Source organism: Vigna umbellata, chromosome 4, assembly GCF_029865625.1.
Source record: "Vigna umbellata cultivar VRB3 chromosome 4, Vumbellata_1.0, whole genome shotgun sequence".
NCBI lineage: Eukaryota > Viridiplantae > Streptophyta > Magnoliopsida > Fabales > Fabaceae > Vigna > Vigna umbellata.
The window spans coordinates 53298802-53587159 of NC_142168.1; the positions used below are offsets into that span (position 1 = coordinate 53298802).

The following is a 288358-nucleotide window of genomic DNA, read 5'->3' on the forward strand; positions in this document are numbered from 1 at the left end:
CGAGTAGACTTCCAGGAAAGAGAGGTGCGTCACAATGGACAACTTAAGTACCAAGTCTTTCCTTAGCCAAAGTGTTCCTCAAATAGTTTTTAACAAATTTCTTATTTACAGATTTAAAACAACAGCATATAATATTAACACCGGAATTTAATATAGATATCAAAAAATAGAAATTTAAGCAATATTGAGATCTCTGAGAAGATACGAAATTAATATCTATAAATCTGTAACTCCGATTTCAAATCTGAATGGTCACAATAATTCACTATTTGTTATAAACTATATATTAAAATTTCAGGTTGATCCAACGGTTAACTAGATAGATATTGAGGTTTTACCGAGGTAACTTAGGTACAGAATTTTAAGTGGTTTTCAATTATACTCAAAATGCGGAACTAATTTCCCTAAGCACAAACATTTAATTACAAATCTGAACGGTCAAAATGACTTAATATGTCTTATGAATTACATACTAAATTTTGGGCTCAATCTAACGGTAAATAAAATATATATGAAATGTTTACCATAATAACTTAAGAACAGAAATATAGTGTTCATCAGATTTTTCAAAACTTAAAAATTATTTTCTCCAAACATAGACTTTCAATTTATAATCCGATCGGTCAAAGTGTATTAATATATCTTAGGAATCATATATAAAATTTTCAAGTTGATCTAACGGTCAAATAAGTCGTAATATATATTTTACCGAGATGACTCAGTAATAGATCTACAGGGGTAATTAATTTACTCAAACATGCAGGATTTATTTCTCTAAGTACAGACTTCTAATTACAAATCCCAACGGTCAAAGTGAAGAAATAGGTCTTAAGATTCATATATTAAAATTTTAGCTAAATCCAACGGTCAAAATAATTAAAAGAAAATTTTTACCATACTAACTTGAAAATAAGAAAATTATAATCATGAAAACTAAATTTATATAAGTGAATAGATAACTACCATTACCAAAATTTTAACATACTCATAACTCATATTCATTATCATAACATGGATAAAAATCATATACAAGAAAGATTAGCTCCCCTTACCTCTATTCCAGACTTAATCTCCTACTCCGAATTTGTTTCCCTGAAATTCTTCAGAACCTCTACTCTTCTTGCAACTAAAAATTTCTCCCTAACTCTTTCTTCTCTATTTCTCAAGCTCTCACTTGATTCCTCTTTTTTTTTTTTGGTGCAAAATACCCTTCCCTCCTATGGCTATTTATAGGTAAAAAAATTTACTATTCATTAATATTTTAATATTATTTATTATTTTAATATTATTTAAAAAATAATATTTTAATCATTTACTCACCAAATCTGATCTTAGTTTCTACCTACTAATTTCTTCCATGCTAAGGAATCTTAATGCTGAAAATTTATTTTTATTATTTTTTTTTTTTACTATTTACTATTTACTATTCACTTTTTACTATTCACTATTCAATTTTTACTATTCGATTTTCTTAAAAATACTAAATAAGTTATCAAAAATTTTAACTTCTCCTTATAAAATTACTATAATTTTATATCCAAAATTTATATTTTTCTATCCACTAAAATTATTATTACTAATAAAATGCTAAAATTTACTACTATATATATATATATATATATATATATATATATATATATATTTTTATTTTTATGGGTCTTACATTCTCCCCAACAACAAAAATTTTCGTCCTCGAAAATTGGACATAAAATAAGGTTATGATTATTTCACCTTATCTTCTAATTTCCTTGTAAATTCATTTACTCTTCTTTCCCAAACTACTTTGACTAAGTAGATGATCTTTCTTCTAAGTCATTCTATTCGATGGTTTTCTATACTTAGGGGTTGCCCTCTTAATGAGACATCTTCTATTTTTTTTTTGTAGCCGCATCTACTTCTAAAATGTGAGAAAGATCTAACACACACTTTCTTAGTTAAGTAGCATTAAAACTAAATGAATGTTGACTGATGTGCTTAAGAGAAATTTCCTCGTGTGAAGAGCTTCTCCCACACTCGTGGTTGAACTTACTAATAAGAAGATATTACTCTAACGGTTTTCTCCTAAAATCAACATACGACTTCTACCTACTGAGATTCCTAAGTCATAATTGACTTAATAATAGACCCAAAATCTCCTCCTTTTACAAAAACCTTTTAATTTAAAATCTCATCACCTAAAACAAAAATAATCAACCATTAACTTCCATACCAGATTTATGTAACCTAACCACTCATAGTAATAACTTATGCCAAATCATCACTTATAGCTCAAAACTTTCAACTTCCAACTTTTTACTCTAACCTATAATGAACTACTCTTGGTTTTAGATTAGATTTTCCCCTTAACTTCAGGATTTTGTTTTTGTCTTTAGTTGACAATTGGCAGCCCCTGAATTCTTAAAATCCCTTGGATGTATGAAAATAGGTGGGGCTCTCTCCAAATTGCTTGTCCGTTTCTTCACTTGTGCCAAGATCACTCATAAACTATAATCACAAGATTCGAGAAAACTTTTCATTCCTACTATAACTAGAAAGTGATTCTCCTTATAGATCCTTATTTAAGACTTCCATGACCATGTAAAACTCTAAGAATCGTTCTTTTTCCGTAACAATTTTCCATTATATTTTCTCAACACAGTTTCTACTCCTAGAAATTGTGCGCCTCCAAAAGCCACTTATGTTTACCAAAAATTTTACTAGATTGCTCCACCTTACCCTATACTTCTATTTTCCGTAAAATTTCTAATTACTCTGATGATTACACGGAGTCCAAAACACTATTACTAAATAATTCATCCTTATGTTTTCTTTTCTATACCCACTTAACAAGAACTTGTCCAAAACTAATACCTATATTGAGTATGCTTTATAACATTCATAGGAACCCTTCCACACTTAATATCATGCATCATTTCCTTCACTCGTCCTTGATGGACTTATCTGATTCTTGGTAATATTGCCTTCACCCTTAACTACACTTAATGTTCAACAATCAACTCACAATTCTTTAAGACCATAAACTTCTAAAAACATATTGAAACATGACCAAACCATCCTTTCGATCATACTCTAGACTACAATAACTATCCTTCACTTGCATTGGTCAGATATCCCTAAAATACTTGTCCTCATCCTTTATTTAACTCACACTAAATGTTGAACCACTATTTTCTTCACCTGATAAACACTTCTGAAATACTTAATAAAACTAGAATAATCAAGCTTCTTTCAAGATTATACTCCAAATTACCTCAACCTTTATTTAATTATTTTCCTAGCAACCATTACTAGCCTAAGTTAAAACATTCTTCAAGAATTAACTTATAAACTCTAAATCTTAGGAATATAAATTGTGTCCTCAAAATACCTTCCCACATCCTAACCTAATATGAATCCACAAACTTAATGTTATCCGTAACCCAGTACCTAACAACTGCGTATCTTTGATAAGACTCAACAGATCACTCAATCAACAATGTTATAATTTATGAAACCACTTATATCAATAAGGCCGAATTTAAAACTAACTAGCTTCCTTATCAGTACTGCACCTACCCATTTAAATAAACTACGTATGCCACATAAGTTAAATCCATCCTATAACATTAAAATATAGCTTAATGGTTACACTAATTAATCCTCTAATACTTGAAATAACTCCCATAGATATAAAGAATTAATGGGTCATCAAAAGATGTCATAGCACAAAACCATTGTGCCAAGTATCCCTTCCTACCACTCTATTCAAGAACTTTTTCAGGCAAGTACACCTTCCCAACCATTTAACCACCATGTTACTTCCTACCACTCGTCTATAGAGATTATCAGGCAATCAACCACAACGCAACCTCAATTATAATGTGCTCCCCGAGATCAAAACCATATCCCAAGGATATTTAGTGTTAACCAAATCTCAAATTTCTATCTTATGTGAACTAAAAGTAAGTATAAACAAGTTCACTCATACACATCACTGGATAGAGATCAAGGTGCGACATATAAATCTTTACCCATCCTTTACATCACTATTGAGGTTTGAATACTACCATATAACTATACCTGATGAAATTTCTCCAATCACAACCTACAACTTCTTAATTATTCCAAATTCCCTAATCACATTGCAACCCTCCTTTTTATCTATTTCCAAACTCTTCTTCTTCCTTATCTTGTCATGTTCATAATAATATCAATTCAACCTACACTACCTCTACTAACTTTAATATTCCAAAATCAATAAAATTTACAACCATAAATCATGACATTTTAATCCTATCATAAAAATACCAAATATTTGCATAAGTCGAAAGCCAAAATTTTCGTACCTGGATTTTCTCCACTACTCCTCATACCACAATCACATACTCTCAAATCTTATCTCTAATACATTTACTAAAAAATCTAACCATCTCCTTTTAATCATCCATTTAGCTTAAAATCCTTCCAATAAAAGATCTCGTGTCCTCTTAACTTATAAATTTCTCCTCCTATTAAACTTTCTCTCAATCCTCTTTATTCCTTATATAACTTCTCATCTACTCTTCTTCGTCTAATATTTGATTTATTCTTAATCTACTTCAGTATTCCTATCCTTTTTTTTTTTTTTTTTTTTAAACTTTCTCTTCAAATCTTCCACCATTTTCTTTCTTCAGATTCCAATCATCACTGATACATCAATCCATGTTACCAATCTCACACAATGTCATTCCGTTTCTCATCAACACTTCCTTCTCTTCTGACTTTTAACGTTATTGATATACTAAACCAAACTGATTTCTCAAACCTTGCTACATTCATGCTTATCCAAAGCTTCTCTAAATCTAGCCTTTGAACTCAACTCCTTTTTGTGAAACGTAAGATATCTGATCTATTAATTTTTGTTCTAGAAACTTCTAAAAATTTTACTTCTAAACACCAACATCTTCACTCATCCTTTGAAACTTAAACTCTAGTATTATATTTCCCTATCAAGGCTTTAACTAATTCTAATATCTTTCCTCAAACCCTCAGAATTAAGAAAGGAAAATCATCTATGGTAAAAGTCATGAGTAGTTAGACACAATACTCTACTACCTAGATTTGGAGGAAATGGTAAATTATACCATTTAGACTCAATTCTTCACAGAGAAGACACGGAAGACCCACAACACAGAGGTCATCCTAAGGACGAACTGCTCTGATACCATTAATGTAACATCCCAATATCTCACATTGGATAATTCATATTATTACATTTACGGTAACATCCCGTAATCTCACACTTAAAAATTCACAGTTGATATACATATTTTAAACTCAGATTTCAACTATAAACTCCTAAGTATAACTTGAATCCTTCTAACTTATCTTCGATCTCTTTCTTCATTCGTATTGCTTCAGACGACATTTCTTCATCTGCTCCCGTATAATATCACGCATTATACGATCATCGCATTCACATGCACACACATGTAAGGGTGAGCTAACAATTCAATACAATAAACATACCTCGATATCAAACCATACTATGCTCACTATACCAGATCAAATTACATAAACAAATATGAGTTACACACTAAACCACATTGCATGCATCAATATATATCAAACACCAAATCAGAATGCATACACCAATATGCATCATGCATACACCAATATGCATCATGCATACACCAATATGCATCATGCATACACCAATATGCATCATGCATACACCAATATGCATCATGCATACACCAATATGCATCAAACACCAAATCAGAATGCATACACCAATATGCATCACGTCCATCCATCCCAAAAGTCATACAAATTGACTATATCGCATACATTCACATACTCTCCACATAAATCACATCATTATAATTCACAATCATATTCAGATGCATAAATTCAAATCTAATAAAGTCCAATTATTTCAGAAATCATACAAACTGAATATATTCCAACAAGATATATTACACAATAATTTAACAGTACATAATCTGTTCAATAGGATTTAAGTTAAAAACTTGTCGAGTAGACTTCCAGGAAAGAGAGGTGCGTCACAATGGACAACTTAAGTACCAAGTCTTTCCTTAGCCAAAGTGTTCCTCAAATAGTTTTTAACAAATTTCTTATTTACAGATTTAAAACAACAGCATATAATATTAACACCGGAATTTAATATAGATATCAAAAAATAGAAATTTAAGCAATATTGAGATCTCTGAGAAGATACGAAATTAATATCTATAAATCTGTAACTCCGATTTCAAATCTGAATGGTCACAATAATTCACTATTTGTTATAAACTATATATTAAAATTTCAGGTTGATCCAACGGTTAACTAGATAGATATTGAGGTTTTACCGAGGTAACTTAGGTGCAGAATTTTAAGTGGTTTTCAATTATACTCAAAATGCGGAACTAATTTCCCTAAGCACAAACATTTAATTACAAATCTGAACGGTCAAAATGACTTAATATGTCTTATGAATTACATACTAAATTTTGGGCTCAATCTAACGGTAAATAAAATATATATGAAATGTTTACCATAATAACTTAAGAACAGAAATATAGTGTTCATCAGATTTTTCAAAACTTAAAATTATTTTCTCCAAACATAGACTTTCAATTTATAATCCGATCGGTCAAAGTGTATTAATATATCTTAGGAATCATATATAAAATTTTCAAGTTGATCTAACGGTCAAATAAGTCGTAATATATATTTTACCGAGATGACTCAGTAATAGATCTACAGGGGTAATTAATTTACTCAAACATGCAGGATTTATTTCTCTAAGTACAGACTTCTAATTACAAATCCCAACGGTCAAAGTGAAGAAATAGGTCTTAAGATTCATATATTAAAATTTTAGCTAAATCCAACGGTCAAAATAATTAAAAGAAAATTTTTACCATACTAACTTGAAAATAAGAAAATTATAATCATGAAAACTAAATTTATATAAGTGAATAGATAACTACCATTACCAAAATTTTAACATACTCATAACTCATATTCATTATCATAACATGGATAAAAATCATATACAAGAAAGATTAGCTCCCCTTACCTCTATTCCAGACTTAATCTCCTACTCCGAATTTGTTTCCCTGAAATTCTTCAGAACCTCTACTCTTCTTGCAACTAAAAATTTCTCCCTAACTCTTTCTTCTCTATTTCTCAAGCTCTCACTTGATTCCTCTTTTTTTTTTTTGGTGCAAAATACCCTTCCCTCCTATGGCTATTTATAGGTAAAAAAATTTACTATTCATTAATATTTTAATATTATTTATTATTTTAATATTATTTAAAAAATAATATTTTAATCATTTACTCACCAAATCTGATCTTAGTTTCTACCTACTAATTTCTTCCATGCTAAGGAATCTTAATGCTGAAAATTTATTTTTATTATTTTTTTTTTTTACTATTTACTATTTACTATTCACTTTTTACTATTCACTATTCAATTTTTACTATTCGATTTTCTTAAAAATACTAAATAAGTTATCAAAAATTTTAACTTCTCCTTATAAAATTACTATAATTTTATATCCAAAATTTATATTTTTCTATCCACTAAAATTATTATTACTAATAAAATGCTAAAATTTACTACTATATATATATATATATATATATATATATATATTTTTATTTTTATGGGTCTTACACACAACGACTCAGCCCGCTGTGCGAATCACTAAATAGAGAGCTAACCTCTAAAACCACTCGCTCAGCGACTCAGCCCACTATGTGAATCACCAAACAGAGAGCTAACCTCTAAAACCATTCGCTGAGCGACTCCACTCACTCAGCGAGTCTTCATGATCTACAACACCAAATCTGCATAATTGCGCAACCTATACCAAGTTTACCAATTCTTACTATTTTTCCAAACTTCTAACCCTCCTAGATTGCGTTATATAGCTAAATATACTTAACCAATGTTGTCTAAACATTTCTAACCTCAATCTAAACAAGGAGGCTCAAAATCTCACCCAAAAACTTACAAAAACTCAACCTAGAGACTCAAATTGAATTTTACCATTTCTGGCACAATTCCAAGCAACTTAGGGACTCTAACAAGTCCCAAATGACTTACTAAGACTACCCAAACTGATCATTTGCACACAGAACTCAAATTTTCACTACCTCACTTCCTCTAAATTGAGTTCCAACCAAGTAAAACTCTACCTTATCACCACCATATACTCACAACTCAGATTTCTACCATTTTAGATGTTAGAGCATGACAAAACTCAGCTCATACTTAATATCAACTGTACAATAAACAATTCCCCAACCATTTCCTTCCTCAAGAACATATTCTAAACCAAAACACTCCCCTATCAAATTTCCCTTTTCTTCCAACAATTTCAATCAACACCAAAACACTCTATCAGTACAAATCCAACATCTCATACACACATACAACCAGATTCATCATTCATATTAACTACTCATCATCATAAAATTCATAAATTTCTCCAAAATACCTAATTATCAATGACATCAATTAACATTCACATTTCAACAATTTCAGCATTCATATACCGTTAATTTACACAACATACATACAAATTTAAAAATTAATTAACTAGCTCCCCTTACCTCTAGAAACCTCGTACCGTTCTAAAACACCCTAACCAATGCTTGCACCGCAAGGAAACTCTAGAAAAACCTACAAATCACCGGATGGTGATAGGTGATAACTTTTAGAACCTAAATTGAGTCAAGAATCAAGAAAGAGAAGCTCACATCTCATGCAAGGCAGGTTTCCTTGCATGATCACAAATTTAGGAAAGTTAAGAAAAAGGGAACGAAACTTACTAACTCAAAACAAGAAATTGATCGGTTGGAAAGAAAGTCCTCTATGCCAGGATCACCTAGACACCTTCTTATCCTTGAATAGATGATCCAAGTGTGAGAAAAGTTAGAGAGATGTGAGAGAAATGGAAGAGAATAATGTTTTAGAGAGATAGAAGTATTTTAGATAATGAACCGAACTTTAGAAAATTCTATTTATATTATAAGATTATTTTATCATAAAATACTCTACATCATTATTTTAATACACTTATCTACTCTAATACTCTATTTTCTAGGTTCTTACAAAAAAACACTATATCGGATATGAAAATCCGAAAGAAAAACATCGAATCTCGAAATCCAATTAAGGGAGAATCAGATTTTGAGATTCAATGTTTCTCCATTTCCATATCCAATACAGTGTTTTTTATAATAATAACTTCTATATACTTTTCATTTATAAACATTAAGCACAAGTTTTATTAGTTTCATTTGTCATTAAATTTTTTAATTTTCCAACATAAATCAAAATAAAAAAACACAACACAAATGCTAACTTTAATATATGATAATAAGGTCATAAATGAGTAATAATAATAATCAATAATACAATTATTATAATATTGTTTATCAAACCTCATTAATTAGAGGTCAAATCTGGAATTTGGAGGTGCAGGGTGAAATCCTTTGAGGTGTAGGGTGAAACACTCTAAAAAAAACTCACAAAATCAAATATCCACAATGGTTCAAGGTCAATCCATAAATCTTCTTTTAACATGTTAACTATTTTTATTCGTAATCATATTCAAATATTCTCTGAGTACTAGTTATGTATTCCTAAATCAAATTATACAATTGTATTAACATCTATTTTTTTATTTTTTATATTTTATAAAATTTTGTGTATTTTTATTCAATTTTGATACACGAAAATATAATATTTATGTTATATTAGCATTATTTTATAAAAACAATAACTTATTGAATTCGGGTGATTTTTTGAGAAAAAAAAATCTTTTTAATATTTTAGATATCAAAACTAAAATTCAGTCAAAAACTTCTTTATATATAATTTTTTTTTAAATAGTTTATCAAAATAAGTTGATAAAAACTTTCAAAACACGAAAGAATAAAAAAAATATGTTTTTGCAATTATATTTAAATATAAGTCATTTTTGGATTATATTCGCTTACAAACATTTTTCTAACATTCGTATATCACATTAATAATTGCAAGGGTAAGTCAATTTTATCAACAATTCATAAATAATCCAATTTTAATTAAACACAACATAAAAAACCATATATATGGATCTATATGTCAGAAGACATTCAAGAAGTGAAATATTAACTCACGTCTGTCTTCCACAAGATTCATATTAAGTATGCCCTACCAAAGCCTATAACATCTAATCTATCTAAAATTTGAATTTACAAACAAACGTGAGAATCATTAATTATGGTAACTTCATTACAACTCAAGTTTGCACATCTACATGTCACAGTGTACAAGAACTCTATTTATTTCTCATCACCTCATATCTTAGTCTATATGACTTAGATTATTAATAAAGCAAAGAGGTATATGTTACAATATTAATACTTAATGAACAACTCAAACACTATTCCATACATAATCAAAGTTCAATAAATCTCGACAATAATAAAATATAACATTCAAATAAAACCACAAATCAATAAAATATAAAAATAACCTTCCTTTTACATTTATAAAAACATACATATTCAATCAGTTAAAGAGAGTAATTTATTTTTAACTTAAGAGAAAACGTATTTGCTTGAATGAAATTGGGCATATTCAAGGATTGAGTTATAGTGTTATTTTCGCTTGAGTGAAAAATATGATGAAAGAAAAATTGTTTTGAACTCTAATTTTGCTTGAGCAAAAGATATGTTTGCTTGAGCCAAAACCTAAGAGTCATGTTTAAGTATATGTTTTATTTTCATTTGAATAAAAATCTTATGCTTCAGAAAAAAATATAGAATTAAGTTCAAACATAATTTTCATTCATTTCAATCCAAATCATGATATTCAAACTCATTATATATGTATGTGTATTCAAATTCACATAAAGTTCAAAGTGTAATAAATATTTTGTACCAATCCCAAGTTTGTCAAGTGATATCATTAAGATCAATTAATACATCCGGAGAATTGTTCACTTTGAAGCTTGAAACTTCATCATAATTTCATCTTTAAAAGATACTTCAAAAAGGTTGACAGAAGAATAAATATTTAAATTGCCATTGATTTCAACTCCTAAATAATGTAGGACTGTTGGATTACCAAAACAAGTTCCCAATCAAGGGCTAAGAGAGTTTTTGCTCCCACAAATGACACCAATATTCTAATCCAAAGTTCGTAGAGTGACATCATTAGGATCTCTGAAGTATTGTCCATTTTGGGGTCTGAAACTTTGTAACAATTTTATTCTTAAAAGACACTTGAGAAGATTGAAGGAAGAACAAATATTTAAATTGTCTTTGACCTTGATTCCTAAGTAGTGTGTTAAACTACTTGGTCAAAAATAATAATCTAACACAAAAACTAACAACTTATCTAACTCAATCCCACAAAACCGACTTGTAAGGTGAGGTTTGCACCTCACTTATATATTATAATTTGGCCTTATCTCTAGTCGATGTGGGACTTCCAACAAACCCCCTTCACGCCAAGGTATAGACATCTCGTGCGTGATAGTAGAAATTGGGTGGTCCGGTAACGGCCCGACAACTGGTGGAAACAGAAGAATAAAATGTCCACTTAAAACTCGCTAAGATAGGCTCCAACCCGACTCTGATACCATATTAGAAAGTGGGTTGTAAGCCTAACTTAGACTCTAACCATAGTTCTGATACCAGGTGGAAGTGGACTTTAACCAGTACAATTCATTATTTAAAATTGACGCAATGCAATCAATCATAATATCGTCCACACCCTCTTAATAATCTTATCTTAATGCTACGTTATACATTCAAACCATATTGAAATACAATGCACAGCGTTCAGCTCCAATTTAATACACAGTCTGTGACTTCTAATCATTTAAACAGAACCAATACTCATGCAGCATTACACCATTCAAAAACAGACCAATAACACCAGCCTTACTCTAACTTTCACAAAGAGATTCCAATAACCATGTACTAATAAACAACTTCAAGTAACAATATTTTAAAATTAACTAACACTCACCCTACAACAATTTGGGAATTCAAAGAGATGAACAATAGTGTGTCTGAATTGAATTCACGTTTGACTCATTTCTCAAGCATGCAAACTCACACAATAACAACTAAACCACCTAATTAAGCTCACACCGATTCAAGGATGTATTAACAAGTAAACATACAATCAAATCCAGCACATCAAGGTTCAATACAAATTTAACAGCAATTGATTCTACCCACTTTACTTTTACTACTTCATTTTCAGAGACCCAAAACAGGGTTTAATCACAAACCATCAACCCATTACCTATAACCCTTAATAGCATGTACTAAAACTGAACCCTTACACAGAGTAAAACAGTGTAGATAAAATTTACTCACCGCTTTATAAGGTCGTCAAACAAGTACAGTCTAACCAGGTTCAAATCAACATATTTCAGTCCATACATTGATTCATTTTTATCACCATTCACAATTGTAAAAACACTTTCAACAACATACCACTTCATATAATACACACAATATGACACAATGTTCCAGTAAACATACAATTCAATTTTACAGATTAAATACATGTTAAAAGATACTACACATAAGCTAGTTCAGACTTTAAACCATTAATTTACTAGCTTATATTCAGACTACAACGTTTATCGTTTCCCAGGTTAACATGACTCTGCCCACAACCAACTTTTAGAGTATAACAAGCCAACTCACGCTCAAAAACAACTGGGTCAAACATAATTCATACAGTACACGTCTCATCTAATTCAGAGTTAGATAGAACAAGCATTAAGACCAACATACATTCCATTCCATAGACCGAAACAGGGCATACATGTCATGCATTTTCTAGAATCACTTTCACATCAATGTTATTTATCATGCTTAAAGCAATGCAATATATAATACTCAAATCATTCACAATGGCAATTTAACACGGAACACACACACATCAGGTATAACACAATATCAATCTCACGAGTCAAGAATCAAAACAAAACCCAAGGCATACGAAAAAAATACATGCAATCAAGTACATTCGGTTTAGCTCCCCAGACCTGTGATGCGTTCCTTCACCGATCTCGTTCACTTCCTAGTCTCTCATTCTCGCTGCAAACTTCTTCACTCCTTAAGTCCCTTTCCTCGCCGAGGCTTTCTCTTTTCTCTAACTCACTCTCTCTTTTTGACGTACTGAGTTTCGATGTTTCTTTTTTATTAAATATTTAATAAATCACAAAAATCTATTAAAGACGTAATCAAATTTATCATAACTTAAAATTTAACTAAACCAAATAATTATTATGAATGACGAATATGTTGTTAAAATATAATGTTTAATGATAAATATGTTACTGTGTTGTAATGGAGATAAAAATTGTTACACCACTTTAGTAAACAATACATTAAACTGTGTTTTTTGTTTTTGTTTTTTTTTTTTTTGGGTTTTGTCTTTCTTTCTGCATTATGTGGATCTGTAGGGTTTACCTTTGTCTTCTTCAGAGTAAATTTCAGTTTCAATTCTAAATTGTTGGCGTCTACAGCAACCTCTGCCAAGTTCCCCATTTGCCCGTTGTGTGCAGGGTATGTCCCTAACTTCGTATCTCTTTTTTTTTTCTTCCCTTTTTGTTTCTGTTACAATCATGTCATGCTCTCCTTTTCTTCCTTCTTTCTCATATGCTATTCTAATTGGGTCATTTTGAATCCTTTTCATTTATTGATTATATCTATTTACTTATTTGTGTGTAGGTTTTAATGGGTGTGATTGATTTCTACAACTCAGCTGCTTTGTGCTGGGTAAAGTCCAATACAAATTTGAAGCAGCAGGTGGGGTTACCTCCAAAACCCATTTGTTCATTTAAGGGGAATCAGAGGAAGTTTGTGGCAATGGCTTCTACCATTCCTGTGGAGCAAGTCAACAATGGTCCTCTGCAGGTGACAGGTGACTCCTTCATCAGAGAGCATCTGAGAAAGTTGTCTCCTTATCAGCCAATTTTGCCCTTTGAGGTTTGTGTCTTCAAAAGTCAACTCCTTTTGATTTTGTTGGTTCTTCGTAACAATTCCAACTATGTTTAGTTTTCCGTATTTTTCCGGCTAATATTTGAATTTTCTTGTCAAGAATTTGGTATTGTCATTTGTTTCATATCTACTGTTTGTTTAGCTCTGGTAACGTACTTTTGTAGTTGTTACTTCAAAATTGAAGATAAATGTTTGTTTCTTCTTGTACCTTGTGGCATTATTGATTCTTGGTCCATAATATTATTTCTATTCTGTGAGAGGGGTTGATTGCTTGCTTGCAAGCGCTTTACACTCAAATTGCTAGTTTTTTAACTTTAATTTTGTCTCTGGTTGTCGTTAAGATACGGGTAGTTTGGCATTTGGCACTAATTTTTATAACATTTCTCATGAACCCCTGGCCACAGCACTTGTCTTTTGGTTGGGAAAATTGTTCCACCACTATGTAAGTTAGTTACAAAGGAGGCTTTCTGTTGTAGGTTTTATCTGCTCGTCTTGGACGGAAGCCTGAGGATATTGTCAAGTTAGATGCTAATGAAAATCCTTATGGTCCCCCTCCAGAGGTGAGTTTTTATTATATTTGTTAATGTCTGAAATTTTCAAATTATTGTGTAAAAGTGGAAAATGATTATATGGTAATATGATGTTTAACAATGTCATGGGGATTGATTGTAATATTATCTTTCAGTTTTTACGCTTTGAATATTTTCTAAGCTATGTTCAAATGTATGGAAGCAAATTGCTGAACCTTACACCCTTTATTACACTTGAGTTGACTATCAGAGGTTTGACAGGTTATGGAAGCCCTAGGATCCATAAAGTTCCCATATGTCTATCCTGATCCAGAGAGCCGCAGATTGCGTGCGGCCCTTGCCGAAGATTCTGGACTTGAAGCTGAATATATTCTTGTGGGATGTGGTGCAGATGAGCTTATTGATTTGATAATGCGGTTAGAACCAATACCTTTCTGTTTTAGATAAGCCTCAAATTCTTTTTCTATTTATGCTAGTTTTCGTAACAGGTATGACAATCATCATCATACATGGTTCTCTTGTATACTACAGTTGCGTGCTTGATCCTGGGGACAAGATTTTGGACTGTCCTCCAACCTTCACAATGTATGAATTTGATGCTGCAGTAAATGGAGCACTTGTTATCAAAGGTAGGAATAACATTATCTAGAGACAGCTTCAAAATGTATTATTTTAAGGCATCGTTTTATACATGTCAAATGAGAAACTGATTTCTGTAAAACTGATTGAACCTTAGACAATAAAGGGGTTTCTTTCTCACGAAATCAATCATAGATATTTTGCTATTCAGTCTCGTCAGATAAAATTGTTTGTATCATGATCATAGTTACATTATTGTTTTGTTAGACTTTTTCTAATAAAATGATCTTTGGTTTTATTGTTGATTCATCCCTTTTATTTATTTTTTATTATTCCCTGTCTTCCCAGCAGTATATGATTTTCTTACTGTGTTTTGACCTTTTCTTATTATGCCATGTCAGATGTGCATAACCATCTGCATTATTTAAACTGCAGTTCCTAGGAAGCCAGACTTCAGCTTGAATGTTGAACAGATCACAGAAGTTGTTAAAAAAGAGAAGCCCAAATGCATATTTTTGACATCTCCAAATAATCCAGATGGGAGGTAACTGTCGATTATCTTCTTACGTCAAAGTGAATAGTTTGAATTAGGTGCCAAAAGTAGTATTGTGGTAGTGCTTTCCTTTTCAGTTAATTTGTTCTTCTTCGAATTTACTGGAGTTCCTTGTGCACTTTTCTTTTCAGTTGTGCTTTTGTCCAGTCCGTTCTTCCCTATTATTTTATAGTTTAATAGGCACTTGTAGTGTCGTTTGTGGGTGCCCCTTGTACGTCTGGATATAATGTACTTATGTTTTGGCTGACCAAAAACAAAAGTAGTGTACAATATTATAATGTCCTATTAGAAGTTGTACCACAATGAAGGCAGTATATTTCTTTTTCATCAACAATACAAAATCAGGATATAGTAAGACTGGAGATGATTGTTATCATTAATATGCTTGAAATTTGAGTTTCCTTTGTTTGCTTATGGTAGGTATTATTTATATGGATCTTAATCTAACAATTTCGTGGCAGTATAATTGATGATGATGTTCTCTTAAAAATACTTGACCTTCCCATATTGGTGATATTGGATGAAGCATACATTGAGTTTTCGGCAATTGAATCGAGGATGAGTTGGGTGAAGAAACATGAGAATTTGATTGTTCTTCGGACATTTAGCAAAAGAGCTGGTATTTTACTAATTTTTTTCTTTCCCAAGTTTACACAATTAAACTTTGAGTGTTAACATTTTTTATTGTAAAACCAGTTCCCTTATGTGATCTGATCAAAACTCTAATAAAACTTTTTTTTCAGGCTTCTTGTGTGCATTCTAAGACATGCATTTTTTTAGTTAAAAATTTGAGGTTATTATATTGTTCTTTATTTTATTATAAGCAATATAATCTCTGTGGTTTCTTTTTGTTATAGAGAATTATGATAAGGGTTAGAGCCTGGTGGTTTTTTTGTTAAATTTGACAATCAATAATATGTATACGTGAAAGTTTTATCTGCTAAAGTTACTATAGAAGAAATGGTGGGGGACAAGGTCAATGAATCATAATAGCAATTTCAGTTAAATATGACACCCATTGTGACTGTGATTGCAATTTTCATGGAATCTGCAATGTGAAGCCGTTGTGTGGTAATGGATCAACGTGGGTCCAGACTGCTATAGTGCTATACCACCAGTAGCAGATATTCAACCACTGAATTTTACGTTGAATGTTTGATCTTAGTAGTGTATAGTAGTAAATTGACTTGGCACCACTATTTTGACAAAGAAAGCGCATAGTAGCAACAAATAAGGGGGTGTTTGATGATTATTGAAATTAGGAGTTTTTAGGTGTAGAGGGGGAAGAGACATAAATGAAACAAAATTGGTATATTATATTGTGTTGATTTGTGCATAATCCTAATATTAATTAGGGAAAGTGACTGGAGATATAGTCAAATTATGCTATAAGTAGGTGTAAACTGTAGAAACCGTACAGCGGAAAGTGTAGACAAAACCAAGAGGGAGTGAATTTGTTCGTTTTAAAAATTGTTTCCTTTTTAGCAAATTTTCACTTTAAAATTTTCTTTAAAGAATCTGAAAAATAACTTTAAGCAAAAGCAAGTAAATGATAAAGAGTAGGGAAGAGAAGCTTGCACAAGTTATTTTTATACTGGTTCAGATCAAAAGATCCTACGTCTAGTTGCTAATCACTCTAAAAGAGAGATTAACTTATCAACTAAAATAAGTAAACAAGTTACAATAATAGAATAACAAGTAAGATCAAAAACCATCTCTCTTAACAAATAAGAGATGACCAACACCTTCTTTTGACACAAAAAAGAATGAGCTGCTTGACTTTGCTGGGTAGATAAGCTCCACCAACTTAGACACACTAAGTAAGAGCCCTTCCTTCTACAAGCACCAAGAACTCAAGCTTTCTTAAACACTAAGAGATTTTTAGACAAAGCTCTAGCTCTCTAACAATTTAAGTAACCCATTAAGGGTTTTGGAATATAGTATTTATCGACCAAGGTTCAAGCAAAGGTTAGAAGCTTAAGAGTTAGAAGTTTAAGTCAGCTTCTAACTGCCAGTGTTAATCGATTATCCCAAGTGATAATCAATTATCTAAGACCATCATAAAAAGTTTTTCTCTGTGATAATCGATTATTCCAAGTGATTATCGATTATCTGCGAACCTTAACAATTCTTGTTTTTTGGGGATAATCGATTATCTCAAGTAATAATCAATTATCTGCTAATCAAAGTGTTTCCTGATGTTTCCTTGGATAATCGATTATCCCAAATGATAATCGATTATTCTAGTGAACATTCTAAAATAAAAGAGTAGCAAGACTGTTTGAGATTACAATTCAAATGACTATAGCTACTACAATCTAAATACAATCAAAAAGCTTTAACAGTTAATCATCCAGGCATGTAAGTGCTTCTTCAATTCTTTGTGTACTTCATCATCAAAATCCTTCTAACCTTTGCACTAGTTTATCGGTAACAATCTCTCCCGTTTTGATGATGATAAAGAATTCTTGTTTGCAGCTTTTTGTTAATACTTGCATGATTACAACTTAGACAGAACCAAAAGACATTAGAGTGATAAGTGATAATATCATAATGTTCTTAACATGTATCCTGCTTCTCCCCTTTTTGATCATAATAAAAAAATAGTGAAACTCCCCCTAGATATCCCCTTTTTGATCATAATAAAAAAAATAGTGAAACTCCCCCTAGATAGGAGCTCCCCCTCAATATGAGAAGTAAAGGCAAAGAGACTGTTAAATTTAAAAAGCATAATTTTATTAATCTGTTAACTAAGGTTACAAACTTAGAATTCCTCACTTGAGGAATCATCATACTCTTCATCTAAATGACTCTCAATATTAGTAAGTCTATCATCTAGATCAGAAATAAGATCACAAAGGTGGTCATGTTGAGCGACTTGAAGATCAAGTAACTCTTGATGCCTTAGTTGCTGAAGGTTGTACATCTCCTCCATTCTTTCCAGATTTGCAATATTTTCTTCCATATAGCAAACTAATCCCAATAGATAATTTAGGAAATTTTAAGTTATAAGATATTTTCATATATTCTAATACCCTGCTCGCTGCAGCTTTCTGAGCTTTGAGCTTCTTAGCCATGTTGAGGCCAGGCTGATTTTTCTGGGAAAGTCATGGGGCTAGGGTTGATTCCTCTGCAATCCCACACTGAACGATTTGAACCAAAGAGGGCAAGGTCAACAAGGAGAGAGAATAAAAGGTACCAAACTGTGGCAAAAAAACATGAGAAAGGGGACACAAGCCAGAAATTGACAAACCATGTGTAGATTTGGGACAGGAGGGCTGCACAAATCTGGCAATGGAGAGATCAGCTGAAGCATAGCCATGGTATACTGCCGCACATGGCAAATACTGCAGCTGGGTATTGTTCATGTGTGAACTCTGCTTGGGCTGGCCTGATAGGACCAATCTAGATCTGACAGGGGATGGTTGGAAATGTAGCCGAAAATTGTGACTAGCGGACAATGGCAAGAGATGTTGAAAAAAGTCACAGATGTCAAAATAAATGTTTGAACTTTGTCAAATTGATGAGATGGTAATGGGCGATTGGTAACAGTGTTCAAAAACTACTTGGAACACACTGGATTGAATCACAGCTGGAAATTATCTTAAAACATGTCAGTTGAAGATCTTGAAATCAAAGAAGATTGGGTAGAAGCTCTTTATGACACTGCTTGGAGTGAAGGAGAGCCAAAGGAGTTGTATTTATCTATGTAGTAGGATATAGGATTGGAACGGGAAGCAGAATGTTTATGATGGACCTGGATGACTTTCAGTTAGTAAATGTTTTGTAGACCTCAATTCTTAGGAGCAAAGCTGAATAACCAACAGCACCACTCTACAAATCAATTTTTCTTTCTAAATTTTCAGTTTATGGATTAGATACTGAGTTTTCATATGTTTGTTGAATTAATATGTCCTGTTACTGATAGTTAGTTACTTTTTAACTTGCGGTCCTGTTTCTAATGATGTAAACCTTTCAAATTCTTAATTTTCAAATTGTCTCAGGTTTAGCTGGACTTCGAGTAGGATACGGAGCTTTTCCTTTGAGTATAATTGAGTATCTTTGGAGAGCAAAGCAGCCATATAATGTATCTGTTGCTGCTGAAATTTCTGCCTGTGCAGCACTGCAAAATCCTACTTATCTAGAGGTTTTTCTTTTGTACCTTTGCACATAACACATGTATGTTATGTTAATTGGTTATCCACTAGTTCATTTGGGGTATTGAAAGTTGTTATAGGAGTTTAATAGTCCTTAACACAATTGTGTCCAGCAATGTCACATGTATAAGCATACTGGGTGCAATTCCAAGATATGCAAAATATTAAAGTACCTGCATCTTTTATTACATGTTATTATTCTCAAGACAAATGAAAGCTAACGTGTCAGTCTTAACATACAGAACGTAAAAAATGCTTTGCTGATAGAAAGAGGGAGGCTTTATGACCTTTTGAAGGAAGTTCCATTCCTTCGGCCATTTCCAAGCCATTCTAATTTCATTCTTTGTGAGGTTACATCTGGAAAGGACGCAAAAAAGATAAAGGTAATCTTCCTTTCCTTATCTCTGTAGATATAAACTTTTTCCTTGGATTATTTTTTTTCTTGTAAATGTTCGGTACAATTTTTGTTTGGTGCAAATTTTGATACTTCATGTCAGTTTGGTATTTTGATTTGAAAGACATCGCTTCTGTTGAGAAGAATAATTATTTTATTAATGATTTTTGCTACCTGTGGTTTTCTGATGTTGATGAAATAACCCTTCTTCCTGTATAACTGGCATGCTTTTTATTGTGTTTATTCATTCAATCATGAGAAGTGGCATCCAAAAGACAATTTTATAAATACGCTCCATGCAGTGAAGTGGATGTCACCAAGAGTTTAATCATCCTGAAAAATCTACATTTTAGCAGACGAATCAGAAATCTGTTTATGAGATCAAAAGCTAGTTGAAACAACTTCACGTAAAATCAACTATTTCTTTTAAGAATGTTTTTGTGATTGTAAACAAACATGAATCAAATTCTCTGCTTTTTTTAAGAAGAAACTAGCCACTAAATTATCTTATACTAAAATCACTTTTTTTTTTAATCTTAAACAAACATCTAGGACCTGTTTGGACCCATGTTTGCATAACCACTTTTAGGAAGAAAGTTATAAGAAAAAAACAAAATGTCTCAATAAACTAAAGTTAACTCGTGCACAAGTTAAAAACAAAATTTAGCTTCAAATAATGTTAAGATTTTCTTGTTATTCTTTTCTCGTAGTCTTCATAGAGAATCTTGTCTAAACATAAAGAGGCTAGGTTGAGACTCTAGTTATTTAACAAGAATTTCATCCCATATTGAAGAATGTAAAAGCCTTTTGTTTCAACTGTTTTCAAACACCAATTACAAATTTTGTTGCCAACTGAGACATTATTTTTATGTACATAGGAGGAGCTCGCACAAATGGGTGTGATGATTCGTCACTACGACAAGAAAGAGCTGAAAGGGTACGTTCGTGTAACTGTTGGTAAGCCTGAACAAACAAATGCACTTATGAAGTGTCTCAAGAAATTGTCGTAGGAGCAAAGTTTTAATGAAATAAACACTGTAACAAGTAATGCAGAAGGGTAATTGGCTGAACTCACATTAGTTAATAACCATTGTTCTGATGTCAGACATGCTATTGTATCGAGTTCAGATTCTTTGTTGAGTTTTATGTGTTGTTTCTCTGCTAAGCCTTTCATATATAGATACTGATTTTGATGTTTTTATATTTTAAAATGTCTATTTTTGAATGTATGTTTTATATTTCAGAATCTTCCTTGAATGATGTATTTATACAAATTAGAATAGATTTAAGAATGATCATTTAAAAACATAAATGATATGTATTTAGTTCCAAAATGATTATTGATTATAAATAATTTGCACTGAATTTCCTAAGGGTTATTCTGAAATATTAAAGTAGTTTTGATGATCATTCGAGAGTATAAACAATATGCATTCAGTTATGGAATGGTCATGTTGGAAAAAGTATGTATTTTGGAATGACCATTATAAAATTTAAAAGAAAAACATTGTGGGATAATGAGAAAATTGTGAAATGAACAATTTGAAATACAAAAATTTACATTTTTGAATGATCATTCTAAAGTGTAAACTATATATTTCAAACTGATTGTTTTTAAACTACAAGTATAATGTTTTATACTAATACATAATTAGGCTCACCACAACTTATGAAAATATCTTCTTTTAAACTACTTTTCTAATACAAAATTAAGCTAAATCTTTACTAAAATGCTTAGAGAAGCCATTTCTTAGGTTGAATTTTTTATAATTAAATATACTTATTTAAACTATACTTCACTCAAATAGAGATACGTCAGATTTTTATCTTTCTTAATAAGAAAAAAGTGAAGAACTACTCATTGGAGTTTAAATATGTTTGAACAAGTTTTTTTTCATAAATTTTTTTTACCAAAAAAAAATGAAATTAATGTTTTTTTAAGTTAAAATTAATTTATAAGCTAACTGATTTATAAAAGTCCTTTTATAATTTTTTTTAATTTAAAATTTGCCAATTTTATCTTATGAAGAAGTCAAATTTATTTATTTTTCTTAATTTACTTTTCTAAAAGGACTCAGAACACTCTGAATTAATTGTTTAGAAAAAAAAAGTTACCCAGTGGATTCCAAAAATGATCAAAACGTTTCCAAAAACATAACTCAATGTTCAAAATGTAAAAAGTAAAATGTTAAAAATAAGGACTAAAGAATTAGGATGGAAAAGTAATGTCACAAAACTTTGTTATTAATTTCATAATTATGTAATACTCTTATCTCTAATATAGATGCCGTATTTGACTAGGTTTATAAAATTAATTTAAAATGTTTCTAATCTTTTAAATTTTTTAATAAAATCATTTATCTTATTTAATACAAAATTTATTAGCATTAATTATTTTAAGTGTTTCTTTTACCAATGTTAATATCTTAAATGTTAAAAACTAAATTGATTAAGGTATGTAATCCTGAAAAATTAATTAAGTCTAAAATATTTTCTCACTTCCTCTTAAATATAAAAAATTCATTTCTAGTCCTCAAATTTTGAAATGTAGTACATCTAATTCTTTAAATTGAAAGAAAAAAAATTAAATGATGCTAAAAGGACCAAAAATACTGTATTTTAAAATTAGAGAGACAAAAATTAAAGTTTACATGTCAGACTGAGAACAATATGATTAATTAATTAATTAATTGAGATTTATGAAAAGAATTATTGGAAGGATGTACTAGTATTAAATGAAGGAAAATGACACTTGAACAACCATTTTTGACAACATTTAGACACGCGCACACGTGTCAAAATCTGAGTGGTCCATTTTCATTTAATTTTTCCAACTGGACCACTCAGATTTTGACACGTGTGCGCGTGTCTAAATGTTGTCAAAAATGGTTGTTCAAGTATCATTTTCCTTAAATGAATGAGTGATGGAAGAATTGTTGCCAACATGAGATTCTATCAGGAAATTAATATTGCAATAATTTTTTCTATCTATTTTTAGGTTTTGTCTTCAAACAGATAAATATAGTTCCACCAATAAATTAAATCCCTAAATGAATGAACTTTGGATTATTACACTCAAAGAGTGCTTTTTAAAAGTTCAAAAGTAATGAAATTTAAGCTTTGATTAGAGGAAAGAAAGTAATTTATTCAACTTTGTATTTAACTTCACTTGTTTAAAGAAAAAGAGCAAAGATATAAGTTACTTATTAGGTATTTTATAAGCAAGAGTTTTAGCAACACAAAAGCAATTTATAAGATAAATGTTGAGTACATATGTTGTGAACCTCTTTATAATTTAATAATATTAATTATTATTTATAATTTAATAATATTAATTATTTAAAGTGTTGAACTTAGTGATATATTATAATTTATTGTTATTGTTTATCTTCTCTTTTGTTGTCTATCTTTTGTTTTGTTTGAACTTCTCTTTTATTGAACTTTTTCATTGTATTTCTTTGTAATTTGTTATTTTGTATTTCACTAAACCATATGTATCATGGACAAAGTCTTTTGTAATAAAATCATGATTTAATTAAATCATGTGACTTTTATAATTATAATTACACAGCTTAAAATAGTTCCTTTTAGACGTTTCAAGGTACAAATTATTTAATTGATTTTTACTTTCTAATAACTTATATACTTTTCTTTCATTATTGTCTCTTATATTTTAATAGTTAAATATATTTTCCCCAAATTATTTTTAAACATTATATTTTATTTTTAAACTAAATATATATCTATTTCTTTTCTATATACTATGCCAAAATTATTAAAAACATTTTTTTTCAATAAATATAAAGTGTTTGTCACGTCTCATTAATTTGGTGATAATTCACCTCTCTGCTTCCATAAATGCACCTCGCCACACGTGCACCTCCATTAACACACACTCACACTCACTCTGCATGCAACTGCCAAGTGTCGCTTTGGAACATTCGAAAACGTTAGTGGAATCCAAGTGGTAGCAGGCGAATGGACGTTCGTCCTACGTGGGGGGAGAAATTAATTTTTCCGAAAAACACTCTTCCCACTCTTCTGCACACTTCGTCTTCTTCCTCAAACTCTTGATTTTCAAATTCTCTGCCTTCTCTCTAGAACCTCCATCTTCTCTCTGCCATAACTCCCTTTCTTCTTCTCCGATCAAATTTCAGAGACCGTAGAAGAGATCCAGACGTCCTGAGCTTTCCATCAAACCGAACGGTTTTGGATTCTGAAACGGGTAAGTTTCACGTCCTTAACTAATCTTCATTATCATCATGCAAGCCTCATTCTGAATTGCATGTACCTTCTCTGAACCAATATTGGTTTTCTGTAATTTTAGTTTAAGAAGTTTTGGGTTGAACGTTAAGGGTAGAAGAGTGTACTGGAATCTGGTTTTCCTTCTGAAGAACGAACGCACAATCCGAGTAAGGGAAGCTTATTAAGTTTAATTCTTGTGATTTTCTGTACTGCATGTGCGTTATGTGTTGAATGAAGTATGATTTATGATAAGTGGATTTTTGGTGTATGAATTTGATCTTGAATTGATTGTATGGAAATGATGAAATGTTCTATGGTTGGATTAAACTGAAATGTGAACTGTATGATGAGATGATGCATGAAAATTGTAGATTTTGCTATGATATGCTTAATTAAATGTATGAAAGTTATACTGGAAAATGAGTTTACTGTAAGTGAGAAATTGAAAATGAGATTTGTATGATAACAAACGTTCGTTATCGAACGGTCCTTGACCGTTCGGTATTCTCTGTAACTTTTCTGAAAAAGCTGAATCCTTTCATTTGAAAAGAATTCTCGTGGAGGACGAACGCTCTCTTATATATATAGCTTTACGTTTGAGCGTTCGGCCAAACGTAGACATCATGAGTGCTGTATGAGAATGTGAGAAGCCTGAAAATATACCTTTGAACTCTTAGTCAAATTATTAAGACATAAACTTTAAGTATCTCATCCTATATAAATCCCAAATTTCTATGATTTTGAATCTGAGAATAGCCTCGACCTAAAAGCGTACGTCCTAAGTGGCGCTCGGTCTTAGACCGAACGCTCGTTCTTTCCGTCATTATCAACGAGCGGAAATAGCGTTCGTCTTGAATTTTCATAACGTTCGTCCTAAATTGTAATAGCGTTCGTCCATAAACTCAAAATCACGTTCGTCCTAAACTTCAATAAATTTGCGTACCGCGTTCGGTTATTTACTGGCAAGCGGTTATTCCAACTAAATGATACTTAGTACATTTAGTACTCGTATTTTTATCTTCGTTCAGTTGAAGTGAATCTGAAATCTTGAATCATTCTAAGTATAAATTAAATTGTTCTAGAATCAGTTCATTTAACTGATTCAAATTTTAATAACGTTCGTCATGAAAGATGAGTCAACTTTATCCCTTCGGAAAAGAAGTTTCTTCAGTCTCGTTCTTGACGTTCGTCCTCGTTATGAAGGGGAGTGAACGTTCGTCTTTTTATGCAAGTGAAACAAAGAATGAAAATGTATTTAAGAGGAAGAATTAAGATGTGCGAACACTATAAGAGTTGAAATTGTGATTGTGGTTTTTGAACGAGCGTTCCAGGGAGGAACGACTCTTGAATGGAAATTGAGATTTGTAAGTATGAACGTGGTAAGCTTAGATGGTGGTTCATCCTGATATTCCGTGAGTGCTCGTTCTCAAGTAGAGAGGAGTATGTCATGCGTGGGAATGGCAGGAGGTCTAGTCCATAACTGTAACTTGGACAGAACAGACTAACCTCAGGTGGTGACTGATGAGCATTCCAGTTAACCCACCTGTGTGCACGAACGCCTTAGCTACACAGGATTCATACAGTCTGGACGGTCGGTCTAGTATCAGGATTTGGATGGAGATAATGTATGAATTGAATGTATGTACTGTGATTTATTTGATGTGTTTGATATGTATGAAATGTATGTTTAACTTGAATTAAATTCAATAAGCTTACCCTTGCATTTTTCCATTGTGTTGTCTGTATATGTATATCCGTCTTGTCCTTGCAATGATCATCCGTGTGGATGTGAGCAGAAGGAGATGCTTCACTGGAGCAAACCCTTGAAGAGGAAATCCTAGCTGAGGAGAATCTCGTAGAGGTTGAGGTGAAGGCCGAACAGTGAGGCGTTCGGTTAGTTTAGTTTTTGTAGTTAGGAGAGCGAGCGGTTGTGAGCAAGCGCTCCTTTTGACTTTGTAAATATTTGGACGTTCGGTAATGATTTTGTAAACCGTTCGTCCTCATTATTTTGTGAACGCTCGTTAACATATGTATATATGTAAGGCCGTTCGGCCATTTATGAACTTTGCTTCCTTTACTTTTAAAACTGTTTTGTCATATTGATACATGTGATTATTCTAAGTATATAGTTGATGACTGTATAATTTTGGGATGTTACCGTGTTTATCTTACGAGTTATAATATGATATTTATGTGTCATTGAAACTGATATTTTAGCTTACTTTTATAATTTGAAAGGACAAAATAGATATATAATTTGGTTCAAAGATAAAATGTAATTTTTTACAACGACTTGAAAAAAAAAATTAACCCTATTTTTTATTTTTATTTTTTAATTACTTTATATAATTAGTAATATTTTTGAAAATCATAATTTAAATTCAGAGATAAAAAAGTTTAAATTTCTTAAAACAAATAACAATTCAATTTATTTAAAAAAATTATTTGTGTAATTAAAAATATATGTAACTTTAAACAAACAAATAAAAGCACTAAATTTTTGATAAAAAAATTAATATATTTTAGAAAACATAAAATTATAATTACATAATAATATAGTTTAATATATAAAGCATACATTTTATTTATATAATAAAGTCTCCATTATTTTATATTTATGAAGTGTATCAAATAATTCTATTAAATATTTTTAATACAAAAAAATATTATTTATCCGCTACTAACTAATTTATCTTATAGATTTGCTAAGCACCCAATTTATCATATGGAAAATTTGTGGCTGTGAATGGTTGCTGTTTTTATTTTTTTTACTTGATATGATTTTTTGCTTTATTAACTTTAGAATATATCAACATCATTGAATTATGAAGAAGTGGAATATGGCCACTCTCATTGAAAAAGTTAATTGCCTTCTTTCATACATACTTTTCTAAAAAGTTAGAGCAAAAAATTATTCACTTCTTCAAATATTATCCAAAAGAATTGTCACTTCTTTTAAGTTTAAGACAAATATTATTTTTTAATTAAAATAATACTCACACTTTCTATAAACTTTAAATATCATTTTTTTCATGTTTTGAATAAATCATGTACCATTTTATGTTTTAACAAAGTAATATTTATCTTCTTTATTTTATTTATAATTTTTTTAAAAAAATTTATGAAATCAAAACTTTAATTTCTTTTAATGTATTAGGCGCAAAATAAAGTGAAAAAACAAAATGAATATGACTTGATTAAAAATACATGGAAATGTTTATTTAAAATTAGACGTGCCTATATTACGTTTATTTAACTTTTGTAAAGATAGATGTAACATCCTAAAAATACAATGTAAAATTATATAATAAAATGATTACATATAATAATATTACAGCTCAGTTTCAAAAGATAGGACGTACAGTTAAGGCCGAACGATGTTACAAAAAGACTAGAAAATTAAAATCCGAACGTCATAAGTAATTCTGACCGAACGGTTTACAAAAGCCTATACCGAACGGTCAAAACAAAAGCAAAGGGAAAAAGGTGACCGAGCGACCACCTTACTATCAGACTACTATTGACCGAACGGTTCTACTACTCGGTATTAACTTCTAACTCTACTAAGTTATCTTCTTCCAGCGCCTCTTCCAATGCTTCTTCCAGCAACTCTTCTCCTTCTGCTCCCACCCACAGGGTGATCATCACAATGACAAAGACGAACGAACGAGAATACATGACAAGACAGAGAATATGGTAAGCTTATATAATTTAATTCATGTATAAACATATATTTCACACAATCAACCAAACAAGATGAATTCATCATTCGTTCATACAAAGCCTAATACTAGACTGACTGTTCGAACTGTATGAAATCTATGTAGCTACGACGTTCATGCACCCGGGTGATGTAGTAACTGGGATACCCTCAACAGTTGCCACCCGAGGTTAGTCCTATCTGTCCAAATTAACCATAAGGACTAGGACCTCCTGTCGTTCCCACACATGACCTACCCTCCTCTAGTGAGGACGAGTACTCACGGAACATCAGGATGAACTGCTAGCTTAGCATGCCCACATTCATACTTTACCAATTTCAATATTCATTCATGAGTCATTCCTCCCCGGAACGCTCGTCCATAATCCAAAACATTTCATCCATATCATATTCTCTTCATCTTTCATTATCAATCATCTCAATTTCATCTTTCATCATCAATCATCTCAATTTCATCTTTCATTATCAATCATCTCAATTTCATCTTTCATTATCAATCATTTCCATTTCATCTTTGTACAAAAATTATTAAGGACAACAGATATCGAACGTTCAATCCTAACTCAGAACGAGAACGAACACTTGGAACGAGACAGAGAGGTCTCCAGTTCCAGAATAGATTAAGACCGAGAGGGTTACTGTCAGGTTGAGAAAGAAACCGAGTACAACTATATATCACAAGAACGACTAGAACGAACATTACTTACAAAGTGAGCCAATTAAATGAACTGACTCTTGAGAGCTCAAACCGAACACCTCAAACACCATGCCAAGTGCTAAGACTCTAGGCTGAAACCAATGAATATGGGCACTTCAAAGAATAATACTTAAAAGAATTCACATAATTAAACCGTACGCTTATAAATACTTAACTTATTTGAATTTACATCCAGAAATCCGAATGTCAGTCAATGACCGAGCATAGTAGAGAGAAAACTCTATTGAAGTTGGACGAACGCTATTTTCATCAAGATAGATTATAAAAGAAACGAGTACGAGCGCTTGGTGTAAGATCGAGCACTACTCAGTACGAGCGCTTAGTGTAAGACCGAGCACTACTCAGTACGAGCGCTTGGTGTAAGACCGAGCACTACTAAACTTATATTAGAAAGATTGATAAATATAATAAGATACTATTGGAGTAGTGTTTAATAACAAACGAAAATATACAAATACATATATATATATATATATATATATATATATATATATATATATACTTAAGTTTATAACCGAATACCAAGAAGCAACTATGTTTGACCGAACGCTCATGCACAGTATTACGAAACGAAGACGTTCGTCCTTAACTAAGATTCTTCCCAAATGAAAGAATCCAATCCCAACCAAGTTCACTAGATAAACCGAACGGTCAAGGACCGTTCAGTGACGAACGTACACTTTCATAGGAAAATTTCATATTAAAATTCTTTTTATCAATTCATTTCTCAACATCTATTTTCGTAAGATCAAACTTCCATATCATAGTAAAAAAACATATTTCATACAAACAAGCATATCAACAATCATACTTCAATAAATTCATCCACTCAACAACATGCATTCATTATCAACAAACGTACAAGCGAAGATACAATTAAATTAGATAAGCTTCCCTTACCTCTGAGCGACCGGACGTTCACAAAGGTAGAATACAGTTCACCACTACCAGTTCTTCTACCCTCAACGTTTGACAATTATCCAACTAAACCAAGTAAAACCAAAACACTCTCAGAACCACTCATTTGGAGAATGGTGATCAACACATGAAACCAGAACTCGGTTTGCATGTCCAGGAAAACGAACGACAGAGTGAAGAGAAGGACTTACCAGCTCAGCTTCACAAACCAAACGATTTATCTGGAAGCTCTTGACGCCGGAAATGCTTCTACGGTGCCTTAACAGAGATCGGAGAAGAGAAAGGGTGAGATTTCGTAGAGAGAAGATGAAGGAGATTTAGAGAGAAGGAGGAGAAATGAAGTTCTAGAGTTTGGAGGAGAAATGAAGTTCTAGAGTTTGGAGGAGAGGTTGCATGCAGAGAATGACGTGGATTTCTGAAACTCGAAGTTTTCCTTCCAACGTAAAAAATGAGCGTCCGCTCATCTGCCGACATCTGTCTTCCACTATCTGATTTCCGGATCCTCTTCGCTTGACACCTGGCGTCCGTCATCTGAGTGTCGAGCTCCCCTCTTGACACGTAAACTCCACCAAAACGAATCATGAGTGTGTTTTAAATGGCAAAGGAAAAGAATATTGATTATACTTTTTGCTCTGTGTAATTTTGATATTGTAATAAATTATTTTAAAAATATAAAAAACATATTTAATAGTTTTAATGTTTTCTCCTCTTTGATGATTAAATTATTATGAGATATTAAAAACGAATTGATAATATATTTCAAATTAATTTATAAGTGTGTGAATAAATTATAACTTTTTAAAAAGTAATACTTTTAAATATATTATTAAATGAAAAGGCAAGATAATATTAAGAATAGTAAAAATAATTATTATCTTAACCTAAAACCTGATGAAATAACTGTTATTTTAATTTCAAAATTGATGAAATAGTATCTTTAATGTCAATATATCAAATGAGTTAAGGGAGAAATGTATATATATTTAAGTAGTTTGGCCCACAATCTTCATTTCCCGGCTCCCTTCATTTTCTCCCATAACCCTTGCCCGCACTACAATCTTTATTTGGCTGCAGCACAAGCTTCACTGTTCTTGCAGCTCGTCATTTTGGCTTCGCGTTAGTCTTCCTCTGCTTGGGCTGAGAGCGAAGTGTCGGTCTTCAACTTCAACCGATCCGTGAATTTTTCCGGTTGAACCTTTCGGTCTCTCACCAAGGTATGCATAGAGAAAGGTTTTTTTCTTAATTTATTTTCCAATCGGGTTCTGCTCCTATCCTCTTTTTCCCTTTTTTTTTCCTACTGTTCTCAAAATGGGGGAGAATGTTGCGTTCCGTTATTCCATTTGGTGAAAGTAGTGTTTCAGTTCAGTTGGAGGGATTGAAAAATGTGCTTGACTTACATAACTTCTTTTTTCTAAAAAAATAGTTAGGAAACAAAGTGTTGTCTGATGTTTTAATTTGGAGATCTGGCATTTTTGTTACATGGTTCTGGATATTTTTTACTAACTGTGAGTCATATATATATATATATATATATATATATATATATATATATATATATATATATATATATATATATATATATATATATATATATTATACACACACACACGTGGTGTTGTTATATTAACATACCTTTTCTTTTTCAAAATTTTAACTATATAATTAGTCTAAAAGAATGATTTTACATGAATTAAATATTTATTTAAGTAATAACATGAAAGAAAAACTTGGTACAGAAGAACTATTTGTGGGAACAAATGCAAGGGTTTCGTGTTAGATACGAAAATTAGATAAAAAAGAGTTTGGACTAATTAGTGTCGGCTCCTTAGACACGACTCCTTGTAATTGAAATTATTACCTCTCATATCATCCACACCTGAGAACACTTTTTTTTCTTTGTTTCTCTTTAGTATATATATACTCTCCGTTCTGATTGGTTTCTTCGTTAACAAACCTAGTTATTCTCCTATTGCGACGACGCAGGTAATTTTTCATTTCATTTTCTCGGGGAAAGAATACAGAGGAAAGAAATCTGCAATAATTTTTTTGTCATTCTTCTGTCAGTTCTTCCCTTGTGTGAACTGACGAATGTAATGATCTCTTTGTTTCTGTGTTGACTGTTCTGTTGTCAGTTTGCTGGATTTTACCTTATTTTTCCTCTTAACTAACGGTGTTTTTAGAGTTTGATTTCTGAACTGATTTGACATTTTGCGGTTGTGATGTTGTTGATGCAGATTTAGTTCAACTTTTTCGATAGCGATGGCTAGGAAGATGCTTATCGACGGTGAGGCTGAATCGGTTCCAGGTGTAGAACAAGGGACGCATTTTGACTTTGACTTGTTTATTATTGGGGCTGGAAGTGGTGGCGTTCGTGCTGCTAGATTTTCATCGAATTACGGAGCTAAGGTTTGTAGCTGTGTTGGTGCTTAACAGTTAGCTCATGATGTTATGTAATTATATTGCTAAACATGTTTAATCCGTGTAAACAGCTTTGCTTTTGAGGATCTGAGTTATTGAAGCTTTTCTTGATTTTTGGAGTGTAGTTATATTTTTTAAATGTTTGAACAGCTTTTCAAGATCGTTTTTGAAGTCCTAATTTTCTAAAAGGACGAGTTGTGTATATTTAAATGCCAAAATATTAAAATACAACTAGTACGGAAGGATTCACTTTTCTTATTAACTTAGTTAATCTTTCGTTTTTTAGTGTTATTCTCTGACGTATATTACTGGTTTATTTGTTGCCTCATGTATAATATTCTGCATTCTGAAGGTGGGGATTTGTGAGCTTCCGTTTAATGCCATTAGCTCAGAAACAATTGGAGGAGTTGGTGGAACGTAAGTCATAAATTTGATATCTCTTTCCTTTCTATAGATTATTTTCTTCAGTCATTTTTCTATCTTTCTTTTTACATGGTGGAGGCATTCCTTGTTAATTACACTGGGGGTAAAATCAACTGGTGTATGCTTGAAGACAACTCTCCATTTCGATATGGGTTTCAAATTCTTCATACATTTTTGGGTCATTGTAGTTCTTATGAAATTGTTCTCAAGCATGTGAAATGCTCTGCTTGTATTAACAGCTGCTTGCAAGTTTGTTACAGTAATCAGATGCCTCAATTTTTCTATTAACTAAATTCTAATTTGATGTGTCTCTGTTAAATCTTTACTTAATGCGCATATTGAATTGCCTTTTGCCAGATCAATCATTCACATTGCTATTGTATATCTTCTTATTCTACACATTATAACTTTTCAAGAGATTTCTCTCATTTTATTTTTTATTAAATGAAATTTTGTTCCCAGGTTTTCTAAACAAATTTGTGTGTTCTTACTTGTTCAGTTTTTCTCCTTGATTCTGAAGATTGTATTAGCATATAAGTATGGTGCCATAGCAAAGTGGTCCATAGGCAATTTGTGAAGAGTGGACTGGCACCATAGCCGTGATTACATGTTTATAGGGTGGAAATTTGGCCTTCCAATCCACCATATTCTGCCATCTGTCAATGATAACACTGTACTGTATAAATCGTAATATTGGCTCAGCTACATAAATTAGTGAGGGAAAACACAAGGAATATCATTTTAGATCCCAAGGGCCAATGGTATTCCTTCAACTATTGTTTTTAATGAAAATGCTTATAATATTTTATTTTATTTTGAAGGTGTGTTATTCGTGGTTGTGTTCCCAAAAAGATTCTGGTCTATGGAGCATCTTTTGGAGGTGAACTTGAGGTAAGGATTTGTTCTTAAAAATCAATTGCTATGAATCTGAACTAACTATTTGGTATATAACACGGTTGTTGCAATTTTTTTGCTCTCTGTAGCCATAGCTTGAGCTCTACTTATACACTAGACCTTGCAACAACATTTACTTTTTTACCTTTCCAAGACACTTTCCTCCAATTGAAACACAATTTTTGGGAGTAGATATTTTTTTCACATCTCTCAAAGGAATAATTCCATGCATGTTTGTTTAAGCTTAGGAAAAGGGTTTTTCAGTTATTACATTGAAATTTGGTATCATAGTTGGATAAATTTTGGCAAATCAGCAGAAATAAAAAAAATCAGTTTTAGTGTTTTGTAGGTGGCTTGAAATATTAGTTTTAAAACTAAGTCTATATCATATTTCCTTTTCTTTTTCTTGCTGTAGCTGTTTGGGCAACTGCAACAGTATGCACTCCTGCAATTTATGTTATGTGTCTTGCAGTACTTAGTCAGTAAGTGTTGGATTTATATGTAATCGGATCTGATGTTATGTAGTTATATTAGTGTTGAATATAGTGAAAAACTATATTTGGATTAATCTCCCTTGTGTAAAATACACACATAGGGTTCTCTATTTATAATAGAAGAAATATGGGCTAAGCCCAAAATACAAATGAGAAATAATAATAAATTAACTAAAAGATAAAAGATATAATATATCTAACACTCCCCCTCAAGCTGGAGCATACAAATTGTATGAACTAAGCTTGGAATAGATGAACTCAGTGTTGAACTAGATGATTTATCTTCAAGAGTGTGAGACAAACATAGATGGACTAACAGCAGCTTGTGAAACTTCAACTTCAAAAGTGGATGAATGAGAGCAGTGGTGGACAATGACAAACTGCAAGGACTGATTCCCAATCAATGATGGATGAGTGACGGGATCAACAGTGGTAGCTGAAAGCTAAGAGCTACAAAACTGCAGGGACTACACTAAATCCTCATCAATGATGGTTGGGTGACGGGATCAACAGTAGTAGCTGAAATCTACAAAACTGCAGGGACTACACCTATATATATGTGACTTGCAGTGTCTTGGAAACGTACTCCCCCTTAGTGTGAAGGGCGGAAATGTGGAATATCACAGTTGTTGGACCACTAAAACAAAACAAAATATTAAGCTACAATGCTGAAACAAAGGCATCAACGATCCAAAGATATGTTGGAGGTCCAAAATTCTTTGTTGGACAACTCCCAAGTGGTGATACTTAACAGTGTATCACAAGAAGATCGGGCTAAACTCTAGCCCAAGAAGAACTGACGCAGTTGGTCTGTCTGAGGCGGTAGCGACTGCAGCGGCGGTTGACTGCTATAACACTGTAGGGACTAAATTGCCATCACTGACTGATGGGGCCTGTAGTGGCTGGAAGCGACAAAACTACAGGGACTGCCATCACTAACTGACGAGGTGATGGGGCCTACAGTGGTTGGAAGCATACGGCGCCTGAACAGCGGCAAACAACTCCTGAACAGCGGGTGCCTGGACAGCGGGGGGAACGGCGCCTGGACATCAAATTTTGAGTCGATCTTGCTCAAGATCACATTCTCAAACCTAGACTTTTCATCTCTAGCCAAATCTTTCTCCGTAGCACCCACTGCTAGAATCAACATCCTTAGCAGTGAAACAGATTCCCAGTAGAAGAAGCCATTTTAAACTTAGAGAAGAAAAGGGACTTAAGGGTTCCAAAAACGTGAAGGAGAAAACCCTAGGTATGAGCCCAAGCCAACAAAACGGAGAAACATGAACCAAAACACATTCAAGAAGCTCCGGCGAGACGATCTGCAAGTGACGCGGTGAAACTCAGACATCGAGAAGGCGGCGCGTGCAGAACACGCGGCCGAGACTGGCCGAGAAGAAGCGACGCGTGGAGGCGCGTGGTGAGGAGTCTGGTCATCACTCCGACGGGGTTGGCCGTCGCTCGAGGAGACGCTTCAGATCCGCTGGTCACCGGTCGAAACTGTGACGGCAGCCGGCGGTGGCGGCGGCGACGGCAGCGGCGGCGACGGTGGCCGGAGTTAGCAGCGACGGCAGCGGAAAGTGGCGGCGACAGCAGTGGCACACTAGGTTTGGACTGGTGCTGACTGTGGCAGAGATTTAAGAAGAAAAAATGGACTGCCCACTGAGATTTTAGGGACTGCCGACGGCCATGGCGGCCGGCCGCCGGCAGACAGCAGAGACTACCAGAAGAGGATCAGAGAACTTGCTCTGATACCATGTTGAATATAGTGAAAAACTATATTTGGATTAATCTCCCTTGTGTAAAATACACACATAGGGTTCTCTATTTATAATAGAAGAAATATGGGCTAAGCCCAAAATACAAATGAGAAATAATAATAAATTAACTAAAAGATAAAAGATATAATATATCTAACAATTAGGATTGGTTCAATTTTCATCAAATATGTGATGAAAAATAATATTATATTCATCAGATGGTGTTTTGGTTTTCCCTTTATGTTTTTTATTCATGCAGGTTCATAATTATTAAAATACTATTGGTGTTTCTTATATCATCATCTGTATACATTTTACTAAAATGTATGATTGGTCTCTGACAGGATGCCAGGAATTATGGGTGGGAATTGAGTGAGAAAGTTGACTTCAATTGGAAGAAGCTCTTGCAAAAGAAGGTATTTCAAGATTTTATTTTTATGTTTTATGATATAAAGTTCTGTTATTTCGTCTAGATTTTTAAAATCAAATTCATATATCTAACTTAAAGGTATAGTTTGGATTGCCTTTGATTTTATAGATGTTTTTGTTTACGTGCATGTCCTCCTACTATTTTGCTTACATTAAAGCCGAAAACAGCTTATTTATTAGTTTTTAACCATGTTGAATGGTGTTTTTGTGATCCATGTAATGTACCTCACCTAGCAAGGTAAAACTTTGTTGTTGTTTTTATGGTGTTGTTGGCTGTTCAATAATTTTGTTTTTGTCAAACGGCAGACAGATGAAATAAACAGATTAAATGGAATTTACAAGAGGCTGTTATCCAATGCGGGGGTTAAATTATTTGAAGGCGAGGGAAAGATAGTTGGTCCAAATGAGGTTGAGGTGACACAATTGGATGGCACAAAACTGTCCTATTCTGCTAAGCACATATTGATTGCAACTGGTAGCAGGGCTCAACGTCCAAATATTCCAGGACAGGTGAGTTTGCTTGTTTTGAAATATTATTGAAAAATGATCCTACTGATACGGTTGTTCCTTTTATGAGTAAATACTTTTAATGCATCTTAAGAATAAACAAGAAGATTATGGTAGGAAAGAGAGCAGAAATAGTGACTGAATTGTAAGATGTTAGTTCAAGTACTGATGTTATAGTTCAATCCAAGTAAACTAGCTTAACAAGACTTGTAACCATCAGTGATGTTGTTGGTGGATGGTAAGAGAGCCAAAAATCCATCATATACGTATGGTGGGTGGCATGGTGACAATCCGTCGACAAAAAGAATATGCAATATATGTAAAAGTACTAAAATAAGTGTAGATATAAATAAAATCTAAAATCAGTAAAGATAAATTAAAAAACTAAAAGTTAGCAGATACTAAAAAAATAGTTATAAATAAAAAAACTAAAAAACATAATTGAAAAACTAAACAAATAATAAAACCATCACTACATTTGAAATTTGAAATTTGAAATAATAAAACCACCCTAATTAAGTCCTAGTTAGAGTTCAGCTTGTTTGGGCCTCTTCTAAACATACTTAAGCCCAATTAAAACCATCACTACATTTGAAATTTGAAATTTGCACAAAACATAGTTTGCCCATTGTCATGGCTTGCTTGAGAGAGCACAAGACATTCCTAGAAGCCACATCTATGTCTTTGCTCAATTAGCTGAAAGTCAGTAATGGAAATTGAGTTACTAATTTTGTCTCAAATTTCATGACAATACAGTTGGGGACGGATTTTCAGTCACTAATTCCATCACCAACCTGTTGACACCTTATTTCCTTGGTCTGGAAAGTTCTTTCTTATATACTCATTGTAGCTCTGTATCATAATCAAGCTTACTTGTGATAATCATACCACTCTTCACATTGATATACTCCACAACACATGAATTTTCATTGTGAGAGAAAGAGTGCTCTCAAGAGAAATCACCATTGATTTTGTTAGCTCTAGTTAGTAACATGCAAGCATCTTCACTAAATCTCTCATGGGGTCTTGTGTAGGTTGAGGAGGAATCTTAGAGAATTATATGTATGGCCCATACACACAATTCCTGTACAAACACTCTTATAAAACATACTCTAGGACTATATTTTTCACAATTTTCTAACAAACATGAGAATATTCATTTCTGCCCTTATATTCCCAGAAATAAAAGACGGTGACAGGAAACAAATGGCCCCTAAATGATATTTTTGTTTATAAATCACATCCGTTGTGATTGATTTTTCTGTTGTTATCTCTATTACAACCTGTTGTTATTGCCTAATGATCTTTGTTTTTGGTCACATAACTTGGTCGATGGTTGAATAAGTCTATATAATAAGTTAACAAGGTAATATCATTAAATATTGTCAGCCATGTCTCTCCCACCAAAAAAATTCCCCCTTTTCACCAAATTTACCTCTGTACTTTCCTTCGAATGACTGACTAGAGGGAAATAATTGTCGGGAAAGTTGTATTTTTAAACTTTTGATTGATGAATTTTAAGTTGTTCCACTATCCCTCACTCTCTGAGAAATGCTTCTTATACATTATTGACATTCACATTCTTAATTAAAATGTAGCCATTTAAAACTTTAGGATGTTTGTAATGCAAGTATTGATATCTTATTGTGCAGGAGTTGGGTATAACATCTGACGAGGCACTAAGTTTGGAGGATCTTCCTAAAAGAGCTGTGGTTCTTGGAGGAGGGTGTGTCTTTATCTTTTTTGTGTTATTAGTTTAACTACTTAGTATCTCAGGTGGTTACTTTATGTTCCATTTTTCAGTTATATTGCGGTGGAATTTGCATCTATATGGCGTGGGATGGGTTCTGAAGTTGATTTAGTTTTCAGAAAGGAACTTCTGCTAAGGTTTGGCTTTGATATACTTCTTTCGTGTATAAGTTATTAGTAGTCATAAAGGAGCCTTTTGGATATGTGTATTTTTCCCCTCGTTTGCTTTTAAGTTTTAACATTAGCCAATCAATGTAGACATATATTTAACTGGTATGGAATTTTTTTTCCTTAACCTCCACATTATTTGAAACATTTTGTTAAAGTGTTGTCTTTACTTGATATTGGTAATTCAGATGTTGAAAGAATTAGTGCATTAATAGGTCACGAAGGATGGTACTACTTTGCTACCGTGTTGAGAAGAGAGAAAACGAGAAGGAATATAGTGAACTTTGTGTGTACACGAGATTATTCTTATTTTTTTAATGAAGTGATACAATCATAGGAAATTATTAAATATAATAAAAAATTATGTATGAGGATAATCTCCTTTGCGTCTAAAACACACATAAGGTAATATATTTATAATGAAGAATTATACAAGCATATATGACAACTAAACATAAATATGGTAAATAGAAGATATTGTTAAAAACAATATCAACAATGTCTACCAATTTCAAACAATATCAAAAGTCTACATTTCCCTAATTAACATAAAACACAATATATCTAGCACTTTTCTTCAAGATGGTGCATATAAATTGTATGTGCCAAGCTTGTTACAAATATAACCAATCCCTTTAAAAACTTATTGAAAATATCTGCTAATTAATCGTTTGAGTTAAAGAACTCAATCTTGATGTCTCTAGATACAATCTTTTTTCGAATGAAATAACAATCAAACTCAATGTGTTTGGTCCTTTCATGAAAGACAAGATTAGACTTATGTGAAGAGTCGCCTTGCAAATGTGTTGACCAAGTCCTTAAGGAGACCTCAGAATGAGTTTATTTGTTCTAAGCTTGGTACATACAATCTATATGCTCTAGCTTGAGGAGGGGTGTTGAAATAGCTTGAAAATCTATGTAATCATTAAGTCTAAGGCAGGAGGTTGAGTGCTAGATAACCTCTGCCCTAGTTCTTTGTCCAAGTAGCTTAGGACAATTTTTTTTGCCTTTTAATCTTCCTATTGTATCAACCTGCGTATATAAAAATACAGAACTATAAGAGTAGTTCATGAAGCCCCCTAGAAATATATTTCTATGTTTTAATCTCAAGTCTATTGTACGAGTGTTTGTATGATTCACGTTAAGACTCTTTTTTTCCTGAAAAACTGTCTTATGGTTATTGTCGTCATTTGTCTTACATAGGCTTTAGACAAGTATATGTAGCAGAGACAATCCTTTATCTTTGAAACAGATCTAGTGATCTTCATATCTTAGCTTTGATCCTTACACAATATTCAGTTAATTTTAGCACTGGTCTTAGATGAAATTAAAATGTTTCCAGTAATAGAGCGTTGGATGCTAGATAAGATTGTCGACGAAAGATTTCTATAGATTGTAAAGACACTAGATGGTGTGTTGTTCTTGTCTATAGAAATTCATAGTACCTTAAGTTGTTTTAATTCCAATGTATATTTTTTTTACTTCATGATATCTTATTTAATCTTTTATTACTTCAAAACTTAATCTTATTTGTTATCATGAAAACATAGTGTAAAAGATGTCCAGTATATTCAAACTGTCCAAGAGATTCGACTGTGCGGTTCTCAACATATTTGAGTTCTGAGTTTTGATCTACAAAGACTCAACTATCCCTAACTTTCAATTTTTGTCGAGTTGAAATGTGAAAAATCCTAGTCTAGAGATCATTGTGATTTGAAATGAAGAAAAGGAATATTGCATTCTTGAGAATGCTAAACTCTCAGCATGAATCTTAGACCCCCAATATCAACATGGTGGAATCAGTAAGATATGGGGATACATTGATGAGATCGGAATATGTTTTGGTTGTTGGGATAGCATATGAATTTGAAGGAGAAAATAGAAAGAGAAGAGATAGGGTTGTGTTTGATATTGCTTTTGTTTTTCAGGATGTAAAAACTGTTTGATAAAACAATTTTTAGAGAGTAGAACCAGGATATGTATACGTATAAGAAAGAACGAGTGATAGAAAATTGAAAGTAGAAAATCAAGGCAAGTTAGAGATGTTCTGATACTTTGGTTTTAAAAATTAAAGAGATATTAATATTGAAAACAATTTTCCAAAACTACTCATAAAAAAGTGTTCTTATTTTCTGATTTTGAAAATAGGAAACATACAGGTATGCTGTTTTCGTAGAACTGGTTTTCGTAATAGAAATTTAACTTAGGTTGTGTTAGAATAATTACATCTATGTATAAACATTAAGCCTACTTAAGGTGTAGTGTGGTAGTCTTTATGAGTTGTATTTATAGTAGTACCTAGTTCTGCACCTAGGTGTCTATGACAGTTCTTTAATATTCCATGTACTTTTGTATCAGTTTTTTATTATAACTAGAAGATAGTGAGAGGGATCAATTAAGTCCTTTAGAAATATATTTTATAGTTTCAATCTCAAGTGGCCGTTAATAGTACATAGGTTTCATCTCCTACATGTATTTGAATTCAGAAAATCAATAGTCATAATCATTTATATAGAATTTACCTTGTCAAGTCATTCTGATTTGATGAGATTCATATCTGTAGGAAATTTGATAGTGGTTAATGATATGCCATCGACGATTGTGGGAGTTAACGTACTATGGGTAAAATTAGAGTCAGTGAACAGTTTCATACTTCAGTATGGTTCTTGTAAATGCATTTATTCTTTCGTGTGTAAAATGCTCACTCATTAAATTTATGTATAACTTTTGTAAGTTTATTTTAAAGTTTCTTTCAGTATTTTCTACTGAATGCTATCCAGCTTTTTGGTTAGTAAAGTTAAATACAGTGTTAGGAAACCAGAATTGAAAAGAGAAAGAATAGTAATATTCTTTATTGTATAAACTGAAAAAAACACAAAAATAGGAGAGCACTCTCTCCTCCAAGGGTTTCCCCTTCACAAAGAGCTAAAGCTCAATCTACAAAATTATCCCAAAAGTGCCTAGCATACCAGGATCCCCCAACTATATAAAGGAAACCTCACTCACCCTAACAACCTAACTAACTACTCCTTAATCTGTTTTCTCCTATCTTACACATTATATCCTATCATAGAGCGAAACACTTTAAGGTAGCATGGATTTATCCACGTGTTGGTGAATCAGTTTGTCTTTTATTTCTTGGATCCTGAAAATGGTACCAATCACAGAAATTGTTGGCAAAATATCCAAAAAATCCACGCCAGCCCCACTTAACACTTAGGATTTAATGATTTATTTCTGAAACATTGTTGCTTTCAGCATTGGAAGTACTAGTTTATTCGTTTCATGTATGTGTGGTAGTGGTTTCAAGAAGTGTTAAAGGCTGGTCAATTATAGAATATTTGCTATACCACTCACAATTAATAGGTTGCATTTTTCCTTAGTTTTTGTTAGTATCAATTTTTCTGTCTGTACTATACATTACTCCTGCTGAATTATACTGTTGCAGAGGTTTTGATGATGAAATGAGAGCTGTAGTTGCAAGAAATCTTGAAGGCAGGGGAATTAATTTACACCCAAGGACCAATTTGACACAGGTATTTCCTGTTGGGGTTTGTAACTCACATTTGTAGAACTTCTTTTTCGTTTTTATTAGCTGGGGGCTTAGCTAATTTAACAAATTTCGGTTTTTTAGTTGATCAAAACAGAAAATGGCATTAAAGTTATTACAGATCATGGCGAGGAGCTGATTGCAGATGTTGTACTATTTGCCACTGGTAAGGATACTACTGAGAATAAATATCTCAATGTTGTGTATCTTAGACACACATGAATGCTATTTATAACGGGGTTAACTAAGTCTTTGAAACTGGCTTATATTGAAATTTGTATCTCCAAAACTTTTAACATTTAATAAATATGTTAATTTGGTTCTGGTAGTGACTTTATTTTTCTTGAATTAGGAGTGTTAAAATGTAATCATCCTACTCAGATAATTGCATATATGCTAGCATGTGACACTATAAAAAATTAGCGTGTCAACACTATTAATTTGAAAACAGATTAACTTATCTGGATAAAATTAGCATTATTAAGTGTTACGTCTTGAAAACATTTTGGAGGTACTGATTTTTGAAGCTATTAGAAACTTATTTAACCCTTTTAAAATATGTAGTTAGGGAGCACATATGTCATGTTTCTCGCTGGAAAGTCATCTTAATTGTGACCTCTTTGGAGATTGCTTTAATTGGAGCCACAACACCTAAAATTCAACATATAAATTAATAATAATATGCTGAAAACTCAAGTACAAGATCATGAAGATTAACTATGTTAGTACTTCGCTGAAGCTCCAACGCAAGCATTAAAGAAACAGAACTAACTACTTATTTAATAGGAAGTAGACAATACAAGATTTTCAGTAAAAGAATTACGACTGGACAACCCATCAATATGTCTTCAAATTTAACTCACTATGATAGTTTTGATAGTCCATAAAAGCATTGGCCATCAGAAAGAAATCCAAGCTGTTCTTGACTTGTCATGTTGATACACACACCTACATATATATGTGTGTGTGTGTGTGTACTCATACACATATTTAGCACAGACTTCTAAAATGATTAGTGTTTTAAGAGGATGATAGTTAACACATCCCCTGGTATATTATATATTAAATTACACAATTTAAGAGTAAGTCTCTCAAATAGACGTCTCAAAATTTTCTCTTCTCTCTCACTTGGTTATGTATTTGATTCATTATTTTTGCAACTAGCTAAATTTGTTTTATTTCAACCATCTCAAACTCCTCTTTATCTTTATTATTATACTTGATATTCTTTTCTTAGCTGTTTATCTTTTTCAATCTACCCTCATCATCTTTTATCTTAACTGTTTATGTTTGTCTTAAAAGTTGTCAATATTTAAAGTAACCTTGTATCATAATTTAAATTATTCATAGTAAATCCAAAATTTTATATCTTTTGTTAGATGTAACGGGCTTAGGCCATCTCTTTATATTTTTCTATTTTTAAATGCATAACCCTATGTGCTCAATACACATTAGGGATTCATCCTATGTTTCTCTTTCTTTTATTTCAAGATAGTTAAAAAATATATTTATCATGAATTTTAATTTTATTATTCAAAGTGTATTTATTTGTTTTGAATATTAACATAATATTAAAAAAGCATTGCACAGAGTATCTCGTGGAATAATTGCTTGAAAATATATTCTTCTCAACTATTTTTCTGTTGCTGCAGGGAGGGCTCCTAATTCTAAGAGGTTGAATTTAGAAGCTGTAGGTGTTGAGGTTGACAAAGCTGGAGCAATAAAGGTTGACATAACTCTCCTTTAATCACCTGATTCCTTGAAGTCTGGCAAGAACATGTTCTCATTTCGAGATCTGTATCATATAGGTGGATCCATTGTGATTCTACAGTAGTTAATAATGGTCTCTGGTTATATAGATACAAACATAAGACTTTTTCTACTTGAATACCAATCTGCAAATGCCATAATGTAGTTAGTTCTGACTGGTGGGCCGAGTCATTAATTAGAGAACTCGAATAAATTCTAAACTATAAAGGAATTTGTATAACTAATCCCTTCCAAGTAGAAGTTAAAGCTGTAGTTTGTTTACATGCCTTTGAATAAGTGACGGAAACTACTATTTTACAGTCAAAATCTGTTTATCGAAGCATTCTCTTATCAATTACTTCGTGAGTAGAAATATAGATGTCTGAGTAAATTGGTATTTAAGGTTATATCATCTCAAACGCTTTTGTTGATGACTGGATATTGAATTGAACAATTGTTTTAAGAGCGAGAGAATGATTATGACTCTCATAGTTCTAAATGTTCTGCGTTCCTTTGTGGTTTAGGTGGATGAGTATTCGCGCACAAGCATACCTAGTATATGGGCTGTGGGTGATGTCACAAACAGAATGAATCTTACACCGGTGGCCTTGATGGAGGCATCATGCTTTGCAGTAAGTATTTAGATAGTTTGTGGATAAGCATACGTATTTATCATCTGGTCTGAGTTGGTGCAGTCAGCTGTTGGTTGGTCTAAAGGTGCTCTTATTTATTGTTGTCTAACATGAATTTGTTTTGCAGAAAACAGTATTTAATGGGCAAACAAGCAAGCCAGACTACAGTAATATTGCATGTGCGGTGTTTAGGTGTAGTTTCTTTTGCATTTTAAAACTGAGTGGTTAACTATTTTGAATGTTAACTTATGATGGTAAATCCCCTTCCCATTTTATCTCTAACCATTTTGTTTCTTTCTTTTCATGGTTCTGCAGCATTCCACCACTTTCTGTAGTAGGTCTCAGTGAGGAGCAGGCAATAGAGCAAACCAAAGGTGATCTGTTGATTTTTACATCAACCTTCAATCCTATGAAAAACACCATCTCTGGGTAAGTGTAGGGACCTGAATTTTCACCCACTTTACCTTTATTTCAAGCCAATGACTTGCAGAATTCATGACAACTTGGATCAGAACAAAGTTTCTGTAGAAAATATTGTTCATTACGCATATTTTAAATCCTTTCAGCATTTGTTTTATTTATTTACTCCATTGCATATCATTGTTTTGGATTCTAAGAATAAAAGACGTTATTGTTAATCTGGATCTATGTTAGCCTCCATTATAATGACTATTAACTCAAGTATTAGTTGGACCGAGTATTAGTTATGTGTGTTGCACCATAACTTTCTTATCTAGATTATTTGCTCATATTTTGTTAAACTCTAGGAAAGATAAAAACATTGAGCTGAAAACGTAAATTTTTTGAGATAGTATGCGTGCTTTATTTATATCGAGAAAAAGGAACCAATATAATAAATAGAGGAGGTTTGATGTCTTCTTATGTGGGAATAAATAAAATCCTTCCTAATAATACATATATAATCTAGATTTTATTATATATGATCAAGTCCTTATTTCTATAATTATAACACTTTTCAAATAGGCGACAAGAAAAAACTGTCATGAAGCTTGTTGTTGATGCTGAGACAGATAAGGTTCTTGGAGCCTCGATGTGTGGACCTGATGCACCTGAAATTATACAGGTATCCTAATGGTTTCATCTGGTACTCATATAAAATTGCAAGTTTGGCGTATTTGTTTTCATCATGTTGTCTGTTGTTTAGAAACAAACCTTTATACTTTTTCCTTTTAGTGCACCATTGTTGCAGCAGTATCTGAAAAGTATTTCATTTTAAAAATCATAGAGATCCTCTCAAGAGTGGTATCAATTTTCCAATTTCATGATACATGTCCTTAATAAATTTGATTTAATAATATTGGTTATACAGGGTATTTCTATTGCATTGAAGTGTGGAGCTACCAAGGCACAGTTTGACAGCACGGTAAGATCACAGTTTTTCTTAGTGTTTTCCTCTCCTGCCTTCTGAGGGCAGTGGTGGGTTATTTTTACTGGATGGGAAATGATTCAGTGACATCTGGAAGGAGCTCATATTCAATGATGAGCTCAACATTGACAACATTTTGGTGGTTATAATGGTTATTTAGAAATTATAATGTATAGATAACTGCAAATAGCAGTAGACAGAGTTTTGTAAGATGTTTTCTCGTTCTGTCTTATTGATTATGTTTATACTGTTATAGTTTCTGATTGCTTCACCTGACTGTTTAATCTAGGTGGGAATACACCCATCGGCTGCAGAAGAATTTGTAACCATGCGGACAGTGACACGGCGCGTTACTGGAACTGGCAAACCCAAGACCAATTTGTAAGATGTCTTAATGAAAATAATTTCTGTTTGCTGGGTAGTGTAAAGCTGCAAATTACTTCCTTTGGTGACCTTTCAATAAAATGGGTTTTTTATTTATCAAATATCATTCTATTTCACATTCCATAGTGGAAACAGTTTGGTTCATTATGTAAGAATGTTATATAAATTAGGACTTGTTTGATGCAGTGAAGGACCAATATATTTAGAGTTGAATATATTTTTTATTCCCTTGAATTTGAGTTAATTTTGTTTTACTTTTAAATTTAATATCGATCTGTTTAGCATTGCAATGATACAAAGGTCTTTTAGTCTCATGATCCCAATGTTTTTATACATATATATGTTCCTAAACTAATTACTTCGAAAGAAAAATAAATGTGAATTGTCAGAGAAAAATTTAATTGAGGTAGGCTGCATCTTTCACTGTCTTTATAATGGAGATTAGAAGAAGTATTTTTCAAATTATCCACGAAGAAATAAAGAGATTAATTCAAAACTTGAGAAACTAAAAGTATATTTAAATTATATATGTATTATTAGTATATTTTAAATTGATCATTGGGACTGTACTACTTAATAAAGCAAAACTTGATTTCCTGTTATTCTGTATAACATGAAATAATATTTTAAATTTACTTTATTGACAAATATTTTTCAATTAATCTTAGTTTTCATAATGATTTTTATAATTTTAGTTTTTAAAATTAATTTTGAATTGTTATTTTTTATTCAGTACCAATCATTTTAGTTATATATTAAACTGTTCATCTTACATTATACCTTAAAATATATATTTTTTTCAGAAAATAATTCTGGTGAAATTCAAATAAGAAAAAGATATTACTTTGATGTGAATAACATACATTCATTACGTTAATTAATATGAATGTTTACAAAATAGTATAATGTAAAAAAAGTATAATCAATCAATACCGATATCGATATTTAGGTATGTTATTTAAACAATAAAATAAGTGTCGTAATCAGATAATCGTTAACATAAACAGTATATTATAAAATTATAGTTTTGGAGGAAATTTATTTTATGTATTTTTAATGAGAAAATTGTTAAAAAAATAATTCTTTTTCTAAACAAAATAAGTTTATATATAAGTTTTAAAATTAAATTTGACTAAGAATAACTTCTACAAATTAGTTCGTGAGCTAAGCTTAACGTATATAAAAGTTAATTTCATTTATTTCTTCTTTTTCTCTTTAAAAAGACACAAGAAGACGTTTATCCGAGTATAATATCAACAACTATGTAATGAAATGAGAAGTTCAAAATAAGAAAGTTTTATCTTATGTCATATTTAATGAGGCTGAAAGACGAGAAACAAAATAAAGTATATAACAAACTTTAGTATTCAGAAAATATTAAAATGTAAACTAAGCAGTTCAAAGATAAAAGAAATTAAATGAACATAAAAATCTAGAAGTCGGCATTTATAAAACATTAAAAATAGTTAAAACACAACTAATAAGGTGAAACACGTTTGTAGACTGTAAAAAAGTGTATAAGGGTTTTTTTTTTCTTGGTGAGTAAAAGTGATTTGAGTTTATTTTTAATCTAATTTTTCACCTTACCCAAATTGGGTTAGTTTTATTATTTATATCAAGCAATCTAATTCTAGCCAATTATAGTTAGACTGGATTAATTTAGGTTGGACCATGAAAACTTAAAAAAGTAGGAAAATCTACTTTAAAATAAAAAATAAATTACGTTAATATATCTTGAAATTTATATATCTACACCCGCTGTTTTTTTTTACTGTTAAATGGCTTCTCTTAGGGTGCAAGTGTACCGATTTTTATAAAAGGAGCCTCCTGCACCCCATTTGTTTTCTTCTTGCACCTCCAAATTTTCTTTAGCTTTTTATTTTGCCCCTCCTAATTATATATTAAATAATGTAAGAGTGTCGAGTCACCGAATTTCAGAAGCCAAACTTCGTTGGAAAAGAGGGTGTGCGTTTTCTAGCGTGGCGGTTTTGAGGTGGTTGAGTTAAAGTCAAATAAGAATTGAATTATGAGATTTGTTTAAGGTTTATGTGTATCAGATTTTTTTGAAATTTGGTTTTGTTTTCTGGATTCAAGAGTCAAAACTGAATTATTTAATCTAAGGGTTTTCATGAATCAAAGTATATATGCGCCTTTCATTGTGTATTAATTTCTTGTTTATACTCTTAATTCTTCTTGAAATAGGAATGCGGATAGCTTGATTTATGAATGAATTTGTTAGGTTTTGAAAAGAATTTAGTGAACTCTAGGCTTAAAATAAGAGATCTGGAATTTGTATATAGGAATAAAACTTCAGTCATTAGTTATTTTAAACTTTAGATTTTAATTCTGGTTTGTTTGCTATTTGTTTAAGGGATTGATTCTTAGTGAGAAAACACATGCCCTTTCACTTAAAAGATTAGGGTTTTAGTATTTTAGTGAGTTAACTTTAGTGCTTGATGGAAAGGAGATGTTTCTGTAGGTGCATGAGACTAAAGCCAATGAATTCTACAAAGTTCGCCTTTGAATTCTTTGTTTATTTATTTACTTGCACATAATATTCTATTAATCAATCTAGATGAGTTATTAATCATACAATTATTTAATATTACATGAGTTTCTTAGAAAATGATACTTGGATTTATCATTTTATATTACTTGAACAATTTGACACACTTATCGATGAACAAATAAGTTTTTGCCACCATTACTGGGGACTTGTGGCCATTCTTTTCTTGTAAATAGTTATTTAAATTGAATTAGGCTTACTTGTGGCTTTAGCCATGTTGTTCTCTAAGTGTATGTAGGGTAGCATCCTTTCAAGGAGGGTCATATCCTCAAATCATCACAACACACCCTCAAACTGAATGAAGAATAGTGGCATGGGAGGCAACAAGTAGTCCATGTTCTCCCTTTCCTGTGTCATGCTCTTTTTGTGCTTTGAACAAGTTAATGGATAAGGAGAAGCAAAAAAGGAAGCCTTGTCACCACTACTCTTTGATGGGAAGCAAAAAACTCAAGCCTTGCAAGCCAAATTTAATCAAATTAGGTTTTGAGTGTTTACAGATGTCAAAGTAGTGGAAGGCTAAAATGGAAGCTCCTTGTACTAGGAAGTTTAGTTGGTGGTTATAATTGGTTCCATTTTATCCTTGGTGCACTCTCGTACATATTCTTTTAGTGTCTTAGTTGACCTTTCTCTCTAGTTGTTAACCATGGGATACAACTTTTACTTTGAGCTTACTATTTACAGGATTACATCTTCCTCAGGGACAAAAAGTTTCAAAATAATTGTTGGCCAACCTTTGAGTCATGTTAGACCTGAGCACCATTTCAAATAAAGAATTTACTACTCGAATCGCATGGCCTGAGGGCCAAGCCCCTACTGATGAGGGAGGCGGGGAAGGTGGAGTAGCGGTTGCTATAAGGAGGAGGATGCCTTAGATGGAAGTGAAGATGGTGTTTCATGAACACCGATCAATTCAAAGCCATTCCTCTTAAACCTCAACATGAAACCAGAAATACAAAGTAATTCGACTCCTGGGTCTGCTTATTTTTATTAAACTAATGCATCTCACTCTGATGGATAACAAAGAGATTCAGATTATGGATTCATTCAACTAGAGAAAATATTAACAGAAACAAGGGAAATAAGGGCCAGCATAACCACCCATAACAAGATGGTAAGATCAAGTGATCAATAAACTATAGTGTATTGACCTAATTCACTATTTTGGCAACTACAAGGATCAAATGGTAATTAAAGTCATAAATTGTAAACTTCTTTGATTTAAACTGATTCAATAAAACAGTTCACTTTGGTATAACACACAATTACATTCCACCTTCTTATTTACTGCTCCTACAAGTGGAGAGTATTTACACAGAAGTTCATAAAAAAAATGAAGAATGAAGAATCAAGAGAATTACTTAAGAGCAAGGCAGATGTAAGAACTAGAGGATCAGATCCCCGAACCCCTTCATTGCCAAGTTCTGTAATTGTCTTAAACACTTGACTGACGGAAAGAACTGCTCCATCTGTGAAAACTAGGACAATACGACCTTTCTTTACGTCTTTCGATCCTCACACAGCAAAACTTAAATTTAAAACATTGAAAGCTAAAGATCTTCATGTCTTTCTATCCTCACACAGCAAAATATTTTAGCATGAAAGAGAAATAAAAAGAATACAAAACCAGTTATGAAATAATCAAATGGACATACATACTGTAACATCCCAAAATACAGTAATTACCACAAATTAGAATTAATTACAATTAACAGTAAAATAATGCAGTCTTTTCATTACTAAAACGAGAAGCAAAAGCCGAACGGCTTAAGTACATAATCAATATACATGAAACGGAAATAACACAGTTTTAGGACGAACGGTTTTACAAAAATAAATAACCGAACGTCCAATCCACACGTGATCACATAAACCAAAAGAAAGACGGACGTCCTACTGCTCCGCTTTCACTTCAACTTCAACCAAGTTTTCTTCCTCGATTACTTCCTCCAAAGTGGCCTCGCCTTCTGCTCACATCCACACGGATGATCATTGCAAGACATGACGAACGTACATATACAGAGGGACAACACAAAGGAAAAACGAAAGGGTAAGCTTATATAATTTAATTCATACAATCAACACATACATCTAACATTTCAATTCACACACAACATCATGTAACTTAACATAGAAATATACATACATATATATATATATATATATATATATATATATATATATATATATATATATATTAGACAGACCGTCCGGACTGTATGAATCTGTGTAGCTACAGGCGTCCTTGCACCCGAGTGGTGTAGTAACTGATACACTCAACAGCTGCCACTCGAGGTTAGTCCGTTCTTACGTCGCCCACGTTAACTTATGGACTAAGGACCTCCTGCCATTCCCACACATGAACTACTCCTCTCTACTTGAGAACGAGCACTCACGGAATATCAGGATGGACCAAGCCAACATTAGCAATAGCCACAGTCATACTTTACCAATCCAATTATTCCACATATATGAGACGTTCCTCCCTGGAACGCTCGTCCAAAATCCAATTTCATAATTTTAGTTCTTACACGGTTCGCACATCTTAACACTTCCTCTTAATAACATTTTCATTCTTTGTTCCACTTCCATAAAAAAGACGAGCGTTCAACCCTCTGAAGGACGAGGACGAACGTGAAAAGCGAGTCTTAGAAGGACTCGTCACCAACTAAAATAAAACGACACATAAGTATTTGACGAACGACACAACTACTCGAATCATTTGAATGTAATGACTCTAGAGTGATACAATAATTATTCAAAACATTCTAAGTACTAAGATGTTAAGCCGAATCCAATTGGATGAATATACAACAAGACGAGAAATTTAATACACTGAAAATTATTAGTTTAAAGAAATCGAATGTCAGTCAATGACTGAACGTTACAATATACTGTTACTAATAATTTGGACGAACGCTATTTACTCTCATTGAGAAAATCAATAGTAAGGACGAGCGTTCGGTATAAGACCGAACACTTCTTAGGACGAACGCTAGTTATAAGACAAATAATCAATTAGAACAAACGCTTGGTATAACACCGAGTACTAACGAGGACAAACGCTCAGTGTAAGACCGAGCGCTATTTAGAACGAACGTTCGGTATAAGACCGAACATCACTTATTTCAGTATATTTTAATTTAAGGTGTACGACCTCTCTATGCTGAGCCGAACGCTCAAACATAGTAATTCAAATGAGGACGCTCGTTCTCAAACCAAATTCTTCCCAAATGAAAGAATTCTACTCTAAGTCTTTTTCAGGGAAACCGAACGGTATAAGACCGTACGATAACAAGCGTAATTTATCATAGGGAGTAATTTATGATTCCTATTGTTCTTCTATTTTAATTCTATATTTCTCATACAATTCGTAATTTATAGTTTCATATCAATATCAATTTCCAGACTTTATACAAATTATATTAATCATTCATAATCATAAGTATCAAACATGATTATACATCACAGCCAACATATACTCTATTCATTCAATTCCTCATCAATCATACATTTACACTCATACTATACACATACATTCATTCGTTCATTAACAGGCATGCGTTATCTTTAATCATACAACAAAATATGAATTAAATACATAAGCTTCCCTTACCCGGATTCGTAAACAGCTTGTCCTAATGCAAAGGATTGGTTTGTTCTCTTACAGCGTTCTACTCCAAGGTTCACTTAACGACTTCCACTAAATCTAAACACAAAAAATCAATTATCTCAGATATAACCCATGCATGAACCCAAAACCTGGTTTCACATGAACCCTAATGGTCGAACGATCAGATATGAGAACTTACCAGTTCAGATTCTAATTCTGTTCGGTCCAGAATCACGCTCACGTCTCAGGGAACGTCCTCACGGTTCTGAAATGTGATCGGAGAAGAAGTGTGAGAATTACAGTAGAGAGAAGGTGGACTGGTTCTAGAGAGAAGGTGGAGAAAATGAAGGGTTGGGTTCTGAGGAAGAAGATGAGTGCGTGCAGGTGAGAGAGAGATTTTCAAAAACTCAGTTTTGTTAAATCCACGTTCGTTTGGACGAACGTCTCCTCTGTCGACACCTGCACACCCACTCTGACTTTGGAAGCTTCTCTCGTGACACGTGGCACTCGTGCATGCAGTGCAAGGTGTGTTTTTAATGTTTCTGAACCGTGAACGTGGGTGCTTTAACTTGATGTGACAGAGATTATCATTGCTAATTATTTAGGGTCTCACATTCTCCCTAACTACAAAAATTTTCGTCCTCGAAAATTAGAAACTTACCCGTAAATAAGTGGGGATACAAGTCCCTCATAGCATCCTCCACTTCCCATGTTGAATCGCCAGTCTTCGCGTCCCACACAATTTTCACTAGACGAACGTCCTTTCCTTTGTATAGCTTAGTGCGGCTGTCTTCTATACGGACTGGTTGCAACTTCAGCGTTCGGTCTGGACTAAGTTGAACGTCCTCCAACTCCAGTACGTGTGATGGGTTCGCTATATACTTCCGAAGTTGGGAAACGTGGAAGACTGGGTGTAGATTTGATAGTTGAGGAGGTAAAGCTAGTTCATACGCCACTGGTCCGATCTTCCTCAAAATCTGGTACGGTCCTATGAACTTGGGAGATAGCTTCTTTGGACGAACGGCTCGGCCTACTCCAGTGATCGGATTAAGTCTTAAAAAGACATGGTCTCCTGCAGCGAACTCCAAGGGTCTTCTTCTTCTATCCGCATATGATTTCTGCCTGCTCAGGGACGTCTTCAATCTATCTTGGATCAACTTAACCTTCTCGGTCGTTTGCTGGATGAGCTCAGGTCCAGTTAGCACGTTCTCTCCATCCTGGAACCAGCAAAGTGGCGTTCGGCATTTCCTTCCATAGAGAGCTTCAAACGGCGCCATACCAATGCTAGACTGGAAGCTGTTGTTGTACGTGAACTCCACTAGCGGCAAGATTTCATCCCATGCGCCTAAGTGATCTAGGACGCACGTCCTCAGTAAATCTTCCAGCGTTTGGATGGTTCTTTCAGACTGGCCGTCCGTTTGAGGATGATACGCTGAACTCATCTGCAGCTTGCTTCCCAACTCGCCTTGTAATGATTGCCAAAACCGAGATGTGAATCTCGTGTCTCGGTCAGAAATAATGCTTGACGGAACTCCATGTAGACGTACGATCTCCTTGATATACAACTTAGCCAAATTGGTCATCGACATCTTCAAATTTACGGCCAGGAAGTGGGCGCTCTTTGTTAATCTATCCACGATCACCCAAATCGAATCATGATTTCTGACCGTACGTGGTAAATGGGTCACGAAATCCATGGAGATGCTGTCCCACTTCCATTCGGGAATCTCCAACTGTTGAAGTAAGCCGCCTGGCCTTTGGTGTTCCGCCTTAGCTCTTTGACAAGTCAGACATGATGCCACAAAACGAGCGACATCATTCTTCATTCCAGGCCACCAAAATGATTTCCGGAGGTCCTGATACATCTTAGTCATGCCAGGGTGCATGCTAAGACGACTGTGATGACCTTCCTCCAGAATAATCCTCTTCAGCTCGCCATCATTAGGAACGCACGTCCTACCCATGTATCGTAATAGGCCGTCCGTTCCAGCACTGAAAAATCTGGCCTGATCCGTACCGAGCGCGCCTAATATCTTCACTAACTCTTCATCTTCGCGTTGCTTCATCTTGATTCGGTCAAACACATTGCTGGATATTGTAAGGTTACAGCATCTAATAACGTTCGCTCCTAGGTCGAACTGTAACCTTAGGTCTCGGAAACTCTCCACCAAACTTAGCTCTTTAACCATCATTACCGAGACATGAATTGCCTTCCTGCTTAGGGCGTCCGCCACTACACTGGCCTTCCCAGGGTGATACAGAAGTTCAAACTCATAATCTTTCAAAAACTCTAACCAACGCCTCTGCCTCATGTTCAACTCTTTCTGATCAAATAAATATTTGAGACTCTTGTGGTCACTGAAGACTTGAAATGTAGATCCGTATAGGTAATGCCTCCAAATCTTCAATGCGAAAACGACCGCTGCCAATTACAGGTCGTGCGTTGGGTAATTCCGCTCATGAATCTTCAGTTGACGAGACGCGTACGCTACCGCTCGCTTCTCTTGCATAAGCACACAGCCCAACCCTTGGTGAGACGCGTCGCAGTAAACTTCAAAGGGCTTGGACGTGTCTGGAATAATCAGAACTGGAGCGCTCGTCAATTTCACTTTCAGCTCCTGAAAACGCTCCTCACACAGATCAGTCCAGGCGAACGGTTGATCCTTCCTAGTCAACTGAGTTAACGGAGCTACTATCTTAGCAAATCCTTCAATAAAACGCCTATAGTAGCCCGCGAGTCCCACAAAGCTACGAACCTCAGTGACCGAACGCGGACTCTTCCAATCCAACACCGCTCGTACTTTAGCTGGATCTACCGAGATGCCTTCAGCCGACACTACATGTCCCAAAAATTGCACCTCCTTCATCCAGAATTCACACTTGGACAGCTTTGAGTATAACTCCTTTTCCCTCAACACGGTTAGTACTGCCCGCAAGTGTTCTTCATGTTCGGCTTGTGTCTTGGAGTAAATGAGAATATCATCTATGAAGACGACCACAAACTTATCCAAATAAGGTCTGAATATCCGATTCATATAATCCATGAAGATTGCTGGTGCGTTCGTCACACCGAACGGCATCACTACATACTCGTAGTGTCCGTAACGAGATCTGAACGCAGTCTTCTGGATGTCGTCCTCCTTCACTCTGATTTGATGATATCCAGACCGCAAGCCAATCTTAGAAAATACCGTTGCCCCATGCAGTTGGTCCAACAAATCGTCTATCCTTGGCAAAGGGTATTTGTTCTTGATGGTCAGCTTGTTCAATTGTCTGTAGTCAATGCAAAGTCTGGAGCTGTGATAACAGTTGAAAAACTGTTATTTTCATGCTTAAAGTTGATACTAAAAGCAACCTTTAGACTTAGAAACTAGCTTGAAATCATGCCTTTTGTTTATATTTTCAGAAATAAGAGAGCTGGACAGGTTTATGCTTGATTTAAGTGTTTTTGTGCAGGTTTTGAGGTGAATTTGGTGAAAGAAGTGAAGAATAAGAGAGAGGACATTAGAAAAGACAAGAAAGAGTGCAAAAAGGAGAAGTCGAAGGCACCGCTCAGCGGCAAACTACCGCTGAGCGGCACTCAAGAGGTGACGTTGGAACCGCTGAGGGGCAAAATGGCCGCTGAGGGGAAGAAAGAAGACGCGAAATCACCGCTGAGCGGTAAATACCGCTGAGCGGCACTTTTTGGGCTTGGACTTTTGTAATCTTTTGTAACTCTAGATTAGTATATAAGGGCTTGCACGTCCTATAGTTAGGTATCTTTGGCAGAAACGAGGCAAACACTCTCTCTTTCACCCCTTTGAAGGAGGATCTTGGATGCTAAGGCTACCTCTTCCACTTTATTGGGTTTATTCTTTCATACTTTCATTGTTATTCATCTAGGTTCACCATGAATATGGTGAACTAAACCTTGTATGTTTGTTGGGGAATCAAAGTAATCTCTTGAAGCTCTCATATATGGATTTGTTGAGTACATCTTTGAATTAAGACATATGCTTTCTTTCATCATTAGTTAGGGTTTTTCCTCTTTGCTCAATGCTTGCATTGTTTAACTCATTCTAATGCATGATTATTGGTTTTGTTGATACGGACACATACGGGGAAATCTAGATCCGGGGAATTTCTCCCAATATTATACTGACAATATTATATTGGTTGCCTTTAAGCTCCTGCACTCATGAACTAATCATTAGGAATGCTAGGAATTGTATGAACTATTTGATTAGGGAGAAGCCATCTAGAATGGTACATTAGAGAGTGGCATTAACAATGATGATTTGAATGTTGAATTCCTAAAATATATGAGAGTGGATGAGATGAAATTGACCCCCAACAACATATTCATTCATATATTCCATTGAAAGTGTTTATCTTTTGTCTTTGCCATTGATCAATTCATGCATACATATTTAATTTTCGTCTTTGCATATTAAACTTCAATTATTGTGTTCTTAAGTCTTAGCTAATCAACAAATCACATAACTAAACTAGGCCGTGAGTCCTTTGGGAGAACGATACTTGGTCTTACCAAGTTTATTACTTGAAACGATTCGGTCATACTTGCCGATTGTGAAACAAGTTTGTGACATCATATTTTGGTGCTTACAAATTTGTCCATCAAGCTGCCATCCTTCTTTTTCACCAAGAGAACGGGCGCTCCCCATGGTGATACGCTCGGTCTGATAAATTGCTTATCCATCAGTTCTTCAATCTGTTTCTTAAGTTCAACCAACTCTGCAGGCGCCATTCGGTATGGTTGAACTGAGATAGGTGCTGCTGTCGTCACCAAATCAATGGTGAATTCAACTTCACGAGCAGGAGGTAGTCCAGGTATTTCTTCCGGAAAAACGTCCGGAAATTCGTCCACAACCGTTCGTTCTTCACTGCCAACACCGGACGTTCGTTCTTGCCTCAAACCTCCAAACTCTTGGTCTTCATGCGTCATGATTAGAAAACAGCTCGCACCTTCCATTATGTCCTCCTTTAACTGACCGAGCGTTACAGATAATTCTTCTTCTTCTTCGTCCGGAAACACCAACTCCTTCTTCCCACAATCTATGAGAATGTGATTGGTAGCCAGCCAATCCATTCCTAAAATCACCTCCAACCCTTGAAGAGGTAGGCAGATGAGGTTTACCTTATACTTACGCCCTTCTACTTCTATAGAACACCTGACGCACATAGTGGACGTCCTAACCTCTCCAGCCGCTGGGGTTGACACCACCAGATCGAACTGCATCTCGCTCATTTCTAAACCCAGTTTGCCAACGCACGCCTTCGAGATGAAGGAATGTGTTGCTCCCGAATCAAACAACACGCAGCAAGATGTACCATACACGAAGCATGTACTGATGATAAGTGTACCTGAATTGGCTGCCTCTGCCCCAGTTATAGCATAAACGCGTCCCACTGCTTGGGCTCGTCCACGTCTTTGCTGATTCCTTCCAGCATTTGGTGGTCTCATCACTGCCCGTCCACCCATGTTACACTCGTTCTCCAAGTGACCGTTCCGTCCACAACGATTGCAGTGTTTTCCTCTTACTAGCTGAGGACATGACGATCGGTAATGTGGCCCTCCACACTGGAAACAAGAGACGTTTCCATGTTGCCCAGATTGTCCGGCAGAAACTAGTGCTTGTGACCCGCTTGTGTTGGCTGGCTGATTCGGACGAGCGTACGGAGTTCCTCGTTGACTAACATTGCCTCTGGAAACGATCGTTCCCCTACTCACTTGTTGCTGCTTCTTCTGTCGTTCCGCCTCTGCCATATTTTTCTCTAATACCTTCGCTCGTTCAACCATAGCAGGAAACGAACGGATGCACAAACTAGAGATCAATACCTTCATATCACTCCTCAGTCCGTTCTCAAACTTCCGACATTGCCACTCTTCACTGGTGGCCATTGTATTGAATCTGACAAGGTGTTTGAACTTGTTGGTGTATTCTGAAACGGACATCCCACCTTGAACGAGCTGCAGAAACTCTATCTCCTTGGCAAAACGAACGCTGTCAGGGAAGTATTCTTCATAAAACTTGCTCCTGAATACTTCCCAAGTGATTGGATTTTGAGCGTCCGTTAAAATTGCCCTCATGCTCACCCACCAGTGGCTCGCTTCTCCAGTCAGCAAATATTCAGTGTACGCCAACCTGTTCTCATCAGGACACCTCTTGGCGTTGAAGATCCTTTCCATGTCCCTTAACCACTGGTCTGCCTCGTCAGGGAGGCCCTTTTCGCTGAACTTAGCCGGATGGTGTTGGAGAAAACTCTCCAAGCTCCACTCGGCAGTAGGCTGGGCAGCGTTAGAAGAGGACGCTCCCGGGGTGTGTCTGGTAGCAGCTAGGATCTCCATTAACTGTCTCTGAGTTGCTTCAGAGTTGGCGCGAGAGGCCTCCAAACTCTGCATGGCGCTCTGATTCTGCTGCATCAGAGTGGCGTTCTACTCCATTAAAGTGGTGTTTTGTTGATGCAGTCTTTCAACCACTGTTTCCAACAACCTAGTGTTGTTGGACGTATCAGACTCGTTCGGTTGCGGAGGAGGAGGGAGTCTAGGCGCCATTAGTTCTCTGGACCAGAGAAAAACGAGCGTTAGTAATGTTCAAGAGTTAAAACAATAACTCATTAAACACATAATAAGCACACAGCAAAAACATAGTTCACTCATAACCTACAGTGTCCCTTAAAAGAACAAAACTGCTCTGATACCACTAATGTAACATCCCAAAATACAGTAATTACCATAAATTAGAATTAATTACAATTAACAGTAAAATAATGCAGTCTTTTCATTACTAAAACGAGAAGCAAAAGCCGAACGGCTTAAGTACAGAATCAATATACATGAAACGGAAATAACACAGTTTTAGGACGAACGGTTTTACAAAAATAAATAACCGAACGTCCAATCCACACGTGATCACATAAACCAAAAGAAAGACGGACGTCCTACTGCTCCGCTTTCACTTCAACTTCAACCAAGTTTTCTTCCTCGATTACTTCCTCCAAAGTGGCCTCGCCTTCTGCTCACATCCACACGGATGATCATTGCAAGACATGACGAACGTACATATACAGAGGGACAACACAAAGGAAAAACGAAAGGGTAAGCTTATATAATTTAATTCATACAATCAACACATACATCTAACATTTCAATTCACACACAACATCATGTAACTTAACATAGAAATATACATACATACATATATATATATATATATATATATATATATATATATATATATATATATATATATATTAGACAGACCGTCCGGACTGTATGAATCTGTGTAGCTACAGGCGTCCTTGCACCCGAGTGGTGTAGTAACTGATACACTCAACAACTGCCACTCGAGGTTAGTCCGTTCTTACGTCGCCCACGTTAACTTATGGACTAAGGACCTCCTGCCATTCCCACACATGAACTACTCCTCTCTACTTGAGAACGAGCACTCACGGAATATCAGGATGGACCAAGCCAGCATTAGCAATAGCCACAGTCATACTTTACCAATCCAATTATTCCACATATATGAGACGTTCCTCCTTGGAACGCTCGTCCAAAATCCAATTTCATAATTTTAGTTCTTACACGGTTCGCACATCTTAACACTTCCTCTTAATAACATTTTCATTCTTTGTTCCACTTCCATAAAAAAGACGAGCGTTCAACCCTCTGAAGGACGAGGACGAACGTGAAAAGCGAGTCTTAGAAGGACTCGTCACCAACTAAAATAAAACGACACATAAGTATTTGACGAACGACACAACTACTCGAATCATTTGAATGTAATGACTCTAGAGTGATACAATAATTATTCAAAACATTCTAAGTACCAAGATGTTAAGCCGAATCCAATTGGATGAATATACAACAAGACGAGAAATTTAATACACTGAAAATTATTAGTTTAAAGAAATCGAATGTCAGTCAATGACTGAACGTTACAATATACTGTTACTAATAATTTGGACGAACGCTATTTACTCTCATTGAGAAAATCAATAGTAAGGACGAGCGTTCGGTATAAGACCGAACACTTCTTAGGACGAACGCTAGTTATAAGACAAATAATCAATTAGAACAAACGCTTGGTATAACACCGAGTACTAACGAGGACAAACGCTCAGTGTAAGACCGAGCGCTATTTAGAACGAACGTTCAGTATAAGACCGAACATCACTTATTTCAGTATATTTTAATTTAAGGTGTACGACCTCTCTATGCTGAGCCGAACGCTCAAACATAGTAATTCAAATGAGGACGCTCGTTCTCAAACCGAATTCTTCCCAAATGAAAGAATTCTACTCTAAGTCTTTTTCAGGGAAACCGAACGGTATAAGACCGTACGATAACAAGCGTAATTTATCATAGGGAGTAACTTATGATTCCGATTGTTCTTCTATTTTAATTCTATATTTCTCATACAATTCGTACTTTATAGTTTCATATCAATATCAATTTCCAGACTTTATACAAATTATATTAATCATTCATAATCATAAGTATCAAACATGACTATACATCACAGCCAACATATACTCTATTCATTCAATTCCTCATCAATCATACATTTACACTCATACTATACACATACATTCATTCGTTCATTAACAGGCATGCATTATCTTTAATCATACAACAAAATATGAATTAAATACATAAGCTTCCCTTACCCGGATTCGTAAACAGCTTGTCCTAATGCAAATGATTGGTTTGTTCTCTTACAGCGTTCTACTCCAAGGTTCACTTAACGACTTCCACTAAATCTAAACACAAAAAATCAATTATCTCAGATATAACCCATGCATGAACCCAAAACCTGGTTTCACATGAACCCTAATGGTCGAACGATCAGATATGAGAACTTACCAGTTCAGATTCTAATTCTGTTCGGTCCAGAATCACGCTCACGTCTCAGGGAACGTCCTCACGGTTCTGAAATGTGATCGGAGAAGAAGTGTGAGAATTACAGTAGAGAGAAGGTGGACTGGTTCTAGAGAGAAGGTGGAGAAAATGAAGGGTTGGGTTCTGAGGAAGAAGATGAGTGCGTGCAGGTGAGAGAGAGATTTTCAAAAACTCAGTTTTGTTAAATCCACGTTCGTTTGGACGAACGTCTCCTCTGTCGACACCTGCACACCCACTCTGACTTTGGAAGCTTCTCTCGTGACACGTGGCACTCGTGCATGCAGTGCAAGGTGCGTTTTTAATGTTTCTGAACCATGAACGTGGGTGCTTTAACTTGATGTGACAGAGATTATCATTGCTAATTATTTAAGGTCTCACACATACACTTTTGGTATGTTCATGACAATCATATTGATTCTTGGTTTAATTTTCTGTTTAATAATCTAGATGTCCATCAACAAGTAATTAGGTTGAAGGAGGTGTAAGAGACGAATCTATCTGGAAAAAGAACAATCTACTTCCTAACGTTTTTTCTAAGAAAAGATTCAATTTTTAATCTGTCATGACAAATAACTTTCATGTGATACTCACAAGTATGCATAAAATGAAATAAAATATATATATCATTCTTTGGTGAGTGAAGGGTGAAAAAAATATTTACCATGCCAACACCAATGCCTCTTAGAACAAGGCAAACCATAATAAAGGCTATAAGTTGAGCGACCCAGTAAAAGAGTGCAGTTGGTACACTAAAATAACCTCTCATTGCCATTGCAAAGGCCACTACTCGGTTAACGTGTCCACTTGAGATTTCTCCAACACCATTGCTTGGTCACTACCATTGTTTGGTAACTTCCCTGTCATTTCTCCAACACCATTAAATCAAATTGCAAAAAACTAAAACTGTTTATTCTATAAGAAGATAACTATATCAGACAAAACTAATTATTCTTGAAAACAAGAAAAACACAAGCATCGAATGTTTAATGTTTAATGTTTATTCTATAAGAAGATAACTATATCAAACAAAACTAATTTTGTTGCACTGTTTAATATTTACTACCCTGCAAGAATTGAATGCTCAATGTAAAAACGAGAATAAACACTCATATTAGTTGACTTCTTACTATCTTATTAGTGTTTTCTTTAATCTTTGTTCCAATTAATTACACATCATCATTTACACAATTACATCTAGTGATGAACATTAGCAACATTACTACCGCATTTGGAATAAAATCTAAGGCCGGCAAATACAAACCAAAACATACAATCACTTAATGATTCCCAAAATCCACATAGATTTCTCCTAAACTTTGTCCTGCTTTAATCAAAACAAACTAATTATCCAATTTCACCCCTGAAAGTCTGTCTAAACGCAGTTAACATAAAAAACAGAGTTAACCAGTGTACCCAATGGACAAAAAGCAAAAAGATCATATAACACCCTTCGAAAGCAACAATCTTTCATTAGTTTCCATCAAATTCCTCATAAAAAAGTCTGAGTTTTGAACAACATACAACACTAAAACATACATAATCTTAAAAGAAACCTAAAATTAACAAAGAACAAGATAAACACAACACAACACAAGTCATTGAACTGAGGACATTAACTGGTGTCTTTCTCAAAACCCTACAAAGTAAAGCAACAGCACAAAGAGGTAAAAGCAAAGATAGGCAAGCTCGAACACAATAATCAAATCACTGCTTACCTTGACGGTCGGTGCGGCAACGAACAACAGATCCCCTCGACAAACGATACAACAACAACCACGACAAGGACGATTGAAGCAATAACAAATGTGGCAGGGACCCTCCACGACTAGCCTCCTCCCTCAACCCCAACCTTGCTTAGGACACAAATGTTAGAGTAACAGTGGACAATGGCCGTGTCACGGCAGGACCCGGGCAGGGTCACCGCAAATTGGATTTTCATTTTTGTAGGGTAAGGCAGTGTCTGATTCATGTTTTACAACAAAATGAAAACGAGGGAGTGATGGGAAAACATTAAAAATAAGCAAATGATTTTCAGTTAACTGTACTGAAAAAATAATAAGTTCAGTTTTTCTTAACTTAACTAGATAATAATTTAATTAATTTTTGGTATGAATGGATTATTTATTTTTAGTGTAAAACATTACAATTAACTATAGATTAGTATAGTTACAGTTAGTTTGCCCAATCCTAGGAGGTCATCTTCGTTAGCCAGCCGAAGAGGAACTGCCACTAACCACATATGCACTTATTTCACACCAAAACACTAAAATGGATTATGCATGTGTTTTAAAGCCAAACAAGAATCAGATTACAAAATCTATTTAAAGGTTATGTTAACCGGATTTTGAAATTGAGTTTTGTTCTTTAGATTCAGTAGTGATTATCGGATTATGTAATCCGAGAGATTCATAAACCTAAATACAAAATCAGAGAGCAATTATCGAATTCAAATATACGCACAAAGTTCGATGACTTTACACTCAAAAAAACTCAGATGGATTCTATGTCCTAGTTCACAATGCCCATTTGGATCCGAAAAACAAAACCGGATTTTAAAATCCAACACTACAAACATTACACGGATTTCAAAACCCCAATTCTTAGCTTTAACTCAACCACCACGCCAGAAAACACACCCACACTTCCAGTGAAGTCTAGTTACTTTACACCCTTAAATTATTTAATATATAATTAGAAGGAACAAAATTGAAAGCTAAGAAAATTTTGGGAGTGCAAGAAGAAAACAATGAGGGTGCAGGTTTTATAAAAACGTTATTAAAATAAAAGGTAGGTTTTTGAACAATTTTAAAAAATTGAGACAAACGAAATTCGATGGTATTTTATTATATATTAGTTAGATGTGATTTGAAATTCATTAATATGTTAGTCAACAAGTTTCAATAATTTATTGAACAAAAGTCAGTAAAAAAACATAATTGACTGGGATTCGATGGATTAATAACAAACCGATTACGTAGAGTACACTCAAGTTATATAATCTGTTAGTTAACTCGTGTAATACCGTTTATATCTTTTATATATATATATATATATATATATATATATATATATATATAATATAACATTATTTTATAGTATGAGTGCTTATACAAAAAGTTATCTTGTACTAATGTTCGTTGTATACTTCTCAAGGAAATGACTGTATTATAATCTTGTATTTCGAATTAACTACACATCAGAAATAATTTTTTTATATAATTCATTACCACAATGGAATCAAGCTTTCAAGTAACTCCTAAGAAAAAATGTTGTATTCATAAAAGAAACTAAGGAAAAAGACGTTTCTTTTGTGTTAGTTGTCTGTACACAACATAAACTAATTTATGTCGTACGTTCATAAGAAAAAGGAAACATGTTTCCATCAAGGATATTTTTTAAAAACAAATCTAGTTTGAGACAAGAAATTACAAAAAAATGACATGAGAATAACAGTGAGCTAATATTGATCCCAAAACCTTAGGCCTAATTCCATGTATGTTAGGGAGGACTAAAGGCATCCTTTTCCTTTGTGATTTTTCCTCTAGAAATTTGTTTTCGTACCTGTGGTGTTTAATGATATCTATCAGTGACTTGCACATTCGCCATAAAGTGAATTTGGATTCTCTGCTGCCAACTTTCCCCCCTGCCATTATCTGCAATCTCTCGGCCCTTGATAGATCATTACACAATAACCAATTAGGAGAGAAAACACAATGTATGATCTTGATTTCTGCTGTAGAGGAAATCGAGAGGATGAAGATGATTCATGCTTCCATCATAGAGTAGCCAATTTGTTAAGATTTATAATGGCATATTACCATCGGTTTCATTCCCCCTGAGACCGGGTATGAATGAGTGCTAATGGAAGGAGAAGCATAACTTATACATTGAACATTTTCTCTAGTTTTACAGATAACACCACACTGACTGAGAAAATACTATTTAGGTACAAAATACTTCCTATACATAATGTACATAATACTCATTCAACCAGACAACTCGAGGAACAAGATGTACAGCAACCTCCTAATTGGAGTGGAGAGTGAACACTACCAACTTTGGGTTCAGGTGAAATTGGTGAAATCAATTCAGGTACAGGAAACTTTACAGGAAGGTTGCTGAACTTTCATGAAGAAAAGGAAGCTTCCATGGCTTGTAAAATTGAGGCAGTATCAAATCTGAAATTCCTAAAGCTCTTGCCAGGCCCCACATCATGGGTGTGAGAATCAGATTCAGGTTTTGTAGGCTGGTTATCCACTACTGTGGAGCTACTTCCAGTAGAATTGTGTTTTGCTTTCCACACGCAAATTCCTTAAAAAAATTGAATAGATTGTTAGCATTCCTGACTAATGAAAGAAGAATGTGTAGTTTGGAAAATGTACATAGGTCAAACTAGGCATGCATTAGATGATTAAAAAATACTAGCATGCATTGCAGTACTAAATTTGAAATAAGCAACATTATACAAGCTCATCCATAGTTGATTTTCCCTTTGAACCACTTGACAAATCCTGTACCGAAAAGACCTTCCTAACAATGAATATACACAATATTGTAGCTAACAAAATGCAATACTAACGATCAAACTTCTCAAGCCAAATGCACTCAAATTTAAAATCATTGGTCAACATTTGGGGCTGTAAGACTGCGATGTACATAATATACTATGCAGTGCAACATAATGAAAAATTAAACATCCCAACACAGGCAAGCATTGAGTAACTAAACTTCATCCAACGTACTAATGCATTTAAACAATAAGATAACTGATATAGCCAAACATATTTTGGGTGAAATAGGACCAACCTTTAAGAGGCAAATCAGGCCTTGGAGCCATAGCAGGTTGGTGGGTAGAAATCCATGATTTCAATGATCTGCATGAAGGCAGTGAATCTTTTTTAACTTCAACAATACACGGGGCATTCACTGAAACTATCAAAATCATATGTATGCGTACTCACGCCAGAAAAGGGGCCACCATATAAAGCTTAAGGCCAGTTATCCCTCGAGATATCACTTCATCAGTTGCTGGTTGGAGGTCATCAAGCCGGTGCCATGCAATTTCCTGCACAAATAACAGTTTCTCAGTATTTTGATCACCTACAGTTGCCCATCACATGATGATAATTTTACCATGAAATTTAACTAAGAGCAAAGAAAACTAATATCATGGAAAGTTCTCACCCACAACAAATTCAATTAAATAAATTCAGAATTCAAAGTAATAAAGATTCAAATTAGAAGCAATAGTGTGCACGCTAACAAAAGGAACGCAATGAAGTAGATAGAATGTAACAACATGACTGACTACATTTGATGTCAATGTTTTTGAAAAATAGATTGAAAACAATGTTAGTTTCACATGACTGTGAGGACAATGTAACTAAATGGGCAGCAAATACTAAATAGAGTTGCAACTGCAACAAACTTGCCTACATGAAAATCAATAATTCCAAATTAGTTTATTTGTATTTTAAATATAGTTTTAGTTTTGGATTCTAAAAAATATTTTTCCTAATACGATTGTCTATGATCCCAAATCTCAATATTTTCTTCCTTTATCTCTATCTTCTTGCAGGCAGTTCAAAAGCGAATAATATGAACTAGGAAGTAACTATTTGAAAAGTGGTGTATTTATCATCCGCAAATCATACTCTTCCTTTATAGTCTAATGAAATTTCTCATTTTACCTTAATCTATCGTATAAGAAAGTATTAAAGATAACTATAAGGTTAAGCACCAAGTTGAGTTCTGAATTTTGACCCAACAACCCCAAAAAGTACTTCAAGAACTGAGAGTTGCCCTCACATATTATATATTTTGACCATATTACTAGTTGATGTGACATCAAGGATGAAAGATAGCAAGATTAAACATCTATATGTGGTCCAACACTAGGTGGTCCGCTAGACCCGCCATTAATTACTAGAATAGACTTTGATATCATCATAGAATTTTTTAATTTTGGTCTAACTTAACCCCAAAAGCAAATACTCAAGAAATGAGGATTACCCCCAACTTGTACACTATTTTAATCATATCACTTATCAATTTCAGATAGATGTACAATCTCCAACAACATAAAACTTAGAATAAGCAAAATTGCAAAGAATCACATACACTGATTTCCTTTTTGGTAAGCGGAGCAAATGATGTATCATCTTTTACTCCAGCAATAATGTAAAGCCTCACTCTCTGTTGCCCAAAGATAACTTCAAGGTATTCATCCTTGTTAAGAAGTTTTGAAACATCAAAACCGGTTTCTTCCATGACCTGCACCAACCACAAAAACAAAAAGGGAAAACTAAGCCATGACTCGTAATAAAACGTGAATTAGCCAATTAATATAATAGATTTTACAGTACATATCAATTTTGCAATGAACAGGCAAGTATCCTTCTTACACCTACAATCCAAGCGCACAAGGAAAAAATGGCCCACTAAAAGAAGACTGAGAAAGCGTAGCATGCTTACTTCTCTAATGGCACATGCATGATCTTCTTCATCTTTGCTCTTTTTGCCACGAGGGAAGCTCCAACTTGAACCTTTCCATCCCTTTACAAGCAAGCACTGTCAACAGCAGGCATGTAAAAACATGGTCAAGATAACACAATAAGTAACTCTGAAAGAATCTTCAAAACTATTGTATCAGTTGATAGTTGAAAAGATCTTCAGTGGAATTATACATGCCATCTCTAACTGTGATATTTCATCACCCAAAAAATTCTTTTGCAAAATTATGCTTTAATTTGTTTTCCTTTGAACATGGCGCAATTTTCCCTCAAAGCAGATTTTTCGTTGGTGTATGAGTATAACTGGCTTCATTATATCATTTGCATGTCCCTTCATACAAGAGAAATTGGGCTTGAAGTCAAAGCATATATGGTGTGTGTTGACTGTTGAAACTTCAGGCTTGTATTATATAAGAATGGGGGCAGCACCCTTAGTCTTAACTACTAGGTTAGAGGCATTTTTTATATGGACCAACTCTCTCCTAAAGCTCCATATGTCAGGTGAAAGCTAAATATAAACAACTAATGATATAAATTATATCTCCCACTGAAACAACTAATATCCTGTTTTCCAAATGATGTTAACCAACTGGAATAATGAAGATCATCCATACCCAAGTCACTACATGAAGAATACTGAGCAGAAAGAAATACTTCATCTTCCAAGTGTAGGGGTTCCTGAATTATTTTGCTACCTTATGACCTACAAAAGGCTATGGGTTTTCCTGTCACCACATCAAAAGTCTATAAGCATTAATCATTTCAACATCAACCAGCTGGCAACATTGATCTTCCTAATAGCCAACTATGGAGCATAAATGTTTACTGAATTTTAACAACCCGATAAAAGAAATGCCACTGACAGCTTGTTATATTAACTAATACAAGAGTTTCTAGGAATCCTATTTCCTTTTCTACTACAATTGTATTTCCATATTGATTGTTATCCTTTATATCTTTTGTATGAATGGTTTTTATTAGGCCCCCTGTTTCTTAAAATAAATAATAACGCGAAATCTATCACACAGAGAGTAACCACGTTCATACACACTGATTACAGTAATAACACACCAAAACATACCACAGAGAAGACAGCCCCAGCTCTACAAAACAAAGTAATATAGAAAGCAAAAAATAAGAGTCAATGAAAGTGCTTATTCTTGGCTTACCCTTTCATATGTTTCATCAAGAATTATTGCCCCAGTTACAGGAACTCGAACCTTATAGGATGTGAAGTCCTTGAAAATATCATCTATATGGGCCACGTAAGGCTTTAAAACATCACAACTGTTGAACACTTCTAAATGTTAAGGAATATGGGATCTAATATGACACTAACGATGACTAGCATTACTTTAGGTAAAGCCAAAACAATTGTGCCTAATAATGTCTACAAAGTACATTAAATAATGATAGCCTTCTTTCATCAGGTCAAACAATGTAATCAAAGAACAACAAGGTTCCAAGAATCATTGTGTAAATAATTATCATTGCCTGTGTGTCCATGCACAAGCATATACATGTGAGCATGGCAAACAAGCTGAGCATAGAAACAACCCTCAATGATGAGCTCAACTAGTAATACAAAAAAAATTATATAAAAAAGCAATGAAGGGGGCAAAGGAATTCCAAATGGGATCGTGTCAACATCTTTTTGTGCCGTGTTCATGCAAAGATAATTTTCCACAAGCAGTTTGCTTCCCATTAATGTAAACATTAAATTTCATCTTTAGACATATAAAATAAGATAACAAAAACTATGCAGATTTCCTCAAGACTGGAGTGTGAAAACACTGTAAATTTACAGTTTCCCTGTTTTCCAATATTGGGTTCATATATTACAATAGATGGCAAAGGAGTAGAATTGAACATGAAAGCTTGAGAAGCAACTAAATTCCTACCAAGTTTAATGTCTTACAAATCTGAGTTAGGAATTGGGTGTTTTTGTTACAGGAATGAATTTCCATGCATCATTCATTTCCTTATTTACATACTTGTACTCCATTCCCATGTTCAATAGTTTACTATTATTACCTTTTTAATTAATGAAAACTATAAAAGAAACTAGAGCACGAAAAAGTTATTCATAAACTATTATGGTCAAAAGGAACAAGAATGAAAAACTTACATTCGGCTACTGTAAACAGAAAGACTGAAAACAAAACAGTTACATTAAGGATACACAAAGAAGTAAACTCCTTCAGATTTAATGATTTCAGAGATGGATTATTTTCTACAGAGTTATCTTCATAAAACCAATGTGCATACTCCACAAGAAACAAGATCCTTTCAAAAGACTGAAGATCTTCCTTTGGCACATTTAGCACAAAGCGACTGCAATATAACATGAAAAATGTCTTATTAAGAAAGGGACAAAACAAACATAGGAAGACACAATTAGAATCAACAAGAAAAAGGGAGGAACAGAGTTGGAGGACGCAGCATCACATAATATAATAAACCTCTCACTGCATATCTATAAATGGCAGTTCATTTCAACGATCATCAACTGTTACAATGTTATTAGAACTAAAAAAACTTAAAAAAAAAAAACTGAACAGTTGCAATAGCAGAAAACACTTTCATTATGCTGGTAGTGAGTAATCCAAGACTAAGAAAAGAAAAAATATCCAGCAGATTATTCTCTTACAAAAATAGTATAGCAGTGTAGCAAGTAAGAATAATTTACTCACTCAGCAACAGAAAAGAAACCATCATATCCTGCTTAAAGCTTAATTTACTATCATACTCAAACTCATTCTTACAATCCAAAATTACATTGACGACAGAAAAAAGCGAAAATCTTCCAAAACCTTCAAACCATACATTCAGCAAACAATAAATAAAAATAAAATATATATTCAAAACTCACTAGCTGACAGTATTACCAATTCTTTAGGTAAGACAGTACTATTAATTAGAGGCTTAAATGTAAATGTGTAATATTGATAATGTGGGCTAAAAGGAACCGACAATGAGAACAATTCAAGAATTAAATAAAAAAAAAAGGGCTAAAAAGTTCCCTAATTTTCAATGCCCTATATTCCTGCATTTTCTGGGAAACGAAACAGAGAAGAAAGAAAACAGAAAACGAGACAAAGAAAATGCGAAACCTGCAGAGATCATCAAGAAGTTCCTGAGGTGGTAGACCGTTCTTAGAGGAAGAACGGTGATGATTCGACATCGCTGCCCAGTGCCAGTTCTCAAACCCTAAAATCGAAAATGAAAAAAAAAATACTCAAAAAGAAAAAATAAAAAAGAAGCTTCTTCGAGAATTTTCTGAGTTTCTCTCACTCTCTCTTTGTCTGAACAGAAGAAAGAAAAAGATGCCCTGTTCTGCCCGAAACGGATCTTCTTCGCCTTAAATGTTGAGACCCTTCTTCAAGTTTCACTAAAATCCATTTCGACCTTTAACTCTCATTATTTTTCTTACAAGTTTTTACCTGAATGATAATAAAATTTTCAACTTTTTAAAATATCTGCAAATTAGTTTATGCTTAATTTATTTTTAAAATTAATATTCAGATGAAAGAAATAAGAGTATTTTTTTTTCCAAACTAATTCCTTTTTAAAACAAAACTCTTTAAATAAATCTTTTGAAACATTATTTCTCCAATTAGATGTATTGAAATATTATATAATAATAAATATTCTAAATATATTATAAAATTAATATCTCCAAAATTCCTCATAAATAATAAAGTTTTTTTTTAAATATCTTCAAATAAAATCATAGAATATTATTTCTCTAAATGGATATAAATCGAATTCTTAACTAATTTTTGGATGTACAGTATCATGAACTCTTTCAGAATTCGACTATTTGAGGAAGAGTTTTTTTTAAGGAAGAAAATTATAAAAAATTAACTATTAAAAATAAATAAGAAAAATAATTTTAAAAAAGAAATGAAAAATATTAAGATTATATTTTAATTACTTTGATGAATAAACATTAAAAAATTAAGGATGAATAATTTTTGTTTTGTAATATAATTTAGAATAAATTTTGTTATCATAAATTTTGTAATATAATTTTAGAACATTATTATGATGGTTGTATATTATTGATTATTGATTATAAATATTTTTTGTAATATTTTAATTTTTCAAAAAAATTAATAATAACAAATTGAATTTCATATTTTATTTAAAAAATCATACATTATATTTTCATTTTATTCTTTCTCTTAAAATAATTAAAATTTAAACTTAATATTTTAATTAACTATTTTGTTTATTTTCCCATAATTTTTATTTTCCTCCATATTTAAAAAAAATAAAAACAATCAAAACAAGTGCATTTGAAGAAATGATCTGAAATACTTTTCACTTTATTATTTACTTTAGGAATTGTTATTATTAATAAAATAGAAGTCTATTATTAATAACTTAAATATAACGTACATATAATTTTTTAAAATTATTAAAACCAATAAATTTATTATTATTTTTTATAAAATATTTAATTATACAAGTAATTTTTTTAATATTGATTCCACCCTAATTAAAATATCAAACCTGGAATATATAGACTATTTGAATGACCAATCCTATCTTAAAAATAATTATCATTTCAATCATTAGTATGTTACTGATTAACTGGTAAGAGGTTATTAGAACCATTTCACAGCTTCATTCCATTCATAAATATGAGATGATATACAAAATATTATTAAACCAATTAAGGATATAAGTAAGAATAATATTAATAATAATATGTATAGATGTGATATTTGTTTTTTGGGTTAAATATGTTTTTAGTCCCTAAACTATTGACCGTTTCTGGTTTTTGTCCCTCTTTCAAAATAAAGTACAATTTGGTCCTCATTCTTTTCAAAATTTTGGTTTTAGTCCTCGAAAACTAACACCGTTAAAAATGTGGTAGTTTTCGAGGTTAGTTTTCGAGGACTAAAACCAAAGTTTCGAGGACTAAAACTAGAGTTTCAAAAAGAATGAGGACCGAATTGTACCTTATTTTGAAAGAGGGACGAAAACCAGAAACGACCAATAGTTTAGGGACTAAAAACATATTTAACCCTTGTTTTTTATTATTGGTTTAAATCCTCGGTTGGTCCTCAATTTTGTATGATAATCTCAGTTGGATCCTCATTTTTGCAATTGTCTCAATTAGGTCATATTTTTTGTAAAAATGCGCAAATTTTACCCTAAGCGTTAAGTGCTCTCAGACGATGTTAAAATACTATGTTAGGGATTGAAAAGGGTCAGAAAATGAAAGAGTGAATTGAAAAGGGAATTAGGGATCTGGACATTAACCACCGAACGTTCATCATCAAGTCAGGCCATGGGCCTCCCTACCGGCCGCCAGTCACGGTCGGAGCTTCGCCGGCGGCAATCTTTGTTTATCTCTCTCTTTCTCTCTCCGAAGTTCAGATTTTCTATTATCAACAACACAAAAATGCTAAAAAAAATGTAACTCAACAGTATCAATCTCAATATTGAGTTTCTTAGAAAATTATCACAAACATAAAACACTTCATCCTTTTTAATCGTCTATCGCCAGACCATCAATAATAAGAATGTTACTATGGACTTGCAGCCAACCGATCGGTATTGGTCTACAAGCTTCTTAGCCGGTCGGTCTCGGCAAGCCTCTTGTCGTTCGGTCTCGGCAAGCCTCTTGTCGTTCGGTCTCGACAGTTGTTGAGCAGATTTAATGCACAAATAAATGTGGTAACGACTACCGTTAGACAATTAAGGTTTGCATTAATGACCATTAAGAGGTAAATTAATTGGTCAGATTCCTTTAAACTCTATAAATAAGAGTTTAGGCTTGAGGTACAGACACATTCAACTCATACTCCACTACGCCCTATTTATGTCCTATAAGGATTTCAATATTTAATTGTAACAAATAGTTCATAAAACGACCCCTAACTTGAGCGTTGGAGTTCCTTTTGCAGGTACCTCCCCTCTTTTACAAAGAGGGTGACCGAGCGGTCAAGACTGAAGTTCACCGAGCGACTAATATTGAAGGTGACCTATTGGTCCAAACTGGAAGCAGACAAGCGGAGAGCAGTCGAAGGTTAGTGTCTCGGTCTCACAAAATCCCTACCGAAACATTTTGGCGCCCACCGTGGGGCCGAGAGCAAGCTGAAGACACCCAATGGTGACCACAAGAAATATGGAAGAGCAGAGCACAAGATATTTAATCAGAGAGTTGCAAGCCCAGATTGAGGCACAGGCACAAACCATACAAGCGCAGGTGCATGCACAACAAGAGATGCAGCGGAGGCATGCGGAGAAGATGAGGGCGCTAAGGGCCGAACGGGACCCTCCCGAGCGGTCTACCTCGAATCGAGAGAATGCTAATGAGGCGAGCTATAATCACGCCAACCTGAACGGTTGGGCTAGAAGGGAACCAACACCCCTGCAGATCGTTCGGCCTACCAGTTTATTTCCCTTCACGGCGACCATCATGCAAACCCCAATGCCAGAGAAAACTCCTTCCATATTGGATAAGTATGATGGTTCAGCTGATCCGGATAATCACCTAAGGACGTTTGGTAATGCAATGGCATTCTATACAAACAGCGACCTGGTCATGTGCAGAGCCTTCTCATTATCACTTAAGGAAGAGACATTGGAATGGTATAACACTCTTCCTCCCAACATAGTGGATTGCTTCGCTACTGTGGAAAAACTCTTTAGAAGACAATACGCATCCAATCAGAAACAAGAGATAACACCAGCAGAATTGGTAAATACTAAGCAGGAGAAAGGAGAAACTTTGAAGGCTTTTATCTGAAACCGCGCGACGGGTTAGTGAGATTGATCAATCTTTTATCATCAACAATTTGCCTTCATGTATGAGACTAGGATATTTTGCGGAAAAATTGTATGCACGACCACCAAAAACTATGGAGGAGCTCCAAGATAGAGCAGCTAAGTTCATCCGTATGGAGGAAATGCGATTGTCACAAAGGAAACAGCAACAAGAGGCTGATGTAGGCGGAAGTAGAAAGGACGGCAAACGACCGTTCGGCGGTAACGATAAGAGTAGGGAGCTTCCCAGAACATTCAAGTTTCACCATTATACAACCCTCAATGCACCTAGGGCAAAAGTTCTCGAAGAAGCCCTTAACGCGAAACTTCTCACACCTCGAAGGAAACCATCTCCAAGAAACGCAGATGAAAGGAAGAGTTGTCGGTACCATCAAAATCATGGACATACTACAGAAGACTACATCACATTAAAAAATGAAATAGAAAATCTTATTCGGGCGGGACATCTCCGTAGGTATATAAAGGAAGCAAGATACAACCTCCCCAGGGAAGGATATTCGCGAAGAAGCCCCGAACGGGCGAATAGGAAAGACGAGCGAGGACGAGGCTATAGTCGCAGTCCCACTCGTCATCAGGAACGATCGGTTCGTGGATTTATCAACTGAGGAGAAACATCCAAAACTCTATTAATGCCATGTTTAAATTCAGTTTCATTTGATTTAGACTTTTGTTACTGTCTTACACTTTCATTATGGAATAAATAAGGCCAAGTAATTGATGCCCAGTCAATTGTTCCCAACGTTGCTAAAGAAGTTCATATCCAACGAAAAAGTCTCTCAAGAAGAGTCTGAAGAAAAAGACTGAGCCATAAATCTCGCTCGGCCGAGAGGTAAATCCCTCTCGTCAAAGTTGAAGTTAAAGACCAAGAGGTAAAGCCCTCTTGGCCGAGAGGTAAACCCCTCTCGTCCAGATTGAAGAAAAAGATCGAGCGGTAAATCCCGCTCGACCCAGAGGTAAATCCCTCTCATCAAAGTTGAAGTTAAAGACCAAGAGGTAAATCCCTCTCGTCAAAGTTGAAGTTAAAGACCAAGAGGTAAAGCCCTCTTGGCTGAGAGGTAAAGCCCTCTCATCCAGATTAAAGCAAAAGACCGAGCGGTGAATCCCGCTCGGCCGAGAGGTAAATCCCTCTCATCAAAGTCGAAGTTAAAGACCAAGAGGTAAAGCCCTCTTGGCCGAGAGGTAAAGCCCTCTCGTCCAGATTGAAGAAAAAGACCGAGTGGTAAATCCCACTCAGCCGAGAGGTAAATCCCGCTCGGCCGAGAGGTAAATCCCTCTCATCAAAGTTGAAGTTAAAGACCAAGAGGTAAAGCCCTTTTGGCCGAGAGGTAAAGCCCTCTCGTCCAGATTGAAGAAAAAGACCGAGCGGTAAATCCCACTCAGCCGAGAGGTAAATCCCGCTCGGCCGAGAGGTAAATCCCTCTCATCAAAGTTGAAGTTAAAGACCAAGAGGTAAAGCCCTTTTGGCCGAGAGGTAAAGCCCTCTCGTCCAGATTGAAGAAAAAGACCGAGCAGTAAATCTCGCTCGGCCCTCTTGGTCGAGAGGTAAAGCCCTCTCGTCTAGATTGAAGAAAAAGACCGAGCGGTAAATCCCGCTCGGCCCTCTTGGCCGGTAGGTAAAGCCCTCTCGACCAGATTGAAGAAAAAGACCGAGCGATAAAAATCGCTCGGCCGAGAGGTAAATCCCTCTCGTCAAAGTTGAAGTAAAGACCAAGAGATAAAACCCTCTTGGCCGACAGGTAAAACCCTCTCGTCAAAGTTGATGTCAGACTGAGAGGAAAATCGCTCTCAACCGAACGGTTTTTACTCTCATCAACCGGGAAGCTCTTATAACAAGGACTGTCAAGTATGTAGCCAGATTCAATACATGAAACCGTTCGGCCTAAAAAGGATATAACGAATTGAAGTACACAGAGAACAATCTGCTCAATACAATGAGAACAACCTCCTTGAAACTCATAAGTCCTATAGTTAACCGTTCGACTAAAGCCGAATGATTAACTCGGACTTTGGGGGCTTATGTTACTATGGACTTGCAGCCAACCGATCGGTATTGGTCTATCAGCTTCTCAGCCAGTCGGTCTCAGCAAGCCCTTGGCGTTCGGTCTCGACAATTGTTGAGCAGATTTAATGCACAAATAAATGTGGTAACGACTATCATTAGACAATTAAGGTTTGCATTAATGACCATTAAGAGGTAAATTAATTGGTCGGATTCCTTTAAACTCTATAAATAAGAGTTTAGGCTTGTGGTACAGACACATTCAACTAATACTCCACTACGCCCTATTTACGTCCTATAAGGATTTCAATATTTAATTGTAACAAATTGTTCATAAAACGACCCCTAACTTGAGCGTTGAAGTTCCTTTTGCAGGTACCTCCCCTCTTTTACAAAGAGGGTGACCGAGCGGTCAAGACTGAAGTTCACCGAGCGGCTAATATTGAAGGTGACCTATTGGTCCAAACTGGAAGCAGACAAGCGGAGCGCACCAGTCGAAGGTTAGTGTCTCGGTCTCACAAAATCCCTACCGAAACAAAGAACAATATTTACTCCCAAAAGCTCCGAAGAGGAGACACGCAGAATCAAGACGACGGAGCCACCGCGCCAACCGCGTGTCCCATGTAACATTCCACGATGCCTCTCCCTTCACGTAGTGGTTGGTCCGAATTGAAATCACAATCACCTGCGAAACACCGCAAAACCCATTTTTCATCAGCGCCTTCATCAACCATCTCCTTCAACATCATCGCGCCTCATCCCAAATTAGAAACAGAAAGCCCCAAATCTGAGTTTGAATCAGACTATCGCAAAGACCAATCACCTTCATCGTTGATGATGTTGCGCGGTGACCAGCGGCGAGCTTGGCGACGACCGGTGGCACTGGTGGCACCCTGGCTCAGGCCTCGCGGCGGCCGAGCTCGCACAAGAGGTGATTGACGGAGGAACGAGAGAGCTTCTCTCTCACACGCGAAGAGAAGAAGGAGAAGGGAGGACCTGACGCCATGGTCGGCGATGCCTCCGATGGTGAACAGCGGTGCTAGCGACGCCTTGGACCACGACTCGCGACGACCGATTGGGTGGAGGCTGAGGCGGACGCGCATGAGCGGAGGAGATGAGCGCTTCTGGGTTCCTCTGGTTCCCTTTTGGTTTCAAGTGGAGGATGCAGATTCCAATTGGTCTGGTAGGAGAGGCGAAAAACCCTAATGGGTTTCGGACTAGTAGAATGCAGTTGATTGTCTTCGTCTTCTCTAGGATTCCAATTCCTCTTCTCCCACTAACCAAATCCCTAATTCTCTTTCTCTAATCTTATTTCAGTAAAAATGTTTTAATGTGAAGAATTTTACCCTCAGTTGGAAAGTGAGGGTTTGAGGGTGGAAGTTGGAAGGAAGCAGTTTGGGCGGAGGAGCTGAAGAGGTGAAAGGTGATCAGTGGTTGGAAGGCACCATCGCCACGTGGATTTGATGATTGTAAAACACATCACCCATTCAATTTAATGCACAATGCCACACCATCAAAACATAAAATACAGCTCAGCTAAATTTAATGCCGTCTGAGAGCACTTAACAATTAGGGTAAAATTTGCTCATTTTTACAAAAAATATGATCCAATTGAGACAGTTGCAAAAATGAGGACCCAACTGAGATTATCATACAAAATTGAGGACCAACCGAGGGTTTAAACCTTTATTATTTATAGGGTTATTAGTAGAAAATAAACATTCTATACTTTTATTTATTTTAAGAAAGAAATATTAATAATTATAATTATGTAAAATATATATGTAATTTGAAGTGTAAGTATGGAATAATGAAATTTGTTACTCAAAATTAAAATCATTTGTTTGTTTTCATTTTAAAGTGCCACGAAAAATGTTGGAGAAATTAGACAAATATACTATAATTATGTATAAATAAAACACTTTTGTCACACAAATGCTAAGAAAAGTATCATTCGGTGTTGTATTAAAATTGTTAAGATTAAGGTGGATTAAATTTTTATAGCAAGAATACTTAAATATAGATTAACTTCCTAAAATAACAATTAACGTCACAAAATAATTTCCAAAAACAAGAATTAACTTCATAATTCTGTAAGGGAAATAGAAAAACAAATTACTTATGATAAAAGTCTAAAAACATCCAATTCTAACATATTATCTCCACCGCAAGCCTCTTAGCAATACTTCCACAAGTAGTTGGACCAAATGTCTTCTCCGAAACATCAATTGAACATGATTTTTTGCCAACACATTCCTACACAACCAAATGTTCAAGTAATTTATTAAAATCAACATGTTATCAATCTTACTAAAGATATTGCAAATACTATGAGAGACTTTTTACCTTTTGCAACACCAACAATGCATTCTTCTTACTTTCACAACTTCCCTTGGTAAATGCTCCACATACTCCTTTGGGATCACCAAAACTTGGAAATTTAATTCTAGAAATTGGACGATCTTGGCAAGACAACTCTAAGATCTTGTTCTCATATGCACTGCCAACCACAACAGTTTGGAAATTCACCAATGAAGGGTTACCACCCAACTCCTCAAACAATACCAAAGTATTTTCACCATCATCATGCAAATAGGAGCGAGGGACATGATACCTAAATTATTCAAACATAATTAAATTAATATATTGTTATAAAATAAACAAAATGAGTTTAACATGATAGTCATAAAACCAACCATCTTTGTTTCGGGTTCCCACAATTGGTAACACATTTTGTGTCAGTGTATTCTCCACGATAATCACATGGTTCGTCAACCTCAGATACATTCCCATTTGTAAGAGTTTCCTCCATAGACTTCGAAACACTGTGAAGCTCTTTAAGGTGACCCCATTTTGGTTGAGCAATGTTGCCTACAAATATTAATAAAAATGGATTAGAGGTCAAAGTATTGATCAATGAAGAGTTTATATTGAAAGAAACAAATAATATATATAACTTTTAATATTTAAATAATTTAATTACCGTATTCATCAATAGGAGCATCGTAATCATAGGTAGTAGTAATATATGGATCTCCAGCTGTTCTACCAAAATTAGTCCCTCCATGATACTGTGAAAAACAAAACATGCACGTACGTACACTTTAGTATAAATGAAGTAGGATCAGATACAACATGCATGATTAATGTTTTCAATGATGAATTGTTATCATTGCTTACCATGTAATAATTTTGTAATGTGCCTCCGGTTTGGAAAAATCTAGCCACATAATAGGCAACATCTTCAGCAGTTCTGTGTGGATCTTTGCCACCCCAATTTTTGAACCTTAAATTCACCCAAAAATAAAAGCATAGACATAAGTTATTGTAACGAAAACGTGGGCTAAAACTATTTTTTTTTTTAAATTTAAGAATTTGGAAAATGAGTGAAGAATATTAGACATACCAGCCAACCCAGTTTTCAGTCCACATTTTGGGACTGTTAGGATTATTAGGTTCAAAGTTGTCGCAATACCAACCATTGCAAGTGTTGATCTACACATGAAAAGTAAAACAAAAATGTTAGTTGAACTTCACATATTAAGTATTTGACCATGAAACATAAAATGTATAAACAATACCATTGGCTGAGGAGCATCAGACTCCTGACACATGATCCATGGAACTCCAACATTCAAGGACTCCGCCATGTTTGCACACCAATTTATGTAAGCCTTTCCCGCTTCTCCGTAATGTGAAATTACGTTACCGTATTCATTTTCGATCTAAAATATCATTCACCGTGTTATGACTAATTAAACATATTAATTGAACCATTTTAAGAAGGTTGAAAAGAAAAGAGTACCTGAGTGAGAATTATGGGACCACCTTGAGAAGCAAAAAGTTTTTCTTTTTTTACCATATCCACGATCAAAGTAGTGAAATTTTGCATTTCATTAAAAAAAAAGAAAAAGAAGTCAACAATAATATATTTTGGATAAGATTATATATAAGAAAAACTAAACAAATAAAAGAATTAAACATTACCATAAACACATTATTGACGGTCCTAATCTCGACACCAGGTATATTGTATACCCACACTGGAATTCCTCTGAAAGATAAAAACTTTCATAAAGTTTCACTTCACAAAAATTGAAAGATTGAAAAGAAAAGGTGATAAAATAATTTACCCATAGTTCCATTCGGCACAAACATATGGACCAATGCGAAGAACAGCATATAAGCCAGATTCTTGAAAGATCGTTGTTGGCAGAAAAATCATAAACACGATGAAAAGGTTCATGTGCATTCCAAAAAAACATATGTTTCGATTGCATCTAAACCTCCTTCTTTGGCTTTCTTGATTAACTTGGCCACGTCTATGTAACATTCCAAAAATACAGTGTCCACAACTATATAAGAGAATAATCACATATTAATAATATTTCCAGATCAGTCTTACAAAAGATGAGACATACTCTTATGGCCGAACGACCTTACATAACAACGAGAAAATTAAAAACTGCACCAAAGTTGAAACTAGGGCGAACGGTTTACAAAGGACCTATACCGAATGGCCTACAAAAGAAGTAGCCCAAAAGATGACCGAACGGTCACTACAAAGAGACCAAAAACTGACCGAACGGTTCTACTGTTCGGTCTTAATTCTACCTCTATCAAATTTTCTTCTTCTTCCAGCGCTTCTTCTAGCAACGCTTCTCCTTCACCTCACATCCACACGGATGATCATTGCAACAGAAGGACACATACCGAACGTACAAAACGGACAAGACAGGAAAATAGGGTAAGCTTATGTAATTCAATTTAATCATCAACATGTATTTCACACAATTCACATAAACAAGATCATTTCATTCACTCTTACATGCAAAGCCTTATACAAGACTCTGACTATCCGGACTGTATGAATTCTGTGTAGCTACGACGTTCGTGCACTCGGGTGATGTAGTAACTGGGATACCCTCAACAGCTACCACCCGAGGTTAGTCCTATCTGTCCAAATTAACCATAAGGACTAGGACCTCCTGCCATTCCCACTCATGACTTACTGATAACAGTTGAAAAACTGTTATTTTCATGCTTAAAATTGATACTAAAAGCAACCTTTATACTTAAAAACTAGCTTGAAATCATGCCTTTTATTGATATTTTCAGAAATAAGAGAGTTGGACAGGTTTATGCTTGATTTCAGTGTTTTTGTGCAGGTTTTAAGGTGAATTTGGTGAAAGAAGTGAAGAAGGAGAGAGTTGAAATCAGAAAAGACAACAAAAAGTGCAAAAAGGAGAAGCCGAAGTCACCGCTCAACGGCAGTTTACCGCTGAGCGGCACTCTGGAAGTCACGTGAGGTCCGCTGAGAGGCAAAATGGCCGCTGAGGGGAGAAAACGAGTCACGTACTTACCTCTGAGCGGTACTTTAATGGGCTTGGACTTAACTTTTTGTAATTTACGAATGATATATAAGCTTTAGGGTTTCCTAGGGTTAGGTATCTTTGGCAGAAACGAGGCAAACACTCTCTCTTCCACCCCTTTGAAGGAGGAGCTTGGATGCTGAGGCTTCCTCTTCACTTTTTTAGGGTTTTATCTTTCATTCTTTCATTGTTATTCATCTAGGTTCACCATGAATATGGTGAACTAAACTCTGTATGTTTGTTGGGGAATCAATGTAATCTTGTGAAGCTCTCATATATGGAATCTGTTTTTATATCTTTTAATTAAGACTTATGCTTTCTTTCATCATTAGTTAGGGTTTTTCCTCTTTGCTTAATGCTTGCATTGTTTAACTCATTCGATGCATGATTATTGGTTTTGTCGATACGGGCACGTACGGGGAAGTCTAGATCCGGGGAATTTCTCCCAATATGATATTGGTTGTCGTTAAGCTCCTGCACTTATGAACTGATCATTAGGAATGCTAGGAATTGTATGAACTCGTGATTAGGGAGAAGCCTTCTAGAAAGGTACTTTAGAGAGTGGCATTAACAATGATGATTTGAATGTTGAATTCCTAAAATATATGAGAGTGGATAAGATGAAATTGACCCCCAACAACATATTCATACATAAATTTCATTGAAAGTGTTTATCTTTTGCTTTTTGCCATTGATCAAAACTTCATGCATACATGTTTATTTTCTGTCTTGCATATTAAACTCCAAATATTTCTTCTTTAAGTCTTAGCTAATCAAGAAACCACATAACTAAACTAGGCCGTGAGTCCTTTGGGAAGAACGATACTTGGTCTAACCAAGTTTATTACTTGAACGATTCGGTCACACTTGCCGATTGAAAAACAAGTTTGTGACATCATAATTTGGTGTTCATAAATTTGTCCATCAAGTTTTTGGCGCCGTTGCCGGGGACTCGTGGTTTAACTGGTTAATTTGTGTGATTATTGATTATCTTTGACTTATTTTTTTTATTTTTAATTTAAATTTCGAATTTTTTTTTATTTATTTTTTATTTTTTTTATTTTATTTTTCTGTTTATATTTTTCAGTTTGTATTTTATTTGATTTGATTTTATTTTTTTTTGTTTTCTGTTTTTCTGTTTTCTGTTTTTATTTTCTGTTTTTTTATTTTTCGGTTTTTATTTGATTTTATTTTATTTGATTAGATTAGATTTTATTTTATTTTATTTTATTTTCCGTTTGTATTTTATTTTATTTTATTTTATTTTTCTGTTTTTATTTTTCTGTTTTTATTTCCTATCTTCTTATCTTTTCAATTATATCCTTTGATTTTTTTTTCTCTATCTTTTTGTGCTAACAATTGTTTTTAGGGTTTTGTGCCTAATGTCTGCAGAATGCAATTTGGTCAAGAATTTAACTATATGGGCACTCAATTCCACCAAAGTAATCTCAACCACTGGTGGGAACCTCACTCAAGCATGGATCAAAGCCAATTTTGGCAAGCTGCTGGACAATTTGAGAACCAACCACAACAACAATGGCAGCAACAACCCTTTCTATCAGGAAGTTTGGATAGGTTGGAGGACACCCTTCAACGATTTTTGAAAAATTCCGACTCTACTCAGAAAAGCATTGAAGAATCATGTAAAAGAATGGAGATGCAACTTCGTTACATCAATCAGAGATTGAATGATGATGTTAATACTGAAGTTAACCTTAAGGAGGAAGGGCAAGTCATTATCACTGAAAGTGACAAGATTCTTGATGAGGAAAAATTAAAAGGAGATGAGGAAAGGGTAGAGAGAAAAGAGAAAGAAGAGTTGAGTGATAAAGATAAAGATGAAGAAAAAGAAAAAGAAGTGGTTGAGAGAGAAGAGAGAAAGAAAATTTGTGTGAAAATAAAGAAGTTGAGGAGAAAAAGAAAAGGGAAGAAAAAAATAAAAGAAAAGAAAAAGAGAAAATTTAGGGAGAGAAAAAGGAAGAAAAAGAAGATGAGAGGAAAGAAGAAGGAATCATATGAAAAATCCCATCCTCATCTAAAGAAGAATCATAGGAAGGAAAAGAAATTCAAGTGCTTTATGGAAATCTTCAAGAAATTGGAGATTAAAGTTCCTATGATTGAGACATTGCAACAGGTTCCTGGTTTGATCAAATTTTTGAAGAAGTTCAGTAGAAAGAAGAAAAAGAAGAAGGAACTTGAGCTTGGGTCAAGCTAATGACGTTAAAAGAGCGCTTGCTGGGAGGCAACCCAGTTGATTTAAGAACCTTTGATTTTATTTTGGTTTTGTAATTTTTAATTTGTGGACATTATTTTTGTAATTATTTTGTTGAAAATAGCATCTACTGAAGGATGCTAGGTGGTTAAGTATCTACTGAAGGATACTATGGCTGTAACACCTACTGATGGGTGTTGGTAAGAAAATTTTGCACCTACTAAAGGGTGTTGGTGGATTTTGGGTCAGGCTCGTGACGTTAAACAAGCGCTACCTGGGAGGCAACCCAGTTGATTGAATATTTCTGTTTGTTTATTTTAGTTAGGGTTTGCATAAGCATTTTGAACATTGAATTGCAGGGAGCCAGTGAGGGGCATGTCTAGGAGACACGTAGGTTAAGAAAAGAAGGAGAAGAACACATCACGAAAGTGCCGCTGAGCGGTACTTTACCGCTGAGCGGTACTCTCGCAGATTGGGTTTTAGTTCCCCTTAGCGGGACCCGAGCCCATTAGGGTATTTTTAAACCCTAAGCTGCGTATTCTTTCACACTTTCAGATTTTTCTCTGCACAAACACTCCCACATACCTTCTCCAAGGTTTTCCACATCTTTTCACTCTTCCCTCTTAAGAAAATTTCTCTTCTACTCACTTTTTCACTAGTGTGCCATCAAAGTTTGGGGTTGGAAGAGAGCATTCTAGCTTGGAAGCATTCTCATTGCATCTAGTATCTCCACCCAAGTAAGTAAAATGCATTTTGTTCATTCTAGGGTTTTTGATTTTGAATATGATTGTCAAAGCATGAAGATTTAGGGGTTTTGATTTATTTGCATGATTTGATGATATATTTGATGTTTGAACCGATTAAACTGCATGATTATGAACTGGAAAACTGAAAATTGCATTTGGGTGGAGTTAGGACAACTTTAAAACAAGTTTTTCAAAAATCTGCAGAGTTCGCTGAGCGACACTCTGCCATATTTGGTTTTTTCTGGTTTTTGTGATCTGGACTAGTGCACTGGTGGCGCTGAGGGGAAATTCTGGCCCTCAGCGATGGTTTACCTTCGAAAGGAGTTATGTTCTATGTTTTACTAATGTTTAACATCATGTTCTATGGTTTTGTATTTATGTTTTGAATGTAGGAATGGCATCCTCTTCAGGAAAAAGATTGAAAACCATGGCAACCAAGAGAAAGGAAAAGGAACCAGAGTAACCCCACTCTAGCAGGTTCCTCTCTAGGAAACATGAGAAGCACTATAGGGTGGTTCAGGACAGAAGACTCTTGATGGAGAGAAAGGTTGGAATGATACCTAACTTTGCTCCTCAATTTGGAGAGCAAGTGTTGGGGAATGACTGGGGAAAGCTAGCCACCTATCCTGCACCAGCCAATATAGCTGTGGTAAAGGAATTTTACGCCAATGCAAAGAAGATTGGTGATTATCCAGCTGAGAATTATTTGGGCTATGTTAGAGGCCATGCTATCAGGTATGATCCTAATTCTATTAATAATTTCCTGGATACTGTATGGGCTGGTGAGCAGTGCCAGTTCGCTCTTTGTATGGAGGAAGGTGCTGATTATGAGGATGTGGAAAGAGTATTGTGTATACCTGGAGGACACTTCCAAAGGAATAGATCTGGCTCAGTGGTTAACATTAGGAGGACGGATTTGACTCCTCTTGCGAAGTATTGGATGGCGTTTTCTCATGCCAACATTCAGCCATGTTCACATGTGTCAGATATTACTCTCAGTAGGGCACTATTCATCTACTGTGCTATCAGAAATTTAAATGTTAATATTGGGCAGGTGATAGCTGATGAAATTAGTGTATGTGCTAACACCTCAAACAACAAAGCACCATTAGGACATCCTTCTTTGATCACTCACCTTTGCAAGCTAGCTGGTGTGGACACTTCTGTTCCACCATTTGAGAGGCCAAGAAAAGCTATTGATGAGGCCTATTACAGACAGTACTGTGGAGGTGAGGATGAAGCTCAGCCAGTTCCACCACGCCGTGCTCGTAGAGAGAGAGGGCCAACACAGAGCCAGACATCTGCTGAGACACATGAAGCATAACCATTCCAGATGAGGGACATGTATATGTCTCTTATAGGTGCTCAGTTGCAGTCCATTCACAGAGGTTAGGTGGCTACTGCTGAGATGATTGTGGGGATGTATGATACACCTCCAGCCCACAGGTGGACTATGGATGAATTCCATAATGTGGTAGCTTGGCCAGAAGAACCAGTGCATGGAGGAGGAGCTGGAGCAGCTGAAGCTTCAGCTAGAGAGATGGAAGAAGATGAAGCTGATGATGATGATGCATTTGAAGATGATGAAGATGAAGAGGAAGAGGAAGATACAGAGGACAGCTCAGACTGATGAGGAGCTGAGATAGCATTTACTGATGAATGCTATCATATGATTATGCTTTTGTGGTTTAAGTTTTCTGAACTTATTTGTTTTTGTTTTTAGATTAGGGTTTGATGTACTCTATTTGAAACCTGGTTTCTTGTGATGGTTTGCTATTAACTGTGATTGTGTGATAAGTAATGCTGAATGATGCTTATGATTAATTGATGTTGAGATGATGTGCACATTAAAATGCTATACAGGTAATTCACAAGCTTTGTGAACAAATGCAGGATATCATGATTGTGATTGTGAAATTTAGCAGGATGTGTATGTCAAATGTGAATGAGCTTATATGTGAGATTTTGAGCTCCAGAGTTGTTATTGTTGAATGCTATTACTTTGAAAGCATGAATGATTTTGCCCAGGTTTTATATAATTGAATCAATTGCTTGTTTTGCATCATATGATCAAGGCCATTTGTTGGAAACCTTTTTATTGGCCAAATTCATAAAATTAGCCCACTAAAAGAGAACACTGTGTGTTTTATCCTTTGAACCCTTAGCCTTGAACATACACTGAAAACCCTTGGTTGAAAATCTTTACCTTGAGTTAAATAGAAGATCTTGTGTGGTATTGTTAAATGTTCAAGTTTGGGGTTATTGGGAAAACATGAAAAGCATTGAGCTAAGAGCTAAAAAGTAAGAATATGCAAAGAAAAAGCAAAGAAAAAGAAAAAGAAGCAAAGCTCAATGCAAAGGCAAAAAGAGAGTTGGGTATGAATAAGATGATTGTGTTGTTATGATTCTATTAACTCAAGGATTTTGTGATCCAGAAAAACCCATTTTCTTGTTAGCCCAGCCACATTATAAGCCATTGAAAAGCCCTTGTGATGATGCATGCTTGTGAATGTTTTTGATTGTGGTAAAATGAAAGGCAAAGTTGATTCATGTGACTTTGTGATAGTAGAGTGAATGAGTGATTACCTCTTATACACTTGTGTGTGAGTGAAACACTTTACCTAGTGAGGATATATTCCATGAACACATGAACATCCATGCTTAATTGATTAATCATTCATGAAAAATAGCATTTGTTGGAATTTAAATAACTTTGTGAACACTAAAGCATGTGCACATCTTGATTGAAATATTGGTCATAAGTTTAATTGAAGTTTTTACTTATCCTGAAAGAATATTTTTGAATGAGGTGAACCATCATATGAATTGGTTGAAGATGGAGTTACATCTTGTTTGCTTGAGGACAAGCAAAGTTCTAAGTTTGGGGTTGTGATAACAGTTGAAAAACTGTTATTTTCATGCTTAAAATTGATACTAAAAGCAACCTTTATACTTAAAAACTAGCTTGAAATCATGCCTTTTATTGATATTTTCAGAAATAAGAGAGCTGGACAGGTTTATGCTTGATTTCAGTGTTTTTGTGCAGGTTTTAAGGTGAATTTGGTGAAAGAAGTGAAGAAGGAGAGAGTTGAAATCAGAAAAGACAACAAAAAGTGCAAAAAGGAGAAGCCGAAGTCACCGCTCAACGGCAGTTTACTGCTGAGCGGCACTCTGGAAGTCACGTGAGGTCCGCTGAGGGGCAAAATGGCCGCTGAGGGGAGAAAACGAGTCACGTACTTACCGCTGAGCGGTATTTTACCGCTGAGCGGTACTTTAATGGGCTTGGACTTAACTTTTTGTAATTTACGAATGATATATAAGCTTTAGGGTTTCCTAGGGTTAGGTATCTTTGGCAGAAACGAGGCAAACACTCTCTCTTCCACCCCTTTGAAGGAGGAGCTTGGATGCTGAGACTTCCTCTTCACTTTTTTAGGGTTTTATCTTTCATTCTTTCATTGTTATTCATCTAGGTTCACCATGAATATGGTGAGCTAAACTCTGTATGTTTGTTGGGGAATCAATGTAATCTTGTGAAGCTCTCATATATGGAATCTGTTTTTATATCTTTTAATTAAGACTTATGCTTTCTTTCATCATTAGTTAGGGTTTTTCCTCTTTGCTTAATGCTTGCATTGTTTAACTCATTCGATGCATGATTATTGGTTTTGTCGATACGGGCACGTACGGGGAAGTCTAGATCCGGGGAATTTCTCCCAATATGATATTGGTTGTCGTTAAGCTCCTGCACTTATGAACTGATCATTAGGAATGCTAGGAATTGTATGAACTCGTGATTAGGGAGAAGCCTTCTAGAAAGGTACTTTAGAGAGTGGCATTAACAATGATGATTTGAATGTTGAATTCCTAAAATATATGAGAGTGGATAAGATGAAATTGACCCCCAACAACATATTCATACATAAATTTCATTGAAAGTGTTTATCTTTTGCTTTTTGCCATTGATCAAAACTTCATGCATACATGTTTATTTTCTGTCTTGCATATTAAACTCCAAATATTTCTTCTTTAAGTCTTAGCTAATCAAGAAACCACATAACTAAACTAGGCCGTGAGTCCTTTGGGAAGAACGATACTTGGTCTAACCAAGTTTATTACTTGAACGATTCGGTCACACTTGCCGATTGAAAAACAAGTTTGTGACATCATAATTTGGTGTTCATAAATTTGTCCATCACTTACCCTTCTCTACGTGAGAACGAGTAATCACGGAATATCAGGATGAACCGCCAGCTTAGCATGCCCACATTCATACTTTACCAAATTTCCGATATTCATTCATGAGCTATTCCTCCCTGGAACGCTCGATCATAATCTAACTCATTTCGTACACATCATATTTCATCATCTTCCATTAATAAGACCTTAATAAGATCAATTTGAATAAATGTCTCTGAAGATACCAAATGTCGAACATGAACTTCGACTCTGAACAAGACCGAATGCTTGGAGTGAGACTAAAGGTCTCCAGTTCCAAGCGGATCAAAACCGAGAGAGAGAGAATCATTGGTTTAAGAAAGAGAGTGATTAACATAATATTTCTCAAGGACGATTAGAACCAAACGTTTATATACTAAGTGAGCCAATTGGATGAATTGACTCACGAGTTAGACCGAACACCAACAAGCTTAGGCCGAGTACTAAAACTCTAGGTCGGAACCAATTTAGACAAACATTGAGGGATATCAAATAAGGGTACATAACTGGATCTAGTGAAGAGATCGAACGTCAATATATATACTTAACTTTTGAATGAGTTGAACATCAAGAAAATCAGAATGCCAGTCAAAGACTGAACACCATGATGAGCGAACCCTATTGGGCTTGGACGAACGCTCTTATTATGTAGTTAGCTTACGGAAACTAGAGCGAGTACCTGGTGTAAGACCAAACACTTGCTTAGTACGAGCACTTGGTATAAGACCAAGCACTACTAAACTTATAGAGAAAAGGGTTGATGAATGTAATAGATACCATTTTAAGTAGTGTTTAAGAACAGACGAAAATATACAAATACATATAGATATACTTAAGTTTATAACCGAATACCAAGGAACGGCTACCCTTGGCGAACGCTCATGCACAGTATTACAAAACGAAGACGCTCGTCCTCAACTAGGATTCTTCCCAAATGAAAGAATTCAATTCCAACCAAGTTCACTAGAAAAACCGAACGGTCAAGGACCATTCAGTGACGAACGTACACTTTCATAGGAAAATTTCATACTAGAATTCTTTATATCCACTCTCCCGCAGCCACCTGTTTTCCACTTTCTGATTTCCAGATTTCCTTCGCTTGACACCTGGCGTCCGCTCAGAGGGGTTTTGGGTGCGTTTTTAATGAGGTCTGACATTCCCCCTAACTACAAAAATTTTCGTCCTCGAAAATTAAGACTTACCAGAAAACAGGCGAGGGTATAATTCTCTCATGGCATTTTCCACTTCCCAGGTAGAGTCGCCCGTCTTCTCGTCCCATACCACTCTCACCAATCTGATGGCTTTTCTCTTGTAATACTTGGTTCGGCTATCTTCAATGCGTACTGGTTGCATCTCCACCGTTCAGTCTTGACGAATATGAACGTCTTCTAATTCCAGTACATGAGAAGGATCTGCTATGTACTTCCGAAGTTGAGAAACGTGGAAGACTGGATGAAGATTGGATAGTTGAGGAGGCAAGGATAATTCATACGCCACTGGCCCGATGCGCCTCAAAATCTGGTACAACCCAATGAATTTGGGAGATAGCTTCTTAGGACGAACGACTCTGCCCACTCCAGTAGTTGGATTCAGTCTCAGAAAAACATGCTCTCCTGCAACGAACTCCAAAGGCCTTCTTCTCTTGTCAGCATAGGACTTATGCTTGCTCTATGACGTTTTCAACCTATCTTGAATCAACTTCACCTATCAGGTCCAGTCAACACCTTTTCTCCTTCCTGGAACCAATAGAGTGGCGTTCGACACTTCCTCCCGTAAAGAGCTTCAAAAGGTGTCATTCCAATGCTGGACTGAAAGTTGTTGTTGTATGTGAATTCAACCAAAGGAAGAAATTCATCCCAAACGCCCAAGTGGTCCTGTACGCACGTTCTCAGCAAGTCTTCAAGCGTCTGGATGGTTCTTTCAGATTGACTGTCCGTCTGAGAATGATAGGCTGAGCTCATTTGAAGTTTGCTACCCAATTCACTCTACAGAGACTGCCAAAACTGAGATGTAAACCTTGTATCTCGGTTAGAGATGATGCTGGACGGTACTCCATGCAAACGAACGATCTCGTTGATGTAGAGTTGTGCAAACTTCGTCATGGACATCTTCAGGTTGACAGCCAAAAAGTGTGCGCTCTTCATCAGCCGGTCTACTATAACCCAGATGGAGTCATGATTCTTGACCGTACGGGGTAAGTGGGTCACGAAATCCATCGAGATGTTGTCCCACTTCCATTCAGGAATCTCCAACAGCTGTAGTAGACCGCCCGATCTTTGATGCTCTGCCTTGGCTCGTTGACAAGTTAAACATGATGCTATAAAACGAGCGACATCACTCTTCATTCCTAGCCACCAGAAGGATCTCCTGAGATCTTGATACATCTTAGTCATGCCAGGATGCATGCTAAGACGACTTTGATGCCCTTCCTCCAAGGTTATCCTCTTCAACTCGCCATCATTCGGAACGCACGTCCTATCTCTATATCGTAGGAGATTGCCCGTTCCCGTGTTGAAATATTTGGCTTCGTTTGTACCGAGCGCGCTCAAGATCTTTTGGAGATCTTCGTCAGCTGACTGCTTTTCCATCGGTCAAAGACATCACTAGACACTCTAAGGGTACAACACCGTATATTGCTCGGCTCCAACTTCAACAACAATCTCAAGTCTCTAAAACTCTCAACTAGGCTGAGTTCTCTTACCATCATAACCGAGACATCAACTGCTTTTCTGCTTAAGGCATCCGCTACCACATCTGCCTTTCCCGGATGATAAAGCAGTTCAAAATCATAGTCTTTTAAGAACTCAAGCCACCTCCTCTGCCTCATATTCAACTCCTTCTAATCAAAGAGGTACTTGAGACTCTTGTGATCACTGAAGACTTGGAATGTGGATCCATACAAGTAGTGCCTCCAAATCTTCAATGCAAAAACCACCGCTGCCAACTCCGAGTCGTGCGTAGGAAAGTTCTTCTCGTGGACCTTCAGTTGCCGAGAAGCGTACGCGACTACTCTCCTCTCTTGCATAAGCACACAACCCAAACCTTGATGAGAAGCATCATAATAGACTTTGAATGGTTTGGCCGTGTCAGGAATGACCAAGACTAGAGCGCTCGTTAACTTCTGCTTCAGTTCTTGGAATCTGGATTCACACCGATCGATCCAAGCGAACGGGTGATCCTTTCTGATCAGTTGCGTCAACGACACTATTATCTTAGAGAATCCTTCAATGAATCGCCTATAATAGCCTGCCAGCCCCACAAAACTTCTAACCTTAGTGACCGAACACGGTCTTTCCCATTCCAGTACCTCTCGTACCTTAGTCGGATCCACTGAGATACCTCCAGCAGAGAATACGTGCCCCAAGAATTGCACTTCATTCATCCAAAACTCACACTTGGATAACTTGGCGTACAACTCTTTTTCCCTCAATACACCAAGTACCATCCTCAAGTGTTCTTCATGTTCTTCATAACTCTTGGAGTAGATAAGGATATCATCAATGAAAACAACCACGAACTTGTCCAAGAACGGCCTAAAATGTGATTCATGTAGTCCATGAATATGGCAGGAGCATTAGTAACACCGAACGACATTACTACGTACTCGTAGTGACCATATCGAGGCCTGAATGCAGTCTTCTGAACGTCCCCTTCCTTAACCCGAATCTGATGATACCCGGACCTCAAATCAATCTTCGAAAATATCTTACCCCATGTAGTTGATCCAACAGATCATCAATCCTAGGTAAGGGGTACTTATTCTTGATGGTTAGCTTGTTTAATTGTCTGTAGTCAATACAAAGCCGAGAGCTGCCATCCTTCTTCTTCACCTAAGAGTACTGGCACTCCCCCAGGTGATGCGCTCGGTCTATGATGACAAATTTATGAACACCGAAAAACGGCGCCATAAACTTGTTTAACCCTCGGCAAGTGTGACCGAATCGTATCAAGTAATAAACTCGGTAAGACCAAGTATCGTTCTCCCAAAGGACTCACGACCTAGTTAGTTATATGATTTCTTAATTATTTAAGACTTGTGAACAAATGGTTATAGGTTTCAAATGCAAAAGACAAAAAGTAAACATGTATGCATGTGATGATCAATGGGAAAGAAGAAAACAAACACTGAACGAATTATATGGATGAGTATGTTGTTGGGGTAATCAAGTTAATCTTATCCACTCTCATATATTTTAGGAATGCATCATTCTTTTCATCAATGTTAATGTCACTCTCTAAATTACCTTAAACTCGATGTTTCAACGAAGAAAGCCTATACTTAATTATGAGTTCATACAATTCCTAGCATCCCTAATAATTAATTCTGAAGCACAGAAGCTTAAAGGCAACCAACCCTCATATCCCTATGTCTAGGCGATAATGCTTTTGGGAGAATTTCCCCGGATCTAGATTTTACCGTATGTGTCCATATCAATAAAACCAATAATCATGACATCGAATGAGTTAAACAATGCATGCTTTGAGAAAAGAGAAAAAACCCTAACTAATGATGAAAGAAAGAATGTATCATAGATATGATGTTTAAACACAAAATTCCATATATGAGAGCTTCAAAAGATTACATAGATTCCCTAACAACAAGAAGAGTTTAGTTCACCATATTCATGGTGAAACTAGATGAAATACAATGAAATAATGAAAGATAGAATCCTAGAAAGATGAGTAGGTAGCCTTAGCATCCAAGATCTTCCTCCAAGGGGTGGAAAGCTGTGTGTTTGCTTTGTACTTTGCCAAGATAAAAACCCTAGGAAGTCCTAAAGCTTATATACTATTCAAAATAATACAGAAAAGTGGGCCTAAGCCCAAAATAATGGCGCTCAGCGGTAACTGCGTGTGTTGAATTCTTCCCCTCAGCTACACTTTCACCCCTCAGCGGAGCCAACGGGTGTTCATTAGTGCTGCTCAGCGGTAAACTGGCGCTGAGCGGTACTTGCGGCTTCTCTTCTTTTGCACTTTTTGAGTTCTTTTCTGATTCCATCTCTATCCTTCTTCACTTCTTTCATCAAATTCACATTAAAACCTGCATAAAACCTTGAAATCAAGAATAAACCTGTCCAACTCTCTTATTTCTAAAAATATGAACAAAAGCATGATTCCAAGCTAGTTTCTAAGTGTTAAAGGTTGCTTTTAGTATCAATTTTAAGCATGAAAATAATAGTTTTTCAACTGTTATCACAACCCCAAACTTATAACTTTGGTTGTCCTCAAGCAAACAAGATGTAACTCAATCTTCTACCACTCAATACAATGGTTCACTCCATTAAAAAAACCTTTTTTCAAGATAAGTAAGTACTCAATTAAGCTCATGACAAAAACTTCAATCAAGACATGCACATGCTTTAGTGTTCACATAATCACCTAATATCCAACAAATGCTCCTTTTCATGAATGATCAATCAACTAAGCATGGATGTTCATGTGCTCATGGAATCTTTCCTCACTAGATAAAGTGTTTCACTCAAACACACAAGTGTATAAGAGGTATTCACTCAATCACTCTACTATCACCATGTCACATGAATTGACTTTGCCTTTCATTTAACAATAATCAAATACATTCACAAGCATACATCATCACAAGGACTTTTCAATGGCTTATAATGTGGCTGGGCTAACAAGAAAATTGGTTTTTCTAGATCACAAAACCCTTGAGTTAAGAGAATCATATAAACACAATCATTCTTACTTATTCCCAACTTTCCTTTGCATTGAGCTTTGCTTTTTCTTCTCTTTTCTTTTTCTCTTTCTTTTTCTTTTCACATACTTAGTTCTTATATCTTAGCTCAATGCTTTCAATTTCCCTTTCATAACTTCCCAACAACCCCAAACTTGAACATTTGTCAATACCACAAAATATTTTCTACTTAACTCAAGGTAAATCTTTTCACAAGGGGTTTTCAATTTATGTTCAAGGCTAAGGGTTCAAATGACGGAACACATAGTGCTCTCTTTTATGGGCTAAAATCATGAATTTGGCTAATAAAAGGGTTACCAACAAATGGCCTTGATCATATGATGCAAACAAGCAATTGATTCAATCATAGAAAACCTGGGCAAAATCATTCATGCTTTCAAAGTAATAGCATTCAATCACAAAAATTCTGGAGCTCAAAACCTCACATATAAGCTCATTCACATTCCACATGTACACATCCTGCTTAGTATCATGATCACAATCACAACATCATGCATTTGTTCACAAAGCTTATGAATCACCTGTATAAGCATATAATGTGCACATCTCAACATCAATCAATATCAAAGCATCATCAAGCATTACTTATCAAACAACAATCATAAGCAAACCATCATAGCAGACAAAGTTTCCAATTGAGTACATCAAACCCTATTCTAAAAACAGAAGCAAATAAGTTCAGAACACTAGGTTGCCTCCCAATAAGCGCTTGTTTAACGTCACGAGCTTGACCCAAAATCTCAAGGATCAACCAACTGCATCCTTGTGGACAAGCGTTGCACTTCTCCTCCTAGATAAGGCTTGAGATGTTGACCATTCACCACCCAACTTTTCTGTTGATCATCATCAGCTGGATCAAGTAATTCAATTGCTCCATTTGGATGCACTCCTTTTACTATGAATGGTCCTGACCATTTTGTCTTCAACTTCCTAGGAAATAGCTTTAATCTTGAGTTGAATAAGAGCACCTGCTGCCCTGGATTAAAAACTTTATTCACCAACTTCCTATCATGATAAAACTTAATCTTATCTTTATAAGCCCTGGATGAATCATATGCATGTAACCGCATTTCTTCAAGCTCTAGAATATGCCTTCTACGTGTGCTCTGAGTTTCATAAGGATCAAAATTCAAGAATTTTAAAGCCCACAAAGCTTTATGCTCCAACTCTACTGGCAAATAACATGCTTTCCCATAGACTAATTGAAAAGGTGATAATCTCATGGATGTCTTCATTGTCGTCCTATAAGCCTAAAGAGCAGCATCTAGTTTTAGTGACCAATCCTTTCTTGATGAAGTAACGATTTTTTCCAGGATCCTTTTTATCTCTCTGTTAGATACCTCAACTTGTCCATTGGTTTGTGGATGATAAGGTACAACTACCTTATGTCTCACTCCATAATGTTTGAGTACTTTTCGTAGCTGATAATTGTAGAAATGAGATCCCCCATCACTAATTAGCACTCTTGGAGTTCCAAAACGTGAAAATATCTATTTCTTCAAAAATTTGATTACATTGCTAGCATCATTTTTAGGACAAGCTAATGCTTCCACCCATTTACTCACATAATCCACTGCTACTAAGATGTATTCATTGTTGAAAGATGGAGGAAAGGGTCCCACAAAGTCAATACCCCAACAATCAAAAACCTCAACCTCTAGAATGCCCTGTAATGGCATCTCATGACGTCTAGTAATCGTCCCTGCTCTTTGACACTTATCACAATTTCTAGCACGATTATGAGCATCTTTAAATAGAATTGGCCAATAAAACCCTGATTGGAGAACTTTTGCTACTGTTCTTTCTCCATTAAAATGTCCCCCATAAGGTGAATCATGACAATGCCAGAGAATTCCTTCTGCTTCTTCATTTGTCACATATCTCCTCAAAAGATTATCTGCTCCAATTTTGAACAAATAAGGATCATCCCAGACAAACTGCTTGACATCATGCAAAAATTTATTTCTTTGTTGCCAATTTAGATCTTCTGGCATTACCCTTGCAGCTTTGAAATTAGTCATATCAGCAAACCATGGCCTTTGCTGAATATACATGAGTGCTTCATCTGAAAAAGATTCCCAGATCTCTGATTCCTTGCTAGTGACCTCCTGTTGACTAGCCGTGACAAATGATCAAATATCAAGTTCTCACTCCCTTTCTTATCACGGATCTCCACATCAAATTCTTGCAAGAGTAGTACCCATCTAATCAGACGTGGCTTAGAGTCTGGCTTTGTCAACAAATATTTGATAGCTGCATGATCTGTATAAATAATCACCTTAGACCCAATAAGATAAGGTCTAAATTTCTTTAAAGCATACACTATAGCTAGGAACTCTTTCTCCGTAGTAGCATAATTTAACTATGCATCATTGAGAACTTTGCTAGCGTAATAAATTGGATGAAAGATCTGCTCTTTTTGCTGGCCAAGAATGACTTCTATTGCATAATCACTAGCATCACACATTAGCTCAAAAATTTTATTCCAATCTAGAGCTATAATTACTGGAGCTAACACCAATTTACTCTTCAATGTGTCAAAAGCTTTCAAACATTCTTCATTCATCACAAAAGGAGCATCCTTCATATGAAGATTACTCAATGGTTTAGCAATTTTTGAAAAATCTTTGATGAATCTTCTATAAAATCCAGCATGACCTAGAAAACTCCTGATTCCCTTTTGCATTTATTGGTGGAGCAGTTTCTCAATGACTTCCACTTTGGCTTTATCCACCTCAATCCTTTTAGCAGAAATTTTATGTCCCAGCACAATTCCTTCTGTTACCATGAAATGACATTTCTCCCAATTAAGAACAAGATTTGTCTGAACACATCTTTAAGAACAATATCCAAATTAGCTAAACACCTTTGGAAAGAATTTCCAAAGACTGAAAAATCATCCATGAAGACTTCAATGCACTTTTCTAGGATATCTGCAAAAATTGCCTGCATATACCTTTGAAATGTAGCTGGAGCATTACATAATCCAAATGGCATCTTTCTGTATGCAAAGATACCAAAAGGACAAGTAAAGGTCGTCTTCTCTTGGTCTTTTGGATCTACTACAATTTGATTGTATCCAGAATATCCATCTAGAAACAATAAAAAGCTTGACCTACTAATCTCTCCAACATCTGGTCCATGAAAGGAAGAGGAAAATGATCCTTTCTAGTGGCTTTATTTAGCTTCCTGTAATCAATGCACATTCGCCATCCAGTAACTGTCCGAGTAGGAATGAGTTCATTCTTCTCATTATGAATTACTGTCATCTCGCCTTTCTTTGGAACCACCTGTACTGGACGTACCCATTCACTGTTAGAGATTGGATAGATGATACCAGCTTCCAAAAGTTTCAACACTTTTTTTCTAACCACCTCCTTCATTACAGGATTTAACCTTCTCCGTGGTTGAGCACTCGGTCTATAATCATCTTCCATAAAGATCTTATGCATACAATAAGTTGGGCTGATACCTTTAAGATCTGAGATTAACCACCCAATCGCTTCTTTGTTAGGTTTCAGAATTTCAATCAATTCTTCTTCTTCTTTTGGGAACAAAGAGTTACTGATGATAACTGGCTTTGTTCCATCTTCTTATATAAAAACATACTTCAGATGTGATGGTACTATTTTTAATTCTAACTTCTTTGCTTTGACTTTTTCTTCCTTCTCTAACTTTGTATCCTCCACTAGAACCTCCTTCAATGTCTCCAAGTCCATCATACATTCTTCAATTAATTTCTCTTCTCCTTCATCTAAATATTCACACGCATCAATAAGAGTTTTTTCTAATTGAGAAGCATAACACACCATCCATTCTTGCTCCATACAAACTTCATCAAGTTCGTCAAGTTGAAAACATGTTTTATCATCATTTGGATATGTCATGGCTTTGAATACGTCAAAGTTTACTTCTTCATCATGAACTCTCACTTTAAGCTTACCATTCTCTACATCAATTAAAACTCTAACAGTCTTCATAAAAGGTCTCCCAAGAATGAGAGGCACATCACCATTCCCTTCCATCTCCATTACAATAAAATCTATTGGGAATACAAACTTGTCAACCTTCACTAAAACGTCTTCAACCACCCCGCATGGATATTTAAGAGACCTATCTGTCAATTAAAGAGCCATTCTGGTAGGTTTGAGTTCCAAACCCTCAATTGTTTTAAACATGGATAACGACATTAAGTTAATGCTAGCTCCCTGATGAGTCATTATTTCTTGAATTATATTTAGTTTATTGCACTTAAATAGACCAGGGAATTGTGTTTAATTGTTTGTTATTTCCCCGTTTTCCGAATTGTGCTTAATTTGGTCGGAAATTTGTAATTGCGCTAATTTGGGTTTTCTAAGCTGATTAAGTGCATTTTTGAAGTGCAGGAAAATTTTGGAAATACATTTTGGGACATCAGGAAGAATGCCAAATAAATCCAAGACTCTCCACACAGACATTTTAGAATTAATTAAATTGTAATTCAGTAGTTTAGAATTTCTGTATCAACTTTTACATTTTGGGACAATTTTTGGTAAAGTAGATTAGACCCAAAATGTGAAGGAAAAAAATGACTTTGGCACCTTAGGGTTTTTGTGTGGACCCCACCCTTATTAAAGGTGACCCACGGCCCTTGGAAAAGCCAGCCGCCACTTGCCATTTGCACTGTACTCACTCTCGGTCTCAGCTTTGGTTTTGGGGCTTTTGTGTTGGCTGAAACGCGATTCTCAAATTCCGGATGGAATGAAAAATGGCTTAAGCACTTTTGCACTGAAGACTTTTTTTTTTCCAGCACACAATTTTTTTTTTCATTTGAACACTTGGTCACTAAGAATGGAGGAAGAACATTTTTATGCACGGTTATTCGTAAAGGAAAGCTCTCGATTTTCTTTTTTTTAATACTCTAGGAGGTCTCGGTTTTGCTTTCCTTAGACGCAAAAGCCTTCATCATTTTACAGAATAGAGATGCTAATTTATCTGAGTAGGTGCTTGTGAGGTGGAGCTGGAAATGGAGATTTAATTTGGCTTGAGCATGGTGTAGGCGTGTTGCGTTGGAAGAAGGGAAGCTGTAGTAGGTGTCACGGTGCCTGGTCCTGGGGCTGTTCCAGCTGCAACCGAGAGGGAGAGAATGCTCCAGGATGGTGTCCTTATTTTATTCAGAGAAATGGAACGGCCTGGAAGAAAAGCACACGGCTACACATTTAGTTGGTTTGGTTGTCATTTAATGTTGGAGAATGGGCAGCAGCTGTCACGGGCACGTTTTTGAGCTGGAAGAGAGTGGTGTGCACAGTGAAGAAGTGGAGCACGCACATGGAGCAGTAGCAACGGTGATTGATGATGGAGAAGGGGGCACTAATTTCAATCTTCATTCAAGTGGAATAGAAAGCACATGCGGGATGGCTTTTGACACGCACAAGGTTACGTGGAGTATAGGAGAAGACGTGATTTAATTTGGTTTTCTTTTCAGCACATTAGTGGATTCTTTTGGAAGTTTTCCCATCTAGCAAGCTTTCTTTATCCAGCGTCCAGCAGCTCTCGGTTTTCGTTTCTAATTGGAAAAATAGGATTAGGTGTCACGGCTGGATGGAAATAAGGAAGAGAAAATTTAATTGAAGGAAGAAGTGAGGTGGTGTCCAAGCCATTTGATGCTCACGTGAAGTTAGGAATTTAGGAGATGGGACGTGCTAAAGGAATGGACAGCAGCTCACGGGATTTGATTCTTGGATAAGGAGAATGAGATGGAAGCAAGGTGTCACGGCCTGGATGGAGGAAAAGGGGGATGATTCATTTTTCTAGAGAATGAGATGCGGTGGTTTATGAAGAAAGGTGAGTGCACGGTTTCTATACCAGCAGCTGCCACGTCCGACTTACTTCTTCAAGCATTTAATTTTAAGTGTTCTTCACGCATTTACCTTTTAAATTTTTAGCTAACAGTTACATTTTCAATTAGTTGATACACTTTTGCTTTGAAGTTTTATTCTAGTTGTGTGCATTTGATTGTTTGTATTTTGATAGCTATAATTGCATTTGGATATTTATCTATTGCATTGTTTACTTTAACGTTTTCATATATTTTGATGCTTTCAGTTATATTCGGTTTTGTTTAATTTTCGGTCTCAATTTAGTTTAATTGCATTCACAAAACACTTTCAAAAACCCCCCTTTTTTTTCGTGTGTGATCTGAGACTGAACCGCAATATTGGTCCTTGAGAGACGACCTAGGAGTCACTTCCTAGTCTATACTGCATTCTTTTATGCACAATTTTTGTGGGAGGTGCGACCCTCTCATCAAAATGGCACCGTTGCCGGGGACCAACGGTTCAGTTTTAGGTCTTTTGTGTTGATAATGTGTTGTTTGTGTGTTGTGTTTTGTCTTGTATCTTTGAGTGTGTGTGATTTGTTTGTTTAGGTTGTTTTGTCTGTTCAAAATTTTTGTGATATCGTTTCATGATTTTAGGGTGTTGTGACTTAGTGCATGACTAGGGGAAATCCTGGGCCTATACCACCCTTTGATCCTGAGATTGATAGAACTTTTCATAGGTTAGCTAGGCATTCTAGAAACTTATCTTTAGAGTCTGTTTTTGAGTCTGTTCCATTGGATACTGTGCATCCCACTGCTGAGTACTTTGTGCATACTGCATCTACTGCATCTGTTGCATCTGCACGTGATTCTGATTCTGATTCTGTTGTTTTTCACACTGAGAACAATATGGCACAACCTCCACCTCGTGGGAGGACTTTTAGGGAGATGGCTGTACCTGATTTCGATATCGAAAGCTTGTGCATCCAATATCCTGATGAGGACGTTCCATTTGTTCTCAAGACTGGACTGATCCATTTGTTGCCCAAGTTTCATGGTCTTGCAGGTGAGAGTCCTCATAAGCATTTGAAGGAATTCCACATTGTCTGTTCTAGTATGAAACCACATGATGTTCCTGAAGAGCACATCTTCTTGAAGGCATTCCCTCATTCATTGGAAAATGTTGCTAAGGATTGGTTGTATGGTTTAGCGCCTAGATCCGTCACTAGCTGGGATGATCTGAAGAGGCTGTTCTTAGATAAATTTTTTCCAGCAACCCGGACCACAGCTATCAGAAAAGACATAACTGGGATTAGGCAGCTTGGTGGAGAGAACTTATATGAGTATTGGGAGAGATTCAAGACACTTTGTGCTAGTTGTCCCCACCATCAGATACCTGAGCATCTCCTTGTCCAGTATTTCTATGAGGGTTTGAACAACATGGACCGTGGTATGATTGATGCTGCCAGTGGTGGAGCTCTTGGAGACACCACACCTGCTGAGGCCAGGCAATTGATTGAGAAGATGGCCTCCAACTCCCAACAGTTTAGCACCAGGAATGATGCCATTGTGGTGAGGGGCGTACATGATGTTGTTGCCCAGTCTTTATCAGCTGTTGAAAGCAAGTTGGAAGGAAAGATTGACTCTCTTACGAAGATGGTGACACAGTTGACTACCAACCAGAGATCTGCAGCTCCATCTGCATCTGTTGCACGACTATGTGCTATTTGTCCTTTTAGTGACCGCTATACAGATGCTTGTCCTTCTTTGCAGCACTCTGCTGCCTCTGATGTGCCTCAGGCTTATGCTACGAACATCTACAACAATAGGCAGCAATAACAGCAAAATCATGACTTATCCAGCAACAGGTACAACCCAGGGTGGAGGAATCACCCCAATCTGAGATGGAACAATGTGCCACAGCATCAACAGCAAGCACCACCTTTCCAGAATGCTGGAGCACCTAACAGATATGTGCCTCCACCTATGCAACAACACCAGAGGCAACAACAACAGCAGCAACAAGAGGCACCTGCCCAACCAGTTGCCCAACCTTCCACTTCGTCTGAACCTTCATTGGAAGAGTTAGTGAGACAGATGACTATGCAAAACCCGCAGTTTCAGCAGGAGACTAGAGCTTCGATACAGAGTCTCACTAACCAGATGGGTCAGATGGCTACTCAGATAAACCAGACGCAGTCTCAGAATTCGGATAAGTTACCATCCCAGACTGTGCAAAACCCAAGGAATGTGAGTGCCATAACCCTTAGATCAGGGAAGCAGATTTTTGTGCCTTCAGAGCCCGCTTCTACACCTACACCCGTGCCTGCTACTTGTCCTAGAAAGAACGACCATGACGGTCCGAGCAAGGCATTTGAGGTGGGTGAATCTTCTTCTCCAGCCGGTGGTTCTTCTTCAAGTGGATCTTCTCCCTCTTCCACCACCACTGCTGCCGCACCTTCTCCATTGGTTGACCGACCTATCCCTCTACCATTTCCTTCACGGGCACTTCCTAGCAAAAAGATGGAAGAGGTGGATAGGGAAATTCTGGAGACCTTCAGGAAGGTAGAGGTGAACATACCTCTACTCGATGCCATCAAGCAGATACCGAAGTATGCCAAATTCTTGAAGGAGCTGTGCACACACAAGAGGAAGATGAAGGGAAATGAGAGAATTAGCATGGGAAGGAATGTATCTGCGCTTATTGGTAAGTCGGTCCCGCACATCCCTGAAAAGTGCAAGGACCCAGGTATATTTTGCATTCCTTGTGTGATTGGAAACAATAAATTTGAAAATGCCATGCTTGATTTGGGTGCTTCTGTTAATGTCATGCCTTTGTCTATATATGCATCTTTGTCTCTTCGTCCTTTGCAAACCACGGGTGTGGTCATTCAGTTGGCTAATAGGAGTGTTACCCACCCAGCAGGTTTCATAGAGGATGTCTTGGTTAGGGTTGGTGAATTGATTTTTCCTGCTGACTTTTATGTTTTGGAAATGGAGGAGGGATTCTCTCATGGATCCGCTCCCATTATCTTAGGCAGGCCATTCTTGAAAACTGTCCGAACTAAGATTGATGTGTATGCTGGAACTTTGTCTATGGAATTTGCTGATATTGTTGTTCATTTTAATATCCTTGATGCAATGAAATTTCCAGCTGAGGACCATTCTCTGTTTAAGATCGATGCATTGGATGACATTATTGATAAATATGTTGTTGATGATTCTGATTCTTTGCATAAGAAAGAGCATTCTTTTTTATCTTCTCTACATACATGCATTAAATCTGAATTTGAGAATGATGTTGATTTTGAAGAGAATTTTGATATCCATGATGTTGATGATGTTTTTGATATGGATGATGTTGATAATGTAATTGTCATGGATATGGATTTGGAGCTTGATGAGATAGGTGTTCCGCCTTTACCTGTGAATTCTTTGGAGTCAGAATGCACTAACCACTTTGTAGGAAGTACAAATGAATCTGACTTGCAGGCACCTACTCTTGAGTTGAAACAGCTCCCAGATAACCTCAAGTACGTGTACTTGGAGGATGATGAGAAGAAACCAGTGATCATTTCTACCTCCCTTGATTCTGTTCAAGAGGAGAAGTTGCTTGGTGTGCTGAGGAAGCACAAGAAGGCCATCGGTTGGAGTTTGGCTGACATACCTGGTATTAGCCCATCCACATGCATGCATAGAATTCTTTTGGAAGATGGGGCAAGGCCAGTCAGACAGCCACAAAGAAGGCAAAACCCCATGATCATGGACGTCATCAAGAAGGAGGTGACCAAGCTTTTGCAAGTTGGGATCATCTACCCTATTTCAGACAGTCAGTGGGTTAGCCCCATCCATGTTGTGCCCAAGAAAACTGGCCTCACTGTGGTGAAGAATGAGAGGGATGAGCTTATCCCAGCTAGAGTGTAGAACAGTTGGAGAGTCTGCATTGACTATAGGAGGCTCAACCAAGCAACCAGGAAAGATCATTTCCCCCTGCCATTCATTGATCAGATGCTGGAGCGCCTGGCAGGTAAATCTCATTATTGTTTTCTTGATGGTTTTTCTGGTTACTTTCAAATAAATATTGCGCCTGAGGATCAAGAAAAAACCACATTCACCTGCCCCTTTGGCACTTTTGCCTATAGGAGGATGCCCTTTGGTCTGTGCAACGCCCCTGGTACCTTCCAGCGGTGCATGCTTAGCATTTTTGGCGACTTTCTTGAGAATTGCATAGAGGTGTTTATGGATGATTTTACTGTGTATGGATCCTCCTTTGATGCATGTTTAGACAATCTGGAAAAAGTTTTGAAAAGATGCATAGAAACAAACCTTGTTCTCAATTTTGAGAAATGTCACTTCATGGTTGGACAAGGTTTGGTTCTAGGGCATATCATTTCTGAAAAGGGAATAGAGGTAGACCCTGCTAAGATATCTGTGATTTCGCAGTTGCCTTACCCCTCTTGCGTGCGAGAGGTGCGATCTTTTCTTGGACATGCAGGTTTCTACAGGCGCTTCATCAAAGATTTCAGCAAGAAGGCGCTTCCCTTGTCCAGACTGCTGCAGAAAGATATTGACTTTTCTTTTGATGACAGATGCAAGCAGGCGTTTGATTGCCTGAAGGAAGCTTTGACCACCGCCCCTATCATTCAGGCACCAGATTGGACAGCCTCATTTGAGCTCATGTGTGATGCGTCTAATTATGCATTAGGGGCTGTCTTGACACAGAAAATTGACAAGCTGCCGAGAGTGATCTACTATGCTTCACGCACTTTGGATGTTGCCCAGACAAATTATACCACCACTGAAAAAGAGTTGTTGGCAATTGTTTTTGCCCTTGATAAGTTTAGGTCATATTTGCTTGGATCACCTGTTATTGTGTATACTGACCATGCAGCTCTAAAGTTTTTGTTGAAAAAGGCGGAGTCAAAGCCTAGATTGATCAGGTGGATGCTACTGCTCCAGGAGTTTGACTTGCAAATTGAAGACCGGAGTGGAGCACGAAATTTGGTTGCAGACCACCTAAGCCGGATTGAAAAAGCTGGGAATGAAGCTGATGTGTTGCCCATACAGGATACCTTTCCTGACGAGAGTTTGTTGATGATTTCTTACTCTCACCCCACTCCTTGGTTTGCACACATTGTAAATTATTTGGTTGCTTCTGTTTTTCCCCCCTTAGCATCACGTGTTCAGATTGCTAAAATTGAGAGTGATGCTAAGTATTATGTTTGGGATGACCCATATCTGTGGAAGTTGTGTAGTGACCAGGTTACTAGGAGATGCATTCCAGACCATGAGATTGACGCGATCCTGCAGTTTTGTCATGCCTCCTCACCTGGTGGTCATCTGGGAATACAGAGAACAGCTCGTAGGGTGCTTGACTATGGTTTCTATTGGCCTTCCATCTTCAAAGATGCGGAGAAGATTTGCAGCACTTGTGAGCCTTGTCAGAGAGCAGGAGGATCAATTTCACTGAGACAAGAGATGCCTCAACAACCTATGTTGTTCTGTGAGGTGTTTGATGTATGGGGTATAGATTTCATGGGTCCTTTTCCTGTTTCTTTTGGTTTCTCTTATATTCTCCTTGCTGTGGATTATGTTTCAAAATGGGTGGAAGCTAGAGCCACCAGGACTAATGATGCTCGGGTTGTTGTAGATTTTGTTAGATCTCACCTCTTTTGCAGGTTTGGAGTGCCTAGAGCAATTGTTAGTGATCAAGGAACCCATTTTTGCAACAGATCCATGCAAGCTTTGCTCAAGAAATATGGGGTGACGCACAGAGTTTCTACACCTTACCACCCCCAAACAAATGGGCAGGTTGAGATCTCCAACAGGGAGATTAAGAGGATTTTGGAGAAAATTGTCCAGCCCAACAGGAAAGATTGGAGCAATAGGTTGGACGATGCTCTTTGGGCTCACAGGACAGCTTACAAAGCACCGATAGGGATGTCTCCCTACCGGGTTGTCTTCGGAAAAGCATGTCACCTACCGGTCGAGATTGAGCATCGGGCATATTGGGCTATGAAGATTTGCAACTTCTCCATGGACCAAGCTGGAGAGGAAAGAAAGTTGCAACTAAATGAATTGGATGAGATCCGATTGGAGGCCTATGAGAACTCGAAGTTCTACAAGGAAAGGACAAAGAAGTTCCATGATAGTTCTATTGTTAGAAAGGACTTCGAGGTTGGCCAGCAGGTTTTGTTGTATAACTCTAGACTCGGCCTCATGGGTGGTAAGTTGAGATCAAAATGGACTGGACCTTTTGTTGTGACTAATGTTTACCCTTATGGTGCAGTAGAGATCCAAGGTCCACCTACAGCTAAAAGCTTCAAGGTGAACGGGCATAGACTGAAGCCTTTCCTCAGCAACCCTTCTTTAGTGGATGTAGTGGTGGAGGAGACGTCTTTGGTCCACCCCACCTATCCTCCCATCTGACTCAGGGAGTTTCTTTTCTCCTTCCCTCCTCACTTTTATTGCACTTTGTCGATATCTGATGATTGTTCTGATTGTTTGATCTACTGATTGTAACACACTGAGGACATTGTGTAGTTTAAGTGTGGTCTATTAGGGGAGGTTGTTTCTTTGTTCATGTTTCAGTTTTTATGTAGTTTGTTGTGTCTTGTGTACAGTTTTGCATGCTTTTCGTAAATTCTGGATTGTGGTTCGGTTGTCAGTTTTCCTTCACTTCATTGATACTCTGAGATGTGGATTCCTTGCTTTTCTTTGCTTTGAAGATGATCATGATGTTTGAGAGTTGAATTGATTGTGACACAAATGCCCTGTGTGAGAATTTGAGCCACTTTATGTTCTTTCTTGTGTGATATATCTCTTGATTGCTTGCACATATGCCTTGGCTTGACTCTTGTTGATAATTCTTGATTGATATGCATGTTTGGAAGTGATAAAGGCAGTTTTGTTCTTGAGCCTCTCTAGCCAAATAAGCCTACCTTGTTCTAATCCTTTGAAAACCCTTTTTGAGCCTATACTTTCCCCCATTTCTTTGTTTTGAATGCTCATACACTAGCCCTAAGTGAAAAACCATGATTACCTTAACCTTAGGGAATTTTGGAGCTTTGGAAGTGTTTTGGGAACAAGTGTGGTCTCTTGGGGGTTTCTGATGAGTTGGCTGGTTGGTTCCTCTTCTTGTTTTGTTTTGGTAAATATGTGTATCTTGTCTCTTGAAATTGTGTGTTGAATAGAGAAAAGAAAAGAGACCGGATGAAAAAAAAAGAGAGCAGAAAAATAGTGAAAAAAAAATGTGAATAATTGTGAATAATGGAGTCAAGAAGAGGATGGAATTAGAGGTTGTGGGTGTGTTTGAATGTGTTTACACTTGTTCCCCATTGCTCCTCTATTCCTTATGGTTTGTAGCTTCTTATCCAGATATATCCTGCCTTGTCCTTGGCCCCATTACAACCATGAAAAGACCTTTTGATTTGAACATGCGTATGTGCTGGAGTGTTGATATTAGAGGCTTGCCAAGTCTATTTGTGATTGCTTTCTTGAGTGCATTGAGTGACATTGATTTACCTTAAACACTTGAGAGAAACACTGATTGTGTGCATCTGTGAGGCTCTATTGCTTTTGATTCATCTCTTGAACTGATTGAATGTTTTCCTTCTACTGAACTGTTTGGATGATTCTTGGAGTATCTGCTTTCGTTGACTCTGTGTTGGATTCTGCCTATACCTTTTACTGTCCAGATTTCGTGAGAATTATGCAACTATGTTCTGTTGTGGAGTCTTTATTGTCTGTCTGTCGAGTCTATGTCAACTCCCTGATGTTTGAGTAGTCCCTTGGTTTTCGTCTTGGTTTTGCCCAGGAGTGCAAAAGACTAAGTGTGGTCTATTTTGATGAGTCGTTATTTCTTGAATTATATTTAGTTTATTGCACTTAAATAGACCAGGGAATTGTGTTTAATTGTTTGTTATTTCCCCGTTTTCCGAATTGTGCTTAATTTGGTCGGAAATTTGTAATTGCGCTAATTTGGGTTTTCTGAGCTGATTAAGTGCATTTTTGAAGTGCAGGAAAATTTTGGAAATACATTTTGGGACATCAGGAAGAATGCCAAATAAATCCAAGACTCTCCACACAGACATTTTAGAATTAATTAAATTGTAATTCAGTAGTTTAGAATTTCTGTATCAACTTTTACATTTTGGGACAATTTTTGGTAAAGTAGATTAGACCCAAAATGTGAAGGAAAAAAATGACTTTGGCACCTTAGGGTTTTTGTGTGGACCCCACCCTTATTAAAGGTGACCCACGGCCCTTGGAAAAGCCAGCCGCCACTTGCCATTTGCACTGTACTCACTCTCGGTCTCAGCTTTGGTTTTGGGGCTTTTGTGTTGGCTGAAACGCGATTCTCAAATTCCGGATGGAATGAAAAATGGCTTAAGCACTTTTGCACTGAAGACTTTTTTTTTCCAGCACACAATTTTTTTTTTCATTTGAACACTTGGTCACTAAGAATGGAGGAAGAACATTTTTATGCACGGTTATTCGTAAAGGAAAGCTCTCGATTTTCTTTTTTTTAATACTCCAGGAGGTCTCGGTTTTGCTTTCCTTAGACGCAAAAGCCTTCATCATTTTACAGAATAGAGATGCTAATTTATCTGAGTAGGTGCCCGTGAGGTGGAGCTGGAAATGGAGATTTAATTTGGCTTGAGCATGGTGTAGGCGTGTTGCGTTGGAAGAAGGGAAGCTGCAGTAGGTGTCACGGTGCCTGGTCCTGGGGCTGTTCCAGCTGCAACCGAGAGGGAGAGAATGCTCCAGGATGGTGTCCTTATTTTATTCAGAGAAATGGAACGGCCTGGAAGAAAAGCACACGGCTACACATTTAGTTGGTTTGGTTGTCATTTAATGTTGGAGAATGGGCAGCAGCTGTCACGGGCACGTTTTTGAGCTGGAAGAGAGTGGTGTGCACGGTGAAGAAGTGGAGCACGCACATGGAGCAGTAGCAACGGTGATTGATGATGGAGAAGGGGGCACTAATTTCAATCTTCATTCAAGTGGAATAGAAAGCACATGCGGGATGGCTTTTGACACGCACAAGGTTACGTGGAGTATAGGAGAAGACGTGATTTAATTTGGTTTTCTTTTCAGCACATTAGTGGATTCTTTTGGAAGTTTTCCCATCCAGCAAGCTTTCTTTATCCAGCGTCCAGCAGCTCTCGGTTTTCGTTTCTAATTTGAAAAATAGGATTAGGTGTCACGGCTGGATGGAAATAAGGAAGAGAAAATTTAATTGAAGGAAGAAGTGAAGTGGTGTCCAAGCCATTTGATGCTCACGTGAAGTTAGGAATTTAGGAGATGGGACGTGCTAAAGGAATGGACAGCAGCTCACGGGATTTGATTCTTGGATAAGGAGAATGAGATGGAAGCAAGGTGTCACGACCTGGATGGAGGAAAAGGGGGATGATTCATTTTTCTAGAGAATGAGATGCGGTGGTTTATGAAGAAAGGTGAGTGCACGGTTTCTATACCAGCAGCTGCCACGTCCGACTTACTTCTTCAAGCATTTAATTTTAAGTGTTCTTCACGCATTTACCTTTTAAATTTTTAGCTAACAGTTACATTTTCAATTAGTTGATACACTTTTGCTTTGAAGTTTTATTCCAGTTGTGTGCATTTGATTGTTTGTATTTTGATAGCTATAATTGCGTTTGGATATTTATCTATTGCATTGTTTACTTTAACGTTTTCATATATTTTGATGCTTTCAGTTATATTCGGTTTTGTTTAATTTTCGGTCTCAATTTAGTTTAATTGCATTCACAAAACACTTTCAAAAACCCCCCTTTTTTTTCGTGTGTGATCTGAGATTGAACCGCAATATTGGTCCTTGAGAGACGACCTAGGAGTCACTTCCTAGTCTATACTGCATTCTTTTATGCATAATTTTTGTGGGAGGTGCGACCCTCTCATCACTCCCAAATCAATCAATGCTCTTCCAACTTCCAAGTCTCCTATGGTGCACGGAATAGTGAAGCTTCCTGGATCTTTAAGCTTAGGAGGTAATTTCTGTATGATTGCACTGCAGTTACCCTGTACTTTGATAGTTTCCTTCTCAACGTACTTGGTTTTCTTTGTAAGGAGTTCCTTCAAAAATTTTGCATATGATGGCATCTGTTGCAATGCTTCAGAGAATGGTATAGTAATCTCCAGCTTCTTAAACAACTTCATGAATCTTTCCAATTGTTTTTCTTTCTCCTTCCTTGAATAATTCTTTGGATAAGGAAGTGATTTTTCAAACTCTTTTTCTTTTTGTCTCTCATCTCTCTCTTCTCTCTCTTTCTTTTTCCATTCATCTTCTTCTTCTTCTTTCTTTTTCTCCCTCTCAACCCTTTCTTTCCACTCACATGTTTCTTTTTCACTCTCATTTTCTTTCTCCTCTCTTTCTATTTTTCTCTTCTCTAACACCTTACCACTTTTGGTAACAATAGTCTTACACTCCTTTCTGAGATTACCATTTTTTATCTTGTCAACTATTTGCTAAATATGGATCTTCATATTTTTAAATGCAACTTCCACATTCTTACAATAAGATGCATTCATCTTCAAGAATTGTTGGAAAGTCTCGTCAAGTTTTGTTGTCTTCCCAGATGGAGTAGGTTGTGTTTGCCATCTTTGTTGCTGCCATTGAACCATTGAAACATTTTGTATTTCTTGTGGTAATTGAGAAAGTTTCTTAATTACTTCTTCCATCTGCTGAGAAATAATCTTATTTTGAATAAGTAAGGCATCATTTAATTGAAATTCTAGCAACTCCTTCTGACTAGGAACTCCTCTTTCACTGTTCAGCTCATTGTCACTAGTAGCCATGTTTTCAATTATTTCAGTGGCTTCCTGTAGAGTCTTCCATTTGATATTGCCTCCAGTTGAGGCGTCTAGCATCAACTTGGTTTGTGAACCAAGACCTCCAAGGAAGAATAAGACTACTTCTACTTCATCAAATCCATGCGTGGGAGTCTTTCTTAATAGGCTTTTATATCTGTCCCATGCATGACCTAGTAATTCCTCCATGCCTTGCCTGAAAGATGATATCTCTTGCTTCCCTTTGTTTACCTTGGATTGTGGGAAGTATTTGTTCAAGAACTTTGTCACCACAGCTTCCCACTCTGTAAAGCTCCCTTCTGGAAAAGAGTTCAACCAAAGCTTAGTGTTGCCTCCCAATGAGAATGGAAACAGGCTAAGTTTGATTGCTTCGTCAGGCACCCCATTTATCTTCACTGTATTGCAAATTTCATAAAAGGTTGTGAGGTGCTCATATGGGCTTTCATGAGACAACCCATTAAATTGGTTACTCTTAACCAATTGGATTAATGCCGGTTTCACCCCCATATTAGCTGCATTGACCCTCGGTCTTCTTATGCTATTGCAATGATGAGGGCCAACTACATTAGTGTAATCTGCAAGAGTTTGTCTAACATTGTTATTCTCCATCTCCTCAGTGCTATGGTAAGAACCTTGTGCTGAAGGTTGTAAAAGAATTTTCGGAGAAGGGAAAAGTTCTCTAGATGTACGGATTCTTCTCCTCCGTCTACTCTCATCTAAGCCTTCAAGAAGAGGTTCCGAGGTTTTCTTGCTTCTAGTTCGACTTGCTTCCTGAATGCACAAGAAAACAAGTCCATAGAAAAATTTGTTAGCACAAAAAGATATAGAAGATATAAAATAAGAGATAAGAAGATAAAATAAAAACAGAAAAATAAAAATAGAAAATAGAAAAATAAAATAAAATAAAAATCAAAAAATAAAAACAGAAAATAAAAACAGAAAAATAAAAACAGAAAACAAAATTTGAAATTTAAAATTCAAAATTCAAAAACAAGTCAAAGATAATCAATAATCACACAAATAAACTAGTTAAACCACGAGTCCCCAGCAACGGCGCCAAAAACTTGATGACAAATTTATGAACACCGAAAAACGGCGCCAAAAACTTGTTTAATCCTCGGGAGGTGTGACCGAATCATATCAAGTAATAAACTCGGTAAGACCAAGTATCGTTCTCCCAAAGGACTCACGGCCTAGTTAGTTATATGATTTCTTAATTATTTAAGACTTATGAACAAATGGTTATAGATTTCAAATGCAAAAGACAAAAAGTAAACGTGTATGCATGTGATGATCAATGGGAAAGAAGAACACAAACACTGAACGAATTATATGGATGAGTTTGTTGTTGGGGCAATCAATTTCATCTTATCCACTCTCATATATTTTATGAATTCATCATTTTTTTCATCAATGTTAATGTCACTCTCTAAATTACCTTAAACCCGATGTTTCAGTGAAGAAAGCTTATCCCTAATTATGAGTTCATACAATTCCTAGCATCCCTAATAATTAATTCTGAAGCACAGAAGCTTAAAGGCAAGCAACCCTCATATTCCTATGTCTAGGCGATATTGCTTTTGGGAGAATTTCCCCGATTCTAGATGTTACCGTATGTGTCCATATTAATAAAACCAATAATCATGACATCGAATCAGTTAAATAATGCATGCTTTGAGCCAAGAGGAAAAACCCTAACTAATGATGAAAGAAAGCATGTATCATAGATATGATGTTTAAACACAAAATTCCATATACGAGAGCTTCAAAAGATTACATTGATTCCCCAACAACAGAAGAGTTTAGTTCAGTATATTCATGGTGATATTGCTTTTGGGAGAATTTCCCCGATTCTAGATGTTACCGTATGTGTCCATATTAATAAAACCAATAATCATGACATCGAATCAGTTAAATAATGCATGCTTTGAGCCAAGAGGAAAAACCCTAACTAATGATGAAAGAAAGCATGTATCATAGATATGATGTTTAAACACAAAATTCCATATACGAGAGCTTCAAAAGATTACATTGATTCCCCAACAACAGAAGAGTTTAGTTCAGTATATTCATGGTGAAACTAGATGAAATACAATGAAATAGTGAAAGATAGAACCCTAGAAAGATGAGTAGTTAGCCTTAGCATCCAAGATCTTCCTCCAAGGGTGGAAATGTGTGCGTTTGCTTTGTACTCTACCCAAGATACAAACCCTAGGAAGTCCTAAAGCTTATATACTATTTGAAATATTACAGAAAAGTGGGCCTAAGCCCAAAATAATGGCGCTCAGGGGTAAACTATCGCTCAGCGGTAAGTGCGTGTGTTGAATTCTTCCCCTCAGCTGCACTTTCAGCCCTCAGCGGAGCCAACGGGTGTTCATTAGTGTCGCTCAACGGTAAACTGGCGTTGAGCGGTAGTTGCGGGTTCTCTTCTTTTGCACTTTTTGTGTTCTTTTCTGATTCCATCTCTATCCTTCTTCACTTCTTTCATCAAATTCACCTTAAAACCTGAATAAAACACTGAAATCAAGCATAAACCTGTCCAATTCTCTTATTTCTAAAAATATGAATAAAAGCATGATTCCAAGCTAGTTTCTAAGTGTTAAAGGTTGCTTTTAGTATCAATTTTAAGCATGAAAATAACAGTTTTTCAACTGTTATTAGTGTAATGAATTGCTTGTCCATTAGGTCTTCAATTTGATCCTTGAGTTCAGCCAACTCAGTTGGAGACATTCTGTATGATGCAATGGAGACTAGACCGGTTCCTTACACTAAGTCAATTGAGAATTCCACTTGTCTTGGAGGAGGTAATCCTGGAACTTCATCAGGAAACACGTCCATGAATTCCCTGATGACCGAACGATTTTTCTTCCATTCGCCTTGCACCGAATGTGCATAACGTTCGTCCTCAGCTGCTTCTAGATAAGACAATACTAAGAAGCAACTGACACCCTCTATGATATCTTGCCTTATTTGGCCGAGCGTTATCGAGTACTCTTCTTCTCCATCAGGAAATACCAGTCTCTTCTCACCACAATCTATAAGAATGTTATTGGCAGTCAACCAATCCATCCCTAGAATTACCTCTAAACTTTGAAGAGGTAAGCAAATCAGGTTCACTTTAAATCTACGCCCTTCCACCTCTATAGGACATTTAATACACATAGTAGATGTCCTAACCTCACCAGCCGTTGGGGTTGACACCACCAAGTCAAACTGCATCTCACTCTCAGTCAATCCTAGTTTCTCAACGCACACCTTCGAGATGAAGGAATGTGTTTCCCCCGAGTCATACAACACACACAAGATTTACCATACAGCAAGCAAGTACCAAAAATGAGGTTACCTGAGCTTGTTGCTTCCGCGCCCGTTATAACATACACGCGCCCAATGATGACAAATTTATGAACACCGAAAAACGGCGCCAAAAACTTGTTTAACCCTTGGCAAGTGTGACCGAATCGTATCAAGTAATAAACTCGGTAAGACCAAGTATCGTTCTCCCAAAGGACTCACGACCTAGTTAGTTATATGATTTGTTGATTATTTAAGACTTGTGAACAAATTCTTGAGGTTTCAAATGCAAAAGACAATAAGTAAACATGTATGCATGAGTTTTGATCAATGGAAAAGATGAACACAAACACTTGAACGAATTAGATGGATGAGTATGTTGTTGGGGTAATCAATTTCATCTTATCCACTCTCATATACTTTAGGAATTCATCATTCTTTTCATCAATGTTAATGCCACTCTCTAAATCACCTTGCAAGAAGGCCTATCCTTAATTACGAGTTCATACAATTCCTAGCATTCCAAATAATTAATTCTGAAGCACAGAAGCTTAAAGGCAACCGTCCTGATATTCCTATGTCTAGGCAATATGTTATTGAGAGAATTTCCCCGGATCTAGATTTCCCCGTATGTTCCCATATCGACAAAATCAATAATCATGACATCGAATGAGTTAAACAATGCATGCTTTGAGCACAGAGGAAAAACCCTAACTAATTATGAAAGAAAGCATGTATCTCAAATAAGATGTTTAAACACAAATTCCATACATGAGAGCTTCAAAAGATTACATTGATTCCCCAACAACAATACAAAGTTTAGTTCACCATATTCATGGTGAAACTAGATTAACAATCATGAAAGAATGAAAGATACAACCCTAGAAAGATGAGTAGGTAGCCTAATCATCCAAGATCTTCCCCCAAGGGGTGGAAAAGTGAGTGTTTGTTTCGTCTCCAGCCAAAGATACAAACCCTAGGAAGTCCTAAAGCTTATATACTATTCGAAATATTACAGAAAAGTGGGCCTAAACCCAAAAGACTACCGCTTAACGCTAAATTGCCGCTCAGCGGTACCAGCGCGTAGTCAATTCTCCCCTCAGCTATACTTTCACCCCTCAGCGAAGCCAACGGGTGTTCCTGAGTGCCGCTCAGCAGTAAACTGGCGTTGGGCGGTACTTGCGGCTTCTCTTCTTTTGCACATTTTTTTCTGATTCCATCTCTATCCTTCTTCACTTCTTTCACCAAATTCACCTTAAAACCTTCATAAAACACTGAAATCAAGCATAAACCTGTCCAACTCTCTTATTTCCAAAAATATAAACAAAAGCATGATTCCAAGCTAGTTTCTGAGTGTTAAAGGTTGCTTTTAGTATCAATTTTAAGCATGAAAATAACAGTTTTTCAACTGTTATCACAACCCCAAACTTACAACTTTGCTTGTCCTCAAGTAAACAAGATGTAACTCAATCTTTTACCAATCAATACAATGGTTCACTCCATTCAAAAACCCTCTTTTCAAGATAAGTAAGTACTCAATTAAGCTCATGACAAAAACTTCAATAAAGACATGCACATGCTTTAGTATTCACACAATCACCTAGTATCCAACAAATGCTCCTTCTCATGGAATCTTTCCTCAGTAGATAAAGTGTTTCACTCAAACACACAAGTGTATAAGAGGTATTCACTCATTCACTCTACTATCACAATGTCACATGAATTGACTTTGCCTTTCATTTAACCATAATTAAATACATTCACAAGCATGCATCATCATAAGGACTTTTCAATGGCTTATAATGTGGCTGGGCTAACAAGAAAATTGGTTTTTCTAGATCACAAAACCCTTGAGTTAAGAGAATCATATAAACACAATCATTCTTACTTATTCCCAACTTTCCTTTGCATTGAGCTTTGCTTTTTCTTCTCTTTTCTTTCTCTTTTTCTTTTTCTTTTCACATACTTAGTTCTTATCTCTTAGCTCAATGCTTTCAATTTCCCTTTCATAACTTCCCAACAACCCCAAACTTGAACATTTATCAATACCACAAAATATTTTCTACTTAACTCAAGGTAAAACTTTTCACAACGGGTTTTGCAAATCATGGTCAAGGCTACGGGTTCAAGTGATAGAACACATAGTTCTCTCTTTTAGTAGGCTAAATTCATGAATTTGGCTAACAAAAGGGTTACCAACAAATGGCCTTGATCATATGATGCAAACAAGCAAGTGATTCAATCATTCATGCTTTCAAAGTAATAGCATTCAATCACAAAAACTCTAGAGCTCAAAACCTCACATATAAGCTCATTCACATTCCACATATGCATCCTGCTTAACATGATAATCACAATCACAACATCATGCATTTGTTCACAAAACTTGTGAATCACCTGTATAAGCATATAATGTGCACATCTCAACATTAATCAATATCAAAGCATCATCAAGCATTACTTATCAAACAACAATCATAAGCAAACCATCATAACAGACAAAGTTTCCAATTGAGTACATCAAACCCTATTCTAAAAACAGAAGCAAATAAGTTCAGAAATATAAAACCAAACAAAAGCATAAAATAAATCCTGCTTAGTGCTGATAGCATCCATTAGTAACTGCTATCTCAGCTCCTCATCAGTCTGTGTTGTCATCTGTATCCTCCTCCTCTTCCTCATCTTCAGCATCCTCAAATGCGTCATCCACAACATCATCAGCATCATCTTCATCCTTCTCTATAGCTGAAGCTTCAGTTGCTCCAGCTCTGCCGCTTTGGGCCTGCTCCTTTGGCCAAGCTACCACATTACGAAACTCTTCCATAGTCCACCTGTGTGCTGAGGGGTATCATACATTCCAACAATCATCTCAGTAGTGGCCACCTGCCCTCTGTGGATAGACTGCAACTGTGCACCTATAAGAGACATATACATGTCCCTCATTTGGAAAGGCTCTGCTTCATGTGTCTCTGCAGATGCCTGACTCTGTGCTTGTCCTCTTTCTCTGTGAGTACGGCGTGGTGGGACTGGTTGAGCTACCTCCTCACCTCCACAGTACTGTCTATAATAGGCCTCATCAATTGCTTTCCTTGGCCTCTCAAATGGTGGAGCAGCAGTATCCACCCAACTATCTTGCACAGGTGTGTGATCAAAGAAGGATGTCCTAAGGGTGCTTTGATGTTTATTGTGTTAGCACACACCTGTATCTCATTAGCTATTACTTGTCCAATATTAACATTCAAATTCCTGATCGCACAGTAAAGGAGGAGTGCCCTGCTAAGAGTGATGTCTGAAACATGAGAACATGGCTGAATGTTGGCATGAGAAAATGCCATCCAATTCTTTGCAAGAGGATTCAAGTCAGTCCTCCTAATGTTCACCACAGAACCAGTTCTGTTCCTCTGAAAATGTCCTTCAGGTACACACATAAAACACTCTCCACATAATCAAAATCAATGCCTTCTTCCATACATAGAGCAAATCGGCACTGCTCACCAGCCTATATAGTACCCAAGAAGTTGTTGATAGAGTCAGGATCATACCTAATAGCGTGACCTCTGACATAGCCTAGGTAATCCTCAGCCGGATAATCATCAATCTTCCTTGCATTGGTGTAAAATTCTTTCACCACAACTATATTGGCTGGTGTAGGGTATGTGGCTAGTTTCCCCCAATTCCTTCCCAGTAGTTGCTCTCCAAATTGAGGAGCAAAGTTAGGTATCATTCCAACTTTCCTCTCCATAAGGAGCCTCCTATCTTGGACCACCTTAAAATGCTTCTCATGTTTCCGAGATAGGAACCTACTAGAATGGGGTTGTTCTGGTTCCTTTTCTTTCCTTTTTGATGCCATGATCTTCACTCTTTTGCTTGAAGAGGATGCCATTCCTACATCAAACACAGATTACAAAACCACAAGACATGTTGTTAATCATTAGTAAACGAAAAACAACACCCTAATTCCAAGCTAAACCACCGCTGAGGGTCAAAATCACCCCTCCGCGCCACCAGTGCATCAATCAAGTACAAAATTCAGCCAAAAATCAAAGTCTGTCAGAGTGCCGCTCAGCGAAAATTTACCCTTGAGCGGTGATTCTGCAGATTTTTGAAATATACTCTTTTGACCTTTCCTAACTCCACCCATATACAATTTTCATGCTTCCAGATCAAAATCAATCAGTTTAATCGGTTTAAAGATCAATTAATTCATCAAATCATGCATAGGAATCAAAACCCCTAAAAATTCACGCTTCAACAATCAAATTCATGCTCAAGAACCCTAGAATGAAAAATGCTTGACTTACTTGGGTGGAGATGCTAAAGGAGTAGAGAATGCTTTCAAACTGTGAAGAACAATGATGCTCTCTCCCAACCCCAAACTTAGATGGAAAACTAGTTAGAAAGTGATTGGAAGGGAGATTTTCTCAAGAGGAAAGAAGGGAAAAATGTAGAGAACCTTTGGAAAAGTGTTTAGAAGTGTGTGTAGAGAAGAATATGAAAATAGAGGCCCAGGCGTGACTTAGGGTATAAAAATACCCTAATGGGCTCGGGTTCCGGTAAAGGGCAACCTAAGCCCAATCTGCGATACCACCGCTCAGCGGCACTTACGTGATGTGCTTTTCTTCTTCCCAGCTTAACCTAGGTGCCTTCTACTCATGCCCCTCACTTGCTCCCTGCAATTAAATTCTCATATCACTCATGCATCCAATTTCCTATCATGCAACTAAAGCAGAACAAAAAAAAAACAAAAATACAATCAATCAACTGGGTTGCCTCCCAGGTAGCGCTTGTTTAACGTCACGAGCTTAACCCATACATCCACCAACACCCATCAGTAGGTGTTGAACCTAGTATCTTTCAGTAGATACATAACCACCTAGCATCCTTCAGTAGATGTTATACCCAAAAATTTACAGAAGTAATGTCCAAGTTTATAAAAATTTACAAAACCAAAATAACATCAAAAGAAAATTGTCCTCAAATCACTGGAATGCCTTCTAGCAAGTGCTCTTTTAACGTCACTAGCTTGACCCACTAAAGCTCATGTTCCATCTTCATGGTTGATGTTCATATCACACCAACTCATCAACTGCTTCCGGTCCACTTTTCTGACTCTTCTGGAATGTGGAGACTCTATCTCTATCGCCTCAATTTCTTTGTAGTCTTTCATAACCCACAACTTGTTTTTGAATTTCACAGGTTTACCAAGTTGGAGTCGTTCTTGCATCCAGTCATCATGGACCTTTCTTCCTTTCTCAATCTTTTCTTCTTCCTGTACCTAAAACAAAAAACAATGTTTACCTTTGACATTTAGATTTTCATCTTCAGGGCTAGTCATGAGTACATATTGATATGTAGCTTTATGACTAGATTCTTCCTCATGCATCTGCCCCTCTTCTTTGAAGACATCTACAACAACTTTTTCTTCTCAGTCTTGGAACACCACTATGCCATCATCCACATCAATGATGACTTTGGCTGTTTTCATAAACGGTCTTCCGAGAATAATGGGTATCCTCTCATCCTCCATTTCCATCACCACAAAGTCCACCAAGACTTGTAGTTTGCCTACACAAACTATAACATCCTCTTTTATACCATAGGGATTCTTTGAGGATGCATCTGCCATTAATAAATTCATCTTTATAGGCTTCACATCAAGATCATCAATCTGCTCAAGTAAGGAATAAGGCATCAAGTTAACACTTGATCCTAAATCAAGTAAAGCCTTCTTTATCCTTTTCTTCCTTATAGTGCATGGAATGGAGAAACGTCCTGGATCTTTTGCTTTTGGAGAGAATGACTTCTTTTTAACAGCTTTATACTCCTTTGTCTCATCATCTCTACGTCTTTTCTTTGTAGAGACTTCTTCCTCAGGCTTTGTATAAACTGCAATGTGCTGTAATATCTCCTTAAAAGGTACATCATTATCCAACACCTTAAATATTTTTGTAAAGTCAAATTGTTTCTCATGATCTGTTGGAAAAGGAAGAATGTCTTCACTCTTTATCTCTCTTATCTCTCCTTTCTCTTTTCTCTCTTCTTTTTCTTTTTCTCTATTTTTTCTCTCTTTTTTTTCTTTCTCTCTTTCTAACTCAACTGTTTCAACATTTGCACTCACTAACACCTTACATTCTTCCCTGGGGTTAACCTCAGTATTAGCCCCAAATTTTTTGTCAGGCCTTTCTTCCAACTGCTTAGTAATTTGACCCACTTGCATCTCCATGTTCTTAATAACAGCTTCAGTGCTCTTTTGAGCGGATGTAGTTGCCTATATGAATTGCTGAAGTGTTTCTTCCATCTTTATTGATCTTTCATTAAGTGTAGCCATAAGGTTGGTTGTTGTTGTTGCTTGTTGAATTGCCCTGATTGTTCAGCTTTTCCACTTTGTCCTTGACCAATACTTGGGTGTGGTTTCCACCTGTGATTGAAATTCCCCTAACGGTATGGAAATTGATTGGCCATGAAGTTAACATCATCTAAAGCTTCCGCTGGAAAGGCACATTGACCATTGATATGGTCACCACCATATAATTCACACATATGTGGTAAAACCTGTGCAACAGTCTTTAAATCTTTTGGCAGTTGTGCAAGTGCCTTTGTGAGATTCTCCAATTGTTGAGTTATTATCTTGTTCTAAGCTAACAAGGCATCATTGGATTGCAACTATAGAACTCCTTTTTGTTGAATAGGAGCTCCTCTTTCACTGTTCAGCTCATTATCATTAGTAGCCATGTTTTCAATTATTTCAGTGGCTTCCTCTAGAGTCTTCCATTTGATATTCCCTCCAGCTGAGGCGTCTAGCATTGATGACAGATTTATGAACACCGAAAAACGACGCCACAAACTTGTTTAACAATCGGCAAGTGTGACCGAATCGTTTCAAGTAATAAACTCGGCAAGACCAAGTATCGTTCTCCCAAAGGACTCACGGCCTAGTTTAGTTATGTGATTCGTTGATTATTTAAGACTTAAGAACGAAATAAGTGGAGTTTAATATGCAAAACAGAAAATAAACATGTATGCATGAATTTGATCAATGGCTAAAACAAAATACAAACACTTCAATGGAATATATGGATGAGTATGTTGTTGGGGTTATCAATTTCATCTTATCCACTCTCATATACTTTAGGAATTCAACATTCTTTTCATCATTGTTAATGCCACTCTCTAAATTACCTTGCAAGAAGGCCTATCCCTAATTACGAATTCATACGATTCCTAGCATTCCTAATAATTAGTTCTTTTAGTGCAGGAGCTTAACGGCAACCAAAATACTATTGGGAGAAATTCCCCGGATCTAGACTTCCCCGTACGTTCCCGTATCGACAAAATCAATAATAATGCATTGAATGAGTTAAACAAAGCAAGCATTGAGCAAAGAGGAAAAACCCTAACTAATGATGAAAGAAAGCATAGGTCTTAAATATAAGATGTAAAAACAAATTCCATATACGAGAGTTTCACAAGACTACATTGATTCCCCAACAACAATACAAGGTTTAGTTCACCATATTCATGGTGAAACTAGATGAATAATAATGAAAGAATGAAAGATAAAACCCTAGAAAGGTGAAGAGGTAGCCTGAGCATCCAAGATCCTCCTTCAAAGGGGTGGAAGAGAGAGTGTTTGCTTCGTTTCTACCAAAGATGCAAACCCTAGGACGTCCTAAAGCTTATATACTATTCTAAAATTACAGAAAATTTAGGCCCAAGCCCATAAGTGTGCCGCTCAGCGGTAAGTGCGTGAGTTGGTTTCTTCCCCTCAGCGGCCATTTTGCCCCTCAGCGGATCCCCCGTGAGCTTCTGAGTGCCGCTCAGCGGTAAACTGCCGCTGAGCGGCAGTTGCGGCTTCTCCTTTTGCACTTTTTGATGTCTTTTCTGATTTCATCTCTCTCCTTCTTCACTTCTTTCACCAAATTCACCTTAAAACCTGCACAAAAACACTAAAATCAAGCATAAACCTGTCCAGCTCTCTTATTTCTGAAAATATGAATAAAAGCATGATTTCAAGCTAGTTTTTAAGTGTTAAAGGTTGCTTTTAGTATCAATTTCAAGCATGAAAATAACAGTTTTTCAACTGTTATCACAACCCCAAACTTAGAACTTTGCTTGTCCTCAAGCAAACAAGATGTAACTCAATCTTCTACCAATTCATATGATGGTTCACTCATTCAAAAATTTCTTTTCAAGATAAGCAAAGACTTCAATCAAACTTTTGACCAAGATTTCAATCAAGATGTGCACATGCTTTAGTGTTCACAAAGTCAGTTAATATCAAACAAATGCTATTTTTCATGAATGATCAATCAATTAAGCATGGATGTTCCTGTGCTCATGGAATACTTCCTCACCAGGTAAAGCGTTTCACTCACACACAAGTGTATAAGAGGTAATCACTCATTCACTCCACTACCACAATGTCACATGAATCAACTTTGCCTTTCATTTAACCACAATCAAAACATTTACAAGCATGCATCATCACAAGGACTTTTCAATGGCTTATAACGTGGCTGGCTAATCAAGAAAATTGGTTTTTCTGGATCACAAAATCCTTGAGTTAAGAGAATCATAACAACACAATTATTCTTATTTTTCCCAACTTGTCTTTACATTGAGCTTTGCTTTTCTTTTCTTTTCTTTCTTATTTTTCTTTTCTTTTCACATTCTTATTCTTAACTTTTAGCTCAATGTTTTTCCTTTTTCTTTTTCATGCTTTCCCAACAACCCCAAACTTGAACATTTAACAATACCACAAAAGAATTTCTACTTAACTCAAGGTAAAGCTTTTCAACAAGGGTTTTCAATTTATGTTCAAGGCTAAGGGTTCAAAGGATAGAACACAAAGTGTTCTCTTTTAGTGGGCTAACTTCATGAATTTGGCCAATAAAAAGGGTTCCAACAAACGGCCTTGATCATATGATGCAAAACAAGCAATTGATTCGATCATAGAAAACCTGGGCAAAATCATTCATGCTTTCAAAGTAATAGCATTCAATCAATAAAAACTCTGGAGCTCAAAACCTCACAAATAGGCTCATTCACATTTGACATACACATCCTGCTTAATCTCACAATCACAATCATAATATCCTACATTTGTTCACAAAGCTTGTGAATCACCTGTATAAGCATTTAATGTGCACATCTATCTCAACATCAATCAATCAATAATCATCATCAAGCATTACTTATCACACAATCACAGTCAATAGCAAACCATCATAACAAACCAGATTTCTAATAGAGTACATCAACCCTAGTCTAAAACAAAAGTAAATAAGTTCAGAACACTTAAACCAACAAAAGCATAAGTTCATGATAGCATTCATCAGTAAATGCCATCTCAGCTCCTCATCAATCTGAGTTGTCCTCTGTATCTTCCTCTTCTTCCTCATCTTCATCATCTTCAAATGCATCATCATCATCAGCTTCATCTTCTTCCATCTCCCTAACTGAAGCTTCAGCTGCTTCAGCTCCTCCTCCTTGCACCGGCTCCTCTGGCCAAGCTACCACATTATGGAATTCCTCCATAGTCCACCTGTGAGCTGGGGGTGTATCATACATCCCCACAATCATCTCAGCAGTAGCCACCTGCCCTCTATGAATGGATTGTAACTGAGCACCTATAAGAGACATGTACATGTCCCTCATCTGGAACGGTTCTACTTCATGTGTCTCAGCAGATGTCTGGCTCTATGCTTGCCCTCTCTCTCTACGAGCACGGCGTGGTGGAACTGGCTGAGCTGCCTCCTCACCTCCACAGTACTGTCTATAATAGGCCTCATCAATGGCTTTTCTTGGCCTTTCAAATGGTGGAGCAGAAGTGTCCACCCCAGCTATCTTGCAAAGGTGAGTGATTAAGGAGGGATGTCCTAGGGGTGCTTTGTTATTTGAGGTATTGGCACACGCACTAATCTCATCAGCTATCACCTGCCCAATATTAACATTTAAGTTCCTGATAGCACAGTAGATGAAGAGTGCCCTGCTTAGAGTAATATCTGACACATGTGAACATGGCTGAATGTTGGCATGAGAAAATGCCATCTAATACTTTGCAAGAGGAGTCAAATCAGTCCTCCTAATGTTTACCACTGAACCAGATTTATTCCTTTGGAAGTGTCCTCCAGGTATACATAGTACTCTCTCTACATCCTCAAAATCAGCCCCTTCCTCCATGCAAAGAGCAAACTGGCACTGCTCACCTGCCCACACAGTATCCAGGAAGTTATTAATAAAATCAGGATCATACCTGATAGCATGGCCTCTGACATAGCCCAGATAATTTTCAGCTGGATAATCACCAATCTTCTTTGCATTGGTGTAGAATTCTTTTACCACAGCTATGTTGGCAGGTGCAGGATATGTGGCTAGCTTTCCCCAGTCATTCCCTAACAATTGCTCTCCAAATTGAGGAGCAAAATTAGGTATCATTCCAACTTTTCTCTCCATAAAGAGTCTCCTGTCTTGCACCACCTTGAAGTGCTTCTCATGTTTCCGAGAGAGGAACCTACTAGAAAAGGGCTGTTCTGATTCCTTTTCCTTTCTCTTGTTTGCCATGGTTTTCAATCTTTTTCCTGAAGAGGATGTCATTCCTGTAATCAAACACAGATACAAAACCACAGAACATGATGTTAATCATTAGTAAAACACAAAATACAACTCCTTTCGAAGCTAAACCACCGCTGAGGGTCAGAATTACCCCTCAGCTCCACTAGTGCCACATTCCAGAACACAAATTTTCAAAAATTTCAGGTTTGGCAGAGTGCCGCTCAGCGGCAATTTACCCCTGAGCGATAACTCTGCAGAGTTTTGAAAAACCTCTTTTTAAGTTGTCCTAACTCCACCCAAATGCAATTTTCAGTTTTCCAGATCAAAATTATGCAGTTTAATCGTTTCAAGCATCAATTATATCATCAAATCATGCATAGAAATCAAAACCCCTAAATATTCATGCTTTGACAATCACATTCAAAATCAAGAACCCTAGAATGAACAAAATGCTTTTACTTACTTGGGTGGACATACTAGATGCAATGAGAATGCTTCCAAGCTAAGATGCTCTCTTCCAACCCCAAACTTAGATGAAACACTAGTGAGAAAGTGAGTGGAAGAGAAATTTTTCAAAAGAGAAGAGGTAAAAGATGTGGAGAACCTTGGAAAAGGTATGTGGGAGTGTTTGTGTAGAGAAGAGCCTGAAAGTGAGAGCATTTGCGCAACATAGGGTAAAAATACCCTAATGGGCTCGGGTCCCGCTAAGGGGAAACTAAAGCCCACTTTGCAATAGTACCGCTCAGCGATAACTTGCCGCTCAGTGGCACTTTCGTGAAGTGCTCTTCTCCTTCTTTTCTTAACCTACGTGCCTCGTAAACATTCCCCACACTGGTTCCCTACAATTCAATTCTCAGGTTACTTGTGCACAACCCTATTATACTACTACAATGAAACAAACAAAAGCAATCAATCAACTGGGTTGCCTTCCAAGTAGCGCTTGTTTAACGTCACGAGCCTGACCCAAAATCCACCAACACCCATCAGTAGGTGTTATAATCTTACCAACACCCATTAGTAGGTGCAGAATTTTCTTACCAACACCCATCAGTAGGTGTTACAGACTTACCAACACCCATCAGTAGGTGTTACAAACTTAGTATCCTTCAGTAGATACTTAACCACCTAGCATCCTTTAGTAGATGCTATATCCAATAAAGTATTTACAAAAATAATGTCCACAAATTAAAAGTTACAAAACAAAATCAAAAGTATTTAAATCACTGGGTTGCCTCCCAGCAATCGCTCTTTTAACGTCATTAGCTTGACCCAGTAAAGTTCAAATTCCTTCTTCATAGTTGATGTTCTTGTCCCACCAACTCATCAGTTGTTTCCTGTGTACTGCTTTGATTTTTCTAGAATGTGGAGACTCTATCTCTATCATCTCCTTCTCTTTATAGCCTTTCACAACCGAAAACTTGTTTTTGATTCTCACAGGTGTACCAAGTTGGGGTCTTCCTTTATTCCAGTCATCAGGAACTTTTCCTCCTCTTCCAATCTGTTCTCCTTTATGCACCTGAAATAACAACCAATGGTTACTTGTAACCTTGGGCTTTTCATCTTTATGGCTAGTCATGTGTGCATCTTGAAATGCAGCTTTATAACTAGCTTCTTCCTCCTGTGTTTGCGTCTCATCTTTAAAGACATCTACAACAACTCTCTCCTCTTGGTCCTGGAGCACTACTATACCTTCGTTTACATCAATGATAGCTTTGGCCGTTTTCATAAACGGTCTTCCAAGAATGATAGGTATCTTTTCTGTCTCCATCTTCATCACCACAAAGTCTGGCAAGAACTGGAGTTTTCCAACACAAACTATGATGTCCTCTGCAATCCCACATGGTTCCTTTGAAGATCCGTCGGCCATAACTAAATTAACCTTTACAGGTTTCATATTAACATCGCCGATTTGCTCCAGTAAAGAGTAAGGTATCAAGTTAACACTTGAACCTAAATCAAGAAGAGCTTTTTTAATCCTTTTCTTCCCTATGGTACAAGGGATAGAAAAGCCTCCTGGATCTGTTGCTTTTGGAGGGAATGGCTCCTTTTTAACAGTTTTACACTTCTTTGCCTCATCATCTCTACGTCTTTTCTTTGTAGAGACGTCTTCATCAGATTTAGTGTAAACCGTAATTTGTTGTAGAATCTGCTCCCAAGGTGCATCATTATCCACCATCTTGAATAATTCTGTGAAATCCAGTTGTTTCCCTTGATGTATTGGAAAAGGAGAAGTATTTTTGCTCTTTATTTCTCTTTTCTCTTATGTTTCTCCTTTGTCTAACTCAACTATCTCATTTTTAGCACTCTCTACCACCTTGCATTCTTCTCTGGGGTTAACCTCAGTATTAGCCCCAAAATTTCGATTTGGCATTTCTTCCACTTGCTTGGTGATCTGCCCCATCTGAATCTCCAAATTCTTGATAGCAGCTTCAGTGCTCTTTTGGGTAGACTCAGTTTTCTGAATGAAATTATTAAGAGTGTCTTCCATCCTCATGGACATTTCATTAAGCATAGAAATCTGCTGCCATAAGGTGGGTTTCTGCTGCTGCTTATTAAATTGACCAGCTTGCCCAGTTTGCCCTTGACCAATGCTTGGGTGTGGTTTCCACCCTTGATTGTAGTTCCCTTGACGGTATTGATTGGTCATGTAATTCACATCCTCCACGGCTTCTGTTGGAAAGGCACATTGACCATTGACATGGTCGCCTCCACATAATTCACACAACTAAGATTGTACCTGTGCAGCAGTTTTCAACTCTTTAGGCAATTGTGCAAGTGTTTTAGTAAGAGTCTCCAGCTGTTGAGTTAGAATTTTATTTTGTGCTAGCAAGGCATCATGTGTCTGTAGTTGTAGAACTCCTTTCTGTTGCATAGGAGCTCCTCTTTCACTGTTGAGCTCATTATCACTAGTAGCCATATTTTCAATAATTTCTGTTGCTTCCTCTGGAGTTTTCCATTTAAATGTGTGATTATTTTATTTTATTTTATTTTCTGAATCTTATATCTTCTCCTATATCTTTTTGTGCTAACCAAATATTCTAGGGTTTTTTGTTCTTGTGTATGCAGGAGAGAATTCGAACTAGGAGCAAGATAACTGCAGAACCTCTTCTTGAAGGTTTAGACGAGAGTAGATGGAGGAGAAGAATTTGAACATCTAGAGAACTTTTCCCTCCTCCGAAAACTCTGTTGCAACCATCACTACAAGGTTCTGACCATAGCACAGAAAATATGGAGAACAATAATATCAGAAGAACTCTTGCTGATTACACCAATACAGCTGGACCTCAGCACTTTAACAGTATAGCTAGACCTAGAGTCAATGCAGCTAACATGGAGGTCAAACCAGCATTGATCCAACTGGTGAAGAGCAATCAATTCAATGGGTTATCTCATGAAAGCCCATATGAGCACCTCACTACATTTAATGAGATCTGCAACATAGTGAAAATCAATGGGGTGCCAGATGAAGCGATCAAACTTAGCTTGTTTCCTTTCTCATTAGGAGGCAATGCTAAGCTTTGGTTAAATTCTTTTCCAAAGGGAAGTTTCACGGAGTGGGAAGCAGTGGTAACCAAGTTTCTAAATAAATACTTCCCACAATCAAAGGTGAACAAAGGCAAGCAAGAGATTTCTTCATTCAGGCAGGGCATGGAAGAATCACTAGGTCATGCATGGGATAGATACAAAAGCTTGCTACGAAAAACACCCACGCATGGATTCGATGAAGTGGAAGTAGTCCTTACCTTCCTTGGAGGTCTTGGTTCACAAACCAAGATGATGCTTGATGCCTCAGCAGGAGGAAACATTAAATGGAAAACTCCAGAAGAAGCAACAAAAATTATTGAAAATATGGCTACTAGTGATAATGAGCTCAACAGTGAAAGAGGAGCTCCTATGCAATAGAAAGGAGTTCTACAACTACAGACACATGATGCCTTGCTAGCACAAAATAAAATTCTAACTCAACAGCTGGAGACTCTTACTAAAACACTTGCACAATTGCCTAAAGAGTTGAAAACTGCTGCACAGGTACAATCTTAGTTGTGTGAATTATGTGGAGGCGACCATGTCAATGGTCAATGTGCCTTTCCAGCAGAAGCCGTCGAGGATGTGAATTACATAACCAATCAATACCGTCAAGGGAACTACAATCAAGGGTGGAAACCACACCCAAGCATTGGTCAAGGGCAAACTGGGCAAGCTGGTCAATTTAATAAGCAGCAGCAGCAACCCACCTTATGGCAGTAGATTTCTATGCTTAATGAAAGGTCCATGAGGATGGAAGACACTCTTAATAATTTCATTCAGAAAACTGAGTCTACCCAAAAGAGCACTGAAGCTGCTATCAAGAATTTGGAGATTCAGATGGGACAGATCACCAAACAGGTGGAAGAAAGGCCAAATCGAAATTTTGGGGCTAATACTGAGGTTAACCCCAGAGAAGAATGCAAGGTGGTAGAGAGTGCTAAAAATGAGATAGTTGAGTTAGACAAAGGAGAAACAGAAGAGAAAAGAGAAATAAAGAGCAAAAATACTTCTCCTTTTCCAATACATCAAGGGAAACAACTGGATTTCACAGAATTATTCAAGATGGTGGATAATGATGCACCTTGGGAGTAGATTCTACAACAAATTACGGTTTACACTAAATCTGATGAAGACGTCTCTACAAAGAAAAGACGTAGAGATGATGAGGCAAAGAAGTGTAAAACTGTTAAAAAGGAGCCATTCCCTCCAAAAGCAACAGATCCAGGAGGCTTTTCTATCCCTTGTACCATAGGGAAGAAAAGGATTAAAAAAGCTCTTCTTGATTTAGGTTCAAGTGTTAACTTGATACCTTACTCTTTACTGGAGCAAATCGGCGATGTTAATATGAAACCTGTAAAGGTTAATTTAGTTATGGCCGATGGATCTTCAAAGGAACCATGTGGGATTGCAGAGGACATCATGGTTTGTGTTGGAAAACTCCAGTTCTTGGCAGACTTTGTGGTGATGAAGATGGAGACAGAAAAGATACCTATCATTCTTGGAAGACCGTTTATGAAAACGGCCAAAGCTATCATTGATGTAAACGAAGGTATAGTGGTGCTCCAGGACCGAGAGGAGAGAGTTGTTGTAGATGTCTTTAAAGATGAGACGCAAACACAGGAGGAAGAAGCTAGTTATAAAGCTGCATTTCAAGATGCACACATGACTAGCCATAAAGATGAAAAGTCCAAGGTTACAGGTAACCATTGCTTGTTGTTTCAGGTGCATAAAGGAGAACAGATTGGAAGAAGAGAAAAAGTTCCTGATGACTAGAATAAAGGAAGACCCCAACTTGGTACACCTGTGAGAATCAAAAACAAGTTTTCGGTTGTGAAAGGCTATAAAGAGAAGGAGATGATAGAGGTAGAGTCTCCACATTCTAGAAAAATCAAAGCAGTACACAGGAAACAACTGATGAGTTGGTGGGACAAGAACATCAACTATGAAGAAGGAATTTGAACTTTACTGGGTCAAGCTAATGACGTTAAAAGAGCGATTGCTGGGAGGCAACCCAGTGATTTAAAAACTTTTGATTTTGTTTTGTAACTTTTAATTTGTGGACATTATTTTTGTAAATACTTTATTGGATATAGCATCTACTAAAGGATGCTAGGTGGTTAAGTATCTACTGAAGGATACTAAGTTTGTAACACCTACTGATGGGTGTTGGTAAGTCTGTAACACCTACTGATGGGTGTTGGTAAGAAAATTCTGCACCTACTAATGGATGTTGGTAAGATTATAACACCTACTGATGGGTGTTGGTGGATTTTGGGTCAGGCTCGTGACGTTAAACAAGCGCTACTTGGAACGCAACCTAGTTGATTGATTGTTTTTGTTTGTTTCATTGTAGTAGTATAATAGGGTTGTGCATAAGTAACCTGAGAATTGAATTGCAAGGAACCAGTGTGGGGAATGTTTAGGAGGCACGTAGGTTAAGAAAAGAAGGAGAAGAGCACTTCACGAAAGTGCCACTGAGCGGCAAGTTACCGCTGAGCGGTACTATCGCAAAGTGGGCTTTAGTTTCCCCTTAGCGGGACCCGAGCCCATTAGGGTATTTTTACCCTAAGTTGCGCAAATGCTCTCACTTTCAGGCTCTTCTCTGCACAAACACTCCCACATACCTTTTCCAAGGTTCTCCACATCTTTTACCTCTTCTCTTTTGAAAAATTTCTCTTCCACTCACTTTTTCACTAGTGTTTCATCTAAGTTTGGGGTTGGAAGAGAGCATCTTAGCTTGGAAGCATTCTCATTGCATCTAGTATCTCCACCCAAGTAAGTAAAAGCATTTTGTTCATTCTAGGGTTCTTGATTTTGAATGTGATTGTCAAAGCATGAATATTTAGGGGTTTTGATTTCTATGCATGACTACATGATATAATTGATGTTTGAACCGATTAAACTGCATGATTTTGATCTGGAAAACTGAAAATTGCATTTGGGTGGAGTTAGGACAGCTTAAAAAGAGGTTTTTCAAAACTCTGCAGAGTTACCGCTCAGGGGTAAATTGCCGCTGAGCGGCACTCTGCCAGACCTGAAATTTTTGAAAATTTGTGTTCTGGAATGTGGCACTGGTGGCGTTGAGGGGTAATTTTGACCCTCATCGGTGGTTTAGCTTCGAAAGGAGTTGTATTCTGTGTTTTACTAATGATTAACATCATGTTCTGTGGTTTTGTATCTGTGTTTGATTACAGGAATGACATCCTCTTCAGGAAAAAGATTGAAAACCATGGCAAACAAGAGAAAGGAAAAGGAATCAGAACAGCCCTTTTCTAGTAGGTTCCTCTCTCGGAAACATGAGAAGCACTTCAAGGTGGTGCAAGACAGGAGACTCTTTATGGAGAGAAAAGTTGGAATGATACCTAATTTTGCTCCTCAATTTGGAGAGCAATTGTTAGGGAATGACTGGGGAAAGCTAGCCACATATCCTGCACCTGCCAACATAGCTGTGGTAAAAGAATTCTACACCAATGCAAAGAAGATTGGTGATTATCCAGCTGAAAATTATCTGGGCTATGTCAGAGGCCATGCTATCAGGTATGATCCTGATTTTATTAATAACTTCCTGGATACTGTGTGGGCAGGTGAGCAGTGCCAGTTTGCTCTTTGCATGGAGGAAGGGGCTGATTTTGAGGATGTAGAGAGAGTACTATGTATACCTGGAGGACACTTCCAAAGGAATAAATCTGGTTCAGTGGTAAACATTAGGAGGACTGATTTGACTCCTCTTGCAAAGTATTAGATGGCATTTTCTCATGCCAACATTCAGCCATGTTCACATGTGTCAGATATTACTCTAAGCAGGGCACTCTTCATCTACTGTGCTATCAGGAACTTAAATGTTAATATTGGGCAGGTGATAGCTGATGAGATTAGTGCGTGTGCCAATACCTCAAATAACAAAGCACCCCTAGGACATCCCTCCTTAATCACTCACCTTTGCAAGATAGCTGGGGTGGACACTTCTGCTCCACCAGTTGAAAGGCCAAGAAAAGCCATTGATGAGGCCTATTACAGACAGTACTGTGGAGGTGAGGAGGCAGCTCAGCTAGTTCCACCACGCCGTGGTCGCAGAGAAAAAGGGCAAGCACAGAGCCAGACATCTGCTGAGACACATGAAGCAGAATCGTTCCAGATGAGGGACATGTACATGTCTCTTATAGGTGCTCAGTTACAGTCCATTCATAGAGGGCAGGTGGCTACTGCTGAGATGATTGTGGGGATGTATGATACACCTCCAGCTCACAGGTGGACTATGGAGGAATTCCATAATGTGGTAGCTTGGCCAGAGGAGCAGGTGCAAGGAGGAGGAGCTGAAGCAGCTAAAACTTCAGTTAGGGAGATGGAAGAAGATGAAGCTGATGATGATGATGCATTTGAAGATGATCAAGATGAGGAAGAAGAGGAAGATGCAGAGGACAGCTCAGATTGATGAGGAGTTGAGATGACATTTACTGATGAATGCTATCATGAACTTATGCTTTTGTTGGTTTAAGTGTTCTGAACTTATTTACTTTTGTTTTAGACTAGGGTTGATGTACTCTATTAGAAACCTGGTTTGTTATGATGGTTTGCTATTGATTGTGATTGTGTGATAAGTAATGCTTGATGATGATTATTGATTGATTGATGTTGAGATAGATGTGCACATTAAATGCTTATACAGGTGATTCACAAGCTTTGTGAACAAATGCAGGATATTATGATTGTGATTGTGAGATTAAGCAGGATGTGTATGTCAAATGTGAATGAGCCTATTTGTGAGGTTTTGAGCTCTAGAGTTTTTATTGATTGAATGCTATTACTTTGAAAGCATGAATGATTTTGCCCAGGTTTTCTATGATTGAATCAATTGCGTTCGGCCTGCTGCTGAGCGTTCGTCCGTAGCGTTCGTTCTCAGCGTTCGGCCTTAATGTGGAAGTTGAGCGTTTGGCCCTAGCATTCGTCCGTTCAGAATGGACGTTCGTCCAAGTTCCAAAATTGTGAAAGTGGGCGTTCGTCCAAAGTTGGTCAAGGGGCGTTCGGTCGTTCTCAATTGACGTTCGTCCAAATTCGCTCGGAAAATTGACGTTAGTCCAATTTTGGCTGGTGTTCGAGGACGCTCTGTTTTCAGCGTTCGTGACGTTTGTTCAAAAACTGTTAGGTGCTTGGAAAGTACGTTCGTACTGTAGCGTTCGTTCTGGAGAACAGTATTCGTCCAAATAAGTGTTCTATATAAGTTTAATTTTTTTAAGTGTTATTTTCTCTTGAATTGAATTCTGTGTATAAATGTGTAGAATATATGTGGTGATGTGATTTATGTGAAAAGTATGTGAATGCATGAGATATGAAATTACTGTGATAAATGTATTTTATGATGTGGACATGAAATTTTGCATCTGATCATGAAATGAGTATTATGGAGAGATTCTGGAATGTTATGACATTAGTGTGTATGTTGATGTTGAGGGTCCCGTAGTTGGAGGTTATCCTGATACTCTAATAATCATCCAGTCTCATGTAGAGAAGGATGATATATGTGGTGAGAGGAGCAGGAGGTCCTGGTCTATGTGCCGGTTTTGGACATAGTGAGGGGACTAACCTTGTGAATGATATGAAGTATGTTGAAAGTGTATTTGTAAGAAAAAGTAGAAGTCATCACAAGTGCATAACCTCCCGTGACCGCTCATCAACGCATCATCCGGATGAGCGTCTAGTAGGAATTGTGGTATGATGGTAAATGAGGATGTCTGACATAAATTTTATATGATGTTTATATCAAAGCATTTATGCATGTTTTATAACTGTTGTGTTGCATGTTAGCTCACCCTTACTTGTTTGTTTGTGCCGGAAAATCTTTTTGCGATGATCGTATAACGTAATTGTTATACGGGAGCAGATGAAGGATTGTCGCGTGATCATGTGCAAAGGAAGGAAGAGATGGAAGAACAAATTAGAAGGATTCAATATTATCTTTGTAGTCAACTCTGAGCTTAAATCTTATGTATAGATTCAAGTATGAGGTTACGGAGTGTTACCGTAAATGTATTATTACAACCTTTAAAATTTTGAATTTTAAAGGGTGAATTTTTGGGATGTTACAGAAACGAAGCAAACACTCTCTCTTCCACCCCTTTAAAGGAGGATCTTGGATGCTCAGGCTACCTCTTCACCTTTCTAGAGTTTTATCTTTCATTCTTTCATTATTATTCATCTAGTTTCACCATGAATATGGTGAACTAAACCTTGTATTGTTGTTGGGGAATCAATGTAGTCTTGTGAAACTCTCATATATGGAATTTGTTTTTACATCTTATATTTAAGACCTATGCTTTCTTTCATCATTAGTTAGGGTTTTTCCTCTTTGCTCAATGCTTGCTTTATTTAACTCATTCAATGCATGATTATTGATTTTGTCGATATGGGAACGTACGGGGAAGTCTAGATCCGGGGAATTTCTCCCAATAGTATAATTGTTGCCGTTAAGCTCTTGCACTAAAAGAACTAATTGTTAGGAATGCTAGGAATCGTATGAACTCGTAATTAGGGATAGGCCTTCTTGCAAGGTAATTTAGAGAGTGGCATTAACAATGATGAAAAGAATGTTGAATTCCTAAAGTATATGAGAGTGGATAAGATGAAATTGATAACCCCAAAAACATACTCATCCATATGTTCCATTGAAATGTTTGTATTTTGTTTTAGCCATTGATCAAATTCATGCATACATGTTTATTTTCTGTTTTGCATATTAAACTCCACTTATTTCGTTCTTAAGTCTTAAATAATCAACGAATCACATAACTAAACTAGGTCATGAGTCCTTTGGGAGAACGATACTTGGTCTTACCTTGTTTTATTACTTGATACGATTCGGTCACACTTGTCGATTGTTAAACAAGTTTGTGGCGCCGTTTTTTGGTGTTCATAAATTTGTCATCACAACGCTAAGCTTTGGTTGAACTCTTTTCCAAAAGGGAGCTTTACAGACTGGGAAGCTGTGGTGACAAAGTTCTTGAACAAATACTTCCCGCAATCCAAGGTAAACAAAGGAAAGCAAGAGATCTCATCTTTCAAGCAAGGCATGGAGGAATCACTAGGTCATGCATGGGACAGATATAAAAGCGTATTAAGAAAGACTCCCACGCATGGATTTGACGAAGTGGAAGTAGTCCTAATCTTCCTTAGAGGTCTTGGTTCACAAACCAAGATGATGCTTGACGCCTCAGCTGGAGGAAATATCAAATGGAAAACTCCAGAGGAAGCTACAGAAATAATTGAAAACATGGCTACTAATGATAATGAGCTGAACAGTGAAAGAGGAGCTCCTATTCAACAAAAAGGAGTTCTACAATTGCAAACCAATGATGTCTTGCTAGCACAGAACAAGATACTAACTCAACAATTGGAGACTCTCACAAAAACACTTGCACAATTGCCAAAAGAGTTAAAGACTGTTGCACAGGTTCAACCACAGTTGTGTGAATTATGTGGGGGTGACCATATCAATGGTCAATGTGCCTTTCCAGCAGAAGCTTTAGAGGATGTTAACTTCATGGCCAATCAATTTCCATACCGTCAGGGGAATTTCAATCAAGGGTAGAAACCACACCTAAGCATTGGTCAAGGACAAAGTGGGCAAGCTGGACAAGCTGGTGATAACAGTTGAAAAACTGTTATTTTCATGCTTAAAATTGATACTAAAAGCAACCTTTATACTTAAAAACTAGCTTGAAATCATGCCTTTTATTGATATTTTCAGAAATAAGAGAGCTGGACAGGTTTATGCTTGATTTCAGTGTTTTTGTGCAGGTTTTAAGGTGAATTTGGTGAAAGAAGTGAAGAAGGAGAGAGTTGAAATCAGAAAAGACAACAAAAAGTGCAAAAAGGAGAAGCCGAAGTCACCGCTCAGCGGCAGTTTACCGCTGAGCGGCACTCTGGAAGTCACGTGAGGTCCGCTGAGGGGCAAAATGGCCGCTGAGGGGAGAAAACGAGTCACGTACTTACCGCTGAGCGGTACTTTAATGGGCCTGGACTTAACTTTTTGTAATTTACGAATGATATATAAGCTTTAGGGTTTCCTAGGGTTAGGTATCTTTGGCAGAAACGAGGCAAACACTCTCTCTTCCACCCCTTTGAAGGAGGAGCTTGGATGCTGAGGCTTCCTCTTCACCTTTTTAGGGTTTTATCTTTCATTCTTTCATTGTTATTCATCTAGGTTCACCATGAATATGGTGAACTAAACTCTGTATGTTTGTTGGGGAATCAATGTAATCTTTTGAAACTCTCATATATGGAATCTGTTTTTACATCTTTTAATTAAGACTTATGCTTTCTTTCATCATTAGTTAGGGTTTTTTCTCTTTGCTTAATGCTTGCATTGTTTAACTCATTCGGTGCATGATTATTGGTTTTGTCGATACGGGCACGTACGGGGAAGTCTAGATCCGGGGAATTTCTCCCAATTTTATATTGGTTGTCGTTAAGCTCCTGCACTTATGAACTGATCATTAGGAATGCTAGGAATTGTATGAACTCGTGATTAGGGAGAAGCCTTCTGGAAAGGTACATTAGAGAGTGGCATTAACAATGATGATTTGAATGTTGAATTCCTAAAATATATGAGAGTGGATAAGATGAAATTGACCCCCAACAACATATTCATATCTATATTTCATTGAAAGTGTTTATCTTTTGCTTTTTGCCATTGATCAAAACTCATGCATACATGTTTATTTTCTGTCTTGCATATTAAACTCAAAATATTTCGTTTGTAAGTCTTAGTTAATCAAGAAACCACATAACTAAACTAGGCCGTGAGTCCTTTGGGAAGAACGATACTTGGTCTAACCAAGTTTATTACTTGAACGATTTGGTCACACTTGCTGATTGAAAAACAAGTTTGTGACATCATAATTTGGTGTTCATAAATTTGTCCATCAGCTGGGCAATTTAACAAGCAACAGCAACAACCAACCTTATGGCAACAAATTTCTATACTTAATGAAAGATCAATAAGGATGGAAGAAACTCTTCAGTAATTCATACAGAAAATTGAATCTACTCAAAAGAGCACTGAAGCTGCTATTAAGAACTTGGAGATTCAAATGGGTCAGATTACTAAGCAATTGGAAGAAAGGCATGACAAAAATTTTGGGGCTAATACTAAGGTTAACCCCAGGGAAGAATGTAAAGTGTTGGAGAGTGCAAATGTTGAAACAGTTAAGTTAGAAAGAGAGAAAGAAAGAGAAAAGAGAGAAAAAGAAAAAGAAGAGAGAAAAGAGAAAGAAGAGAGAAGAGAGATAAAGAGTGAAGATATTCTTCCTTTTCCAACAAATCATGAGAAACAATTTGATTTTACAGAAATATTCAAGATGGTGGATAATGATGTACCTTGGAAGGAAATATTACAGCATATTGCAGTTTATACAAAACATGAGGAAGAAGTCTCTACAAAGAAAAGACTTAGAGATAATGTGACAAAGGAGTATAAAGCTGTTAAAAAGAAGTCATTCCCTCCAAAAGCAAAAGATCCAGGAGGTTTCTCCATTCCATGCACAATAGGGAAGAAAAGGATAAAGAAGGCTTTACTTGATTTAGGATCAAGTGTTAACTTGATGTCTTATTCTTTACTTGAGCAGATTGGTGATATTGATGTGAAGCCTATAAAGATTAATTTAGTAATGGCAGATGGATCCTCAAAGAAGCCCTATGGTATAGCAGAGGATGTTATAGTTTGTGTAGGCAAACTACAGTTCTTGGTGGACTTTGTGGTGATGGAGATGGAGATTGAAAAGATACCCATTATTCTCGGAAGACCGTTTATGAAAACGGCCAATGCCATCATTGATGTGGATGAAGGTGTAGTGGTGCTCCAAGACCGAGAAGAAAGAGCTGTTGTAGATGTCTTCAAAGAAGAGAGGCAGATGCAGGAGGAAGAAGCTAGGCATAAAGCTGCATATCAAGATGTACTCTTGACTAGCCCTGAAGATGAAAAGCCCAAGGTCAAAGGTAAACATTGTTTGTTGTTTCAGGTACAGGAAGAAGAAAAGATTGGGAAAGGAAGAAAGGTCCATAATGACTGGATGAAAGAACGACTCCAACTTGGTAAACCTGTGAAATTCAAAAACAAGTTGTGGGTTGTGAAAGACTACAAAGAAAATGAGGTGATAGAGATAGAGTCTCCACATTCCAGAAGAGTCAGAAAAGTGGACCGGAAGTAGTTAATGAGTTGGTGTGATATGAACATCAACCATGAAGAAGAAAGTTGAGCTTTAGTGGGTCAAGCTAATGACGTTAAAAGAGCGATTGTTGGAAGGCATTCCAGTGATTTAAGGACAATTTTTCTTTTGATTTTATTTTGGTTTTGTAAATTTTTATCAGTTTGGACATTACTTTTGTAAATTTTTGGGCATAGCATCTACTGAAGGATGCTAGGTGGTTAAGTATCTACTGAAAGATACTAGGTTTGTTACACCTACTGATGGGTGTTGGTAAGAAAGATTTGCACCTACTGATGGGTGTTGATGGATTTTGGGTCAGGCTCGTGACGTTAAACAAGCGCTTCCTGGGAGGCAACCCAGTTGATTGATTATATTTTTGTTTGTTCTACTTTAGTTGCATAATAGGGATTTGCATGAGTAATCTGAGAATTTAATTGCAGGGAGCAAGTGAGGGGTTTGTGTAGGAGGCACTTAGGTTAAGCTAGGAAGAAGAAGAACACTTCTCGAAAGTGCCGCTGAGCGGTAGTGTCACAGAATGGGCTTAGGTTGCCCCTTAGCGGAACCCGAGCCCATTAGGGTATTTTTATACCCTAAGTCGCGCCTTGGCCTCTATTTTCAAATTCTTCTCTGCACACACACTCCTACATACTTTTCCAAAGGTTCTATACAACTTTCCCCTCATTCCTCTTGAGAAAATCTCCCTTCCACTCACTTTCTCACTAGTTTTCCATCTAAGTTTGGGGTTGGGAGAGATCATCATTGTTCTTCACAAGCCTGAAAGCATTCTCCACTCATCTAGCATCTCCACACAAGTAAGTCAAGCAATTTTCATTCTAGGGTTCTTGAGCATGAATTTGATTGTTGAAGCATGAATTTTTAGGGGTTTTGATTTCTATGCATAATTTAATGAATTAATTGATGTTTGAACCAATTGAACTAAGTGATTTTGATATGGAAGATTGAAAATTGCATGTGGGTGGAGTTAGGAAAGGTTAAAAGTGCATGTTTCAAAAATCTGCAGAATCACCGCTCAGGGGTAAATTTCCGCTGAGCGGCACTCTGACAGACCTGAGATTTTTGCTGAATTGTGTACTGGATTGCTGCACCGGTGGCGCTGAGGATTGATTTTGACCCTCAGCGGTGGTTTAGCATGGAATTAGAGTGTTGTTTTTGGTTTACTAATGCTTAACAACATGTCTTGTGGTTGTGTAATTTGTGTTGGATGTAGGAATGACATCTTCTTTAGGCAAAAGAGTGAAGACCATGACATCCAAAAGGAAAGAAAAGGAACCAGAACAACCCCACTCTAGTATATTCCTGTCTCGCAAACATGAGAAGCATTTTAAGGTGGTCCAAGATAGGAGGCTCCTTATGGAGAGGAAAGTTGGAATGATACCTAACTCTGCTCCTCAATTTGGAGAGCAATTGCTGGGAAATGATTGGGGGAAGCTAGCCACATACCCTGCACCAGCCAATATAGTTGTGGTGAAAGAATTCTACACCAATGCAAGGAAGATTAGTGGTTATCCAGCTGAGGATTACCTAGGCTATGTCAGAGGCCACACTATTAGGTATGATTATGACTCTATCAACAGCTTCTTGGGTACTGTATGAGTTGGTGAGCAGTGCCAGTTTTCTCTCTGTATGGAAGAAGGCACTGATTTTGATGATGTGGAGAGAGTTTTGTGTGTACCTAGAGGACATTTTCAGCGGAATAGAACTGGTTCTGTGGTGAACATTAGGAGGACTGACTTGAATCCTCTTGCAAAGTATTGGATGGCATTTTCTCATGCCAACATTCAGCCATGTTCTCATGTGTTAGACATCACTCTTAGCAGGGCACTCCTCCTTTACTATGCGATCAGGAACTTGAGTGTCAATATTGGACAGGTAATAGCCGATGAGATAAGGGTGTGTGCTAATACAACAAACAGTAAAGCACCCTTAGGACATCCTTCTTTGATCACACACCTTTGCAAGCTAGCTGGGGTGGATACTTCTGCTCCACCATTTGAGAGGCCAAGGGAAGCAATTGATGAGGCCTATTACAGACAATAATGTGGAGGTGAGGAGGCAGCTCAGCCAGTTCCACCACGCCGCACTCGCAGAGAAAGAGGACAAGCATAGAGTCAGGCATCTGCTGAGACACATGAAGCAAAACCTTTCCAAATGAGGGACATGTATATGTCTCTTATAGGTGCACAGTTGCAGTCTATCCACAGAGGGCAGGTGGCCACTACTGAGTTGATTGTTGGAATGTATGATACACCTCCAGAACACAGGTGGACTATGGAGGAGTTTCATAATGTGGTAGCTTGGCCAGAGGAGCAAGCCCAAGACAGTAGAGTTGGAGCAGCTGAAGCTTTAGCTATGGGGATGGATGAAGATGATGCTGATGATGATGAAGATGACACATTTGAGGATGCTGAAGATGAGGAAGAAGAGGAGGATACAGATGACAGCTCAGACTGATGAGGAGCTGAGATAGCATTTACTGATGAATGCTATCAACACTAGAGCAGGACTTATGCTTTTGTTTGGTTTTATATTTCTGAACTTATTTACTTCTGTTTTTAGAATAGGGTTTGATGTACTCAATTGGAAATTTTGTGTGTTATGATTGTTGTTTGATAAGTAATGCTTGATGATGCGTTGATGTTGATTGATGTTGAGATTGTGCACATTATATGCTTATACAGATGGTTCACAAGCTTTGTGAACAAATGCATGATGTTGTGATTGTGATTATGATACTAAGCAGGATGTGTACATGTGGAATGTGAATGAGCTTATATGCGAGGTTTTGAGCTCTAGAGTTTTTGTGATTGAATGTTATTACTTTGAAAGCATGAATGATTTTTCCCAGGTTTTCTATTTATTGAATCAATTGCTTGTTTGCATCAAATGATCAAGGCCATTTGTTGGTAACGCTTTTATTAGTAAAATGCATGTTTAGACCACAAAAGAGAGCACTATGTGTTCTATCCTTTGAACCCTTAGCCTTGAACATAATTTGGAAACCCTTTGTGAAAAGCTTTACCTTGAGTTAAGTAGAAAATATTTTGTGGTATTGTTAAATGTTCAAGTTTGGGGTTGTTGGGAAGTTATGAAAGGGAAATTGAAAGCATTGAGCTAAGAGCTTAGATCTGTGAAAAAGGAAAGAAAAAGAATAAAGAAAGAAAAAAAGAAAAAGCAAAGCTCAATGCAAAAGAAAGTTGGGAATAAATAAGAATGATTGTATCTATATGATTCTCTTAACTCAAGGGTTTTGTGATCTAGAAAAACCAATTTTCTTGTTAGCCCAGCCACACTATAAGCCATTGAAAAGTCCTTGTGATGATGCATGCTTGTGAATGTATTTGATTATGGGTAAATGGAAGGCAAAGTTAATTCATGTGACATGGTGATAGTAGAGTGAATGAGTGATTACCTTTTATACAATTGTGTGTTTGAGTGAAACACTTTATCTAGTGAGGAAAGATTCCATGAGCACATGAACATCCATGCTTAGTTGATTGATCATTCATGAAAAATAGCATTTGTTGGATATTAAGTGACTTTGTGAACACTAAAGCATGTGCATGTCTTGATTGACGTCTTTGTCATGAGCTTAATTGAAGTACTTACTTATCTTGAAAAGAGGATTTTTGAATAGAGTGAGAGAGAGAGTGATTAACATAATATTTCTCGAGGACGATTAGAACCAAACGTTTATATACTAAGTGAGCCAATTGGATGAACTGACTCACGAGTTAGACCGAACACCAACAAGCCTAGGCCGAGTACTAAAACTCTAGGCCAAAACCAATTTAGACAGACACTAAGGGATTTCAAATAAGGGTACACAACTGGATCTGGTGAAGAGACCGAACGTCAATATATATACTTAACTTTTGAATGAGTTGAACATCAAGAAAATCAGAATGCCAGTCAAAGACTGAACACCATGATGAGCGAACCCTATTGGGCTTGGACGAACGCTCTTATTATGAAGTTAGCTTACGGAAACTAGAATGAGTACCTGGTATAAGACCAAGCACTTGCTTATTACGAGCACTTGGTATAAGACTAACCACTACTAAACTTATGGAGAAAAGGGTTGATGAATGTAATAGATACCATTTTAAGTAGTGTTTAAGAACAGACGAAAATATACAAATACATATAGATATACTTAAGTTTATAACTGAATACCAAAGAACGACTACCCTTGGCCGAACGCTCATGCACAATATTACAAAATGAAGACGCTCGTTCTCAACTAGGATTCTTCCCAAATGAAATAATTCAATTCCAACCAAGTTCACTAGAAAACTGAACGGTCAAGGACCGTTCAGTGACGAACGTACACTTTCATAGGGAAATTTCATACTAGAATTCTTTATATTAATTCATTTCTCAACATCTATTTTCATAAAATCAAACATCCATATCATAGTAAATAATCATACTTCATATAGTCAAAACATATCAACAATCATACTTCATATACATTCAGTAGCTCAACAAACATGCATTCATTAAAAACGAACGTAGAAACTAACATACAATCAAATTATATAAGCTTCCCTTACCTCTAAGGTGACCGAACGCTTCCTCATAGTGTATATGGTTCACCTCTATACGTCCTTCTACCCTCAACGCTCAACAATCCAAACTACCCCAAGTGAAAACCCAACACTATCAGAACCACTCATTTGAGAAGGGCGATCAACACATGAAACCAGGACTTGGTTTGCATGTCTAGGAAAATGCACAACTGAAAGGGAAGAACTTACCAGCTCAACTTCACAAACCAAACGGTTTAACTAGAAGCTCTTGATGCCGGAAGTGCTTCTGCGGTGCCTGAATGGTGATCGGAGAAGAGAAAGTGAGTGTTTTCTTAGAGAGAAGATGAAGAAATCTAGAGAGAAGGAGGAGAAAATGGTTCAAAGATTTGGAGAAGAAGGTGAGCATGCATAGAAGTGGCACAAGATTTTGGAATTTGGCATTTACCACTACCGTCACCAAGACCGAACGTCCACTCTCCTGCAGTCACCTGTTTTCCACTTTCTGATTTCCAGATTTCCTTCGCTTAATACCTAGCGTCCGCTCAGAGGGATTTTTGGTGCGTTTTTAATGAGGTCTGACAATCTACATGTGATTAAATTACCAATAATTAATTAATTAACGAGAACAACGCATAAAATTAACAAAATGCAAAATAATAGAGTTGAGGTTATACCTCAGGTGTACTTCTAGGATAATGGATTGATTCAGATATAAGTATTATTCGTTTACCATCAATCTTGATGGCCCTTCCATCCTTAGAAACTTCAACCGCATTGGTCACAAAAAAACAAAATTAGTAAGCAGAATAACAAAGAGAATAACTTTACAGTGGCCATAGCTAGTAACTTGAACAGAAGCAAAACACTGTAACTTTAGCACTCTTCTTTTATGTATTTATAGAGATCAAGTAATGATTACTTTAATTCTGTTTATCATATCTATCTCATAGTACAAGATTTTGCTTTTCAATGCAATATTTTGTTTTTATTTATTCTACTTCTATGTTTTAATTAAGTTTTGAAATACGTAATTTACTTTTAAATAACTACATGAGTACTAAATATTGTATTCTTTTATTTTCATTTCAGTAGTATAGTCGTAGTTATTTTAAATAAGAGTAATTGCTTCTTCAAATATCATTGGTTTATTTAATATCTTATTGTTACATTATCATAAATTGGTTAATATATCAATTGACGGTATGTGAAAAAGAAATTATACCATATTCTTCTTAAATAATAACAAATAGATATATGAGGAGATAAATTGAATTGAATTAGTTATACGTTTAAGGTTGTGTGATTCCCAATCTTATTTATCTCCTTGTTCCCTTTTTTTACTTTATTTTTATTTATTTTAAAATCAATCAATTATACGATTTTTATATCTTTTTGTTTGGCTTTCTTTTTAGTTATCACTTTATTTATCGTTTGGCTTTAGAAATTCACATCTTTTTTTCGAGTCTGTGAAATCAATATTTTGTATAGATTTTTTCTTAGTACAAAAATAATCTAATTGAAATCTGATTTCAATCCTTTTCTTTTCCTTTTTATCTTTCTTTTCTTTACCAATTCTAAATGTTATTTTTTTTTGTAGTACATATAAACGTTCATATTACATTAATATAATATATATATATATATATATATATATATATATATATATATATATATGAAAAGAGAAATAAATATAGATGTTAAGTAATGGTTCATGTTGAAGAAGAAAAAACATAAATAATAATCATTTTATCTTATTAACAATAAACATCACACATAAGATACTTAACTTAAACAGAACTAAAAATTAATATTTTAAACACTCAAAATAATAAATTTTTTTAATAGAGACCGAATTCAAGCGACCTAGATTTATAAATTACTTAAAACTAAATTGAATCTAAAATAACCAACCATTCAACAACAACTATTCACATTTACTATTTAAATGTACTTTAAAACCTTAAATCCTTACAAAATATTTTTCAATAACAATAATATTTTGAGCACATCATATCAGTTACATTAATAATTTTTGTTTTTGTTGATTAACATATATAATAACAGACTACAGTTTTTTAATGGCTACTAACATCCCTCTATCTCTTTTTTTTTTTTTTTCTATTCTTAAAGATTTCAAATCTAGCTCACCCACTGATTTTCGTTCCACGGGAAATATTGAAACCGTTGAATTACAAACTCCTTATATTTAGGGGTTCATTAACAGAAATCAGGATGAATATTAAATGATTACTTTTAATATCTACATATATATATATATATATATATATATATATATATATATATATATATATGTATATATATACATATATATATATATATATATACATATATACATACATATATATATATATGTATATATATATGTATATATATACATATATATATATATATATATATATATATATGTACATATATATATACATATATACATATATATATATATATATATATATATATATATATATATATATATAAAATAATGGAACAGGAATTTTAATTACACTTGAAAGGATGAATCTAATCATCATTTATCTAATACTGGGTAATCTCTAAATCATTATTATTAAATTTTATTAAAATATTTTAGAAAAATGAATGATTAAAATAAAATTATTATTGAGAGAAATATTAAAAATTAAAATATTAAAATATTGTTTCAAAATTTAATTTTATATTTTTATATATTTTTTATTTAAATCAATGAAATGATTTTTTTTAAATAATTATTATTTTTTTAAAATTTACCCTTCTGACTACAAAAATTATGATTTAAGAGGGGATTATTCTCGGCGATTTTGAAAACCCCCTTAAATTACCGTTTTGTTAAAACCACAACTAAGTTTTAAAATTTTATTTTTTAAAATACTTGTTTGCGGTATGTCAGATAAACTGCGGTAACTTTTCTAAAAATATTTAAATTTTCCTAATTCTTAGTTCAGCGAAATTGAATCCTATCTCTGCCTTTCTAATATCTTTTCTTCTCTTTTTTTCGTTCGCTGTTCTTCTTCTTCCCTTCCCGTAATCTCTAAGTTCACTTTTCGCTGTTCTTCACTTCCTGCCACCACGCCGTAGAATGGGAGCTCGTGTGGAAAGTCTTATTTCTGGTCCCGATGAAGGTTCTCTAGACAAAGCGCGCAGAAGTTCATCTCCAAGGTTTGGCTTCATTGTGCCTTGTGCCTTCCTGTCTGTTGCCCTTACATTGCTGGTAATTTTTACCTTTCCTTTTTTATTTTGTAGTAGAATGGGGAACGAAAATAAATTTAGGGTTTCATTGTTTACAAGGGAAATAAATTTAGGGTTTAACTCTTGAGTTTCTGATATAACACTGTAAAAGCTTTTGAACCGAAAGAAATGTTATTAATTTTTTTTTAAACCGAAAGAAATTTAGGTTTTTTTTAATGATTGAAAAATAGTATGAATTTTGGGAATGATACAACACTGTAAAAGGTTTTTTAACTGAAAGAAATGTCATTAATTTTTTTTTGCATGGAGATTTATGAGGAAGTATGTATGGAGCGTCCACTTTGTGTGACAGTTATTACTAATTTGCATAAGTATTTCTTCAATCCATGAATTGGTACACGTGAAATGGTTTTTGTTGTTGTGCATACATGTGAAGTTTTATTTGAATGTGCAGAATTATACAACCATGTCTAATCATACGTTGGACATCTAAATATTTTATTAGGAGAATCGTCAATCAACCATATTTTTCAAACAACAAATACTCATTGAATGTTTCTGATGTTTTAATTTGCCCGTTCCTTTTTCAGTTTAATGTTACCTTCCAATTTTGGTTTTGAAGACTTTCTCTTTGAATCCTGATTAAAAAATTTCACCTGTGTGTATACTCACGTGGATGCACTATGCTGAAAATGAATTTTAAGCCTGTGAATATACCTAGATAGAAGTTCTTTATTTGTGTTTCTCTTGTCCACCCTTTTCAATTTTACAGTTCACTGAAGAAAGGACAACTTTAGATAAACTCTAGATATTGCTTTTACTGTTTATATTTTAAAGCTTAAGAATTTCTCTTTCACCGTAGTTATTACTCAAACTTGACAAACAACACAACTTTATGACCAAAGTGTTTGACAGTGCTTTTGAATATTAACTGATATTCAGTCCAATGAGTGACAGGTTATATCGGGACTTGATGAAGGTATTCTGAGCATGAAAGTATGAGGGTCCTATATAACTATTATGGGATTTATGTTGATGATGTCATATTAATCTACAATGATATGACAAAAATTTTGTTGTCAAAGCATATTTCCATACTCAGTTTCACATTTAAGCCTTTTTCTGAATCTAATTGAGCTTCTTGTTCAATACCAGTATCTCTAACTAGTTTTTGTATTTTTCTTTTGTTCAGTTTTAATTTATTGGAAGTTTAATAAACAAATCGCTGTTTCTAAATTCTTTGTGCCATGACTTGTAAGCTTCAATGTCCGTAAGTTTTGGGGTTTAGGGTGTTGTAAAATTCATCAGGTTATTCCTTATTCTTGTAGATTCTTACAAATATGCACTGTATAACAGGGATACATTGGAGTTGCATTCCCTTTCTTGTACATCGAACCTAAGAAGTATGAAAGTGCTAAGGAAGTAGTTCCCTGTGGAAAAGGGACCAATAACTGATATTGATCCAATTGGGAATTCACCAGTTATTTTGAGCTTTCGCCTGATATTCTTTTATACAATTTTGTTTGGTGAAGCATGGTCTTATTTTGTGTAATTTGAGTAGATAATGAAGAAGCAGAGCAGGATCTTCACTTGCAAGGTCAAGATAATGGTAAATTCTTCCTCTATATGGCAAAATATATAATTGAGACAATTTTTAATTTTAAAGTGGTCTCTGCATTTTTCTTAATCTAAATCACTTGAATTCTGATTCATTTTGTAATTTGTCAGGTAAAGAGCATGCTCTTGTCATATCCAATCACAGAAGTTACATTGATTGGCTTGTTGGATGGGTTTTAGCTCAAGTGATTGTCTTATTTAGTATGACATCTTTCACATTCATCATAAGAAAATTAATACTGGAATTTGTCACGCAGCGGAATAAAATAAACGAAAAACGTGTTACAGTCACAGGTTATGATATTCCGTTTTTAAAAAATTTATTTTTTAGAGAGATTTTATCGAACAGTTCGGAAAATATAAAGAGTGGAAAGAATAGAAAAATTCACATACATAATTTTTATCTTGGTTTGAATCAAAAATTTCTACATCCAGCTGTTATTTTCACTAAAATTTGTTTAACAAATTACAATAAATTGGTTTAACAAATTGGTTATAAATAATGATAATAGTAACTATTATTATTATTATTAACATTATTATCGAACAATTTCATAATTTATCAAAAAACTAACCACTCCTATATTTTAATAGTTTCTATTATTGTCACCATGACTGGATATTGACTAAATAATACTTATTTGTTTCATATGTTATTATGTATGGAAACATCTTATATCATTTTCATCATATCTTATAATATTTTGGATTATCCGATTAACTTATTTTCTCACTAACTTTTAGGATTGGTTGCCATATGGTATCATCTTATGATCTCCTGTTAGTTGCCAGGTGAATATCAGTTTCATATTAATTTTATTTCTTTTATTTCTACTCTGTCTCCACACTTAAAAAAAGACAAGGACGCAAAAATAAATGAAAAAAATCATAGGGACCAATCTAAAATACATGACTATATTTCAAGAACTAAAATTGAATTTAAGTCTTATGGTTCAATTTGTTGTCTGTAACATATCTTCCAATTCACGATTTGTACATTGATTCAACTATAGTCATTTTATGATTATTTCATTACTGTTTTATATTTTCAACCTTGGAAAGTAATATTTATGGAGTCCTATAAAATTTTAGGTTTTGATATAATTTAAAAATAGTTTTTTAAGTTTCATTACAATATTGTTTTAACTTTATTATTTTATATGGACATTGATTTAGTATTTGAATTTAATATATAGTATAAATGATGTATTGAATATTATTAAACTATTTAATGTTGAAATGAATTATATTTTGTTAGTTTCATTAAATTTGTTTATTTAAAGTTATATTGATTATAAATTGATGTGATGAGATGATAATACAGAAATATTATTATAATTTCATATGTTAAATATAAGGTTTAAACCCTCCCTTGGTCCTCAAGTTTGTATGAAAATCTCAGTTGGGTCCTCAAGTTTTTTCCTGTCTCAATTGGGTCATATTTTTTGTAAAAGTGAGCACATATTGCCATAACCGTTAAGTGTTGTGAGACGGCGTTAAATTGGTGTGAGCTGGTGCACAGAGAATGTGGTGATGTGTTTAGGGTTTCTTACGTGGACTATTTTGTTTAAAAAAATAGTGCTAATGTGCTCACTTTTACAAAAAATAAAGAAGACAACCTCAGCAAGAGTCTGTACCCTCAGCAAGAGTCTGTACCCTTCCTACCTCTTTCCGAAACTCGAAGATGCGGATTACTCCGACCCAACGGAAAGTTCTTGTAATTTTGGATTCTCGGAGGAAGATCATGCTCTTTGGAACTGGGAGTACTAAGTTTTCTACAATGTTTGTGTGTCTGTGCCGTGTGTAGTGTTTATTTATTTAGTATTTGCAGTTTTAGTGGAGAATTTATAAATGGGAAATAAGTCAGATGAATGACTATAGGTTTATTAGGATACAGATGGTGGTTTTTGCCGCATTTTGCTACTTGTAATGAAAGTGTTGGTTCCAATGTAATTAAATAATGCGTTCCAGTTGAGAATGTAATTGTGGATTTAGTTTAATGAAGAAATATAAATTGGAAAGATGAAGAAATGAAAAGATGGTTGAATTAGTTCGTAAAGAGAGGCCCATTTAAGAGTATGAGTATGATTCCTGTTGAGTTGGGTTATGGAGTTCTGGGTCCCTGTTGCTTGGATCGGTAAGGAACTCTGCATTCGAAGTTGACTTGCCTGCACTTGCAATTGTTTCCATTGTGAAAGAAGGATGTCACTTTCGTTACGACTTGGCCAAAAATCTCTGCCTTTCCATTCAACGGGAATCACCGACTTCTCTTCTTCTTTATGTTCTCCACTTTGAAAATTTACTCAAGAATATCTCACAACCTTCGCATCTTCTCACAACATCTTCTAACATTTCTTCAACCCAACAAAAAATAACGAAACAACCTAAATCGCTCGCCGGACCAACCGCGTCGTTTGCGGTTACCGATTCAGCTTCCTCGCAACAACGAAATTAAATCCCCAATTTCAACTTTCAAATCTCTAATTCTGATATACCTAATATGAATAAAGGGTACTTATGCCACATCAGCACTATTTTTTTAAACAAAACAGTCCACGTAAGAAACCCTAAACACATCACCACATTCTCTGTGCACCAGCTCACACCAATTTAACGCCGTCTCACAACACTTAACGGTTATGGCAAAACGTGCTCACTTTTACAAAAAATATGACCCAATTGAGACAGAAAAAAACTTGAGGACCCAACTGAGATTTTCATACAAACTTGAGGACCAAGGGAGGGTTTAAACCTAAATATAATAATCAATTTTTTAAAAAAAAACATATATTATAACGTACTAAATAATGTTATATATGTAATAATAGATCGTACAAAAACTTTTATATCATAATACATTTTATCTATTACAACGAGCAACTGAAAATTTGTCATAATAAACTACGCATATTATGACGGACTATATGTTATAATATATTTAACATATTACGTTATAATATATTCCACATATTATAACGTAAGTTTCTGTAATAGGAAGATCCTATAGTTTTCCGTGCCTTTAATCCTTATTTCTTTTTTAGTAATGTAAAGAACATTTTAGTCATATTTGTAGTATTTTAATTTAGTATTGAAGATCTTTCTTTTTAATATATCAATAATTATTTCATATATAAAATATTATTTCATTGTTTGTTTGGTTAATAAAACTAATTTTATCATAATTTCATTTTATTACAATAAAAAAACAAAAAAAAAAGTTTTGTATACATTTTTTGTGGTTTTAGCAAACCTCGGTTAGTTCCAGCGGTTTTGAAAAAACCTTGTTAATACCGACGATTTTGAAAAAATCCTATTAATACCGACGGTTTTGACAAAACCTCTGTTAGTACAGGTGGTTTTGACAAAACCTCCATTAGTACCGGCGGTTTTGACAAAACCCCCGCTAATACTAGTGGCTTTGACAAAACCTCTGCTAGTACTGGCATTTTTTGACAAAATCCTCACTAATACCGGCTTTTTCAAAAAACGATCTTAACGACTCAGCTTTTTCTAAGAGGTTAAAACCACCGGAAACTGAGAAAATAGCCCCAATAAAAATGTAAATTTTTATAGTGTCCCCAATACAACTTATTTATATTTACTTTTTAAAAAAGAATAAATTTATTTAAATTAATATTTTATCATATAATTCTTTTTTAAATTAATCTTTAAAGTTGAAACAAATTAAAAAAATTTATGAATACTTATGAGTATAAAAAATTCATAGATACTGTAATTAGTAATAAAGGTAATAAAAATTAATAAACTTTTTATAACAAACTAGTTAAAATACAGTTTATGATAATAAAAATGAATAAAATTATTATTATTATTATTATAAAATTAAATATAAATAATTTTTATAACTTTTTAAATAGATTTTATTTATTTTGTACATAATTTTTATTTAAAGAAATGATTAATTTTAAAAAAAGGTTAATTAAAAAATATTAAATTTAAAGAAACAATCATTTAAAATGTAAATTGATAAAATAAATATTTTAATTTAAAAAAAATTATAAGAGTAAAATTGAAAAACACATGTGGATAAAAAAAAACAGAATTCATTATGTATAGGTACATATAAGTGGTACTCCATATTAAACTTCTTATTCAAATTAGTAAAACTTTTATTTAGATTGAGATATTGTACTGAAATTTAATATATGAATACATTGATTTCTTTTAACTTAATAGATTTAATGGTTTAAAATTATAAACAAAATTATTATAAAATATTATTCAATAACTTATCTAAAAGAAGGTTAACTAAATTATTAGTCAGTTAAATTTATCCTGAGAGATTGAATTCGGAAAGGTTTCTGATATTAGATATAGAAAAGTTAGTTAAGAATTGGACTTCTATCCATCCAAGAAAATAATACTCGCGGTTTATTTGAATTTTTTTAAAAAACTTATTTATGGAAAATTTTGAAGATATTAATTTAATAATATAGTTTAGAATAAAATTTGTTATTATTATAAGGTTTGCAGAAAGAGATGAACAGAAATAAAATATAAGTTTAAAATTTCAAAATATTATTATAATTATTGTTATTATTATTGATCATAAATATTTTTTATTATATTATTTTTATTTTCCAGAAAATTAATGATAAAAAATTTGTTTCAGATTATATTAAAAGAATAAGAAATTATTTTTTATTTTATTTTTTCTCTTGAAATAATTAAAATAATAAACTTAGTATTATCAATTAATTATTTTAAATTATTTTTCCATAATTTTTTTTTATTTTTTCCTCCCCATTTTAGGAAAAAAAGAAAAGAAATCAAATGCGTACATTTAGGGAAATAATGTTCCAATAAGTCTATTTAGAGAAATAATATTTCAATAGAAATGTCTTTTTAAGAAAATGTCTTTTTAAAAAAATATTTTAAGAAAAAAAATCAATGTTATTTATTTCTTTGTTTCAATCTTTAAAATGTAACTTTTAATGATTATTTATATGAAGTATATATTTTTGGTTTTTTTAATTGAATTTGTGGTAATATTAAAAATGATTAAGAGGAGAAATGAGGTTTTATAAAATGAGAAACTCATATTCTATTATTAAATGAAATTATGTATAAATAGAATTTTATTAAAAACAAGTTTCATTTTATAAAGTCTAAAAATTATAATCTCATCTTTCATCCTTTTCAAGATCTGAATATTTTGTAGTGTTTTTTATATATCTAGTTGATTGATTTATCAAATAGAATAAGTTTAATTATTGTCATATTTATAAGTCAAAGTGTAATATAGATTCATACAGTGTTTTTTATTTTTCATGTCGTCTTAGAAAATTTTTGTTTTGTTGTGATTTTAAGGGTGTACTTGAATTATTACTCTAAGTTATTTTTGTATTTTTAGAGTATTACGTGAGATATAAAGTTTAGAGGCAACTTTAAGTTAGGAGCTCTATAAGAATAAGGGAAGAATAAGGGAAGTTAGTCAAAATTTTATTTTTAATCATATTTATTTTGACTTACATACTAGTTTAAATTAAGATGATATAATTGTTTGATTGGAACTAATTTGTGATTAGTGATATGGAATGTTTATGAATCACATGAATTGATTTGTACAATGTAATTTGTGAAATTAAATGGAGAATGAGTATTTAAGTTTGAGTATTTAATTGTTTATGTTGTGCCTATTGGAATTGATTTGATATTAACTAAGGTGTTTCATAAAGAATAGAGATACCTTTACCGTTAATGACACAAATCAAAGTATAAATCAATCATAAGACTTGGCAATGAAGATGAGACATTGGGCATTGCCCTAAAAAAATCCAAGTCACAGAGTTGTAGGGACCAAGGCATCAGGTGTCACTTTGGCACCGCTGGCGCTCATCTGCCAATGAGCTCCAGGGGTCCATAGTGTTGGACACTGGTATGGTATTGTTAGACATTCACTTGACAATGAGCTCCTAAGTTGAGAAAGTCGGACACCTTTTTAGTACCATTGGGTGTCATTCTAGTACCGTTAGGCACCCTTCTAGTACCGTCGAATGCCCTTTCAATACCATCAGGGTACTACCTTATTTTGTGTAATATATTGTGTTTTTGCTATTTTTCTTGTGTTTGTGCTTATTATCTTAATAATGTTTATTGTGAAAATGAATGTGAATGGAATGATGAGGTAGTTATTCCTAAGGGGGTGATGCTACCATGATCTGGTTTTGTGTGGGATGTATTGAGGATAAGAACTTAGATAATGTCACTTTAACACTACTAGTAATTGGATTCATATAGATGACTAGTTGTTAGAGTTAAAGGAGGTTCATCTATAAAGTGTCAATAGTGATCGAACTAATGAGATACAAAATTTACCCTACCATGCTCTAGGGATTGAGGACCGTTCTGTACAAATTATAACTATAGTTCCTGTGCCGCTAAAGTGATAGAGCATAAGCAGATGTAGGATCTCAGAGTGCTAGCCATTCCTTCAAAGATTGTGTATGTTGTTATTAATACATGAATGATTACGAGAACATTGAAGTTTTGATGTTGAATGTATGATTTTGAAAGTTCTTTATTTTTTTGTTTGCTAGTATATTTTCTTTTTATTTAAAATTTATAAGTTTTAAATTATTTCTTATAGTTTTTATATGTTGTTGTTATCTCCTTCCTGACTATAAACTTTACAAGAACATAATATAACGTAGAACTATAAGAGAAGCATCGCTAAGTCTTTATACAAAATGCAATGACTCTAAACTTTACAATAACATAATGTAGGACTAAGGAGCAACGCCAAATTTTTATAAAAAAAGAGAAATATAAATAGCTTAGTATATAATTGGTTTTTAGTGTTATGTACTAGTTACTTTTTTCTTTCTCTTTTGAAATATTCTTTATTCAAAAGAAAAATAGTTACTTTTTTTTCTCTCTCTTTTGAAATACTCTTTATTCAAAAGAAAAATAATTAAGGAATGTATATTATTATTCCTAGAATGATGTATTTGATATAGTTATGTGATTATCCTTTAATAGCACTTTTGTGATCCTATAATTGATATTAATTTTTCTTTAAAATAAAAATCCAATTGAGTATAAAAAAAAATATAAGATCAAAACTGTGACACCCGGGCACTGACGAGGGCGGGGAGTGACGCCGGTGCGGGGAGCATGGTGCAGGGGGCACAGACAATGAAGCGGCTCCTGGCAAGGCTTCCGGTGGAAGGGGTACATGAATGAATCGAACATACACCGGAATGAGAGGGATCTGGAGACTGTGTAGGTATGGGACTATACGGTTGAAGGATAGCTTAAAGGAATTGATTTGACTACTCATATCGCCAAATGCATTTGCTTTTTCGGTAGCCTGACTCATAAGAACTCCATGGTTAAGCGTGCTTAGCCTGGAGTAATTCTGGGATGGGTGACCTTCTGGGAAGTTTTCCCGAAAAGTGTGCGAGTGAGGACAAAGCACACTGGAAAGCCTGGTGGTGGTCTGTGGGGGCAGTCAATGGTCCCTGTGAGTTGCCGGGACGTTACAGATGGTATCAGAGCCTAGCCTCTCCCAGTACGGTGTGGTTCGAGGACGAACCAAGCGGAAGTTGGTGGGCATGTTTGACTACTCATATCACCAAATGCATTTGCTTTTTCGGTAGCCTGACTCATAAGAACTCCATGGTTAAGCGTGCTTAGCCTGGAGTAATTCTGGGATGGGTGACCTTCTGGGAAGTTTTCCCGGAAAGTGTGCGAGTGAGGACAAAGCACACTGGAAAGCCTGGTGGTGGTCTGTGGGGGCAGTCAACGGTCCCTGTGAGTTGCCGGGACGTTACAAAAACCAATAAAACAACTAAATATAATAACCTAATTATTAATTAAACCTAAAGATTTAGACACGAGGGTTTCTTTATTAAATTTGAAATATTAACTCAAATTGTAATAGTATAAAAAATTTAGACAGGGAGTTTTGCTATTTCTAACAGATTTAACCATATTGAATTTCAATGGACGTTGTTTTAATTAGTTTCACCGTTTAAATAATTTTATTAAGTAAAATTATTTAACTTTATTAAGTGTTTTTAGTAAAGTATTTCTATCATCAGTAATAAAATGTTCGAATATTTAAATTTTATTTATAAATAAATAACCATTAATACAAATAATATTTTTTAGTGGATTGAAATTGATGTTATTTTTTATTAAAATTTGTTAAAAAATTATATTGATATTAATAATTTCTTTTTCTTAATTAACATTTTTTATTTATATTTTTATATAAATATTTTTAACCTTATATTAATTCGATTAATTTATGAAATTATTGTTGTAAATTTTACTATCATTAGTAAAGGGAAATATAAGTGATATTAAAACAGGTAATTCGATTTGATTTATTATAAGTTGATTATTTAATAAATCAATTCAATCTAATTCATTTATTAGCAAAATAAATTAGAATCTGACTCAGAATTGATGAGTTAAACATGTTGATTCATTTAATTGTAATTTTTTTTTCAATTTTAAAAGCAAAAATATAATTTTTTTTATTTCAAATTTAAATAGATTTCAGTCCAAAATGTTATAAGAGATCATTCAAAATAAATAAGTATAAGAATCTTGAAACATAGAAAAAAAAAAAGTGGAAAGGCATACAGTTTTACGCAACATGAGTTTGTAGAAGACATACTACTATTTATTAAGATACATACATGAGTTTTGAGGAGTTTTACGCATCCCATTTTGACCCCAATAAAAAAAAAATCTTATCTAATGTTGAGTGAAAGATTATTCATTAGAAAGAAAATCCAACAAAATATTAATATATTGAGATACAGATGATTGATAAAGTGAAATTAATTTAAAGTTAAACTTTAGCATTGTTATTAATGGCATTAAATAAAAAGAAATTCCGATTAGATTTTAATATTTATGTTGAGAGTAAGTAGGTTCGAAGATCAAAGTCAAGGTTTTACCAAAGGAAAAAGTAATAACGCTGTCGAAAAAAAAAAAGAAAATGAAAAGGAAAAGGAGTGTGATGAAAGAGAAAAAGCGTGTCAAAGTTCCACCAGCAGCAGTAGTACCACCACCAACGTTTGGTGGAGCGAAGCAAAACCTGTAGAACCAGAAAACCCTTTGTCGTATTATTGTTTTTCTCTCTCTTTGTTCTTGTTCTTGCACGTTTTGCCATGTCGATGTCGATGGTGCACCCTTCAGTTCACCCAATCGAAGCCCCACCCATGACTGACCATGCAATTGCAATTCCTAGACACACTTTGAAGGACACTCAGGGCATGCCCGGCACCCTCGGTGGCTTCCTCTTGCGCTTTCTTCAGTTCTCCTTTGCCGTCGTTTCCCTCTCCGTCATGGCCACCACCTCTGATTTCCCTTCCGTCACCGCCTTCCGGTAATTAATTCAGTTACCCCCTTTCCTTTCTTATTCCACCTAGTAAATTCATTTCCCTTCTTCTTTCTTAATTGGGGCTGTGGTAATTGTTGTTGAAAATCAAGAGGCTATGTTTTTTTTAATGGGGTGTTCTCAGAAACGGGTTCGTGAAGTGGGGACGAGTTCATTCCCTTTTTTCTGATTTTTTTCTTAATTGGGGGTGTGGTAATTGTTGTTGAAAAGGGTTTTCTTTTGTGAAGTGGGGATGAATTCATTCCCTTTTTTCTGCTTTTTTTCTTAATTGGGGGTGTAGTAATTGCTGTTGAAAATCAACAAGCCAGGTTTTTTTTTTTTTTTTTATGGGGTGTTCTGAAAAATGGGTTTTGTAAATTGGGGTTATGGTAATTGCTGTTGAAAAATCAACAACCCAGGTATTTTTTGATAGGGTGCTCTCAAAAATGGGTTTTGAAAATTGGGGTTATGTGTAACTGCTGTTGAAAAGCAACAAGCCAGGTATGGTTTTGATGGGGGGTTCTCAAAATTGGGTTTTATAAAGTGGGCGAGTTCTTGAGTGGAAGACTGCTATTTAAGCTACTAGAGTTCCACACTGTTGATCTATGTGATTTTTGGTATCTACCGTGTTTGTCTCACTTGGAGTGTATACATGTATCTTTTTCCAACAAAAGTAAATTATGCAGATACCCTTATAAGTTTTTTCCTGATTGCATGCAATCTTGTTTTTTTACCGTTTATAACAACTTTCCTTGTAAAGGTTGGAATGTTTTCAATTAATGCTTTTTAAACAATTAAAGAGATTGATGTAGGGAGAGGAAACGGAGAGGTATCGGTGTAATCTGAACAAACTTTAGGGTGTCAACGTAGTTTGCTCTACTAAAAAAGACAAGGGGTGATGGGTTTCTCTACTTTCGTCAAATGCAATGAATTTAGTAAGAAATTGATGGGAGTTTTATGTTCTCAGGTTAATTCTAAAGTGGGAAAATTTGGAAATTGTTCATCTCAGAATAATCTTCTGAGATATTATTCACCATGAGATTCTTCTTAACAACTTCCTTAAATGTAGTTTTTGGTCTCCATCTCCCCTTTGCTTAGAATTAAAAATCATGCCATTTATTTTTCCTACCGGGTTGTTTTATGAACATCTCCAAACCACTTTAATCCAATTTTGGTTGTCTTTTCTTCAGTTTATGTCAGATCAATATCTCCTCTTCTTGAGTAACTCAGTAGCCGCAGAAAATTCAGTTTGATAAAATGGTGGGATACCTAGGTTTCTTCCAAAGTCAACAATCCAAGCTCTTAGAATTAAGTTACCATTTATATTTTATTTTCTCTTCAATTGAATAATCGAAATATACTGTCTTTTGATTTGTCTAGATGGTTGGTATTTCTCTAGTTTTCTGTTATGAGGTCTGCTACATGTCTATGTTGGTTGAGTAGATTTTCAACAAGAGATAAATTGTGGTGGAATACATTTGTCAATAAGTTGGACTAAGACCTGATGAGAGGAGAATGGTGTATACACACTTAAGGTGGTTTGGTCATGCTAGGAAAAATTAATTGTGGTTCTAGTGAGAAAAGTGGATCAAATAGAATAGTCCAGCTGAAAAGGGAGAGGATAACTGAAGAAAAACTTTAGAGAAACCACTAGGACCCCAGCAGACTTTCTGAAAATCTGTCTTTTAATGAAACGTAATGGCATTGTATTTGTTCCCAACCTCAGTGGCATAAGGTTCAGATTTTTAGCAATTTCATTCCAATCACAACTGCTGATCTGTTTAAGCCTTTGCTTTCAAATCTATTTGGGAGGAACAACTTTTTAAGAAGACTATGTACGCTGTGTTAACAGGAGTCTTAAATATAAGACTTGGAATTAAAATAAGATTCGAGAGTATGCAAAGACTGCATTATATGAATTGTGGGAAGTCATATTCCAAAGGAGATCTGATCATCAGGATTTGATGATATCTACTACATTCACAGTCTACATTTTCAACATATCATAACTGGTTTTGTTGAATTTTCTGTGCCAGCTACCTAGTTGCTGCTGTCAGCCTGCAAAGCTTGTGGAGCCTCTCTTTGGCAGTTGCTGATATCTATGCCATTTTAGTACGGCGTGGCTACCGAAATATTAAAGTCGTCCGCTTATTCTCTATCGGTGATGGGGTAAGGCAATGCTGGAATACTTTGTTAGCTTGTGTAATTGATTTTTGTAAAATCGGTGTTATCCTCACTAGTGTCTTGAAAACACAATGGCAAAGAAACTGTCTCTGGGTAGATTAAGTATCCAAGACAGTTGTTACCACCATGGTAGCAGTAAAGGTAGTGAAAAAATTCAGTCATTGTGCATTAAAAATATAACCATACACATGATAGTTGTCTGTCTTCAACCAGGGAGAAGCATCATTTCAAGGAAATAAAAATGTAAGACTTCTACCTGACTATCATCAGACTGATATAATATGCTATAAAAATATAACACTGTATATTAGCAAAATACATTTTAGCTTTGGAACCGATTATTTAGTTATTTAGATATAGTATTTGCACTTAAGAAAAGTGGGAAGATGCTGTAGTTAACTTTTTCAGCTACCCTATTATGGGAATATGTATTTGTTAGTTCATTTGTTTTAGAAATGTTGTATACTGTACTGGAATTCATAAAAATAATACAGAGACTGATAGGTTTCCAATCAAGAAACCTAATTCAACTCTCACTCTAACACACCAAGAATTGATTCAAGACTCTGTATAACCTCTCTGGTATTATTAGACAATAGAAGAATACAAGAATAGGGACAGTAATGGGAGCCTAACCTCCCCCAACAGGAATAACAGTCCTGTTCAATGTACACCAACGTTCCCAAGATCCCTTCCCCAACTAACGCTCTCTCATTTATACACATATTCCCGCCCTTGTCTAACTGTCAAAACAGTTAGAGAACTAACGTCTCCTTCTCCTCTCATATACTAATAATCTCCTATCAGAGACACTTATATGTGGAATTTTGCTGCAGATTACTTCAACACTTACATTTTCTGCAGCCTGTGCTTCTGCTGGTATCACTGTTCTCATTGGCAATGATTTGAATGACTGTGCACAGAACCATTGCAGTAGGTTTGAAACAGCCACGGCAATGGCATTTATGAGTTGGTTTGCTGCTTCTCCCTCATTTATTTTGAATTTCTGGTCACTGGCCTCCAAATAGAAGCAGCAGAAAAGGGTTTTAGCTGTTTATATATGGCATGTAACTTTGGGGATTGATGGCCCTGATTGTTGCAAATCTTATTCATGGCTTTTTTGATCCTTTGAAATATTGGTGCTGTTCAATTCAAGGCATGAGCTTGAAACTTTTAGTTGTGATGTTCATAATTTCTCAAACAATGGTTACTTTCCAAGTAAATGTCAACATGGCACAAGGTGAAGTTAGGAAGCAAGAGTTATTTAATGCAATATAGCAATAATTTAGAATTGCTCACGATAGAAAGATTATGCATGTCTGAATCAGTTTACACAAAGTCTTAGCAGCCAGAAATGAATTTTGAGGCAAATCAACTCCATTTCTCTATCTATAGCAATAAACTTGCATAATCGAGATCAACATGCAAACTTATTGTGCCTAATGCACTGAATAGGGAGTAGAGATGTCACAATGAGTTCAAATATGAGTTAATCCAACTCATCAAGGGTTTAAGTTGAGTTGGATTGAAAAACATTCAATTTTTTTTTAATTGTAGATCAAATTTAACTTGACTCATTAATCTGTAGGTTAAACAGGTTCAAACTTTGTTGAAGGTGGGTTGATTTATAATTTATCAACAACAATATTTTATTATTGATCTAATTTTTTTATAAGTGTTTTATTATAATTAACTATTTATAATTATATAGGTTTTTAATTTGATTTCTTTTAAATACTAGAACGTTTTTAAATAATGATTGAATAGTTTTGATATTTAATTTATTTATTTGTAAAATTATGTAGATTGACACTTTAATGTTTAATTGCTATATTTATAATAATGTTTAGATCTATTTTCATTATACAAAGATAAATCTATTTTCTTAAATGGATCAATATATATAATCCACTAATCTGTAACGAATTAAATTAGATTATAAAATTTCTGATTCATTTAAATGAGAGTTGAGTTAAGCTAATTTATTTTTAGTTCAATATGAGTAAATTAGATTTATTCACTTTGATACTTAGTAGGAAGGTTAGATGCTACGAACGTTTATTGTCTGTGATAGGATCTTACACTTAATTATTTTTGTTTAAAGATTAATATATTTTGTGTTTGTGTTAGATTTTTTATTGTCATGTTAAAATTAATGTTGAGAAACTAATTTAGGGTACAGATTTGAATTCAAGTTGAAGCAATTTTAAGTAGATTTTTGTGTTGAATAAAAATTTAACACTGTAAATAAAAAATAGATACTGAATTTTACTACTAATTTATTTTTATAGTGAAAACATCTAATTATAAATTACAGCACTTCATAATCAATGACTAAACAAGATTAATTTTGTCAACACTCATCCAAATATATTATTGGTGATGAAAGTTACAATGATGGGTCAGATTGATTTGGAAATTTTAAAGTAGTTACAAGATCTTAAAAGATTGTAAATTGTGAATCAATACTTTGTGATGTCCTCTAATGTGGCTTAAAAAAAAGTAGAAATTGGTACATTAATTATTGTGTTTGGGGTAACCAAAAAAACTTGGAATATTTTTTAATTGATTATGATTATTTTGATTTTATTTTTTTAGGAACCAATTTGATCCATCATTAAAGTCCAAGTCTAAACTAAATATATTAATCATTTATAATGTTAAAGATCATGTTACAATTTTCTTAATTATAGGAATACATTTTATTAATTATTGAAAATTTAAAGGCTGAATTAGTGATTCAATATTATTTTAGTTTTAAATTAGAATTTGATTGTGAGGAATAATATATATTCGGATAATTTCATTCTAGGTTAATATGTTGTGTCTATGAAGGGTTGTGGTATAATACAACATAGGGATAATTATATTGGTTTCACCGATGTTTAAAAATAAATATATTTAGACATTGTTTGATTTTAAAAACATTGTACTGGGCTCCTAGTGATACACTTTACTGTAATTTTAAAAATTTGAACGATAAAATTTATAATTAACTTTTTATAAAGTAATATTACACCATGACGAAAGGCATGAATGTCAAAAGTGGATTTAAAGTTTAAATTTTATAAACTTTGTAAGAAACCACACATGACGTTTAAACTTAAAAAAAAGTATTTATGAAAAAATTATTTATAAGTAATTCTTATAAAATAAAAATTTGTTTTATTTTTTGTTATAGTTATAAAAACAATAATTTAATCAAAAACTGATTTTTAACTTATTTGGTTATGATAATTTTATATAAATATTTTCTTACTAAAAAAAGTTATAAAAGATTTCCGAAGTACTTATAAAATAAAATGTATGTTTACTTCTGTTATATAAATGTTTGCCCTTTTTTCATTGTTATATATATATATATATATATATATATATATATATATATATATATATATATATATATATATATATTTTTGAAATTTCAAGTATAAATGGGTTATTATATACTTTAAAATTCATAAAAAAAAATCAATAACTTTTTGAGAACCTTAAAAAAGAAAGACCCAAAACGCATACACTTATTCAGTGTTTCTTTTTATATAGAACTCACTTTAGGTCCTTTAACATTTTTTAGATTTCTCTTTCCATTTCACTCCTCAAACCTCATCTTCTTGCTCAGAGGTCAATTATGGAATTATCACTTAAAATTCTTTGGATCAACTAGACTAAAGTTGTGCTAGAGTGAGATTTCTTCTACTTCTCTTTAGGATCAAAGATTACAATTTTTATTTTTTGGAGTTTGATGGATTGCATTTATTACAATTTCACTTCAATCTTATTCTTGAAGTATGATGATTCAAATGGTTGATTTAGGTTTTTAATCTCTTTTCATGGATGGAAGGGGTGAAAAAAAAGCGGGTTAGGAACTTAAAAGTAGCATTCAAGGTGAGGGAAACTTATTCTTCTTGGTTTTAATAAATTTATGCTTGCATATTGTGGTTTGATCCATGAATTGGTTTGAATTGTTGTGGTATTTTATTTTGAGTTTTGGGTATTGAGATTAGGATGAAACTCTGCTATTTTCGTCCAAACAAAAGAAAATCTTGCTAGGCGACAATAGCCTAGTTCACTTTGCTCCCTTCTGAGTTATCGTCCTAGCAACAACTACTCACCCAAGCGATAAGCTTCTCACTCATAAGAGAATATCACTATAACTCATTTTGCCTCTGTCGATCTGTCGTCAAACGACAAATATGTCGTTCAAGTGATAACCTTTTCTTACCCAAGTGAGATAACTCTAGTTGCTCATCCCAGTCTTTGTTAAAATGTCATCACGCAACAAGATCTCGCCCAACGAGACTTCCATTGATTTTGTTTTCATTTTAAATGTGATGATGGATTATTAATTGATAATAACATGTATTTGGTGAGTTTATTGTTGAATATAAACATTTGTTATATGAAATGTGTGTTATATAAAATGCAAAATATGCAAAGTGTGATTAAACAATTATATAAATATTTTGGATATTGCATGAAGTTTATTTGACTAGAATGAGGTTTAAATGTTGAGAATACAAAGGATGATGTGGGTATGAGAGCTATAAGGAATTTTGTTATCATAATTGTAATTTCAAATGCAAAGGTTATATTATGATATCAAGTAATACATGAAGTGGAAATGTTGGTGAAAATATTTGTGAATTGTGTTTTAAGAAAGTGTGACAATTTTAAGAGAGTGAAAGTGAAATAATGGAATGCAACGAAGCAAAGTTTGGAATTGTATAATTTTGTAGGGTTTTAACTTCTAAGGAAAAAGAACAAATTTTTATTAATTTAGTATTATGCATTGACTAGGGATAATTGTCGATCAAAAGTCATCTTATACTCTACTAGGCATACAAACTCACTGTTGTCTAGGTGATGAAAGTTGAAAGAGGCTTTTATAGCAGGATTACAGGTTGAGACCATTCATCTAGCGATGTCATAAGTTAACTTACTTTGTCTAGAGGAATTTTATCAGTTTATTAGGTTAGGTGAAACCAAGGCCTTTGTTGCAATCTACTAAGAAGTTTTATGACAGGTGCAAGACATTTTGTATCCAAGTCAATGCATAAATATGAATAATACTAAGTCTGGTATTATATTTTTGTTTAGGTGTCTTTGAATAGTTTTGATTAGATTGGGTTGTTTGACCTAAAAAGAACTGTCCAATGAGGACTGTCATCCTCACCCAAATTAGGTTTCTGATGCTTGGGAATGCAAGAAAAGCTTGCGTTGTCAATCTAGTTGGGAGAGCAGCAACGCTCGCTGCAGAAAGGCATCCACGATAGTTGTGCGATTCAGTGCGTGTGGCGGTTCTCTAGAACGACGAAGGAGATTAGAGGTGGAGAGATCACTTGAATTGGGTTTTGCAATGTTCTAGTTCGAAGTATAGGGAGGTTCAAGACACACATAGATCTCTGTTGAGATTGTTGATAAGGGGAGCACTGGTTTAGCCAAACCTTACAATCTCAAAGAACTTCTGGCTTTTTATGATGACAACATTATTAATAACAACATGTGGTGTTATGTGTTGTTTATATGTTACATGTTCATTTCTTTCATGTTTATGATTATTTGCGAACATGTTTGTGATGATTATGTCATTGTTGTAATTCATTGTGTTTTACATGAAATCTTATCTGTGAATTCATGACATATATTTGAGAAAAGGAAAATCACATGCACTTTTGTTGAACTTGTAATATGTGGCAAAATAACAGTTTTAAGTCGACTTCATTATGAAGTAAGTCGATTAAAACTCGTGGCTTTGCACAAACTTTTTCAAAGCGTGCTGTGAGAATTTTTGAAGAGAAAGTTTTTCAAAACTTGTTTAATTGTGTTGTATAGTCGATTACATGCAACCTGCATTCGACTAAGTCTGTTACAGTTTTGAAATTCTGTTAATGCTTGAATTAAATGTTACAACGATTTTATTTTTAAATATGTTGACAAAGCATTTATTGTGATTCGACTGCATTAATTGTCCATTCAATTAACTGCATTGATTGCTGCTAACTGTTATGACTGTTTTGTTATATTCGACTGAATTAGTAGCAAAGTCGATTAAAATGCGTCAGAGTTGTGAATTGCTATAAATTGACGCGAATTTGATTTCTGCAAGAACTTTTGTGATTCTAACGATTTGATTTATTTCTTTCAGATTATTGATCTCTTGCAAAAAGTGTGAAAGGTCCAAGAATTCATTAAGAAGACTGTGGTGTTCATCTTTGGTGATTTCTTGACGAGCAAGAATCTGTGTGCTCTTATTGTCTGATCAACCTGCACTTGAGGTGTCTATTTCATGATCAATTTCTATCAATCTTGTGAAGATTGGAGTTTGCCCTGTTGTGATTACAGGAAACGTGCGGCGTTCTGGACTTTGAGGATTGTTCAAAGTGTTAAAGACTGCAGGAGAGGGGACATCTTGCTGCTGTTCTTTGTTTGTATATATATATTTTGATTAGAGGGTTAGAGAGGTGTTTTATATTTTTGACGTGGATGTCGCTATAAAAGCCTTGTTGTAAAAACCTTGATCATTATAGTGCATTTGCTTCCTATGGTGGAAGGACACTGGATGTGGGCTTGGCCGAACTAGTATAAAAACTCAGCGTTTGATCTTTCTTTCCCTACTCTATTACATTCAATGACTTTGTATTTTGTTCATTTGATTATATTCTGCTGCACTACAAAGTCTTTTTCCTTGTGTTTCAAGAAAGCTTTTAAAGGCATCTACTTTGCAAAAAAGATTTAAAGAAAAAATTATTTTTGTGTTTCACCAATTCACCCCCCCTCTTGGTATTAAAGCTAAGCCATTCTATTTTCAACAATCTCCATACTGAAAAGATATTGTCCGCTTTGGGTCAAGCTCTCACGGATTTGCTTTTGGTACCACTCGAGAAGGCCTCTTACAAATGAAGGTATTTTATGTGTTTGTATATAAATCCATGTCCATCTCTTGTTTTATCTGATGTAGGACTTTGTTTGTATCCTAAATAGCTATTGTAGGACACTTGTTGAGGACATGCACACACCATTTGGCAACTTCTGCCCAAGAATATCTTAGGAACTTGTTTTTCAACCAACATGGAACACACCATATTCATTATTGTTCTGTTTTTCTTCTCAGCCACTCTGTTTTGTTGAGGAATGTAAGCTGATGCTAACTTCATGCCTTGAGTTTTGCAAAATTCTCCAAATTCATTTGTGATAAATTCATCACCTCTATTTGTCCTTAAGGAAGTAATACATACACCAACTTGTTTTTCAACAAAGACTTTGAAACTTTTAAGCACAGAAAAAGTTTCAGATTTTTCATGGAGGAGGTAAATCGAAGTTTTTAGAGAAAAATCATCAATAAAATTTAGGCTTAATACCTCCTTTTGTCCCTCTTTAAAAGGGAAATGTTCAAGTTCGTCCTACCTTTTTTAAAAAGTTCAATGTGGTCCCAAGTTGTGAAAAAAGTGTCCAATTAAATCCTTTTTGGTCACGGCGTTAAATATTTAACGATCCAGTTGACAGCATGGAGTGATCTGTGTAACGTGGCTGTTTACCTTCATAACGTGGCAGTGATAGTGTTTTTCATTAAAGTTGACGTGACAGTGGCAGTGATTAAAAAATTTTGAGTGAGGGTTTGGGTATTCGAAATCGCGATTTAGGGATAACCATTTTGGAGGAACTGGAAATCCAAATTGGGTGATCTTGAAGGTGAAATTTGTAGAGCAAATCCAATTCCGCAAATCAGGTTAGAGTTTACATTTGATAATTTGAAGTGTTTGAGGTTTTTTGATATGTTTTCATTATTGTCGCGTTTCAGGGGGTTTAACTATGGGTGAAATTGTTTTGTGTGAAAAGTTGTCTTCTTTTGATGCATGATAGTGGTCCCATAGGTCTTACTTTAATTGAAATTAGTGGTCCCCCGTTTGCATTTGCAGGGTTCGGGTAGGGATGTCTGATGACATGTTTCGGGTAGTGGTCCACCATGGTGGGACCTTGATCAAAGAAGTCCCCTTTAATTATATAGGCGGAGAGATAGTTAATTGGGACGTAGACCCCGATAAATGGTGTTATTTTGGAGTATTAGGTTCACTTAACCATATGGGTTACATGCAAGTAGAAGAATTATATTACAGTGTCCAAGATGTTCTACATAAGGTTGATGATTATAAAGGAGCTATGAACATAATGAATGTGGCTAAGTATTTGGGGAAAGTAAACTTGTATGTTGTGCATGGGGTGGACGAAGCAACTATCTTAGAAAATGATGAGAATGAGATTTTTTTGCTATGTGAAGGTCATGTAGAGAGTGGTGAGGGTAGTGATGTGGGACTATAAGCACATGTTGAGGGTGGTGAAGAAGGAATTACAGACGTAGTGGAGGGTGCAGTGGATGTTGACAATGAAGATGCACGGGATGTTGAGAATGACGATGCATTGGAGGTTCAGAAGGAGGATTTACTGGATGTTGACAATGAGGATTGGTTGGATGTTGAGCATGACGATGCATTAGAGGTTGAGAAGGAGGATTTAGTGGATAATGAGGATGTTGAGCATGAGGATGCAGAAGATGATGAGGTTGCAGTGGAGGTTGAGAATGAGGATGGAGTTGAGGATGTAAGTGAAGAAGCATTGGAAGTGGATAATGAGGCTGAAATTGAGGTCGAAAGTGAACAAGTAGTTGACGTGGACATTCAGGATGGAGGGGAGGTTGATAGTGAAGAAGAACTGGAAGTGGAAGTGGAAGTGAACAGTGATGATGAAGCAGGAATGAATGATCTGAGTGGTGATGAATACATGGATGAAGACAGTGAAAAGGAAACTCAACAATGTAGGGGTTTCTCAGATGATGATTGGGAGTATGATAAACTTTTAACTCCTGAAAATAGTGCAAGTGAGGAGGATGACAATGATGATACAATATATGTAGGTCCTTTCTCAACATATGCAAAGCAGAAGTCCATGGCAGATTACAAGTGGGAAGTGGGCACTATTTTTACTGACAGGGAAGAGTTTAAGGATGCTATTAGAAGGTATTCTGTTCATGCTGGAAGGGATCTAAAATTTATCAAAAATGATAACCGTAGGGTGAGGGTGACATGCATGGGTGGCCAAGGTAAGTGCCTGATAATGCTAATTCTTACCATTATCTAAGCATCATTTTAGTAGCAAAATCAACTCTTCTTTAGCTTATTACTTGCTTAAATCCTCTCTTTTATTTAGTTTTAGTATTTATCTATATTTTGAGCTACATTACGTAAACAATATTCTAATCCCTTGTTTTTTGATCTATTTCGATGTTAGGAAGATCCTCAATTACATTGAAGAGCCTCGGTGATCCAGGAAGTCATTGATTTAAAAGTCATTTTCGCTTAAGCGAGAATAATTTAGCTTAAGCGAGAATGACTATCTTCTCCAAGAAGTTTATTCTCGCTTAAGCGAGAATAATTTAGCTTAAGCGAGAATTCGGGCAGTATATATACTCACGAGGCAGAAAGAAAAAAATGTCTTTGGTTCTTTGGAGGCGCGATTTCACGTCTGGACCTCATGGAGGGCGCGAGGAGCTTGTGGGAACATCTCCTCCTCTTCCTTTGGGTCTCCTTCTTCTTCCATCTTCCATGTTTGTAAGCTTTAGGGTTCTCCATGGAACTGGAGAACCAAATTCATCTTGTTAGGGTTAGATGTAGCCTATGAACTCTTGTGTAATGAATGATTGTTTCGTATTTATAAATGCCTTTACTATCTATTACTAGTATTCTTGTTTCCGATCTTACAACTTGCATGTAATGGGAACGTTCATGACTTGATTTTGGGGTTCCATTGAGCCAGGGATGGGATATGATTCACATGTTGTCTTAGATCCTAGTTCTTAATGCGGGTTTGCTTGTTAGATTGTCCAAGGGATTGGAGTTTGATAAGGAAAACCTAGGCTCTTTCACCTATGGGATTAGGGCTAGAGTGTTTTAGTGGATTGACTTTAGTAAATTGATAGAGAGGAGATGAAATTGGTTATACACAAGAATGCATTGGTGAAAACTAACCTTAACAATGTCATTTCATACCATTTCTAGTCTTTTCCATTTCCAAGTGCCTTCAATACCAAAGTCCAACCTTGTAATTACTTGTGAATTTATCTTTTTGCACATATTCTTAAATGATGAGTTGTTCTTGAGTCTAGATGAGTTGTTAATCGCACAATTTTCTAGTATTACGAGTCTCTTGGGAAAACGATACCTGGTCTTACCACGGTTTATTACTTGAACGATTTGGTGCACTTGCCAAAGAGATTAACAGTGCCCATGGCTAGTTTATTGTGGTTATTTGCCGTCACGAAAAATTTGGCAATTGAGGAAGATAATTGATACTCATGGTTGTAGTAGGCAACTTAATATTAAACTGATGAATGCTAAGTGGTTAAGTCAGGAAATAGATAGATCTTTAGTTGAGAATCCTAGTTTAAAGGTGAATGATATTTGTACTAAAGCATTAAGAAAATGGAATACAAATGTTTCTATATCCAAGGCAAGAAGGGCAAAGTTAATTGCCACAAGACAGGTTGAAGGAGATTTCAAAGAACAATATAAAAGGGTGTACGACTATGGACATGAGTTGTTGAGGTGTAATCCAGGGTGAACAGTGCAGATTAAAGTTGACTCTCATAATGGTGACCCAATCTTTCAAAGAATGTATGTTTGTCTTAAAGCTTGTAAAGATAGTTTCATAAGTTGTAGGCCCATTATATGTTTAGACAGATGTTTTTTGAAAGGTGTTTACAAGGGGGAGCTGCTGACTGTTGTTGGTAGGGACCCAAACGATCAAATGCTACCCCTTGCCTATGCAATAGTAGAAGTGGAGAACAAAGACAGCTGGACATGGTTTTTGCAATTGTTAATTGAAGACCTCGGGGGCACTGAAGTATGTGGAGGGTGTACATGGATGTCAGACCAACAGAAGGTATAATGTGCAACTTATTTTCATTTTTAGTTAATGCTTTTGTATAGGATATGGTTTTATTACTAAATTTAATTGTGCAAGGGTTAGTCTTAGCTATCCAAGAGCTTCTGCCTCGGGCAGAACAAAGATACTGTTTAAGGCACCTCTATGCAAACTTTAGGAAAAGGTTTGGTGGGCAGGTATTAAAAAATCTGATGTGGAGTGCTGCAACCACCACATATCCCCAGGCTTGGGAGAGAGAAATGCTGAAAATTAAAGAAGTCAATGTTGAAGTATATAAATACCTCATAGCCATTCCCCCAAGGTAACCCATTAGCCATTATATACACTTTAGTGTCACAGATGCATTTTCAGAATTCTTTTTTGCAACAGGTTTTGATCAAGGTCTCGCTTCACAGGTCAACCAATGTCTGATACCCTTGATAACAACATCACTGAAGCTTTCAATAGTGTTCTCATTCATGCAAGAGGAAAACCAATTATCACAATGATGGAGAATATCAGAGTGTATCTCATGAAAAGGTGGGCCACCAACAGAAGCAAGGTGGCATCTATGGACTTCACAATATGCCCAAAGATAAAGAAGAGGCTTCAGAAAGAATGTAATTTGTCAAGATTTTGGCTGCCAAGGTAATGTTATCACCACAGTTTATATACATTTTGTTATTTACATTCATTGTTCATGTGCTTCATTTCTTTCAGCTGGGTTGCACGAAAGATTTTTGAGGTTAGGCACACTTCATCCATTGGGAAAAAGTTCACAGTGGATCTGGACACTAAAGAGTGTAGTTGTAGAAAAAATGGAAGTTAACTAAGGACGACACTCAAATGCGTGTTGGAGGGCATAGGAAAAAGTGTAGCATTTGCCGTCAGACAAAGCACAACATGAATAACTGCCCTTTACAGCCCCAACCAGCAGAAGCAACCCAGCCAGCAGAAGCAACCCAGCCACCAGAACCAACCCAGCCAACACAAACAACCCAGTCACTAGAAACAACACAACCATCACAACCACCTCCAAGTTCCCAATCATCCCGTCCAACAAAATTCAGAGTCAGAAGAAAAGATAGATAGATAGATCAATTGGTTTATTATGTATTGTACTGTCTTTATTTTGGTCACAGACATGTATTGTCTATTTAGATGAATTGGAGGTTATATGTATTGTCTTTTTAAATGAATTGGAGGTTATATGTATTCACTATCATGTACTTTGGTGACAAACATGTACTACCTTTATTTAATGAATCAAAGTGGTTTCATCATGTTTTGGTCAAAGCTTGTACTTAGATTTGTAAAATGTGCCGTTAGTCATCATCATATGCATTATTGGGTTGACCTATTTCAATATTTTAAAACCAAATGGGGGACTGATTCCAACATTTTTGTACATTGCATAGCATAACTGATGTTACACCAACCAAAATACCTTTGCATTGTCAACGTACTTTTTTCAAGCATCCAAATACATAACAGGTATTAAGCCAACTTATAACAAACACCCAAATTCACGATCTAACTAAATCAACCTAAACACGACTTGAATATGACAAGTCAACCACAATACACACACACAAAGCTACAACTAACAACTTCATCCTTTTCTGCATTTTCTGCAAATCCTTCACTGCATTTTCCAGCTCACTTATTCTCTTCAGAATTGTGCAATCTCTTTCATCCACGTTGTCTTCACAACACCACTTGAAAAAGTTAAAGCAGCTCCCAATTGAAGATCCACCCTGTTATTCACCATGTTAGGGAATCTATGAACAAATGCATCAAATCAACTCAAGAAAACATTAACTGAGAAGGGTATACTTCAAACCTTGTAATGAGGACAACCCCAAAAATTTCTCCCAGCATTCTTCGTAGTTTTGGCCACTTTGATTACTACAATATCACCATAGTAACAAGTAGGGATTAACCCACCTCCCCTACAAGCACCACCATGGGACGAACGAGAAGATCCTTTGGCCTAGCTTTTCGAAAACGAAGAACACCCTTGGGAACCCATTCCTATGTCTCCCCAAACACTTCCTAATTCTCAAAGACCAATTCGGAGGAAACCAAACCCTAAGCCTTTATTTAATGAAAATCAATGCCACTGCCACGTGAAATTTAATGAAAATCACTGTCACTGCCACATTATGAAGGTAAACAGCCACGTTGCACAGATCACTCCACGCTGTCAGCTGGATCGTTAAATATTTAACGTTGTGACCAAAAAGGATTTAATTGGACACTTTTTTCACAACTTGGGACCACATTGAACTTTTTAAAAAAGGTAGGACGAACTTGAACATTTCCCTTATAAAGAGGGACAAAAAGAGGTATTAAGCCTAAAATTTAAGATATACCTCTTGTTACTGATTGGGGTGGGTTTGATAGGCCCACATATGTCTGCATGCACAAGTTGAGGCTTGGTTGATGCTCCCCAAACACCTTTCTTTGGGATAGAATTTCGATGTTGCTTTTCTACTATGCAGTGTGTACATAAATCTTGTGGAGTCATAATTGAGGGTAGCCCATTAACCATCTCTTTATAGAAAAGTAACTTCAAGTCATTGTAATGTAAATGACCAAATCAGTGGTGCCAAAGACGAGATTCGTTTACTACTCCATCTAAAAACATGTAGGATTTTCTAGCATCATAGTGGCTGCCACAGAAAACATCTTATTTCCACTCATTTGAACCTCCATAATCTTCCTACGTCTAGGATGATGAACTGCACATTTCTATTGTGAATCACAATAGTGAGCCCTTTTTCTTGAAGTTGTCCTATGCTTTAAAGATTATTCTTAAGATCAGGAAAATAGTAAACATTTGAGATCACATTTGTAAACCCATTGACTTTCAGTCTAACATTTCCTTTTCCCATTACATTCAATCTAGTATTATTACCAAGCTTGACAGTGTGCCTAAAGCTTTCATCCATGTTTTAAAATCATTCCTCATTGGCACTCATATGATTGCTGCACCTAGAGTCAGGAAACCAATTTTCTTCCTTCCCTTGTTTGTGATCAACATAGGCCATTAATAAGAGTTCATCTTCTTCTTTTATTTCATCCTGTACCTCAGCCTCAACATAGTTTGCATTTTGCCAAGTGGGACATTCATATTGAAAATGTCCAAGCTTGTGACATTTAAAGCACTCAATGTTTGCTTTGTTGAAGGGTTGTCTTCCTCTTCCTCTTCCTTGGCCGTCTCTAATGAAATGTCTTCCCCGTCCTCTTCCCCTTCCTCCTTTATCTTCATTGGTAATGTGAAGCACATTTTCTTCATCATCATGAACAAAGAGACTACTTTGTAACTCATCAATTGTCATAATCTCTAAATTATTTGTTTCTTCAATTGAGCAAACAGCGTAGTTAAATTTAGAGATCATGGAGCTTAATATTTTCGTAGTGATAACACTCTCATCCATATGTTCACCACACGCTTTCATGCTTTTAGCAATCTTTAGAGTACGAGCAAAATACAAATTGACTATCTCTCCTTTCTTCATCTGTAAAATTTCAAACTCCCTACGTAATGCTTGCAACTGTGCTCTTTTCACCCTAGTAGAGCCTTGGAATTTTTGCTTCATTGAATCCCAAATGTCTTTGGACGTTTCATCATTAAGTATTGTATCCAACACTTCACAGTCTATAGCTTGATAAAGGTAATTCATTATCTTCAAGTCTTTTAACTTATGCTCCTTCACCAATTTAACTTCTTCCTCTAAAGGTGTTGCTTCATCTACAACTTTGGTGATCCCATGCTCTACCAAATTCCAATATTGTTTGGAACGTAGGAAAGTTTCCATCAACTTTGCCCAATGATCATAATGACCAGCAAATTTTGGGATCGCATGTTGCACATGCTTATCATTCTCTGCCATTTTGTTTTCACACTCTTTCTGAAAGAAATTTGTTGTTTCTTTCCACTCACTCATCATTGTTTCTCTCACTCTTAAGGAGATTTAGGATCAGGCCCCTATATACACAGTGAAGGTATGTGCTACAAAATTTCTTATTAAATTAACAAAGGATAAGTTGACTTATAAAGCCAAAATACAAAGAGAACTGACCAAAAAAGAAGTAACTGAAAGGACTATATCCACCCATAATTTTACATGCTAAAGATACATGAGTGGTTAACTAGCCTAGATTTCATTTGCGTATCCTAGAAAATAGGATTGCATGATAACCAATTTATTTTAACAAACTCAAAACAGACTAACATAAAATAAATATCTCCTAAACCAACCAACATTTAAGAAGAAACAAGGAAATCCTATGTATATAATGATCACAAGGTCACAATATTTATAATGATCCCTATACCGAAAGTCTTGCTGGCAAATGGTATTTAGGTAAGCAAGTCTCATTAAGATGAACGACGATTGGAAAGGGCTACTCGTGGTTGTGGTTAGTTGGGAATGCTTCCCTATTCGAGGGGGAGTGTACCTATGTGGAAGGGACTCACCCTTGAAGGAGATATTTTTGGGAATCCAAGTGTGTGTCTAAGTCCCACATTGGATAGAAATGAGAAAGTAGAGCACTATATAAAGATGAAAAACCAATTAACTTGTTTCCTTAAGGTTTTGGGTAGAGAGTGGTGTCAATCCCTTATATTGTTGGGCTTAGATGTAATTGGTGTTTGTGTCTCCCTAGTGAACCTCCTCTTTGATAGACCCAACCCGAAGATGGTCCGTGACGCGATTTAAAGTTTCTCTTCAGAAGGTCACAATTTCGGGGTTCTTTTTGTGTTTCGGGATTCTTGCAGGTGGTGATAGAGATGACTCGTGGTGCGGAGCTCGCGTGGTTCGTGATTGCAGATATGCGAATTGGTTCTATGGTTTTGATTGTTTAGGTTGCTCACGGTGGCTTCACGATTTGCGATTTGGGGAGGACGATGAGGTTCTTCTTCGTAGGTTCATCGCAGTTCTATGTCTCGCGATTTGCTGGTTGGTTTGCGGCTATGGAAGTGTGAGGTTGGACGATTCATGTAGAGGAGATTGCAATTAGGTTTTCGATTGGGTGAAAGGTGCAACACGATTTAGGGTTTTACGGATTGAGGGTTTTTTTGGAATTTACAGGTCTGTTTGTGGTTGCAGGTGGCTCGATGATGGTGGCGGCTTAAGGAGTTCGCTACTTTAGGGTTCTTCGCGATGGGTTTTGTTCTCCTGTGTTTTTTATTTGGTTTGAAAATTGGGGTTCGATATGTTGTAGGTGCTTTGCGGTGAAGATTGTGGTTTGGTTTATGCATCATGGTGTTTTGGTGGTTGCACGAAGAGCTTTGTCGTGGCGACACGATGATGATGGTGGTTTGCATGAGAAGGCCATGGTTGCTCGCGGTGGTGGAATGAGATTTTGTTGGTTGAAGGAGGAATGAGGCATGTGGTTGCTGCCATGGTTGACGGTGGCCAATGCATGGTGGTTGGCCATATCTAAGATTTCTGTTGATGGATGGTTGGATGAAGAAGAAGATGACGTGTAAGAATGTTGATGTAGTTGGGATGATTATGTGGCATGTTCTGGTTGGACATATCTTTAGAGTTAGGATTGCCACATGGTATGATCTGGTTGAGTCTGATTTGTTAGTGGTATAGGGGTGAACTTAGACAAAGTAGGGGTACAGGAATAAGGACTAACTGTTTTGCCCATTTCAAAATGAGGGGTGTAATTGTAAAAATTTAGGGGCGTAGGAGTAAAATTTGATGGTCTGCCCAGCGAAAGGTGTATGTTGTAAAAATAGGGATGCCTTTAACTATTTGTAATTTCCTTTTCAGAATTTTGATTTTAGGTTTCATGTTGTAACTTTGGATCAATTAATTTCACACTTGAAATGAATACAACTTTAACTTCAGCTGCATAAATAAACATTAGAGTATCCAAGAATAATTTATGCCACTAAAAATCACTTTTTAAATCTTTTTAATTTTCAATAACTTCAATTGTCATAAATCCTCTTTAAATCAATTGTTTAAGTACAAAAATCATATCAAAATTTTAAATTTAAACCACAAATGTAAATATAAATATACAATTATCAACATCTTTGCTTAAAAATTTATATTTCTTCAAATCCAAGTCGAGCAGTAGGTGCCTACTAAAGGCACTCCGACGTTCAAGTCAGATTTTAATAAATGAACTTAATTCACAATTAAGTATAAGAACTCAATTACGCTAACCTTACCTTCGTAGCTTACCCTTATATTTATAGGTACTTAATAGACCTTAAATTGACGATGTCCTAATAACACATATGTTTTGCAGACCTTAAATTGATATCGGCCTAATAGCACTAATATTTTCGCTGACCCAATACTCACATGCTCATTTGGCCTACTTAATCATTAACTTAAGGAACATACCAAATAACTTTGAATCTATACTATTCGGTTAACAAATCACGTTTATCATTGATGCTGACTTATTACTTAACTTACCGATTGAATTAGATACTATACCATACAAAAATGCATTCAATTGAAATTTATTTAACAATTATTATAAGAAAGATTTAGAAAATATATTGAAATTTATGTTCTCTCACTATATTATAATGCATGAAAATCATGTGTGCACCCATTCAATTTAAAGTAGTAAAAACCAATTTGTATAAATTAATTATAATAAATAAGGTGTTGGCTTAATGCTAACAAAAATACACTTTTCATCATAGTTAATATCGATTTAGTAACACTTCAATCAATAACAAGATGGTTTTAATATTAAGAAAAGAAAATAAACGAATTAATTATTTAATCACAAATATTAAATTGAATCGAGAATAATTATTTCCTCTGTAATTATATTTCTTAATATAAGGACTCATTGAGTTCCTATAAAGATTTACTCTTTCTATTTAAACAATATAAAGAGAATTGAGTTTAAAATAGAATATAAAAATTAAATTAAGAATTAAGCTAGGTTGATATGTGATCTCTTTTTAAACCATATTAATATTAATTTTAAAAATATATACTACATATGAACAAACAATGCATTTATCCTCATCTAACAAAACGTTTTCTGTGCAATTAGACATAAATGATATATTTTGTTTTGTTTTACAACATTTATTCAAAATAACTTGTGATGAACCTTGAGTTAACAATTTTTAATTATACAAAATACCATCTTATTTTAAATAATTTTTTATTTTATAAAATTATTTAAAATATAAAAAATAGCAATAATTTTCTAATTTATTTAAAAAAGTAAAAATATTTTATTATCTTATATCCAAAGTCTTTTAAGAAATGACACATACCTTCTTATAGGCAGGAAAAAAATTGTCTTACCTATATAAGGAAGAACATCTCATCCTATTTGATTCACCTTCTTTTGTCTTGACTCTAGTCACACATGCCATGTTACATGTAACTCAGTCTCTCTTATACCAAACACAAACACAAACATTAGATATTTCCAATGAAGTGGGAGTTCCAGAACAGACACAGAGACCCTCCTCGAAATGCTGTCTATTATTCCCTTGCATATCTCTGTATCCTCAACTCTCACCAAATTCTCACCTTTCAATATCACTTCTAAGAAATCAAACTCTTTCCCTTCCAAGGTTTCACCTTCCTCCAATGAATTCTCTCTCCTTTCTCTCCACAACTCAGGTACTTCTCTGCACACTTACCTGTTCTGCAGGGCTGCCTTCAGAGTTACGCATCATTGAATCACTGGGTTGTGATTTATTTCTTGTCCTTCTGAAAATTATTGGGAAATTTTCTCCATTCAATTCATCTTATTCAAACCCTTTTCAAGTTGACTATAGTCAACAATGTGGAGCATCATACATAAATATAGTTACATCAAATCATGCAGTTCCATGTTCACTTCATAGGTTTTGATTTCACCTGATGCAAAGCATTCTGGAAATGCTTGTTTCCATTTATTATACTCTGATGGAAACTTCAGTAGGAGATAAAAATCTGGTTTTTGAATTTCAGGAATTTGCAGGGCTAGTGAAGTTGCTGATTTGTTCCCAGCAGTGTCCCCGGAAATAATTGTCCGCGAGGCAAGGTTGGAGGACTATTGGGGAGTAGCAGAGACTCACTGCAAGTGCTTCTTCCCTGAATATTCCTTCCCTTTAGATTTTGTGCTCAGGATAGACAGATTGGTGTTGGCTATGTTAGCAGCTATTTTAGCAGGATTATTCAGGCCAAGACACTGCAGAAAAATCTGTTTGGTGGCTGTTATTGGCACCTCGCTTGATGAGTCCTTTTCGTTTGGTAGTGAGGGTCACAAAATTGGTAGTTTTGATGGGAAATTCAGTCTCAACAGGGGCTATGTGGCTGGAATATTGACAGTAGACAATAATGCAGACTTTCTACCAAGAAAGGGGCCAAGGAGACATAGAAGGTAAGTGCAACACTAACTTCTGGAACTTGGAGAAGTAAGGGATTTCACCATTTTGAGGAAAAAAAAGGAAATAACTCCATGTGGCATAGCTTTACTTCCATACAAGTATGTCACTCTTTTTTGAATGATTGGATGATGATAATTCAAGAGGGAATTGTATGTATTTGTTAGAGTGCAATGGAAACTAACTAAAATCAACCAACTAACTAACTGAAGTCAACTAATACAGCTATTCAACAACCTGTAACAAGGGGTTATTTAAGGCCTGAAGTTATTATAATGCTTTCAACTTTTGTTTTTATGTATGTATGCCTTCATGGTTCACCATCTTCATTAAGAAAATGACTTCTAAATAAATTGTTCATTTTCTGTTAGTACCTTGGCTAATAAAATTACTACCTCAACATACAAAATTCCGATTTGGAAGTCAATGTTGAAACATTGATTCGTAGTTTGTCCATGAAACAATAAATGGTGCATTTCTTCGTTATAAGCTTCAATTTGATGTAGGTTATTGTCTACCAGTTTGAGTTAAATTTGCTTGTCCATTCTTTCTGTTTGGAGCATATTGCTCAGATCTCAAAGCTTTAGGTTGAAAACTTTCCTTTTTACTTGGTCACTTGCAGCAGTACTTCTATATATCTGTATCTATATCTATATCTATCTATATATATATATATATATATATATATATATATATGTGTGTGTGTGTGTGTGTGTGTGTGTTTGTTGGAATCATTCATAACCATGCTCTTTTTCGTATATAAATAATGGCCTAAAAAGTTGAGTTTTAGGGAATTCAGCTCTTATGGAATTGTGCAGCATGTTTTCATCAAGTGTTGAAAGTGTAGTATCTGCAAAATATTTTTCTGCATCAAGCAGAAGAAAATGTTCCCTAAAAGTAATACTTAAACCAGCACAAAAAAATGCAGAAATGTTTTCCATAAAGTTACAGACCCTGCATACATTTTTCGAGTCTTTTTGTCTTAGAAGTAATAGCTGGATGGATGATATCCCTCTATAGCACAAAAGTTACTTATTACACAGAATCTTTCATCCCACATGCACAGTTTCTTCTTATTGATATGACTATGACAAAATTACTTTATTGTAGGACTGGAGTTGCATACATATCAAATGTTGCAGTACGAGAAAATTTTCGGAGGAAGGGAATAGCTAAAAAACTGATAGAGAGGGCTGAGTCTCATGCCAGAAGTTGGAGCTGTCGTGCAATTGCACTGCATTGTGACTTGGAAAATCCTGTGGCCACAATGCTATACAAAGGCCAAGGTTACAAATGTGTCATGGTTCCAGAAGGAGCAAAGTGGCCTCAACCAAGAACCTCATCAGATATCAGATTCAACTTCATGATGAAGCTTCTAAAAAATTCTCCATCTTCTAGTTAGATATATAGTAGGAAATAGTATTCATAAACATTGTCTACTATAAAACAGTTCACTATTTTCTATAATTTTACTCACATATTCTTGTTCTTTTCTCCTTCATTTGCGTCCTCACGTGTGCATGGAGTGATTGGACATTGTATTTAGAGAAAATAGGTTAGTTTCTAACTTTTTGTTTTGTACTTTTTACTATGAAAAAGTTTGTTTTAGCTCATACGTTAGATAAAGTTCTTCGGACCATACTTGTTTACTAGAATGAATCTAATTTATCCACAAACTTTTATATATGTTAATCTCTTAGGTAAACTTAAATGGGTTGTTTTATGGTAGTTAAATTATTTAGGAGTTTTATCAGTTTTAGAGTGCAAGGTTTAGAAGTTTATTGTATTGGTTAATAGGTAATAATTGTGTTTTGATAGCAAAGTGTAAGGCTTGGAGAAGAAAAGCTAGAGTAGAGTCTATAAATTGTAATGTTTTGTTTCCATGAAACATACAGGAAGTGAATAAAAATTTCACATAAAGGTTTATTTTGCTAACAAAGTGGTATCTAGAACCAATTAACTTGAGTGTTTGAGTGAAGAAAAAGAGATGATCAATTTTACAAACAATGTGCCCCTATCTAAGTTGACAAAGGCGGTCAACTATAACAATTGGAGTCTCAAGATGAAGGTTCTTCTTAGTTTCTAAGAAAATTGGGAGTGGTAGAAAATGGTCACGTAGAACCAGAAAACACCATGAATTGGTCAAATCCCCAAATGAATGCATTAAAAGCAGCGCGTATGAAGGACAAGGCAACTTTATACATATTATACCAAGTTGTGCATGAGTTAGGCTTTGAAAAGATTGCAAGTGCAAAATCTTCAAAAGAAGCGTGAGATATTTTAGAGAAGGCATATAAGGGGGATAACCAAGTGAGGCTTCAAACACTCAGAGAGAGTTGGAGAGCATGAGAATGAAAGAGACTGAGGAAGTAGCTTAGTATATTACTCGGGTTGAAAGAGTGATGAACTAGCTAGACAAAAATGGAGAGACGCTATCCATTAGCCGAATATGGAGAAAATTATGAGGTTGTTGATCGACAACTTTGAGAATATGGTCTGCGTGATTGAGCAGTCCAAGGATTTGTCAATACTCACCGGTGTAGTGCTTGTCGGGTCTCTTGAGGCGCACAAGCAGCAAAAGAAGAAGAAGTGGGAGCCACTAAAAAAATAATTACTCCAAATGAAGGGAGAGACTCAAAACACTCAAAGTAGAGGATGATACCAAGGAAGTAGATGAAGAGATCATGGTGATAGAAGTCGAGGAAGAAAACAAGAGAAAGAAAATCCCGATCAACAAAATTGGCACGAAAGAGGACGAGGTCCATGGAGAGAAGGTCAATCGAGCAACTTAAGTGTCGAGTGTTTCAAATGTGGCAAGTATGACTATTATGCAAAGGATTGTTACTCAGCCAAGTGTTTCGGTTGTGGTAAGGTCAGACATTTTGCAAAAAATTGTCGATCTGAGAATGAAAGAGAAGAGGCAATGAACCTCATAGAAGAAGTTGAAGAAGAAGTGACGTTGTTGACGATGGGACGAAGCTCAACGGTCGAGCACATGCAACTAGTGAACTCGGCAAGACAACCGAGCAGCGTGAATAGGTCGACTAGAGAACTGAGTATGCTAGAGAGGGCAAGAAAAACTCGGATAGCCCAAAGAGGGACATAGAGTTCATATAGTCCAGAGACGGGCATGTACAATTGATATAGACTGAGGAGGTGTTTGGACAACTCGCATAGCTCGAAAGAGCATGTGGAGATCTCAGAAGAACATGTGGAAAACCCAGTAGATCATGTAGATAGCTCAATGGGGAGTCCAAGTAGCTCAGTGGAGCAAGTGAAGAACTTAAATAGCTTGGTGTAGAGTCCAGATAACATGGATAGCTTAGTGGAATTAGTGGACAACTTAAAATGAACTCGACCTATTGAAATGAACTCGAGTAAGAATAAGTCAGCCATCAAAAATTGAAAGAACAAGTCGACCATAATTAGTGTTGTCAAAACGGGTTCAGGATGGGTTGATGTTTTGTTACGGTTCAATTTTCAATCCCATTTAATTAGAACTCGGTTCATCTGGATTGAATCCATGGTAAGCTGGGTTGGCTCACCAATCCACCTAATTTTATTTTATTAACTTATTAAGTTACGAAACCCTAAAAAATGCTCTCACAGTGACTCTATTTAAGACAAATTCTGCAAAACCTCACGCTGCTCTCACGATGAATCTGCTCTAACGGTGACTCTACTCTGACTTTTCCAACCCAGGTTAGTTACTACATTCCTGCACAGGTTCTTAGTTGCTGCTGTTTCGTTCTAATCTGCTGTTTCCTTCATATCAATAATGATGTTTATGTCATTATCATTTACTTCCAAATAATAAGGTAGTTGATTTTAGGAAGGCGGTTACTGTATGGAAGTTGTTTATGCTCTGAAGAGGCAGGGAAGGGCTGTCTATGGATTTGGGGGTTTGGGTTTTGGTTTTTATGTCAGTTGAGTTTCCTCTCTAGGGAAAAGTCTTGCTGTCAAGAAAAGAAATGGCAAGGATTGAAGTTAGGTTTTGCTTTTCTTTGTTATCTTTGTAGTTGAAAGGGTAAGGCTAGGTGTGATTATCATATATATGTTTTGGTGATAGGTGTTTTACTTGGTTTTGTGATGTGCTGTAACTACTTTTGATGGAACTGAGAATTATATCAGATTTCAGTTCCCAATTCATTCCATATCCAATTTAGGTAGCATTATATTTTCTCTTCTTGTTTACTTTTTGGTTTTATTCAGCATCATCATTCTGATATTAGTTTATTAGGTTGCTTTGTTACTTTCTGGTTATTGTATATTGGTACTTTCTAATTGGGATTCTTATGTTTATGTGATTGTGGTTGACAATATAGTTGTTCTTACCTTAATTTGAATCAAAGGAAATTTGTAAAGTTGATGAAATTGGCAATAATCTTCAATAGAAATTTTACAAATATTTATAGAGTTCTTTATATTCTGTTATACTATCAGGACCGTGGGAAGACACTTTGTGCTTTTACTTCATAAATATTAAAACAGTAAAGCAATTCTAGAGTTGCAACAGTAAGTTCAAATAACGTCCCTAATCACATTATGAATAGATAAGTATTTTATATGGTATAAACGAGTATAATTATTTATTAAAAATATATATAAAGTAATAGTGTGTTATTTATTATCATTCCTAAATATAACATGGGTTAAAATGAATAAATTAAGTATATATATTATTTTTTTAAAATATTTATATACAAAATTTACGAAAATATTATCTTAATAAATAAAACAATGTCAAAAAATGGTCTTAGTATATATTTTAAATTTCATTAAGATGATATATATTTTTTAACTTTTTTTTCAAAATATCTTATATACAAAAAATAAATAAATTCTACTATTTCCAATTTAAAGTTTAAAAAACAAAATGACAAATTGTTATTATAAGTCATTAAAAATATTCTTCCACTTCTGACAAACAACAGCTCATCCTATTTAATTGACTCTTCTGTCTACACTCTCTTCTCACACATGCCATATTGCATGAAACTCTGTCTTCGTCTTATACCAAACACAATATAAAGATATTTCAAACGATGTGGGAGTTCCACAACACAGACTCTCCACAAAATGCTGTCTGTTATTCCTTTGGATTTCTCTGTATCTTCAACTCTCACCATATTCTCACATTTCAATATCAGTTTTAAGAAGCCAAACTCTTTCCCTTCCAAGGCTCCACCTTCATCCAATGATTCCTCTCTCCTTTGTCTCTCCAACTCAGGTGCTTTTCTGCATTGTTACCTCCTGTGCGTTCACTTTATCTTATTTGAACCATTTTGCGAGTTAACTATGGTCAATGTTAATAATTCAAGTATGAGCTGAAGTTTTCACGTTTATTAGTGGTATCTATCCTGGTAAAAAAATTCAACAATGTGGAGCATCATACATAATTTTAGTTACATTAAACCATGCAGTTCATTTTGAGTTCATAGGTTTTGATATTACCTGATGCAAAGCATTGTGCAGATGCATGCTTTCCATTTACTATACTCAGATGAAACTTAACTAGGAGAAAAAACTCTGGTGTTTGGATTCAGGAATTTGCAGGGCTAGTGAAGTTGTTGTTCGCGAGGCAAGGTTAGAAGACTACTGGGAAGTAGCAGAGACTCACTGCAAACGCTTCTTCCCTGAATATTCCTTCCCATTTGATTTTGTGCTCAGAATAGACAGATTGGTGATAGATATGTTATCAGCTATGTTAGCAGCTACGTTAGCAGGATTCTTTAAGCCAAGATACTGCAAGAAAATGTGTTTGGTAGCTGTTATTGGCACCTCACTTGATGAGTCATTTTCATTTGGAAGTGAGGGTCACAAGATTGGTTATTTTTATGGTAAATTCAGTCTCAACAAGGGCTATGTGGTTGGTATATTAACAGTAGACAATATTGCAGACTTTCTACCAAGAAGGGGTCCACAGCGACATAGAAGGTAATTGCAACACCTACTTTTGAACAATCAATTACCCTTAAGAACAAGGTATGTATTTGCCATGTGGATCCTTATTGATGAATATAAGCAAATTACTGCGATGCAGGACTGGAATTGCATACATATCAAATGTGGCAGTTCGTGAAAAATTTCGGAGGAAGGGAATAGCTACAAAACTGATAGAAAAGGCTGAGTCTCATGCCAGAAGTTGGAACTGTCGTGCTATTGCACTGCATTGTGACATGGAAAATCGTTTGGCCACAATGTTTTACAAAGGCCAAGGCTACAAATGTGTCATGGTTCCAGAAGGAGCAAAGTGGCCTCAACCAATGACCTCAACAGATATGAGATTCAACTTCATGATGAAACTTCTGAAAACTTCACCACCTTCTACTCAGACATTTAGTTGGAAATAGTATTCATTAACCTTTCTTTATTAAAAAACAATTCATTAGTTTCTGTTATGTTTCTCATACATTCTTTTTCCTTTTCTTCTTCTTCATTTGTGTCCTCACGTGTACATGGAGTGATAGACACCATAAAACATCATGATATTTTGAGATCCAATAAATTTTTACAAAGAAAAAGTTTGTATATGTTAGATAAGTGTCTTCAGACCATAGAAAAGCTAAATACTTTTTTAGTAGAAAAAGTCTGGGAGAAATATTTATCCTTAAACTTTCACGAGGTATGTTAATTGTGATGCATATATAAAGTAAAAATAAATATCCTAAATAATATAAATTCATTTTCATATGCAACTTTTTGTGCAAATGAGCATGTATCCATCTCTTTACCATATTATTCATTTTATATTGTTTAAGTTCCTTTGAAAATATAAAAATATTAACTAGATTATCTATTCAAAAGTGAAATTTGCAACAACTTTTTAATTGGTTTATAAGGAAATTTTGGGTGGTGGATATATGTACAAGTATTTATTTTATGGACCCTAGATGCAAAAGTAAATAACGTTTCATTATATTTGAATATTTTGAAAAATAAACATATATAAAACATAAACAAATAATAATTTAATTTTATTATATAAAACAAACAGTATTTTAATCAACTTTAAAAAAGATATATTAGATTTTGTCTCACTTACTCACATGTTATGATCTATTATTCAATTATATTTAAAGATAAATAAAAAGTATGCATATAAAAAATAAGATATAAAGATAAATAAAAAGTATGCATGACATTGTTACAAATTGATGAGATATTTAACTCTCTTTATTCTTGTCCACACAAAAGGAGGAGAGGAGAAATGTTGAAGTTTAAAATAAATAAATTTATATTTTTTGAATATTCTCCACTGGATTTTATTGTATTGAGTAAGTCAGTGTCCAACATGTTACATTCTTTTACTATTTTTTATTTTTTGTTTATATATTTTAAAATATTAATTTTATGTTTATAATTTAATTTTGTATTTTTTTTCTTTCAAATAAAAAGCTATATACATTTATTATTATAGTTTGAAAAAGCACATTTTTAATAGATTAATTCAATTATGTTAGTTGGTGGTTATTGTACTATAAATACAATAACATAATTCAGAATTAAAATGCAATATATTTTGTATATGTAATTCTCTTATTCTCTTTAGTTTCACGTGCTTTTTTATAAAAGGTGTGCAAGATTGAGATTGTGTATGTGTGTTCCAAGAATTTGCCGACAACCTCCCTATTCTTGATGGGAAAAATTGGGATTAATGGTATAAAAAGATGAAGGTGATATATATATTTGGATTTCAAGAAGTTATGGAGATTGTACAAAATGAGTATGTGTAGTTGAGTGAAAACTCCATTGATCCTGTATGTACATCAATGTGTTGATGCTATGCATACAGCAGTGAGAACAAGAAGAAAGACTGCAAAGATCTATTCTTCTTGCATCAATGTGTTAATCCTATGCACTTTTATAAGATAGTCTCAATAACTTCAACAAAAGAAATGTGGAAGATTCTTGTGAAATTTTGTGAAAAAGGGATGACAAGATCAAGAAAAGGAAGCTTTAGTTTCTAAGAAAACAGTTTGAGTTGCTTCATATGGAGAATCTTGACAAGGCATCTGATTACTTTTAAGGGTGTTGAGTCTTGTTAATCATATGAAGACTTACAGTGAAAAGATAACAGACCTGCTGGTCATAGAGAAGGTGATGTCTAAACTATCTCCATGATTTGATTACATAGTGGTTGCTATTGAGGAGCCCAAAATCTTGAAATGATTGCGATTGCAAAATTACAAGGTTCCCTGGGAGTTCATGAACAATGCATGAATGAGAGAAATGAAAGGGCACCAAATCAGGCCTTACAAGTCCAAGTCACCAAGACAGAGGGAGTTGAAAGAGGAACGGCTGAAGAGGGAAAGGATCTAGAATATCATCTAGAAATGGAAGTTATAAAACTAGTGATCAGCATGGTGTTGATCATGACCAAAGTGAAACCTCAAATAGAAGAAGTAGAGGTGGTGATAACCGGGAGAAAAAAAAAAAACTTTTGACAAGTGCACGATACAGTGTTACAATTTTCAGAAGTATGGTTTTTGTTTTACCTATATAAGCAAATCTCATTCATAAATTATGAGAATAGGTAAATTTTTAAAAAATTACGAAAATAAGTTAGTCATTCAACCCCTACTCGAAAATAATAAGTATATATTTAAATGATTTTTGTTCTAATCATGTTGGAAAGTGAAAGTCGTTAGGTCTTTCAACTACGTCAGCTTGATGTAATTGATTATGATGAATAAGTAATCAATTAGCTTATGTTAAAGTCATTAGGGACATGACAACTTTCAATTAAAAGTCGTTTTGGAGCAAGATGACTTCAATATTATCAATTACACGACTGGACTTTATTTGTATAATCCAAAATTGTAATTGATTACAAGTTCTCTGTAATCAATTAAAGTGGACTTGCTTTGTAAACGTCGAACTGTAATTGATTACGCTTTTGTGTAATCAATTATAAGAGGGGTTTGGTTCTTACCATAGAGAACACATATTGTAATTGAAAAAATCGTGATTAATTAAATGATTCGTTGTGTATACTTATGGTAATTAAGCTATATAAGTTTATAATTAAGTATTAAGTGTTTGTGGATATATTTAATTTGTAGATTGTTGGTTATTGATAAATAACACTACTATAGTGAACAAAAAATACTTAAAAACATGTTTTTGAAGTTCAAATAAATACGTAATAAAATTACATTTAAGAGGGCCTATACGAAGGTGATCCATGCCTTCCTCAAGGTGAGCAACTTGAGCATCAAAATTATTAAATCTAGTTCCATCGAAAGTGCGAAGATCACATATCACATTCATAATATCTGCGAGGGAAGTAGAAGAAGTATCCTATGGTTGTGGAGACGGTATGCACTCATTATGAATTGACTAAGGATCATCATGTTTGTCCCACTGATCATCAATGTTTTTAACAAAACCAAATGATGTTATAACTTCACTACCAATTTGATAAGACCTTTTAGCTTTTACAAAAGGCTTATGGTAGAGGAATGTCAAACTGATCCAAAAAAGTGGGAATGAGGTTGGGATATGGTAGAGGTGCATTGTGTCCCATAAGGCCATTTGCATGTGATGTCTGATTAGATGAGTCCAATTAATCTCCCTTCTAGTTAAGAGTGTCCACATCAATAATAAGTCTTCTTCAGTTTCCTGTGCAAGGTTAGTGGCATGGGGAAGTAAAATGCGACAAATAATATAGTGCATTATTTAATTACCAACCTTCATAGACCCAGCAAGTAATCTACCAATAATTTTGGCATTCTGATAAAAAAATCATAGTTCTAGCTTAAATACTAGAATAATCATCTTTCCAATCATCAACCATATTTCCTTCAAAAGACATGCCTTTAGTTGGTAATTTTGTCAGAGAGAAGAATAATGAAGTTTTTATATAATTGGTACTTTTTTAACTTCACTATGAATAACCCCATCATTAGTAATGCAAATGTTGTTATAGAATACTTGTATTAATTCCAAAAAATATGGTTCTTTTAGAGTGATAAAATATAACAGTTCAACATTTCTGAAGACATTGTAGCACTCAAAAAAATTTTCGTTAAAAAATTCAGAATCTAGGTACTTAGGTTTAAGCATATCACGTTTAAATAATTTTGAGTAGTACCTCTCATATTGAGTATTGGTAGAAAATAATATATTAGGTGTATCGTGGGGATAGATGGATTCGATTGTGGTGGTGGTGGGTTGCTGGAGGGTTAACAATGGCCACGACCACCAGCAGTAGAAGAAAAACCCTTGTGTCTCTTGGACGATTGCCACTGATGATTTATGAAGTTTTAATTGGTGGGATTTGTAGGGATTGGACAAGGAAAGGTTTTCCAAGTTATGAGAAGTGAATCTGGGACAAGATGAGGAAGATCTGGAAACAATTGGTGGAGATGGTGCAATTGGTGGGGAAAAAGGGTTTATGCGCGAGGAGAGAGAAAATAAGTGTGTTATAGTTAGGGACGAGGTGTAATCGATTACAGTGTTGAGTAATCGATTACACGATGACTAAATTACCTGTTAATATGTCATTGTAATAATTTATAGTTATATTGTAATCAGTTACAAAAAAAATAATGTGTTATAAAACCCCGTGGTAGTCGATTATATTGTGATGACAGGTTGTCGGGTTAATTTCATGCTTAAAAGTCATGTAATAGGTTCTCGGTCGAGCTATTTCAGATCTTAATTGAGTTGTATGACACCTTGGTCGAGTTGTATGACATCGTGGCCGAGCTTTATGATACCTTAGTCGAGTTGTATGAGACTTTGGTTGAGCTGTATGACACCTTAGTTGAGTTTAATGATGTCAGGTTGTCGTTCTGCCTCCACTAACCCATGTTGTTGGCCTGCCAGCCTGTCGGGCTTGGCTTGCTAGGTTGGTTCGGGGTCCCGGGTCCAAAATGGTATAATCGTACTTGTAATCAATTATAGTGTTGACATAATCGATTACTAGAAACATTTTTGTCCTCAAAATCCCCCTTGGTAATCAATTATCATTCCTATGTAATGAATTACATATAAAATGTTTTGATTATTTACAAATTTGAAGAGTAATTGACAACATTAGAAATACATCAATTTAGAAATAGTTTCTAACAAGGTATTTGAAATACATAGCATAAAAAACATATGCACATAATTAAGTAGAAGTAAAAAAAATGAAAAACAAATATTAGAATATTCATCTACTTTCTATAATCCATTGCTCATCAATGTAGCTCTAAGATTTGATATCCTCGTATTCTTCGGCAAGGGTGGTGGATGTATATCACTTGTTTGGATGAAAAGTTCAATGTGTTGACTAGTGTGCAGACGTAACATAGATCATCTATAGTTTGAATTTTTTTTCCAACGATTGATCATTTGTGCAATATCATTGTCACATTTGATTTCATTCGTATTGTGTACAAGGTGGTTGTTACGTACCTTACTAGACGACATTAGTCAATTTGAGTTACTATTTTGCAATCACCAGAATTGATTGTTTTTTGTAGTAGTTCATTAAATTTGCTAGTGTTTGATTGAGATGTTTGTCAGACTGTCTGATTTGAATTTGAGTATATAACCACACTAACTTTTTATTATGTCTGTGCTTTTAGAGGATAACCAAAATAAACTATTGCTGGTGAAGTTGGGATGTGGTCTATGGTTGTGGAAGTGGAAGAGGATGTGGTAGTTGGATTCATAAGAGAAAGTATTTCTTCAATGGATCTGTTATATGTAACATATAATTCAATTATTGTGTTTATAGGGTATTGAGACTTACAATGCACCATTTGTAAGACATCGTTATTTGTTAATATTTCAACAACTTCATACGTTATGCGTTATTCTCCATTCATTGTGGGTCTTCGAAAGTACAACTTGTTGATGGATGTGTTTGTTGGACTTTGACAACTTATGTAGAATTTTTCTTTCAAGAGGTTGAATGTGAAGTTGTATGGTATGCGAAACAATTTAGAACTCTCAAAAATTAATTGTACACAATCATCACTCTCTTTTTTGTCATTTGCAAGTAAGGTTGTGAGGTACGAATTTGTTAGGTTCTCTGTGTTGGTAATCCTAAACATATGCGTGGCAAAGTTTTCCATGTAGTGGTGTGTAGAGAGAAGTTTGTGGTGGAGTAAGTTGAAGAAAAGAAAGTGTGTCAGGAAATGTGGTCAATGGATGGAAGTTATGTATGTCTAGATATTTATAATGAACCAAATAATGTAATTCACGTGAATGCTACAATGGACGAAAAGTAGGTTTAATAACCATAAATAATGTACATTTATTACAACACACGTACAAATGTATTATTTATCGAACAAGTCTTTTATAGTGATATTTTTCATCTATATCCTTCGAGGCCACAAGTTGATCATGTTTTTAGTCTTTGTGAGCGTCTTCATTGTTCTTGTTGAGGAGATTCACTATCTTCATCACTATTCGGAGTATGATTGCAACCCAAAATATACCAGCAAGTATATTGGGTTGTAGTAGTAAACAAGTGTCGTATCTACAAGATTTGGCAAAAAAATACAATGTTTCAACTAATTTGATCTTTTGTAAAATAAATTATATGTCGAAAATGAATTTTTATAGTGGTGATAATGTTGTAAAATCCATTGAAAATCAGTTCAAGTTACTAAATGAGTGACTTTTAAATGATCAAACTGTGTTCAAGCTTGGCTTGGCAGATTTTCCATTTCTTGTATCAAATTGATACCTCCAAGCATGCAACTTCAGATGATCAAGTCTTGGGAGTTCTCTTTGAATGTAACTCTAGGTTCATTCTTGGCACCTAGAGCCTAGTTTATTGTCAACTTGCTTAGTTTGAATCATCAGTGACTGCATAACCATCTCACCTACATTAAGGTTAAGACCATATAAGTTTATGGGAGTAAGTAGAATGACTCTCAGTGAGGTTAGAGTTACGGTTTGTTACGGGGAATAAAAGCCTTAGCATCTGAAGTGGGTTGATGGTGCATGATTGAACATTTTTTTGGTTGGTGAATGTCTACAATAACTGTTAAATCTGTTAAGTTTATGGTTGGCTCATCCCTTCTTTGTTTGTTGTTGTGCGATGATCGTATGACATGTGTGTTATACAGGAGCAAATGCAGTTGTAGATGATGTCGGTAATAACTGAAGTGACGAGAGAAGCTGAGAACCTTTGGGTTTTTTCTATAATTGTAACTTTTGTCTTTGAAGTTTATTTTGTAACAAACATGAACTATGTTAAGTTTTTATTACGGATTGGAATAAAGTTTTCCAGTAAATGAGGTTCTTTTTATTCGTTTTTGCAAAGGTATCAGATTTAATCATATTTTAAACTACAAGTGACACTTTAAAATGGGGTATTACAAAGTTTCATTTCTTGAGTGCAAGACATCTACATGCTCAAAATATGAGGGCTTACCTTTGTAAACCTTTTAGTTTGCTAAAGTATACTCTTTTGTGCACCTTTTGTTTTAACTTTAAGCAATGGAGGTATCATAGATGTCATTGTCTAATAAGCAATTTCAAGTAACTTCTGCTTGATGTTGACTTTTCGTCCTATGTCAACCTTTTTTAAATGTTCTTAAACCATAAGCTCGCATTGAATGCATAACTCTGGCTACAATTCATTGGATATAATATTTGAAAACCTTAATCTCATCCACATTATATGAATTTCAGCCAAAGAAATCATCCTAGGGTCACATTGTGTTAATTCACAAGCATAGGATAAATCATATGTTCATCTTAAAATTCATCCACAACTTCTACTTTCCAATCTTATATGTTTTACTCGTTTGAACTCCTTAGTAATAGTCCTAAAGAAAATCTTGATACATGTCCAACAAGTCTTTTGTATTTGATTTCCTTAAAAGCTTTACTCATAAGATTAAGATTTTTTTCAAAGGATATCTTTATCTTATTATGTTGGAGGATAATGATGCTATGAATAACATTCCAATATGAACAAAAGTCTCAGATACTACTTTCCAATACTTCTTGAAGCTCTAGTAAGCAAACTCAACCCTGATAGAAATGACATGAACAATATCATAAAATATATAACATAAACAACTAATTAAAATAAGATTAAAATATACTTGTTTGTTGTTGTATAACCTAAATGCATAACTCTATTTGTCTACACCTTTATGAAGTATCACTTACACAGAATAATCAAAGTATGATTCCTATATTAAAAGAATAAAGGCCATCAACTACAAACATACTCAAGGTGATCAACATAGACACTAAACATGGACTCCCATTCACAATCCATGACATTTTCTTATGCTTCCATCACCACATCACATGCCTTAATAGAATTTACTAACATTTTGCCCTTGGCTTTGACAGAATGTGAAAGAGACATAGCAACTGATAAAACTCAAGGAATACATTGACAATGACATTTATCAAGGCTAGGCCTTTGTCATTAACAATGACATGTGGGTCGCCTTCAGATGTCATAAATAAACCTCAACCTTTTCAAAGTTCAATTGAAATTATTTTGTCGTTCACTTGATAAGAATGCAAAAGTCACTGAGAAGGTCAACCCTGTAAATGTCACATTAATTATCTCAAGCTAGGGCAGTCGATATTTGTTTTTCTTATATGTCAAATCCATCAAGAAAACAATATTAAATGCATTCAACAATTTTACTACATTAGGATGTGTCCTGAAGAGGTCACTTACCACCTCAGATTCGTTAGCACATCTACTTCAATGGATGTACTTATCACAATTTAACACCATCATCTATTGTAGTTCAATTCTCGAACCTCTCATTTTACAATATAATAACCTATAACATAATATACATCACTCAATACCTCATATGATTCATAATAATACTAATAATAAGACCTAAAAAATTATTAAAAGAAGATCTAACAAATTAAAAAAATTAAAATAATAAAACTCAGAAAAAAAATTAATCGAATTCAGATTTTCAATGGAATTCAAAATCCGTCAAGGCTTTAATTTTGAAATTTAATAAAGACCTCAATGGTTTTAAAATCCGTTGAAGAACTTCACAGGATCCGTCGAGGTTTTAGCAGATTGTGAAATACTTCAAGACCTTCGACGAATTATGAGATTCGTCAAGGCTTTAAATGGATTTTAAAATTCTATGCAATCCTTGATTTTTTTGATCGGATTTCCAAATTCGTGAATATCTTAAAAGGATCTTGATATCCAATTTCTTTCTAAGCTTCAACAAAAAGATGAGATTGTGTTGCACGAAGAAGAACACGAGAGAGCACCTTTGTGTTCTGTTGGACGAAAAAGAAGAATACGAGGGACCACCACTGAGAGAGAGCAAGGTGAACGTCAAAGTGAAGAAAGGGGAGAAACTGTGAAGGAGAGGGTGCAGACAACGATTAAATGAAAGTGGTTAGCAGTTGAAATTTAGTAAGTAATAATTACTACTTTCCAACCTTTTGTTTAACATTTACTTAAAGACATTTTTGTCTATTGAAGATGCAAAAAGAAGACCTTGGAGATGCAGGGAAAAGCACTCGAGAAAAAAAAGAAAGAAAAGAAACTAAAAAGAGTCTAAAGCCCAAATCAGTTTTACATCTCCTTTTTACATTATTTTTTTATGTTCTGGCATCCCAACCTAGATTATAACTCTTTCACACATTTGTTTCTTTTTACACCTTCTTTTCAATTTTATTTTTCTATACTTCAAATTTATCCTTTAAAGTATTCTATTTTATGAACTTCTACCTAATAAGTTATATGCTATTTCACCTAACTTCTATACCTTTTAGCTTATTTAATTTTCTTTCATTATTATCTTTTATATCTTGATAATTTTTGTTAATTTCATTTTACCTATTATGACCTATATCAATTTTATAAAGACAATGAAGTATTACACTCTTTTTAATGTTTGTTAAGTATACTTCTTAATATATGCAATTCAAAATAAAAAAAAGTTAAACATTATATTGAAAGTATTTAAAGATCACACACACAAAAAAATGTAAAAAGAAATTCAAGGCATAGTGATTTAATTCGAGAAATCAAAACATTATTTTTTTTAAATAAATAAAAATAAATTCGATTAATGCTTTTTGTATCAACTCATTTAATTAAAATAAATTTTTAAAATAAACGAATATATGCATGACTTTTAAAAAATAAATAAAGATACAAAAATAATAATAATTTAATTTAAAATAAAAATTAATAATTTTTTTTGTTAAAAAAATCTCATTTATATATTAAACTTATGTAATTACCCTTTTTACATATATCCAATTTATCAAACTCTTCTGATCCAATAAATTAGTTTATCAACCCAAAACTCATAAAGTACTAAGAGCTTATAAACTCCTAGCTTATCTAGTTTTGTTAAACAAATTCATAATAAAATTCTATAATCATATATTTTTGTTTAAATAATATAAAAAGAATAATTTTGATTTATTTTATAAAAATATTATGTAATTATATAAAAATAAAATTGTGTGGCTCTCCTTTTTTCAGTGGTAGATCTGGACAGTTGCACTAACCAACTATTATAGTATGGAGATGAACATTGTGTATGAAGTATATTTTCTAAGACATGAATATTGGAACAAAGTATACAAATTAGCATCCCTAAACATAATATGAATATATAAGTATTTTATATTGTGTAGCAGTGTGTTATCCACTATATCATACCTAAATATAAGATGGATAAATCAAATAGTCTTACTATATCTTTTAACCCTTTTAAGTTGATTATGATATGAATGTTTTACTTTTTTATTTAGACATGCTTTTTCCCTTAAGAGATAGAAGAAGTTGCGTGCACTCCTTTCATATGAACCCTACTTTGATAGAGAGGGATGTTTATTTATAGCTTGGAAGAAAAAAAAGTTACATTGGAATAGTAACAATAGTATTAGGCAGAAGAGGTTGGTGGTGAAATTGACCTAATTCTTGCATCCATAGAATAATAGCATAGAGTAATAAGAGTAAACAAAAATACAAATGATGTTGGAGAGGGAGAGGAATCAACCCTTAACTAGTCTATATCAAAGTTGTTAAGATGTTTTGAAAGAATAATTCCCATGAAATGATTGATGCAATCGATTGGATTTAGCAGCAAATTACCATCATTTTATTTAATTGTCGGTTGTAAAGTTGCATGAGATCATGACATGTTGCCAAATTCTCACAAAGAGTCTCTCAATGCCATCATAATGGGATTGATAGAGGAGCATTAGTCTTACCTTTCAAGGCATGGATGTGTTTTATCAATCATAATCCTCACCATTTCTCTCTCTTCTTTTCTTTTCTTGTTGCCTTTTGTGGCTACTCTTTCACATTCAACAACTTTGCATTAGAGAACTTTTAGAGAGTTGAATAAGAAATGTGTATTTAAATTTTTTTTATTTTGATTTTTAAACGATACAAGACTATCGTACGTAAAAAAAGATATATAATGACTAATTATAAAATAAGTATTTAAATTATTTTGATCTTAACTCTTCAACAATACGAAACTATTAGATATATATGTACTTAGTAATTGTTATAATTAAGGTTTTCTTTCACTTGCATGAAAACAATTAATCTCCTTAAACGAAACATGATTTGATACAAATTATTTCAAGATTTAGACTTGTAAATGGTAATGACAGCACAAGAACCAGAAACAGTTGAAAAAAGGGAACTAATTCATGTGGTGGGAGTGTTGGTACCAATATTGCAACCATGGGTGCTTGCAGGGTTTGCTCAACAGAAAACTTGGGGAGAATCTGATACTAAAGTCGGAACAGACCAAGATGAATATTCTTATACTTAAAACAAACTGCATTTTGAAGAACTGGTCAAGAACATAACTTGCAGATATTAGGAAAGAATATTCCCAACACAAACAATAAAAAGAAGGCAAATTCCAAAAGTTCCTTTCTGACTCAACTCATAAGTTTGACTACAAATGAACTGCAAAAAGAATTGCTACATAGAAAGGTGGTTGGAAGCAAAAATAAATGAAGTAAAATAACACCCAGTTCTATGACCCTGCTGAGTACTGCTACGATTACTAGCCTAAATGGCTAACACTAATGACTCTCATCTCTATATCACTTCTTCCTCAGTTCTCATTACAACCCTCTTCTAAATATAGCTAACTTATGAGCATATTCTATTCTCCTATCATCCAATTCCAGCCCTGTACAAAACCCAATCAGAAAATAAACGAAAAATAAGAAGCATCACAAGACTAAGGTTTAAACTTGTGGTTGTCATGCATCAAAATTGTGGACAAATATGGCTAATGCAGTAACAACAGCAACCACAGTGCAGTTGCAGATACCTATAAAAAAACCTTACTACTGCAGTTTGCAGAATGCAATTCAAAGCCTTGTATAAGACATGATGACGACGACGACGACGACTCAAGAGAGGAATTGAAAGAGAATCAGAGAACCTTCAACTACTAGGATCATTCCTGTCACATGTATTCCAGGGAAAGGCTGCTGTTAGTGTTTGGAATAAGTTCTGGTGAGGAAGCTGAATCAGCTGCAAAACCAGATTTGGGGCCTGTCTTGTTTCTCATTTCAAGGACCTTCTTGTGGGAGTTGGAGTGCACAGCTGCACAGAACGTCGGACTGGCAGCCGGCCGGTATTCGGGGAAGAGGCGCCCTGACTTGTAGCGCACGCCACAAGCATTGCAGAGTGTTTTTGGCCCCATTGGCCCTGCCCTCCACTGTGGTGTCTTGGTTATCTCACAGTGGACACATTTTCTCACTGCCTGTGATGCTGCAGCATTGTGGTCTTCACCACCTGAGAAAGTCACTTTGATCTTCTTTTTCTTCTTGTGCTCACCAGAAGCCTGTTTTGGTGGCTTGATGGTGGACTCAGCAAAATTCTCAGAGTCTGAGGAGGTTTTGGAGGTGGTAGTGATGGGCTGTGTGTTCTCGCCGGTGGAAGACGCTGGCGAGATGAGCTGCATGACTGGATAGGGATTGAAGGCTGCAGGACGTGGACGCTTGCTGCGTGCACGTCCACATGGTACAGGGATGTAAATCTCTGCGTTACGAGAGGCAGCCTTCATTCCAGAGTAAAAAGTGCTGCTTTCAAGGACAGAGACTGGACTTGCTGTCTGGAATTGAGCATGAGTTCTCTCCTCCTTGTTGCTGCATTGTGGCTGCTCTTGCTGCATGGTGAGACTCCCACCAGAGAAAGAGTCCTCAACAAAATTTGACAGCCATTCCAATTGTTCAATGTCTTCAAACTGGAATAAGAACAATGTAAGGCTATTTGTTTAATCATTCCCTCAATGAGAAATGAGAAATTACAATTGCTCAATATATTTAAATTAAACTCCACTAATTATGATGAAATAGAGAAGGTATAATTTTCTCATATCAGTCTTCATAGTTATTATATGAAAATTTTATTAAAAAAACAAAAAAAAATCATGAAAGTATTAAATCTATGATAAAATTATATTACATATATAAAAAAAATACAAATAAAAATTAAATAAATATATTTATAAGAAATGATTCAATAATCAAATTCATCATCGTGTTACGAGATTTATCATTAATTAATTCTTTCATTCTAAAAAAACTTTAAAAACTCAATACTGTTTTTCACTAAATACATTTTTTCATAGATTTTACACTAATTAAAAAAAACTACGGATAAAATAATCTTAAAAGTAATATTTTGACATTGCTGACTTCTCTATTCATATAATTGCATAAGAAACTGAAAAGAAAAAAAGTATAATGTAAAGTCAACAAAAGAGGAGAACATGGAGTAAATTTTGATTAATTTATTCCATGTTAGACATGTTAACAGATTTTGACCAACTCAGATTTCCGGATGAAGCATGAGGTGTGCTACTACTATGAAGAGTGTGACAACCTTTGTAAATAGCCATTATGGCCTCACATGCTAAGTCACGTGACTGTCAATAATGATATTCATAATAATTTAGCCAACCCAACCCCACCATTGAAGTGGATGATGTGCTCTTGTTTCTCACCGACACAATCAAGTATCCATAAATGACCAAACTACCCTTTCCTAAGAATATTTTGGAAATTTGTTCAACTCCCCAATGCAACCTTCCAAATCCAAAATTATATTTGAGAATAATGTGATTAAGTTATTTGTCGGTGAAAATTAAATATTCTAAAAAATAATTAAAGTTTTCAAAGGAAAAAAAGAAATAGAAAGATAACTTTTATTAGTTTTGATAGAATATTATTTAGATGTGTGTATGTGAAAAGAAAATAATAATACAAACAGGAAAAATATTTTGCACCCTAATACTAATTATATTTTCATATAATAAATTTATTAACTTTATATAATACGTATAAAAATATACCAAAAGATACCCTATTACATGTCATCTATTTTTTTTTTCTAAATTAAATAATTCAAATTCAAAATTTATACCAACTACACCAATTTCCTTTGTATAAGTATTAAATGTATTTTACGTTTTTTCAATATATTAACTTTGCATTTAATATGTTTGAACGAGAGATGTAACTTTGAAAAAGTACTACGTAAATATTAATTTAATTACTTTAGAAGTGATGGTTTTTATTTATTACAGTCAAATAATTTATCCAAAGGTATTAAAATTTAAGAAACAAAATAAGTTTACTAAAAGTTGTTTTAAATACAATCTAAATGGTTAAAATTTACAAGTAAAATTTTTTCTATTAAAAGTTGTTAAAATAAAAAAAAAATAAAGTATTTTTAATTAATGATATTGAAAAATGAAACTGTTTAGAAATTAGGGATTCCTTGACTGAAACGTGTGAAACTCTGTAACCCCAAAATCGAAATTAAGGCTAAGTTTGGAGTATTGAAAATAGAGAAAAAGAATTGAACAAAAAAACCTGTACTATGCAGAGAATCACAGCTAGTAGAACCAATTTTTCATACAATTATGCAGGGTAACAGACATGTAATAAAAACACCACCAAAACCAGGAGCCTTGATGAAACTACACGCAACTGGTTCACGAAACACGTGACCGCTTTTTCAGTACACACATGGACGAATGAGATGTCAGAAGAGTTTGGAATCTCACCGGAACAGAGAGTTCTGTCGAGAGGTCCGGCACAGTATTGCCGGAAAACACCGTATTGGTGGCATGCAGCGAGTCAGATTCTGTGGACCAGAAGTTTGTCGGAGGAGGAGCAACCGGTGTAACAACAGTAGTGTCAGTGACAGCTGATGTTTCTTCAGCAGGGAATTCGAGGAGGTCATCTATGTGGTCGAAGAAGCTGCCGCAATCAATGTCGTCAATGAAGTTTTCGATCATTTTTTTTTCTCTTTTTTTCCTTCCTGTGAAAAAAGAAAAAATGAGAGTAGAAAATGAAGAGAAATTAAAGGAACAGAGCGTTTTTTATCTGCTTTTAAGGTTGTGTTTGTTTGAAGGATGAATGAGTGTGAATGTTCGAAATAGGTTATTAGTAGGAGTTAGTACCCATGTCGTGGGACCTACTGAAAGATGGAGGATGTTCACCATGAAAGAGAAAGAACATATCTTAGCACTTATCATATAACTTCTGTGTTTTTCATATACATAAAAAAAAAAAAAAAATATATATATATATATATATATATATATATATTATATATATTTGATATAACCATTATTGAAATGGAAATGGATAAAGTTTTCATAAATATATAACATTGATAAAAAAAATTTAATAAATATATTATTGAAATATAGACATTTTACTTTTCATGTAAGGATTCTTATATGCCGGTGCTGTTATAAAGAAAAGTCTGTCAAGTGTGACTTTTTATTTTATAAACAAACTTTAAGAAAAATAATTTATGCTTACAATACATATTAAAACTCCTTTTTAAATATAGTATTACTTTTAATTGTTTTATTGTTATTTGAGAAATGAAATCTGGGATAAAATTTATACCATATTGGTTTCTTAAACTTTAAAGATTTCCAGTTTTGGAAATTACAGAAAAAAAAGTAAAACAAAAATGGTGGGGGTTTTCTTAATTTTGAATATCATCAAATATAATTTCATCAAAATTCATAAGAATTAAAAACCTTAGATAAGAAATTTATTTATTCTTTGGGTAAGTTTTAGTAATAAAGCTTTCAAAATTACTTCAATGCAAATGCACCATGCTCTTTTTTTTTTCTCTTGAAACAAAAATGAGATAAAAAATTGTGTCATTTCAGCAAACACTTGGCATGCGTAATAGCTGGTACCAAATATGTTCCACTCTTTGACATTATCGAAATGTATACATTCAATTTTCATAGCCCTTTAGAAAAATTTAAGCCAATTTTATAAAAATTGAAGGAGAACAAGTAGAACAAAACCTTACCTTTACAATAAAGTTATCAACAATGTGTGAATAATTTCAAAATCCAAACCTGGACAAACAAAAAAACCAGTAAAAGAAAACACATTATAAAATGAAAAAAAAAATTCTTTATTTACTCTCCACGGTGTCAACATGATATAGTCTATAATTTCGTCACCCAGATTTGTCAATAAAGACAAAGAAAAAGGATAATTATAAAATTAAAATAAAATATTTGAAACTAGAGAATCGAAAAAGGAAAAGTTATTGCAAGTACAGAAACGAGTACATAATTGAAGATGATGGTGTAGTTTGATATCAAAATCTACATTTCATTAAAAAGTAAATATTTGAAATAGAAAAGAGATCATTACAATTTTCAACAAAAATAAGATGAATTCAAATGAGAAGAGCAAAGACAAACCAGAGAAGAAGAAGAAGATTAGAAACCCGTCTCCATTGCAAAGAAAACTAGACTAGAATGTGAGAGAGAGAAGAAAGAGAAAGGTTTTGAAAAGAGAGAGAGGAGAGTGAAGAAGGTTTAAAAGAGTGGTGAGAACTAAGAAATTGAAAAAAAAAAAAAAAAAAAGTGATGGGCAACAAACAACGTTAGGTGATGCTCCGCGTTCGTTGCTAGCTGTCTTTTACCATGGGACAGTGTCGTGATGTTGAAGTATTCTCAGTTTCTTTTATGTTTATTTTTTGATTTTGATTTTGGTTTGTGTTTGAGTTTCTCTCCTCTTCTGATTGCACACGGGTCCCATGCCTACACACCACATTCACGGATATTATTCACACCACCCAAACAAGCTTCAACTCTTTTCACCCTCAAAACAACCATAACTGTTTACTTTTTCACCTTTTTTTTGCACAGAAACCTACTTTTCACCCTTTTTCATAGAAACGCCAATACCTTTTTCTGCCGTTGCAAATTCATTTATCAAATATATTACTTTTAGGTTAGGACTACTAAAATTAAATGTTTCAATTAAGTTTAAATACTTTCTAAAATTTAAAATTATTTTTTATCACAAGAATTGTTGCATTAAATGTATAAAATATCCTGTGTTATAAATATTTTATTATTTCATTTTATAGTTAAGAACATGTTACTTTTATTTTTTATTCATAATTTGGTTTATTGAGAGTTTGGATTTGATATTTTTTATAATTTTTTATAATGTTACTTAGTGAATTCAATGTACTCTAAGCAGATTTGTTTATAGTGAATTAGTAAAGTTTTTTAATTTTTTTTTAAGTGTTTATACATATTTGGATAAAGAAAATTTGACAAACGATTTATTTGATATTATGAATTAAAGTCAGAAAAAACTTTAAATTATTTTACTTAATTTTCTCAATAATTATATTTTTAGTGTTTTTGTTATTTTTCAATAGTGGGATGGTGGATGAAAAAAAATAAAGAAAATGAAGAGTGATAGATGAAGAAGGGAATGAAGATGAAGGATTTGCATAAATATAAATTGAAGGAAAATAAATTATAATAACAGAATAATAGCTTATAAAGTAAATTAATGAAAACGGTGATCTATTATTGTAAAACACTGGATTTATCATTTTTCTATTCGTAACATTCTCACAATTGAAATTGTACCTCTAATTTGTCACCTTTTGTTTATATTGAAATATCTATTTATATTTTTCTTTTTTTATAAATGACAATTACTTGGTAACAAAAATAAAAGAAAATTACGAAATAATTGATTTAAATTATTCACTTAATCTTCTCTAATTGATTTAGTTTTAACCCATGTCTAGGTTGTTTTTTTCTTGATGTTTTTTTTTCTTTGACAGGTTTTTTCTTAATGTTTTTTTTTTATCTTGATCAAGTTTTTTTCTATTCTCAACAATGTCTTTTTTTAACTCTTCCTCGTGATTAGGAATGACAAAATAATTCGCGTCTACGAATATTTATAGATAAAATTCGCGACGAATAGTTGGTACCCGTATATATTTACTATATATGGGTTGAGTAGCGGATATTTTAATACTTTCTTATAAACATATCGGGTGTAGTATTATACTATTCGACCCGCGAGTATATGTTACTCACAAAAAAAAATTATATTTAATTTAATTTAAAATAAAATTAATTTATATTTTATTAGATTAAATTAAATTTTAGTTTATATTTTATTTTATTTATATTAAATTTTATATAATTTTTTTAATTTTATTTTATAAATGTATAAAATGTATATTTTTTAATATTTGCGGATATTCACATGTGCTCGTTGGTTCTCAAATATTCACATATTTTTTTGAAATAAATACCTATGCGAGTAAATGAGGAAGGGTGTTGCTCCCTCCACCACCACCCTATATTTCCTCCACCTTCCCACATTATTTTAAATACAATTATATCCTTAAATTAAAAAGATTTTTACTTTTACCCTATTTTAAATAATTTGAAACCCTAATTTTACTTTCCCAGCACGCACCCACGGAACTATCTTCCTCTTTCCCCATTTTCGTTTCACCTCCCCACCTCCCGCACTTCCATTCCTTTTTCTTCCCAGTTTTTTTTTTTTGGTTTGAAAGCTTCCATTGCCGCCGTGATATGAAGGAGCGTCGCCGCCGTGGTGTGGAGGAACATCGAGGAGCGTCCAGAGCATCAACCAGCTTGAGAAAGTATACATCAACCCTAATAAAACAAACTCTAAAATAAAAAAAGTAACATTTAAACGGAGGTATCTTCAACGGATGTCAACATCCGTTTAAGGTAAAACGGATGTCGACATCCGTTTTTCCTTAAACGGATGTTGACATCCGTTGAAGGATGTTGACATCTGTTGAAGGATGTCACCTCCGTTTGGTTATGTTTTTTATTTTAGGGTTTTATTTCAAGGTTTATTCGAATACTGCACTGCACCACTCCACGCACTGCACCACGAGAGCGATACTGCACCACGAGAGGGATATTGCTTGATAATTCTTTCCACCACCACCAACCTTTGCAACTTGTAGTATCTCACAATGAAAGAAAAAGAGGAAGAAATATAATATTAAAATGAAAGAAAAGTATTTTACTCATGTACGAGACTAGAATAGGTTATTAGTGAAATAGGTTGTGAATGGATAAAATTAAAAATAATAACCCTAAAAATAAAATTTTACTGAGGGACAAAATAGTAAAGGAGAGGTGGAGAGAGAAAGGTGTAGTGGAGGGAGCAACACCCAATGACGAATTATAAATGAAAGTTTCATTTTGCTAGTCAGGTTATAGATAAACACAATCCGTATCTGACCCGATTCGATTGGTTGTGATCTCTAGTTTTTTTTATCACAATAATAAACTAAGTTTATCCTTACCCTTGATTCAATTCACTTTTTATACTCCGAAAAAAGTTTTTTATATTTATTTTTTTATACTCCGAAAACAGTTTTTTATATTTATTTTTTATTTGTACATGTTGCTTTCATCATTTTATTTATAATTCATCGATTAAGTTTTTTATTTGGTGTTGTTACTTTTATCTTTTATATATATCTTTGTCATTTTTCTAAATGTTATTTTTATCCTTGTAGTTATAGTTTGTTGATATTTGTTTTTATTTTTTCATTGAATTTTTTTAACTGATTATTTAAATAATTTTTTAAGAGTGAAAAGAGAAAAACAAAAATGAAAATAATTTAGGAAAAATAGTTATTTAATAGTGAATTGAAATCAGAATATTAAAGTAATAATTAGGAAAATATTAAGAAATAATAATTGTGTCTAATACATGCTTTTATACATAGATATTTTGAATGGATAATACAATCACATATTAATTTTGAATAAACTCATAAATGTGAAAGTTTAAGGAGTGTGTTATTAAGAATCATGTAAATATTAAGATTAACTGTGAGTTTGTGATATTCCAAACGTAGAAGATCTTATACACTACTTTTATTATATTTTCTTACAACGATTAAGAGAAAACAAAACCCTAATACATTACATTCTCTACCATAACCCATTTAACAATTAGTCTAGTCATATTTCAAATTTAAATAATTCAAATTCTCGTTAAATTAAAATATTATTTAGAATATTTACACAACAACTCTTTCCTAATAATTATGTTCTTAATCATAAACTTAATATTAATAGACTATTTTATAATTTTAAATAATCAAATCATTCTAACACATTTAAATAATATGCAAGTGTTTTAATACTAATTATGATATAGTAATTATGATGTGAAATGAAAAAAATCAAATTACAGAATACTTAAACAAAACTTAAAAAATTAATAACTGATATAATGATAATTTCTAATACAAACGTGATTGAAAGTACCTGAACTAACCTTCTTAATTAATATGTAACTAATTATTTTAATTTTTATTTAAGTAAAAGAAGAATATTTTCTTAAAACATAAAAAAAGGAAAAAATAATAAATAAAATATATAACATATTTATAAGAGTTTTATTATTTAAAATTACATAAAAAAAGTTAATTGATTTTGGATTGAAATTAATTTGGATTTAAGAAGGTATAACATTTTCAAATTACTCCCTTGATTTATAAAGTAAGAAAAAAAAATTGTTTTAGTCTAAAGCTTAAAAACGTGTATGACCTATGTAATAAACATTAAACTTTTTTTTCTAAATGAAATTGACAACGAACAGTCAAATTCAAATAATAGTTTTACATCCTGATAGTTATTTTGAATTTACTTAAAGTTCGGAAATAATGTTTCAATAAATTGATTTTAGTTGTCATAAAAGCCAACTAATTTTTCATACATTGTAGTTTGTAATTGAATAACCATATAAAATTGTTTTAAAGAGGTAATTAAAAAGAATAGACAAAACTAATCCATTAAATTAAAATGATAAGTTTATAGATTGTCACATCATTAATTAACATTATTTGATAAAAAATCTAACAATGAACATTTTATAAAGTAAATAGTTGAAAATTCAATAAGAATTAAAAATAAAAAGCTAAAATTATATTTTTTATTATTTTTTATTAATAATAATAGTAAGAATAATAATAATTATTATATTATTATTAATATTATTTGAGTTTTTTTTACTACAGTAAGTTATAGTTTCTCTTGCCTATAATGGGCTTGTTCGGAATTCACAAGCTTGGAATTTATTAGATGTACTATGATGGCCCCATTATTGAATATTATTGGCAGGGCCCAAGCCATTGGATTAGATGAGGGTTAAGGTAAAATTAAATTAAAATAATTATACCTACAATCTATAATATAAAAGATTTATTTATTTCCTGTACATATTTCAATTTTTTGTTTTATTTTTAGTCATATTTTAAAATTAAAAAGAATTCAGATAAAAGTGATTCCACACGCATTTTAACTACACAATGCACAAGTACAAATTATTAACATTTTTCAATAATACAATATACTACAAACCATTCATTATTTTTTTATATAAACACCTATATTAACTTTAAAACAAATATGAAGACAAAAATATCTCTCTTACACTAATATTACTTTAAAGGAATTTTAAAAAAAATATACAAAAACAAAAATTAGCTCTTTTTCATCCATATCTTATAAGAATAACATATTTATTCTATATTTTACATGAATTCTCTTATGGTGTTTTTTTATCTTATAGAAAATGGTACTAAATAAAAGATAAAGTATTTAATATTTTAAAATATAAATTTTACTGTGTAAGAGAAGCCGAATAATCAATAATATATTGCATTAAAATTATTTACGTAGAAAAAGGCTAATTTAAAAACTAATTCAATCTAATTATACTAACCAAAAAAGTAAATATAAGTGTATTTAATTTTTTATTATATTAACATATGTAAGGACTTGGATTTGAGTCAGCAAAAAGGGGATGACAAGTGGCAAAGGATGAGAGGTTGAGTACTTTAAAATAAAATTACATTAGTTTGGAAACAGTGGGTTTTAACTCATTCCTCTTGTCTGAGAAACCATTCCCCTTCCAGCAAGCTCTCTCCTCCTCCTACATCTTCTCCCTTTCCATCCTTCACACTGAACCATTAAAATCTTGATTAGGTGCTGCCCCAACGATCACAAAGTAGCGGGTGTTGCTCTTAGTCGGTCAATTTTCCCAAATCTGAACCGGTAAGAAAACCCCCTTTCTCATGTGCCCTAGGGTTGTAAGCATGTGATTGAACTTGGTGCATGCAACCCATTTCGTTTTCTTCCATAATCTAGCTTCTATTTGGTGCTAAGATTCGTTTTCTATCATCAATTGATGATTTATAGGTGATTCTAACCTTTTGAAAGTGCAAGCAAGTGGTCTAGGGTTTCTACTTGAGCTTGGTTGTCTACACTAGAGGTAAGGGGAGCTAGTTCTCTTTTTGATTTTACTGTATGACGTGATTACATAATGATTTTCAAATTGGTATGTTGTTGGAAGCAAAATTTTGAATTTTGCTAACTTGAAATGCATGTATGAAAGTGTGAGTGCTACGTGAATGTGGTGATTGATGGATGTGAACTGTTTGGGATGATTTTGAGTGATGAATTATGTATGTTGGAACTGTTTTGGTGTGTAAAATTTGTTATGGTGTTGATAGGAAGGAAAATCAAGTGTCTTAGGGTCACTTTTTGGTCATTTTAGAGGAAGTGAGGTAGGGATTTTGAGTAAATGAAGGCTGCAGTGTTCCTGGACTGTTTGGGCAGCCTAGACAAGTCCATTGTGACTTGTTAGAAGCATAACAGTAGTTGAAAACAGGTTCCAAGTAGTGGAATCGAATTTGGGTCCCTAAGTTGTTGAAATTAGTGTTTTGGATGCTGAAAGTGAACTTTAATCACTTAAAAATGGTGGTAGAAATGTTTAGAATCATTTGGATAAGTTTAATTAAGTCTAAAATGAGAATTAAGAGTCTAAGAAGTTGGGAAAAGTGGTTAGAAATGGTTAAGGGAGGTTCTGTTACCATTCTGCAGAGTTCTGAGAATTCTGCAGAATTAAATTCTGCAGAACGCGCAAACTGAGCGTTCGTCCATGGCGGAGCTGAACGCTCGGCCATGCATGTGCTGAGTGACGTTCGGTCAAATGTTGGTTGGATGAACGTTCGGTCTTAGGAGATGATAGTAATAGCGTTCGTCCATGGGAATGTGTTAGTGATTAGCGTTCGTCCTTGTCTGGGGACGTTCGGTCAAAGGTTGGAGTGATTAGCGTTCGTCCTTGTCTGGGGACGTTCGGTCAAAGGTTGGTGTGATTAGCGTTCGTCCTTGTCTGGGGACGTTCGGTCAAAGGTTGGTGTGATTAGCGTTCGTCCTTGTCTGGGGACGTTCGGTCAAATGTTGGGGGATTAGCGTTCGTCCTTGAGCCGGTGTTAGTAATCAGTTAGCGTTCGGTCATGATGAGGCTTGATATTGAAGCGTTCGTCCTAGTTATAACAGCGTTCGTCCAAATTGGGTTCGTCCAAGTGCTTTTGGCGTTCGTCCAAATAGGGATCGTCCAAGATGTTAGGACGTTCGTCCAACAGGGTCCGTCCAAGGACTTTTGGGCGCTCGTCCAAGCAGTTCGTCCAAGCGGTTAGGACGTTCGTCCAAACAGGGTCCGTCCAAGGACTTTTGGGCGCTCGTCCAAGTAGTTCGTCCAATGGTGTTAGGACGTTCGTCCAAACAGTGTCCGCCCAAGGGCTTTTGGACGCTCGTCCAAACAGTGTTCGTCCAGTGATATTTTCTTTTGTGCTTTCTCTCATTCCAGTAAGCTTTGTTAATTAAATATTTCGGTTACAATTTATGAATGCATCTTCATGTGATCCAGATTGGTTGAAAGTGTATGATTATAAGTGGTTTATGATGTACATTGTTGATTCAAAAGGAATATTATGAGATTTAAAATGGTCGGATTAAATCGGAAATTTAGATCTCTCGGTGAGATCAGTTAGTGTATTGAATGAATGTAAGAGGCTTCCATATGGGGGGTTATCCCTAACACTCCAACGGTCTTTCATTCTCACTTAGAGAGGATCGACGCGTGTGGTGGGAGTAGTGGGAGGTCCTAGGGTAGACGCTATCACTGGAGGTCTATTCCGCGGTAACGGATTAGCCTTGTGTATGGTCGGGTGGAACCCCTCGGCAATGGCTTTGCAAAGCAGTAGAGGCCATCACAAGTGCACAACCCGCCCCAGCTCTACATACATTCTATGTCCGGACGTGTCTAGAGTCTTAACATGATAGGATACTTGTCTTGATGAGTGTTATTAAATAAATGCTTATGTTTATGATGACTTATGTGTATGGATATTCTGGTAAATGCTAGATTGGTTGAAAATGAATTGTATGATTGTTTGAGATCTAGCTCACCCTTGCATTTGTGTGTGTTGCATGTGTTTGATTTCCCTCTTGCGATGATCATCCAATCCTTTGGATGTGAGCAGTAGGTGATGATGTACCCTTGGAGCAAGCGTTGGAGAATGAGGAAGACCCAGCTCCTAGTGCTTAGGATTTCTTCTAGCTATGATGTTCAATAGCTTTTTATTTTGAAAAACTTCTAGCCTTCATTTTAGCATGATCTGTATTTTGGAGAATTATGAGCTTGTACTTATATTTTAAAGTTTTCCAGTCAGACTTGGATAACTGTACTCCTAATTCCATCTATTGCGTACTCCTAACTGTTTCTATTATTATAATTGATGCATTCTACGTATATACTTTGTTATATATTTTGGGATGTCACATTTATGGTATCAGAGCAGTTTTTATCCTTAAAGAACCTGTAGGGTGTGTGCATCCTTTGTTTGTGCTTATGTGCCTTAATTGTACGGAAGCATTCTAAATTCTTGAGTAAGACTAATTGTTTTACTCTCTGCTCTTAAACAGAATATGGCACCTAGGCTTCCTCCTCCTCCCCCACAGGCCGATCCGTCTGACTCTAATCAGATGCTGAATGAGGTGCTGCAAGCATTACAGCAACAGAATGCTAATTTGGTGCAACAGAATACCATTGCACTACAAAACCTGGAAGCTGCTAGGATGTCGGCTGAGAATGCTAGAGTGGCATCTGAGAACACTCAAAGACAGCTCATTGAAGTGTTGACTAGCGGCAGGGCCACTCCAGGTGCTTCTTCCTCTGCTACTCCTGCCCAGGAGTGGAGTCTGGAGAGTTTTCTCCAACATCATCCAGCCCGATTCACTGGGAAATGTAGCCCTGATGAAGCAGACCATTGGTTTAGGGACATGGAGAGAATCTATGAGGCTAAGGGGTGTCCTGATGAGAGGAAGCTGGCCTACACTCAATATCTGTTGACCGGGGAAGCTGGCCACTGGTGGAGCAGTACACGGTTGATCTTGGAGGGAGCTAGAACCCCTGTCACATGGGACTTATTTAAGAGGAAGTTCTATAGGGAATACTTCCCTGACACTCTTAGATATGCTAAGGAAGTGGAGTTTTTGGAGCTAGTGCAGGGGAATATGTCGGTATCTGAGTATACTGACCGCTTCAAACATCTTCTTAGATTTAACACCATGACAGTGGATGAAGAGTGGCAATGCCGCAAGTTTGAAAACGGGTTGCGTGGCGACATCAAGCTCTTGGTGAGAGGTCATCGTCTGAGGGAGTTTCCAGCTCTTGTGGAGATGGCTAGGGATATGGAGAAGACAAAGAAAGAAGCTGAGGGATACTCGAGCCGTCAGGCCCAGCCCCTGAGGGTTGGGGGACCAGCCATGTCTAGAGGCGGGTCCAGTTCCAGGAAGACACCATACTCCAGATCTTCTTCTTCTCGTAGTTCTGGAGGATCTTCTCAGCCTTCCGTTCAGCCGAGCCAGTCCTCATCTCAGAGTGGCGTGAGATGCTATGGATGTGGCGGTTCGCACTACTTGTCTTCATGTCCCCAGAGGACTAATTTTCGGAGGTGCAACCGATGCCACAAGGAGGGCCACTATGAGCGTGATTGCCCTATGGGAAGGAGAGCTACTTCCCAGCCACAGCATGCAGGGAGATCTCAGCACAGAGGTGGCATCAGACCTCAGGCCACTGGACGTGTTTATGCACTGACAGGGACAGAAGCAGCTAGCTCAGGTGATTTGATTTTCGGTACATGTGTATTGGGTGGTAGATCTTGCATGGTGTTGTTTGACTCTGGAGCGACACACTCATTTGTGTCTGAGACTTGTGCTAGAGAGTTGGGGTTACCAGTGAGAGAGCTACAGTATGACTTGACTGTATCTACTCCTACTTCTGGGATAGTGAAGACATCTACAGTTTGTGTTAGATGTTCAGTAGTGGTTGAGGGGCGTCAGTACAAGGTAAACTTGATATGTTTGCCTTTGCAGGGTTTGGATGTCATCCTAGGGATGGATTGGCTGTCTGTCAATCGTATTCTCATTGATTGTGGAGAGAAGAAGCTAGTATTTCCCAATGAGGAGGATTACACACCTCTGACTCTTGGTGTGTTGAGGCAAGACCTAATAGAAGGTGCATGTTGTTTCCTGATACTATCACACATGGAAGTAAAGCAAGGAGATGCTGACGTAGACCTCTCGGTAGTCAGTGAATTTCTTGATGTGTTTCCTGAGGAGATTCCTGGCTTACCTCCTCCAAGAGAGGTAGAGTTTTCTATAGACCTTGTATCTGGAGCAGGGCCTATCTCTATAGCCCCATATCGCATGGCGCCAGCCGAATTGGCCGAATTGAAAAAGCAGATTGAAGAGTTGTTGGAGAAACAGTTCATCCGGCCTAGTGTTTCTCCTTGGGGTGCGCCGGTATTACTGGTAAAGAAGAAGGATGGCAGTTCGAGATTGTGTGTGGATTACAGGCAACTTAACAAATTAACCATCAAGAATAAGTACCCTTTGCCTAGAATTGATGATCTGATGGACCAGCTACATGGGGCAGTTGTGTTTTCCAAGATTGATCTACGGTCCGGCTATCACCAAATATTAGTTAAGGCTGATGATGTTCAGAAGACAGCCTTTAGATCCAGATATGGCCATTACGAGTATGTGGTCATGCCCTTTGGTGTGACTAATGCCCCTGCCATATTCATGGATTACATGAATAGGATTTTTCGACCTTTCCTAGATAAATTCGTTGTCGTCTTCATAGATGACATTCTAATATATTCTAAGAGTGAAGAAGAACACGCCGATCATCTTAGAACAGTGCTGAGGATATTGAGAGAAAGAAAGTTGTATGCCAAGCTCTCAAAATGTGAGTTCTGGATGAGAGAAGTGCAGTTCCTTGGTCATATTATATCAGCTGATGGGATTTCTGTAGATCCGGCCAAGGTTCAAGCCGTGTTGCAATGGGAAAGACCAAAGTCAGTCACTGAGGTCAGAAGCTTTGTTGGGTTAGCAGGCTACTACCGTCGCTTCATTGAAGATTTCTCTAAGATTGTAGCCCCTTTGACACAGCTAACTAGGAAAGACACTCCATTTGCATGGACAGACCGTTGTGAGGCTAGCTTTCAGGAGTTGAAGCAGAGATTGACTAGCGCTCCAGTATTGGCCATTCCTGACACAGGTAAACCTTTTGAGGTTTTCTGTGATGCTTCCTATCAGGGATTAGGATGTGTCTTGATGCAAGAAAGAAGAGTTGTTGCATATGCCTCAAGACAACTAAAGATTCATGAGAGAAACTACCCTACACATGACCTGGAATTAGCTGCAGTGGTGTTTGCTCTCAAGATATGGAGACATTATTTGTATGGAGCTCAATTTCAGGTGTTCAGTGATCACAAGAGCCTGAAGTATCTCTTTGATCAGAAGGAGCTTAATATGAGACAGAGAAGGTGGATGGAATTCTTGAAGGATTACGATTTTGACCTTCTTTATCATCCCGGGAAGGCAAATGTAGTTGCTGATGCCTTAAGCAGAAAGTCAGTACATGTTTCTGCATTGATGGTTAAAGAGTTGGAGCTAGTTGAGAGCTTCAGTGATTTAAAGCTGGATGTAGAATTTGAACCTGATGGCATTAGATGTTGCAAATTGGTTATATCAAGTAGTATCTTTGAAAGAATTAAGGAGGGACAACTAGTAGACCCCGAGCTTCAGAAGTCAAGGGCTTTAATTGGTAAAGAACAAGGAAAAGATTTTAACACTGGGACAGACGGTCTTCTACGATTCAGAGGAAGAACATGTATACCAAATGATGGAGAGCTGAAAAGAGTGATTTTAGAAGAAGGACATCGCAGTCGTTTTAGCATGCATCCCGGCATGACTAAAATGTACCAGGACCTCAAGGAGTCATTTTGGTGGTCAGGAATGAAAAGTGATATAGCTAAATTTGTTTCCTCTTGCCTTACCTGTCAGAAGGCTAAGATAGAACACCAGAGGCCAGGTGGTATGTTACAACAACCTGAGGTTCCTGAGTGGAAATGGGACAGCATTGCCATGGATTTCGTAACCCATTTGCCACACACTGTCAGAAAGCATGATGCCATCTGGGTAATAGTTGATAGATTGACCAAGAGTGCCCACTTCTTAGCAATTAATTTGAAGATGTCTATGCAGAAGTTAGCTCAGTTGTACATCAAGGAAATAGTTAGATTGCATGGTGTGCCTTCCAGCATCATATCGGACAGAGACCCCCGCTTCACTTCGCGTTTCTGGCAGACTTTACAGAATGAGATGGGCAGTAAACTCCAGATGAGTTCTGCTTACCATCCTCAGACTGATGGTCAGTCAGAACGGACTATACAGTCATTGGAGGATTTGCTTAGGACGTGTGTACTTGATCATCTGGGAGTCTGGGATGAAGTGCTACCATTGGTGGAGTTCACATATAATAACAGCTTTCAAACCAGTATTGGAATGGCACCGTTCGAAGCTCTGTATGGGAGGCGCTGCAGGACACCTTTATGCTGGTTCCAGGATGGGGAGTTTGTGTTGGCTGGGCCAGAAATAGTGCAACAAACGACTGAGAAAGTGAGAGTAATTCAAGAGAGAATGAGAGCCTCACAGAGTAGGCAGAAATCATATGCTGACAGGAGACGCAGGCCTTTGGAGTTCGAGGCCGATGACCATGTGTTTATTCGTGTGACACCTACTACTGGAGTAGGGAGGGCTATCCGTGCTAAGAAGCTTTCTCCCAGATACCTTGGGCCATATCAGATTACTAGACGCATCGGACCAGTCGCATATGAGATAGCTATGCCGCCCCAGCTAGCTAATCTCCATCCAGTCTTTCATGTTTCTCAGCTTCGGAAGTATGTCCCCGACCCTTCTCATGTGTTGGAAGCTGACACTGTACGAGTCAAGGAAGATCTCTCTATAGAGATGCAACCGGTCAAAGTAGATGAGAGGCTATCCAAACGACCAGATGGGAAAGCTACCAGACTGATCAAAGTCATTTGGGACAGTAGAACCGGCGATTCTACCTGGGAGAAAGAGGAAGAGATGAAGAAGTCATATCCTCACTTGTTTTCTGGTAAGTCCTAATTTTCGAGGACGAAAATTCTTGTTGTTGGGGAGAATGTAAGGACTTGGATTTGAGTCAGCAAAAAGGGGATGACAAGTGGCAAAGGATGAGAGGTTGAGTACTTTAAAATAAAATTACATTAGTTTGGAAACAGTGGGTTTTAACTCATTCCTCTTGTCTGAGAAACCATTCCCCTTCCAGCAAGCTCTCTCCTCCTCCTACATCTTCTCCCTTTCCATCCTTCACACTGAACCATTAAAATCTTGATTAGGTGCTGCCCCAACGATCACAAAGTAGCGGGTGTTGCTCTTAGTCGGTCAATTTTCCCAAATCTGAACCGGTAAGAAAACCCCCTTTCTCATGTGCCCTAGGGTTGTAAGCATGTGATTGAACTTGGTGCATGCAACCCATTTCGTTTTCTTCCATAATCTAGCTTCTATTTGGTGCTAAGATTCGTTTTCTATCATCAATTGATGATTTATAGGTGATTCTAACCTTTTGAAAGTGCAAGCAAGTGGTCTAGGGTTTCTACTTGAGCTTGGTTGTCTACACTAGAGGTAAGGGGAGCTAGTTCTCTTTTTGATTTTACTGTATGACGTGATTACATAATGATTTTCAAATTGGTATGTTGTTGGAAGCAAAATTTTGAATTTTGCTAACTTGAAATGCATGTATGAAAGTGTGAGTGCTACGTGAATGTGGTGATTGATGGATGTGAACTGTTTGGGATGATTTTGAGTGATGAATTATGTATGTTGGAACTGTTTTGGTGTGTAAAATTTGTTATGGTGTTGATAGGAAGGAAAATCAAGTGTCTTAGGGTCACTTTTTGGTCATTTTAGAGGAAGTGAGGTAGGGATTTTGAGTAAATGAAGGCTGCAGTGTTCCTGGACTGTTTGGGCAGCCTAGACAAGTCCATTGTGACTTGTTAGAAGCATAACAGTAGTTGAAAACAGGTTCCAAGTAGTGGAATCGAATTTGGGTCCCTAAGTTGTTGAAATTAGTGTTTTGGATGCTGAAAGTGAACTTTAATCACTTAAAAATGGTGGTAGAAATGTTTAGAATCATTTGGATAAGTTTAATTAAGTCTAAAATGAGAATTAAGAGTCTAAGAAGTTGGGAAAAGTGGTTAGAAATGGTTAAGGGAGGTTCTGTTACCATTCTGCAGAGTTCTGAGAATTCTGCAGAATTAAATTCTGCAGAACGCGCAAACTGAGCGTTCGTCCATGGCGGAGCTGAACGCTCGGCCATGCATGTGCTGAGTGACGTTCGGTCAAATGTTGGTTGGATGAACGTTCGGTCTTAGGAGATGATAGTAATAGCGTTCGTCCATGGGAATGTGTTAGTGATTAGCGTTCGTCCTTGTCTGGGGACGTTCGGTCAAAGGTTGGAGTGATTAGCGTTCGTCCTTGTCTGGGGACGTTCGGTCAAAGGTTGGTGTGATTAGCGTTCGTCCTTGTCTGGGGACGTTCGGTCAAAGGTTGGTGTGATTAGCGTTCGTCCTTGTCTGGGGACGTTCGGTCAAATGTTGGGGGATTAGCGTTCGTCCTTGAGCCGGTGTTAGTAATCAGTTAGCGTTCGGTCATGATGAGGCTTGATATTGAAGCGTTCGTCCTAGTTATAACAGCGTTCGTCCAAATTGGGTTCGTCCAAGTGCTTTTGGCGTTCGTCCAAATAGGGATCGTCCAAGATGTTAGGACGTTCGTCCAACAGGGTCCGTCCAAGGACTTTTGGGCGCTCGTCCAAGCAGTTCGTCCAAGCGGTTAGGACGTTCGTCCAAACAGGGTCCGTCCAAGGACTTTTGGGCGCTCGTCCAAGTAGTTCGTCCAATGGTGTTAGGACGTTCGTCCAAACAGTGTCCGCCCAAGGGCTTTTGGACGCTCGTCCAAACAGTGTTCGTCCAGTGATATTTTCTTTTGTGCTTTCTCTCATTCCAGTAAGCTTTGTTAATTAAATATTTCGGTTACAATTTATGAATGCATCTTCATGTGATCCAGATTGGTTGAAAGTGTATGATTATAAGTGGTTTATGATGTACATTGTTGATTCAAAAGGAATATTATGAGATTTAAAATGGTCGGATTAAATCGGAAATTTAGATCTCTCGGTGAGATCAGTTAGTGTATTGAATGAATGTAAGAGGCTTCCATATGGGGGGTTATCCCTAACACTCCAACGGTCTTTCATTCTCACTTAGAGAGGATCGACGCGTGTGGTGGGAGTAGTGGGAGGTCCTAGGGTAGACGCTATCACTGGAGGTCTATTCCGCGGTAACGGATTAGCCTTGTGTATGGTCGGGTGGAACCCCTCGGCAATGGCTTTGCAAAGCAGTAGAGGCCATCACAAGTGCACAACCCGCCCCAGCTCTACATACATTCTATGTCCGGACGTGTCTAGAGTCTTAACATGATAGGATACTTGTCTTGATGAGTGTTATTAAATAAATGCTTATGTTTATGATGACTTATGTGTATGGATATTCTGGTAAATGCTAGATTGGTTGAAAATGAATTGTATGATTGTTTGAGATCTAGCTCACCCTTGCATTTGTGTGTGTTGCATGTGTTTGATTTCCCTCTTGCGATGATCATCCAATCCTTTGGATGTGAGCAGTAGGTGATGATGTACCCTTGGAGCAAGCGTTGGAGAATGAGGAAGACCCAGCTCCTAGTGCTTAGGATTTCTTCTAGCTATGATGTTCAATAGCTTTTTATTTTGAAAAACTTCTAGCCTTCATTTTAGCATGATCTGTATTTTGGAGAATTATGAGCTTGTACTTATATTTTAAAGTTTTCCAGTCAGACTTGGATAACTGTACTCCTAATTCCATCTATTGCGTACTCCTAACTGTTTCTATTATTATAATTGATGCATTCTACGTATATACTTTGTTATATATTTTGGGATGTCACAACATATGTGTAATTTTATTATTTTTATAAATAATTAATTAAAAAATTGAAAAATATATAATTTTATAAAACTAGTATGAAAAAACTATGTAATTGTTACATTTAAAAGGAGAAGTTATTCAGTATTTTGAAATAAAGAAAAAATATATATTTATTTTTAAATAGAGAAATTAATTTTATAAAAATAATATTAAAAATTTATATAACCTTTACTTGAAAAAATTATTTAGTCCTTTTGAAATAAAAAATTATTTAAGTATTTATTTAATTAAATAAATAAATAAATTATTTTTTACTTACTAAAAATTCAAAATATCAAATTAAAAGGTAACATTAAAACGTAGGTAGACTGATTTGATTATTTCAGATAATATATTCACATTAAAAATAAAACAAAATATTTAATATCAGTGTGAAGCCTAAAATATGGTCTAATAGAAATTTGGTTTTTTTTTTCTTAAAAACCACTATAATATTTTAATAACAAAATATTTAAATTATAAAATAGATTTTGAAATTCTATTTTAAGATTAAATATCATAGGATCGTCCTATTGAAAGACAAATGTATCTCACTCAAAGGTGTTTTATGTAAATATTTGTTGTTTTGTGACCATGATAATATGCTTGAATTTCTAATTGGAGTCTTATTGTCTAATTAGGTCTTCTTGTAAGAGATAAGCTTTAAGGAGCATTTGTGAAATTAGAGGTTGCTTAACCAAGGTAAGGGAATTTAACTTTAGTCTTTGGACATTTGATTTATACGGTATGAATTGAATGTTTCTTTTTTAATTTGATGTTGAATTTGTGTATTACATTTGATTAATTTAAGGAAAAATTGATAAACGAGTGAGCTTCTGTTTAAATTGTTGAATTGGCCTCTAAGTTGTGAAATTGGGATTAGATCTATGAAGTGACATCTTTGACTTCTAATGAGTCATTTTGACTAAATTAGTTGTGTTTTTAAGTTGCATAAAAAAGAAAAACACTCATTAGAGCCAAGGAAACTCTCTTTTGTGCAAAATTGTGAGTATGGATTATGCATACTAACTAGGCAAGCCCCCATTACCTGTTGGATGAGTGCTAAATTGAGTTTGACATAAAATTAGGAGGGGTTTTCTCGTTGGGTGAGTAGACTCTCATTGAGCAAAAGTCAAACTCAAGTTTAGTAGAAAGGTAGGGGAGGAAGGGTCGATCGACGAGTATGCTTTTGGTAGGCTAATTATTCTATATTTTGTTCTAGTGATTGACTCATTGGTTGAGACATCTAATCAATGTGTGAGTACTCCTTTAGGGAAAACTCGCCTTGTTGTGCGAGTTTATGAACTCGTTTAGCGAGTTTGCTAAATTGAGAGTTCATATGTTGTTTGAACTATGGAGAACTTAGTTAGAAATTTTTACGATGAGGAAATTAAATGGCTTATTATCTAGATAAAGTAATGATATGATTTGATTTTGATTGTTGTGAGATTATTCCTAAGGAGAAATGTCATTGTGGTTATTGTAGTGTTATGCATTGATTATGGATCTTTTTTGTGAAGTTATCTTAACTCTATTAGATTCATATACTCATAAATTCATATAGAGGACGAAGCCTAGGTGATGAGAATGAATGTGGTTTCTATAGCAGGATATAAGGTTGGAATCCCTTTTCTGGCGAGACTATAAGTGAATTTATCATGTTATGATAAAAAGAGAATAAGTGAATCAAGATTGATCCTGACATTCCATGGTATTTCACTACATGACAACTCTTAGAATCTATTAGAATCTAATTTAATGTATAAGTGCATTTGAGTCTATAATAATTTTCTTTTATTCTTTAAAGTGTGTTGCTTATGAATATGTTTGTTTATTAATTTTTTTACTAAAATTTACATAATATGAATCTATGCTAGAGAAATGTTCAAAATTTTTATTAGTTTATTACTATTCCTTTTAGTATTGGTTATCGTATTCTTTTTTGTTATGATCATTGTAATAACATGAACAGATAAAAAAATATCAGTAAGATTAAACACTAAAATTGTTTTTTTTATATATATATATATATATATATATATATATATATATATATATGTCATAGTTTTTTTTAATGATTTTTTCTTTATAAATAAATGTAATTGCATCTTAGATATTTATGTATGTCTTTTGTTTCTTTGTTCGGTGTTATACTTATTACTTATAATATATTAATTCTATAAATAGATATTTGTCCTATTTTTAGATTTTTACAATATCCCTAGGAAAGTAAATAAATATTTAAACTTTTTAATAAACAGTGTAGTTTTATTTGAAATTTATGAAAATGAATAGATTATTAAAACGTTTACATACGTGGGAAAGCTGTTTGCAACATCGATCAAAATTATATTTGATGGAGTAATATTTTCAAAATATGGCTTGTAGTTTATTTATTTATTTTAAAACTGTGTTGAAAGACATACAATTAGTTTTTTATTTTATGGAAGTAGTAATTCCAAACAAACTTTTATTTTATTTTTTAAGTTGGCGTGATTTGTACCACCTACAACTTTCATCAGAATCTTCACCGGAAGGAAATTCACGATGAGATAAACTCCTTCCACCACCGTGTACAACCACCGTGTCAACTACCATATGCAACAGTCTCTGTCTCTACACCACTACCATCACCAATTATTGTCATCCATATAATATAAATAAGGTTTAATGTCTCGGTAGGTCCCTATTTTCGGCGTGAATCTCAAATAGGTCCCTTTTCTTTTCGGCGTCTCAATTGGGTCCCCATTTTTGTAAAATTGTAACAATTAGGGGTCTGCCGTCAAATTGGACAAACGGCCGTTTAATTGTTTCTTACGTGTCAGATGGGAATCATGCCACGTGTCATTACTGAAAACACTGTTCATGCCACGTAAGAAACAATTAAACGGCCGTTTGTCCAATTTGACGGCAGACCCCTAATTGTTACAATTTTACAAAAATGGGGACCCAATTGAGACGCCGAAAAGAAAAGGGACCTATTTGAGATTCACGCCGAAAATAGGGACCTACCGAGACATTAAACCTATAAATAATTTTCTTGTATGAAACTCTCAACATTAATACAATTACTCATTTTTATTAAATTTAAAATTTCTATCAATTTTAATTATTAAAAATTTACGTAAAATAGTTAACTGCTGTGGAAAAGTATTGAGAACATATCAATATTAATAAAATATTAACAGGAATCAAATAATACAAATTAATATACTATAATACAAATTTATGACGTTTAAAACCAAAAGTACAACGTAGTTTTATAAATTCTTTACATTTAAAGTTCACCAGAAGCTTTTTATATTATAGATTTAAGTCGAATTTTCAACCATATGCATTAATATTTTATAATATTGTAAGAAACATATTTCATTGACATGATATATATATAGTTATAACTGGTGTTCTGATTTTTATTAATTTTTTATTTATTTAAACAAACAGTCTTCTCCATTCCTTTCCTTTATTATTTTAGTTTCTAACCATGCTATATCTTTTAGCCACTTTTTATTAAATGGTTTTTATTTAATTTTATCTATCTCTATCAAAACGAAAGGGTTTTAATCAAGCCAAGTGTTACTCTAAATCACCAGTTGCCAAATAATTCATTTATCGATTAATCATTCCATTAATTTAGTCAATTTATTCACTGTAAAACATAGAAAAAGAAATAAACAGATCAAATTAAATTCATTTATTTAATTTCACTCACGAATACTTTTTTATTCATTATTTTTCAAAACTCAACGATCCTCTTTTCAGTATAAATAGAACCAAAACTCCTTCAATCAACTTTTTCATTACTAAATACCTTCTGGAAAAAAAAATTAAAAATATATTTCAACTATTTTAAATATTGAATTTATAGATAGGATTAATACTCATCTATAAAATTAGATAAGATTGCTAATAAATCAAAATTGATTAACTTATGTTTTCACTCTATACCTAAAAATTAAGACTTACTCTCAAAGAAAAAGATATCAAAAGTAGTTTGTTTTTTTTTTCTTCTTTTTATGTTGCTCTCACTCCCTTCTTCTTTCAATCTTTTCTTTTTCTCATAACTAACTTAAGTCACACTCTTAGAATCATTCATTGATTCATTTGCCTTTGAAATTACTAAAAGGGAACATGGTAGTGTGTTGGTGCCACTTCATCCTTTGCTTCTTTAACTAACTTAGGTTTCACTCTTTCAAACCCTTTCTTCTATGAGACTTCTCCTATTGGGAGAGAAAAGATAATAATGATTGGTTTCACTATATATAAATATGTTAAGATAACATACTCAAGTTAGTTAAAGAAACAACATATGGATTATAATGATATTAGGGCATTTTAGAACATTCATGAGATGAGTATAGTTCAAGAAATTAATTAATTCTAAATAATACTAAGAACTACACTTTTCTTTCACTAAGTGTGCTTTCTATGGACAAATTTTAAGTATCAATTATAGTTTCCCACCCACTACCCACCTTTTGAATTTTATAATAGTTGAATGAAAAATAAAAAGAGATAGTTGAAATTAAAACGAAAATCTACTTAAATGAGCTGTTCTAACTCAAATTAGTCATCAAATGTAAATTGATAAAAAAATTATCCAAAATTGATTAAGGTAAGATTCGTTACATTGAAGATATTTTGGTTAATTAAAGCAATTCACCTTGGCATTCATGATTTAATGACATAGGAAAATGTGTTAAAGAGCTTAATGATTTTTCTGACTCAAAAGTTTGCTTAGGGTACCGAATTGATGATACTATCTTAATCAATAATGTTAAACTAATTGAATTATCTGAATGAGTTAATTATAATGAATAGCATTATAATTTATTCATAATTAATTACATAAATTGTATGAGTGTCTAATCTATTTTAAAGAATAACTTTACACTATCAGTTTCAGCTGTCTCTGGGCATCACATTCTCAACAAAAATCTCTACCAAAGCCCCAGCAGAAACATCAACATAAATTAATTATTTTTCACAAAAATAAAAAAATCCCTTTTATTATTTTTAATCGCTACTAAAATTTAAGCAGAAAGCAACACATTAATTAAATTGTTTCTTTTTCCGAAAGTAAAAAAATGTAAATGTTTTATCTTTTATTTATTTCAATACTAATCACAAGCTATAAAAAAAACAGTGTTACAATTCTCTTCCGTAACAAGAAAATAAAATTGTTCTTGATATTTCAATTACTGTGTAGAATATATGTGAGCATTATCTCAAAGTCAACTTTAATGGTCTTGTTGGATCTGAGTTGTCACCATCTTCACTCTACTGGTTTTAGAGAAATAAAGATGAGCTTGAACATAATTGGTTTATAAACAGAAAATAAAAAGATAAATTAACATTAACTTATACATAAATTAATGAAAATAAATTGAGGATAGAAAGAAATCTAATTTTTAATTATCACTCAATCTAGGACTCCCATACTCATTGTAATGCTTTGTCCTCACTTGCACACTTTTCAGGAAAACTTCCCAAAAGGTCATCCATCCCTAAATTACTCCAAGCTAAACACACTTAACCATGAAGTTCTTATGAGTTAGGCTACCGAAAAGCAAATGCATTTGGTGATATGAGTAGCCAAATCAATCCCTTTAAGTTATCCTTCAACTGTATAGTCCCATACCTATACAGTCTCTAGATCCATCTCATTTCGGTGTATGTTCGATTCATCCATGTGTCCCTTCCACTAGAAGCCTGCCAGGAGCCGCTCCTTGTCAGTGTCCCCTGCACTTCGTGCCTCTTGCACCGGCAATCACTCCCCGCCCTCGTCAGTGCCCAGGTGTCACATGCATGTGACATCCCAAATATATAGCAGATATATATGCAAAGACATCACCAATTTATAATATTAGAAAATAGTTAAGAGATGTACTTAAAATATTATAGGATTACAGTCTTCTAGAATTTACTAAGAAATTAAAACTTCTAGCACTAGAGTACTCCAAAATATGTCCAGAATTTGAAACTTAAAACATAACAAGGTTCTTCAAAATGACATAAGAGAACTAAGAATTCCTAGTGAGTCTAAGCTGCAGCATCATCTTCATTTCTCTCCAATGTTGCCTCCAAAGAAACCTCATCTTCCTCTGCTCACATCCAAGTGGATGATCATTGCAAAAGAAAACACATACAACAAGCACACAAACAAGCAAGGGTGAGCTAATTATATAAAAGCATGCGTCATATCAAGCACATAACATACAAGAGTTAACTTAAATCAAAGCAGTTTAAGGCATACATCCTAGCATGTTATCTTCTAGACTTGACTCGTCCGAACTTTAGAATGATAGTCGAGCTATGACGGGTCCTGCACTCGTGGTGACTTATGAAACTTGGGTTCCCCACCCTGCCACACTCACGAGGTTAGCCTGTTCCAGGCCTTGAGGCATACTGGAAGCCCCCAAGACTAAGACCTCCTGCTACTCCTCACCACATGGATTAATCCCTCTACTTGAGTATGATTAGCCATTGGAGTTTCAGAATGACCCCCAAGACTGAGCTCCTACTTTCATTCTAAAACACTAAGGATCTCACCAAGAGATCCTACACAGATGGAACTTGATTTACAACTTGGATCATACTTTCATCACTTTATAATCATATACTTTCTGCCACAATCAACATATACACAATCTCAACAATATACATTACTCACCACTCACAAATTATAAAAATAACATCTCCACAATTGAATCTAAGTTAATCAATACCAAGAACCAAACAACTCCAACTAACCCATAACAGCTCATAAAATACATCAATTTATATATACCTACAAGTAATATAATTATTGATTAATACTCACGTTTCAATATAAGAAACAACTATCCTTACTTTATTTTATATATATATATATATATGATACGTACAATATCTTGTAAATATACATATTTATATTATATTAGAAGCATATCAAACTCTCTTTTCAGACACCTGTTTTGCTGCAATCAAGGCTACTCTGGATTCTAAATTAATCATAACTAACTGCCCACCCTATAAATCATAAAGTGCAAAATGGATATTGGAGTTATTGTTTGAAAATACCAACGCACCATTAAACTAAGGGTTAAATATGTTTTTCGTCCCTTAAGTATCACACGATTTTGGTTTTAGTCCCTATTCGAAACTTTGATTGCTTTTAGTCCTTATAGTTTTGAAACTAGTACTATTAGTCCTTAAAATTGGACGACGTTAATTTTTGTTTGACATGGCTAACGGCGAGGCCACGTCTTATGCCAGCTGTTTGCTACGTTGATTGTTTCATTTTTCAAGTTGAACCTAACTTCGTCATCTACGGTGACCCATAAGCTTCCTGTCTCTGCCCCCTCGCCCTTCAGTAGCACCGTGGCCAGGAATGTGCCGGCATCGTCGCCGTCCACGACAACCTCTTGGTAGGCATCAATAGAATAAAATTGCATTTATTTTAATTACTTAAGCCATTCCCAAATTTAACAGGGCTCGCTTGATCTTTTGAAGTGAAACATCCACATTCAGTCCAATGTGGCTGAAGTTCCATTCCATTCAAACGACACTGCCCTCTGATCTTCATGGTCCTTGACTTACCAATCACATGATCCACACGTTATACCAGTATATACCAGGTCGCTAAAAATCATCACTCACCATTCTCCTCGAAATCTAAATAACTAAAACCATAAAACTGGATGCCAAATCTAAACTAATCCCTGTGAAAAAGGTTCCCATCTTTCCCATCGTTCCAGACACAACAATTCAAGCCCCCCAAAACAAAACCCTAACAACAGCACAATCACTCTCTCCAGACAACATCACCCCTAACTCCCAAATCAAGCTCAAACCAACAACTACACACACAAAAACAAATTAAACCTAAACCTAACAATTTTCGAAACAAAACAAACCGAGGTACAGTACAGCTTTCCATCAATTACGAGTACAAAAAGCAGAATAGAAAATGAAGTCAAGAAGAAGAGTGGAAGGTGAAAAACAGCAAGTGCGACAAACTGCTGGAGCTTGAGGGTGAGTTGATGCCAGAGCCTCTTCTGGTACAGGTCTGCGAGCGAATTGTACCATTCGGCGAGCTTAGGGTGCGCGTTGTGCAGCGATTCCAAGTATTGCAGAGCAGCCATTACGATTGACGCAAGAGAGAAACCCAAAATCCGAAATATAGAAACTTTATACTGGCCACGGTGACTATGCCGGTGCCTTCCTGACCATGGTGCTGGAGGGCGTGGAGGGTGAGGGGGCAGAGAGCAAGAAGCTTCTGGGTCGCCGTAGATGAAGAAGTTAGGTTCAACTTGAAAAATGAAACAATCAACGTGATAACAATTATATTAGTTTAAGAGTTAAATATATATGGATCCTTACTTTAAATTTCAAACACATAGTGACTGATTTCTTAAAATTATAATTGACTAGAAATTAACACATGATAACTTTATGCATCTACAATCAACTTGTTTTATTTTATTTTCATCCTAGTAGAGATCTTTCTTTACCCTAATTGGTCACCGAAGAGGACCCAGATGTCTGAACGCATCAAACTCACCTTCGACGCCAGCACATATGACTAGTCACAACTGACTGGACCAGGCTAGGACTGCTCTATGATCAAGGATATGCCAACTCAGATTTTTAAGGTTCCTCTATCCTACCAACAAAGAAAGGCTCTCAACAATTAACAATTAATTTATTTAAATTATCTACCCTGTTCTCTTATGCTCTAAATCTGAAATGCCTAATTTTAATATTTTCACTTCCTCTCATAGCAACCTCAAATAGTACATGTACATCTATTTAATACCCATATACATGCTATTACAGAACCCTTACTCCAGACCTTCCAACAAGATCAATTTCAGCCAACAAACTCATTCAAAACAGATTAAATTCATCACATCACAACATGCACAATTTCACAGTTTCAGTTATAACACCCAATACAATAAAAGTCATAAAACAGTTTCACAAGAGCACACCAGTTCAACATTCATATGCATATATTTTTATAAAATAAATTCATACAAAAATAATTAGCTCCCCTTACCTGGAAAGCTTAACAATGCAACTCCTAGGAACGCTCTAGCAGTACCTCCTCACAGAGGCGAGTTTGACAGCACCTATAAGCCACCAAAGATTAGTGCAGAGCACATTTCTTAGAGTTGGAAGGGATAGAGAAACTAAAGGAAAAACTACCAGTAACAGGCAACCAACAAGTTGCATGACTTAGGTTCAAGAACGGTTGAAGAAAAGGGAAAAAAACACTTACTGGTCGGAATGGAAAAACGTTCAGTTCAAACTGAAGCCTGTGGTGTAGCGAGCGCGGAAACACCTTCAAATCAAAATTTGATCGGTTTAGTGAAGAGAAAATCTAGAGAGAAGACAGAGAGAATTTTAGGGCAAGGGTTTTAGAGAGAGAAAGAAAGATGGCAAAATGAAGGAATTTTGATCTTTAGGAAACCCCTTCCTAAGGTCATGGGTCCTTAGCTTATGGACTGAATGCCTCAACATAAGGTCCAATAGCCTTATTATTTTCAAGCTCTTACACTCATCATAGGTTTAATTTTTAGTTCAATTTTCCAAAATCAAAATTTGTTTTTCTAGGCGAGGTGAGAAGCGAATTTCTTTTAATACTTTTTACTATGGCAAACTACTATGATATTTAGTGGTGGATCTCCAAACATATGTTAAGGGTGTCTAAATTGATGTACACAAAATTTTTAGAGTGTCAAATGCATAATGTAGTAAATGATGAAAATTTTGTCATGCTACTTAACTTTTAAGAAATTTATATTGATATTTAATAATAATTTATTATAAAACAACTTATTTTTTTGACATTTGAATCATTAAATATTTATTAATTTCTTTTATAATAGAATGACATTATAAGAATAATATCTTATGATTATTTTATTTCTTATGGTAGTTGTTATTATTTCTTGATGGATAGTTGTTATCAAAATATGTTAAAATTTACGAGTCAATCATTTCCAGGATTCAAATATGAGTTGGATTAGAAAAATATTGCAAATTTTGGAATAACAAAAATTAACTCGGTCTATTGTAAATTTGGCTTACTCAAGTTGAATTTGTAGTGAGTCGAATTGATTCACCAACACACTCATAAATTTTAAATATTAAATTATATTAAAAAAAAAATCTAAATGCTTCCCTATTAAATGTATTTAGATTATATTGTACTTTTGTAATTTTGATTTGTATTTGAAGTTTAATATTATTTTAGATTGCATTTAGATTAAATTTTATTTATATTTCAATTATAAGAAAATTGTAATGTTTTTTTAGATTGAAAAGAAAAATTTGTAATTAAGTGAGCCAACCATTTAATCTATCAATTTATAGTTAATTAGATGGAGTATAAATTTTTTAAATTCACTAGTAAATTGAGTTAGCCCAACCTGTAAAGTACAATTTATCGATGTCTAAAAGAATTTATGTTAAAAAGCCCACTTTGGTATTTATAAAACGTCGAGCCTTGCCCCCTCCACCATCACGGCATGCTTCCTGCACCTCCTCAAATTCTTTTATTTTCAAAACTATTCTTAGGTTAAAGGTTAAAACTTTTTTACTTTTACCATGAATTTTTAATTTATTTTCCAAACCCTAATTTTACCTCATTCATATTCCCTAAACGTCGTAGCTGCACCCCAATCCCATGTCAACTCAATATTCTTCTACCTAGTTGTATCCATATCAGATATGGATACCAATTTGTAGTTAATCAGAAAACCCTTTAATTTTTTAAATTCGGTAATAAGTAAATTGATTTACCCAACCCCTAAAGTATAATTTATCGATGTCTAACCATCATAAAAATGTTAGATGATGAATTTGTTCTATAATGTCGGTTTTTAAGACCACCTTAAATGAAAAATAATTAGTATTTTGTTTAATTTCTGATATTTATTTTAAGCTGTTATGATTCATATTCTTATTTGATGAAACATTGTTTTGAGATTCTTGTTTTGGAAAGACAATCTAGAACAGAAAATTTCTGTTAAAAAGCCCACCTTGGTCTCTATAAAAGTCCAAAATATTACAGCTGAAACCATACCCATTTGCTTGCTCTGCTTTAATAGAACAATTGTAATGAGTATCCAAAATCTCTGTTGCCCTTGTGAATTTTTTCTACAAATTGTAGCACACTGTTACATTTTCCCCCCTCAAATAGCAGAGAGTAGGTTTTATTTACACGCATACTTTACACTGCCAGTTCAGAATTTGGTTTTCGAATATTTAAATTCTGAACATGTTTTTGGTGTATGTTAGTCAAATAACAAGTCAGAACTTATTAATCTAAAATCATATTGTCTCCAAGATGCCTCTTGTCTCCTTCATTATCTTCATAAACAAGAGTATATTCTCAACTTCCAACTTTCTCTTCTCTTCCTCTTCCTTGTTTTGAATTCCACCAGCACTAGAATATCTTTTTTCCAGAACAACAATGGGAAGAGGGAGTATGAGATAACTTCATGTCTGCAACAAGTTTTATCATCACAAAATAACGAAAAGAAAAATATGAAAAGTCAGTTGGTATGAAAGACCACTTAGAAATTTGACTTTCAAGAAATTCTAAGGAGCAAAAGGATTGACATAAGTTAATGTCTATTCAACTGTTAAAGATTGAAATTTATGCTTTGTTTGGATAAGCATCTTGTAAGATCTTTTTGATTGACATAGGAATTTATTCCTTGTAAGTTATAACATTATAGGTGTTCATGGAGAAGTCAAAAAAGAGAGCTTGTAACGAAGTTGGTTGAGATTGAAAAGTTTATCCAAATCACTCTTTTCCTTAGGAGTTAACATTGTACTTTAAATTCAATAATATGTTTACTAGTTGGTCAAAAGATGTACCTAACACAAAGATAATGATTAACTTTCATTCTCAAAGAAAAAATCTCCATATTCAAACAAATGTTTCAACAACAAATGTGATTAAATTGACTACATGCACACAACTATACAACAGGCCAAGAGAGTGATACCCTGCAAAGAGACTTCTAAACATCTCATCAACAACATCAAGAACAGAGGAAAGTTTTCATAGATATCATAAGCATTGATTTCCAATTTCTCCCTATAGGAACACCATCCATATTGATCTTCACAAACAAGATTGTGGCTCAGTGGTGAGTAGGTTTTGTGCTGGGAATGTTGTCCAGAACATGTTGACATTCTAGCTTAGAAGAGCTCCAATTTGAAATGTTCTTCTAGAAGGAACGAATTGGAGGCTAACCTGCTACTGGACCTGAAGCAGTTATGATTTTGGTGGGTCCATACACAAAAAAGTTAGCCATGAAAATGAGAAGTATTACAGTATCAGCACAAATCACACAGTAGTCATTAAATTTCTGGTATTAAGTGCTTCTAAGTATTCAATTAAACATGCTAAGATACACTTTAATTTGAACTTTTTGTTAGAATATATGACGAAGATAACCTTAGAAATATATGGTACTAGCTTAAATCTTTAGATTTTGTAAGCATAATCTCCATGAACAAACCTATGAAGTCATGAACAATATAAGAAAACCATACACAAGTAGCAAATTAAGAATAGAAAATAAACCTGATCTATGGTACCTGCACTACTACATGGATCATCTAGTTGTGTGTTAAATCGAATCCAATCTGCACCCACCATTTTCATCAAGGTGTTTTGCCTTGACCTTGAATAAGAGAAATTTAATCTCTTAGTTCAATTATATTGTTAACTTTGCAAAAAAAGAAAATTTGATTGAGTTTCATATGTGACACAATAATTTTCTTTATTCTAAGACCTGTGACAGAAGTTAACTTCTACAAAAACATAAGTATATAGCAATTTACATTGTTAGTTGAGTTGTTCATATATTTTTATTCTTCATAACATGGAACACAGATATTATAGGAAGTTAGGATGATCAAGATCTTATAATTTCAGAAGTTATGATGCACATATTCAATACTTGGGCCACCAGTAGGTATTATAAGCTTTGCATGGACATGATACATGTATTACAAGCTATATTTCCACAATTAGATACAGTATAGGTACTAGTTTTTAAAAAGATACCTTTTTCTTGTCTTCTACATAAGTTTTTACACAAATATAAAAGAAAGATGGATCAGATTCATCAATGCAAATGACAACTTGAATAATTTTGAAAAGTGGCTCCATAAGGACATAACACACATTTCTCCCTTGTAGCAGTTTTTTGTTCCTTCTTCTGAACTACAAAACATAAATTTGGAACCATTTTATGAGAAAACCTTTTAGAGTTATGTTAAATAACTGGCATATCTAGTTAATTTATATTGAGATAAAATTAAAGTAACCTACAGGGTCTTGTACCAACCACCAGCTGATGACATTTGGGGGTGATAAGTCCTTTGTTCATCCAGTAGCTTCAACTCCATCAACAATCAATATCATAGGACATGCCATCCTAAAAGGTGTTTTATTGTTGGGAATCCAAGTGTGAGTCCAAGTCCCACATTGGATAGAAATGAGAAAGTAGAGCAGTATATAAAGATGAAAGACCTATTAACTCATTACCTTAAGGTTTTGGGTAGAGAGTGGTGTCCATCCCTTATATAATTGGCTCAGATGTCATTAGTGTTTGTGTAACCCACAGGGAACCTCCTCCTCGATATACCCAACATTTATAAGATAAAATATTTGTTGCTGAAATAAGAATAAATAATAGGGTGTTATGAGAATTAAGGAAATTCAGTAGAGGCTAAGTAATATTTCTCTTTAAGTACTTTGATGTAGTCATGTCTCTTATTTTTGGCAATCCTAAAGTTCATTATGAAATTTGAAAAAAGTGGAAATTTTCAAGTTGAACTAATTTTCTCACCCCATTAGATATATCAGTATGATAGGTAGAATCTAATTCATGAATGTGGTTCCAAAAAAATAAAGAATACATAGATGTTTGGATTGGAGCAAAAAAGTGCTGCTTGTAAGACTATATGAGGAAGATCAGAAAGTACACTTAAGATCTAGTAGAATGAGAATAGAAACAATAAACTTAAAATGTGTATACCATTTTGGTCTCTGAAGAATTGGATTACACATAAAATTAGCAATTTTATTTCTTAAAGATAAAAAACTTATAATAACTTCAATTAAAACTCTACATTAATTTAGAAGGTGAAAAGGACTACATTGATTGACATTTGCATAAATAGGGTTAAAAGTTATGATTCTGTTTACATTATTGACAATCAATAAAGGGAAACAACACCAGGAAAGCTGAATGCAAGATCAAAGAATCTTGGTAAGGAATGAGGTACCTGAGAGTGTTGCTTTCAAAGCAAGGCTCATTCTCCAATTCATCATATTACATTGGCTCATAAGCATCAAAGAACTCATCTGAATCATTCATGTCCGTTAAACTTGTACAGTTAGAAATATCTTTCGCTGCTTTATCTTCCATTACATGTTTCATGACCCTCTTGTTATCCTTTGTAACTTCATTCTTAGTATGAACTTTCATTGCAATAGGTTCAGAGGAACGATTTCCATCTTTGGCCTTAAAATATTCTCTAAGTGCTGCAAGTGGTGAAAATACTAAGACTAAGGAAGGGTTTAATATAAAATCCTTATGCAGAAAGATTAAGTATAAACTAATATATCTATAATTTCTATCATACTTCAAGGTTTAAAATAATCATGTTGTATTTGTAAGTGAAACTCATTTAGAAATTAGTCCTTATACAACTTCATTAGTACACAATGTTGGATAAACTTAAATTTGGGGTAGCTTAGTAATTTCATTTGTCATAGTTTATTTGGCCATGTTACCGTTTTTATTTATTGTCACAATCTGTTCTGATTTGATTCTGTCATTATTACTGATTTTACGCTCAAAACATTAGAGTTACTGTATTTATCTTCATTCCTGAAGCTATTTAAGGCCTATGATATTCATCAATGAAATACACAAAATTACAAAGTCCAATTATATGTTGTGTGTGCCGTCTTCTATTTTACACACAAGAGTCATTTTTATTAATGTTTTTGTTAATACATGATTGATACAAAATGCTTTAAAGCCCAAATGATTATTATATTAACCATATTAAACAAACCTGCAAGTCTCTCAAGCAAAGAAATGGTCAGGGGTGTAGCAGCAGATGAAGGGCATGGATACCATTTCCGGAACTTCCAATCAATAGCAAGCATGTGTTTCACAAGTGACGCCTTTCCATTTTTGGCAGGAGTTATCAGAAATCCTCCACCTGTAAAGCACTGTGATTACAATCATTGTTGCATTTGTCTATAATTTTGTATCATTTGAATAGTAATAAGGCAATCACATTGCATTACTTTGAAGGGATGCACGAACATAGTCTCTTTGTGGTAGACAAGTCTTGTGATGAACAGAATGGAATGACAGAACTGTTACAGAACCAAAGAAAAAGATGAAAAAGTAGTTGATTGATAATATAAATGAATTAGAACTTCACATATAGTATGGATTTTACTTCAAAATATGTACCATATGTGTCATCATTCTCTCTTCTCCAATATCTTTGCAACACAAAATCTCGTGGTTTCATTCCCCTATAAATGAGATGAATCAGTAACAAGTATGCTTGAACCAATTGTCTGTGCAACAAAGTTTCACATATTGATTACCTAGGTAACCGATCATTGTACAACTTCACATGAATTATATCAGTATGATCATCAATGTGATCTATCACACTACCTTGGTGTGTACAGAAGTCCCATCTGCAAAACACTAGGTAAATTCATCATCTGAAGTGGAATTAGAAAAATCTATATTCAAGGAAGTACCAATGATTTATTATGAATAGAGTGTTGATAGACATACACCACAAAAGTTGCATACACCAACTTGACTCCACTTATATAAACTTTAACCAACAATTGTACTAATTTAACTAAAACATTTTACTGGTTTAACCAAAGTGTTATGATCTTGATTGAGGATAGCATGTGTCTCTATCATGTTCACTCACTCCTTTAGAATTGCACCAGGCCTAGTAATTCTCACATACTGCTTTCATGTGATACAATTAGCACAATGTCGCAGTTGAGACCCTTAACCAAAAAATTGAATTATTTAACCAACTATTTCAACTTGTTTAGCCAATCAAGTTGGGTCCACATATTGGTTATGTAGTGTTTGAATGTATTACAATTGACATATTGGTTCAGACATGAATGTAATCAATAATTGAATTAATTTAACTAATGTGTTGTGGTCAAATAAATAAATACCAGATGGAGGTGTAGAATGAGTATACACCACATGGAGGCGTACATTTATCAATTTTTTTATGAATATTGCTTCTCTTGAAAGTTCATAAACTTCTTACTAGTCAGTACTAGCTGGATATGAATCTTAATATGGAAAACAAGACCAAGGTTACCACTTTGTGCAACAAAATTGCATGTCTGAAATTGTATTTGTCTTCCTTTTGCAAACACAAAGAAGATATGGCAACTAAACCAAAAGAAAAATTTAAAATTTCTCATCTGGGTGTCAAGGTAATGACTAATCATATAGCATAATCACTTTTTGCATTGAGAAAATTTAAAATTTAAAGGGTTCACTCACATTATAGTTTTCCAAATACTTTTTTCTTTATTCCACCCAGTATTGCTAGCATTCCTTAAATTACTTACTCTGATCTTGAGGGCCGTAGAGACATAAGAGTTTGGAAAATGTCTTCTGAAGTTCCCTCAATCACACTCACTGCCATCATTACTGGGTGATATCCCGAATTCTGAATACAACAAACTTTAGACAAAGAAACCAAAAATCAAACTGAAATTATAATGGTAGGAGGAACTAACTCTTCCATGGAAACCCCAATCTGGTGCTTCTTTGAAGATCCTTAGTCCTACACAAGCAGTGAACTTTGAGATAACAGAAGAAGCTACTTGCTACTGATACACAATGATAGCTCTAAGAACTAAAAGCTTTACCATTGTGGCAACTATAAATCTTCCATGGTGATGGAGCAATAACATCAGAGATCATTGCTTCATTGTATATGCATGACTGAAAATTCCATTCAATAGATTGTTTCCACTTTTTCTCTTTTGAGCCTCCCATTCTATTTCAACAAAACTTTAGGTATGCGAACATAACAGTATAAAAAAAAGTGAAAAAAAGAAAGTAACGAATACTTTGTAAATTAAAGCATTTCTTTTCTACACTGTTATTTAATCACAAACCTGGTATGCAAGTCTATTAATAACTTTTTTACTAATGAATTTTAAATTTGATTCAGTCTTATAAAACCAATTTGAGATTCGTACTCATATATTTTCATTCCGTGTGTAATCTCCAACATTTTACAAGAATTTTAATCTTGTATGGTAGACAGTGAAAAAGTTTTCAACTGAGAGAGTGTATAGTTCTTAAACTCAAAAATAAAATGTCCATATATATAAAAAAAATGTTGTATACGTGGTGATACTCTTCTTAACAGATTACAAATTTCACATTCTCATATAGAAAAAAAGAAAGTGGTTTACCTCAATGATGAATGTTTTTTCTTGGAAGAAACAAGAAAATTCATTTCCAGATTTGAATTCTCCTAAAAAAAGTAGCATCAGCTTCTGAGGAAAAACATACATTTATTCAAAAATTAATCAGAACCTTCAATTGAGCATCCTTCAATGAATGTATCCATTTGGCAGCTTCTTCTGAACTACTTGCTCCCAACTAAACATTTGAACAATTTGAGTACAACCATTTCAAAAACTTGTTCTTATATATGTATTTATTAAAATTAGTTTGCCACTTAATTCTCACACACCTTAACTTGATCTCTTTGATTTAAAGCACTATGCATTGTGAAGGTGAAGAATACCTACACAAAGTAAAACAAATTTATATCCATTCAATTAGTGTTAAAAGGAACTAGGAAAACTTGTTAAAACATTGAGATTATATTACTAAAACAATAAAATATCAAAAAATTGTAACAATGTATTCTTTATCACTTTCTTTTTGTTTGCAATTTATTATTATTGGTTGAAAAGTTTTAAAATGATTCAGGAGTGATGCATTTTTATTACAAAGTGTATATCAAAGTATAGTAGTTCACTTTAAAGTAAAACTTCAAATTAATATCCTTACCTTTTTGTTGATAGTTTCTCTTCCATTATCAATAACCCGAACGTTAGAGTCAATTATTGTACTTCTATTTGGCTCCTGAAAAAATAATGCTTTTATTGTCATTCAACTAAAACAATTTACATATTATTTCAAAAGATATGTGCTTATTTCAAAAGATATGTTCTTAATAACCCAAACAAAAAGTGTGTAAAATAAAGTGACATGGGAAACTAACATTTTCCCACACCATAAGTATTTTTTCCACAAGAAATTATCATGTTCAAGATAGGAAAAAACATATGCATGATATCATACAAATGAACATTAAAGAGAGCACCTTCATCTGGGACATAGGCTTGGCTTTGAAGCTTCTAAGAAAACTTTCTTTGAGGATGAAGTATCTCTTGTGTGAGCAACAGAACCCAAACCTATTGAAGGTTAAAATACAGAGCCACCCCTCCATTGCACCCTTACTATAAGGGAAATATTGTGAAAAATCAATGAATTGGACTTCGTTTAATTCCTTGCAGATTTTCCACTGTGATTGATATTTATATATATATACACACACATACATGTATATCATATACATATATAAATGAATATCAAAGATTTCAATTACACTTTTATTACTCACAAACTTTTCAAAAGAATTATGATTGATGTTCATATACGTCTAACAAATGCAAAAGAGGAGATAAAGAAGACGTAACGTAATCCTCTGATTCCAAATGGAATCAGAGAATCGAACAAGAAATCACAATGCAGAAATGAAAATTTGTGATAATGATACCAATAAATGAGAGTAGGTTTTCTATTCATGTTTAATCTTATAGTTAAAGTATTACTACGCGTGGGTGTTACAATCATCATGTGATGGTAAACATGGATCCATTATTTTTGATCTTTTTTACTTGATTTTTTTAATTAAATTTCCTTTTTTTTTAACTTTTATTGGGAAAACACTTTACTAATACAAATTAATAAGTTAATATGATGTTCGCATATTTAAACATTAATTGTATACAAAATATAATATAATGTTGATATAGATAAAAAGTTAAATGTTAAATATAAATCCTAGTGAAAAACTATAGTTTAGTGACTATTTATATCGGTTATAATTTACCAGGTATTAAAAATGATCGGGTGTCAAGAGTGAAATTAAGATAATATTTTTTATACATGTTGTAGTTATAAGAAATATAGAAAGTGGACGCGATGACATTTTTTTAATAAAGAAAAAAAATGTATACCGATTATAGTTATAACCGATATAAAAAGTATATATAGTGACATTTTTGTAATAAATAAGAAAACTTCTTATACCGATTCTAATTATAGCAATTATAAAAAGTTGATGCAGTGATATTTTTGTAACAAACAACAAAACTTTCTATACTGATTTTAATTATAACCAATATAGAAAGTGATTTCTTATTTTTTTTTCTTATTTGTAAAGAGAGGGTTCCCAAATCTCTAACCCTTGTTATCCTTTTTTTCATTTTGCGTTATTGTCTCCTTCTCCTTCGTCATCTAACACATTATGAACCAGATTTGAATAGAAGGCGGTAATAAAAGTTATGCCTTGTTTCTCTTACCAAGAGGGGGATGGTGAATTGGTTTTCAATAAAAATAATTTCTTTTGCTATCCTTTTGGAATCTTTAGAATGATCTTTTAAGCTCACAATACAATTATGAGAATAATGCACTAAAGACTTAAAGGATAGAAAACAAACACAATCTTTTTATCTTGGTTCGGTCTCAATGCCTACATCTAGTCTCTTCCAATCAACCTTAGATTGAAAGACTTTCCACTATAAAGATTTGAGTTTTTACAACAAGGCTTTACAAAGAACACCTCTAAAATGTAATCTCCTCTCTAACTCACAAATCTAATATAGCAAAACACACCTGCAAAAAGAACAATCTTCTTCCCTACAGTACCCCTTTGAGACCCTTCTCAAAGTCACAAGAACACAATGTTCTTCTTCTTGGCAACACGCATAGGGAACCACAATCTCTTTATTGTAAAACGAAGTTTGATAAGGAAAGAAAACACCTAAATTGTGCAGTAGTTGATCAGCCAACAAAACGTTCAAATCTATCCTTCAAGAATATCAACTTCTTCGTATCTTGATTCATGGAGCAACTCAATGCACTTGCAAATTCTTTCTTAACACTCTGATATCAGATATGAAATTTCTTCATATGATCAAAGTCGTAAAAGTCTCTTTAATGCAGAGCGCAACATGTCATTATATAGCTTTACCGATTAATCGGTTACACTTATAACATAGTTATACCAGGATTACATTACAACAAATTTAACTGATTAAGCAAATAATGTAATCGATTGCATGTTAACAATAAGTCGAAATATTTGAAAATATGATCGTTATTATAGTTAAGACTTAGCTTGAAAAAAATTTCAAAGTATACCAGACTTAATTGATTACATAAATAGTGTAATCGGTTAAGTTTTTCACTTAGCCAATTTTGAAAACTTTTTTTTTTCCTAAAAAACTCATCACTGCACATTGCAAGTAGGTGTTAGGAAAGGCACGAGTTTTAATAGATTATACATATAACATAATCGGTTAAAACTTGTTGTTTGCCACAGTTTAAGCATAAGTTATTTGATGAACTTAATTGATTAAATAACTACTGTAATCGATTACTTCATACATATTTGCTTAGTTCAAGTGGTTTTAACATATGAAAACATTGATATGCATACAACAGATGTAAACACATGTATGACCATAATGAGTATGCAGACCAAATAGTTTAGCAACATATGTATCAAACTATAAAGAAACATTTCTATTGGTGTCATAGAAACATATATGTGTTGTCATCATAAAAAGCTAAACACATGAGGGATTGGGTCTAGCATTCACATTGCTCCCCCTATCAACAATCTCCTCCTTTTTTGATGATGCATAACCATGATGTAAAACACAACCATGATGCACAACCAGAATGGTTCTATCAGTTATTTCTAGTTACAACAATATCTAATTTCTGAAACATCATTAATTTCTCCCCCTTTTACTAACATTACTAATTTCTCCCCCTTTTACTAACATTACTAATTTCTCCCCCTTTAGGTATTAGCAAAAAAGATATCAGGAATTAGAAACAAAATAGCATCCAGAAATACATCAATATGTGATTTTACAGATTAAGATCAGAAATAGATGCTCCCCTTATCATTATGTAGTAGCTCTAATTTCACTAATTTCTTCCTTTATCAATCAGTATCAGAGCCAACAGTAATGAGTATTTTAGATATGCAACATATTAAGAACAACAAATTCATATTTAACCATGTAGTAGATATAATAACATGTATTAGAGTAACATGTATTTTAGTTTGCAACTTTCAACAATACTCAAAAGGATTAATAACGGATATGATATTTTGAGTATGAGAAGGCATGAAGGCATATGTAATCAGAATGAATGTGATAGAATAGATGATTCAGTAGTATAGAAACTCAAACTACATTCACGAATATTAATCGATTTCACTGCTTTTGCAATCGATTAAATTTTTCAGATCAACTCAGTCCATTTCAGATCAATGCAAATTCATATGAGCATATTTCATTTTCAGTAACAGACTTGCAAGTCACATTCTTTTCATCTTTGTTGAGTGTTAGTACAAATATAGAGTACAATTGTGAAATGATAAAGTCATTAATTGAGTATGAGTATGCAAAGAAAATGTATGACAGTGAATAAACATAGTTTTGCACTCATACAACATATACACTCAATGTTATTTTATGCAGTTTTGATCAAGTATTCCCAATTCATTCCTTATAGTATAAAATCTTTCTTTATTCAGAGGCTTTGTAAAAATATCAGCTCATTGATGTAAAGTATTCACATATTCAATTTTGATTTCTCCTTTCAAAATGTGATCCCTTATAAAGTGATGCCTTCTTTCAATGTGCTTGGTTTTGGAATGAAGTACAAGATTTTTTGTTAAATTTATGGCACTTGTGTTATCACATTTCAAAGGTATATGATTTAAAAGTATGTCATGGTCTTCTACTTGGCTCTTGATCTAAAGAGACTGAGCACAACAACTTCCTGCTGCAATGTACTCAGCTTCTGTGGTGGACAATGCCACACAAGCATGTTTCTTTGATGCTAAGACACTAGAGAACAACCTAGAAGGTGGCATATGCCACTAGTGCTTTTCCTATCTAGTTTGCAACCACCAAAGTCAGAATCATTATAACCTTCTAGAAAAAGATTTGCCCCATTAGGATACCATAATCCAAGACTCCTATTTCCTTTTAGGTATTTTAAAATCTCTTTTATAATAGTAAGGTGTGATTCTTTTGGATTTGATTGAAACCTAGCACATAGGCAAACACTATGTATTATGTCAGGACGATTGGCAGTGAGATAGAGTAAGGAACCAATCATACCTCTGTATAGTTTTTGATCGAAAAAATTACCATTCTCATCCAGGTCTAGATAACAATTTGTTGCCATTGTTGTGGCTGCTTCTTTGCACTCGCTCATTTTGAATTTCTTCAGTAGATCAATGCAATATTTTGACTGATGTATGAAGATGCCATTCTCACCTTGTTTGACTTGTAGTCCAAGAAAGTAGGTTAGTTCTCCCATCATAGACATTTCAAACTCATCCTGCATAGTCTTTGAAAACTCCTTGCATAGAAATTGATTAGTATAACCAAAGATAATATCATCAACATATATTTGCACATATAATTGATCCTTTCTAGATTTTTTAATGAAGAGAGTTGAGTCATCTTTACCCCATAGGAAGCCCTTTTTGATTAGAAATTCACTCAATCTCTCATACCATGAACTTGGTGTTTGCTTCAATCCATACAAAACCTTTTTTAGCTTGAACACATGATCTGGAAATTCAAAATCCTAGAAGCTAGGGGGCTGTTCTACGAATACTTCTTCCTTGATGTAACCATTTAGGAAGGCACTCTTCACATCCATCCGGTATAACTTGAACTTCATCATAAATGCAATAACAAGGAGAATTCTGATAGCTTCCAATCTAGCCATAGGAGCATAAGTCTCATCGTAATCGAGTCCTTCCTCCTAGCAGTAACCTTTCACAACTAATCTGGCCTTATTCTTAATGACCTCACCAGAGTCATCTATCTTATTGCGAAAAATCCCATTTTGTACCAATAACTTGTTGAGTCTTTTCCCTTGGAACAAGTTTCCAAACATTGTTCTTCTTAAGTTGATACAATTCATTCTGCATTGCCAAAACTAGTTCTCGTCTGACAGTGCACCTTCAATGTTTTTGGGCTCAATCTGGGACACATAAGCTACATTCATGCAAAACTAGTTGAGTTGTCTTCGAGTAGGCACACCTCTAAAGATATCACCTATGATATTGCAAGTTGAAACATTCCTTAGAGTCTTACATTCCTTCATAAGCTCACTTCTGGGAGAATCTATAATAACCTTTGGATTTTGATTCTCTTGAATCTCCTTACTTTCCTTCTCTTCTCCTGCCGAGTCATTTGCATCTATACACTTTCTAGAATGCATTTGGTTAGTAGCATTATCAATATATTCATCAAATGCAACATGTACAGATTCTTCAACACATAAGGTGATTTTATTATATACTCTATAGGCATTACTAGACAGAAAATAACCAATGAAAATAGCCTTATCAACTTTTGAATCAAATTTACCAAGGTTCTCTTTACCATTGTTAAGCACAAAGCATTTGCTGCCTTCTAAGATGTGTAATGTTTGGTTTTCTCCTCTTGAACAACTCATAAGGTGTAAGCTTTAATATTGGTATGATGATTGTCTTGTTGAGCACATAACAAGCAGTGCTGACAGCGTCTGCCCAAAAGTACTTTGGCATATCCCTCTCATTCAACATAGTCCATGCAAGCTCCTCTAGGGCTCTATTTTTCCTTTCTACCACGCCATTTTGTTGAGGAGTTCTTGGAGTCGAGAAGTTGTGAGATATCCATATTTCAGCATAATAATTGTCAAAGCATTCATTATGGAATTCCTTACCATGATCACTTCTGATTGACTTGATTTTGAGATCTTTTTCATTATGTATGATTGCTGCAAACTTCTTGAATACCCTTAAAGTGTCACTTTTGATAGTAAGAAAAAACTTCCAGGTATATCTTGAGAAGTTATCAACAATTATCAATCCATAAAGATTTCCTCCAAGGCTTTTGATTTTAGAGGGTTCAAACAAATCCATGTAAAGCAGTTCAAGAGGTCTAGTGGTAAACATTTCTCTCTTGGTTTTAAAAGATGTTTTTGTTTGTGTTCCCTTTTGACAAAGCATCACAAAGCCTATCAAAAACATATTTTATGTTTGGTAAATCAACAACAAGATTCCAAGAAATAAGTTTATATAACTGTGCCATATGAATGTGAGCTAGCCTCTTATGCCACAACCAAGCATCATCATCTTTAGACAATAAGCATACAACCGATTTAAAGGATGTTTTTCTAAAGTCAATCATATAGATATTGTTACACCTTTTTCCAATCAGCAGAAGTTCATTAGTTGCACCATTACGGATAAAACAATGGTTAGGTTCAAAAGTTATTTTCAGACCTTTATCATAGAGCTGACTTATACTTAGGAGATTATGTTTTAAAAACCTTCAACAAGCAACACATTTTCAATCACATATGATGAAGGTGTTTGGATTTTACCAATTCCAACAATTTTACCCTTATTATTGTCTCCATAAGTGACATGATTGCTTGTCTTGTGAGATAGACTAATGAATTTGGTCGAATCTCCTGTCATATGTCTAGAGCACCCATTGTCCAGATACCACATTGATTATTTTTCCTTTTGTTCTGCATAAACTTCAATAGTAGTTGATTTTTCTATTATACTAAGATCCATTCGCTCTAGATTTTGGTCCTTGCACATCTCTCGAACATCCTTAGAATTGCTATCAGTTTTCTTTGCCTTTAGAAATCTGGTAAACTTTTCTACTAACTAATTTAACCCCTTATCCTCAAGTTTCAAAGTGTTGATGGTACTTTCTCCTTTTTGAAAAGATTTCTGAGAAGTTCATGTCTTACAAAACTTAAACGAATTGTTAATAATATAACAACACACATCTTTACAGATAACATTCGAGCAATCATCATTAAATTCACTCTTACTCATGATAAGAGAAACAGAGGCCATCAAGATCAATCAATAGATTTCACAAAAAGCATAATCGATTAGTTTCCGAATCATTTTCGAAAAACCAGCTCTGGTGCCAATTGTAAGAAAAGTTATGACTTGTTTCTCTTACCAAGAGGGGGGGGGGGTGAATTGGTTTTCAATAAAAATAATTTCTTTTGCTATTTTTTTGGAATCTTTATAATGATCTTTAAGCTCACAATACAAGTATGAAAATAATGCAGTAAAGAGTTAAAGGATAGAAAACAAACACAGTCTGTTTAACCTGGTTCGGCCTCAATGCCTACATCCAGTCTCTTCCGATCAACCTTAGATTGAAAGACTTTCCACTATAAACATTTGAGTTTTTACAACAAGGATTTACAGAGAACACCTCTCAAATGTAATCTCCTCTCTAACTCACCAATCTAATATAGCAAAATACACCCTGTGGAAAGAACAATCCTCTATCCTGCAGTACCCCTTTGAGACCCTTCTCAAAGTCACAAGAACACACCGTTCTTCTACCTAGCAACACACACAGGGAACCACAATCTCTTGATTGTAAAACAAAGTCTAATCAGGAAAGAAAACACCTTAATTGTGTAGTAGTTGATCAGCTAGCAAAACGTTCAAATCCATCCTTCAAGAATATCAAATTCTTCGTATCTTGATTCTTGGAGCAACTCAACGCACATGCAAATTATTTCTTAACACTTTGATATCAGATATGAAATTTCTTCTTATGATCATAGTCATAAATGTCTCTTTAATACAGAGCGCAACACGTCATTATATAGATTTACTCATGTTTGACTTCTTTTAATCAATTACAAAAATAATGTAATCGGTTACACTTATAATAGAGTTATAACAAAATTACATTGAAAGAAATTTAACTAATTAAACGAATAATGTAATCGATTGCATGTTAGCAGTAATTCAAAATACTTGAAAATATGACCATTAACTGATTACGTAAATAGTGTAATCTGTTAAGTTTTTCACTTGGCCAATTTTGAAAACTTTTTCTTCTCAAAAACTCATCACAACACATTGCAAGTAGGTGTTAACAAAGACACGAGTTTTAATCGATTATACATATAACATAATTGGTTAAAACTTGTTGTTTGCCACAGTTTAAGCATAAGCGATATGGTGAACTTAATTATTTACATAACTACTGTAATCGATTACTTCATACAGATTTGCTCAGTGCAAGTGATTTTAAGATATGAAAACATGAGTATGCATACAACAGATGTAAACACATGTATGACCATAAATGAGTATGCAAACCAAAAAGTTTAGCAACATATGTATCAAACTATAAAGACACATTTATGTTGTTGTCATAGAAACATATATGTATTGTCATCATCAAAAACCAAACACATAAGGGATTGAGTTTAACATTCGTATTGATCCCCCTATCAAAAACGGCGTTGACTCGCATGGAGGTGCTGCCTTCTACGACCACGTGAGGTCGCATTTTGCAGCACGCATCAGGCGATCTAGTTTTGTATGTTCTTTGTGGTAGCAAATCTGCTTTAGGCGTGGTGAAGGTCACATTCAAACGTGAAAAGTAGCCTGTTGGTACGAATATTCTCTTCTTAATTTCTTTTGTCTCTATATTGTTCTATTGCTCCTGTGCGGTGAAATTGCTTTTGCCTTTTGATGTCATATATGAGACTATCTAGACTCAACAACATTTGTCTGAGCTTAATGGCATCTTGTTGAGCTTAACATCATCTTTTCCTAAATGAATAAAATATGACCGATCTCATCAATTTAGCCTGAAATCGTGGTGGCTGACCTCTTGCATCTATGGTTTTATTCATTTTCTCTTTTTGACTCTTGAAATTTTGAAAATAACACTTTTACATGTTTAGGTTTATGTTGAGGTTGATTTAGTTAGAGAAGGTGAACTATGGTTTCTTGTCGAGCTTAACATCATCTTTTCCGAGCTTAATAAAATCTGACAAACCTCATCAATTTAGCCTGAAATTGTGGTGGTCGATCTCTTATTGTTACTGTTTTATTCATGTTATTGTTTTGACACTTGAAAATTTTAATAGCACTATTACAAAAATTTTAGGTTATGATGAAGTTGATTTAGTTAAGAAATGTGAACTTTTGAAATGATTTGGACCAATATTTTATACCAAGTTAATATTTTCTATACCCATGTTCTATAACAGTTCCAAAACCAATATAAAAAATCTTTTTTAACCATAAAAATGATTTTTTATATGACATAGATAAAAAAATATTTTATTAATAAAAAGTTAATTATTAATAAATTAATACAGTGTTGATTTGATCATGTTATTCAATGGTCTAACTTGATCAATACATCCAATTTAATTGAATTAGAATTGATTTATAACTAGGTCAAATCTAATTAAATACAAACTATCTTATTTTTATGAAGATTGGGTGATGGATTTAGTACCTGCAGATCAAACCGGCTCAAGACCCACTATTATACTTATGTTATAGATAAATTTTTGTTATATCTTTTTTTTCATATCTCAAATTTATTTTAACAAATTTGTTATCAATTAACTTAAATGACTTATTTAAGTCATTAAATTAATTCTTGTAAAAATTATGTTATTTTTTATTAAGGTTATAAAAATTACAATTTTTAATTAAAAAATATAGTTTTTAAAAAAAAATTTCCAACTCTTGAAGATTGGTTGAGTTGAATTGTCCTTTAACATAAAAAAATACAGAAAATTAACCCAATCAAACCTAATATTATTTTAATGGGTTAAGTATTAAGTTTACTTGAATTTTACCCGATCTAACGCACGAACACCTCTACTATAATGTTCATATATACTTACTATTTTTTTTTCTTGAATACTATAGTATTTATTCTTACATTAGTATTTTTTGTTTTTCTAAAAAACTACTCATATATTCTTTTATTTTTGTGTATCTAACAACGTTTAATGACATACTTGTTATTGTAACCCATACTTAATCCAATGAGGTGAAAATTATATATTCAGTTCAGAGAGGCCTAAAGATTGGGATTATAATTCAGTCAAGAAAACAATAATTTTTTACATATGTACAAGATAAACTTACTTATAAATTCTTTTGTAAATAAAAATATATAAAAGAATAATATATGAGAAAATAAATAAATAAGTTGAACAAAATAATTTTCTTTAATTATATATAGATACTTCAATTTCAAAACCTCTATTAACAATTACTAGTCATGTTGCACCTTTTATCCTATCACGTTGTTTTACTTATATTAACTCCATTTCTCTCTATTTCTTCTCTCTACACGTCAATTTATATCATAAATACTTGTGCAATTATTGTATCTTACTGTCACCCATGCGTACCATTTTTTTCTCATGTTGTTCCGAACCTTTAAATAGAGTTTTTTTTTTCTCATTTTGCTTATTCATTTTCGGTTTGATCATTTATATAATTATTTTATTTTTCTCAAATAGTTTTCTCACCCTTTTTTTTTTCTCAGTTGGATTTTTATTTTTGAAAAATTGAAGCAATTAGGTTATTGTCGTTAGTTCTGTGTTAACACCGTTAAAGAGGGTACTACGTGTCAACTTGTGATTTTTTTGAATTTTTAAATATTTATTTATTGTTTTTTATTTTTTTAAACTTTTTTGAGAAATAAAAAAAAATTGTCACGGGTCAAACTGACATTGTGTCACGTGACAATAATAGTGTGACGTGACATCGATAGTGCCACGTGTCATTGTTAAGCCACGTGTCACTACATTTGTCTTAATTTGATCCATGTATTTTTATTTTGTGTCAATTTAGTGCTTGTATTTTTATTTTGTCTCAATTTAGTCCTAATTTTTTTTTAAATTAAACAATTTTGTTCCTCTCCAAATTCAAACAAAATTTAATTTGTATATAAATTTTTACAAATTTAAGTTGTCCATGTATGTTGTTCGTGGTAGCAAATCTTCTTTAGGCATGGTGAAACTGGCATTCAAACGTGAAAAGTAACATGTTTGTATGAATCTTCTCTTGATTTCTTTTCTCTCTATGTTGCTATGATGCTCCTATGAGGTGAAATTGGTTTTCCCTTTTATGTCAGGTGTGAGATATTTTGCGCTCAACAACATCTGATCGAGCTCAATGGCATCTTATCGAGCTTAATGTCATCTTTACCCAGCTGAATAAAATATGACCGATCTCATCAATTTAACTCGAAATTGTGGTGGCTAACCTCTTTCATTTACTATTTTATTCATTTCTTCATTTTGACGCTTGAAATTTTTAAAATAACATTGTTACAAAAAGTTTAGGTTATGATGAGGTTGATTTAGTCAGGAAAGGTAGACTATGGCGTTTTGCTGAGCTTAACGTCATCTTTCCCGAGCTCAATAAAATCTGACTGAGCTCATCAAGTCAGCCTGGAGTTGTTACTGATTTGTTCATGTCATTGTTTTGACATTTGAAATTTTTAATATAACACTATTACAAATATTTTAGGTTATAAAGAGGTTGATTTAGTCAGGAAAGGTGAACTTTAGGAATGTTTTGAACAAATTTTTCTATACTAGTTCAAAAAATGACATGCTTTATACTGATTCTAGAACTGATATAAAAAGTTAATACTTTCTATATCATGTTTCTACACCAATTTCAGAATCGATATAAAAAATCCTTTTCAATATGTATAAATATTTTTTCTACAATATGATAAAAAAATAGATAAAAATAATTATTTATTAATAAAAAAGCTAATTGCTAATAAATTAATAAATGTAGGAGTGTTGATTTGATTAGGTAACTCGATGAACTAACTTGATTCTATACAACCAATTAAATTGAATAAGATTTAATTTATAATTAAGTCAAATCTAACTAAACTCAAACTAACTTACTTTTTATGGAGATTGAGTGATGAATTTAGTACGAGAGGTTGCATATCAACCACCTCAAGACCCACTTATATTTATGTTATAAATAAATTGTATTATATTTTCTTTTTCATATCTTATACTTATTTTAACAAATTTGTTATCAATTAACTTAAATGACTTATTTAAGTCATTAAATTAATTATTTTTATGTTATTCTTTTTTAAGGTTATAAAAATTACAATTTTTAATTAAAAAAATATAGTTTTTCAAAAAATTTATCCAACTCTTGAAGATTGGTTGAGTTGAATTGCTTTTAACATAAAAAAAATACTGAAAATTAACTCAATCAAACCTAATATTATTTGATGGGTTAAGTAATGAGTTTACTTGAATTTTACCCAATCCAACGCACGAACACCTCTAATATAAGGTTCATATATACATTTTTTTTTCTTGAATACTATAATATTTATTCTTACATTAGTGTTTTTTTTTTAAAAAAAACTACTCATATATTCTTTTATTTTTGTGTCTCTAACAACTTTTAATGACATACTTCTTATTGTATCCCATACTTAATCCAATGAGGAAAAAATTATATATTCAATTTAGAGAGGCCTAAAGATCGGATATAATTCAGTTAAGAAAACAATAATTTTTTACATATATGTAGAAGATAACTTTCTTATAAATTATTTTGTATATAAAAACATATAACTATATAAAAAAAATATATTAGAAAATAAATAAGTTAGTTGAAAAAAATAAGTTTTTTAATTATATATAGATATTTTGTAACACCTTGATTTCAGAGATGTCACGGGTTATTAAAAATCGGTAAAATTCAAAATTTATCACAACACGAAAACGTACCTAAAGAAAATCTTATCCAATTACATTATTTCGAGTAACAAAATAACGAAGGATATACTTCAATTATAATAAGTCTTAACTTCTAAACAAAATAGTTTAAGTAAATCCCAACGTTATTCCCCATCCTCTCTCGAGTCAATCACGCCTATAGAACATCTATAAAATTATCTGCTTAAGTATAACACATTATACGATCATCATCGATAATTTCATTCAATCACACAAACATGTATGGATTAAGCTACCCATAAAACAATCATAATCAACAAGATAGATACCTATTGATTATACAACCAAAATCAAACACACAATAAGATACATATCATATGATTATACCAACCATAATCAAACACGCAACAAGATACACACGTTCTGATTATACCAACCATAATCAAACACACAACAAGATACATACCTTCTGATTATATCAACCATAATCAAACACCTCATACATAATAGTAATAAAAATAGGATTCCTAATCCTCTAACATAAACAATTCAATCATACTCAATTACTCGATCCTCGATCCCCAATCCTTGAACTTCGATCATCGATCCTTGATCTCTAGCCCTTGATGTAATCACTAACATCTCACACATAGACCCTTGGTCTATCTACTCATTAGCACCCATGCTAACAACTTACTATAACCATTATAGTAACACCACTATCAACATAACATAACCTAGAGAATCTCAAGTACCATGATGATCAACATATATACACCACCATCATGACTATCTCAATCATGAACAACACCTTGAGCATCAACGTACCCTAATACCATAGTGGAAAGAGTCCATCTCCCAGTCCCTTCCACCGCCTCTCCAGGATGAAGAGACCCATCTCTTCCACCGCCACTTAAAGATGAAGAGATCCATCTTTCTACCCTATCGCAAGAGGAAGGATGAATACCTTTCTACCTTCTTGAAAGAGGAAAGGAAACCCTCGAATCCCAGTCCTTTCCACCGCCCATCATGGACGAAGAGACCCATCTCTTGCACTGCCCTTTAAAGACAAAGAGATCCACCTCTCTACCCCCTCGCAAGAGGAAAGGTGAGTACCACTAGCTTGAAATCATGCTTTTGGTCATATTTTTAGAAATAAGAGAGTTGGACAGGTTTATGCTTGATTTCAGTGTTTTTATGCAGGTTTTAAGGTGAATTTAGTGAAAGAAGTGAAGAAGGATAGAGATGGAATCAGAAAAGACATCAAAAAGTGCAAAAGGAGAGGTCGCAACTACCGCTCAGCGGCAGTTTACCGCTGAGCGACACTCAGGCACTCACGTTGGATCCGCTGAGGGGTGAAAATGTCGTTGAGGGGGAAGAATCAACTCACGCACTTACCGCTGAGCAGTAGTTTACCGCTGAGCGGCACTATTTTGGGCTTGGGCCTAATTTTCTGTAATTTTACGAATAGTATATAAGCTTTAGGTGTTCCTAGGGTTTGTATCTTTGGTAGAGACGAAGCAAACACTCTCTTTTCCACCCCTTGAAGGAAGATCTTGGATGCTCAGGCTACCTCCTCCTCTTTCTAGGGTTCTATCTTTCTTTCATTCATTATTGTTCATCAAGTTTCACCATGAATATGGTGAACTAAACCTTGTATTGTTGTTGGGGAATCAATGTAGTCTTGTGAAACTCTCATATATGGAATTTGTGTTTTAACGTCTTATATTAAGATATATGCTTTCTTTCATCTTTAGCTAGGGTTTTTCCTCTTTGCTTATTGCTTGCTTTGTTTAACTCATTCATTGCTATGATTATTGATTTTGTCGATACGGGAACGTACGGGGAAGTCTAGATCCGGGGAATTTCTCCCAATAGCATATTGGTTGCCTTTAAGCTCCTGTACTTTAAGAACTAATTACTAGGAATGCTAGGAATTGTATGAACTCGTAATTAAGGATAGACCTTCTTGCAAGGTGATTTAGAGAGTGACATTAACATTGATGAAAAGAATGATGAATTCCTAAAAATATATGAGAGTGGATAAGATGAAATTGATAACCCCAACAACATACTCATCCATCTAATTCGTTGAAGTGTTTGTATTCTGTTTTTCTCCATTGATCAAATTCATGCATACATATTTAATTACTGTCTCTTGCATTTAAACCTACAATCAATTTGTTCTGAAGTCTTAAATAATCAACAAATCATATAGCTAAACTAGGCCGTGAGTCCTTTGGGAAAACGATACTTGGTCTTACCTTGTTTTATTACTTGATACGATTCGGTCACACTTGCCGATTGTTAAACAAGTTTGTGGCGCTGTTTTTCGGTGTTTATAAATTTGTCATCACTTATCCTCAAGCAAAACAAAATGTAACTTAACTTTCAAACAAGTACTACAATGGCTTAACATATTTCAAAAACTTTTTCTTCCAGGATAAGTAATTACTTTAATCAACTCATCACAAAAATATCAGTCGAGATGTATAGATGCCTTATTTCAATTAAGCTCACTATGGTGCTCACACAATTCAACATATTATTTAACAGATGATATCCTTATGAATGATCAATCAACCAGGCAAAATTGCAATCATACATTCATGGAACTACTCATCACCAAGAAAGTGTTTCACTCAAACTTACATGTGTATAGTGAGGTGTCTCATTCACTCTGCTATCACAATGTCACACAAATTAACTTTGCCTTTCATTTAACCATAATCAAACATACTCACAAGCAAGTTTTCATCACAAGGGCTTTTCTCGGCTTGTAACTTGGCTGGGTTAAGAAGAAATTTGGTTTTTTAGGAATACAAAATCCTTGAGTTAAGAGAGGCATTAATGATTTTAAGATTAACACACAAACTCTCCCTTCAAGAAGATATTTACTCTTATCCCCAACCTTTTCCCTTTTGCATTGAGCTTTTCTTTTCTTTCTTTTCATTTTTCTTTTCTTTTTGATTTTTCTTTTTCAATGCTCACTATTTAGCTCAATGCTTAGCCTTTCTATTTTCTTTTTCAAATTTCCCTACAACCCCAAACTTGAACCTTTTTCAATACCCTACAAATGTTCTCAACTTAACTCAAGGTAAAGATTTTCAAAAAGGGTTTTCAAATCATGCTTAAGGCTCAAGGTTCAAAGGTTAGAACAATTGTTCTCTTTTTATTTGGGCTAAAATCATGTGTAGGCTAAAAAGGGACAAACAACAAATGGCCTTGATCATATAAAAGCTGCAAGCATGTAGTTTAATCACAGAAAATTTGGGAAAAATCATTCATGCTTTCAAAGTAATAGCAATTATTCACAAAAACTCTGGAGTTCGATCCTCACACAGGTTAATTTCAAGTTCCAGAATTCAGAAAAACATCCTGCCCAATATTTCAATCACACTTTTAGCTCAAGCATCTGTTTCACATATTGAGAGCAACCACCTATGTATCAGCACATCATGCATAATCTCAACATCAATCAATACAATAAATCATCACAAAGTAGTACTCAACACAAAACAAGCACAGTTGAACGAAAGCAGTGTAGTTGATTCGAGCAAAGTAGTATAATAAAACAATTGATTAAAAGGAAAGGTTTAGAAAGCTGGGTTGCCTCCTAGTAAGCGCTTCTCTAACGTCACTAGCTTGACACCATCTTCATCATTATAGCATCCATCAGTAGATGCTGTCAGTAACATCCATCAGTAGATGTCCAATCACATAGCATCCATCAGTAGATGCTAATATTTCTTATCTTCATTGGTATCCATCAGTAGACACCAATCTTTCTCATCTTCATCGGCATCCATCAGTAGATGCCTAATCACCTAACATCCATCAGTAGATGTCTAGTCACTGTCCTCTTCCATAACAACATCCATCGGTAGATGTTGTCATTCATCATCCTCATCATAGCAACATCCATCAGTAGATGTTGTAGAAGCATCCATCAGTAGATGCTATCATTACTGCCATTAGAAGCAACATTTAACCTAAAAAAAAAACTCAAACACACAAAGAAGAAAATCAAATCAAACCACACAATTAAATCAACTAAAAAGAAAAGTTTAGAAAAATGTGCTATCATTCATCGTAGCAGCATCCATCAGTAGATGCTGTTATCTGAATCCTCTTAGCATCCCTTAGTAGATGTTGTCCAACATCCATTACTAGATGTTGTCATTCCTGCAAAACAAAATCAAATCCAAACGACACAAATTAAAAAAGAAAAAGTCAGAAATTGGGTTGCCTCCCAATAAGCGCTTGTTTAACGTCATAAGCCTAACACTATTAAGCATAATCCGCATCTATGATATTGGTGCTCCTTTTGCTTTCATCACACCAACTTATCTGCAGCATCTTCCTGTTCACCATCTTTACCCTCCTTGAATAAGGAGCCTCAATCTCAATAATTCCATTCTCTTTGATCTCTTTAACCATTTCATGCACAGAGTCTTGGTGAACATGGCACTTGAAGACTAGAGCTCAACGCCCTTAATGGGGCGCCCAGGTGCGCCCTACGACCTTATTCCTCCTTCTTCTCTTGATGATCTTGTGCTCCTAGTACAGATTTTTAGATTTTATCTTGCAAACACTAAAGAACACTACACTAGAGTACCCAATTAGTATAAAAAAATAAAATATAAAAAGCTAAAGAGATAGAAAGATAAAAAGATAAAAAGAAAGAAAGAAAAAAAAATAAAAAAATAAAAAGATAAAAATATAAAAAAGATAAAAAAAAAGATAAAAAGATACAAAGATAAATAGATAAAAAAGATAAAAAGATAAAAAGATGAAAAGAAAAAAAATAAAAAGATAAAAAAAATTAAAAAGATAAAAAGATGAAAAGATAAAAATATAAAAAGATAAAGAGATAGAAAGAAAAAAAGATGAAAAAAAATAAAAAAAATAAAAAGATAAAAAGATAAAGAGATAAAAAGATAAAATGATAAAACGATAAAACGATAAAAAGATAAAAAGATAAAAAGATAAAAAGATAAAAAGATAAAAAGATAAAAAAGATAAAAAGATAAAAAGATAAAAAGATGAAAAGTAAAAAAATAAAAAGATAAAAAAATTAAAAAAGATAAAGAGATAGAAAGATAAAAAGATGAAAAAAAAGATAAAAAGATAAAAAGATAAAGAGATAAAAAGATAAAATGATAAAATGATAAAACGATAAAAAGATAAAGAGATAAAAAGATAAAAAAAATAAAAAGATAAAAAGATGAAAAGATGAAAAGATAAAAAAATAAAAAGATAAAAAGATAAAAAAAATAAAAAAAAGATAAAAATATAAAAAGATAAAAAAATGGTTTAATTGCTTCCTTTGTCCCCAGTTTGGTTGAATTGTGTCAAATTCATCCTCATTTTTAAAAAAGTTTCATTGTCGTCCTCACGTGGTATAAAAGTGTCAATTGAATCCAAACATAGAAAAAATTTGTGTCAAAGTAGTCATTTTTCCTATATCTCTGTGTCTTCCTTTCATATGTCACTTCTCTGGAGCTATGAAAAGCCTTAAATTGGATAAGGTAAAATGAATATCTGTACTTGATTGTATGAAAGGAAGACACAGATATATAGGAAAAATGACTACTTTGACACAAATTTTTTCTATGTTTGGATTCAATTGACACTTTTACACCACGTGAGGACGACAATGAAACTTTTACACCACGTGAGGATGACAATGAAACTTTTTTAAAAATGAGGATGAATTTGACACAATTCAACCAAACTGGGGACAAAGGAAGCAATTAAACCTAAAAAATAAAAAGATAAAAAGAGGAAAATATAAAAAGAGAAAAAAAAAGATAGAAAGATAAAAAAAAAAGATAAAAAAATAAAAAGATAAAAAGTCTAATCGGTTAAGAATCATACAAGTAAATAGTTATACCACAAGTCCCCAGCAACGACGCCAAAAACTTGTTGATGGGTTGACAAGTGTACCAAATTGCACAAGTAATATAAAATGGTAAGACTAAGTATCGTTTCTCAAGAGACTCGCGATACTAAACAATTATGTGATTACTCAACTAATTAAGACTCTAAAGAACATATTTTGGGGTTTTTGAATGCAAATGCAATAAAATGAACATGAATGGTATTTGATCAATTGAGGCTAAACAAAAGAATGAATGGATGAAGTTGATAATATGAGATGAATATGTTGTTGGGGTTTAAATTTCACCTAATTTACTCTCATGTATATAAGAATTCTTTTTTATGCATTAATGTTAACATCACTCGCTAAATCACTTAAACCCGATCCCTCGACGAATAAGCCTGTCCTTAATCACCAGTTTATGCAATTCCTAGCATTCCTAGCAATTAAATGTGAAGATCAAGAGCTTTAAGACGACCAAGACTCACACCCTCATCCCTGAGAAATATTACTCTTGGGAGAATTTAACAAGAACCTGAATTGTAAGGAACCTCTTAGCACTCATGCAATTCATACATCATGCTATGAATGAGTTAAACAAAGCATGTAATAAACACAAATGAATTACTCTAACAACTAATGAAAAAACATATGTTATTGAGAATCAATTCAAATACATGAGAGTTCACAAGGTTACATCATCCCCCAACAACGAATAGATTTTACAATGGAATGAAAGAATGAAAGAGATAGAAAAACCCTAGAAAGAGAAGAGGAGAGCTGTCACATTCCCAAATCTACCTTCAAGGAAAAGGAGAGCTGCCACATCCCCAAAATCTACTCCCAAGGGGTGAAAAGTGTGTTTCTGTGCTCAAGCCATCAAAAGATATCAACCCTAGGACGTCTAAGTCCTTTTAATAGATCAAAATACTAACAGAAACGAAGCCCTAGCCCAAAATAGATTAGAAAAATAATAAAAAACCGGTTCAAGCTCATAATGTGGCACTCAAGGGCCCTAGAAGGGCGCCCGAGCGGTGAACGTCGATTTTCTGGCGCTCAAACGCCCCTGAAGGGCGCCCGGGCGTCGTGCGGTGCAAATTCTGCTGCTCTGGTTGACTTTTCTGCACTTTGGTTGACTTTTCTGCATTTTGGTTGACTTTTCTGCACTCTGCTTGACTTTTCTGCATTCCAATATTTTGGTACTTTAACTCTTCTTTCAAATCATTCCAATGGCCTACAAAATCAAGGGAATTAGTCAAAAATTCATTAAGTTCCACCTCAACTCTCTTATTCATAAAACTAAAGCAAAAACATGAGTTAAAGCAAGTTTCTAAGTAAAAAAGGGTGCATTTAGTATCAAAATTACATCACAGATAACGGTATTTTCAACTGTTAACAATATGTCCAAATTTTCATAAGCTGCATGAAATAAAAGTTTGAAAATAAGTTGATCCAAAATTTGACAAATATTCAAGTCTAAGAATTATATAATTATTATTAAATGAGTAAGGATTATATGACCTTGTAAGCCTAACAACTATGTCATTGAACATTTCAAGCAAATTAAAAAAAGATAGATGTACTTATGGAAACAAGAGAATAAGTAGATATAAACTCTTCGAAGCAAAAATATATTACTTGGTGTGGTGTGGAGTGGCTTTTAGCCACCTTCCAAGCACACTACCTCATCACCATGGTGCTTTTCTCTCCTCCATGTTGGGCCACGCATCATCAGCCACATCTTCCTATTGTGCACGCACATCAACGCCTCAGTTGCCACATATGATTGATATGTTATATAGATTTGACACCATGCTAAATTGGTATAATGTAAAATTCATTACTTTTACTTGATTAAGAAGCAAAAGGCATAGATAAAAATAAATCACAACGACAATCAAAAGAACCAACAATTAAAGTGTTTCCCTAGGTCTCTTTATATAGAAATTGGATTGGGCTTTGTTTTAGGCTTTTCTATTGTTGTAATCTTCTTTATGATAATGTAATCTCCTCCAATGATCTTCTAAATAATCCATTATCTTCAAAAAATATTTGATTATTGTGGAGATCTAAAAATATTTGAGAAGAAATTTGCTAGACTAATTTTTTTTTGGCAAATATTATCTTTTGATATTGATTGATATATTTAAATAAGGTAATTATTTAACAATATCAAATAAATATCTTAAGATATGTTTTTCCCAAATTATCTTTAATCATAAACATTTATCAATTATCAAAGCCTTTTGGTAGAAAAAATAGAGAAAACCGCAAGATCCAATTTTTGTTGCTTGTTCCCTCCTCTTAGCTTAGCCAAATTTCTTCACTTTTTCATGCTATGCTAGGATTGACTTCTTGTGGTCTTGATTATTTTTTAGTCTTGGATTTATCTTTAAGGTATCATGAGACTTTAATGAATTTATTTCTACACCTAAATGAGCGCAACTTATTTAGCTCATCACATTCATTAATGGACACATCACATTCATTCACATTCATTAATGGACCAAGAATTTAAAGCAGGCTAGAAACAATTAAATGAAAACCCCGAAATTTTATAACCATAATTTCTCATAAAATTGGAAAGATCAAATTAAGGTTTTTGCCAATTAATCAACAACATACTCTAATACCAAGTGTTAGAATTTTTGAAGCATGTACAACAATAAACCATTACAATTGAGCAGTTCCTAACACCACTTAGAATTGTAAAATGGAAGTGTATCTAAAGGATTAGACATTGGGAACTGTTGATAGGGGGAGCTATGTTAAATCCCACATATCTCATGTGTTTTTGATGATGACAACAACAACATTTTTTTAATAGTTTCTTGCACTCATTAAGCAAAGTTGATGTTTATATATCTGTTTGTGCTTGAATTATGTCATATGCATATTCATTGTGTTTATATATGTGATATGTGATTATATCTGTGATAATATTTGTGATATGCTTATTCATTGGTTAGATTGATAAAACTCTATGCACATTGCATATCTGTATGAATTAATCGATTACAGTGATTATGTAATCTAGTAGATTCATCATATATCAGCATTTGTTTAACAGTGGCAAACTGCCAGTTTTAACCGATTACATTATGTGCATAATCGATTAAAACTCGTGCATTTGCATTTACTTGATTGTTGAGTTCATTGATGAGTTTTGGTTTGAATAAGTTTTCAAATTTGTTTAAGTGTTGTACTTAACCGGTTACACTCTTTTCTTAATCGGTTAAAATGTTCATTGATTGAAAATTGTTTTCTTGATAATTCATAAATACCTTAATGGTCATATCTTTGAATACTATGACTTGCATTAATTGCTTAATCGATTACATGCTATGCTTAATCTGTTAAATGCGTTAAATGTAATTTTGTTACAGTAGTGTTAAATGCTTAACCGATTACACTAATAACGTAATCAATTAATTTCTGTCAGAGTTTTTATTTTTATAAATTCACATATAACTTTTTGTATTAAACAATTTTTGGATATTATCTTTCAAATCTGACAAAGTTGGTTGAGTCTTAAATATTATGAGCGTTCATTCTCCAAGAATCAAGAAGCATTTCATTTGGAAGAAATCAAAGCAAGGATTCTTGAGGAAATTGTTGTGCTTTCATAGTCTGATCAATCTACATTAAGGTGTTCTACTGGAAGATCAGTTTCGTCTACAATCATCTGTGATTGGTGTTGGCCTGTTGTCGTTGGCCAAGAAGAGAACGTGGAGTTTTAGTTACTTTGAGGGGGTATCTCAAAGGGGTTTTTGCAAAAAGAGGATTGTTCTTTTTGTGTGTTTGACTATGGTCGATATGGAGTTAAATAAGAGGATACATTGAGAGGGTGTCTCTGTATTCCTTGTTGTAAAACTCAATCTATATAGTGCATTTATTTTCAATATCAGGTTGATTGAAAGAGATTGGATGTAGGCATTGAGGCCGAACCAGTATAAACCCACTAGTGCAAAATTGCTTTATAACGTCCCCCCATAGACGTCTGTCCACAAAAGCCCCAACGTATATAATTGACCGGTGGCATATTTGTAAATAAGTGAAACTCGAGACGTCCGTCCTTGGTCGAGCTGGACGTTTATAATATTATAGACGTCCGTGGGAGGGGGACGGACGTCTACTAGGCTCCCCATGTCAGCCCTTAAACGTCCGTCCTGGGGCGAGACAGACGTTTATAATATTATGAACGTCCGTCTGGGGGGACGGACGTCTAGTAGGCTGAACAAGTGAACGTTTCAGTCCCCATGGCCAGCCCTTAGAACGTCCATCCTGGGGCGAGACGGACATGTATAATATTATGAACGTCCGTCTTGGGGGGACGGACGTCTAAAAGGCTGAAGAAGTGAACGTTTCAGTCCCCATGGTCAGCCCTTAGAACGTCCGTCCTGGGGCGAGACGGACGTTTATAATATTATGAACGTCCGTCTGGGGGGGACAGACGTCTAGTATGCTGAACAAGTGAACGTTTCAGTCCCCATGGTCAGCCCTTAGAACGTTCGTCCTGGGGCGAGACGGACGTTTATAATATTATAGACGTGCGTGTGAGGGGGACGGACGTTCACTAGGCTGAACACTGAACGTTTCAACTGCCCATGTGTCAGCCACTTGAACGTCCGTCCTGGGAGGGCGCGAACGTTTATATTATTATAGACGTCCGTGGGAGGGGGGCGGACGTTCACTAGGCTGAACACTGAACGTTTCAACTCCCCATGTGTCAGCCACTTGAACGTCCGTCCTGGGAGGGCGCGGGCGTTTATATTATTATAGACGTCCGTGGGAGGGGGGCGGATGTTCACTAGGCTGAACACTGAGTGTTTCAACTCCCCATGTGTCAGCTACTTGAACGTCCGTCCTGGGAGGGCGCGGACGTTTATATTATTATAGACGTCCGTGGGAGGGGCGCGGACGTTCACTAGGCTGAACACTGAACGTTTCAACTCCCCATTGATAACAGTTGAAAAACTGTTATTTTCATGCTTAAAATTGATACTAAAAGCAACCTTTATACTTAGAAACTAGCTTGAAATCATGCTTTTCTTCATATTTTCAGAAATAAGAGAGCTGGACAGGTTTATGCTTGATTTCAGTGTTTTTGTGCAGGTTTTAAGGTGAATTTGGTGAAAGAAGTGAAGAAGGAGAGAGATGAAATCAGAAAAGACATCAAAAAGTGCAAAAGGAGAAGCCGAAGTCACCGCTCAGCGGCAGTTTACCGCTGAGCGGCACTCAGGAGCTTACGGGAGATCCGCTGAGGGGCAAAATGGCCACTGAGGGGAGAAAACAAGACACGCACTTACCGCTGAGCGGTATTTTACCGCTGAGCGGCACTTTAATGGGCTTGGACCTAATTTTTTTGTAATTTACGAATGGTATTTAAGCTTTAGGGTTTCCTAGGGTTAGGTATCTTTGGCTGGAACGAAGCAAACACTCTCTCTTCCACCCCTTTGAAGGAGGATCTTGGATGCTGAGGCTTCCTCTTCACCTTTTTAGGGTTTTATCTTTCATTCTTTCATTGTAATTCATCTAGGTTCACCATGAATATGGTGAACTAAACTCTGTATGTTTGTTGGGGAATCAATGTAATCTTTTGAAGCTCTCATATATGGAATCTGTTTTTACATCTTTTAATTAAGATCTATGCTTTCTTTCATCATTAGTTAAGGTTTTTCCTCTTTGCGTAATGCTTGCATTGTTTAACTCATTCGATGCATGATTATTGGTTTTGTCGATATGGGCGCGTACGGGGAAGTCTAGATCCGGGGAATTTCTCCCAATATTATATTGGTTGTCGTTAAGCTCTTGCACTTATGAACTGATCATTAGGAATGCTAGGAATTGTATGAACTCGTGATTAGGGAGAAGCCTTCTTGAAAGGTACTTTAGAGAGTGGCATTAACAATGATGATTTGAATGTTGAATTCCTAAAATATATGAGAGTGGATAAGATGAAATTGACCCCCAACAACATATTCATACATATATTTCATTGAAAGTGTTTATCTTTTGCTTTTTGCCATTGATCAAAAACTTCATGCATACATATTTAATTTTAGTCTTTTGCATATAAAATCCAAATATTTCGTCTTTAAGTCTTAGCTAATCAAGAAACCACATAACTAAACTAGGCCGTGAGTCCTTTGGGAAGAACGATACTTGGTCTTACCAAGTTTATTACTTGAACGATTCGGTCATACTTGCCGATTGAAAAACAAGTTTGTGACATCATATTTTGGTGTTCATAAATTTGTCCATCACCCATGTGTCAGCCACTTGAACGGCCGTCCTGGGAGGGCGCAGACGTTTATAGTATTATAGACGTCCGTGGGAGGGGGGCGGACGTTCACTAGGCTGAACACTGAACGTTTCAACTCCCCATGTCAGCCACTTGAACGTCCATCCTGGGAGGGCGTGGACGTCTATAACAGTATTAATATTGTAAACGCGAACCCGCGAGCAGTTACGCTCGTCTTCCCCCCGCGAACGCTGTCTGCTCCATTGATTTTTTAGGTGCGTTTTCTCTTTTTTGGACCGTTTAAATTAACTTTCAATCCGATTACATTGCTCTGTGATGAAATACCTTTGATTTGAACTGATTAAAAATCGTTTTCGGTACGTTTTTTTGCAGTCTCTTGCGTGTTCTTGGCGGATTCTTTGACTGTTTTTGGGCTACGTTTTACGTCGTTCCCTCCTCGATTTCCCTCCCTTTGACTGTTTTTGGGCTAAATTCTTAGGTCGTTCCGGTAGTGCACAAACGGACGTCCAACCCCCCAGCCCCTACCACTAACAATACAGCTAAGTAGACGTCAAGGGTTGAGGTGCCGGACGTCTATATGGACGTCTATATAGACGTCCGGCCTGACACAACGGACGTTTATATAAATGTCCGACCTGGCACAACGGACGTCTACATAGACGTCACCCGCATAGACGTCCGTTGGAGGTCGGACGTCAAAAGGCCCACAGAACGGACGTCTATAGCCCGTTCTGCACTAGTGACCTTAGTGTTGTTCTTTCTATCCTTTATCTCTTTCATTTCATTACATTCTTTATTTGGTTTCATTTCAAGAAAGGCTCAAAGAATTTCAAAAGGTTTTTAAAAGATTAATTTTTATAATACACAACCAATTCACCTCCTTCTTAGTTGGGAAGCAAGCCCAATCCTTTTCTACAGGAAGAATTAATAAGAAACCTGAATTGGTTCGATCTTCCCTCTATAGAGCACCTTTAGTTCCCTCTAGATTTTCTCTTATGGTGGGGATAAAAAAAAAGAAACATGAATGAATCATGTGCTCATAGATAGGGACCATGACCTGTTATATAACCTTTGACGATTACTTTTCTTTAGTTTTAACAATTATAATTTGGCCCCTTCAACAAATTAAAAGGATTGTTGGTCTCTACATAATATACTTTTCATGACAAATATACCCTTAGCCATATTTACTTAATTAGACCACTTTATAAAGTTGAGTAATAAAATATGGCCCCAACAGATTTAATGATTTATTATATATATATATATATATATATATATATATATATATATATATATATATATATATATATATATATATATATGAATGACCCAAAATTGTTAACATAAGAGAGATGTCTGTAGAGGAACATGCAATGTCAAGTCCTAAGAACAATTTGAGAGGACCACGATCCTTAATACAAAGTTTATCATGTAATAAGGATTTGAGCTGGTGGATTTAAGATATTTCAGACCCTGCAAGAATCAAATCATCTACATAAGTGAGCACAATGGTGAAACCAATGCGAGAATATTTGGTGAATGAGGAATAATCAAATTTGGATTGAACAAAACCAACTGCAATATGATACATCCTAGGAGATGTAGAGAAGCAGAGCCGTGAGATTGGAGGTGTAGGGAGACTTGGAAGACAGTTGAAACAAGGTAGCAGTGGTGGTAGCAGCTACAGATTGTTGTGCAGACTTGAAATTTCTAGATGGGATCTTTGGAAGTGTGGCAGCGGATTGTTGGTATTTATGGTGAATGGAGATGGAGGCTAGCTTGAAGAGATGATTAACAACTCGGACGGCTTCCTAGAGTGGAAGAAAGTTGCAATGGAGATCAAGCTAAGAAGTGACTCTTGGAGAAGGAATTTGCTAAACATTTCAGCAGAAATTCTTTACTACAATCCAAAAGTGATTTACAAGCTTTTCCTATGAGATTTTATAGATTAATCTCAAGGCTTTAAGCAAGCAATTTTCACGTTGCAGATCTGAACCCATGTGCTACATGTATGGCTTCTAAAACACGTGAAAATTGAGTTTTATGTGAAAAAAAGATTTACTAATGCAGCCCCATAGAAGGATAAGTACACCCCTTTTTGTATGGAAATGTCCTTTTTACCCTTCTTCATGTTTTGGCAGATTTGGCATATCTTCTTGTTCTCCAATTTTCCATCCAAAGATAGCAAATAGTACTTGACCTTGAGGAGAATATTCATCTTGGAGCTTTTTGGCCATTCCTCTTGTGATGGGTCCTATGGTGTTAGACCTTCTTGTATCATCCCCTCCCTCTTGAGAAGGATTTGCCCTCAAATCCAAAAGATCTTCATCTTCACTATCAAATCCTGCAAAAGGTTTAAGATCAGATACATTGAAGGTAGCATGAACACCATATTCAGGAGGAAGATCAAGTTGATATGGATTGTTATTAATCCTCCTGATCACTCTAAAGGGTCCATCTCCTCTAGGATTGAGTTTAGATTTTCTTAGTTGAGGAAATCTTTCCTTTCTAAGATGAATCCAAACTAAATCTCCTTCATTGAAGATTAACTCTTTCTTGCCCTTATTATGTTTCTTGGCATATTTCTCATTTTGTTGTTGAATTTGAATTTTAACCCTTTGATGTAAATCTTTGATAAATTTAGATTTAGATACCCCATCTTGATGAACAAAATCAATAGAATTTGGAAGGGGTATTAAATCCATGGGTGTCAAAGGATTAAAACCATAAACAACTTCAAAAGGAGACAATTTAGTAGTTCCATGAACTACTCTATTGTAGGCAAACTCAACATGAGGTAGGTACTCATCCCAAGATTTGTGATTTCCTTTAAGAACTACCCTTAGTAAAGTGGAAAGAGATCTATTGACTACTTCAGTTTGACCATCTGTTTGAGGATGGCAAGTAGTAGAAAAAGATAACTTAGTCCCTAATCTAGACCATAAGGTCCGCCAAAAGTGACTAAGAAATTTTGTATCTCTATCCGAAACTATTACCTTAGGTAACCCATGAAGTTTAACCACATCGCTAAAGAATAACTTTGCAATGTTGCTTGCATCATCTACTTTGTGGCAAGGTATAAAATGAGCCATTTTGCTAAATCTATCTACCACCACAAAGATAGAATCAAAACCCCTAGAAGTTTTGGGAAGACCTAACACAAAATCCATACTTATCTCTTCCCAAGGGGTGGAAGCAACATTCAAAGGAGTATACAGTCCATGAGGCATTGATTTAGATTTAGCTTCTAAACAAGTTATACACTTAAAGCAATGCCTTTGAACATCCCTTCTCATGTGAGGCCAAAAGATTTTTTCTTTCAACATGCCAAGGGTCTTTTCTACCCCAAAATGTCCCATTAATCCTCCCTCATGTGTCTCTTTAACAAGGAGTTTTCTATGTGAACCTTGAGGAATGCAAATTTTTCCTTCTTTAAAAAGATATCCTTCTTTCACATAGAATCCTCCTTGAGGTTTATTGAGACATTCCTCATAGATATGAGCAAAATCAAGATCTTGTGAATATAATTCAAGAATGTTATTAAATCCAAGAATTTGAGCTCCCAATGTGGCTAATAGATTAATTTTTCTTGACAAAGCATCAGCCACCACATTGGATTTTCCTTTTTTGTATTTAATAACATAAGTGAATTGTTCAATGAATTCCAACCACTTAGCATGCCTCTTTTGTAACTTGTGTTGACTCTTCAAATACTTAAGTGATTCATGATCACTATGAATGATAAACTCCTTGGCAACAAGATAATGTTCCCAAGTTTGAAGAGCCCTCACAAGTGCATAGAGTTCCTTGTCATAGTGGGGTAATTACAAGAGGCACCATGAAGTTTTTCACTAAAGTATGCAATTGGGTGTCCTTCTTGTAATAATACTGCACCTATGCCAAATCCTGAAGCATCACATTCTAGCTCAAAAGTTTTGAAAAAATTTGGCAAAGCTAGAATGGGTGCTTGTGTGAGCTTCTCTTTGAGTAGCTCAAAAGCCTTTTGTTGTTTATCCCCCCAATGGAATGTAACATCTTTTTTCACCAACTCATTGAGGGGTGAAGCAAGACTAGAGAAGTTAGGAACAAATCTTCTATAAAAACTTGCCAACCCATGGAAGCTCCTTACTTCTCCTACATTCTTTGGGGGAGGCCAATCTTGGATGGCCTTTATTTTTTCTGGGTCCACACGAACCCCATTTTTGGTGACCACAAATCCAAGAAATATGACACTATCAACACAAAAGGTACACTTGTCAAAGTTTGCAAACAATTTGTGTTTTCTAAGAATTGTTAAAACAACTCTCAAATGATTTTCATGAGTTTGCAAATTTTGACTATATACCAAGATGTCATCAAAGTAGACAACTACAAACTTCCCAATGCAATCCCTAAGGACATGATTCATAAGTCTCATGAATGTGCTTGGAGCATTTGTAAGACCAAAAGGCATAACTAGCCATTCATATAATCCAAACTTGGTCTTAAAGGCAGTTTTCCATTCATCACCTTCTTTAATTCTTATTTGGTGATAGCCACTTTTTAAATCTACCTTTGAAAATATTTGTGCTCCATGCAATTCATCCAACATATCATCAAGCCTAGGAATGGGATGTCTATACTTGATTGTAATGTTGTTGATAGCTCTACAATCACAACACATGTGCCACTTCCCATCTTTTTTTGGGACAAGCAACACTGGTACATCACATGGACTTAGACTCTTCTGAACTAAGCCTTTATCTAGCAACTCTTGGACGTGTGTCTCAATCTCCTTAGTTTCTTGGGGGTTTGTCCTATAGGCTGGCCTATTAGGAAGAATTGCCCCTGGAATGAAATCAATTTGATGTTCAATTCCTCTTATGGGTGGAAGCCCTTTTGGAATTTCTTGTGGGAATAGATCATCAAATTCTTTCAAAAGTTTTTGAATGGATGGAGAAAGAGTTGAAGTCTTTGAATCACTAGATGTGCATGTAAGTGTCCCTTGACAAAGAAGAAGATATGAAGGTTGCTCAACTTGAAGTGTATTGATTAAAGTCTTTTTGTTTAAAAGGACTTCATGTTGAGTGACCTTAGGTGGCATACTTGTTGCTATACCTTCCTTTCTTTTTGACTTTTTCTTTTGATCATGTTCTTGCTTTCTTAAGGACTTCATTTGTGCTTGATCCTTAGCCACTTGGGTAGGAGTCAAAGGATGAAGCACAAACTTCTTGTCCTTTTGATGGATAGTGATGGTATTGGTTAGACCATGATGGATAGTTTGATGATCATATTGCCATGGTCTCCCCAATAACACATGACATGCTTCCATGGGAACTATATCACATAAAACTTCATCTTTGAAGTTCCCAATGGAAAATGCCAACTTCACTTGATTCTTGACTATTATATCCCCATCTTCATTTAGCCAATGAAGTTTATAAGGTTTTGGATGGGGTATAATATCAAGCTTCAACTTCTCAACCAACCTTGTGCTACAACAATTGCAACAAGATCCACTATCAACAATGAGAGAACAATGATTTTCTTGAATTTTACATCTTGTGTGAAAGATGTTCTCTCTTTGTGATATGTGTTCAAGACTTGGTTGGTTGCTAAGTATCCTTCTCACCATGAGAAGTTGCCCATCATCAACATATATTTCCTCTTCCCTCTCTTCTTCCTCACTCTCACTTGTACTAGTTGGGGTGTCACTTTCACTACTATAAATGTCCTTGCCTTTCAAAATAATGTTTCTTTTTGTAGGACATTGAGTAGCTACATGACCCCTTCCTAGACATTTGAAGCATTTGATTTCACTGGTTCTGGTGTGTGAGGGTGTTTCTTTCTTGGGTCTCTCTTCTATTTTGGCTAGAGGTTTAAATGGCTCTTTTTCTTTAAAAATTTTCTTTTCAAAAGTAGGTTGAACTTGAATTCTTTTAGAAGAAGATTTTCTCAAGTTTTGTTGTTCTACCTTTATACACATTTGAACAAGATCATTCAAATCTCTATAAGGTAGAAGTTCAATCCTATCTCTTATGTCAAAATTGAGCCCACTTAAAAATCTAGCTAAAGTAATTTCTGGACCCTCCACTATACCTGCCCTCATCATATACAACTCCATCTTTTGTCTATATTCCTCAACTGTCATAGACCTTTGTTGTAACCTTTGGAGTTTATCCATGAGTTCTCTATTGTAGTAGGAGGGAATGTGTCTCCTCCTAAGGGCAGACTTGAGATCATTCCAATAGTGGATGGGAGGGGCTTGATGTCTAAGCCTCTCTTTGACCAAAGCAGTCCACCAGTACATTGCATACCCTTGAAAGCTTAGGGTAGCTAGAGAGACCTTCCTCTCTTCACTCACTTGATGGCATTCAAACAATTGTTCCACCTTCATCTCCCAATCAAGATAAGCCTCTACATTGTCCTTCCCATGGAAGTGAGGCAACACAACATTGACTTCTTTAGGGGGTGGGGGTGCATGAGAATTTCTCCTATGCCTTCTAGAAGTAGAAGGCTGATGAGGATAATAATCACCCAGACTCATGGTCATCCCTCCCTCTTGAGAGTTGTCACTCTGACTTCCCCTAGACTTACTTTTCCTTATCATTCTCAACTCATCTTGAATAACAGCATTTTGAAGCTCTCTATTGGCTTTCTCTTCATTCATTTCTCTTCTTATTTCCTTGAATTCATTAACTAAAGTTTGAAGAGAAAAATGTTCTTTTTCACTATCACTAATCCTAGGAGAATGCCTTCTAGACATTATGATGGACTTAAATGTTATTCTTGAAGTAAAGACTAGAGCTTTTCACTTGAAAGCAATATTCTAGGTAAGGGAGGTGATTCACTAGGAATGCTTAAGTACCAAGCCTTATCCTTGCCAAATATGCTTCTAGTTACTTACTAGAGTCCTTAGATCAAAATCACTCTTAAATCCACTTAAGTCTTAAAGACAACAAAGAACACACAAAGTAAAGAAAGAACACAACCTAACTCTAAATTCGGACCCCTAAGAGAGCTTCCTATTCGCACAAGATATATGTTATCTAGTCGAAAATTGGAAAAACCATTAAAGTGAGGTCTCCTAGGTGAGGCTTAGACTTTGGATCTAAGACACACTCACCGCCTACTCAATTTTAGGTTGTGAGACTTCTTTTGAGTCTAGTTACAAATGAGGGAAGAGCACTTGTGAACTCTAGCACCTCACTTGCTTGGATTTGGAACTTACAACCAAAGAAAACAATGGAATTTACAATGAAAATTGGGTAACTTGGAAAGGAAAAGTTAGAATAGGCTAGGGAAACAATGTATGCAGCTTTGGTTGCTCTCAAAGAACTTGAATCTACTGGATTCCACACAATTCTCTCAACTGCAAAGTGCTTAAACAAAGAAATTAATTTTCTGCAGTATAGAATTCTGCTGCAAGTTCACGGCCTTTCCTTCTTCAAGACTCAACTTCAATCACTTTCCTCGCCAATTAAACTTCCTTTGATGCTTCCACTTGCAATGAGCCATTTGAATTATAGTTCACCTATCCAACAAACCAGTTAATCAAAGAAACTACCACCACAATTGCCAGCAAAATCACATCCAAGTGACAACAACACCAGAACTTTTGTCAAACAGATGGTGTGCAGAGTGTTCAAGATTCAGAAAAACAAGCAATTAAATGGCTATCAATCACGGTGGCACATCAAAATGATCTTAGGAATGGCTCTAGAACAGATTTAAAACGCAATAAAAGACCAGAAACCAGAATCAAACACGAAATAGCTATGCAATGAAAGTGGACCAAACTGTTTGTTGAAATGTCTCAATGAACTTGCATTAATTTTTGACAGCAATGTTCAAAGGTGCAACCAGAATTTCGAAAACAGGATGTATTGGTCCTATTCTGCCTTTTAATGTTTTAATCACTCTTTTTAACTTGAACTTTTGATATGTTATGGACCAATGGCTTTTACTACATCCACTCTTATTGAATCAAACAGCCAAACTTTGAATCTCTGGACCAAAAATTTTACTGCATAGCTCTTGGCAGCCAGCACAAATCTACCCAGAAAAAATGACCAAATGCACAGTACATTTTATATGCTCATTCCAATGACTTAAACATGTTTCAATGATGAGTGAGGACTTGCAGAAACAACTATAATGAGCTAAATCACTGTGTAACAGAATTGGAATACTGCAGTGGTCATTTTCAGCTCAAATTCACAACCACAAAGTTCAAAATGTAGATTGGCTTTGATTCTGGATTAAAAACATCAAAAGGAGTCTGAAAATGGTATTTGAAAGTTGCTCAACACAGCAGAATCAACTTTAAAAATGATTGGCAATGATCTAGTACCAATCCAACTCAAATTATGCAGAATTTTTAACTCAAAACACTTGCAGATCGGCTACTGCATTTTTGATGCTTACAACATTACAAAACACTTGGAATCAAATCATTTCATGTTCCAAATGATTCAGACATTAACTCATTCAATTGTTGTTCAATAGAACAGTGCACAATGCTAAATGAACAGTGGAGTTTTGTTACAGTAGTAACACTTTCTGGAAAAACAGAACAGAAACAAAAAAACCATGCAGATCTGATTTTGGTTGGCAAATTTAAACACCTGAGCTCATCTCTTGATTGTTCATTGCTCTTAATTGGTGTAGCCACATCCAACACTTTCGGAACCGTAAAAACTTGGTTAAAAACCAGATTTGATGACAAAACAGCAAATTAACCAAACATGACTAAGACAAAACGGAATTGATGCTCAAATGATTAAAATGACTCAAAACAACAAGAGATAACCGAATAAAATGATGATAGACTCAAGCAAATAGAGCTCGTATCAATAAAACTCAAAACATAGAAGCCTAAACACATCATAGATGCTGAAACAGAAACAGACTTCAGAAGAACCACAAGACATAGTAGGAATTGAATAACAGTTTGGAAAATGAAAGATGAAACCACTTATCTCACGGTTCAAGTTAGAACCTGAGGTCTGAATACCACTTGATACATCCTAGGAGATGTAGAGAAGCAGAGCCGTGAGATTGGAGGTGCAGGGAGACTTGGAAGACAGCTGAAACAAGGTAGCAGTGGCGGTAGCAGCTATAGATTGTTGTGCAGACTTGAAATTTCTGGATGGGATCTTTGGAAGTGTGGCAGCGGATTGTTGGTGTTTATGGTGAATGGAGATGGAGGCTAGCTTGGAGAGATGATTAACAACTCGGACGGCTTCCTAGAGTGGAAGAAAGTTGCAATGGAGATCAAGCTAAGAAGTGACTCTTGGAGAAGGAATTTGCTAAACATTTCAGCAGAAATTCTTTACTACAATCCAAAAGTGATTTACAAGCTTTTCCTATGAGATTTTATAGATTAATCTCAAGGCTTTAAGCAAGCAATTTTCACGTTGCAGATCTGAACCCATGTGCTACATGTATGGCTTCTAAAACACGTGAAAATTGAGTTTTATGTGAAAAAAACATTTACTAATGCAGCCCCATAGAAGGATAAGTACACCCCTTTTTGTATGGAAATGTCCTTTTTACCCTTCTCCATGTTTTGGCAGATTTGGCATATCTTCTTGTTCTCCAATTTTCCATCCAAAGATAGAAAATAGTACTTGACCTTGAGGAGAATATTCATCTTGGAGCTTTTTGGCCATTCCTCTTGTGATGGGTCCTATGGTGTTAGACCTTCTTGTATCACAATAAGAGTATGAGATAGCTTAAACTTCCACCGGTGACTAGCTTTCCGAAGACCATATAGTGATTTGGTAAGTTAGACCAAATTAGAATCCAAAAGAGATAATCTAGGAGGAGGTTTCATATAAATTTCCTCATCCAAATAACCATGCAACAAGGTTGTGTTGACGCCTAGTTGTTCCAAGCACCAATGCTGAACAAAAATAATGGAAAGAATAACACAAATGTTTTAACTATAGGGGTAAAGGTATTAAGAAAATTATTACCATCTGCCTTGTGTTTGATTTCAAAAATCCATTTGCAGTTGATGGTGCTCTTTCCTTCAACAGGCATGTTAAAGCCCAAGTGTGATTCATGTCCAAAGCAAGCAGTGTAAAAAAAAATGACACACAAATGAGTATTTGACTTTAGATCACTGTGGTAATTTTTATTGAACTTTGACAGGCTTTAAATAGTTACAAATAGGCTTTTGAGCTAATTACAAATAATAAAAAGTAAAAACAAAATATTAACTAACTCAAAATAAAAACAACTACATAATATATTTCTATCTTATATCAACAAAATAAAATAACATTGTACCTAAATAAATGGAAAATCAAAACTATTCATCTTGTTCTATCTCTATCAAAATCAAATTAAATATTACTAGACCCAAACTAATTAAATAAGACTCAAACAAAATTACAAATAAACCCCTAAAATATAAGTTTATCCTAACAAAACTCTCCCATAAACTTAAATTTTTCATCCTTTATTCGGCTTTCCATGTGCATCACCCCACATCAAACTTGCTTCTTTCAACCAAATTTGGATTCTTCATTTTCATATTGGCCATGTTGTCTTTAACCTTAACTAAACTCTCTAATGCTTTGGATGATTTGTTCTTTGTTATGCCCATCTTCTTAATAACCTCGACCAACTCGTTTCTGACCTTAAGCGACTTTTCAGCAATCTTGGCCGACCTATTAGCAACATTAGTTGACTTCTTCATCCCATTCAAAATTTACTTATCAGATTTTTTTCTATCTCAGTACCCGAGCTTCTCATACCCTGGTTCTTCTCAACATCTTCATCTTCCCCTTTCCCATTTTCATCTCATTCAAGAATAATGGATGCTTCCTCCTCCTTGTCAACGACCGCCTTCTATAATCCTCAAGCTCAATCTTCTATTTATTCATTATTCATTAGCTTCACTCAAAAGCTTCCGTATTGTCGAATCTCTTCATATTTTTGTCTGAATTTCTTCTCTAGGTTTGCCTTCTTCACATTTGTCGCACCATGTATATAAAGAAAATTCTCATCTGTGTATACAATTTATATTCCTATTTTAACTCTTTATAATATAATTGTTGTATATAAAAAAAGATCTCCTCTTTTTATGTATATAATTCATATTCTTATTTTACATCTTATTTTACATTTCATTTAGTGAATATTGTCTTTGTTTTGACTTTATTTTACTATTTACATTCTCGTGATGTATGTCAATTGAATATAAAATTCATATTCATCATCCTTTTACTCTCACTTGAATATGATATTCATATTATCAATTTTTGTTATTTGAACACATCAATGCGATTTATTATGTGATTTAATTTATTTTGCCAAATATTTGTTGTTTCTAAAAACATATATAAACACACAAATTATTATACTATCTATTGGCTTTAAATATTATTGTACTTTCTTCGTTTTTAAAAAATGATAATTAAATCCATTTATTTTATTTTCTACATACTTTAACTTTACCAATATATATGTGGTTTCAGTAATATTTAGGCTTAATTACCTACTTAGTCCCCATGTTAGGAGGTAATTTTCTGTTTAGTACCCGGTTTTAAAAATGTAGGCATTTGGTACCTATGTTTTGAAATTTGTATCAATTCAATCCTATCCAGTTAACGACATTATAATTGATGCGAGAAATTAAGGACGTTAATGAAGATGCATTCAAACATTTGATAGCTATTCCACCCAGGCTATCATTAACGTCCTTAATTTCTCGCATCAATTATAACGCCGTTAACTGGATAGGATTGAATTGATACAAATTTCAAAACATAGGTACCAAATATCTACATTTTTAAAACTGGGTACTAAACAGAAAATTACCTCCTAACATGGGAACTAAGTAGGTAATTAAGCCTAATATTTAACATAATTATACTTCCATTATATTCGATTAAAAATACTATATCACAAAAATATAGGTGTCGTCACACTTCCTTTTTTAAATATTTGTATTACAACATAAACATAAGTTATTAATATTTGAAAATTCATATGGTGAGTATGGGCATGAGGGTGGATGCGTGCATGCATGTGTGGATGAAGGACTATATGGATGCATGCATATTAATGCATGTGTGGGTGTGTGTGAATACGTTTGTATGTATGCATGTGTGGGTGTGTTGGTGCGTTTGTGTGTGAGAATGTGTATGTTATTAAAAAAGGTATTAACTAAAAGTATTGTACATTTACATCATCAAAGCTTTCAGGACGTGTTTCAGTTTTCTTGCCACTAATAAGAAGTAAATATTTTGTTAATATATATGTAAATAAGAAAAATAATATGTAGCAAATTTTTAGGTTTAAGTAGATGTAATAAATAAAAAATAATAATTTACTTTTAAGGAATCTCCTTAATTCTTTTTAGAATATTGACCCCATAATTTGTTGAGTTTTAAAAAATTACGAATCATATTGTGATTTAGATAAGACACAAAAGTATAATATTGAATTAGTAGTAATAACCTCATTGATTGATCATTAGTACAGAAAGGACATTTAACGTCTGTTATTTTGATCTTTTAACATCAGCTCCAGAACCTGACGTCTTTGTGGGTGACGTCAAACTTCGGACTCAAACAAGTCCGACGTTTGGTTACTGCATGACCCCGACGTCTAAAGGGCTCCATAGACGTCAGACATTGCATTAACTAACATCTACTGCAGCTCGTGTCTTTGGGTAGTGTAGTAGCACCTTCTTCCTTTGCTAGTTTCGTCATAGAAAAGGTTGCGTCTTTTGGATCTCTTATGACATTTCAACCGAAAACCGAATCTGGGTCCTTGCCTAGTTCCATTAAAACCGCCAATGAAAACAAATGGTGACAATAGAACTAGGCAAGGACCGAAGTTCGGTTTTGGGTTGAAACACTATAGGACATCCAAAAGACGCAACTTTTCTTACAAGGAAACTAGCAAAGGGAGAATGCGGTACAACGCTACCCAAAGACACGAGAAAAACTGCACCAAAACACAACAAAAACTCATTTTAATCGGTTCAAATGAAAGATAATCAACCAAAGACTAATATAATCGGAATAAAAGTATGTTTAAACAGTTCAAAAGAGACAAAAACACACCTGGAAAAGCAATGCCGTGGAGAGAAAAGGAGAGAAGGAAGACGATGAAGTGCTCGTAACAGCGGGTTTGATGTCTCATTTAACAGCAAACTAGACGTCGGCTCCCTAGGTGAACCGACGTCTATTCTGGCCTAGACGTCGGGGCCCTCACTAATATGACGTCCAAAACAACTTTTCATCAGGCCATTTAGACGTCGGATGGCGTGATCTGACGTTTGTACGGCAGAAAAAAATAACTTTTTATCTACCTGTCAGACATACACGTCCGTTAGGAGGGGCACCGACATATATAATCGAATATAGACGTCGGGGTGGCGGGATCAGACGTCTCTAAGGCGGAAAAAAATGACATTTTACCTACCTGTCAGGCATTAAGACGTCGGTTAGGAGGGGCCCCGACGTCTATAATATTATAGACGTCGGAGCCCATCCTAACCAACATCTATATGCCCACTTATTTATTACGAAAATGACACCGGTCAATAATTTAGGTTGATTATTTTGTGATCCAACGTCTACAGGATGACTTTAAAGCCCAATTCTGCTCTAGTGCATATATTTTTCATATAAACAAACACGGTTGTTAAGTGTATGCATTCGTAATGAATTTTTTTATATCCTAGTAATGGAATGAAATAAGTAAAAGTATACAGATTTGGTAAAAATGTGATTAGAAGGAACATAAACCCTTCCTCTCTTTTTTTCCCGAAGTCCTACAAGCAATATAACACAATACGAAAACTCTGTTATATCAACACACCAATTCATCCAATACCGAGAAAACTCACTTTTCTTGAAAAGACTTGCAAATTCCCTACTTTCAGTAATAAGCTTTTTGAGGATTATTCGGTAAAAACAATTAAAACATGAAAACAAAGTTTGTCATAAATACCATCACACCATCATACCAAGTAACTAAACTCCTAATAGGAAAAAAAAAGTTCTAGGCATTATCCACCAAAGGATTCGATTTGTAACGATAATCAAACATCATCAACTTATATTATAATACAAATATTTAAAAAATACGAACAGAAATACGACAATATTTTTGTTTTTGCTGGTGAAATAATAATAATAATAATTAAAAAATAAATATAAATATAATAATAATAATAATCATAAAAAAATAAATATAAATATAAATATAATAATAATAATAATAATCATAAAAATAAATAAATATAATAATAATAATAAAAATAATAATAATCATAAAAAATAAATAAATAAAATAATAATAATAATGACACTAATAATGATAATAATAATGATAAGACTAATAACATTAAACTAATAATGAAATTAATAATGATAATAATAATGACATTAATAATGATGATAATAGTGATTATAATAATGACATTAATAATGATGATAATAATGACATTAATAATGATAATAATAATGATAATAATAATAAAAATTAAACTAACTTGATCAACATGTTTTTGCTTTAATGTGAGTTGAGAAGTCTTCACAAAAACAAAATTCAATGTGATTATATTAAAAAAACTTTATTAATTTATTTTACAAGTTTGTGAACTAAAATATATTAGTGTTTTTATACTTATTAATTTCATTTTCACGATTAACTTCAAGAAAAAAATATTTAACATTTAAAAATATTATTTTCTAAATTGTTTAGAACATTCCTCAAGTATATATAAAGAAATACTAATGAATAAAAATTTCTTATGAGATCTCTTATTCATATCTTATGAGAATGGAAATTAACATCACATCAAGAGAAACCATTAAACCATTATTGCCAACTTCTGCAGAATGCAAAACTCTAAAACTATGCTTGTTTGATGTGTTGCAACGTAACACCTATTTCCCATTGATCCTTTTTTACAACAAAACCACCAACCTTCAAGGATTCTCAAATATCTCAACTGATCAGTTGAAGAAATCTCTATCTGAGGCACTAACCATTTTCTACCCTCTTGCAGGTAGAAGATGTGATTACTTTTCCATTGATTGCAACGATGAAGGTGTAATTTTCATGGAAGCTTCGGTGAACACCACCATGGAAGTTCTCTTAAAACCACCCAATCTAGAACAGTTAAACCAGTTACTTCCATGTGAGCCTATCAAGTGTCATCCTCACCAAGAAGTGTTGCCACAGTTTCTTGTTCAAGTAAACAAATTCCAATGTGGAGGAATAGCCATTGGCTTGTGTAACCTTCACATTCTCTTGGATGCATTTTCTTGCAGTGCCTTCTTGAAAACCTGGTTTTCCATTTGCAAAGGGTCAAAGGGAGAAATCTCAAGGCCAAATTTCTCTTCTGCTGCTTCTGCCTTCCCTCCAGCAATCCCCACTAGTGTACGTCCTTGCATATTTAATGTAATAGAAGAAAACTGCACCACAAGAAGATTCTTGTTTGATCACAAAGCCATGAATGAGTTAAAATCCATGTCAACAAGCGATGAAACAAAACCAACACGGTATCAAGTAGTATCTTCATTCATAAGCAAACATATGATTGTAGCAATCAAAGAAGAATGTTGTGAAAAAACAAGGGCAGCGGTTGCATTGCATATAGGGGACATAAGAAAAAGGATGGGGGAACCTTTTATAGAAGGTGCCGTTGGAAATTTGGTTTGGCCTGCATTGGTATTTGTTGAGGGTGTGAACAAGAACACTAAGATCATAGATTTGGTTGAAATTCTGAAAAAAGGACTTGGAAAGCTCACAAAGGATGTGTTTCTAAACGTGCAGAACGATCCTAGTTTTTTGTGGAATGGTGAGTATGCAGAGCTAATGCTTGAAGGTATACCAACAAATGAAACAATCTCCTTGGTGTTCACAAGTTGGGTTAATATTGGATTCAATGAAGTGGATTTTGGTTGTGGAAATCCTTTTTGGCTAGCTTACGGAGGAGGTACTAAAGTTACTACATCAAACTCAGTAATATTGATGGAAACAAGAGAGGGAATAGAGGCATGGATCACGATGACAGAGAAACATATAACTATCTTGGAACAGGACGTGGATTTCCTTCGATTTGCATTCCTTAATCCAAGTGTTTCAATCTGAATGTAGCCAATAAAAATAAAATGTAATGAGAGTTTCGTTTCTTTTGTTTTTCTTAACATCAATGACGAAATAAAGTAAATTACTTTTTGGTAAATTTTTAGTGTTGATATATTACTGAGTATTTCCACAACTCACAAATTAGATGAGGGCTATTGCTTTTTGGACATCCATAATTACTAATTACATTTCCATATAATAGAGAAAGATTAAATTATTCTTTATTGTTGTTGCCTTGTCTATGCTTCCATCGTTGCTGCTACTGTAAAGGAAGAAAAAGAGAGAGAAAACGCTGAGGAAATGAAAAAAATAAATAAATCATGAAAACTTTTTTCCAATACGCATTTCATGTGAGATTTCCTAAAAAATCTCATTCCAAAAAGTATATTGTGTTCTTGAAAGTTTATTCTGGAAATCGTATTAATTTGAATGCATTTCATGTCTACTTGAAATTTTTATTTCAAAAATTTATTCCCAAAATTCTCAAAAATTTCTTCCAAAAAGTTTGGATAGTTTGTTTCGGCAAATTTTTCGAACGAAGTCACTTTTTCGGAGGATATAAAGTCATCCTCTTGACATTTTGGAGTTGCATAAATAAATTGTGGAGGTGCATGAAATAAATGCCTTACACGAATTTTACCAGCGAGAATATAGCAGGTTACTTGTATCACGAAATCGTATGTAACCTAGAATTCAATTCTGTGCTTTCATTGATGGTACATTTTTAGTGGATCTAACAGATTATTGTGTATAATGAAAATGAAACTTTCTCCATGTATCTTTGTGAATGTGTGCAAACATTTTATTCTACAAGTTTTATTGGGTACACAGATTTTATGTATGACAAAATTGTGTTTTTACCATTTCAAATATATATATCTCATATTTTCTTCCAATTTCTTGAAATACGCTGATGATGAGATCTCTTCTCTTAGATGCTTTCTTCATGTGGCTTTTATTTTGTAGATATTTATAAGAAGGACCGCGATATTCCAACAACGTATTTTTAACACTGTTTTGACAACGCCACGTGTCGTTGTTTGATTGGTTTGTTTTAAAAATAATATTTTTTTAAAACCTACGAAACGGAAGTCCGTAACCCTTATTTTTAGTGAAAATCCGAAAATAACCCTTTCTCTGTTCCATTGGAAACGAAGGACCGTTCTCTTGAAAGGTCGAAGGTCGCGTTTCGTGCCGCTTCACTTTGTTCTGTGTGCGTGGTGTTATCTCCGTCCAGTTTCGTCTCATGTTATCGTGCGGAATGGGAAGTTCCGGTGACCATTGTCCGACGACGAAGGTAAGTGGTTTTCCATTCCATGTCGTAGCTTGGTTATTCGGTTTGGGCATCTCGTAGCATGCTTATTTGGTTTGGGTTAAGGTTTGGGGTTGGTATCCTTGTGTTGTGGTTCTTGGGTTATTGGGTTTCGTTGTTTTGATGATTTTATTTTGGTTTATGCAGTTGAGTGTTCGTCACTCTTTTTCGACAAAGTATATATGTACTTTGAACGAACGCTTGACAGACGAGCATCGGTCATTGATTGCGAGGACTCCATTTGCGTGGTTTTTAGATGTCAATGTCAATGTTAAAGTAGGTAGAAATATATTGAGTGAGTTATTGGGTAAGTTGGACGACTATAGTAGTGGTTTTTTAGTTGGGAATAAAGTTTTGAATATAAATGAAAATGATATTTATTTAGGGTTGGGATTGAGTACAGATGGTGCAAATATTAACTTAAAGGAAGAGTTGGGCAATACTGAATGTGTGAAATACATAGGCAAAGGAACAAAGGAATTGAATTCGATATACAAAATTCTAATGCGAAAACACAAGAAAAAGATCCCTTGTTCTCATTTTTGTAGCCTTTACCTCCTGGTAGGGATAAGTGAGATTTTATTTCCAAAACGTAGCGGGAAAGTGTTTCCCGTAATGTTTAATCTTGTTGACAACTTAAGTGGTTTGGGTAGTTATTGTTGGGGTAGTGTAGTTTATCGTTTTCTGTTACGTAGTTTGTGCAAAGCTTCAGAAGGCTTGAAGAAAGGAAAAGGTATTTCAAACGTTTACGTCGATGGTTGTGTTTACATGCTGCAGGTAATTAATAGTATTTGATGTAATTACTTAAATTGTTTTTTGAATTAAGTTTCTTACAAGTTAAGATGATTTATTTGTCTTAGGTATGGTTTTTTGAGCTCTTTGTTCCACCAAAAGGTCCTATTGATAAATTTCCAAAAATATTGCATTGGATGAATATAAGTGTTGGAGACAAGTTTGTAAAACGGTGTATGGAGACAGGTTTGGTAAGTTGTTTGTTATCGGAAGTTTTGTTATGTTTTCATATATTGACAAAAGTTGTGTAATCTGTAATGTGTTGTTAAATTTCAGGTTGTTGACGATGTTTATGGTGGTCCTTCAACCAAGGATAAGGAGGAATACAGACCAACACCTAAAAGAAAGGATGCTAAACCCAAGAGGAAAGAAGAAACAAAAAAGAATTCGCAGAGAAACTTTTATGCGTGCCTTAGAGGAACAAGAATTTCTAATTGAAGAACTTAAAAGGAGGGTTGGAAGTTTGGAGGCACAATTGGCTGAAGAGAAGGCAAGAAGGCAAAATAAAGATGACGTTCGACAAAGTGTGCCTCATACAGAACCATCCGTGAACACTGGTTTTGTATCCCCTACTAACATTGACGGAAATGAACAACCTTTGAAGACGTATGTTAGGGTTGGATCACGAAGGCGTTACAAGGGAAGAGCACTTAGGACTCCATACACCGGAACCGTAGTGCTTAGAATAAAAAATGAGTGATCTGTGTATTTAGTTGATGGAAAATGTTATTTGGAAAGTAATGATAATTGTAATCATTGTAAATAGATTAAGAAAACAATGTTTAATGTATCCGATTTAGTTCAATGAAATAAAATTTGAGTTTTGATTTTGAATTGGTATCATATTTTATTTATTCAATACCATTGTTATTATGAGTTGTGGGTTTGTGGATTTCAGAATGTGGTCATGTTTTGTGTCTCCTAAGTTGCAGGCTTGTTTGTAAGATGTTCGTGTTTGAGTGGTCTTTCTGGGTAACATGGGTGACGAATGTCAAAACCAGTTCATTTGAAGGACAATTTGAGTGGGGGGTGACCCCTCATCAGTTGGAGGAGCAAGTTATGCAAGGGATGAATGAGGGTGTTCAAAAAAAGCTCTGGTAATCGTTTACAGCATCCTGGTAAACGATTACCCGAGAGAAAATTGGATTTTGTACATAAAGTCCAACGCAGGTAGTCAGTCAGGTGAACATGGGTCACCATTGTAAAAAAAGGTCACTTTTATGCAATTCTGCACCTGTCTGAGGCTGGTACAGGTGTTTCAGTGGTGGGAGAGGGTGGTTGGTGATGTGACGCCAAGGAGTGTGGGGTGACCCCTCATCAGTTGGAGGAGCAAGCTGTGCAAGGGATGAGTGAGGGTGTTCAAAAAAGGGTCTGGTAATCGTTTACAGCATCCTGGTAAACAATTACCCGAGAGAAAATGGGAATTTGTACATAAGGTCCAACACAGGTACTCAGTCCGGTGAACAGGGGTCACTGATAACGGTTGAAAAACCGTTATTTTTATGCTTAAATTTGATACCAAAAGCAACCTTTAAGACTTAGAAACTAGCTTGAACTCATATTTTTGCTTTAGTTTTGAGAATAAGAGAGTTGAAAGTGAATTTAATGGTTTTATGCAAGATTCCCTTGATTTTGTAGGCTAATTGAATGATTTGAAAGAAGAATTGAAATACCGAATGATTGGAGTGCTGAAAAGTCAACCAGAAACCAGAAAAGTCAACCAGTCAACCAGAAAAGTCAACCAGTCAACCAGAAAAGTCAACCAGTCAACCAGAATGCTGAAAAACCAACCAGAACGCAGAAAACGTGTGATCGAGTGGCGCTGAGCGGTAAAATACCGCTGAGTGGCACTTTTCAGGTGCCAAAATCACCGCTGAGGGGCAAAAACAGCAGTTGGGGGCAAAATGGATCATGCAGTATTACCGCTCAGCGGTAAAATACCGCTGAGCGCCATTCTAAGTGGGCTTGGACCGGTTTTCTTTTGTTTTTATGGGCTTGGACTTGTTTTATGTTATTTTTATGCCCTATTTAAGGACTTGCACGTCCTAGGGTTTGTATCTTTGGCTGGAACGAAGCAAACACTCTCTCTTCCACCCCTTTGAAGGAGGATCTTGGATGCTGAGGCTTCCTCTTCACCTTTTTAGGGTTTTATCTTTCATTCTTTCATTGTTATTCATCTAGGTTCACCATGAATATGGTGAACTAAACTCTGTATGTTTGTTGGGGAATCAATGTAATCTTTTGAAGCTCTCATATATGGAATTTGTTTTTACATCTTTTATTTAAGATCTATGCCTTCTTTCATCATTAGTTAGGGTTTTTCCTCTTTGCGTAATGCTTGCATTGTTTAACTCATTCGATGCATGATTATTGGTTTTGTCGATACGGGCGCGTACGGGGAAATCTAAATCCGGGGAATTTCTCCCAATATTATATTGGTTGTCGTTAAGCTCCTGCACTTATGAACTAATCATTAGGAATGCTAGGAATTGTATGAACTCGTGATTAGAGAGAAGCCTTCTTGAAAGGTACTTTAGAGAGTGGCATTAACAATGATGATTTGAATGTTGAATTCCTAAAATATATGAGAGTGGATAAGATGAAATTGACCCCCAACAACATATTCATATTTCATTGAAAGTGTTTATCTTTTGCTTTTGCCATTGATCAAAACTTCATGCATACATATTTAATTTTCGTCTTCTGCATATAAAATCCAAATATTTCGTCTTTAAGTCTTAGCTAATCAATAAATCACACAACTAAACTAGGCCGTGAGTCCTTTGGGAAGAACGATACTTGGTCTTACCAAGTTTATTACTTAAACGATTCGGTCATACTTGCCGATTGAAAAACAAGTTTGTGACATCATATTTTGGTGTTCATAAATTTGTCCATCAAGTTTTTGGCGCCGTTGCCGGGGACTCGTGGTTTAACTGGTTACTTTGTGTGATTATTGATTATCTTTGACTTTAATTTTGAATTTCTGTTTTTATTTTTCTGTTTTTATTTTATTTTATTTTATTTTATTTTATTTTATTTTATTTTATTTTATTTTATTTTATTTTATTTTATTTTATTTTCTGTTTTTATGTTTTCTGTTTTCTGTGTGTATTTTTCTGTTTTTATTTTTATTTTTCTGTTTTTATTTTTATTTTTCTGTTTTTATTTATCTTCTTATCTCTGATCTTATATCTTCTTTTATATCTTTTAGTGCTAACAAATATTTTCTAGAGTTTTGTGCCTAATGTCTGCAGAATGCAATTTGGTCAAGAATTTAACTATATGGGCACTCAATTCTACCAAAGTAATCTCAACCACTGGTGGGAACCTCACTCAAGCATGGATCAAAGCCAATTTTGGCAAGCTGCAGGACAGTTTGAGAACCAACCACAACAACAATGGCAGCAACAACCCTTTCTATCAGGAAGTTTGGATAGGTTGGAGGACACCCTTCAACGATTTTTGAAAAATTCCGACTCTACTCAGAAAAGCATTGAAGAATCATGTAAAAGAATGGAGGTGCAACTTCGTTACATCAATCAGAGATTGAATGATGATGTTAATACTGAAGTTAACCTTAAGGAGGAAGGGCAAGTCATTATCATTGAAAGTGACAAGATTCTTGATGAGGAAAAATTAGAGGGAGATGAGGAAAGGGTAGAGAGAAAAGAGAAAGAAGAGTTGAGTGAGAAAGATAAAGATGAAGAAAAAGAAAAAGAGGTGGTTGAGAGAGAAGAGAGAAAGAAAATTTGTGTGAAAATAAAGAAGTTGAGGAGAAAAAGAGAAGGGAAGAAAAAAATAAAAGAAAAGAAAAAGAGAAAATTTGGGGAGAGAAAGCGTAAGAAAAAGAAGATGAGAGGAAAGAAGAAGGAATCATATGAAAAATCCCATCCTCATCTAAAGAAGAATCATAGGAAGGAAAAGAAATTCAAGTGCTTTATGGAAATCTTCAAGAAATTGGAGATTAAAGTTCCTATGATTGAGACATTGCAACAGGTTCCTGGTTTGATCAAATTTCTGAAGAAGTTCAGTAGAAAGAAGAAAAAGAAGAAGGAACTTGAGCTTGGGTCAAGCTAGTGACGTTAAAAGAGCGCTTGCTGGGAGGCAACCCAGTGATTTAAGAACTTTTAATTTTTGGTTTGGTGATGTAATTTTGAACTTTTGGGTATTTTTGTTTTTGTTATAAGTTTGTTACAGGGTTTACATCTACTGATGGATGTTAGGCGGAAGAGTATCTACTGAAGGATACTATGTTTGTATACACCTACTGATGGGTGTTGGTAAGAAAGATTTGCATCTACTGAAGGGTGCTGGAGGATTTTGGGTCAGGCTCGTGACGTTAAACAAGCGCTACCTGGGAGGCAACCCAATTGATTGATTTTATCTGTATTGTTTGTTTTGATTCTGCTTTAGTTGCATGATAGGGATTGAATGTTTGAGTGATATGAGAAATTAATTGCAGGGAGCAAGTGAGGGGCATGAGTAGAAGGCACCTAGGGTAAGCTAGGAAGAAGAAAAGCACAACACGAAAGTGCCGCTGAGCGGCAAATTGCCGCTGAGCGGTGGTATCGTGAAAGGGGCTTAGGTTGCCCCTTAGCGGAACCCGAGCCCATTAGGGTATTTTTATACCCTAAGTCACGCTTTGGCCTCTATTTTTAGATTCTTCTCTGCACACACACTCCTAAACATTTTTCCAAAGGTTCACTACATTTTTCCTTTCATTCCTCTTTAGAAAATCCCCCTTCCACTCACTTTCTCACTAGTTTTCCATCTAAGTTTGGGGTTGGGAGAGAGCATCATTGATGGGGCTGAGTTTTTCAAAGCACTAGAGTAGGATTTGTTTTATCAATCACTTATGTTTTTAGAATAGGATTTGATGTACTCAATTGGAAATTTTGTTTGTTATGATGGTTTGCTTATGATTGTTGTTTGATAAGTAATGCCTGATGATGCTTTGATATTGATTGATGTTGAGAATGTGCACATTATATGCTTATACAGGTGGTTCACAAGCATTGTGAACAAATGCAAGATGTTATGATTGTGATTATGATTCTAAGCAGGATGTTATATGTGGAATGTGAATGAGCTTATATGTGAGGTTTTGAGCTCCAGAGTTGTTATTGTTGAATACTATTACTGTGAAAGCATGAATGACTTTGCCCAGGTTTTCTATGATTGAATTACTTGCTTGTTTGCATCATATGATCAAGGCCATTTGTTGATAACCCTTCTATTAGCCAAATTCATAAATTGAGCCCACTAAAAGAGAACACTATGTGTTATATCCTTTGAACCTCTAGCCTTGAACATGATTTGAAAACCCTTGTTGAAAAGCTTTACCTTGAGTTAAGTAGAAAAAATTTTGTGGTATTGGCAAATGTTCAAGTTTGGGGTTGTTGGAAAATAGAAAGGGAAATTGAAAGCATTGAGCTAAGAGCTAATAATTAAGTATGTGAAAAGAAAAAGAAAAAGAGAAAGAAAAGAAAAGAAAAAGCAAAGCTCAATGCAAAAGAAAGTTGGGAATAAATAAGAATGATTGTGTTTATATGTTTCTCTTAACTCAAGGGTTTTGTGATCTAGAAAAACCAATTCTCTTGTTAGCCCAGCCACGTTATAAGCCATAGAAAAGTCCTTGTGATGATGCTTGCTGGTAAGTGTTTGTGATTGTGGTTAAATGAAAGGCAAAGTTGATTCATGTGATATTGTAATAGTAGAGTGAATGAGTGAATATCTCCTATACACTTGTGTGTTTGAGTGAAACACTTTATCTAGTGAGGATAGATTCCATGAACACATAAGAACATCTTTGCTTAGTTAATTGATCATTCATGAAAATAGCATTTGTTGGATAGTATGTGTTTGAGTGATCACTAAAAGCATGTGCACATCTTGATTGAAGTCTTGATGATGAGCTAAATTGAGTATTTACTTGTCTTGAAAGAAGGATTTTTGAATGTGGTGAACCGTTATATGGATTGATGGAAGATTGAGTTACATCTTGTTTGCTTGAGGACAAGCAAAGTTTTAAGTTTGGGGTTGTGATAACGGTTGAAAAACCGTTATTTTTATGCTTAAATTTGATACCAAAAGCAACCTTTAAGACTTAGAAACTAGCTTGAACTCATATTTTTGCTTTAGTTTTGAGAATAAGAGAGTCGAAAGTGAATTTAATGGTTTTATGCAAGATTCCCTTGATTTTGTAGGCTAATTGAATGATTTGAAAGAAGAATTGAAATACCGAATGATTGGAGTGCTGAAAAGTCAACCAGAAACCAGAAAAGTCAACCAGTTAACCAGAAAAGTCAACCAATCAACCAGAAAAGTCAACCAGTCAACCAGAATGCTGAAAAACCAACCAGAACGCAGAAAACGTGTGATCGAGTGGCGCTGAGCGGTAAAATACCGCTGAGCGGCACTTTTGAGGTGCCAAAATCACCGCTGAGGGGCAAAAACAGCAGCTGGGGGCAAAATGGATCATGCAGTATTACCGCTCAGCGGTAAAATACCGCTGAGCGCCATTCTAAGTGGGCTTGGACCGGTTTTCTTTTGTTTTTATGGGCTTGGACTTGTTTTATGTTATTTTTATGCCCTATTTAAGGACTTGCACGTCCTAGGGTTTGTATCTTTGGCTGGAACGAAGCAAACACTCTCTCTTCCACCCCTTTGAAGGAGGATCTTGGATGCTGAGGCTTCCTCTTCACCTTTTTAGGGTTTTATCTTTCATTCTTTCATTGTTATTCATCTAGGTTCACCATGAATATGGTGAACTAAACTCTGTATGTTTGTTGGGGAATCAATGTAATCTTTTGAAGCTCTCATATATGGAATTTGTTTTTACATCTTTTATTTAAGATCTATGCCTTCTTTCATCATTAGTTAGGGTTTTTCCTCTTTGCGTAATGCTTGCATTGTTTAACTCATTCGATGCATGATTATTGGTTTTGTCGATACGGGCGTGTACGGGGAAGTCTAGATCCGGGGAATTTCTCCCAATATTATATTGGTTGTCGTTAAGCTCCTGCACTTATGAACTAATCATTAGGAGTGCTAGGAATTGTATGAACTCGTGATTAGAGAGAAGCCTTCTTGAAAGGTACTTTAGAGAGTGGCATTAACAATGATGATTTGAATGTTGAATTCCTAAAATATATGAGAGTGGATAAGATGAAATTGACCCCCAACAACATATTCATATTTCATTGAAAGTGTTTATCTTTTGCTTTTGCCATTGATCAAAACTTCATGCATACATATTTAATTTTCGTCTTCTGCATATAAAATCCAAATATTTCGTCTTTAAGTCTTAGCTAATCAATAAATCACACAACTAAACTAGGCCGTGAGTCCTTTGGGAAGAACGATACTTGGTCTTACCAAGTTTATTACTTGAACGATTCGGTCATACTTGCCGATTGAAAAACAAGTTTGTGACATCATATTTTGGTGTTCATAAATTTGTCCATCAGTCACCATTGGAAAACAAAAGGTAACAATTAACTTCAAAACTTTTGTATGACATAAATAAATTGATTATAACACACCATTAATAGAGATTCAGGTACACAACATACACAACAATAATACATTGTACGTTTGAAATATTACAGTTATCCATGAAATACTTATAATGGTGTTCATATAAAATTACAATTATCCTAAACCCACTATTGGTTGTCTGCTTGATTGAACGTTGATGGTTGGTCAGATGGACGTACAAATTTGCGGAGGATGTCATCCACATTGAGTTCCTTCTCTGCCCACATAGGAAGTCGAATGACAGGTTTTGGTGTCTCCTTAACAAGGTCAATTGTAGGAGGAGAAGCTTCAGCTGGAAATACCTTGACTATAGAGCGATGCGTAATATTGAGGTAGTGGTTTTGCCTAAATGCAGTGAAGGGGTGGACTTAAATGTACAAACGAAATTTGTAAGAAGAAGAACACTTAAATACCAAAAAAATAATTGTGGTAGTTAAGTACAAATTTGATGGCTTACAAGATTGAGTATCATAACGGAACCAACTCCGATATTGTCTGCAATTTCAGGATCTTCAAGAACTTTCTTGTGCAAGGAAGCCTTCATCGTGGCAGTTGGGTCCTTCAGAAGTTGGTATAATAAGTTAGTAATGTAATGTTATGTTGTTCAATAAAAGAAATATTACCTTAAGAGTCAACTGCATATCTCCCAACCCATTTGGCTTGCACTCTTTCAATATGCAAACAACCAATGGAAGGACCTCAGCTGATTTTGCCTCTTGGAGGGAGTTAACGTTGTCGAATTTTCCATCCTTTACGAGACCTATGATAAAAATAAATGAAAACAAATTACAAGTAGTAAACGTAATAATGTTGTTGGAAGCGTGTATGAGATTCACTGTACCGTGGTGTTCAATAAACATCTGTGCCCATTTCCAAGCATTGGAGTTGAAATCTCGTTCATAGGTTGCGTCAGCAACATCACGAGCAAATTCTTGTGTCGATTTCGGTTGTTCTGTTCCCGTTCTATTCATGAAAATTGCTTGGATGTTACCTGCAGGACCAGGAATAAGCGTTGCGGAAGCATCGCATTTTTTCAAAAACGATTCAAGGACATCATCATCATAAACAAGGTCTTCCCATGCATCCATGATTATGCAGAAATTTCCTGTCCACATTAACATTCTAGGTTAACGACGATACATCAGTAGGATGATTAAAGAAGTCACTCACAACTAAACAATGGTAAACGGGTTACAGATACTGTCACCTGATTGAAGCGTACACAATTGGTTTCTCCCCGAAATTTAAATAGAAGTACGTGGACAATCAAATTACATGAAATGAATGTAACAAAAAAAATATTAATATTACATCTATTTCCATTAAGTTAACTTGTTAAAATCAAGTTACATTAATTGTGGGGAGATAGTCTGATTTGATGGGTAGCCTTTCAAAGTGAAAAGCATTGATTGGGGGTTAGGAGAGAGAAACTTTATGCTGACAACCATCAATGCATGCTTTCACAGATAAGCAAATAC

General features: G+C 34.8%; 12 protein-coding genes, 3 long non-coding RNA genes and 1 pseudogene across 18 annotated transcripts; 9 read left to right on the forward strand and 7 right to left on the reverse strand.

Moving 5' to 3' along the window:
* The first annotated feature begins 13405 nt into the window (after positions 1-13405).
* Positions 13406-21414, forward strand: LOC148200598 (histidinol-phosphate aminotransferase, chloroplastic-like). The gene is made up of 10 exons (XM_088113659.1): positions 13406-13563; positions 13729-13986; positions 14475-14558; positions 14790-14944; positions 15060-15157; positions 15543-15651; positions 16122-16279; positions 19665-19807; positions 20060-20200; positions 21090-21414. Exons 2-10 carry the CDS (start codon positions 13735-13737, stop codon positions 21219-21221), a joined length of 1272 nt encoding a protein of 423 aa, XP_087969785.1. The 5' UTR covers positions 13406-13563; positions 13729-13734; the 3' UTR covers positions 21222-21414.
* A 9424-nt stretch (positions 21415-30838) lies between these two features.
* On the forward strand, positions 30839-46588 carry LOC124834227 (glutathione-disulfide reductase). 3 transcript variants are annotated; one of them, XM_088111535.1, is made up of 17 exons: positions 30839-31027; positions 32048-32219; positions 32584-32648; positions 33476-33545; positions 36144-36215; positions 36535-36738; positions 38388-38461; positions 38539-38622; positions 42101-42188; positions 42287-42368; positions 43855-43928; positions 44476-44583; positions 44711-44775; positions 44899-45012; positions 45568-45667; positions 45914-45967; positions 46260-46588. In XM_088111535.1, the coding sequence occupies exons 2-17, from the start codon at positions 32073-32075 to the stop codon at positions 46353-46355; spliced, it is 1497 nt and encodes a 498-aa protein (XP_087967661.1). In that variant the 5' UTR covers positions 30839-31027; positions 32048-32072; the 3' UTR covers positions 46356-46588. The 3 variants fall into 3 exon arrangements, with proteins under 3 accessions (XP_087967661.1, XP_087967662.1, XP_087967660.1); XM_088111534.1 differs by lacking the exon at positions 30839-31027 and adding an exon at positions 31619-31796; XM_088111536.1 differs by lacking the exons at positions 30839-31027; positions 45568-45667; positions 45914-45967; positions 46260-46588 and adding an exon at positions 31607-31796 and having other exon boundaries at positions 44899-45016.
* A 9122-nt stretch (positions 46589-55710) lies between these two features.
* LOC148200599 (uncharacterized) lies at positions 55711-59086 on the reverse strand (annotated as a pseudogene).
* Positions 59087-65297: 6211 nt separating this feature from the next.
* On the reverse strand, positions 65298-71378 carry DCP2 (decapping 2). The gene is made up of 9 exons (XM_088113891.1): positions 71242-71378; positions 71061-71157; positions 70130-70281; positions 69117-69244; positions 67910-68005; positions 67556-67708; positions 66397-66500; positions 66242-66309; positions 65298-65746 (listed from the first exon to the last, which is right to left on the reverse strand). Exons 2-9 carry the CDS (start codon positions 71129-71131, stop codon positions 65562-65564), a joined length of 957 nt encoding a protein of 318 aa, XP_087970017.1. The 5' UTR covers positions 71132-71157; positions 71242-71378; the 3' UTR covers positions 65298-65561.
* A 7520-nt stretch (positions 71379-78898) lies between these two features.
* LOC148200601 (beta-galactosidase 15-like) lies at positions 78899-144533 on the reverse strand. Its single transcript, XM_088114497.1, has 12 exons — positions 144438-144533; positions 132034-132045; positions 80884-81061; positions 80738-80804; positions 80556-80648; positions 80332-80475; positions 80157-80245; positions 79931-80036; positions 79734-79821; positions 79447-79621; positions 79097-79364; positions 78899-79006 (listed from the first exon to the last, which is right to left on the reverse strand). The coding sequence occupies exons 3-12, from the start codon at positions 81000-81002 to the stop codon at positions 78899-78901; spliced, it is 1257 nt and encodes a 418-aa protein (XP_087970623.1). The 5' UTR covers positions 81003-81061; positions 132034-132045; positions 144438-144533.
* Positions 144534-146717: 2184 nt separating this feature from the next.
* On the forward strand, positions 146718-150621 carry LOC148200602 (uncharacterized). Its single transcript, XR_015785730.1, has 3 exons — positions 146718-146989; positions 148324-148576; positions 148696-150621. It is a non-coding gene; the product is annotated as an uncharacterized LOC148200602 (long non-coding RNA).
* Positions 150622-157555: 6934 nt separating this feature from the next.
* On the forward strand, positions 157556-161379 carry LOC124843423 (CASP-like protein 5A2). Its single transcript, XM_047320169.2, has 3 exons — positions 157556-157951; positions 159979-160111; positions 160963-161379. The coding sequence occupies exons 1-3, from the start codon at positions 157734-157736 to the stop codon at positions 161152-161154; spliced, it is 543 nt and encodes a 180-aa protein (XP_047176125.1). The 5' UTR covers positions 157556-157733; the 3' UTR covers positions 161155-161379.
* A 12627-nt stretch (positions 161380-174006) lies between these two features.
* LOC124822641 (uncharacterized) lies at positions 174007-174942 on the reverse strand. Its single transcript, XM_047294669.2, has one exon. The coding sequence runs from the start codon at positions 174940-174942 to the stop codon at positions 174007-174009; it is 936 nt and encodes a 311-aa protein (XP_047150625.2).
* Positions 174943-178458: 3516 nt separating this feature from the next.
* LOC124822640 (GCN5-related N-acetyltransferase 4, chloroplastic-like) lies at positions 178459-181039 on the forward strand. The gene is made up of 3 exons (XM_047294668.2): positions 178459-178677; positions 179011-179422; positions 180537-181039. Exons 1-3 carry the CDS (start codon positions 178527-178529, stop codon positions 180826-180828), a joined length of 855 nt encoding a protein of 284 aa, XP_047150624.1. The 5' UTR covers positions 178459-178526; the 3' UTR covers positions 180829-181039.
* Positions 181040-184465: 3426 nt separating this feature from the next.
* On the forward strand, positions 184466-185865 carry LOC124822642 (GCN5-related N-acetyltransferase 4, chloroplastic-like). Its single transcript, XM_047294670.2, has 3 exons — positions 184466-184656; positions 184973-185363; positions 185470-185865. Exons 1-3 carry the CDS (start codon positions 184506-184508, stop codon positions 185777-185779), a joined length of 852 nt encoding a protein of 283 aa, XP_047150626.2. The 5' UTR covers positions 184466-184505; the 3' UTR covers positions 185780-185865.
* Positions 185866-197285: 11420 nt separating this feature from the next.
* Positions 197286-202269, reverse strand: LOC124823916 (GATA transcription factor 8-like). 2 transcript variants are annotated; one of them, XM_047296241.2, is made up of 4 exons: positions 202136-202263; positions 201733-201781; positions 200456-200712; positions 197286-198628 (listed from the first exon to the last, which is right to left on the reverse strand). In XM_047296241.2, exons 3-4 carry the CDS (start codon positions 200687-200689, stop codon positions 197846-197848), a joined length of 1017 nt encoding a protein of 338 aa, XP_047152197.1. In that variant the 5' UTR covers positions 200690-200712; positions 201733-201781; positions 202136-202263; the 3' UTR covers positions 197286-197845. The 2 variants fall into 2 exon arrangements, with proteins under 2 accessions (XP_047152197.1, XP_047152198.1); XM_047296242.2 differs by lacking the exon at positions 201733-201781 and having other exon boundaries at positions 202136-202269.
* A 5330-nt stretch (positions 202270-207599) lies between these two features.
* On the forward strand, positions 207600-210503 carry LOC148200603 (uncharacterized). Its single transcript, XR_015785600.1, has 3 exons — positions 207600-207811; positions 207956-208028; positions 210085-210503. It is a non-coding gene; the product is annotated as an uncharacterized LOC148200603 (long non-coding RNA).
* A 20588-nt stretch (positions 210504-231091) lies between these two features.
* On the reverse strand, positions 231092-231658 carry LOC148200604 (uncharacterized). Its single transcript, XR_015785431.1, has 3 exons — positions 231554-231658; positions 231338-231443; positions 231092-231229 (listed from the first exon to the last, which is right to left on the reverse strand). It is a non-coding gene; the product is annotated as an uncharacterized LOC148200604 (long non-coding RNA).
* Positions 231659-232318: 660 nt separating this feature from the next.
* On the reverse strand, positions 232319-236568 carry LOC124844034 (protein ENHANCED DISEASE RESISTANCE 2-like). Its single transcript, XM_047320885.2, has 13 exons — positions 236443-236568; positions 236127-236201; positions 235804-235857; positions 235644-235709; positions 235520-235581; positions 234965-235095; positions 234833-234879; positions 234662-234762; positions 233645-233740; positions 233505-233569; positions 233333-233404; positions 233095-233244; positions 232319-232555 (listed from the first exon to the last, which is right to left on the reverse strand). The coding sequence occupies exons 1-13, from the start codon at positions 236566-236568 to the stop codon at positions 232344-232346; spliced, it is 1257 nt and encodes a 418-aa protein (XP_047176841.2). The 3' UTR covers positions 232319-232343.
* Positions 236569-275920: 39352 nt separating this feature from the next.
* Positions 275921-277261, forward strand: LOC148200605 (akuammiline synthase 2-like). Its single transcript, XM_088113000.1, has one exon. The coding sequence runs from the start codon at positions 275921-275923 to the stop codon at positions 277235-277237; it is 1317 nt and encodes a 438-aa protein (XP_087969126.1). The 3' UTR covers positions 277238-277261.
* Positions 277262-278487: 1226 nt separating this feature from the next.
* LOC148200606 (uncharacterized) lies at positions 278488-279453 on the forward strand. The gene is made up of 2 exons (XM_088111892.1): positions 278488-278531; positions 278694-279453. Exons 1-2 carry the CDS (start codon positions 278496-278498, stop codon positions 279339-279341), a joined length of 684 nt encoding a protein of 227 aa, XP_087968018.1. The 5' UTR covers positions 278488-278495; the 3' UTR covers positions 279342-279453.
* Positions 279454-288358: the final 8905 nt, after the last annotated feature.

Bases quoted from the DNA above. Each gene is read 5' to 3' on its own strand.
- LOC124834227 (XM_088111535.1), top strand. From the start codon at position 32,073: ATGGCTAGGAAGATGCTTATCGACGGTGAGGCTGAATCGGTTCCAGGT. The intron at 38,462-38,538 runs GTGTGTCTTTAT...TCCATTTTTCAG, and splicing joins GCTGTGGTTCTTGGAGGAGG to TTATATTGCGGTGGAATTTG. The intron at 38,623-42,100 runs GTTTGGCTTTGA...ATACTGTTGCAG, and splicing joins AGAAAGGAACTTCTGCTAAG to AGGTTTTGATGATGAAATGA.
- LOC124822641 (XM_047294669.2), bottom strand. From the start codon at position 174,942: ATGGCAGAGAATGATAAGCATGTGCAACATGCGATCCCAAAATTTGCT.
- LOC148200601 (XM_088114497.1), bottom strand. From the start codon at position 81,002: ATGCACATGAACCTTTTCATCGTGTTTATGATTTTTCTGCCAACAACG. The intron at 80,649-80,737 runs GTAATGTTTAAT...TTCTTTTTTTTT, and splicing joins CCGTCAATAATGTGTTTATG to AATGAAATGCAAAATTTCAC. The intron at 79,822-79,930 runs GTAAGCAATGAT...TGTTTTTCACAG, and splicing joins CATTACAAAATTATTACATG to TATCATGGAGGGACTAATTT.
- LOC148200605 (XM_088113000.1), top strand. From the start codon at position 275,921: ATGGAAATTAACATCACATCAAGAGAAACCATTAAACCATTATTGCCA.
- LOC124822642 (XM_047294670.2), top strand. From the start codon at position 184,506: ATGCTGTCTGTTATTCCTTTGGATTTCTCTGTATCTTCAACTCTCACC. The intron at 184,657-184,972 runs GTGCTTTTCTGC...GTTTGGATTCAG, and splicing joins CCTTTGTCTCTCCAACTCAG to GAATTTGCAGGGCTAGTGAA. The intron at 185,364-185,469 runs GTAATTGCAACA...ACTGCGATGCAG, and splicing joins GGTCCACAGCGACATAGAAG to GACTGGAATTGCATACATAT.
- LOC124844034 (XM_047320885.2), bottom strand. From the start codon at position 236,568: ATGGAGGGGTGGCTCTGTATTTTAACCTTCAATAGGTTTGGGTTCTGT. The intron at 236,202-236,442 runs GTGCTCTCTTTA...TTATTTTTTCAG, and splicing joins AGCCTATGTCCCAGATGAAG to GAGCCAAATAGAAGTACAAT. The intron at 233,245-233,332 runs GTAATGCAATGT...AGTGCTTTACAG, and splicing joins TGTTCGTGCATCCCTTCAAA to GTGGAGGATTTCTGATAACT.
- LOC124843423 (XM_047320169.2), top strand. From the start codon at position 157,734: ATGTCGATGTCGATGGTGCACCCTTCAGTTCACCCAATCGAAGCCCCA. The intron at 157,952-159,978 runs GTAATTAATTCA...TTTCTGTGCCAG, and splicing joins CCTTCCGTCACCGCCTTCCG to CTACCTAGTTGCTGCTGTCA. The intron at 160,112-160,962 runs GTAAGGCAATGC...ATTTTGCTGCAG, and splicing joins TATTCTCTATCGGTGATGGG to ATTACTTCAACACTTACATT.
- LOC148200606 (XM_088111892.1), top strand. From the start codon at position 278,496: ATGGGAAGTTCCGGTGACCATTGTCCGACGACGAAG. The intron at 278,532-278,693 runs GTAAGTGGTTTT...TGGTTTATGCAG, and splicing joins ACCATTGTCCGACGACGAAG to TTGAGTGTTCGTCACTCTTT.
- LOC148200598 (XM_088113659.1), top strand. From the start codon at position 13,735: ATGGGTGTGATTGATTTCTACAACTCAGCTGCTTTGTGCTGGGTAAAG. The intron at 16,280-19,664 runs GTATTTTACTAA...AAATTGTCTCAG, and splicing joins GACATTTAGCAAAAGAGCTG to GTTTAGCTGGACTTCGAGTA. The intron at 20,201-21,089 runs GTAATCTTCCTT...TTATGTACATAG, and splicing joins AGGACGCAAAAAAGATAAAG to GAGGAGCTCGCACAAATGGG.
- DCP2 (XM_088113891.1), bottom strand. From the start codon at position 71,131: ATGTCGAATCATCACCGTTCTTCCTCTAAGAACGGTCTACCACCTCAG. The intron at 70,282-71,060 runs GTTTCGCATTTT...GTTATATTGCAG, and splicing joins CTTCTTGATGATCTCTGCAG to TCGCTTTGTGCTAAATGTGC. The intron at 68,006-69,116 runs GTAAGCCAAGAA...TGCTGTTGACAG, and splicing joins TTGATGAAACATATGAAAGG to TGCTTGCTTGTAAAGGGATG.
- LOC124822640 (XM_047294668.2), top strand. From the start codon at position 178,527: ATGCTGTCTATTATTCCCTTGCATATCTCTGTATCCTCAACTCTCACC. The intron at 178,678-179,010 runs GTACTTCTCTGC...TTTGAATTTCAG, and splicing joins CCTTTCTCTCCACAACTCAG to GAATTTGCAGGGCTAGTGAA. The intron at 179,423-180,536 runs GTAAGTGCAACA...ACTTTATTGTAG, and splicing joins GGGCCAAGGAGACATAGAAG to GACTGGAGTTGCATACATAT.
- LOC124823916 (XM_047296242.2), bottom strand. From the start codon at position 200,689: ATGATCGAAAACTTCATTGACGACATTGATTGCGGCAGCTTCTTCGAC. The intron at 198,629-200,455 runs GTGAGATTCCAA...TTCTTATTCCAG, and splicing joins CGACAGAACTCTCTGTTCCG to TTTGAAGACATTGAACAATT.